This window comes from Dermacentor albipictus, unplaced genomic scaffold (assembly GCF_038994185.2).
Source record: "Dermacentor albipictus isolate Rhodes 1998 colony unplaced genomic scaffold, USDA_Dalb.pri_finalv2 scaffold_19, whole genome shotgun sequence".
NCBI lineage: Eukaryota > Metazoa > Arthropoda > Arachnida > Ixodida > Ixodidae > Dermacentor > Dermacentor albipictus.
The window spans coordinates 5,052,200-5,340,557 of NW_027225573.1; the positions used below are offsets into that span (position 1 = coordinate 5,052,200).

General features: G+C 46.4%; 1 protein-coding gene, 1 long non-coding RNA gene and 1 pseudogene across 8 annotated transcripts; 1 reads left to right on the top strand and 2 right to left on the bottom strand.

Moving 5' to 3' along the window:
* Positions 1 to 31,497: 31,497 nt before the first annotated feature.
* On the bottom strand, positions 31,498 to 177,878 carry LOC135917094 (uncharacterized). 7 transcript variants are annotated; one of them, XR_010569177.2, is made up of 23 exons: positions 175,658 to 177,878; positions 171,527 to 171,618; positions 162,349 to 162,438; positions 144,796 to 144,914; positions 139,760 to 139,873; positions 125,344 to 125,428; positions 123,588 to 123,655; positions 105,202 to 105,258; positions 104,223 to 104,359; positions 93,377 to 93,506; positions 89,487 to 89,603; positions 87,172 to 87,288; positions 81,064 to 81,250; positions 72,493 to 72,590; positions 71,432 to 71,460; positions 67,674 to 67,764; positions 64,324 to 66,282; positions 60,733 to 60,821; positions 54,102 to 54,235; positions 42,195 to 42,495; positions 37,440 to 37,525; positions 33,842 to 35,313; positions 31,498 to 33,296 (listed from the first exon to the last, which is right to left on the bottom strand). XR_010569177.2 is itself a non-coding variant. In XM_070529237.1 (23 exons), the coding sequence occupies exons 1-22, from the start codon at positions 175,708 to 175,710 to the stop codon at positions 35,234 to 35,236; spliced, it is 4,233 nt and encodes a 1,410-aa protein (XP_070385338.1). In that variant the 5' UTR covers positions 175,711 to 177,878; the 3' UTR covers positions 31,498 to 33,296; positions 35,195 to 35,233. The 7 variants fall into 7 exon arrangements, 6 of the variants coding, with proteins under 6 accessions (XP_070385338.1, XP_065306656.1, XP_065306659.1 ...); XM_070529237.1 differs by having other exon boundaries at positions 35,195 to 35,313; XM_065450584.2 differs by having other exon boundaries at positions 31,498 to 34,079; positions 35,195 to 35,313.
* A 15-nt stretch (positions 177,879 to 177,893) lies between these two features.
* LOC135917095 (uncharacterized) lies at positions 177,894 to 180,232 on the top strand. The gene is made up of 3 exons (XR_010569178.2): positions 177,894 to 178,488; positions 179,326 to 179,437; positions 179,620 to 180,232. It is a non-coding gene; the product is annotated as an uncharacterized lncRNA (long non-coding RNA).
* Positions 180,233 to 242,924: 62,692 nt separating this feature from the next.
* Positions 242,925 to 251,237, bottom strand: LOC139052195 (lissencephaly-1 homolog; annotated as a pseudogene).
* Positions 251,238 to 288,358: the final 37,121 nt, after the last annotated feature.

A 288,358-nucleotide genomic window follows, 5' to 3' on the forward strand; every position in this document is an offset into this window, starting at 1 on the left:
CTTTCGTTATTCTCATCGACGCCTGGCTCGGAGTCTTCGCTACCAACGCTCTGTCACGAAACGGGTGACGAGCGCTACGGGACCACAAAGTCGTAATCGTGGTGCAGCGGTGCAAAGACGTAACAGTGCTTAGGCTCCTCGAACGCTTAAGAAGGGCACAGGAGTTGTCAGGTGAAGCAATGGCAAAGGCCCAGCAGAGGGTCAAGGTTTATTGTGATCGGACAGCCAGAGCCTATCGTTTTGAGGTGGGCGATGGGGTAATGATATTGCGCACATCGCTAAAAAACAAACTCTACGTGCAGTGGGAGGGGCCAGCACGCGTTGTTCAAAAACTGTCGGACGTTAACTACGTGGTGAGCCTGCCAGGAAAACGGAAAGCACAGCAAGTTTACCACTGTAATCTGCTCAAACCCTATAGACAACGGGAAGCAGTGGTGTGTATGATGGTAAACGTTCCCGAAGAGCTTCCGGGACTAGGCTCAGTGACGAACAGGGAAGACACCGATCAAGTCATTAGTGACTTAATCAGTAAAGCACCGCTGTCGCCTGAGCAGAAAACCGAACTACACCAGCTCTTACAAGAGTTTCAAGGTCAGTTCTCTGAGAGGCCTGGTAGGACTTCTGTCCTCACTCATGAAATAGACCTTGCCTCTCCAGAGCCAGTACGATCCAAGTCGTACTGGGTGCGACCCCGCCAGCGCGATATTAGGGAGACTGAGGTGAAGAAAACGCTACAGCTCGGTGTTATTGAGGCGGGTGAGAGTGATTATACCTCCCCTTTGATGTTAGTTGAGGTACCGGGCAAGGAACCTCGTCCTTGCGTCGACTACCGCAGGCTTAATTCCATCACTAAGGATCAAATTTATCCGATCCCTAACATCGAGGAGCGCCTTGAGAAAGTTAGTAGCACTCAGTTTATTTCCACCCTAGATCTTGTCAGGGGTATTGGCAGGTTCCTTTTACAGAAGAGGCTGGTAGGTATGCGGCGTTCATTTCACCAATGGAAACATTCCGTCCTATATAGTTTTGAGTTTTGGTTTGAAGAACGCGCCACACTGCTTTTCAAGCCTCATGGACAAAGTGTTGCGGGGACAGGAAGAATTCGCTTTACCGTATTTAGACGACGTAGCGATATTCTCCGCATCCTGGTCTGAGCATATGGCACACTTGCGGGCAGTGCTAACCCGCCTGCGCGAAACGGGCTTGACAGTCAAGGCTCCCAAGTGCCAGTTAGCACAGGCCGAGGTTGTCTACCTCGGTCACGTGATTGGACGGGGTCGTCGCCGCTCCTCTGAAATAAAGGTGGCCGTTGTGCGAGACTTCCCGCAACCGCGCACGAAGACTGATATTCGGTCGTTCTTGGGTGTCGCCGGCTACTATCAGAGGTACATCCCCAGGTACTCTGATATCGCGGCTCCCCTGACGGATGCTCCAAGAAAAACAGAGCCCCAAACAGTCGTCTGGGACGAGACAAGGGAAAGAGCTTTTAGCGCCCTAAAGAACGCCCTAACAAGCCAGCCTGTGCTACGATCGCCATACTACACAAAAGGGTTTGTTGTTCAGTGCGATGCTAGTGAGCGAGGCCTGGGCGTTGTACTGTGCCAACGGGAAAATGGATAAGTGGAACACCCCCTCCTGTATGCTAGTCGTAAGCTGACCAGTCGTGAGCAGACTGTCAGGATTGGGGGCTCAATCCCGTCGCTCGTGATCCGTTGTCAAGATTGGAGTCCGGCATGAACTAGAAGGTAGCTGGCCCATGCCGTCGTCCAACTTATCCACGCTGAGGACGTCGATGAAGGGAGGGACTGCTTCTCATCGAGAACGAGAGAGCGTAAACTTTAATTTCAAATCAGCAAGATTTGAGTCCGGCGTCTTTTAGTGGGTCTGGGCACCCGCCGCGGACGCGGTTCCGAGACCTTGTCTCGAAGCGGCTTCCTCGGCTCGCTGGACGGCCCAGAGTTGTGCTGTCAGGTCAGAGCTGAACAGTGCGGTCATCCAGCGTGACTGGAGGCTGGTGGTGGAAGAGACGGAGGGGTCGGCACTGTCCGACTTGTTTGTTAGGTCCCGACACTCCCATAGCATGTGATTTAGTGTGGCAACCTCGCCACACGATGTGCATCTGTTTGTAGTGTACATGTCTGGATACATGGCGTGCATGAGTCTGGGGTTTCTGTAAGAGTCTGTTTGTAATTGTCTGAAGTGTACTACGAGGAATATGGGTTTATTTACAATATTTATATCAGTCTAACATGACTGTTTGAGAAAGTACATCAGTCTAACATGACTGTTTGAGAAAGTACATCAGTATAACATGACTGCTTGAGAGGGAGTGTCAGTCCAACATGACTGCTCAAGAGAAGTGTGTCGAGCATCCGCACAACAGCAGTTTTTAAACACTCGGACCGCCGGCGATACGAGGCGGCGAACGTTCGTTTCGTCATCACAAAACTAGCCGCCTCCCGCAGGACGGCCTACGCACACAAAGGCACACACGTTCCAATGTCCGGAGCCGACGTCGGAGGGGCCCCGTAGAACTCCGAACAGTTCAGGGTAGCGCGTTGGGAAGTTTGGGAACAATAGTTGGCCCACCGAACTCATTCCGTCACAAAGTCGATTCAGTCACGCTGTCGCTAGAAGTTGGCGGCGAAGCACCCGGTATGTTGGCCGTCATAGTTGTAAGTGGCTGGCAATCCTGCATGGCAGCTGGCCATTCTTAACAAGGCGTACAGCGCCACCGAGAAAGAGTGTGCGTGTCTCCTGTGGGCCGTTCAAAAATTGTCATGCTACCTAGCCGGCTCGAGGTTTATCATTGAGACGGATCACTGCCCTCTCCAATGGCTGCAGACCATCTCTTCCAAAAATGGCCGCCTCCTGCGCTGGAACCTCACTTTGCAACAATATTCATTTGAGGTGCGTTAGAAAAAGGGGAGTCTCAACGGTAACGCCGATGGCTTAAGTCGAGGCCCCTAACGTAGGAATCAGCCTCAAAGTTGTTTGTTACTGATGTTTTTCTTCCTGAGGCAGGATTTTTAACATATTGCTTTTGTTTAGTGTTTCAAAGTCATGACGTGCTTTCTAGTGCAATTTCCCAATTTGTGGACGCGTTCGGAGTGCTGCTAGACTACTGTAAGGAACTAAGCAGTAGTATAAAAGGGGAAAGAGCCTGGCATGGCTTAGTGAGGGTTGTGTCGTGCTTGCTGAGTGAGCGGTTGAGTTTCGGCGTAGTTCTAACGCTTGCTGGGAACGAGAACAAAAAGAAGGCAACTCTCCCGAAGTCACTTTGCAGTGTCCTGTGTCAACCTGAACGTGAGAACGAGGCCTTCTCGGTGCGCTGCGCTCAAGAAACGGCGAGGGACAACCGACTTTGGTTATGAGCATCATCGAGCGACATCCCTCCGGACAGCGGATTCAGTCCCCTGACCATCGGGATATCCTTCTCCCGGCGGGGCGGTCTCTTACGTTTCGCCTCCGACGTGCGGTATAGCCGGCGCGGATGCAACGGACCCCGAGGCTTCGTTCACAGCGGCGGACATTTTGGCCAGTTCAGCGCTGCCCCAACGCCTCCTGCCAAGGGCGTCCAGGCATGTTTCAATGCCACGTGTCTTCGTGTGTGTGTGTGTGTGTGTGTGTGTGTGTGCGCGTGCGTGTATGTGTGTGCGTGTGTGTGTGTGTGTGTGTGTGTGTGTGTGTGTGTGTGCGTGCGTGCGTGTGTGTGTGTGTGTGTGTGTGTGTGTGTGTGTGTGTGTGTGTGTGTGTGTGTGTGTGTGTATGTGTGCGCGCATGTTGGTGCCCACGCTTGTCAAAGCGTGGCAGCCGGGAAGAGGAGCTCCCCAACTGTGAAGCGAGGAGGTCTGAACGGCGCCGTCCCAGCGGATACTTGTCACTTGTCACAGCGTGTCCGTGCGCCGCCGTCACGTGCGCCTCTTCCGAGCCGTTCCTTCTTGCCGTCGACTCCGAGAGTATAAAAGCAGCTGCCCCCGGACGCGAAGAGAGAAGCTTCGATTTATTCAGTCGAGTAACGTGGTCTCCCGTTTCTCCACTTCGGTCGACCTGACCGACCGCTCTTTGGCGATGCTAGAATAAACAAGTTGTTCTGTTAGCAGTCGACTCATCCTTTGCCAGGACCTTCGGATGCTTCCAGCTGTGCCCCAGGCCGCCAGACCAACGCTACCCTTGGGGCTTGCGACCCATTTGCAACATCATGCAACACTTGATGGCATGGAATACGATGCTTGTTGTATTCCATTCTACTGTCGCGCCACACGAGGTGCCACGACCAGCCCTGTCGTCTTGAAGACGAAGCAAACAGCACGTACAAAGCCCTATTTAGAAGATACGTGCTGCTTACTGCACACATCCTAACAAGATTTACAAACAGCTGTGACCCCGAGTGCTATATACTTTCGGACACACTGATAAACTACTATGTGCGACAAACTACGACATCAGCCACAGTAACTAAAACCTAAACAACATATCACAGTTAAACCTGTCCATCGCTAAATTTGCTAGCGAACACCCTAAATTAAGCTCCCCGAACACGTCCGAGCAATCCAATCCAATCCAAAGCAAGCGCTGTGGACATGTCATGATTCGTAAACAAACGAAACACCTTACCTCACGTGAGTTGTATTCTCCCTCCAACCAAACCATAACCGAGTAAGTCTACATTAGTGCCATTGTGACCGGCAACAACTAGACGCGATCGGGTCGAGTCAGAGGGCAGGTTCATCCAGACCAACTCGCCGAGACGATCTGCGTGACTTGCATCGATCTAGAATATCACGCGATGTTAGATGCGGGACGCAGAGCGTGGATACGTGCAAACTTTCAAATGCGTAAGCATTTCTATGCCTATCCAACGAGGAAAGACGTCCGCCCGTCCATCCATCATGTAAGGCGATCGATTTCAATGTAGGGCCCGCAACAGCGAGCGAATTAACCTTCGTGCTGCCTATCGCTCCAACGCGAACTAAGGGGTAAGAACGCAGTGCGCACGAAGCTATCAGCACTCGCTGCACTGTGTCCCCATCGCAGATCGCTTTGAAGATCGCTTTCGACGGCGGACGCACCACCCGCAGCCGCCGCTGGAGTACGATTGGTCGCGGTTGATAATGGTTCGACGCGTATGCATAAGGCGCTAAAGTGCGACAACGGCTTACAATGATCGGAACGCGATCAGCTTACCTGGCGCCGCCCCCTGCAGTAGTTTGCTTGCCTCATCAATTCACATTGCGCTGCTGTCCGCAGTAGTTTGTGTCGCCGCAGCGCTGTCGTTTATACAAGTCGGATCAAGTTTCATAACATTGATAATGACACCGGACTGCGTTGAGGTAAGTGGCACATATTGCGCCTACTTAGACATACTACAGGAGTTTCTGCGTGAATTTTCATTCCAGCTGCGTTGCGTTCGACCAGGTGTCACGACATGTAGCAGTTGCATCGTACCGTGCCATGTGTCAAGAGATGTGACATGTGCGTCGCGTAGCCTCGTTACCTGTGTTTACTCTTCGGTACACGTTACGGCGCCTCCTCGCAAGGCACTAACCGCTGCTGAAGAAGTGAATCGTAGATCTACGCGCGCGGCTGCAACCAGACAACCTCGGGCTCAGCAGACCGCAGTGCAGAGAGCAGCACAGTCCGCAGCTCACCGTCGATGGCGGGCGGACAGTTCAGTTTGTTCTCGTGAAAACGACGCAATAGACTTTGCTGCGAAGAGCCTCTAGTGCGTGCTGCCGAAAATGGAGTTCCTATGGAGCCGCTTCTCCAGCTTACGCTGTGACTGTGCTGCGTGAGCTGCGTAGGCCTGTTAATTTCTTTAATGCAACTTTACTAAGACACGAATACACAACCATAACGCATAAAGTATTCACAAGGCAACAGTAGACAGATTGTGATGTCGCTCGATAGAGCAGGGTACCGACAATGTCACCCACAGAGTAATAAGCGGTCACAAAAGCAGCTGCTGTAAAATAGGAAGGCGCAGCGCCTAATCTATAGCGAGAAAACGCAGCGAGAGCAAGACACCCCGAAAAATAAAACGCAGCACGTGCGTCGCAGAAGCGCCAGGAATTCCTCGCGCTGGCCAGACGCGAAGGCAATCTCTCTCTCTCTTTCTCTCTCTCGAGAGACACTCACGACTTTTTCGCAAATGAAAAAATCATGAATAAAGACGAGAAGATTAAGCTACAATCCTCTCTTCGCGGGGAGCACGATCGACTGCAGACTGCAACGAAACAAACAGAGAAAAAGTTACATAACATGGAAACGTGCTCATGAACGCCAACGCAGCAGTTTGGTCCGCGGGAAGCGCGGGAAAAGAAAGAAAATTGAGTGACCTCCTCCTCTTTTAACGCGGAATCCCAGACGCAGGAGGAAAGATAAAAAGCGCTGAGATAAAAACGGATGTAGTAACTTAGAGTTGAATGCTGCGTCCGGTATAACAAAGGTTGCGGTGTGATTCTTTGTGTGTCCCTCCGGCCACGTCTTTGACAGCGCACGGGAAACGATCTCGCGGACCACCAGCCACGAAAAGTCAATGCTAACATGGCAAGCTTAAAACAGATGAAGGTGCCTCGCAGAAACCTAGCCATATATATATATATATATATATATATATATATATATATATATATATATATATATATATATATACGCAGGAAAGAGACGACGAACTTTTTGGAAGGCTTCTTTTACTTAACGTTTTCGGCTGGTGGACCAGCCTTCGTCAAAGTACAGTAACGCATGTACGACACATACACAGTTTTTAAGGGCACCGTATCACGAGCAGAGGGCGCGCTATCTACACTGACTAGACAATACACTGCGCATCATAAATCATTATCATTGCGCATCATAAATGATTATTCATGACACGCATTTTTAATATACAAAAAATGAAATCCAGATGTGTTCACGATACAATAGATACAAACATGACTCTCAAGTAAGTGCCAGCGGTTACAATGGTTATGTGTAGTGAAAACAAGATGACTTACACATGCAGATACAAAGGCGTGATGTTTAGCACATGGTATCTCTAAGTACAACCTCGAATTATCTAAAAATTGATATGTTAAGCGTACAACTTCGAGCCACAGCGACATGCGTCAAAAAAGCCACATGTAAAATAGGAGACAGAAAAAAGCGCTGAAATCATGTGCGTACACTGTGGGGGAAGTGTATATTTGTGCTCAATCTAAAGTTAGACAGGTTAGTTTTCCTTTGTTTTCATTTATTCCAGACGAGACAGTGTTAAATTTGTGAATCAGGTAAGATTCGCGAAGCTCGCGGTCATGGTTGGTGCGGAATCCAGATTCGAGTATTGTTACTTTGAGATTATTAAATGAGTGGCCCGGCCAGGCACGTACCCAGGATTTTTATTCGGGGGGGGGCCCACCACCTCCATTATCATCATCATCATCATCATCATCCTGTTTTATGTCCACTGCAGGACGAAGGCCTCTCCCTGCGATCTCCATTTACCCCTGTCCTGCGCCAACCGATTCCAACTAACGCCCGCTAATTTTCTAATTTCATTGCTCCACTTAGTGTTTTGTCATCCTCGATTGCGTTTTCCTTCTCTTGGTACCCATTCTGTAACCCTAATGGTCCAACGGTTATCTAACCGATGCATTACATGACCTGCCCAGCTACATTTTTTTCTCTTGATGTCAATTAGAATATCGTCTATACCCGTTCACTCTCTGATCCAAACCGCTCTCTTTCTCTCTCTTAACGTTATGCCTAGCAATCTTCGTTCGATCGCTCTTTGCGCGGTCCTTAACTCATTCTCAAGTCTCTGCCCCATATGTCAGCACTAGCAAAATGCACTGATTGTACACCTTACTTTTCAATAATAATGGTAAGCTTCCAGTCAGGAGCTGGAAATGTCTGCCGTATGCGATCCAACCTATTTTTGTTCTTCTGTGAATTTCCTTCTCATGATCAGGGTTCCCTGTGATTAATTGACCTAGGTAAACGTACTCCTTCACAGTCTCTAGTGGCCGACTGGCGATCCTGATCTCTTGTTCCTTTGCCCGGCTATTTATCATTATCGTCATCTTCTGTATATTAATATTCAACCCCACTCTTACACTCTCTCTGCTAAGGTCTCCAATCACTTGTTGTAACTCGTCTGCATTGTTGTTGAATAGAACAATGTCATCGGCAAGCCGAAGTTTGCTGAGATATTCGCCGTCAATCTTTACTCCTAAGCCTTCCCAGTTTAATAGCTTGAATACTTCTAAGCACGCAGTGAATAGCTTTGGAGAAATTGTGTCTCCCTGACTGACCCATTTCCCTATAGGTATCTCCCTGCTTTTCTTGTGTAGAATTAAGGTAGCTGTAGAACCTCTGTATATATTCTTACGCGAAGGACGAGCCAGTAAGACGAGAAACTATTTACAGAATATATTTACAACGGTTGCAGCGCTGACGGGTTAGATTCACAGTGCGAGCGCAGTTCGTTCTTACTCCTCTTTTCTGGAGTGATGGCGCCCACGCACCTCGTTCAAACAAACAAATACCACAGGCATGTAGCAATATTTTTCAAGCTTTTTACGTAAGTGTTCTCTAGTCCTTGATTACGTAGTGCCTCAAGACTGCTGGTATCTCTACTGAATCAAATGCATTTTCGTAATCTATATAAGCCACATAGAGAGGCTTATTGTACTCTGCAGATTTCGCGATAACCCGATTGATGACATGGATGTGATCCATTGTAAGGTATCTCTTCCTGAAGCCAGCCTGTTCCCTTGGTTGACAAAATCCATTGTTGCCCTTATTCTATTGGAGATTATTTTGGTAAATATCTTATATAATACTGGGAGCAAGCTAATGGTCCTATAATTTTTCAATTCTTTAACGTCTCCTTTTTTGTGGATAAGTATAATGTCTGCATTCTTCCAGTTTTCTGGGACCCTTGCAGTCGATAGACACTTCGTATAAAAAGCCGCCAGTTTTCCAAGCATCATGGCTCTTCCATTAAATAGACTGTTATTCCACCTCCTCCTCCCGCTCTTCATCATTTCATGTCTTGCAGGGCCCTTCTGACCTCAGCGCTAGTTATAGGAGAGTTTCCGTATCCTGTTCATTACTGTTTCTAAGTGAGGTATCGTGACTCCTCTGGGTACTGTATACAGGTCAGCTTAGAATTTTTCCGCTGCTTTTACTGTATCTTCGAGATTGCTTATGACATTATCCCTCTTATCTTTTAGTGCATACATCATGGTTTGTCCTATGCCAGGTTTCTTTTTTATTGATTTCAGGCTGCGTTCATTTTTTACGGCTTCTTCAGTCTTTCTCATGTTATAGTTTAGAATATCAGTTATTTTCGCCTTGTTGATCAGTTTTGACAGTTCCGCGAATTGCGTAACGCTGTGCGGCCGCCAGTCCCATACAAACACGTAGAGCGCAGGACTCTGCGATTCTAGACGTACTGCGCTCACCGAGAAAGGTTGGAAAAAACACCCACACTCCTAAGGGGGGTGGGTGTTTCACTCCTAAGCACAGCAGAGAAGTGGCTACGTGAGGCGGTTCGACCGATAACTGTAGAAGCGTCATTCAAAGCAAGTAATTATTCTCCACTTCCGGTGGCGTTTTCTCTACTTCCTTTTTAAATAAAAAGATGTTGATCCATAAATATTCTCATAAATAACGGTTAACATTTTTATTATTCGCTTTTGCTTGCACTTTGGTTGCTGCGTTCGCTCTCTCTCTAGTAGATCGCTTAATTTCTCAACTCCTTGCGATTTTTGTTTCCAGTTTCCAATTTTGCACGAAAAGTGCTATACAATCAAGGAAAAACAGACGAGGTAACGGGCGACAGTCATCTTGCTTATGGGTTTAAGGGTTATTGCAGGGTTTCATGATGGACGCTCTTTCACATCATTTTATTTCCCACTTTATCTAACCCCTATCACGTGTATATGGTTCCGGGCATCTGCCAGCGTCGAGGCGAGCCGTAACTCAAGGAAATAATGCAGCAAAGGGAAAAGTTAAACGCAATTGGCGTTTTCTCCGGCTGCAACTCGTTCCATGAGAGTACAGACCAGCAGAGTAACAGCCGCATCCCTCTCCTCGTCCCAGGATTAGCCTAAACAAAGAAGGTTGAACTAACAAAAGCAACGGCTATGCGCGTGACGGTTGAATAGATGGTGACAACTGAACGCATCTCGAGTTAATCGCGCTGGTGCGGAATCTATGAGAAAATTGTCCTTCACATTACAAGAGATGCCGATAACTACCGCCATCTATAAGGAGTGAAAAAGGCAGCATAAGGCTGACCGATGAACAGCTGCCAAGTCTCAACATTAATCTGGCGGCGCTTTAGGAATGTATGAGGAGTGGTGGCGTGGGTGGGGAGCAGGGGGGCAGGGGGGGGGGGGGGGGTATGCCACTTAATTTCGGGGGGGGGGGGCCCGGGCCCCCCGCCCCCCCCCCCCCCCCCTGGGTACGTGCCTGGTCCCGGCATGTTAACATGTTTCGAGAGTGGTAGATTTGGTTGGGATTTGGCATGTGACCTGTGGTTGTTAAAACGGATCCTGAAAGGTGTTTCAGTCTGGCCTATGTATTGCATGTGGCAAGTGCCGCACTCGAGCAAGTAAACTACGTTATATGAATCACAGTTGAAACTGCCTTTAATAGTGAACATGAATTGACTGGCTGTACTGGTGGCAGTCAATGTAGGCGTTATATGAGCGCAGACTTTGCAACGTGGTTTATTGCAGCGGCTGCAACCGGTCGAGTTAGAAGTGGCGATTTTTGAAGACGTTAGTATGTCACCTATATTTTTCGAACGTCTATACACGACACGAGGTGGCTCAGGAAAAATGGCTTTTAACCTGTCGCTTTGGGTAAGAATGTTATAGTGTTTGCAGAGTATGCCTGAGACCTTAGGGTTAGATGCGGAATGTGTGAGTATCAAATTAGCCGACTGGGAGCCACTAAGCTTGTTTCTGCCTTTAAGAAAGTCCATCCGGTCATATCCTGCCGCTCGGTGTATCGCGTCATCGATCATCTTCTCTGGATATTTACGGTTGAGAAGTTTCTCTTAGAGTTCCTGGCAACAAGAATTAAAATCGCATTCTTCGGAACATATGCGCTTAAAGCGCTGTGCCTGGCTATATGGAATCGCAGTCTTACAATGACGCACGTGGCTGCTTTCAAAATGAAGAAATTGATGATTATCAGTTGGCTTTTGTAGAGTTTTGTGATTAGGCGTCCATCGGCAATGGTAATCGTGACATCAAGGAAGTCTACAGATGACGGTGAGTAATGATGTGTGAATTTGATAGCGGGGTGTGCCTGGTTGAATGCCGCAATGAAGTTTGGGAGTTCCGTTTCGCTATGCGTCCAAATACAAAATATATCGTCGATGTAGCGCTTAAAGTAGATCGGTTTTAGTTGTACACTATTAAGGAACGCGTCTTCGAGCACTCCCATAAAAACGTTCGCATAGTTGGGGCCTATTTTAGTTCCCATCGATGTTCCACTGATTTGTACATAATGAGAATTATTAAATTCGAAGTTGTTAAACTCGAGAACTAGCTTAAGCAGAACCTCGAGGGTTGAGCTATCAATCGGGCTATTACATTGGAGATGTTCATAGGATTTCAAGACAGCCTGAATGCCATCCCTATGGGGAATATTCGTGTAGAGGGAAGTGACATCCATCGTTACCAGAAGCGAGCCTTCGGGAATGGTTAGATCTATTATGTCATTAAGAAAAGTATTAGTATCCTTAACGAAGGAAGAGAATGTGGCTGGAATAAATTTGATTAGACTGTCGACGTAACGAGAGATGTATTCTGTCACTGTTCTGATACTGGATACAATGGGACGGCCTGGATTACCTGGTTTATGTATCTTGGGCAGCAGGTAAAAGCGCCCGGCTATTGGACTAAGTGCGATCAAGGAGCGTGCTGTTTTATCGTCGATCTTCTGCTTCTTCACCAAAGCTTTTATGGTCTCCTTAATGATGGAAAGGAATTCGTAGGTAGGATCACAGGGAAGTTCTTTATAAAATGTGCCGTCAGATAACTGTCTTACGACTTCTTTTTTGTAATTTTCTTTTGTCATTATCACGACCGAGCCACCCTTGTCCGCCGGTTTAATGACAATATCATCGCGCGTGCTTAGGCTTCTAAGAGCATCGGATTCGCTAGTGGAAAGATTTCTCTGGAATGGCTTTTGCGTAGCCCCGCTCTAGAAAAGCAAATCCTGGCCGTCCGGCGTGCCCGCGACGGGGCTGGTGGGCTAGACCTGCCGGTCCCGACGTGGGACTAGCCGGGTGCGCGACGAGTTCGCGTCCTCGCCGGACCTACAATAAAGTTTATTCACTCACTCACTCATGGGGCGCGTCTTGTAGGTGTCGAGCACGTCGCGAGACGTGCTCGACACCTACAATATACAACCTATATATATATATATATATATATATATATATATATATATATATATATATATATATATATATATATATATATATATATAAAATTTACGAATAAACGATGATTTCTTGGGCGGGTAATGTGCGCGTCTTAAATACGAATTCGGAAATAGCGGACCGCCTTCGTATGAAGCATGACGCTTGCTTGACACGAAACGAATAATGCCTACATTACGGCCCTTCTCTGAAAGTCAGACCAGCCTATAGGGTAAATTTCAGGCGCTACAAAACAATTCACGTCCCTCACTCCGTGTTGGGCGTCAAAACAATTCTATTCGTTGCATTTCTCTTCGTTTCGTAAGCATCCGTGAGTGGCCCGCGCACGCCGCTATTTACGCAAGAGTAGGAAAGTTGGCACGGCGAGTGATGAGATGGGATGAAAATGAACAGGAAAGCTGAATTATTCTTCTTGTCTCCTACAGGGTAATCTTCCTGTATGAGTCAGAACATCGTCTACATAACAAAGATAGCAACAGTGGAAGTTGTCGCACTTCGCACTCCGTCCCATTCCTCGCAGAGTAGCATGTATTCGTACGCTGGTTAACCACTCAGTTTTTCAATAAAGAGCTTTCCCTCTCATTCGCACACAGAGCTCCATCTTTTCACGACGTAGTACAACACGGGTAAATTAACGTGCACTATGGGAGGTCCGCCATCATCATTATCGTCGGATCCACCGGCATCATCGGAACTCCGGCATCGGAGCCAGCAGTCGAAGAAGGAGAGGACGAAGAGTCTGGAGAGCGCGAGCGGTGGTTCGAAGCTCAATTGGAAGTTTCTTTTACAAAATTGAGAGGTCGCATACCTCCTCTAAATATTTACTTACACAGGTCTGGTCCCGCAGTGTCCCCTCTATGTTCTTTTTGCAGGGAACCTGCAACTTTCTCTCGTGCCGCCGCTTTCTAAGGCAAAGAAAACTATTAGAATGCTCATTTACCAAACTTGACCTCTCGCTAATCTCGCCAACCATTCTTTTTTGGGGGGGCGACTTCAATGGGATCCAGCCACAGGGATGCTTTTCTGGCAGTTTACAATTTTATTAGAGACGCAAAAAGAGTACCTTGTTGAATTTCTAAAATTATCCATAATTTAAATTATTTCATTTCTTTACGTTTACTTATTTTATCGGAATTCCTAACAACATTTATTACCCTTCTAAATTACAGTACTATCGTCCCACGCTCCAATATAAAATCTAGTTTCTCTCTACTTCTAACCATGCGGAAAACCGCCTGCTTCTTGGCCAATCCTGGGTACGCGCCACGGTCTGGGACACAAGACAAGACAAGACAAGCTCCGCGGGCGATCTGCGGGGCGCGGCCTGCCAGGACTAGGGCCTAGGCGTGGACTGAGGGACCGCGCGGCCCCCAGATTGGCGCCCGTAACGTAAGGCCCCGGCTCCGTTCCGGGACGGACCATGATCGTAGGGAAGGCCAGCGGAGCCCGTTCCACGGCCAGTAGCGACGCCTGCCTGGTCTGGCGCATGACCATCTCCGTGGTGCGAGCTGCAGCTCAGGCGTTAGCTGAGGGGCGCTTCTGGCACCTCTTCCTCTGTAACCGTCATCGGCTCTGACATGGGACAAAGGGGCGGAGCGGTCTCCTACGCGCTGCTGAAGATCCCGGCGCCACCATTGAAGAAGGGACCTGCCGGCGCGGTTAATACGTCAACGCGACTAGTTGTCGAAGCACGGAGGCCACGCTTGGCTCCAAACTTGGCGGTGCGGTCACGTTCAGCGACTCGGAGACGTTGGAGAGCGACGACGACTTGACCGTTGACCATAAGGGAGCCGCCGAGGCATGCAAAGGCAAGCTGTTGAAGAAAATCGCTCGGAAGAAGCCCTCGTCGGGTAGCGAAGCTGAGGTACAGTGGCTAGAATAGCTGAGGACAGGAACGGCGCGTCGTCCTCGTGAGCTGAGAACCTCATAGGCGCTTGAGGTCGGTTGCCAACAGTAGTGGAAGCGGCACCGTTCGAGCGACGACCATCATCACCTGCGATCTTCCCGTCCTGTTAACTGCATGCTGCGGTGCCGTGTGGTCTCTGTGTGGTGGAATGGCAGCGAGCGGGCGGCTGCTACTTCCGACGCCCTGCTGCGTACACTCGTCAGGACGAGGTAGAGGACGAAGACCAAGCCAGGTATGCCTCCGGGAATGGTTTAGGGCCTTCTGGTTCCTGCTAGACTTCGACAACTCGGAGGTTTCACCCCCTGGTCCGCCGCATCTTCGCGAAGCGTATGTCCGGGAAGACAGCCAGGTTTAAGGCCATCGGGTTCCTGGAAAACCTAGGTGACTCGGACGTTGCCTGTTCCAGTGATCCTCGTTTGGTGCAGCATTTTGCAAGGTTTGCCCACCACCGCAGATGCGGTGCCATCGCTGCAAGCCGCCGTGTGACCGTGCCATCGTCGCCTTCGCAGAGGGATGGGGCAGTATGGGAACTACGCCATCATCATCATCGGAGCCACCGGCATCATCTCGCTGCTCACAGTCTGCAGCTCACAACCGAACCGTAAACAAACACAGGGTCTCTCTCTCACCGCCACAGACTCGTTTCTCCAGAAAGTCTTGAAAACGCTGACGGAGCATGGCAACAATTTCGAAATCCTGCAGGCTGTGCAGCGCAGTGTCGCCGTAGCAGTGCTACCCTCTACCCCTATCCCCACAAACCACCTTTCGAATTGCCAAATAGACTCCAGTAACATCCGTAACGCGCATGTGACTGTCTGCCTCCAGCAAAGAGCTCCCAAGATACCTGAAACTAAAAACCGAAACAGAAGACGGCACAGGGGCACCCTGGCTGACAACAAAGTAAAAAAGGAAATTTCTGGACAGACGGTGCCCTCAACACCAAACATGGCGTCCACTTGAAACGTAGGCAAAATCCTGCGCTCCCGAGCCACTTAGTGCGTCGGGCAGTGACGTGTATAAACAATGCGGCATTGCAACAGCAGCAACAGCAGCAGTCGAGGCAGTAGAAGCAGCAGTAATCTGGAGTGGTGGTTGTGAACAGCTGGCGTGCAACAAGCCAGAGCAGGAAGGGTAGAAGAGGGTAGAAGAGGGTTGTGGTGGTGGTGGTGGAGGCGTTGTCGCCAGCATTGGGACAACCTGTTGGCGTGCAAAAATGCTGGTGTGCAGTGGAGCAGCGGGAGAGACTCGGGAGGAATGAGCTGAGTCATTGCCGAGGCTTGTCTGCAGGAGGGACTGCTGCTGCGGTCGGTCGAGGCTTCTCGGCGAGCAGTGTGCCACGCTCGCGGCGGTGTGTGGCATTAGCGGCATTCCCACACCTTGACCGTCTCTTCGACGCTTGGCGGTCCCCACGTACGGCGCCGTGCGGTGGAAATCAAACGAGGTGCAAAAGTGTGCGTATGCCTCGAGGGCCTTGCAGCAACGCTCCCAGACGCGCAACGTACGTCTTGTCATTCGAGCAGCTCAGCTGGTGCTTGCCGCCGGTATGGAACTTGACACCACGCACACAGTTGTCCTGGCACACCAGGGTGAAGATGGCCAGGCCTGTGCTGACGTCCCACAGTTTGATGGTCTTGTCCCGTGAGCCAGGAAGGGTCCCGCGCCCGGGGCCCTGCCAGTACCGCTGCCAGCCGGCCGCCTGTTGCTGTCTCCACTGGCGTTGCCGCTCAGGTGCGGGTGGGCGCTCTCGGGCGCCCACGTAATGCACTCCGCCACGTGGTCGTCATGCTCCCGAAGATCCAGTTTGCACTCCTTGGCGCCCACCGCGCACACACCAACCACCGGGTCATCATTGGAACAACTGGCCAGGAGGGAGCTGTCGGAGTTTACTCGAACCATGCGCACAAAGCCGAAATATGTGCATCACAAGGAGTGTGACAAAAAAAGCTCCCCTGTTCCATCGCACAGGACCCTCAAGTAAACGCTTCTAACACGCGTTAAATACAATCTACAACGATATTCTATTTATTATTATTATAAGTATTACTATATTAATATTATTATAACATTATTATTTCTATTGTATTATTATTATCATTACGCACGGACGCTCGGCGAACAGGACACTTGGGTGACGACATTGCTGTAACATTCCTCTTCTTCTTATTATTATGGGGTTTTACGCGTCAAAACCACCTTCTGATTATTAGGCACGCCGCAGTGAAGGACTCTGGAAAATTTTTGACCACCTGGGGTTCTTTAACGTGCACCTAAATCTAAGTACACGGGTGCTTTCGCATTTCGCCTCCATCGAAATGCGGCCAGCGTGGCCGGGATTTGATCCCGCGACGTCAATAATCCCCCGAATTGATAATACTAGTCTCAACAGCCTTCCCTGCATTTGGAGAACGTCTGTCAAAGTACGCCTTTGAAATACATGTACCATCATCGTGGATTCTAACTGATACCGCATATGACTAGTAATTTTTTTTGTGTAATCGCTTCTTATTTAGGCATTCCTACCGAAGTTTCAACAGTGTATATAATTGTGGCTTTACTTATCTTTGCAGTCAGCATTTCACCATCCACTATATATATATATATATATATATATATATATATATATATATATATATATATATATATATATATATATATATGTTTAGTTTGCTCACAGTGGAAAGACCTTGCACCAATGATCTGTACCGGGTGTTGCAGCGAACACTTTCTAAAATTTTTAAACACTGCCTGTGGCAGATAGCACAATTCTAGTATCCACTTGGAACCAATTCTCAGGATGACACCAGTTTCGAGATACTTATACCAGAATTTTGCGGAGAAATGCATTGGCGTTCCAGTTACTTTTCTGCTTCAATGCATAAAACGATGTTTTGTTAAGAAAGTAAGTGGAACGACAGTGCATATTTACCTCAAGTTTGACGGCGCATACCTCGTAAATGGTGTCATCCACACAATTCTTTTCAAGATGATGTGCCTTGCAGTCTTCGCAGGAGCGTCTTTCCTGTCTTGCCTCCTTTTTACGAACCACTTCTGCGCTTCGCTTTGCAAGACAAGTTTAAAACACTTTTGAGTGTTCGCTGAAACACCCTGCATGCTAGCTGTTACGTTTGATGCAGTGACAAGGCGGCCACATTTCATTTGTACCTACTTGGTGTTCGAACAGAAAAAAGAAAAAGGTATAGAACGACGATTTGTCGATGTCAAACGCTTTAACACCTGCATACAAAAGCTCGAGAGTTGCAAACACTCTGGTTTAGACAAGCGGATCAAGGGTCGGCAGAAGCTCAGCAAGGCTAACGCAGCCTGCAACTTCACCACTGCGAACACTACCACCGATCCGACACTTATTTGGCAGACAAGCAAATTACGCAGCAGATTAAGTGAGCAAAGCTGCTGCTTCGTCCTGTCGGTTAAATAACGCCGACAACGGCACTGGCCAACAGGCGTTCGCGGAAAGGAAAGAGCAGCTGACACTGCGGCGGCCAGAGCGGGCTGCACAATGACGCCGCCGCTCTCCAACACGACCACGGGAGATGAAAACGGGTGTGGGACGCAAGGCGGAAATCCCCCCCCCCCCCCAAACAAAAGACACTGCTGGAGTCATTCTAGCCTGTGGAGATATATAGCTTAACGGAAGCCAGCCGAAAATTCTTTGTTCACTTGCATGTTATGAAAGCATTAGTACAGCCCTGCCATTTGCTCTTCATAAAATTGCTTCATAATTTATTGTGTAATGACTTCAAATGAGGACACGTAAAATGACATGGAAGTTGAGAAAGGAATAAGTGACAAATAGACTAACTAGAAATTTGCAGTAAAGAAATCATTGAAAGAAGAAAAGAGCTATAGCTAATCAAATCAGAAGCAGATGATCTAATTTTAACAAACGTTTTGGTATATAATTCTAAGGTGCACACAAATTGTAATCGATTAATTTACTTTATTATGTATAGCCTTTGATCGGAGCACAAACATGCACTTCTGGAAACTGTTGCATGTGGCACATAGGGCATGTGCTTCCATAGTCCCTAGAGCTCTTGATCATGTGCCCACATAAGCTTGCAGCACAGGGAACATTATGGAGACAAACAGGGAGCTGTTGGAAAAGTCTATATGGGATGTTTAATGCTGCATGCATAAATTAATGATTCATTGATGCTTCTATGGGTTGACCTGTGTGCTCTGCAAATAAATTGCAATTAAACACTGGCAAGAAAAAGACAGTTTGAAGCTGTGACATTGCCACATGTTCCTGTGCAATGTTTAGTTAGTAATTTTCTTAGATCAATTGCCTCGATATCCTAGTTGTCACTGTGTTGAAAGAAAAAGAAACTCCTTAAAGATGCATGTATTTAGCAGACTGGCCTTTGCATGTAATCCTTGCATATGGTTTTGAAATGTCATAAGTGCCGATTCATGGAACAGGCATACTGCACTAGCAATTGATACCACACCTTGATGTAGTGGCTATCCCTGAAGTGTTGTAGTAAAGGTAGGTGATCATCTTCAAACCTCACGTGAGCAAAGAACGCCCAATTTTTCACAGCCATTTAAAGTTCTCAACATTTGTAACACCCGTCTTGCAGGTGGATGACTTCAAGAAGCAGGTGGCTGACCTGATGGCCACCAACGAGTTTCTGCTGGACCAGAACGCAGCTTTGCGGCTGAGCAAGCAGGCACCCGCTAGTACCCAGCCGCTAGGTGTGATCCCAACAGCGGCTACGTTGGGGCCCGTGGCACAGCTGACCCGACTTCCACACCACAGAGCATGACACCCATGATGCCCGTGGTGCCAATGTCCATATCATCCAGCTTGCCAGCCTCCCTGTCACAGAGCCTTGCACAAACCATAATCACCATGAGCAGCCCATCAGCGCCACTGGTTTCCTACCCTGTCATGACTGAAAGCCTGCGCCCAGTCATTGCCCACCGCATGACTCACTAGTCCCATCCCAGGTGGCAACCATACTCCCAATCTCCCTTGCACTGGTCTGGATTGTGTGGAGGGCATGTCTCTTAAGTGAAGCATGTGGCGATGCAGCGACTGAAGCTGCGTGTCCTAGTGCAACACCACCCTCTAGCTTTGAGATGTCACATCTTGTTGGTATGGACCTTCTGCTGCTGGATGGCAGCTGTATTTGATGCCATTAGTTTTTCTGCTGAGGTGATGCCCGCACAAAATCCTGACAAGTGACATGGAGATCATTCCCCTCCCCCTCCAGCTCACCCCAAGTCCCCTGGATACAAACCATTCCTTTTCGGTTTGTGTGGCATGGACTTACGTTTCAACTCACCAGCTCTCCTGCTGCCTTAGTTGTGTCTGACACCAAGTTAAGGTGGGAAGCTGTACGATGATTATTGCGAGACCTGGTGTAGATGTTGCAAGTGTGTGGCTTCAAAGAAAACCAGATGTGTTCTTGTATTGCTGGCTAAAAAAAAAATATTGCCAACATTCTAAATAGTAGGTGAAATGTCAGTGTGAAACTTCTCTTAAATCTGACACTTTTCTTTCTTTTATTTTGTTCTCGGTTTTCCTTTTTTCGTAGGTGTGATGTGTTCTTGGCTTTCTGTCTGGTTCCACATATTTTTATAAGCATGTTGAATTTCCTCATGGTGCTCTGCTGTTGCACACTGTGGTACAATCACTGACATGCATTGTTGCTGCTGCTTTCAAATGTACATCCTACTCTTCATTGTTTCATGCTTCTGTCATGTTTCACATTGGACACTTTTGTCACTGCAATTCAACAAACTATATTCTGACAAACCATCACAACAGGAGCACAGCAACATTATTGAATTGTCAGTGCTGCTTCATATCTTGCACCATTCTGTGTACATTCAGAAAAAAAATATTGAAATATGCTCATTTCTTAGTCCTGTAGTGTCTTGTTGCAATTTTCTCTTTCCATCTTTGCCAGGCACGCATGACAGCGTGGTCTCGCTCTGTCTTGCCAACATTTTTGACGGCGCCCTTGCCCAAATGTTGCCAACTTGTGGTCGTTACGCAGTTTATTGATGCTAAGAGAGGCACTTGGAGATAGTTTTCAGGCCACATGGGTGTGTATCAAATTGCATTGCAGCAAGCATCAACTGACTTATCGGTTATTCCAATTTTAAGGCAACGCTTAATGCATTTCATTTTGTGCTCGCAGCTTTGATTGTGTGCGAGTGTCCACCCAACAATGTTTTCTTTGTGGTGCCTTGGTGATTGATAACAAAGCAGAAATTAGGATGTTATTTAGTTCAAGGCATAACTTACGGGCAACCTTATCTAGCATACATTGTGCACCAGTAAGCACACAAGTTTCTTGGCTTGTTATGAGATGCCAAATTACAATAGTGTGCGGCATACAATCCTGTGGGATGGCTTCAAGTGTAGGCATGGAGTGCAAACGTCATACATGGTTTTGAAACTACCGTACCAAGTTACCATGTGATGCAGCCATGCAGTTTGGTCAACACTCATGTGGTTCACAAGCTTCTATCGGCAATGTTACAAGAAGCTGTAAAGCTGTCACAATGCCAGACTTTTCTTTTTTTTTCGAAGGGGGTGGTGGTTTATGGCAATGAAGCTTTGTGAAATGGTGCATTCGAGAACTGTACTTATCCGAGTGGATTGTGCTAGCAACCTGTAGTTCAGGGAGCTGGTTGCCTTTGCTGTCACAGTGGTTGCTTGCATGTTTTAGAGAGTCTTTCACATTTCGTCTTGCATATTGCCGTGCTTTACGTGGCTGCTTTGCCACTACATCACAGGTTGTACTGGAGAATGTAAGAGCACATTGCGATCGAAGCCTAGAATCTAGTATGGCTGGCTTGCTCCCAAACTGTTTTGGTATTTGCTAATGGCTTTTCTTCACTCTTCAATATAATGCATGTGCCAAACATCGCTAGATCAGACACAACTTATTACCTGTAGCTGTACCGGTAGTATTGGGTAGATGCTAGGTTACCAGTTGCTGATGAACACGGTTTACTCATTTGCTGCTGAAACATGGGTCCATAAATACTTTGTTTAGCGCAGTACAACAGACACAAGAGAGGCGACAGGACAAGGTGCTACTCTTAACTGACATGCTTCACTCCTTTACAGACAGCAGAAACTAGAGGAACATGTGCAGGAACTACCAACATCCGATCACAAGAGCGCACTCATGCGACAGAATCCAAAAAACCATATTCAGCGCTGTACAAGGAAGGCACACTAATGCACTGTGACCCCAATGACTGAATTGAATGAATGACTGAAATGAATGACTGAATTCACTCATTAGGGTCACAGTGCATTAGTGTGCCTTCCTTAACCTTGTACAGCGCTGAATATGGTTTTCTGGATTCTGTCGCATGACTCTTGTGATCGGATGTTGGTGGCTCCACCACATGGTGCTCACTGCGCATGTTCCTCTAGTTTCTGCTGTGTATAAAGGAGTGACGCAATAAAATGATGTCAGTTGAGAGCAGCGCCTTGTCCTGTCGCCTTTCTTGTGTCCGTTGTATTGCACTAAACAAAGTATTTATGGATCCGCACCAACTACCCCGCCAACGCATTGTGTTGAGACATGGGTCCTTTAACTCAGTAAACTCAGTGCTCTCATAGTGTGTGCACTAATCTGGAGCCCAGCTGTTATTACACTGAAAAGTAAGTACCAAAGGTAGCTGCCTGAACGGTTTGTTTTGCTTAGGATTGGAAAGAGAAACTTTGCAGACTTGCACAACTGCAACATGAATTAAAGAAAAAAACTTTTTCTACAGAAAACATCTCTAGATTTCAACGATCTGTTAGCTGTAAACCTCAAAATGTAAAAAGAAAGCAACATTCTTGTGAAACAGCCTAGCTTAGTTGTGTCAATAGTATGCAAGCATTTTTTGCATTGGCCAGTGTCAGAATTTCATACAAACCTACTAGAGTGAAGACTGGCGCTGCAATTGTTCAACACCCTTGGGACTAGTAAGCACAATAGGCTTTGGATTGGAATTTGTTAGTTCATGTGCCGATGTAGTAATTCTTTTTAGATTTGTGGGTTTTGGATTTATACTGTTTGGCTCACTTTCAACTTTGTTGTAGTGCTAGCTGGACAGTTTCACTTCATTGCTAAACGGTTGCAAAAAAAAAAGTTTTAATGTTATTTTATTATTTTACATACTCCTCCTTGTGCTGGTGTCATCAGGATGCAGCTACAGTGCCATTGGTAGTGACCTCTATTGCGTGAAAATATTAACGTTTATTTCAGAGTGGGAAAGTCTGAACCTTGCAGCTTCACAGCGCCTTATGGCGTGTGTGAAGTTCCTGGTAATAAATATGTTCGCAAGATAAAAATGCACTTGAACCTGAATTATATCAAGCCCACATGCAGTCAGCTGACCCAGCACTGCTGGTTGTGTTGGCAAAGTCGCCTTGCAGGGATGTGCACCTGGTAATTAGAAATGTAGAAGAAAGACATCCCCTCCAGCACATCAAGGACAAGACCAACTGGTGTGGGACTTGTCACGGCAGTGGAAACAAAATTTTCTGTAAAGTGGGAGTTTGTATACTAGCGAGCAACTTTTCTATTGTATTGCACCTGGTTTTCAAGGGAACTGTTTCATATATATAGAATAATTCCAAATATCTATGTGTGTTATAAGTGAGTTTTGCTTTCGCATTGTATTGTTCCAGATTTGCTCCCGAAAGGGACATGTAAGCAGCCATAGTCACCTTGTGCTCTAAGCCATCAGCTGATGATTGAACACACTTTATCAAAAGTATATGAGCCATGTTGCCTGCGATAACCATGCTGGCTACATATAGGCTGTCTGAGGAAGTTCCTGTGGTATGCCACAAGTTGCAATGTCCTGGGAAATGAAAAGAACTCTCATATTCAGAATCCAGGGGTCTCTATGTGTAGAGTGTACCACAAGAACCACGGCAGCCAGCCAAATGACATACATGGTCAAGGTGTGAGGCAGCCTGTATACCTTTGACAAAGGCCGTACGTCCCATCATTCCCATGCTGGCTGAAACGCCACTGCAGGAGCCCACTTAGACCTTGGTTCCAAATTTACCTCTTGGTAAGTTTGTAAGGAACTTTTACGGTTATTCATCTCTGCCTACACGAGTCTGTCCAGGAGTTCATGAAAAAAAAAGAAAGAAAAAGAAAAAGAATCTAAATGAACATTTATGATAAAGCCTTCAGTCAAAAGCATTTCTATCCACACAGGCGCCTCACTGTGTTTTTGCTTTACACAATTTAGAAGATGGTGCGGCTGTTACACGTTTTGTGTAGTATGCCCGCAAAAAATATAAATGTTGCCCTGCAATTTTATTAGCTTCAATAAATGGAACTTGTGGCAGTGACATTTAGTAATGCCACAACCGTGGTCCTTGGGTGCCTCAGGCCAACTTGAGACAGCTGATGTGCACATCTTCGTTCTAAAGCATGGTGATGTAGATGTATAATGGCGCACCTACTTCTGTGGCAGTATTAGAAGCGTAAGCAGTATGTTGATGTTGTTCGCCAACAAGAACATAATATTGCATCTAGGCCGAGTAAATCCAGTGGAACCGTGTTACAATGTGTAAATAAGTAGCATCGGAAGCAATTATGTCGCAAGTTTACGTGCAGAAACTGCTGTAGATAAATTGACAGCAAGGCCTGAGCAAAAGCCACTGAAATATGAAAGTAGCCGCACAAAAATATGAGGCTGCGAACCCTTGCTGTTATTATTGCAAAAGTCCCTATATACAGATACTTGAGGTGTGTGTACTGCCCCACATAAAAGTCCAAGAGCAAGGAGAATGTGCAGATGCAAGGATTGGGCCGAGAAAGGTGGTGGCTTGATGCGTGTTATCTTCCTGTGTGCTCAATGATCACATTATTGAACCTGTACTGCCCCACGGCTGGGCTAGAGAAGTGTGCTTGTCTCCTCCTCTGGCCCAGCTATGGCTGCCCACGCAGCCTGCATGCACAAGTTTAGTTTGCTGCAGGAATTGAGGTGAAGGGAAAGCCAAGATTGTTGGTGGCTTATTGCGCTTTTAGTCTCGGACGCCGTGTAATGAGAGTTTTGGAGACAAGTCACAGCCTGTAAAATTACAAACCTTCACGTAACTGCCTAATGTTTTGCTGTCGCTATTAGTGCTTTGCCTTTTGGGTGAAACCCAACTTTTCATGAGTAGTACTCGTATCTGTCGTGCAGTTTTTTTTTTGAAGTACGCAGAATGGAACATAACATCGTCAATTAGCTGCACAGGGCACAATAGTTGGGACCATGGCCAGTATTTGTTTTTGCCCGTAGGCAATACTGCATACTAGGGCAAGCGCATTTGAAACCTGGAAGCTCTATTTCATTATTTATGTTCATGAATATTTTGCTCTGTGATATCGAATGCTGTGTCAGATCTTGCATTTTACTGCAAGAGCACTTGACAGCTTGAAATGCCCTTGTCATAAAGTTGGGGGAGGAAGCAATTGCTACTGCCACTAGGATTCAAACTATTGTTCCTGTGGCAACATTTAGTTGGGAACTGTATGTTTTAACCACTGCATTATCCCATACTTATCAAAATTTGGCCTTCTGGTCAAAAGCATAGCAGTTTGGGCGAGTGGATATGTCACTTTTTTAGGCTTGTAGTGCAGCTCAGAACGAGCACAAAAGGAAGGTGGAAAGGGTAACGAATAGGAACAGAGAACAGGGTGAGCGCTAACTTCCAACTGATGGTTTATTTCATGGCTCGGAAGGCTTACTTATACACTCAGCGAATCATATGACATGAAGAGACAACACAAAACCAAGCAACAAAAGCAAAAGTAACCATGTGAAAAAACATAGACAGCCTGTGGCGGTCTGAGATATGCCAATTCATTGTTTGATAATGATAATGAAGGTGAGCTTACACATGCATAACCAAGACCTATGATAGCTTTTGCTTCAATGATTTCTCTTGTGAGCCGATTATGACTACGAACTAGAATGACGCATTCTTCTAAAACAGGCACGCAACTACATGTTTTGCATGCTGCGCAAGAAACCTCCCAGCTGTAATACAATTCTTAGCATTGTAACAATGTTCGCACAGCCTATCATCCTGACATTGGCCAGTCTGACCGACGAAATGTTTTCTCACACTTGAGTGGAAAACAATAAACAACACAATGTGTGCAATTAAACTTTTTTATTATTCTTATCACAGCTAGGAAGAGCCTCCTTTTTCATATTAGTGAGCTTGCAAGTGCTCATAAGCTTGTCAAGGGCAGAAAACACCACACGAATATTCACTCGCTTGGTGATTTTCTTCAGATTGAGACGGTGTGGATATACGGGATAATGCTTGTCCTACCCCGAGTAGTTGTAGGATTATCTTCGTGCCGGTTGTCTTTTCTAAGCTCTCTTAGAATCCGTTCAGCTACTTTGTAAGGACAAGGGAAAACCAGCCTGCAAAAGCTGTACGCACTGAGAAGCAAAACTACACAAAACGGTATGGAGGCACGATTTTTGCAAAGCATTATTTTGGGCAAATGTTAGCAATGCCTCTCTTGACCAACTTAGAAATGAGCAGAATGAAACAGAAGTGGTTTGGCCACAAAATAAAACCTCGTTTAACGACACTAGAAAAAATTCTAATAGAGAAAGATTATTGGTTTAATCTTATTGGATTATGAAACAATAGACCCGACACATTGGTAAAACTGATAACTGATAGCCTGTATTAGTCTATTGGATTATGAAACGTACCTACACTGATAAAACAGATAGCCAATACTAGTCTATAAAACAAGGGGCTTCATACACTGATAGCCTAGGCGACTTGGTGTAGGTACGAGCACGGTGTAGCAAAGCGGCTTGTTTTACAAAGGTACGTTAATTCTTCACTTTAAAGCGAAGCTTTCTAGGTGAAGCCTCCTGGACTTTGCGGACCTTGGTGGTTGCTGCTATATTGTGAAATAGCTTATTCATAGGACAGCACTGATGTAACAAATAGTGGCTTGTATAGAGCCCGATCTGTACTATCCCTACAGATGTGCTGGCAGCCAGCTTTGTTCTCTACAAAATTACGCAATGAAACAACCAACAGTACCTAAATATAGTCATTGCAACAAATGTACAGCTTGGAAGTCATACCTATTATTAAAGCGAAGTCTTCTGTGCCTTCATTCTCTATGTTTGGAACATCTGCACAGTTGGCTTCTTGCTGAGCAATACTGCCGGTACAAGTTTATATTATCACTATAGTCCTGATGCTTCTGTTTGGACCCATAAAGCATTTTATTTGTCTTGTGGAACATTGTATTGCCCAGTGGAAGCAGCTGCAGGACTGGCAGAAATCTCTATGGGATGTACAATTCTTGTATAGTACCAATTGATACTTCTTGGAATTTTTCCTAGGGGAAGTTGAAGGGGGAGCCAAAATTAGTTATATGCATTACTTCGTTCTATCTATGTTTCATGTACTGCACTATGAATCTCGGAGAACTTCAAGAGGAATTTCGTTTACTTTGTTACATCCATTATTTTGTTAACGAAGTTGGTTTATATTATAATGTAGCATCAAAAATCAGCGAGAAGAAAACTTGGCATAGGGCAAGGCAAGATGTATGCACTTAAAGATAAGCACAGTAATGTCATCAGCAATTTCAATGTTATAGCAAATGCAGCAGAAGAATTCTATACTGACCTGTACTGTACCCAGAGCAGTCGTGCTACCTTCATTCGAAATAGTGATGAACAGGATACAGATATATATAACTAGTGGTAAGGGCATTGCAAGGGGGGCATTGCAAGCCATGGCCCAGGATAAAGTGGTAGAAGATGGAATAACAGTTTATTTAATCAAAGATGGAGGAGCCATCGTGCTTGAAAAGCTTGCAGCCCATCATACGCAATGCCTCACGACTTCAAGTGAACCAGAGAGCTCGAAGAATGCAAACACAGTGATTGTCCAGCCAGTTTAGAATCTGAAGCCGCTTTGGAGCTGGAAAAATGTTCTGGAGCAGTAAAGGCGCAGCCACACCAGCATTTTGGAATAGTTTCAGAGCTGAAGAATTGGTATTTTTGGTTGGAGCAATAATGTGTAGCCATTTGGCGAAGCTTGTTATTACTGTGCAATCAGAAAGTGCTGCCGAACAGTGAAGCAAGAAACAAAGCCAACAGAAACCAATTAAGCATGTCTTCCCACGGATGGTATACCATGCACGCCATGTTGCAAGCATTTTTATTTCGGTAGGCAAGGAACGGAATTTTGTAAACAATTCAATAGAACTTTGTAGGCTAACGAGAACAATGATATGCACTTAGGTGCAAGACAGGCATAAAATTACATATACAGCTGTCAGGCACAGACAAAAAGCGATGGCAAATGTCTGATGTACCTTCCAAATCACAGATGTGCTTTGATAGGCTTTACCGCACTAGACAAAATGTGTATTACGCCTAATAACAATGCTAGAAGCTCAACAAGAGACTATGCATCTATGAATGGCGCCAAGATGAGATGCCACGGTGTGCAAAGATCGATGACATTGGAGAACAACGTTCGTACCATCCCGTACATTTGCTTTTGTTGTGAGGCAGCTTGTCCGCTTCCTGTGTTTCGTGTGGCCTCTGCGAATAGATACCGAGTCAATTCGGCGCAAAAACCTAACTTCTGTCGCCGATACTCAACCAACCTTTTGAAGCACTAACGATTAAGAGCCAAGGCGGCCGATGCGGCTGGCAAGCTTTCCACAAGCCATTGCGGAAAGCTTATTGCTAATATATTCGCATAAGTGGCTAACCGGCAATCGGTTTCGGGATCATGCATCCGTGTTTTTGACAACCGTCAAAGCTTGCAACTACTGCAATTGTGCATAGAAGTTCGCAGATTGACAAAGTTCTGAACTGCATGTGCAAATGCGTGAATCTGCGTGCATGGACACGCTTAATGCGATACGATTTGTGTGCCTTCCAGTAGCACATAGGTACTGCTTTTATCGCCGTTCCGTTTGTCGGCGTTTGGTATAGGAGTTGATGACCTGGATGATCCTTGTACAAGACAGGAGTCTCATAATCAGATTGTGGTTCCGCCATGTAAAAACCCCGGGATTAAATTTTCTTTGGTCCCGAAGTCAAACTGAGCGTGCCATGCATCGACCTTAGCCGAGAAATTTCACCAAATCTACGAAAATAGAGTAGCAGATAATCGAGTCGCGAACTGAATTATTCGAACGTTTACAATGCGATTTGTTATAGTTGCGTACAGTCAACGTCCAATTTTCTGGACTCCCTAGGGGGCCGCGAAAACGTCCAAAAAATGGGGCAGTCTTAGGCAGGAGCAGGCATTTGGAACAAAAAAAAAAAGTATGAAATAAGATTAAACAAGATAACAGACATTGAACAAGAATCTGCATAACAAACAACATGAGAGAAACCTTTTCACAATTATGATTTGACTGGTAAAAATGAGGGATGAACGCTATGGTTTATTCACAAAGTGCAGAAAGAAAGGATGAAACCGTTGGACAGTCGACAGTTGTGGCAGGTAATGTGTTGCATTCGGAAATTGTGCACGGGAAAAAATGATTTTTAAACGTGTTGATCCTGCAGGAAAAATCTCTAACCTTTTTGTTGTGAAAAGAGCGCATGAAGCGGTGGCTAGCTGGTAGAATATATGATGTTATATCTATTCCTAATTGCTTGTTAGTAAGAAAGTAAGAAGAAAAATTTCATTCTGTCCCGGTAACGCCTTATTGCAAGGTTTTCCAGTTCTGCAGCTTCTAGAATAGATGATGGGGATGTGTGCCAGCTGTACGAATTGAAAATAAACCTGGCTGATTTTCTTTGGACTTTCTCAATTTTAGTGATGTTGGTTTGTGTGTGCGGATCCCAAACAATCGCAGCGTATTCTAGAATGGGTCGGATGAATGTTTTATATGCTAAAAGCTTTATTTCAGGTGAAGCGTTTCCTACTGATCGCCTTAAAAAGTCTAGTTTCTTCAATGCTTTATTATATATGTATGTTGCATGTTCATTCCACCTAAGATCTGATGTTATTACTACTCCCAGGTATTTAATGTAATGAATCTCTCCAATCCTATTCACTGCATGCTTAGAGGTATTCAAGCTATTAGAATGGGATGGCTTAGGAGTGAGAATAAACAGCGAATATCTCGGTAACCTTCGGTTTGCGGAAGACTGTTCTGTTCAGCAACAGTGGAGACGAATCGCAACAAGTGATTGAGGAACTTACCCAAACAAGTGTAAGAGTGGGGTTGAAAATGAATATGCAGAAGACAAAGGTAACATTCAATAGCTTGGCAAGGGAACAAGAATTCAGGATTGCCAGTCAGCCTCTAGAGTATGTGCAGGAGGATGCTTATCTAGATCACTTACTCACAGGAGACCCTGATTATGAGAAGGAAATTCATATAATAAAATGATGGAGTACATACAGCAGGCATTATCAAATCCCGACTTAGACTGTACCCCCTTTCGTTGAAAACTGTACAATCAGTGAATTATACCGGGGCTAACATACGGGGCACAAACTTGGATGTTGACAAAGAAGTGCAGGAACAGGTTAAGGAAAGTGCAAAGAGTGATGGAACGAGAAATGTTGGGCATAACATCAAAAGACAGCAATTAAAACCTTGCTGGTTTCCGCACAACTAGTACGTTAAAAGACAGCAAGAGAGTGGTGTGGATCAGAGAGCAAACGGGGATAGCCAATATTCTAGTTGACATTAAGATAAAGAAATGCAGCATATCCAACAAGCTAGAATCTATACAAAGCGAAGCTTTGTGTGAGTGCATAAAGAGTCGAAATGCTAGTACACACATGTACGCACATGTGCACAAGTGTGCGTGCACACAAATTATACCGAGCCTTAAGCGGAGTTGATGGCTACTAGCGAGTACGAAAGACACCTTGAACTCATCATGGTTCCAAAGGCAGCATGCGCATACGTACGTAGTGCAATTTGAATCCATTCTACCCGCAAAGCGCTTACTTCTTCATTACCGTGCAGCCACGGATGCTCAAAGGTGAGCTTTCTGCACAGCTGGCACTACCGCTGAGACCAGAGCCACCTGGTGGTGATGACAGGAACCCAACAGAGGTGGTGCGTGCGTGCCTCCTCTGCAAAAATTAGTTGGCCTATTCGGCGACAGAACAGGCACACAGCTCCCACGGTCACGAAAACCTGGCGATATTCATAAAGAAAAGCTTCATTTTAAAAATGGAGCTCAGCAGGCCATGTTATGCGTAGGGTACGTAACCAGTGGACTATACGAGTTACAGAATGGGTGTCAAAAGAAGGGAAGTGCAGTAGAGGAGGGCAGAAAACTATGTGGGTTGATGAAATTGGGACATTTCTAGGCGCAAGTTGAAATCGGTTGGCACAAGACAGGGGTAATTGGAGATCGCAGGGTACCTGCCCTGCAGTGGACATAAAAATAGGCCGATGACGAATGTAGCATAGCTTCTTGGAGCATTACCTGCCATAAGGGGCAAATCCTGGTGCGCTGTCGGTGTTGTCAACTTTTTTTTCTATGTGAAACAATGCACACAAAGAACAGTGGTTCACAATTATTCACGCATTCAATTTCCAAGACTGTCGCTTAATGAAAACTCCAACATGTTCACATGCTCTGGTAGTTTTAAGCAAGTTGTTCAGAGTACACATACGTCTGACAGCCTAATGGGCAGAGCATCAGCTGGAGAAGTAGATTCTAATGAAGCATCAGAGTAGACTTTTGTTCAATATGTCCATTCTACACAATTTTTTTATTGAAGGGGCCAGGAACTAGGCGAGGCCGCAAAGTGCCTGGTATGAAGCAAAGAATGTTCCATGTTACAGTTTTGTCAAAACCAATCACGCATAAAGCAATCGCTCACAATGGAAGTTGATACCTCTCTACCAGTTCCTTGGGCAGGGGGACTTGCTTTACTGGAATCTCTTTTGGAATGTAGCAATTATTACTCTTTTGCTTAATTCTGAAAATAGTCTCAACTTAAGAAATGTGCTGCGTGTGCCATTTTTTGTCTTCATTCAGTTGTGCTGGACATTTTAATGGTGAATCCGAACCAACTAGCTTGCCAACACGCTTTAGTCTACACTTTTCTTTTCCCACACAAACCACACAATGTGGCTTTTGCCACAGACATTTCATAGAATAGAATAGAATAGCTTTATTTCCATCTACTTGATGGAGGAGGCTGCAAGTAAAAGCTGCTACAGTAGGCAGCATGACGAGGCCCGCAGCCCCCTCTACAGAATATTCGGCAACAGCATACATGCAAACACATATGCATCATACATACATATATACACATACACATATACATATGTATACATACATATATATACACATACTCGTATATACTCTCATGAACCCACACACTCGCATATACACATGCACACCCATATCCATACAGAGCCACTGGTGACTAACCCAAAAATACTTAGGGTAGCTTGTGTGGTTCTCGTGGTGAATACAAATGAGACAAGAATACGCCGCTGAACATTATATACACACATGTATATACACACACATGCATTCATATACCCGTTTATGCATACACACTCGTATGCATACCTACATACACACATATACAGAAGCATATATACACACTTTATATACATACTAGCAGAGAGGATGTACACTCAACCAGTAATTTAAAAATCCTGCATATACAAGTCTCTCAGTTATTGGGCTTTTATTTGGGTGATATCAACGCCTAGATTATTATATTTATTTAGAAGCATTGGCATTGTGTGTGACAGCTTTTCCCTTAAATAATTTGTTCTGGGTGTGACCACCCAGAACAAATTATATGTTCAGTAGTAAACCAGAGGAAAACTCAAATAGGAAACAAGACAACACTACAACTTTCAGTAAGAGTTGTTTGTACAGTGTTGTAGCTGGATATCAGCACAGCTTCTATGCAAACATGTAACAATGCATAAAAAAATACCTTCGCAGTCTAGAGTGCACACCCATTGGTGGAGGCTAATATGCATCCACCTTTGAGGGGCAAATGCCACTACCTCCTAAAGTTTTACCCTACTATAGTTTACTAGATTGTGAAAACAGTGCATTCCTGCTATCAAAAAGATTTAAAATAAATTTTCAGTAGCAAGGTTGACAAGGCAACATTGCGGTACTTGATCTGAGATGCACTGCGGAAGTCCATCTGCACAAGAGTAGCATAGATAGGTTACCACCCAGAAGAAACTTCTTTGCATGGAAAATGCACCTGTGGACGTTGTTCCCGTTCATTAAAATCTTTGCAAATGTGTGAAGTGTGCAATGACAAGATGGACCCTGGAGAGAAATGTGACCTTGTGGGACCTGGTAAGAGGTGGCAAGTGTAATTATTTGCATGCATGGTACAATGTATAATGAAGATGATGCCACATTTTTAGTCACCCTCAAGCTATGGGCAAAGGACTCCAAAGGCAAATCCAAATTTATTGTGATATCATAAGTTTCATGATAATAATAATAACATATCATTATCATAATATTATTATGATAACAGTTTCAAATGAACTAGCTTGACTTAGTCTTTCTTATAATGAAAATTTATGAATGACTACATGGTTGCACTGGTAGAAAAGAAATTCAACAGCAAGACAAAAAAGAACAGTAAACGACTTATATTTGCATTTTATGAACAAGAAACAACTTGCAGCAGTAGAAACAATAAAAAATTGCCAGTTCCGAGGACTTTCCATCTAAATCACCACCTCGCATCTGTACTTGCGTATACTAATCTCAGCCAGCACCAACCAGTCTAGTCCATTTACAGTCAACTTACTAATCGTGGCAGGTACCAGCTTTTGGAAAGTTTCCTGGTCACAGCAAGTCCGGCCTGAGCCAGCTTGGATTTTCATGAAGCTCGTTGTCTACTGGTTATGTCAAAAGTTCTGAAGCTGCTCCGTGAGTGGAAAGATCTCTCGATGGACTTTCCTGTGGGGTGGTAAGGTGTCAGAGGGAAGCACCCAGGAATAAACCGCGCAACGGTTCCTGCAATAATAAAGTTCCTCCTCCTCCTCCTCCTGTGGGGCTACCACAGTATGCCTTGCAGCAAAAAAATGCGAAGGTGGGCGGGCTCTCTCACACTTGTTTTTTGGAAAATGTGGAAACATTATAGGGGCCTAGCCAGCACCTTGAACTTTCGACCACAGTGCAAGAATTATTCAGAAGGAGAATCCTTTTACCTGTGCCAACCAACAATGCCAATGCACTCGGGCGGCACGGTAGCGTCACACCATGCGAGGACGAAACCAAATGTTTCCAGTGCGTCATAACATTTCCGTTGTTTACATGCGCTTTGATGGAAGTGGCTCATGAAAAAAACTATGCTAATGCTCGATACTTAGCAAACTTTGCTGAATTTCATGCATAGTTATTCCTAGATACTGCTCCAAATACGTGCCACAAATCATCTCAAAAGAAATGTTAGCAGCAACTCGCCAGCAGAGAGTGCCTGCCAATGCCACAAAGTTACTAACCTGCATGCTTTTTGATTACGTGGGCAGATGTCCTCGTGAAACAATGCTGCGATTGCTCTGATCTGGGCAGGGTGTGATGAGCTGTGCAAGCTTTCGCGGCTAGCACTGACTGCTGCTTTTCTTTGTAGCCATGTGCTTTAGCAGTTGCTCTTGTATTACATTGCAATGGCTTTCAGCAGGCTCCCCATGTGACCAAGAGACCAGGATCTTCATGACAGCAAAGGCAAGCACCTTCCATCTGCACGATTTGAGTATGGGGTGCAAATACATTGCACTGAAATACGGCAATGGTTACGCGTCCTGTAGGGAAAAGAAAATTACCCTTAAAGTTCCCAGTGAACCAGCACGATTGCAAGCGTGTGCTCGTAGCATTCCAAGGAAATATTGAGAGCTCACATTAGGACTATGGTTGCAACAATAAATTTATATATACAGAGAAAGCAGTACTACGGTGAGCGGTAAGGTGAAGAGACCTGTAGAAAATCGATGGTGCATCCTGTCACCTCCGATGTTTTCTAGAGTTCGTGGACAGCAGTTCTTTTATTCTTAATTGGAACCCTTTGAGTGCAAGCACCAGTAGCAGTGAAGTAGCCAACCATGACACCAGATGCTACAGCACCTGTAACTCTATCGCAAATGTACATGCACAAATTGGACCACAGACATGTGATTCATCACCTCACATAGGCTTGTTAGATAAGTTTGCAGGAGAACAAGACATTGTCTTGACCAAAAATACATAGTTCTTAATGCACTGATCTGCCAAAAGTCGTGGAAGATGCCAGATGTACTGCTTTTTCCAGCTAACGTGCCACTGTAGAATATATGTATTCTTGCAAAAATAAGAAGTGAAGGTGCTCCGACCAATACTGGCTTTCGAAATAAAAAAAAAGAAATCGTGCCTTCTGTTGCTTTACAACTCGTATTAAGAAAGCACCTCTTTTTGTCTCAAAAGTGGCGAGCGCCAGAATGACCCTTAATCAGTGCATGCTCTCCGCACCTTATCCTTTTCACTGTGAAAGGCGTACAAGAGAGGGAACCATTGCACCACGCCCTGCACAGTGACCATATTGAGTTGCAAGGAGAAGGGCTGTTTCACCTCCTGAATAATTCTTGCTCTGTGCTATTGAAGTACTACAGTGTACCTCAACGCTTATGTCAATGAATTCTTGACAGTAAGGAGTCTTTTGCCCATTTCGCAGGGCTTGGTGCACCACGAATACCTTGCCATACAGCCTACAGAAGTTCTTGTCATGAACAGTAGTTGAAAAACTTTTGATACAAGTCACATTAAATAAATGCCATCTGAATTCAGAAGTCAAAAGCCAAAACTAATTAAAATCATGCAGGTACCAGCAGGGTAAGTACACCCTTTGTACAGGGCAACTACAATCACTGTGGTGAGTCTTCATTCTCTTTGTCGTCCATTAAAAATTTCATCCGTGGCCAATACACCATCTCGTCCAGTATTTCTGCAAGTAGGTGGGAAAAGAAAAATAGCATCTTATAAGAACCAGAAGCATCTAGGTGCAGCAGGTGGGCCAGCCCGACCTGCAGCCCCACCTGTGCATATATTTCGTTTCTCACCCTGCATGCAATGAAGTTGGCAACCTGAACTCCAACCTGTCTATTCTCTTTTGCTCATTGATTCCATGCAGCATGTCAAGTTACTACTGGCATAAATCAATTAACTACTAGCCTGTGAGAAGGCACATACTTACAAAGAGTAGTTCTTTCATCATGCCACATTCCAAATGAACTGGCAAATAGCACAATTCTAATCCTTGGGCTTCGTTGCTCAAAGAGAGAGAGATTAACTTTCATTTATGAACAGTTTTGATCCAGCCGTCATTTTTGATAACTCGATCGACCTACCATCCACAATTTCTGAATTGCAATATAGGCCTTAAATTAATTAGTTATAAAGTTGTTAACTAAAATTGTTATTGATTTATTAGGGGTGGACAAATATATTCAAAGTTTTGAATACGAATTAAACATTACACACCAATTATTTGTGTTCATATTCAAATATGAAATATATAGTATTTTAACTAACCAAATATTTTGCAACAGACTTAAAGTTTGGTTACAGTTGCCTGTCTGCTAAACAAAGTATATTGTAAAATCTCATGAGTGCTACAACGATAAAAGTTCTCGAAGCAATGCAGAAACAAAATGGGCAACGCAAGCTTCGTGTTGGGTTTTGCGGCGGAAGCCCACATGACAACCTAGAATTTGTTTGTAGTCTGTCATTTAGTGTTTTTGACAGTCTATAGCCATGTAACAGTTTTATCTTCTACTCTGCAACCTGCAAGGCTTTCCTTTCATAGGCCCTTTTTCATGTGTCTATGGTACACAAGTCCTTCAGCAGCTTTTTTTTCTTTACTTTTTCCACAACTTTTGCTATTTTTTTTTGGCAACCATTTATTTAGCATACTTCGAATGCTAGTCATACAGAAGCCATTCTTCCTGGGAAATATTGCTTGCAACAAAGCTCTGAAGTTGTTGAAAGGCTATTCGTGCAGCTTCTTTAATGACAATAAGTCATCTTGTGCTTATAACTGAACTGTCTTTTCTGCACTAGTCAGTAATGGCTTGGCACGTAATTACACCGAAGTAAATATTCCTGCAGTAAATATAAGCGTCTGCACTTGACTAATCAATAATTACTACTTCATATCCGAAAAAGTTGACATTTGTCCACCTTTATTATTTCGTAAATTATGCATTTCGATTTCTCGCACATGTAATGTCCATCTCTTTTAGCAGAATCCACCCCAAGCTTTAAAATTGTGATGTCTGCCACAGGCAATTTTGAAAATTCGTAACTCATTCTGAAACACTATTAGCAGTAGCAGACAAAATGGTAGCAGTGACTAACATGCATAGTTTGTCATTGCACAATGTTTCAAACCCATGTCGATGAAACAAATTAGTTTTGCACTCCTTTTCATTTTACTTTTGTGGTGGTCAGCATTTTAATGATGTCAAATAGGTAACGTCTTTCCTCTGAAAATGAAGAGCCTTACAAGTAGTATATGTTATACTACATGCACATTCTGGACTTTACACTATTGTGGTACATTTTTATGTACTTGCATTTCCGACGGATAATCTCTGAGCATTACGATTTACTTATTGAAAAAGAAACTAGGCATAGCCACAATATGGTTGACAAAATTGTCTTTGCTGTTATCAATAAACATGAAACTAGAAACAAAAACAGGGGAGCACTGTCACCATGCTGCCAGAACATTGACAATTTGTAGAGCGGCTTTTTTACATAATATAACTGACTATAATTTAGTTTTTCTTTCAAGGTTATTTTTAGCAAGGGTTAAAATGACAATTTAACAGTTTTATACATTATTACTTCAATTGCTTAAAGTACAGTGCTACATTAATTTTATGGCTACAAAAGACCACTTATTTTCTCATAGAAGTACATATTTGCTTCTTCAGTTATATAGTATATATTCGACAATGCTGCATCCTTGCAGATCGTCAAGCTGCCTGAAAGTCATAACTGGAGATAAAGTGATCAAGAATGATTTCAAGTGGCCTCCTTATTGCACATAAGCGGCAGGATACATACCCTCTTTGGCACTTTCTGCAGAACTGTGGCTCTTCTGGTTGGCTTCCTTTAACGGGCTTCTTGGCTCAGCATTTCCCGTACGTGAACTGAAAAGTGCACACAATGTCCAATACCAATGTACAGCCACTGTCAGAACTAACATGAACAATAAAGACATATCTAAAGGATTAACCTGAACAAATTCCAACTGATGGAGCAAAGTCTGAATGCTTTGAAAGGAAGACACATTCAAGGAACACTAGAGAAAATGATAAGTTGAGCTGCAATGGTAAATGACCTAGAATACCAAAAAAGTTCCTTTTACGGAGAGCAGAAACTTGATAAGCCCAGAAAAAAATGCACTAGCTCGTTGGACATGGATTTTAACGGGCTTGGTTAACTTTTTCATCACTAAATATGGACCTAATTGTAGTCTAATAAAACCAAAGAATGAACCCAACAAGTTTTGAGAGCTTTTAGTGCCCCGAAGTGGCACTAAAAGTGGCACGTTGAAATCCAGAAGTGGCACGTTGAAATCCCTGATGTCACATTGACATAGCAATTCTGGTGTTTTGATGAGAAATTTAAGAAATTAAACTCTGGCCTTCATTTTCTCTTCTACTACCAACCTCCTACCGCAAAATTAATTCCAATAGAGTTTGAAGAATAATTTAGCAGTTTCACTAAATATAATGTCCGTTGGTGTTTGTTTACGCTGTCACAATCAAATCACCCAAGAAGATCTGTAGCAGGCTTTACTGTAGTTGACATCTATGTAATGCGAAACATTGTCCGAAGTGCAGCAAGAGACGCAGACGTGCATTGAGCTAGCGGGGTTTGAGTGGTTTCAGATGCGCTTTGTAGCTTTCCCATTATCTAGTCATTTAGGACGCTACGGGGGAACTGAACCAGCTAAACCACTGGCGCTTGCCTGCGTCTCTCGCTTCTGCTAATACGGTGGCAGCCGGAAGGGCTTGTCCAAAGAGGAGATACTTTGTGCGTGCATGATAAGCCCACACAATGCATTTGGCGCCCCAGCCAACCACCAAGCGTGCCAGCAAATCTAGAGCAAGGGTAACCAGCCTTTCACGCAACACAGCTTCTGAAGAGGCTTATTGATATCATGGTTAATTATGCAGTTCTAGACACTTTATTTTGGGGCACGAAGCTTTAATTTAATTTGGGCAAAAGTCACGCGCAATGGCTATCCAAATAGCAGTTTCATTTTGCCAGCTGCTTCATGACAGAGGCCAGAGGCAAGCTGGGTTGACTGACAAGAATGCTTTGCATTAAAAAAGAAAGAGAAACCAAAGGTGCACTCGAGGGATGCTTGGTAAAGTATAATGGAGCCTGTAAATCACGATTATGAGGCATGCCATAGTGGGGGACTTCAGATTAATTTTGACCACCTGTGGTTAACCTGCACCTAAATCACAGTAGACTAGCATTTCAACATTTTGCTCTTAACTACGCGCAGCATGTGTAAATTGCATAGGTGCCTCTGTTGCTCTATTAGTACTGGGATGGCCTAAGTATATGTACAGAGCAAAATTTGGCACACACTGAGTGAAAGAATACAAGCAGCCATAGATCTCATCCCAACACTAAAAGCAATGTTTCTTTAGACATGTTGAAAGTATTTAATTAACTGTAACATGTCATTGACGGTAACATGCGCTTCACAGCCAGGTAGTAAAAATGCAATGCGCTTGGCTGTTCACTTACAAAATTTTTATTAAAAGAGAGAATAACAATTTGTCCTTGGTAAAGAAATGACCTTCGTTCCACGAAGTGAACCCGCATTTCGTATGAGCATACTTTCTTCAATTGCTGCCGTCATTGATTATCTTAATTTTTGCCCATTTCAAGACAGCGCAATTACGTACATTACTAAATGACAATTTAATTTCATGTCTCATTCACTAGGATCCGCTGCTGTTTATTCATCTTCAAACCCACACATCTCCTCCTCTTCCTATCCTGTTACTTCATCTGCTGACATCTCTGCTTGTGTAATCAGGACCCGCTCCATCCATACTACTTCACAGCAATTAAGCACCGACTGTTCTTTCCAAGCACCGATACAGAATTGATTACATGTATCACTGAGCGCTGAGTTATGCCTGGCGCTGAACCCATCCGCTCTCCACTGTGCTATCTGTGCGAGTTAGCACTGCGCCAGCTGTTACAATGACGTTATCCGCAGCGCCGCTTGCCAATTCTTTTCTAAGTCATCCATCATGTGCCATGACAGCTGTGCTGCTGACCACATTCTTGGCGCTCTGCGAACTTTTGCTGCCGAGCTTCATAGACCTGCGTCGCATATCTTGAAAGTGGGGGCATATACATATGCACATAATATATTATTGTATCTGAGCCACAGTGGCATTAATCATTGTTGCTGTTGGACACCTTATCACTAGTATCAACAGCTCACAGCACCTCTTTGGTGCCATCTATGGCATTTGAGATAATGACTTGTCGACAATGGAAGCTTAATTAATAAACTCTCAAAGCAGGTACAGTCGAGAGCAAAAGTCTCTGCAAAATTTTTTTTTCTATTCACAGCTTAGACATAAAGGCTGAATTCAAGTGGTACTGCCCACGTGCTCCTGTTTAACCGGCGTCATGCATTAAGACTATTTCACATTGCATGGTTGTGCTAGAAGAAATTAAATTTTCTTCTAACTCCGTGGTCTCCAGACTTTTGCTCTCGACTGCATAAACAATGCTGCTTCAACCGCAGCTTCTACAGCTGCAGACATGTAAACTAGACTGGATTAGAGCAATTTTTACTGCCAATGACAACGGCTTGTCACTATTGCAGTTCTGACCTCATACACATACTAAGGCACATAATTGTAAATTTTTTAAAGAAAAAGGCGCATGTTAGAATCGAACATGATACTTGATGTGTGCTGGTTTGCTCACACCACTCTGTGTCCTTGTGCGAGTGTTGTGTCTTTGGAAATCATATTTAGGGCCCTTCATTTCTGGGTTCCGTATTATTCAAAATTTAAAGGTTAAATTGCCGGAACAACTTTTAAATGCAGTTGGAAGAAGCAGGTTTTCCTACGGAATCTATTCCAGAGTTTCTTGTTTCGTTTGCACCAAAGAAAAAAATATACACTGAAAAGCAGTCTGAGCCTGGGTGGCATACAACATCCCGTACTCTGTTTCAGAAGTTCTGTGCAGCATAACCAAGGCTAGGCGACCCACGAGGGCAAATTCTTGCATAACGAGATATAATACTACAGTTTAGCACCCGATGGATGACTAAACGGCCTTGACAAGTGGTCTTGTCAGCACGTTTACTTGGAAGCTCAGGACGGTTTGTTGCGTGACTTTGCTTCATTCTTTAATAAAATATTTATTGAGGTTCTACGATTCTGAAAACACAGTTAATTCTCCACTTGTTCGAGCGAAAATGTGCAAAACAAAAGAAAAAGAAATTGTGCAATGTTGCCATACAGACATTATTTGCATTTAAAAAATACAAACAATTAATTATTTTAACAGTGGCTAAATTCATACATGTAGCCGGCACAGCCACAAGATTGCTTCATCCTTTGCGAAAATGGCGTCTGCAGACTTGCTTGTTAGGTATCATCCCAAGCTGCTCTTTCACGCAAAAGGGACAAATAAGTTGGTATTGAACATGCTTGAAACTGTGTGGGAGGAGTGAGATAAACGTGCGAGAATTCTAATTAGGAAAACAGCTACGCTTACGAATGTCAGCGGGAGCACCATGTACAAACGGATGTTACAAGAGGGATCAAGAGATGGTGCCCCCAATCCATGCAACATGCTGGCTGAGTGCTCCTCGTGAACCCTCTGCTTCCGCTGTCTCTGCAAACCTCCTCCTCTCCTTTATCTCGAAATATCTTGAAGACGCACGCCTTTTTGGTGTTGGAGCGAACGTGGAATGAATTTTCTACCGCTGTTATCACGACAGCTCTTCCCACTGGGCAGCTGGTCGTAGTAGATGCTGTCGCTGTCTACGGTGCAACGCTGACCGTTAACAGACAACAGGGCTTGGAAGGGCACGTTTAAGATGTGTTCACCCTCTGATTGGTCGAAGAAGCCTATAGCTTCCGCAGTGTTGCACAGAACTACTGAAACAAAGTACTACATACTAATCAGCCAGATGAGTGCAGGACGAAGGCATTTCTTAGTGGTCTCCATTTAGCTGCTTCACAATTTCATCGGACCACCGAGTTCTTTGCAGTCCTTGACTGCGTCTCCCCATTCCCTTGAAACTTTGTAACTAAGAGACCATCGATTATCTGTCCTACGCATTACATTGGCTGCCCAACTCCATTTTTTATATGAACGATTATTTATGCATATAATAGATATAGAAAATCAAAGTGAAGCTAAAGGCCATTTGGCGTGACGTGGGTTCACCACGAGGAAAAATAGAAATTTAGTGACAGAAATATACTTGGCAGAATAAATTAAGCAAACAATGCTGTTACATGTACCAAATACAAATGTGAAATGCAGAAAAAAATTATATTAACATGGACACAAGAAAATGTAATGGCAACATCTACGTGGTCATATACATAATTTTTTTTTTCAGTGCGTTCCGCTATTTATACATGCAAAAGAAAAGAAAAAAAGGATGCTAAAACATCAAATGAAGCCCAATCCTGGACATGCACACAAATGGACATGTGGCCATAACACCCACTAACCCTGTTCGTTTTATAATACACGCAGCTCTTGTCTTGCCTCTGGCATTCTATGTTCATGAGCAACTAAACTACCCACCCGAGCTCGGCCAAGGCCCGATGCCTTCTCTTTGCGTGTGCCAGCTGTTCGGTTTTGGAGGCAGCGGAGGCCCTACACTGTGCCATGTGCACCTCCTCAGCAATGGCCTGCTGCTTCAGACCCCGACCAAAGTAGTGGAGTCGAGCGCCCTCCCGTGAACGGGGAGTCATGGTCTTGAGCTGCTGGCCCAGAGATGCCGTGGACTTGGTGGCCAGGGGCTTGGCTGGCGCCCCTGGTTTCCGAAGGGCCTCGCCTCCTGCCGAAGTTGCTGCTGCAACCTGACTGCCACCGGCAGCCACTACTGTAGATCAAAACAAGGACAGGGACAGAATAAAGAATACATATGCGGCTTCCGATACAGAACAGATGAGCATATTATTGGCTGCCGGTTAACCAGCCTGTGTACAAACAGAGCATTGTAGCAAAGTGATTGGTTGGTTGATTGATTGATTGATCGATCACCGAGCTATGTACAGGTGGCGTGGCCCTTGACAGTCCTTGGTACACTTTAATGGGTCACTAAAAAGAAGAATTGAATCAGCTTTGATTGATAAAGCATTCGTAAAGAACGCTACTATTGTGGGATCTGCATTAATAGGTTGATAATTAAAAGAGAAAGCTATAACCAAAGTTATGTTTTTGAATTTTATGCCAATGCTCCAGAGTTCGCACCTTAGTGTGATGTCAAATACTGCAATGAATTTTTTCACATTTCAGCCATTGTGGGCAGGTAAATGTTCTAGAAAATTCTTAAGTTGTCCTTGGCTATATTATAATACAATGTAGTCCATTTCTACTGATCGAAATTTAACTTGGCCTGAGCAGACAATGTCAAAATCTATAACATCACGGCAGGCCAGTGCAGGAACTTCAAGGTGGCGCCGCCATCCATTATTTGTTTTTGAGTCTTTTCTGGTTTACCAGGTGCCTTCTTGTGGCAAGAGTGGCTTTTTTAGTATTGTGGAACAGTAATTTACTAACATATCCTAAACCATTTTTCTCTTTATTGTCCCTTTAACAGATGCACCGCTGTTTTGATCTTGACTTGTGACAGTGTGTCGCATAAATGTAGTCGCAGTTAACATTTTATTACAGTAGACTTTCATTTATTCGACTCCTGTTAACTTGATTTTTCATTTATTCTATTCCGACCAAAGGTCATGGCTGGTGCTCAGGCATTTTAACGGACCTAAACTTTCGTTATTTCGATTCTACAACAGCCCTTTGATGGTTCATTTGAACTTGACCAGTCAACATGCACTGCCTGACCTTAGTGACCCTGACAGCGACCCCCTTAGTAGCGCTGTTTGTCCCGGCGATGCTTAGGGGACGGTGAATGCGTTGAACACATGGCCTCTCGCGTCGAAAATGCCTATTTTCAGATCATCCTGGGAAGATTTTCACGTAATAACCATAGCTCACAGTGCCTGATTACAGTATTTACGTGATTCTAAAGTGCACCTTTCTTATATTTCCTTCTTTTAAGTTGGGCCAAAAATTGGCTGCACGGTACAGTCAGGCACAAAACTAAAACCGCCTTGGCAACAATTGTATGCTTTACCTCATAGTGATGTATTGCCGCAGAGCCGACATTAAAAAATCGTGTGGCGAAGCTGACCTTAGACAACCAGCTTTTTTTGAGCAACAATTCTTTCTGCTAAAAAATCGGCTGCGCGTTACATTCCTACTGTGTTTAGGAGCTTTAATGTCTTTTTTTACTTTGAACACATAGAAAGTCAGCGCGTGTTTTGATTTGGAGGCGTGTTAGAATAGGGCAAATACTGCCAAATGAATCAGTGGTGTGTTTTAGTGTGTTTTTCCAAGTCTTGTATCATTCAACCCGCTGGATAATTCGATCAATTTTGTCAGTACCATCAGCATTAAATTGACAGAAATTCAAGCTGAAATGGTACTTGTAAACTAGGGTGGTTGCTTGGGCTAGTTGGTAATTCATGATAAAAAATGACGTACAGCGCGAAGGATAAGGAATGCGAGAGACGACATAGGCACACAGCGCTATGTATGCCGTCTCTTGCAGTCCTTGTCCTTCGCGATGTACATCATATTTTATCAGGTACTTGTAAATCTTCCGAGTACTAGTGCCAAAAATCACATGCACAATGTGCCAACTACTATAACCACTGTCACTACCATCAAACCCAAAGTACACTTTCTCTAGCAGTGTGCATAAGGATGCCAACAAAGTGTAGTCAACTAAGGTGACTAAGTTTGCCCCTCAGTAGGGATATAACGTACTCTCACTCCAGTCAGCAAGGTAGGTACTTTATACAAAGAGAGCGAGTTAGAAATAACGAGGTTTGGGCACAATTGTGCAATATATTTTGATATTGGAAGGCGGAACACTCACATGAAACAGATGCAAGAACACAAAAACTTAGAACTGCAAGATCCCTTGTACATTATATTGCAGCGTCAATACTTTTCAGAACTAACTGGAGGCAATTAAGTAAAATAGTCATTCCGTATGTGAAGTCAGATGCATGCAGAACTGTACGGAAGTACTTGAATCCCATTCCTGGTTTTAGAAATTGAGAAAATTGGCAAGTATTGATCCTCCTAGCCATCCGCCAACGAAGTATGTTCATGGCCGACACTGTATTACTGACGATTCATTTGCCAATTGCGTGAAGTGTTATTAAATTATAACCTTCCAGTTATTAGTAATACATGCACAATTTAAATTTCTTCACACACCGAAGTGCCATAAAGTTCTTGCTGTACAGTAAAACCTCATTAATACTTAGATGGCAGGGAACAAAACAACTTTGACCAGATACACACTGTGTGACGTACTAAGTAATAGACAGTGGTGGATGAGCGGCTATAAACTGACCGGCCAAGAAAAACTTGTTAATTCTCACTCAAACCCACCCGCAGACAAGTTTTACTTGCAAGCAGGCAGCAGAAAACTAATTTTCACTTGCTGCCATAGCGGCCTTGTAGCGACTACAGCATCCTCAAACAGCAAGGCTATGAGCCAGTTTCTCCATCAGGCCCCACTTCTGCGCTAATGCCTTCATGATGGTCAACGCATTAGCCACGTCAGATATGGAAGGGCATTGTCCTCCATGATGGCACCATGGAAGCGCTAGAAGCTATGGGAGCATGAAACACATCATAGCTACCATGTTTTTATGTCGCTATTGGTGGCGACTGCAGTCCAGGAATGGCCCACGCACCGAAACTTCGATATGTATGATCTGCACGCACAACATTTTGCCATTTGCAAGTTTGTACATGCCGAAATATGAAGTAAATACCATGCACTAACCGTTAGGTTTGTGTGAAGCGACTATGGCTTAAAGGGCCCCTCAGTAGGTCTGGCCATTTTGAGCTGACAAGCACAGAGCATACAATGCGCTAAAATGATTGTGCCTGTAAAGTATTACATCGCTAAGCGCCGCGAAAAGATCTGAAATTTCAAACCAAATGCCGTTTGCCCTTCTCCTCGTGGCTGCCATGTTCCAAGTCGGAGGGTGACACACAAGCGCTAGTGCACCTATGTACACGTGTTTGTGCTGAAACGTCGCTCGTGGTGACACGTGACTTCCAGAATTATTCAAGGCAACATCTGTTATTTGTGTAATATGTTGCTTGAATAGGCGAATTAAAGCTTAGAGCAATACTAAAACACACAAACCGAATGTCAGCTTTAATTTGTTTTACTTTGCATCACAGCAAGAGAGATGTGCCGTGTTTACTTGATTCTAACGAGCCCTCAATTGTAATGCGCACCTGTTTGCCATGACCTAAAAAAAGTCCTTTACAGTACCGCGCACCTCATTCTTTCATACAGAAATACAACTTTCTCTAATTTGGAAAAAAACAAAGATTTACTCCCAATGCACCAACATTGCGATAAATAAGAAGAAAAGCCACAGTTTCGCCTGACAGGTGAAGCATCGATTACAACAGCAAATTAGTAGACAGCTGTACTAAAAGTAAGGACAACAGTTTTATTGGCCATATAAACTTTTAAACATTCGCTTACTAACCAAATTAACAGGCATGGTGTCACATGCGCACAAGCAAACATGAATACGTCTCACTCAACGACCGCGGATTTATCAAAAGGCTGGAGTGAGGAAGTGTGGTAGCAGGAGTGAGGGAATTGATCTTTGTGCAGCCTCTCGCTTTAATGTGAACTAAGCGGTGAGAACACAGCGTGGTGCACCTAGGTCCGTAGGCTGTCTCCATTGCAGATCGCTTTCAAGACAAAGGCCGCGTGGTCGTGCTGTACGTAGCAGCCGCCAGTGTAGAACGCCTCTAATGTTTGTGCCAGTCCCGCAGGCAAGTTTTGGGAACTCCGAATGCTCATGATGCGGCCCGATTTCTGTCCGTCTCCGCACACATGATCACTTTCCTTTTAATTGCAGCACCGTGATGAACCCGGCATTGCTTTGCAGTCAGCACTTCCATGCTGATAGAGCAAATGCAGAAGACGGGAAGACCGGGAAGACGGACGGTGCACTAAACTAAGTCAAAGGAAGCATTGCCTAAGCACAGATACTACAGCACAGGGAGGAAGCTACGGTAGCTAGACTCGAAGTGCTTGGGAGGCAAACATATTGAAATGCCGATGGTGATGTGGTAATGCAGATTTAGAGTTGTACTTGATTCTAAGGCGTATGCAATTTTTGGACCCACTTCATCAGAAAAAAGTGCGCGTTAGATTCGAGTAAGTAGGGTACTTCTGTTTTGTCTGCTTGTTCCCACATCGTGCAGTTGCACGTGCAAACACTGAAACTAAGTCATTTTCTACAGTGTTCCAGCATGGGATTCTTCTCTGTGATCCACTTGTGTCTGCCTTGGTAATCGTGTAGCACTGACTTATACCACTAGTCGGGTGTCCTTGTGCACAGCATGCAAAATCGTGCGCAGCGCGAAATGAGACAATCACAACAGCTCGCGTGCGATGTCATCAAGGGAAGTGCACCATGCTGGGGGGGGGGGGGGAATAAAGAAAAAACAAAGAGAAAAAGAAGTAGATAGGCGGGGGGGAAAAAAAAACGTGACATATGCATCACGCGATCCTCGGGCTCCTGCATGGGAGAACACAGGGAAGGAATTTCGCTGGCGGAGGCTAGACTGGGCAAGTGGAGAGAATGTCTATGTTTGCAGTGATCCTCGTCGACAGTTTGTTGTAGCTTCGACGGGGCGGGTCGAAGCTAAGGGTTACATCACGAGGCCTAAACGGCCAGCGCACACAGCGCCGCAAGAAAGAGCCGGACTGCTTCAGTCGGGGACCAGACAAAGAATGAATGTTTATTTCTGAGAAGGCGACTTACAGCAGGCAACTTGCAGCGTTTGGCGCTGAGTGGCGCCCTGATGTAAAGACCCAAAACCGAAACCAGAAGTTACAGATACCACACTCACCTCCTGAAATCATGGGTTCACGGCACTGAAATATTGCTATCTTGGCTATTAATACGCCGTTTTGAAAAATGTTTGTGGCAGAACATTCCCTAGAGGACACGTAACAACTTCCAGCATATAACCAAAGTTTGGTGTGTGGCCTGGTGAGGGGCCTTTTAAGTGGTCAGCCAATACATTAGGTGCAACGACGATAGGGTGGCTGGAATTGGGAGGTGTGAAGACCACGCCGCCGCCGCCATTGCCTAGGGAGGCCCCGCTGCGCGTTCCTCCCACTGGGGGAAAATTTGGCGCTTCCGTCGGGGGCGCGGGTAGGATGGCTAGCGCGGGGGTGCCGTGAGCTTGTCAGTCTCGTAGGCCACGGTGCAGTGCAAAGTGACTCTCGTGGTCGGTGTAGTGCAGCTGTGTTTTTCTAACGTTTCCTCAGTTTTTCTTCAAAGTAGGTGGTGTGAGCTGCTGTCGCTATCCCTTGACACCCTGTGAACATGTTACAACGACATGGAAGGTCGACAGCAGTGCCTTGACATCGAAAGTTGCACCCAAGTTGACATATTCACACACGTATTCTAGTAGATTCGAAAAGATGCGGGTAAATCTGGCCTTCAATATTTTCAACAGTGCAGTTGTGCACGCCATGGACTTGCACAAAGAAAATATTGAGCAACAGTACTCAAATCTGGAGCCAACAAGGGTGTTCATTGACATGATGGCTCAAGCAATTGAAGCCATGACATCACGGTTTCCAACTGAAGCTATGAGATATGCCCACAGAAACTGTGCTCATTTTCGTGTGCTGGTGGTAAATGCTTTTCGTGTTTCAGACATGGCAGTGCTCAAGAAACTGCATTAACAGCATGCTAGCATTTCTGGATCAGTGGGAGGCCCATGCAAAAGGGCTCGGCTTCTTAAGCAAGGGCACATCAGGAGGTCTGCGTGTGACCATACATTCCACTAAAGACCTCTTGACATATCTAACTGAGAAGGTTGGGTTCAGGTTCTTGATGACTTCCCGCCTCAGTCAGGACTGCTTGGGGGCGTTCATTTGGTATTGTGAGACAGTCCAACGGAGCCAATGATCACCCCACTCCTGCGCAGTTCATCATTTTAATGAGTTAGTTAATTCGGGTTTATTGGCGCAAAAGCGACTAAGGCCATGCTGCGCCAGTCACAGGACAGTATGATATCTAATGTTAAGGTAGTTATAGCTGTGTTACCTTAAAGTCGATGTAGATAATTGGTTTCACCTAAAAACTGGAACAGGTTGGTGAATGGCACTAGTGGGTCATCGCCTAATATTAAAGCAGGGTGCAGAGGTATATGTAAGTGATAAAAATTTTTGAAATGTTTCCGTCTCTGTGTTTCAGTGTGTGGGCATGATATAATGATGTGGGTTATTGTGAGTGTTTCGTGACATTTCTCGCATGTTGGTGGATTTTCGTTTCGAAGTAAAAAATTGTGTGTTAGATAGATGCGTGTGTCCAATTCGAAGTCGACATAACATTACCTCATAGAATCGTTCTTGGTGAGTGCACGATTTCCACTCGCGATGCAGGGGTTTAGTTATATGTAATTTGTTATTTACGCACGAGTTCCATTCTTGTTGCCATTTTGATGCTAGGGCCTTACGAACCGCTCTGATGCTGTCTTTGTATGGAAGTGTTATGTGTGTGATGCTTTTGTGCGCTGCCATGGATGCGCTTCTATCTGCAGCTTCATTCCCTGCTATCCCAACATGGCTTGGGACCCAGCAGAATCGTATGGTTCCTTCGTATTTCTTGTTGAACACTATGTTTAAGATATCCCCAAGCAGGGGTTCAGACGCGGAGTTTAAGTTAAGGGCTCTTAGGGCACTTAACAAGTCGGTATAAATAACAGCATTCTTCTGCTTGTCGGAAGTAATTTTTTTAACTGCCATCCATATCGCATAAACTTCGGCGGTAAAGACTGAAGAAAAATTATTTATGCGAATGCTATTTTCCCAATGTTTTGTTACGATCCCGACACCTACGTATTCTTGTGTTTTAGAGCCGTCAGTGTAAAATTCTGTGTAATTTTTATATTTTTCTTGGATAGCTCGGAACTCCTGTATTATATGCTCTTGTGGAATGTCTTTTTTCTTTATATGTGTTAACGTCCAGTCACACAGCTGTGTAAAATTGCACCACGGGGGCAATCTTGGTGGCCTTTCGGCAACCTGCAGGGCTTCGGGAGGAACATCATAGGTCTGACAATATTGTTCGTGTCTTAAGATGAGTGGCCGAATTATGTTTGGTTTGTTTGTGTAGTGTGTTCGTGATTGGCACTGTGTTACGATGTTGTAGCATATATGTTGTGGTGATGACCGAATTCTTAGTACATAGCAAAGTGTAAGTTGTGCTCTGCAGTGCTGTAATGAAGGCTCATTAGCGTCAACGTATAAACTTTGTACAGGCGATGTCCTGTAGGCACCGCTCGCAAATCGTAGGCCAAGATTGTGAACTGGATCAAGTCGCTTAATGTAGGACTGCCTAGCTGCACCATAAACTACACTACCGTAGTCGAGGATGCTACGTACGAGGGATCGGTATATACGTAGTAGACATGTTCGGTCAGATCCCCAGTGCTTATGTGATAAAACCTTTAGGATATTTAGCGCTTTGTTTGCTTTAATTTTGGTTGCGTTAATGTGGGCCAGGAAGTTCAGTTTAGTGTCAAACGTTACGCCTAGAAATTTATAGTGTTCTTTGACCGGTAGCATTGTACCATGCAATGTGAGACCTGGAGTACACTGTAACCCTCGCTTCTGGGAAAAGAGAACTGTAACAGTTTTGTGTGTTGAGAACCGGAAACCATTTTTGTTAGCCCATTGTGTAAGATTATTTATCGTTATTTGTAGTTGTCGTTCACAGGTGGGTAAGCTTGAGGCGCGGCAAGCCATTTGCAAATCGTCGACATATATTGAGTGCATAACAGATGATGGGATGATCTTATTTACCGAGTTCATTTTGACTATGAAGAGCATCGTGCTCAGAATGCAACCTTGTGGAACGCCATTTTCTTGTGTGAATGTGTGCGAGAGTGTTGTGCCGAGACGTACTTGAAATGTTCGGTTTGACATGAAATCGCATAGACAATTTAGCATTCTTCCGTGAATTCCCATGTCAGCCAGGTCTCTCAAAATTCCGTATCGCCATGTGGTATCATATGCCTTTTCAAAATCAAAGAAAACCGCTAGGCAGTATTGCTTGTGAAGAAACGCGTCACGGATTTCTTGCTCTAGTCGCACGAGATGGTCAGTGGTGGAACAGCCCTTTTTATATCCGCACTGGTGTTTGTCTATTAGGTTTCTTGTTTCTAGGATGAATGTGAGTCTTATGTTTATAATGCTCTCATAAGATTTGGCTAGGCAACTTGTTAGTGCAATGGGTCTATAGCTGCTAGGGAATGTAGCGGGTTTACCAGGTTTTAGAAAAGGAACTACCACTGCTTTTTTCCAATCTGTGGGCATTACTCCAGACTCCCATATCTTATTGAAAAATTTAAGAAGTGCCCCTACCGATGCTTGGGATAGGTGTGCCAGCATTGTGTAGTGCACACGGTCAGGACCTGTTGCCGTTTTTTTACCAGCAGAGAGAACTCTGTTCAATTCGTGTATTGTGAGGGGTTTATTGTACATTTCAGCTGAAGCCCCAGTGGTAGGCAGCCTCTCTTTCTCAGCAGATTCTTTATATTTTAAAAATGTACTTGAATAGTTTGCTGAGCTGGATATGTTATGAAAGTGTTCACCTAATAAGTTGGCCTGGTCCTGTAGTGTTGTTTGTGTGCCTGGACATGTAAGTAGTGGTATAATGTATGATGAGTACTCTCCTCTAAATTTCTTCACCTGGTCCCACATTCGTTTTGATGTGACTGTACTATTGATTGAAGATATGTATTTTTGCCATGATAATTTTTCTGCATTTCTTCGAATATATCGTGCTTTGGCTTTGGCCTGTTTGAAATTTAGAAGATTGTTATAACTGGGGTACCTTCGTAGGATTCCCCAGGCCTTATTTTGTTTTTTTTTTGGCTTTAGTACATTCGCTTGTCCACCAAGGATTTAGCTTTTTGCGCACAATACCGGAAGACTGCGGTATCGCCTTTTCTGCCGCTGTGATTATGACTTCAGTGATTTTTTTATTAAGCTCATCAATACTGAGCTCTGACGAAAAGACGTTTTCCAGTTTCGCGTTCTGCATAAATACCTGCCAGTCCGCGAGCTGTAATTTCCATCGGCGTGGTCTAGTTACTAGGGTTTGTGGTGATGATAGGTGTTTGATGAGTGCGGGTAAATGGTCGCTACCATATGATGTGTCGAGAGCTTCCCATTTAAAATCAGTGAAAAGAGAGGGTGAACAAAAAGCTAAATCTAAACAACTAAAAGTGCGGGAAGTCGGTGAGAAGTAAGTTGGCGCACTTGAGTTTAAAAGACAGATATCGTTTGACAGAATAAAATCTTCAACGAGTTGCCCTCTTTGGTCAGTTCTGACACTGCCCCAAAGAGTACAGTGAGCGTTAAAATCTCCTACCAAGACAAATGGCCCCAGTAACTGATTTGTTAGATTTTCTAAGTCTTTGATAGTAAAATGTGTGTGGGGTGGAATATATAGTGAGCAAATGGTGATTGTTTTGTAGGATAGAATGGTGACAGCTATGGCCTCTAAAGATGTATTTAATGGGACATTTCGGGTAGGAGTGCCGCCTTGCACGACTATAGCCACTCCACCTGACAACCGGTGGGAACAATCGCGGTCCTTTCGGACAACGGTGAAGCCTTTAAGGAATTGAGTGTGTTTAGGGCCTAAGTTTGTTTCCTGTAGGCAAAATGCGACTGGCGAAAAGTTATTTGTTATGTCTTTTATGTCACCTAAATTGCGAATCAGTCCTCTACAATTCCAATGCACGATAAAAGCCATAGTGGCAGAATTGAGAATGGTAATTTACATATATGTGCTAAGTAACTATAGGTGACATTTGTTAGTGGGAATATGCTATTGGAAGAACGGTAACCGTTCAGGTTACCGGTCCCTTTGTTTGCGTAGTTATTGTGAGTTTGTCTTAGTGCGCTCCAGGGAACGCTGATGTTTTGGCGTCGATGACGCCGGAGTTTTGGTGTCGACATCCATAACCTTCTCCGAGGCGCTGGATGATCGAGCACCGGGCGCTGAGACGCGCGTCTCAGGCCTGGGAGTTCGATTTAGCCTGGGACCCTGTGGGACCGGGGTCTGCAGGCCCGTCTGTGATGATGATGATGGAGCAGCACTGGCTGCTGCCACCAAGGGGACGGATGGAGTTACTACTGGGCCACTGACTGCGGTCCCTGTAGACTCCTGTGACCACTGCGGTGCTGTCCCCTGCCGCACCGCACTGGCGTAGGTTGTTAGAGGTAGGTGTGCTAGTTTCTTTCTTGCTTCATAAAAGGAAATCTTCTCTTTCACTGTGATTGCAATTATCTCTTTCTCTTTCTTGCGCTAATCTCGGCAAGAGGTGGTCGCAAAAACCGTTGCTGTGTCGGCTGCATAGTCGGTGCTCGCTGTTTCCATGTGGAATGAGAGCAGCGAAACATTAAGTTCTCTCAGCATCTACAATGTAGAGAAAGAAGTCTGGTCAGATTCTAACGCATTCAAATGTTAAAACAAAGCGCTACCAGATCATTTTCACGCCCGGAGGTATGCAGACGCCGCGAGAAACTACGGCGCCCTAAACGGCGCCCCGGTCGGCAGCGCCATCACGCGGCAGGAACGCGTTTTGGGGCCAGCTTCCGGAGGCCGGTCTTCACACCTCCCCATTCTAGCCACCCTAAAGACGACAAGGCAGGGGATTCATCGCGACTATATTTAAACTGGAATTACTTATTAGGCAGGTACATAGTTACGAGGTTTTACTGTACTTATTTATTGTCTTTTTGTTTAGTTGTGAAGGCTAAGAAGTTGTGCTACCTTGTTTTATAAATTGTTTTGCCCCCTTATGTAATGCCTACTGGAGTGATGATGTACTTGAATAAACAAATCTAACATTATGTCTTCATAGACAAAAAACATCTATTGTGCACGTTTCGAATACTGCAATGACAAAAACTGTGGATGCAGCATCGATGTGCCAGCTCTGTTTCATCATCTCTGTATTAGGGTAGGAAAAAAAGTTGTTTTTAGTTTCACAAACAGGAGAGGGTCCCTTTGTCTATGTACAGTACACGAAGGTGCTGCTTTCAGCATCTAACAGTGATATTTCTTTTTCAGGTTCTTATTGTGATGGAGGTGAGATATAGGGGAAAGGTATACTGTATTTGCAGAATACTTACCATGAAAGACAGGACAAGAGGGCTAAAGTGCCATGGCAAACATCACACACAATCGTCATCGCTCTGTTGAGCACTGCATTCACCTGTGTGCGGAATGCTCTGTAGCCTACCAGTCGGTATTAAGAACTGAATTGAAATGTGATGTTGTTCCTGGGCAGATTTTGCATCTCAAAAAGTGTTAAAATGTCACAAACCTGACGTGTCCGCATCCTTGTTTGTCAGCTGGAGGATTACGGCGTTAAGCTCTTTCTCTTGCTTCTTAACAGCCTTCTCCAGAAGCTTGTACTTGAACTCCCATTCTTGCGATGCTTTTTTATATTTTTCCATGCTGCATGTAAACCAAACCCATTGGCAGATTACTACTATGCAGTAGTAGTGTGACTGAAGAGCAGTCTCAACTCAATGGTAGTGTACAGTTAAAAAAAAGGCACTCGTATATTTCTAATGCATTTCTCACAATGGTACATGTTACTCAAAACAAGGTCAACCCCTCATGGAAGCAGCAGAACCTGCAACCAACAAAATAAAATAATAGAAGAAAGAAAATAAGAAAAAAGAAGACTGATCTTTATTTACGACATACATTTCCCTTTTGTAGGATGGAGTAGACAGCCATGCAGGAAGGCCTGCTTTGAAAAGAAAACCAATATTTCTTGAATACAATACAGTGGGGATGATGTCATTTTTTTTTTTCAGCAATACACTCTTAAAGATAGCAGTGAGGTGATCAGAGGTGGCTCACTAACCCATGAAATTTACCTAACGAAGTAAACTATTAAATTACTTTATGGCACATTCTCCAACAGCTAAGTTTTGCCAGTCAGTGCTCAAGCACATCCAGTTAGTGGGAATCTCAAGCAGGGTGTCTAACCAAACAAAGTACCGGTTCGGTTAGGGTTCAGTGTGCTCGATTTTTTCCCAGTTCAGTATCGGATTGGTGCAATAAAATTTTATGACGGTTCACAAATTGGTTCGCAACATTTAACCGGTTCATGAACCGAATCGGCACAGTGAACTTTATCTTGTCCTATGATGATGGCATGCTACAGTGCTATTGATGTATCGGCATGGTGCAAGTGCAGGTTTTGTGAGAAGGTGGAAGGAGTGGGCTCCCTGGCCTATGGCCACAGTAGAAATTTATAGAGGCATTCGAATAGTGAAATTTTCTAATATAATAGAATGTTCAAGAAAACCTAACGTCGAATATAGAATCAAATATAGAATGGAATATCAAACACTCACAATTCCTAGAAAAAAGCGAAATAAAAAGATTGGTGAAGTCTGTTGAGAAACAAAAGGGTTGTTTACATTATTTGATACATGTACACAGGATGTGGTGCAATAAGATATCTGATTTACAATGAAAACAAATGTAATGGAAAAGAGTAAGGGCATGTCCCAGATGCCTCAAGTAGACTGTAGTGCTAGTTGAAAGAGGTAAAGGAAATACTGTAGTGCGGTGCATTGTTTTGAAGGAATACAAACATGCTGTGAAGGGTAAAATAATAAATTGCTTTGTCTAAATCAAGACAGAGAATTTATAGCCTGCCTAATACGCGACATGCTTACTCGGTGGCTGGTAACTACTGTGCATAGGTGACCTTCTCTGTGTGTTTCCTCAAGAACTCAATCACCACGATTAGGGCTACGCGAACTGAGGGGGCAACAAAAGCAGCGCGTGTGGAAAGCATGGGAGCATGTGTGAAGATTGGGCCGACCAGCCACCAGAGGGCACGCTTATCGCATCAAATACGCCAGTTCAGTGTTTCCGGACGCAGGTTTGTGCAGTTTGGACTATACCACCCACATGCAAGTACACAGACTAAACTGACACGCGTGATCACGGTAGTTGCTGGTTGGTCTACCGCAGACCCGAATGCCGCTTTAACAGCCGTCAATCTAACCTGTATGCATGATCTTGCGGCCAATCACTGATGAGCCACCTGTAGGAACATATTAGCAACAAGCTTTCCACGACTGTTTTTGAAGCCCGTTATCACATTGGCCGGTGGCGAATTTTTGTCACGGCAATATCATCGGCCATACTGTCCAGCCCGTTAGGCCTTATTGGGCCTGCGATGTCAGGTGTCAGGAGGCACACGTCAACCAAACATGTCGCGGGTCTCTCGATTTGAGAGCTCGACCTTTACCATCGGCACCAAGTGACGTGATGCGCATTCCCCGCAGATTAGCGTTAACTAGCTGATGATTATCCACAAAAGCCACCAGCCATAAAAATGGAAAACCCTTCCTGTGTTTTGGAAGAAAATCGGAGAGCATGTTAGGAATGGCTGTACGGGGTGGCAACGTGGCAGCTTTCAGCTCGCTGCACGTGTTCCAATCTAACCAGCCGAGGCGCGCTTCAGAGAACTGCGGATGACCGGCAGCCACGTGGCGCGCGGTCAGCTCAGGAATGTGGTACTCGGCCGCGCCACCCGGGACAAAGCAGAGTTCTACGAAGCCCTCTGACGTCGGCTCCGCACCTTTACACCTGTGTGTATGTGCGGCACGTGTATGTGAGTCATCCTCCTCCTCCAACAGCCCTCGCCCTCCTCCAAAAGGGCGGGTCATCTACGGTGATGTCGAACGATGACTGGACGAACGTTTCCGTCCACTGGGAATCAAGGGGGGACCAAGGGCTTATAAGCAGCGATTGTCGGCTGCTAGTGTGTGCTCGTAAGCTGTTTGCTGTATGTTAGTCTTGCGGGCTCCACATGGGAGTCACGTTAGACTGTCGATGTATGTCCTGTTTTAAATGTAAATACTGCCAGTAAATCCTGCTCGCCTAGTCCTGTCGCCCCAAGGTCCTCCCAACGACTAGGACCGCTCCAAATCCTACAAGCAATACTTTCTAAGCAACAGAAGATCTCCATATGCTCACTATGGCCTACTATTAAATTGAAAACATCATTGGTATTTAGGGCAACTTCGCCAATGTTTCTTCAGCTTCAGAGGTAAAAAAGCACTTAATTCTACTTGACAGTAGTGGTAAACTTCATTTAGAAAAAAAAATTGGTGCGACAGACATTCGATCCATAAAAATATTTTCCACACTTTCTTATATGAACCGAGTTATCAGTGCTGCCATACTAATTTGGTGTTCCCTTTATAATAGCAGAGCATACTATACACCTCAATCCACAGGTACCTAAGTTATTGATAGCTAGCAAGCTTCTTGTTAAGTAACGTGATTAGCTGCCTGAGCAGGTGCACTTTGGTCTTTGCACAATATTTGGAAGCATAAAGGTATCTGAGAAATTTTCTGATGTTCAATTCAATATTCAGTTTTGTTTTCTTGATTCAATTCAATATTCAATTCGAAATTTACTATTTGGTATTCACACACCCCTCGTTTTCTCTTACAGTATTCAAATGGAACTAAGAATTGGCCTTGAGGATGCAGCATAGACCTGGGTTGGATCCTTTTTTTTTTCTTTGCACACTTTTTGTATGCTTTGCTTTGTCGGAGGGTGCCCACATTCACATTATATTATATAAATTACAACTGCAAACTTCTAGTTTGTAGAAATGAAAGAACCCAACAATTGACATCTCACTCAGTTTCTTTTTTTTTTTATGAAAGCAGGTGAGGACATTAATGTTTCTGAACGATGAACAAGGACAGTATGTGCTAAATACCACAATAGTCTTGCTGCATGTGCAACAGTATCTTTCACTGATTAAGCATGGACTAAAAAGTCAAAATCATGCATATTGTGCCCCAGGAAAGATATGAAAAATCAAAGTCTTTTAATCTGCTTGGCAACTACAAATGTGTGATGAACCATGGCACACAACAAAAAGCATACGTTACTTTCCATTAAGTACCAGTATTGTGGTCATTGCAGCACACTGTGATGGTGACGGAACTAATATTAGCGACTGCAGTGTTATTAGCGGCGAGAATTAGGAGTGGCGCCCCCTCGCGTGTGACGTCACGGCCAGGACGCTGCTTGCACCGTCTCGCTCGGCGGCCGTGCGCGCTCGTTTCCTTCGTGTATGCTTGGGGTATGGGTGGCTCGAGCCGCACTTATTGAAGGGTATGTCGGCTTCTTTCTGCTGCCATGCCTGAACCACAGTTCCTTCTCCTAAAGCACGCGAGTCAATAAAATTTGGGGCTTGGATATCGCAAGCTATGTAGCGTTGAACGGGGCTACTAGTTTTACAACGCACATATGCGCCGTGTCTGTCCATAAATTTTGCGTAAAAAGAATGTCTGCAAATTCAATACACGAAGTTGTGTACGATGCTTGACTAAACACTTAACATTCCCTTAGAATTTAGCTATGAGAGACATTGCATTTTACATGAAAGAAAAATCTTGGTAATTGGCGTCAGCATGTTATCCGTGTTAGAAAGACATTGCCCAGCGAAGCTGTGATCAGGATTCTTATTACTCTGGTGAGTTGTTCTAGCCAAATATGGCCATTTATTAATGCGTAAAAGAAAGAGTTAGGCGCCCATTTTTTATGAAAAAGTTTACTGCTAGTTTCACCCCTCTCTGAAACAGGCCTCCAACAAACGAATCGCTCATGGCTGCTAACACGACGGCGCATCATGTAGAGTATTTACATAGTTAATTCACAAATACGATAGTAGCAATCACCTGAGAGAAAAGTTTCGTTGTTAATATAGAGATCCAATCAATTGCAAGCGATGAAATGTTTCATAGTGGCCCTCAGTAGCCTTTATCGACAATATGGCACACCCATCACGCAACGGTAGCACATAACGGTAGCAACCGACTGTCTGTATGGCGAGGCACGCTTCGTTCGTGAAACCCATCAGTTCACTACGATTTCGAATTGAAACCATAAAGCATTTTTTTACAGCTCCAATTGGAATGCCTAAAATATTCTCGAGCTACTACAGCGCAGCTTAGATTGCCTAGAAAATTCAAGCACTTTCTGTCTCACCATGTCTCGACTCAGCGTTGTTTAATTATGCAAACGGAGAACTATTCGCTTCGTCGGTACATAAAAGAGAACCTCGCCCAACTGCAGGCAAAATAAAGTTTGCTCTAATCTAATTGCAAACATTCATAAAGAAAACACCACAAGGTGTTTATATATATATATTCACTTGATTTTTGACCCTCCACAGGGGAATTATATTTTCAATATGTCCCATACTACTAATGATTGACGCTTCGACTTCTTTCTGGCTGCAGCATGCAGTCCAACAGGCATATTTCACTAAAAAATTTTGGTCGAGTAGCCTGTGTCAGTTCGCCAAGCAAATTCGTCATGTATATTCCTCAAGCAACAAGCACCAGTACCAGTGAGTTGAACGTGTAGCACCGAAAAGGGAATATATATTGGTACATTCCATTTTGTGTTCTGTAAATAGACGTCATCCTTCAATAGCTTTACTTCAAATTACCACCGCTTAAAATAAACACGTGAAGAACCGCCTAATTTTAAGAAGCAGTCAAAGAAGCAAGTTGTGCTTGCAGAACCTAACTGCAGTATTAGTGAAGTCCTCGTGTTACTGCCGAGCGTTTCTGTGAAGAAACGCAAAAATTTGATATTACACCATAAACTACTCGTCGTGAGCAAACCAGTTTTAGCGGATTGTAACTGTTGTAGAAGTCATATATAGCCAGCGTCTTTGACATACTTGTTGCGCTGCAGCAGGCATGGTATCATAACTGTATTCTTATTTTCTATATTTTTGCGGTTGTCGATTGAAAAACCCGCAATGGGCTGGTCTGCGCTCCTTCGGCTGGCACTGTAGCGTTGCCTTCGAGAGCTGCATTATCGTCTAAGAAATAAGCTCTTTGAATAAATTTTCACAAATGAGGAAGTCGTAAAAATATATTTGAGGCGACCGCCATAAGTATACTAGCAGAGGGAACGAGGGCGAGCAAACGAAAACACCGTAGAAAGTGCCCGGACACCGCCCGAACTGTAGCAGACGACAGGCGCGCGTCCTTGCCCTGACGTCACGTGAGCGGCGCTCGCAGCGCCCCTGTAGTTCATTCTCGGGGCTAATAGTTACAAGAAACCATACTGATGAACTAGGTTTTCCTATTTTCGCTACTCGAGAACACCGTCACTCTTGCTATCTGTGTGTCCTGGCATGTGCGTTTTACAGTTTACCTAATAATAGTAGCAAGCCGACCTATAACAGCCGAACCGGGAGCTTCAACAGAAACGGTGATTCAGCAGAGCACATGAAACAAAAGTTTTGGCTGTGAGACAGAACTGGCATGGCCGAGTTCAGAAGTGCGAGCGTCTCTCCATATGCGCAGCGGGAGGCGATCCTCCGTCGCTCCAAACCTCAGGTCTGGCTGGCCCTGATATGACGAGCACGAGTGGTAGCGACAGCCATTGGGGCCCTGGACTGAGGGCCCCAACCACATAAATCCTTTCACTTTATAATAAAGTATCTTCTCTCTCTCTCTATCTCTCTCTCTCCCTAGGTCTATACTCATTCTCACACACAACACAACTCGTGAGTTGTAGCAATACGCTAGTGGGGTAGGCCAAATGAAGGAGTTCATATTTTGAAAAACTATGCTATTGAACACCTTATATATTGAACGATTTCGTGCCGAATTGATAGCAGCTATTTTCTTTTCGGTTCAGTTTTGACTAAAATTCCGGTTTGGGTTTGGTTAGGTTAGGTTAGGTTCTTAAACTAGCATCAGTTGGACCTGGTCTCAGTGCACAAGAAATTGCACTGGAGTTCCACTCGTACTTTATGACAGACTTCCTTGCACAAAGAAGCAGGACAAGACCACGCAAAAGACAAAAGCATTTTGAGACAGTTTTCAGGTTTCAGACAACAGGCGTGAGTCAGAAGACTACAGAAGAAACGTACCGAAACTGCATGCAGCTCCTTTCCTGATGAAGTTCTTGCATTTCTTGCACACTCCAGATGTCTACCTGGACAGCAACAGATACTCTGACCTGGAAAAAAGGGTAAGGCATAGCCCACCTAAATGATTCTGCAAAATCATACAGGCATGTTCAAGAGGCACCAACAGGACTAAGAAAATTAGCCAAGTCCTCCACGTACGGGCACATTCTGAAGAAAAAGGCAGTAAAATTGCTTAAAACAAAAACGTTAAAAGAAGAACGGAAGGGCACAAGCAGAATAATTTACGTCATTTCACCAGACAAGTGGAAAAGATGAAACTACACAATGAAAAAGGCTATTAAAAAAAGAGGCATGAAATGATAATCAGCTTGAAGAGGCAAAAAAAATTTCAAAAGGATTAACAACAATGGCTAAATGATAGCATGGAGAACAAGAAAAGAAAAAAGACAGGCACACAAAATAGGGCACCAGCTGGCTCGAGTGAAGTCTGCGAGTACGAAAATTCAAATAAGGCTACAATCTATGCACAAAGTAGACACACGCTACTTCGCAATGCAAAGTACAAACTATCCACCACTTTACAGTGAGGGCTGTTTCTCAGGCCCCTGATTCATGGGATGGGCATGAACAACCAGTATCATGCATAACCCCCAGAATACCAAATGCAAACCATGTTAGCTACACGAAGTAGCCACATGCTGAATGCTGGTGATGACTGCAGCTGAAACACAATTCAAAAGTAAGGGTCCTTGAATAGTGAAATTTCCTAACCAAATTGACTAATAATTTTTAAGACATACAATGAATATTGAATCAGACATTGAACATATTATTTCGAAATAAAAGCTATAAAGGTTACATTGAAACTGTTTAACAAGGAAGAGGTGTAATTACATTATCTGATACATGTAATGCCCTTTATAACTGGACGTCCGCAATGTAGAGTGCGTAAATGAGGAAGCAAGTGAAAGGTGACATTGTCTGGTGCATCACGACAATGACAGTAGTGAACCAGAGGAACGGCATATCACCAGATACACGAGAAGTTGTGTTCCTTAAAGGAGCTAAGTTTAATACTACAGTACTGCACACTGTCTTAAATAAATAATAACATATTGGCACTGGCTAATTAATGAAGTGCCTTGCATCTATCAAATTAAAAATTAAATTCTCTGGTTATACATGTCAAAACCACAATATGATTATGGCGCATGCAGTAGTGGGGGACTCAGGATGAATTTTGACCACCTGGAGTTATTTAACATGCACCCAAAGAACAGTACAAAGGCGCTTTTGCATTTTGCCCCCATCTATATGCGGGCGCCACAGCTGGGATTTGATTCTGCACCCTAGGGCTTAGCAGCACAGCACTAAAGCCACTATGCTACCATGGGTGCCTAGCATCTATCGCGACTACAAATTATAAAGTTATTTAAAGGCATCACATCTTCATTTAATCACAAGAAATGATTGAATAGAAGTTTTCTGCTTCGTGCATTCGCTCAAGAAATGGTTCCCCTTCACAACAGGCATTGCTCTCCAGCAGAAAAGTAATCGAGAACAGTCGACCACATGCATCGACCTTTCCCTCCTGTAGTCCATTGTCCTCTTACAGGGCTTGTAGCAGCTTCTGCAGAAGTTGCGCAGAAACCATTGACAATGGTTGTCAGCATAAGTGAATATAGCCAAGAGCTTCTAGAAAGCCATTTGCTTTATTAAATGGATGATGCGCTTGAAGGCATACTTGTTGTAGTAAGGACATTTAGGCAACATTTGTTGTTTAATCGTGTAATTCTGTCAAGAACAGGGCAGTTAATCAGCACATATTTAGTGGCAGTATTGATCGCTATACAGTGCAGTCCACTTATAATGACACCACATATAACAATATATCAGTACTAATGATGAGTCAAGCGAAGAATACAAACTTATGAATCAGGGCTATGAGAAAAAAATAAATAGATAATGATGTGTTATGACTGCATGCTGGACACGACGACGAAAATTTTGCCTTCTAGATAGCATTTTCCATGCAGACTGCACTTGAGATTTGCATTGCTAACCACCGTATCATAGAACATTCCTCCACTTAGCCCTCCACCTCGACTTGAGGAAGTGGATGGCAACACCACTCATCGGCCGATGTGGTCACTGCTCTTTATTGGCGCTCCACGACAATTCTCGAGAAGTGCAGTGTCTTTTCCAATCGAGGGGTCGCACTGTGCTAAACTAGATTGCATGGAGGAAGAGCTTCGAGCAAAGGGTAGTTTTTGAATACGGGGTTAAGTTCCCCATAAAGGAACGATGCTGAGAGGGGGCAAAAGGTTTGCCTACCTGAGTTCATATCAGCCACCATTACTGTGCAGTGCATCCCACCCACGCGCAGATTACGAAAGCCATGGAGAGTGAAAGCATTCTAAAGCCCCTCCATCCACATGCCACTGCCGCTTTTTCTAAGTAGCGCCAACCTTTCACATGCACTGCTGTTCCCTGATTCGCCGTTCACACCGGTTCCACTACCACAATTTCCACTTCTGAGGTTTCCGTTTCCAGTTGTTCCACTTCCAAGATTTGTTTCCTCAACGTAATGGCAAGACCATTGCAACATGCCAGCATGCCGCAGTAGTTTCCGCTTCTGGCCAACTAGAATACTTCAATATCGTATGCACAGTGCACTTGTGTCCCACTGATAGCAAAATATATTAAGCTCTCTCTCACAAAGAAAAAAAAAATGCAACTGCACTTGCAGTTTCTAACTGGCAGGCGATCGGAAGCGGCCAGGCGCTGTTTTGAAAGCTACGCCGCTGCATTTCATTCTTGCTGCATTTCATTCTTTAGGTGGAAGTTTTTATTGGAAACTTACAACTAGATGCCAGAAAGTGCTGGGAACAAAATTGCAGATATTGAAGATCCAATTTTCAGATGAAAGTGGTGTTGAATGCTGACACCAGATTTGGTGTCTAATTTTAACAAGTTTAGACATAGAAGAGCTACTGATAACAACGACCACTTCTCGTGGAACTATTGAGTTCATTATAACTGGGCTTGACTGTACCATGTTTTTGAGCTCACTTAACCACTTAACAGCTTCGCTGTAAAAAAGATGAATGCGCAAAAATTTCATAAAATCCGTGACATTATCCTGATGTCATCAGCGTTGAAGTTTGGATGCAAATTCAAAGAAAGAAGTTGGTTCATTTTCTCCACTCTTACTCTAAAGAAATATGTAGCTTTAAATGAGCACCTACAAGTCTGAATTCATTTTGGTGTATTTCTCTGGTATCACTTTAAGGGATGTTAAGCATAGAGTGTCGCCTTGTGTGTCTTCTCTGTGTCCGTGTCAGTGCGCTGCTTCACCAGCAAGATATGTTAAGCATGTCGTCCAGTTGTGAACTGCTTTTTTTCTTGCCCAGCTATTTCATGAACAAATAAAGAGCCACAATGAAACATTCAGCAAGATCAAAATGCATCATGTGCGATCTATTAAAGAAACAAAGGAATGCATCAGAAGAATCAGCAGGCCGTGAATGAGGGTGATCAGTAGAAATGAGTGCAAGGAATCCTCACATTATGTTGAGAATGAGTTCTTACCATTTTACTTTGTTGAAGCCAGGTTTTCCTTCCCAAGGCTGGAGTTGACGGTGCTGGAGAGGTCTGGTCTGCAACCTTTTGGTGACCAGATGATGAGAATACACCGCCTTCCCCATCTTTGACAAATTTACGCTGACTGGCCTGGAGAGTCGCCAGGATATCACCGCCAGGATGGCTGAACTGCTGACGTCTCGTGCTTCCACTTGCTGAATTGGATGCCGAAGCATCTAACGGCATCGAATTTTTAGGCCTATTTGCTGGAATGCTTTTGACGGAGAACATCCTGAACTGGCTACTGCCACCTGTGGCAAAAGGAGTAGTAGCCGATTTCGAAACAGGTGTGACCTGTGACGTCAGGGATGCATTCACCTGTGATGCACAGCTTCTGGTCACTGGAACAGCCTGCACTTCACAGGTAACTCCTACAGCTTGAGGTACTTGGCACTCTGTTTGTGTAGAGCTATCACAAAAGGACTGCAATGTAGTCTGCACACTACAGTGCAGCATGTTGCTTCTAGAAGGTTGTTCAACTTGCACCGCACTGTCTCGCATAGATGGTGCAACCTGCACATCGCTATCTCTGAGATCACAATGCAAAAGGCACTGTTCTGTCTGTGTTGCACACCCTTGTACCAGTAATGTGGCCTGCACTTCACAACCTACAGCATTAGGAGCTGGTGTTTCTATGTCATCATCTGGTGCTAGCAACTCGCACTGCACAGCACAGTCTGTTGCTCCATTCCTCGTGAATTGCACGTCCACTTGCGAACCATGGTTCAGCACCTCAGCCATGGCCTGGACTGGAGCAAATGACGTTCTCACTTGTGAAGCATAGTCCTCAACATCTGGAATGGCTTGAACACCACAGCAAATGCCGCTTGGCATTGCCATCACTGCCTGGGTTCCGAAATCTGCTCTGTAGTTGTCAGCCAAAGATGTGTTCACTTGCGATTCATGGTCCTTTGCATCCACAAAGGTTTGGACACCACAACTCTGTACAGAACAAATCTTAACAGGAGACACCTGAACGCCAACACCAGTAAACACACATTCTGCCTCCTGCTTGGCCACCTCCATGGCACTGCATACTGTTGCAAAAGGCTCAGTCTGAACGTGGCATTCAACAAGCTGTTCGAAGCAGAGGTGGCAAGAGACTGCTGCATCTGTAAGCTCCGGTCTTCCCAACTGTCCTTCAACTATATTGCAACACAAATCAGAGGTCTGGATTCCTGAAGGCTTCGTGAGAGTTTTATTGTGGTAATTAACATCTAATGTTGAGTCATTTAGATGCACGGCAGCATTGTTTCCAGACAGCTCAATCATTAGAGGCCTTGATGCTTCTCCCACATCAGAGTCAGTCTGGCACATTGTATCTACTGTGGGCACTTGAACTTGCTGGAACATGCCACTGTCTTCTGTCTTAATGGACAGTGTTTGTATGTGCCAAGGTGCCTGCAGACACTGAATGTCGTCAGTTTGTGTGGCGTTGGCAGAACACAAGGGCTTGGACACTTCTTGATTGACTCCTTGCCGAGTTTCCGAGAGGCTAGCAGGTGTGTTATCAATGCAGGCAGCTGGGGAATGTTGGGATGACCATAGCACAGTTCTTGGTGTATGCAAACTTGACCCTTGTGTAGATTCTCCCTTCTGGCAACCCTCTGGGCTAGTGGTAGGTAGGCTGGCTTTTGAGCTGTCATCATGCTCAGCCAGGGCAGAACTGACAGCCAATGGGCTAAAGAAAGTACCACTCATACAACTTGCACAAGGCAGGTTTTTCCTGGAAGCCAATAGCGTCTGGACACAGCATTCATTCAGACGGGAGATTGGTGTGCTCTGTGCCCAATCTGTCTTTTCAGCTGAAATAAGCAGTGGGGATTTCTGTGTGGATTCAGATGGTAAGATCGGTGCTGCACTTTCTGTTTCACCTAGCTTGTCTGATGAAGCGGGCCGTCGAGATGTCTGCAGGAATTCAGAAAAGCATGTTAACATCGGAAAATATCACCACAACTTTCTGAACACCTTTTAATGAAAGCATGACAAGCATTAACAAGTACTTCAAGAGAAGAGGCAGTGGTCTAGAGGCAGTTCATGTCATCTGTTTTGACCCAGTCATGATGAAGCAGTGACGGGATAGTTCGGAACCCTTCCTATGTACAACAGACAAAAGTATGAGACACCCTTTAGCTCGTATCACGGGAAAGGTCCATTAACATAAGACATTTCTCTTTACAATAGGTTTAGGGACCCAGATTGTGAGTGCAAGTACCATAGTTTTTCAGTTCAGATGTGTTCATAGAAAACAACTTTATTGAAGAGGCTTAATGGCTTTTGATCTGTCCACAGCAGACGAAAGCTCAAGAACTATTAATTCAAGCAAGGGACCTAACAGAAGGTTAACACAAACATTTTGATCATAGCATTGGCCATCTTGTCTAGCTCGCCCACAACATAGCTCATCTAATCTATCCAGTTTTCCTTTCTATGCCACATTACGTCTTGCCTCAGAATGCCGGGGAGAAAACGATTGTTCTTGCTGGTTTTTTTGTCACATGCGGCAGAGACAGCTATGCTCAGCACATGTGTCCAATCAAAAGTAGTGGTCAATTGTCAGGGGTGCACAGTATTCAGCAGCTTTCATGGAAAGAATCAAGTGTCAGTGATTCACCGTTCTCAAAAAAGGGGTTTAATGTGCCAAAATCATTTTCTGATTATGAGGCACACCGTAGTGGGGAACTCTGGAAATTTCGACCACCTGGGGGTTCTTTAACATGCACTTAAATTTAAGTACATGGGTGTTTCCACATTTTGCCCCCATCGAAATGCGGCTGTGACGGCCATATATTCCCACATATTCATGCCACATATTCAGGTCTCAGGAGGTGAAGCTGTTGCAAGACAAAATGCTCTGAAGGTTGGTTTATATTTCTTTATCCCCCTGAGCTGTTACAAGCACAAAGAATCAAGAACATGCCCCAAGGAGGAAGTCTGACTAAATCTTTAGAACTTTGACCCCTTCAGACTGTCAGGATGCTTCTCATCCGTGCCTAACATTCAACAAAGACTGAGGCGGCATATGGCAACAATAGTGCACTTCGGCCTTGTAGTCGACAGTGGCTGCATCGCAGATGTAATTATGTATGTAACTGTTTAACTTTTGATGTGTAGAAACTTTTAAATTGTACCTTGTATATTGTCAGGTGTCCTTATGTAAGCAATGCTGCCACAAAACTGCAATAACTACCTCTCATTAAACATTGCCAATACAGCAATTGCACCTAGAACCCTCAATGAACAGGCAGACGAGTGGGGCATGTACAGAAAAATGGCAAGAACAGAAGCCATGTACTTACCGTGCACATTAAATGTTCCAGTCTAGTCATTTCTTCCAGCTCTTTGTATTCTTTTGTCACAATGCTGAGCTCATTCTCCAGGAATGCAATCCTGCAAATAGAAGGTTGGTCTAACATAACATGGCTTTTGAAGCTTCAAACTGCAGCCCGAGACAATCAAACTGTCGCGAGGTGGTGCTCATGGCAAGGAATTAGACAAAATTAGTCAGCACCAGAGTAAACAAAATCCAGGCTAACACTGTAGTCACAATTAAATTTTGTTTAGAAATTGCCTTAAAATAGAACCTCGTTGATACATTCCCGTTACGTATGATTTCCCGGCACTAACGTTTGCAATTGAGAACACAAAAAAGGTTACCCAATAGAGCTGCGCTCACTTTTTACCGGTTCTTAAGCTCCCGGAAAACACGATTTTTTGGCACCAACGTTCAACACTTTGGCAAACTGCCATCGTATGGCACTTTTTCCTGCCACTATGTCCCGTGTAAACAAGAAAATGCACAATGCATGCGCGACTGAGAACAGTATACAGCTGCCCACCATGGCAGCCTCACCGGAATACTTCCCAGCCCTTCTCCCGTGAAAACGCCGGCACGCAGTCAATTTCTCATTTTGGTACCAGCAAATCTCTGAGGTCATTGCATGCGGCATTCAGAGCTGTCACCACCAATCCTATTGTGATAAGCATCTTCGCCTATCTGTTTCACAGTGCATGCTGCCTTTGGAAGTGTACTGCACGCTTTTAATACGCGATAACCGAAACGCGCTGCCGTTCCCTGCTGCAGGAGGCATGATGTGAGCATCATGTTTTGCTTTGGTAGCATCCGGCATCGCCCACCAGCTCGATTTCATTTAGATTTTTCGTCGCCCTCTCAAAACACCACGCAATAGGAAAACAACAAAACGTGTCTTGGGCCACCAGAGCACCACCAGCGTGACGCACGTCACCATCTCGTGCCGCAACAATCCGTGCAACACCTCGCATTATGCAGATGTCAACAGTTGAGCCAATTTTTTTTGGTTACTTCGGATTGTATGTTTTCCCGGTTAGCAAGTTTTTTTCTCGCTTCTTTTACTTTAAACGTATGCACGAGGTTGTACTATATATATGTAACAGTAGCAACAAGATAAGTTGCTCAGAAGCAATTAGAAAGAAAACCAGCTAATCAATCTTATGGAAGCTGTGCTTCTACAAATTTCACTCTACAACAAATTCACAAAACTAACAGAGGACAAAGCCCCTCAACGGAGCGAAGCTGGCATGACGACAGTAAAGATCAGAAGAACTATGACAATGCTGTGACAATAGATCTGTGACCAAATCTTTGCCGTGTACGAATAGGGTTCCTCTTCAAGAGCGTTCTTCAGGCAAAAAAACGACAATCATAAATCGTAAATACAATGACGAGCCACAAAAATTGGATGTCATTGTCATTGAACCATTGTCATTGTGAACCATTGTCATTGTACCAGGATTGATCAACTGAAAGCTGCTTGCAGGGTAGGTAAGTATTGTATTTAACTACACTTTCTATACTACGCACATACATCCATGATTGTGATGCAGCATTTGTTCTTCAGAAGTCCCCAATGGTGTTCAGACACTCATTCCATTGTGTGAGCAATTAATGAGTGCCATCCACGTAAAATTAGGAAGGCTAGCTTTCGATTCAATGATGGATGGCTGCCTTCACCTCAATATCTGAGTGAAACCTATCTTTTAAACGCTTTCTGCAGAGGCCCAAAGATGTTGAAGTCATGAGGCGAAACATCAGGGCTGTAGAGCCAGTGACAAAGCATTTGCCAATTGAATTTTGGGAACAATTCCTGAACACCACAAGCAACTTGGGGAAGGGTATTATTATGCAGTACAATTACCCTAGAAGTCAATAAACCAGGCCTTGTTTTTGATGGATGCTGGAAGACGGGTCAAAGTCACACAGCAGCATTTGGCATTAAATGGTTCAGATAGTTCCTTGAAGTCATTATTGATCTATGGCAATAAACAAATGTGAAAAGCACGGCCTTCCATTTAACTTTTGAGCACGGGATTGAGCAGTATATTTCTATTGCATACAGCTAAATTTTGCATTTGGTTCGAAATCGTGGTGCCAGGATTCATTCTGAACAACATTACCACTCTGTCGTAGCATGAAGGAAACACGCCACGCATTCCAACTTTGTCCCTCTGTCAACATCACCGAAATCCATCATGTGGAAGCTTTGTTATATCCCAGATCCTTTACAGTCTTCTGTACAGTCTTATCACTCATGACAAATTGATTTGCTGATGCACTGAATACTAAGGCATCTATTTGCACGAATAGCTTGGATCTTTGCACAAGTGTCCTCTGTTCAGGACAAGAATAATCACTTAACCAGGACGAGAATAATCACTTGTTCATCCACATTCTTCCGTAAGCATTTTTGCCTAATCCACCACTGTTGTTTCCGAAACACACAAGTTGCCATACACTTGCTTTGTTTGACTAAACACTTCAGCTGGATGACACCCCACAACACTCCGGAGCTGTGTGACAGCACCATTGCGTTTAGAGTTGCATATGTGGAACTCCGTTGTTATTCCTTCAAAGACAAGAAATCACTGCCACATCATTTATGCTGTACAATGAACAAGAGCATCTGCCATGATATACAACTAAAACAGCACATTTGCTTCATCTCGTCATATTGGTATTATGGTCAACAAATTAGTTGCAGTTGACTCTGCCATATAAAGGAATTCATTACCATGATATGCCAAGTAGCTTTACCATTCCCCACTGGGGTGTTTCTTTGCAAGTTTGTACTGTATGTCTCAGTGTTCTTGTTTCTTTCCTTTCTGGGTGTTCCATTTTCATTCACATCCCCATGACAGGTTACCACATCACACCAACTCACTGAACGAGTTACCACACAGCTTCAACCACAGGAATTTTTTTTCCATAAAATTAAGCACTTGCATTAATCATGTAGTGTTAACTCTTCACGCATGTCAAGCATGTGCCTTGAGCAGTGAGATTAAAGCAAACGTTCTTTGACCACTGGGCTGATTCACGGTCTGAATACCGTTGCATATCTGCTTACTTCCCTTCTTGAAGAGTTTTATCGCGATAGAAAATGTATGGACACTCCAGGCACATTTTGGCCGTTGCCATGATGTTTCGTATAAAGTCCAAGGGCGATAACACCATCGCCGAGTGCTGTATGCTGTACGTGCTAGTGAAAGCGCGCGATGGGAGCAAACAATCGTGGCTCAATCTGGCCGTGAATGGGGGGCGGGGGGGCTTGGGCAGCAACTGCATATTTCACGACCAGATGAAAAGGGGAACTCACGATCGCAGCTCAACCTTGTGCGCGGGATGGAGGAAGGTGGGGAGCCAGCATGGGAGTGCAACACGCCAGCTTATTGGGGAGTGAAATCTGAGAAGAATTAGGAAGGAAAGCGCGTGAGGAGGAGAGTGCTACTGGTTTCCAAGATCAAGGGGAGTTACCGGTGATGCGTGGGTAAAGCTTATGTGCATGAAAGTTCAGTACTACGAGTCTGAATGCTCTGGAATTGCCTGGTGGTTTGAAATTTGAAAAACCATGAAATGTTTGGTGCCCCATCATTTTCATGAACTAGGTGCAAATGAGAAGCACTCGTAACCAGTACTATTATAGGCTACTTCCTCGTTTTCACACGAGTGCTACTACCTTAGTACAATCAACTTATCTTGCTTTCCATTCTCTAATGAGAAGCTCGTAGCAGTACTCACCTTTCAGCACACGCGGTGTTCCTGCAAGCCTGCAATACAAAAGTAACTAGGGTCATGAAACAGACTTACGCAATTCCCACCGAACTGTTCAGAACATACAAGCAAGTGTTCGTTCACTGTATACAGGCGTGAAAAATAAGATGCCTTCCTGGTTCATCTTTGAAAAGCATTTCTTAATTAGCCAACAGCACCACTGTTACCATTTGTTCAGTGTGCAGTGCTTTTCCTAAGCAACATTCTGAATGCCAGACAATAGCAGCAGCTCTGCCAGTTGTGGTGAGAACGGATCACACCTTGCAAACAAGAGGGTTTTTACTTTCATGCCTCATCATGACGATCAAGCTTGCTTGATGAGTCATTACAGACAAACTTTGTAATAACAAGCTAATGAATATAATAAAGAATAATTGCAATTCCCCTCAAAAGCCTCATCAGGAAAAACTTAAGGAAAAAGTTAAGAAGTCTGTTTCTTTCCATGCTTTTTGATGGAGATTTATCAATTAAACTTGCATCCGATCTGTCTACTGCAACGTCTAGGCTTACTCGACACCGTCATCCGAATTCACTAACACCTTATTTTACACGGACGGATGTATTCAAGTATTCCTGTTTTCCCCAAACTATAACAGACTGGAATAACTCGTTGTTGCCTGTTTCAATTGAATGATGCATTGTACTACTGTTGTGTCTTACCACCCTGCTTGAACCTGAACTAGGTCTGAAGTTTGAAATAAATAAATAAATAAATAAATAAAAAGATTTAAAATCTCATAAATATAGAAAAAGATTGACATAAATGGATGTACAAGTGACGAATGGGCACTTTTCTAGCTTAATCGAAAGCATCTAACTGCAGTATATGATTGTGTACCATTGGGTCAGAGTACTTTGTGGTACAGAAATCAATCACAAAGGTTAGAAGAAATGTTTCAATACCCATGCAGGAGGTTTGTTCATATATGAATGTCGCTTATTTGAACTGGTAAAAATCTTTGTCCTAACTGTTTACCTCGGTGAAAAGAAAAGAAAGTTCACTGGTTGCCAAAACGAAAAGTACGTACACTCTGAGAACCCAGCGTGTTGTCCGTTGAGTGAACAGCTGACCTTTGAATCCTCCCTTCTCTCTGAAGTTGCCCTTCAAAGTCATCATAGGAAATGGCTACAAAACAGAAACAGACATTTATGTAAAAAAAAGATAAAGTGAACTTTGTTAAATTCAAACAACAAAATGAGCCCTAAGTGCACAAAAACATCACTTTCTGTGGTAATGTGCACACTTTTTGCATAAATTGAAATCCCAGCAAGTCAAAAACTCATTCCAATTGATGAACAATTTGAATTGTGCAGTTCGTCCAAGTAACGTTGCACGCATTTGAACAGGAAAAAAAGCTTCTATGAATTCAAACTCCCAAAATGCAATAGTTACTTTCAAACAAAATTCCTCGCTCCCAAGGACTTCTTTTCGGACAAATCCAAGTAAAACAGAAAGGTCCAATGTATAACTAGCCACCGTAACATAGCATACCACAGAAATCGAGCGTTTCTGCCTGATGTAATACATGATACTTTACCATGATACATGACATAGGCGAGTACTTGGGGAAAAACACGGTACAAATATAAGAAGTGTCTGTACAACAATGTGAACTTATTGCACCAGCTATTTATTTTCAAAAGTGGTTGAAAAGGTCAAAATATAGGTGCTTAATCACAGTTACACTCACTCCCGTGAAAGCAGAACGAAGGGCGGCTTACACAATTTGCAAGGTTGGCTATCGACATCGCTCTCACTTTTCAGCATTGCTGGAGGAGGGACTCTTTCCTTTTTAGAGGCTACCCAGATCGAAAAATTCTGCTCACTAAATATCCACATGCTTTTGGAAGTAACCGTTGCAAATGTAAAAACTAGCGAGGGTGAGCTTTGGGCTGCACCATAAAAAAATAGGTCCTTAAAGATCGGTTGTCAGATCCTTTAATAAAGCAGTGAGGAATTAGGCTTTTACAAATGTCCACAATGACAACAAATAAACAGCGCTAAATGCTATGGTGCCACCTATTAGGTATGAATCAAAATAGTTTTACTGCTCACATGCATCCTAAGCAGCGTCGAAACACAGTTATTGACAGAATGTAGCCAATACTTCATCTCTAGCACAAGATAACACTAAGTGATTAACTGACCTTACCATTTATTTCTTGATCTCATGGCTAAAAGCAGGCAGCAAGAAAAAATTCACATCAACACAAGCAGTCTAGATGCTGAAATGCTATGTAATCATGTGCGATGACTGGCGGTAGCTACCACTACTACCACGATTACTACACAGTCTACAGCTGCACACTAGTGTGCTTATATTTCTCTGTGTTCCCAGCTAAAAATAGCCGCAGTGACTCGGTGATCTACAACTCCTTAGACAGTGCTTCCAAAATGCATGGTAAAATCTACAACACACCTAGATGATATGCTATTGCATTAAAACTTCTTTCTGGGCGAGTTGGTGCATACTTGGCATAAAAACTGTTACAGTGCAAACACATGCAAAATGAGCCCTAAGTGCCCTAAGTGCCCTAAGTGCCCTGTCCTTCATACTTTGTGGTTGCATGTGTTTGCGCTGTAACAGTTTTTATGTCAAGTATGCTATTGTATGTTGTAGCATACATGTCATCAAGCACTATATTTAAAGGGGCTGTTTTAGGACTGGACTCAACTTCGTCCAAATAATCTTTTGGCCCCCTTGCAGTTCGAATTCACAATGTTCCACCGCATTCAGTAGGATTTCCGACCCCAAAGGTCCACCCACCAGTGCTATTACAGACACCTTAGTGCCCTGATTAATTATGTGCAGCTATAGATCTATAACAAGCACCAAAAGAATAATATATTCTTTTTTTGCATTCTGCCCCATTGCCATGCAGCCACCACAGCCATAAATCTAAACTGTGAACGTGTGCTACATGTATACAGCTGCATTATCAATACTTGCTATCACAAAGAGCTGTTGCTGTTTTGCTGCAAGGACTGGTACTTCACCACTAGGAGTTCCCAAAGGTTGTGCAAACGCCTTACTTAAAGGCCAACTGCAACGAAATTCTGGACTGCATAAAAAGCCCCATTTTAGATAATTTAGACCTACAGTAGCCTCTGTGGAAAATGTGAAGCTTGAAACGAGAGTGGGCACTTCACAAAATGCCGCCATCACCAGTCGCCGGAAATGATGCACTTTGAAGACTAGAAACCAGAGACCAGCTCGTCTGCTTCCGTATACCGTTCTTGTGCATCAGTGAATGGTATACGGAACTACAACTATACGGTATATAACTCTGCGTCTGCTTGCCACAGAGTTAGTATACTTTGCTAGCTGCTTCATGCGCTGTGCTGACGCTCATCCACATCCGCGATGTCCTCTTAATGCGAACTATTCTCCCAGTCAAGCCGGCTTTCGTCATGTGGTTGTCTACGTTCGACAAGCAGAGCCGTGATGCGTTCTGCATCCGCTCAAAGAAGAGCGCATGGGGGTGGCCAAGCTAAAGGTGCAGATGTACAGTAAAACGTCGTTATAACGAAGTTGAAGGGAGGGCCGTAATTACTTCATAATCATTAGTTCGTTATAGCCACTATTCATTTCTATTCACAATTAGCAAGCGAGGATGTACTCACCACTAAATCTCACAGCAGCCTGCCACGCGAAAAAGAAAACGACCATCGCATGGAAAAAAAAAAAAAAGACAGCATGGAATTGCTACTTTATTCACGCCAAATGGCTCATCACTGATCTATACACAGCACACCAGCTGGCAGCTCAGTTCGCAGAAAAAAGTCCTTGATAGATTTTTGCTGCGTCTTCTTGAGGCAAATGATCGCTTTTTCAGCTGCAGGCGGTATTTCGAGTCCGTCCTCGCTGTCATCGTGAGCACAAAAGAAGCAGCACAGCAGGCCTGCAGCATCCAGCGCTTGTGCGGGGGTCGGTACGTCGGGTTCGCCAATATTAGGCTCCGTGTTGTCGTCGACGCACTTGTCACTGTCGTCATTAGGCACTCCCATCACCGCACGAACAATTTTCGCCTCCGTTAGCTCTTCCGTCATCACTGCATCAGCATCGGCACTGACTTACGTGCAGAAGGTGTCGCAGTCAGGCACAACGCCGGCGTCAAGGAGAGCGTCCCACTACGCTAGGGCTTGGTCATCTGCGGCATCCTCATTGGCAGCAGCAACGAGATCTTTGCTGTAACAACGGCTGCTAGACACCAAATGAGGCATGCCGGAAGCAACTGGCGATCGTGCTTGCCGGTACAGCCATCCAAGCAGCCTGTAGCATCTCGATCGCCATGTGCAAGTCGATCGTGGACTCGTGCTTCGTCCTCACATTGAGCAGAATCCAGTCAATCACACGCTTGCGGTAGCCCAACTGCAGTGCAGTTTGGCGGCAAGAAGCATAGCTCGATGTTTTCGAGCATAGCGGCAGTGTAGTGGGCCGCGCAGTTGTCCAGTACGAGGCATATCTTCCGGTTCAGCTTGCCCAGCAGCTCGTCCCACTCCTGCAGCCATTATGTGAAAATTTCTCTCGTCATCCAAGCCTTATGGTTGGACACATAACTCACTTGGAGCTTTCGTTTGCCTGTGAAGCATCGTGGCGACACACTTTTGCCGACTACAAGGGCCAGAACATTTGCCGACCCATCCATGTTGGCACAAAGCAAGACGGTTACGTGGACCTTGCTCTGCTATGCAGACTGCCCTGGCAGAGCGTTCACCTTTGAGGGCCAAGGTTTTTTGCGGCAGCATTTGGTAGAACAAGGCTGTTTCATCCACGCTGAACAAATCCTTGGCACTGTATTTTTCTAGCAGCCATCCAACGTTTGTCTCCACCTGCACCTCCGCAGCTTCGCGGTCGACAGACTGTGCTTCCCTGCTGACAGCCCTGCCGATGATGTCATGGCGATCCTTGAAACGCTGCAGTCAGCCGACGCTCGCCACAAGATTGTCGTGCCCCATGATGCACGCGAAGTCCCTCACTTTGCACTGCAACAGTGCCCCACTCACAGGAGTGCCGCTTGCTCTTGCGTCCAAAAACCACTTGAAGACTGCCTGCTCTACAGCTTCGAAAGTGGGGGCTAGCAGCTTTTTTCTGTCACCTTTTATGCCACATGCGACAGCCCTGGTGACAGCTTCTTGCTGCTCAAAATCGTCAACAGCGTGCTCAACGCTGTGCCGAAACCTTCTGCCACTTTTTTTTTTTTTCTTCACGCCAGACTTGACTGCTTTCAGCAAAGCCAACTTCTGCTCAATTGATGTTGTTTTGCACTTCCATTTGCCGTCGTCCATCTCCTTTCTGGCGGCGGGAACTCGCACGAACGAACCGATAGAAACACTGATATCGTTGACGCGCACGGAGGCAACGACAAGCAACAACAAAACCACAGTCGGCGCCGCCCCACGCATGCAGCGGAACAGCGGGTGGGTCCACCAGTTACACAGGAAAGGAGAGACCATGAGATGCGCATGGGAAACGTGAACGTTGCGCGCTATAAGACAGTGACCTGACGGGTACCAAAATGGTCAGTAAGTGCTCGTTGTGGAAAAAAAAAATTGCAGATGATTACATTACTTTCTAATGCGAAATTTGAGCACAGGTCTTCAGCTGTTTCTGCTTTTCTATATACTGAGGCAAATAATTCGAGCAAGACATGTATGTACTGTTACAACTTATTTTTCTTCACTTCTTCAAGAAACGCTCCCCTCCCAGTCCTTGATTGTCATGAAGGTAGCTTTGTGGTTAGAGAAATCGATGGGTATATGCTAGACCTACCGCACCAATGCCTGGTTCGGCATAGCGCATCTCTGGATTCTGGCAGCGACGGCGCTAGGCCTCTGCTCAGGCAGCTTCTTTAGCAGCAGTGGCAGACGGACCTCCACCAGTTGCCTCGCTCATGCCTTAGAAAGAACTGGCTGAGAAGAAACTACTTATATAGGCAGCCAGATTATATCATAATATAAACCACCTGTGAGCCTCAGACAATCCATCTGGTACGGAACATTTCGCACCAGCCGCCACCACCACCGCCAGATCAGCCACCACCGAGTCACTCTGATTGCCGCTGCACATGGGTGGCATTGGAGGAAAAAAGAGCAAAACTCGCGCTCTGCCCGAGAGATGGTGCCAGGAGCGCGCGCAGCGGGAGCAGTGCACTGGCCCTGGCTACGGAGCGGGTTATGATGAGGCACGACGGCGCCATGAAATGTGGGAACAGCCGCCAAAGAGCTGCACTCTAAAAAAAGGTTCGTTATACCCACTGGGTGAAAATTTTAGTTTCATTAAAACGAGGTTTTTAATACATGGGCATCTATTGGAACGTCAAGGGGAATCACAATTGCTTCGTTATATCCTGTTTTGTTATAACAAGGTTTTACTGTAGTCCGACTATCCACGCGTGGCGCAGTTATGCTACGTCGGAGAAAAATGGACACTCTACAGCCTAGTGTGGCTGGCATGGGAATGGAATGTGTCCTTAGGCATGCCAGGGTCACTGGAACAAGCTGCATCATGTGCTAGCTAGGCTGACTAGCAGTATATGACCTGTACAGTTCGGGTTCACTGATGCAAGCATGTTGAGTTTGCACCTTCGACAAACAAGAAAGCGCTTGCCCGCTGCATACTTGTGCATTTGCGCTGCGACAGCAACCGATCGCTGTGCTGCTGTGGGTCACATTTAAAGCACAGGGTATAATTAAAGCAATCTCAACGTCTCCGGCATGATGCATCCAACTTCACCGGCTGCAGCCTGGCATGCTGGAAACGACAGACTTGTCGACTGATCAGACAACTACGTACCACCATCTGTATTAAAGGATGATAAGTAGCTGAGGCTTGGCTTGGCCGGGGCTAGAGGGATCTACCCGGTCTACCCTCTACCCCGGCTGTAGGCTTGGTGCGCGTAAACTCAGCCAGACAAGCTCGACTCCGGCCATGACAAAGTTTTGCTCATTTCGCCTTGTGGCACCAAATTCCTGCATGGCTTTTCCGGCGCGTCTACACCATGGCAGCCGTGTCGCCTCCTCCTTCGTGACAAATTCAGCACGCGCTTCCTATTGACAGCGTTTCTGGCACTGTGTCAGACAGGCTTTCGTTCGTCAACTCTGATGTGTCTGACACGCAAAATGTCTCGAAGATTATTCACTACCTGAAATGATCGCTCAAGAATATTGCCCCTGAATACAACTTACCCTTGGTTTTCATGATGATGAGCAAAATGAGAACAAGGTAAAAGCAGGAGCCAAGACAAGTGGACTTGTCTTTTTCAAGGCTTTGCCTTTCATGCATCATAGTGGCTTATGGTACTTCTAGTCATGCCAAGAAAGTGTTTGTCAAGCAGATCTTGCATAGGTACTTGACTGTGCTGTTGAAATGTAGCTTGTGCTGTTGAAATGTAGCTCTTGCTGCTTCATCAAATGCAGTTTACATGCTTTCTGCGCATTAAGTGGCCCGTGTCGCACTTGCCTGCTGTGTCATGGTGCATGCCTGTGCTCTAAAAGTTGGGACAGGAAAGATGTCCGAAAGATAATCGGACAAAAAACGTCCGTAATATCTGAAGCGGCTTACTTTTGAAACTTTCGCCATGATGTCTAACAGCTTTACTGCAAAGAGTGAGTGATGAACGTCCAAGGTAAACAATAAATAAATAAAAAAATTGCAGTTTCGCCCGGAAGGCGAAGCAGCGATTGCGATAGCAAATTAAGCAAGATAAGTGCAGCACCAGCAGCGAGCCAATTGACCTTCATGTTGTCTCTTGCTTCAGAATGAACTAAATGCCGAAAGCACAGTGCATACGAAGCTACCGGCACTGGGGGCATTTTGTCCACATCGCAGATCACTTTCAAGGTATGGCGGCCACGTTGTAAGCAGCCACTGCTGGAGTAGAATGCCCCTTCTCTCTTGCCTCCCCCTCGTGCCTTGAGCGCGCAAAAGAAGATGGCGCGTTTCTGCCCCCACCTTCCTCCCTCGCGTTAGCGATATTGAGCCACAATTGTCAACTGACCCTTGCAAGTCAGTTGTCAGACAGTGTTTACACAGCAAAAGTATGTTTTATACACCCGATTAAAAAAAAAATTGCCGCCAACTTTGTCTGCTATAGTTGATAGCCTGTTGCAGCGCAGTCCGTTAAAAGCAGACTTCGTTGCATTAATAAAATAGGTAGAACAAACTGAGGTTGAAATATGGTCCGTTATATCCGGAAGTCCGTTGTACACAGGTTCCTTGTAAAGAGCGTAGAATGTATACACTAAGCATTTATAGGCAATTGAGCCCAAGTGAAATTTCGTTGCAGTTGGCCTTTAATGACAAGCAATTAACTACATAATTTTCGCTACTCAGGGCTCGCTAATCTAAGTCGTATGTGCCCTCTTGCATTCTGTTTTTGGAATGCGAATTGTGCAGCTGGGAATCATACCCATGAGCTTTTGCTCGCGAGGAAACATGGCTGCTAGCATTTTATAGACGAAAATTACATTTATGATTTATGTATGGTGTTTTCATCCCCAGATGTACAAGCATAATGTTTGAAGAGATACTAGGGCCATACTGGGAGTGATGCGAGACGTAGCAGCATGAAAAGGACAATTGTCATCCACCCAACTGTAGCACAAAACTACAAAAGTAAAATATACGAGTTTCTTAGAAATAAAGCTTCACAGTTGAAGAAAAATCATCCCAGTTTGAGGAATGAACCCGGGGTGAGCATATTTCTGGGGTAGTCACTCTGCCATAGCAGGACGAATTTTTCAACTCTGAAGGCTTGTTTCTGAGAAATCCTCACGAGTTTCCTCTGTAGTTCATGCTACCGTCAGGTGGATGACAGTTTTTCTTTTTGAGGACCTTCCTGCACCTTGCAGGCTTCCACAGAACTGATGTGCCATTAGATACAGCAGCATTTCAAAATTTCCATATTCCACAAACACGTGGGCCTTGAGTATCCCTTAGGCAGCTGATACATAAAGAGCAATTTAACCTTTTCAGGCGCTGTGTACACACTTGTGTACACCAAGATTGTGCCTCGACAGCAAAAGCACTGCTGAAAGTATACTGATTCCTCTCCTTAAATACATTTAATAAAAGGAAAAGTACAATGATACTTAAAATGTGTCGCATACATCTTGAAACACTTATGATCAGAATTGTGCTGCAATTTTAGATAACATGTACAATATGTTCTAGAAAAATAAGTGCGAAAGTAGAAGGTTGGGTGTTTTTACTCGGTATTAGTATGTTGTATGTAGCAGGTTCCCTTCAGGCATGTCAAACACCCGGCATAATTTTTAAGTGGCTGGATAAGTGCTTTTCAAGCTTTTCAAAACACAAAATAGTTATGTCCTCATATTTGATGTTCCCGCAGCGAGTTCTCGCACGGAGTCCTGTAAACTTGACAAAACTCACTAAACAACTGAAAGTTCTTAACCTTTTCTATTTTGTACACTTTCTATGGTTCTGAAGATGTAAAAAATGTGGCGAAAGTAGGTTTTCAATCCACAGGATAAAGTGGCGTCTGAAACGGCTAAGTTTCTCATTATTATTATTATTATTATTTTAACTACAAAACTAAATGAAAAGAGCTTGCGACGGTGGTGGGAAGAGCTCTACCGTGAAACGATGAATCACTTTCTGCCATGACAGTTGATAGCCGACCCCGCTCTACAGACACCTCCGGACTTTTCACAGCTTTGCTAGCAGGCAAAGCTCTGAAAAAGGGCAGAGGGAGCTGCGGGGCTCCAGGTGGGCTATCTATCCTCCTTGGAGCAGCCCATGTCTCTCGACGCTGCTTCCGGCACTGAAAGGAGCAAACGGCACCATACATTTAGCACACGCAAAACATCAAAAAGGAATGGTGTAAAAAATAAGACGATGTGGAGATACAACACAGAAGGAAAGAGCACTCCTTTTCTTCTCGTTAGCCACATTCTCTTGTGCCTTTTTTTTTTATATGTATAGTTTCATATCTTTTGTACCATCATAAGTATGCACCAACTGGTCCAGCAGCAAGTAGTAAGAAAGGAAAATGCATACGAAATCTATACATGCAGAGCGAAATAGAAAAGGCAATGAGGAAAAAAAAAAAGAAGAGCAAGTGTGTTATCACAGGAAAGTTTTGGCGCTGCTCTGCCCAGATGTCTAACATCACTGACGGCCCATGAATTTGCAATGATACTAAACATGCAACATGCACCGTTGTGATGCCGTCGCAGTTGCCCTATCATCGCCATTCTAACTTTGTTACCTGACTCTCATCATGTTGTACCCGTCACGCCATCGTCACACAGTCGTCATCGTACCATTGTTGCCATGCCATCGTCGTCATGTTGTAGTTTTACCATCATCATCGCTTCAGTAACGTCATCCCATTGTCATCATGCTGTCATTGTGACACCGCCTTTCTTGTTCCATTGATGTCACTCTTTCATCATTCTGTCATAATAGGCTATGGTCATTCAATCGTGATTAGGCCGCTATGGTCATGCCACCGTTGTCATTGCGTCGTCATCGGACAGTGCCTATCATGCATCGTCGTGGTCATGGTCGTGCAGCTGTCATAGCCCAACCTCTGTCACCTGCCTCTCGTCATGCAATCGTCGTCATCCCACTGTCCTCATACCATTGTCATGCTGTCATCGTCATACAGTCGTCGCCATGCACTCATCATACCGTCGACGTGATGTCGTCAGTCGTTACACTGTTATCATACCAGCTTTACTACACTGTTATCATACTATCATACACTGTCATCATAACATCGTTATCATTAAGAATCATCATCTCATTTTCGCCATGCCATCATAATTGTGCTGCCTGTCATTTGTGGGGGTCTGATTCGTGCTCTTGGGACAAAGGAACGACATCAGAGTCGTGCAAACAATCACAAGGGCATTTATTAAGCCTTTCATACACGAATGCCGCACCCAATGCCAAGTTGCTATCCACAAAACATGCCAATGGGCATGCAACAAACCGAGGAAGTCTGACTCACCACGACCGAATAGCGAGCAAATATCTTTGCCCCATGCTACATACAACGGCCGATTGTTTGCATGTGCGGTCATGTGAACGGTGCCGCTTTCGAACGAGACCTTGCGAGACAGTCTCCAGGAAGCATGGATCGGCGCACAGGCAGAACGTTCACACCGCTTGCGGACCCCCGAGCCAAAGAGGGATAGCCACCCTTTTGCACCCAAGTAACCCCATTGTTAGGTGGCGGTAGCTGCACAACAATCACGCCATCTCTCGTACAGTCAAATCTCGATACTGTCACGTGGTGGTGACGTTGAATAACACAGTAGCAATACTGTGAACGACAAAACTAACTTTTATTGGGGCGAACCTGTGCCCACAAAACAGGCTACACTTATAGCACAACGATAGCGGCGAACACGCTCGGCGATCGTCGAAAATCTGATCAGTGGGTCAAGCGCGTCGGCTTTTATACAGCAACCATCAAATGTTCCAGATTAAACGTTGGGACCCGCATGCCTTCTAAAATGTTCTACACCATTCGTGTCAAGCGATGAAATCAGATAACACAACGTTCGGCGACAACAGACAGCGGATAGAAGCATCGATAACTTTCCAGAAACTTCGGATACATGCAGGCGCGTCCCGCGCTGTGCGATAACATTTGTTCGGCGGCAAAACTTGTCGCCCGATAAAGACAAGTACACGTGTCAATACAGTCGAACCCGGCTATATCGAACTCAGAAAAAACGCCTGTCAGTTCGATATAGAGCATAATTCGGTATAAGCCTGCTAAATAATTGGATGATTTAATTTTCTTCGTGCCTCTTGCATTGCAGCAGAGCAGGACTGTCATGCGAAGATGCGACTTCTTCCCCCCTCTGCACTGCTGCCCTTTGAAGTGCATCGTCCAGTCTGGCAGGAGCTGATAAAAACGTGTGGCCTTATCTGCATTGCATATATCGTCTTCAGAGTACGATTCAGCCACCTCCAGAAAACTATCAGTGTGCTAGGAATTTGCACCTTCTCTGTCAGCAGCCCCTTTCTCACCCGAGACTACCTGCCAAGTTATTTCATTCTTTTTGTGGAAACGAAAAAGCCAACCCGCACTGGCGTCGAACTCAATTATTTCAAGTGCATCGGCAAATTAGAGGGGTTTTTCTTGGAGCATTGGGCCAGACACGGGAACGTTTTACAATCTGGCATCTTTGAACGACATGGGAACAGCTTGGTCCACATTTTGAAAGATTCCCAGTCGCAGCCGTTTCCTCGTAGCGGAAAATGAACTACCTGCATTGTTCTGAAATATGCGTTGTATTGAAATTCATAGCTCTGAAATATTTTTACATTGAAGATATAGGCAATCTGGCGGGGATTTTTAAAATATTCGTACATTTGAGAAATTTGTTAATGTGCAGTTCGTAGTAACGAGATTTGACTGTAGAGCTTGACATCAGTCGCTCCTACTTTGTGATATAATAAAAAAAAAAATTATGCAGATCCAATGCAGATACAGAATTGGAATCTATGTGAAGCGAAGCTTTTGTGAAGCAATTGATGAAATGCTATAAATTTTCCCTTTCATTTCTGTGTCTTTGGCGAAAAGGAAAATGACGTGGGCAAGTACTCTCATGCATCCGTGCTACACAATGTGACAAGTCTCACATAGGTTTATATTTCTCCATTTCTCCTTATTTTATATATACCACTTGCTCCTTGGCCAACGATGCCTGTTGCGGGTATGTGCCATTGTGCAGATTACATCGACATCATCATCATCATCATCATAATGAACATGTGGACATGATTCTCGGATGATCCCCTGTTGTAGGTATGTGCCATAGTATGGACATCATAATCATGGACACACGGCGATCATCTCAAATAGCTAGTTGTCATTGGCACGATATGTAGCGCCCACTTCTTCGCCAATCCCATGTTGTATGTATGTGCCATATTATGGAAATCATGATCATGGTCAGCACATGGCGACCATCTGAGAGAGCTAGTTGACGTTGGCATGAGAGAAGTAAGTGTTTGTGGCCTAATATAGAGCTTATTAGGTTATTATTATTATTATTATTATTATTATTATTATTATTATTATTATTATTATTATTATGTTTATTATTATGGAGCTTATTAGCTTAAAGTATATGAAGAAGCTTACCAGATTGAATACCTACTCGCCACACTCTACCAAGGGTTGCACCATCGCTTAGTGGCTATGGTGTTTGGCTGCTAAGCACGAGGTCGCGGGATTCAGTCCCGGCCGTGGCGGCTGCATTTCGATGGGGGCGAAATGCGAGAACACCCGTGTACTTACATTTAGGTGCACATTAAAGAACCCCAGATGGCGTAGATTTTCGGAGTCCCCCACTACGACGTGCCTCGAAATCAGATAGCGGTTTTGGTACGTAAAACCCCATAATTTAATTTTAATTGAAGGGCACACAGTACTTATCCCCAAAAGCAGTGACGCAATTAAATTGCATAAAGTCAAGAGATATTCCCCAGATCACTTTGCAACATGGATTGCAATATATTTGCAAAGATATTAGCCAGCTGCCTTCAACATGTGACATTAGAGGAAGATCAATCGAGACAAATATCCACGTTGCACGGTCTTTGCTAGAGCGTGTAGCAGAAAGTGGAGGTCAGGTCGCAATCGTTCAGGTTGATTTGGCAAAAGCATTTGGTAAAGTTAATCACTACTTTTTGTTCAGTGTGTTAGAGCACATAAACATTGGGTCTCTTCTTTTTAAAGGCATCACTATCCGTTATGCTAATGGCGCAACAAGGCTAATGGTTGATGGTTGTCTATCCGAATCTATTTACCTGAGGGCATCGGCAAGGCAAGGTTGTCCCTCGTCCCCTCCATTATTCGCTTTGTACTTAGAACCGCACTGTGCACGAATTCTGAAGGGTCATGCTTTTCACAGGTACAAATTGTTATCCAATGAGATCCGCGTACTTGCCTATGCAGATGACATAGCCTTCTTTTGTCCTGACAAGAAAAGTGTAGAGAATGCCCTTGCCATAAAGCAACAGTTTTGCTCAGCTTCTGGTGCAGCAGTAAACTTTAAGAGTTCAGGGTTTTGGTTCAGTCTATGACATACGATGCTAACCTACTTCGCCAGTACTCAGTGGAGGCAAGAATAAGTACATAGGTGTACGTCTCTCTCAATATCACAATAGTATTCCACACTGGTCAGCGGAAGTTGCGCAAGTACAATGTAAGGTTTACAACTGGCAGGGACGGCAGTTATCCATCTTTAGCCGAACTAAAGCTTGCAAAGTTTTCCTAGTAGCTCGACTTATGTATGTCCTGTAGGTACAGTCGAACCCACTTATAACAATATTCAAGTGCCACGAAAATTCCATTGTTATAACCGATAATTGTTATAACCAGGTTTCATGAAAAAATCAAACAGAGGATGGCAGAGCTGATGCGAGAAAACTATAATGGCAGGGAGGCCAGTGCCCCTCCCCACCAGTTTCCTCCATCTGGCTGCTGATTGTGTCCACTCGTTTAACTGCTTTCTGGGCACTCCGATTGCGTGTAACAAGCCGCGGCTATCGGCGATAAAGAATCGCAGTGCTATGACAACTGCAAAGAGGGGTCACGGGTGGCAAGCAATATGCAAGCACCGCTGAGGCATCGCTTTGGTGGCCCCAAAAGGAGCCTTTAAAAAATGTGAGAAGGTTGTCGCAGCAGCTTGTCAGCTTGAGAAATTCAGAAGAAACGCTGAGGCGAGATCGCCGCAAGCACCTCGTCACATACTTCTCACCGACTTGCACGAGAAAACCCTATGTCCGTCAGCCATGCATGCCTTACGCAAAGCTTGCCGACATCCCTCTCCAAGGCATCTAGGTGCGCCACGTAGTGCAACGGAAGATTCCTTGCGAAAACGAAGCCAAAGAGCGACTGAATCATCTGTCGGGCCTCCTGTGAGGACAACGTTGAGGCAGCCTGCCCTACCGCATCATCGCTGCCGTCGCTGTCCGATGCAAGCATGCTCGCGACGATCACCTCATTGGTTAGAAGCACTTAATTTTTAAATCTATAGCCGTGCGCTTTCTTTTAGATGTCACACCGTACACAATTCATTTCGTACCTTTTAAAGATCCCTGTGACCCACCATATGATATATTTATGGTACTTGGCCTACATAGCCTTTAGCGCAGTAGAATGTGTGACAGGCACACTGAACCACTGTGAAGCACTCGGTCATTCTTTCAGGAATCTGTTGCCTACATTTGTAGTGTGTACGCTGCACAAGAAACAGCGCCAGACTAGATGCCTTCATTGGAAGCTTGCACGTGCTTGCCTGTCTTTCTAATGTGTTTTCAGTCACCTTAAATTTCCGTAGTGCTTTGTGTTTTTTTTTTAATTTTGCTTAAGATTCTGCTCTAATGTAATAATGATAAAAAAAGTGATTGTGGCCTAATGATCAGGGCACCGGGTTGCTGTGCTGGGCGACCGAGGTTTGAATCTCACCAGCAGATACACTTTTCTTTCTTTAAGAGCAAGGTGGAATCTACTCATCATGAACCCGACCAGCGACTAGCTGATTGACCGATGTTTGACCGACCAACCAACCTAGGTGAAACCATGGATGGTAGGGAAAGAAAGCTTCACATTAAAAAAATAAAAAGAAACATACAATATACTTTCACAATGTCCTTGCACAATGGTAACAGAACAAGGCAAAACAAGAAACGGCAAAATGTGAAGGAGCTTGCCTGTGGGAGGGTGGAGACAAGCAGCTTCTTCTCCAACGACCGAACCTGGTTCTTGAGCTCGTCAATCTGGCTGTTTTTCTCCTGCAGAGTCTTAGTCAGCGTACTTCCTTCCAAGTCCTGCATGCATTTTTAAGTAAAGCAGTGTTTTCCATATACAAGGAATAAATTTTGCAGAGAACAGCCTGGAGTATTCAGGCACTGCTCTGGCATCACTTGAATCTGTCGTACAAGAGCAAAGGGCAACCACAAAAGTCACTAGAGAAAATGTCTGCCCAGCATGACGAAGCTTAAAATAATAAATTCTGGGGTTTTACTTCCAAAAACACCCCCCATCATGAGGCATGCCGTAGTAGGAGACTCCAGATTAATTTGGCCATCTGGGGTTCTTTAACGTGCACCCAAATTAACGGCACTTAGGATTTGCAAAAAAGCTGAATTTCCTAAAAGCGTGGGCACAGGCTCAAATGAGATGGTTTGACCCGAAGTAGGTTCTGCAAACTACACAGTGATCTCCCTTTAATTATAAGTGCCATGCCAGAGCAGAAATTAGTTTGTCATGGAGCCTTTGTCTGGTAAACTTTTGTAGTAAACCGTACTGGCCAATTTGCACTTGAGTAGGGCCCAGGCCCAGCCCATGCCCTGCCAACCAATTGAGCCAGCAGACAATACTGCTAGCTCAGCGTGGGGCTAGGCTCACACTGCACACACTGAAGAGGTACACAATGGTGTTATACAGTAGAACCTCGCTCATGTTTCGTAAGAACTCCAGAGAAAACTTACAGACTGGGAAAACGTACAAACCAAAGTGATTAAAAAATGTGACAGACTCAACTGTAGTTTACACCTCGGTTATGTGAACTGCCGCATGAATCAAAGCACGAGTTGCAGATGCATGCCGAGCTGGTGGGGCCTGAGCAGCTAAAGACATGCTTTGTCGTTTTTGTGGCTTTGGTGAGCTTTACGTTTGCAATGCTCGATCTTGGCCTTGGTCAGCAGCTTCTTCGAGCGGGGCATTTTGGTGGGAAGTTTTGACATGGCCGCTACGCGCGATATGTAGCAGCAAAAGGCACCGACCTGCGTCGAGCTGGCAATGGCCAAGCGACCCAAGACACACGTCGTTTTCCTACAGCAACGGGAAGACGAAACAAAATCGATCTGGTAGGCGGCACCAGAATACAATGCCTACAATGCTGCCAGAGCAAAACGCGACATTCACTTTGTGCCACCTGCAGCCTATTAAAAGTGTGCAGCATAGATGCAATGGCACTGTGTCCCTCTGTGAAACAGATAGGCGAAGATACTTATCGAATAAGGTTGGTGGCGATGGCTCTGAATGCAGCGTGTGACATCCTGCGAGGAGATTTCCTGGTACCGGAATAGGAAACTGAGTGCGTGCCGGCATTTTTATGCGAGGCGGGCGGTGAGTATTGCGGGGAAGCTGCTGCTGCGGGCTGGTATTGTTCTCTATCGCACACACATCGCACCTCTTCTTAATTACGTGGGATCTAGCAGCCGGAAAACGTATCATATAATCACAATTTGACAATGTACTGAACGTTGGTGTGGAAAGATAGCGTTTTCCGGGAGTGCATGAACTGGTAAAAAAAGATGTGTAATTGTACTGGGTGATTTTTTGTGTTTTCAACCATGGACGTTGGCATTGCGAAATCGTACGTAACGGGATCATATCAATGAGGTTCTACTAAAATTTTTTTTTTTAACATAAGAATCTGCACAAGCTATCCAACACATGCACACCACCTATGATTTAGCTTTGTTACTTCCTTCACCTACATGTCAAAGCAGCACTGTACACTAGAAAAGAGGGCTGTCAACTGATGCTTTAACAAGTTTATGATCACAATAAGAAATCCTTTCAGCTGGGAAGCTAGACATTTTAACAGAATCGCCAGTCTGGATGGGCTATTTAAAGAGTTAGTAATGACACTAAGCAAAAGGTGGCATTCATTAAACCTTATTTTAAGGACCAACTCTGTTCCTTCTGCAGGGGTTAAATGACGAATGGTGGTGGGTGCAGCTTTTTTAGGAAGTTCTTGATCCTCATAGGGGAAGAGGAGGGAAATATTTATCACTTGGGATGATAAAAATGGCCCAGTTGCGGGTTTAATAAATGCCTTTTGGTTGGATACCTTAACTCCTTAATAAATTAAGCTGAGAATGCAGGTCAGGACAGGCTTGGGCATTTGGTTAATTCAAGTCCCCATGCAATGCTGTGGTTTGAGGCACCATACTACACTCTAGTAAGTCTAAAACTTCCTGAACAGAACAATGCAAGAGAAAAAGTGATAACATACCCTCACTTTACCCTTGAGCTCTTCAATTTGCATGTGATAGCGGCGGATCTGAGAATCATTGGTCACAATCTCATTCACCTTGGGGATGTTCTGAATCTTCTTTGCAGAGCTTGCAAACTGCAGAATGCAAAACACCCACGGCTAAAAATAACCTGCAGGCACTAGTGTGTCAGTGAAGAAAACCTAAAGGCAGCACACACGGCATACCATGCATCACTACATGACATGGCAAAAAATATATAGAGTATTCAAACTAGTCATTGGCAACCAGCACAGCGAAAAAGTTAGAAGGCGACTCAATCTCCACTCCACATCAATCAGAGAATGCCTTACTGATCAAGTAGTGGATCACAATGGGGCGTATGAACCGTACAAGTTATTGTGGAATCAAGTGCCCCACTCTGGCGGTATCTCGGCAGTTCTTTACGCACATTGAGCATCTCTAACCTACTGGAGTCGAGCTGGCTCACTTGTTGTGTGCTACTGATCCTTTCATGAAGCTTCTATTCAGTTGGTGTCATGCCGAGGGCCAATAAAGGGTGGGCAATGGAGGAGCTTTCCTTCTATGGTGCTTATGCAACCTGTAGCTTTCGCTGCACTGTGCGAGGTTGGTGAGAGCATGCAGCAAAAGAAGAGAGTGCCTGTGGGGTGAGGGGTGGAATGGGGGGGGGGGGGGGTAGCGAAGGTGAGGAAGAAACGGAGGCCCCATATTCACTAATTAAATGCATGCAACTTTGCTATTACAGCAACATTTCAAAATTTTCAGGTGTATTGTCATTATTGACTGGCACAGAGCACCTGTGGGGGAGGGTAGTGAAGGTAAGAAAGAAACAGTGGAGGCCCCGTATTTGCTCATTAAATGCATACAACTTTAATATTACAACATTGTTTCAAAATTTTCGAGTGTATTTTCATTGTTGACTGGCAAGCAGCTGCCCCTATATAACAAATTATTTATTTATTTATTTACAAATACTTCAGGCCTTATTCGGGCCCAAGCAGGAGTGGTTACATCAATGGTAATAAACAAGGCTAGAATAGAAAAATACAGAATAAAAAAATATTTAAAAATATAAAAAATATATATACAGGGATATCAGCCTTTGCAATTTGGAATTATCAACAATAAATACAAAGTAGGATTTTCAAGCTCATGGCGGTTTAGAGGCCCACTGAGTGTTATGGTGTTTACTGAAAAGCACTAAAAAACAACCACTGGTGGTATAAACAACAAAGCAAGAAACAAAATGATCAATCAGAGGAAGCAAGCAAATAAAAACGTGCTAAAAATATGTGGCCATAGAGCACCTTCCACCCAGCGGGTAATAAATGAATGTACATAAAAGGTGTTCTGTGTACGTGTGTGCGTGCAACAGCATGTCCTGCAGGCACTGGCTACTTAAATATGTATCTGTATTGCACACCCTATAAGGAAAATGTTTCTCAAAGAGAGGGTCATGACCCCCAAATGGGTCATAAGCCTTTTTCTGGCGCTCATGGATGGTCCAACTAGGTATGTACACGTTCTGCCTGCCGGAACAGAGATGAATTTTCAGCTTCGGTGCGCATGCTCTTTCAGTGCCATTTCCTTTACGAGTAATTCATAAGCCAATATATCACTACTAAAATGAAGTTTATTATGCAGATTAATATTAGTTTTGGTCGCAAGATGGGGGCAGAATGGCAACACCAAATGGTGATCTGAACCTTCAGTCAGAAAGAAAACTTCATCGAACCAGGCCGGCCAACTGCATTCAGTTTTCTAACAGAAACTGTAGAGTTGGGGTTCAGCAAAATGGTTGTATCAAGAAAGCAAATACATTCTTCTCATTAAAAGCCGTGATTAAATCAACCCTGTTAAAAAGTAACACATGTTTGGTAGCTTTCCGTGCCATAGTTAATGTGTTTTAAAGAAATGAAATTGTAAATGTATCGCATTTACTCGATTCTAATGCGCCCTCGATTCTAATGCACACCCGTTTTCCACTGCTGAAAAAAAAAAAGAAGTAGAAGAAGACCGCCCCCGATTGCAATGTGCACCCATTTTCTGTGACCTAAAATAAGAAAAGTCCTTTATAGTACCGTGCACCTCCTTCTTTCATACAGAAATACAACTTTCTCTAATTTGGAGAAACAAAGATTTGCTTCCAATATACTAAAGTTGCAATATATAAAAAAAGTCGCAGTTTCACCCGAAAGGCGAAGCATTGATTGGGATGGCAAATTAGTAGACAGCTATACGAAAAGTAAGGATAGTTTTTTTACAGGCCGTATAAGCTTTTAAACATTCACTTAACAAATAAATTAGCAAGCATGGTGTCTCGTGCACACAAGCAAACATAAACACATCTCGCCCAATGACTGCAGAAACTCTTTATCAGCGGTAGCAGGAGCGAGCGAATCATGGAGCGAATTATCTTTGTGCAGCTGCCATAGTAGTAGCCGCCGTAGTAGAATGCATCTCCTGTTTGCGCAAGTCCCGCTCGCAAGTTTTGGGAACTCCGAATGTCCGTTATGCAGCCAGATTTCCGTCCATCTTCACACACTTGATCACCTTCCTTTTAATTACGGCATAGTGATGAAGTCGGCATGTCTTTGCAGTCGGCACTTCCATGCTGATAGCACAAATGCAGAAAATGGGAAGACCGATGGTGCAACACATACAATAGGCTCGAAGCGCGCTGGAGGCGACCATTTTGAAATGCCAATGGCAATATGGCAATGCAGATTTAGGGTCGTACTCGATTCTAACACGCACACAATTTTTGGACCCGTTCTTTTGGAAAATAAAGTGCGCATTAGATTCAAGTAAATATGATATCTGGCATCATTAAAGAATGTAAATTTTCAGAAACCTACTAAAGTTGGGGAGGGGTAGAAGGAGGGAGGGTCTCAGGAGGTTCACTACAATGCAATCCCGATATTTCGAAATCTCTATTCCAATTTCCGGATAATTCGAACTGCTCCGCTGGTCCCTGCAAAGTCCTATGTATATAAATATAGAAAAAGTCCCGCAAGTTCAAACTCCAAAAACCATGCAACGATTATTTCTAACAGGATCTCTCACTCCCACACACTGCATTTTGGACAAAACCGAGCCAAAGGCGAGGGTTTCATGCATCGCCAGGTACCGTAAAGCAACAAGGAAAGATACGTGCGAAGCCAAGACTGAACGGGAGCAAACAGAGCAGCACACATCCTCCTTTCCAATCCGGCTTAAAAGTATCAGTAAGGAGCCCCTAGCCAGTGTTCGATCACATCTTCTCCAACACTGGGCTCGCAAGAGTACAGCCCGCATTAAGCCACCACCCTTCTCAACTCACCCTTGGATGCTTTCCCTCGCACCAGTCAAGCGGCAGTCGAGCGGCAGTCAAGGCATGATCTCATTGAATTTGGACTTTATAGGGAACCTAGGCTTCTTCCAGCACATATCACATGCCGATGTAGGAAAGATTAGACTTCTTCAATGCGAGCCCAGTGACTGTTTTGGTTTTGCAGACAGTACCACACTACTATTGATCAGGTGCTATATTTAAAGAGTCTCTCCTTTGTTCGAACTCAGTTTTACTCTAATAAATTTCCAGTTGCCTTCGAGCTCGAGTTAACAAGATTCTACTGCACTGCTAAAAGGGGTCACATACTGCAAAACTTGGGAAACACTGTTTTAGGGTGGAATTCGGTTGCAGTCATAGTAATCATCAATGATTACTCGTGGTTAATTTCTAGCAAGAAGATTCTATTTTCCTGCCAAGAACACTATGCGTCACAGAGACACAGGTGCACATGGGATGTTCATATGTGCCTTTTCATACTGCTCTTACAACAAAAGATAGCTTTACTACCTCATTGATGACAGTGACAAAACGACATAATTATTGCTACATAATCACCTCGAGAGTGCGAAGTGTCTGCTCCAAGCAGCATGGGTTGACTGTGCACACAATGGCAGTATGTGCATTGCCACCCAGCGAGTTCCTAAGAATGCGAGTCAGTTTAGAGTTCCTGAAGTTGATGTGACCCCTGGAAAGAACACGGGTGGATGTGCTTAGGTACGCAGTGAAATTAAAGCCACATAATATCAAGAAAACCATGAAGGTATATATTCACCATGATAGCAGCATGCAATCTTATCCTTTCTAATTTGCATGCAGCTGCACCTGCATCTTATAATTCCGTCAAAAACTCTCACAACTTGTTTTTAGCAGTGTCTGTCACATGCTTGCAAGCTAATCCCTGCTCCAAGATTACAAATGATAGAGCAATAGGCTGTCAAATAGAAGCTAGAACGCAGCTAGGAAATAACAGCACAACATGCTCAATGAACAGAAACAATTATATAAGCAATGCATTGTCACTTCTGCTTGTAGTGAGTCCATCACACTCATTTCTTGTCATGAATTCATGCAGTTATCATCCAGCTTACAGTCCTAATCGCAGCTCACCAACAGTAGCCCAGATTTCTATCCCTCTCAGTCTCGCAAGACAAATGATAGAGCTTGCATATGTAAGCCTTTTACTTAATTTTCTTTTAAAGGGACACTAAAGGCAAGTATTCAGGGTGTCTACCAAGTTGACATTTCTAAATTCCCTGAATTTTCCAGGCTTTCCCTGAGTGCCCTTGCAAAATTACGTGAGTTATGCAGAACTATGTTTTATGTCAAGACAGGCTGAAATCATATCGCCCGATGCTGTCACTGTCTAGTAAGCATATGAAAAAAAAAGGGGGCTTAATCCAATTTGAATATTGAGGAATAGTGTTTATGATATTCAAAAAGAGAGCAGAAAGGAGGGTTTAGTAAAATGCACAACAAATAAAATGTCTTCAAAAAAAAAAAATTGCAAACGAGTCGGACATTTTCATATAAGAATAAAAAGGAGATGCATACAGAAGCAAATATTTTTGAATATGAGCTATTTCTATCAAATGATAGCAAGCTCAGTGGTATGAGGCCCGAACTTTGTCACAATTGAGATTCTCTTTCAGCAGCTCGTGAGTCAACCTCAACTGTCCTGACATACTCTCAGCCCGCGCATGACGCCTCAGTGTTGTGTTTCACTGCTTTAAAGAGTTTATTTTGGTTTGGATGAGGGGAGACACCTGCATCTCGGCATGCGCCAACACTGTTTTTTGAGCTGAAGCTCCTTCAAAATGGTGGCAGCACGCTTCCTTTCCCGTTCATTCCTCAATGCATAGGTCCCTTCTGTTCTTGTCCTTCTTCCGTCATCGTTCACCCCACGGACCATTTGAAGCATCTTTTTGATCAGTTGCACCGTCCACGTCCGATTTGTCAAACTCCTTAGGGGCAGCGAAAACGTATGAAAAATCGGCCAGTTGGAAAAAAATGCCTGTCACTTACTGCCCTTAAGGGCTCAAACCGCCACAGGCACATTCGAAAATGCTCCGAGGGCCTGTCAGTACACGTATTAGGCATATCGGTGCTCGTACTCCAACAGGAAATACCGGGTGCATGCGTATATAATTAAGGAATACATACATACTGTGTCCAGCGACAGTTGCCCCTTCCCACACTTGTTATGCTTCACAGTGTAACATTACTGTAAGGAGGTGGAGCTGACTTCCAGGAACCGGCAGTAAGCAACGCGCCATGCTTTCCGAACTTCGAAGCCAACTGCGAGGACCACAAAGGCGGAGTCAGTGCCATTGCTGACAGCAGCGAATTCTTTCAATGAAAACACAGGCACCCAACGGCAAGAAGCTTAACAGCGAACGTCGAAGCAGCTAGGTCTAGCGTTTCCGCAGTGTGGCAACAGCTGCCAGCAGATCCGCGTGTGAGAGCACCGGTTCGAGAGCGAGGTAATCAAAACAGCAGCGGCGGTGGCTTTAACGCCGTTTCGGACCTGCGGTCACGGCAAAACGTCCAGAAAATCGGATGGCGAAGGGTCCTTGCATCCGAAATTTCAGACGTTCTGATACATTGACTCAATGGGAAATGTGGTGGTGCCGCAAAGCCATCCAAATTATCAGGCATCCGGAAAGTCGGTCGTTGACTGTACACTGGCAACTCCTCCAGTCGACGACAGGGCGTGAAAGACGGTTCATTATGATTCCTGCCTGTTGCTCGAGCCAGCATTACCGCGACTTTCAAACCTTTCAATAACATTGCAGCTAATTTTCCTTGACAGAGGCACAAATTCCCCGAGTTTACCCCGAGTACTCAATATCCCTGAGAATTCCTGGTTTTCTCGGTTTTCCCGGTTGGTAGACACCCTGCTATTAGATTTGGAGGTCGTTCCCACCGCTGTCAACCAGATGTAGGATTTGTCGGACGATCTTGCCGCTGCCACCATTTGTAGGATTTGGAGTCGGGCTTGTAGGACAATCGGAGGAACTTGCGGCGACAGAACTAGGCGAGCAGGATTTATTTGCAGTATGTACATTTTAAACATGGGATACATTTACACAGTCTAGCGTGACTCCCAAATGGAGCCCGCAAGACGAAGCATACAGCAAACGAGCACATAGCTCACGAGTACATTTCGAGCACAGAGCACGACGACAAGCACACCCTAGCAGCGGACAACAGCCGCTTATAACCACTCCGTTCGACATCATCGTAGAAAGTCCTCGTGGTCGCCTTTAAGAGAAGGGGGTAGAGGTTTTACACACACACATGTCGCACAGGTTTCGGTGCTCTCTCCGAGGGCCGACGACCATTGCAGTGCAGCCGCCGTGGTATCCATTGTCTGGCGTCCCCGTAGTCAGGTGGTGACGCCCGAGCCGGCGCCTCTAAATTCCAGAGCTGCCTTTTTCCTCTAGTCGTCACGTGTCAGTAGACTGTGACAAATCCTGGGGCCCCCGTACCGCAAAGCACCCTTTTGCCAGGAAGGCTCCCCCTGCTGCAGAGAGACCATGACGACCCGGCAAATTAACCAACAATGCATGGGGCGCCAAACGTGGTCAGCCCTGCTGTCGTCAACGATCCTCCAAACGAGGCACATGGTCGGTTAGCGCTGTCCTCGCTGGTTCTCTTCGGGGAAGATCGCAACGCTCGCAGCTGCAGCTGGCTGAGAAAACCTGCAGGTCCGCAATTCAGCAGGCCATTCCTCACACTATTAAGTTAACGCGAACTGTTAAAATACCATTCCAGAAACCTCGCAACGATTGTTTCATGCCAAGAAAGGACTTCACTTAAGAGAAAATCATGTCTGAAGGGCCCCCGCATAGAATTGAAAAACTACAGGCCCATTAGCTTACTCCCAAGTATTATATAAAATATTTACGAAAATAATCTCCAATAGAATAAGGGCAACACTGGACTTTAGTCAACCAAGGGAACAGGCTGGCTTCAGGAAGGGATACTCTACAATGAATCAAATTCAGGTCATTAATCAGGTTATCAAGAAATATGCAGAGTACAATAAGCCTTTCTATATGGCTTTCATAGATTACGAAAAGGCATTTGATTCAGTAGAGATACCAACAGTCATAGAGGCATTAGGTAATCAAGGAGTAAAGACCGCTTATGTAAATACCTTGGAAAATATCTACAGAGGTTCCACAGCTACCTTAATTCTACACAAGAAAGGCAGGACGATACCTATAAAGAAAGGGTTCAGACAGGGAGACACAATCTGTCCAAAGCTATTCACTACGTGCTTGGAAGAAGTGTTCAACCTATTAAACTGGGAAGCTTTAGGAGTAAGGATCGAAGGCGAATATCTCAGCAACCTTCGGTTTGCCATGACATTGTTTTATTCAGCAACAATGCAGAGGAATTACAACAAATGGTTGAGGACCTTAACAGAGGTGTGAGAGTGGGGTTGAATATTAATATGCAGAAGACAAAGATAATGAAGAATAGCCGGGCTAGGGAACAAGAGTTCAAGATTGCCTGTCAGCCTCTATAGTCTATGAAGAAGTAAGTTTACCTAGGTCAATTAATCGCAGGGAACCCTGATCATGAGAAGGAAATTCATAGAATAAAAATGGGTTGTACCGCATATGGCAGACATTCTCAGCTCCTCAATGGAATTGATGTACTAAAGCGCCAAACAGACGACACAAGAAGAGACATGGACGAGCGCTTGTGTCGAGCACTTGTGTCTTGTGTCATCTGTTTGGCGCTTTAGTACTTCAGTAACATGCACCAACTAGCCCAACAAAAAGTTCTCCTGAATGGAAGCTTGCCATTATCATTGAAAAGGAAGGTGTACAATCAGTGCATTTTACCAATGCTGACATATGGGGCAGAGACTTGGAGACTGACAAAGAAGCTTGAGTACAAGTTAAGGAGTGCGCAAAGAGCTATGGAACAAAAATTGCTAGGCATAACGCAAAGAAACAGAAAGAGAGCGGTTTGGATCAGAGAGCAAACGGGTATAGACGGTATTGTAATTGACATCAAAACCGAAAAATGGAGCTGGGCAGGCCATGTAATGCGCCTGTTAGATAACTGCTGGACTATTAGGGTTACGGAATGGGTACAAAGAGAAGCGAAACGCAGTCAAGGATGGCAGAAGATTAGGTGGAGCGATTAAATTAGGAAACTCGCGGGCGCTAGTTGGAATCAGTTGGTGCAGTACAGGGATAATTGGAGATCACAGGGAGAGGCCTTCGTCCTGCAGTGGACATAAAACAGGCTGATGATGATGATGATGATGATGATAAAATTGCCAGCTTCCGAGCGGCGGAGTGATGACATTGCATACCTGATCCCTGCCTTTTACAGCCATCTGCGAGTAAAATGGCACCTGAAAGGCAGTGCTAGGGTATTTTGTGCAAAACAACTGTGCGGTCATGGAGAAATTGAGCCAAAACAGAGTTGCATTCGCCTCTGCAGCGGTCAAGTGGTGTAGACCGTTCGGGCATCCCGCTACATCACATGGAAGTTGAGTTCTCTGCTACTTGCAGTTTGTGGAAATTTCGTAAGCTGACAAAACCAGCGCAGCACCACGCATAACAATACTACTGAAACGCGAAGCCACGGGCAGCGCGTAGTCCATCGAAAATGAAACCTTTCGACCGCACATCGCTGTCAAGAGGAACGTCAATGAGTTCATTTTTCTAAACATCGAATACAACTGGTCAAGTAGCATTTTCATCCGTCTTATAATGCAATGCCATTATCCCTTAGGAGAGGTTGAGTACTGGTGACAGAAATAAAATGAGGAGTGCCTTCGTCATCGGGCTAGTACTTGAATGTCACGGGTGAGTCGCAAAACACATCCTAATCCTACATTTGCCTCAATTTCTCTATTAATAAAACTGTGTTTGCGATAATACTGATGCCTTCAGCTTCCTCGAGCATTAATCTAACGCTTCAGCTTGACTTACTATTCGCCCTTAGTGTCCCTTTAAAAGATAACATAAGCAGTTGCTGACTTAGAATAGGAACAAAGGTGAAAATAAGTACAACTGAAGAAAAAGGTAGCCTTCACAAACAAGCAATTACTCTCCTAATTGAACATGTTCTTTTTGTAGACAATGCACTGAATTCATTGGTAAGAAGTTAATTCTTGGAGTAACCCGAAACTCATTTTAAAAGGTAAGCTGAAGTAGAAGTTTACATCGGTGAATATTTTTGAGAAATTATTGTATTTAACATCCCAAAGCTGGACAGTGGGTTATGAGGGACACCTTAGTGGAGGGTTGTGGATTATTCTCGACGACCTGAGGTTTTTATCTCCAACATGCGACTAAATCTAAATACATTAGCATTTTTGCATTCCATTCCTATCGGGATGTGGATGCGGGAATCGAGCGCATAGCCTAGTGCTTAGCAAGGTTCATAATTTTTCTAAATTTGGAAGAACAGTCCCTAAAGATCACGGCTGGTGCTTTCCTGTTTTATTGGTTGTGAACAACAAGGTTTCCCACACACATGTATCACATGTTTCGACTTTAAAAGGTTCACTGACCGTGGTACCGAATTTTCTTTCATTCATTCCAACCAAACTCCTGCTGTAACCAGGTTGTTAGAAGTGAAAACGCCTTCCGTAGCCCACCTCCTTGCAAAGCTTATCGAACGAAAAAAAACTAAGTGAAAGTTTCCTTTCAACTAGGGTTCTGTAACTGGCCTTTCCTGTTTTTGTTAAACTTTATTCTTATTCACTAAAAAGCCACGTCATCACTGAGAAATAAATACTGGAGTACGCTTTGTGCTGGGAAACGTTATGTATACTACGGTAGGCATTGAGTGACTTGCAGAGGCCGACAATAGTATGATTGAACCCACTTATAACTATATTTAAGGGCCAAGAAAATTCCATTGTAAATACCGATAACTGTTAAACCGTGTTGCACGAAGAAAGCATAGGGGACAAACATTCAAACATTTTAATCAGACAGGAGGAAGTGCAGTGAAATCCAGCATTACTAGTTTTAACACTACTCAGATGCAACAATGAGCGGCTACTGCACTGTGAACTTCTGTGTGTGTTCTATGGCAAAATAAACTGCTTACTACAATGTTCCCATTCTGCATTTTGACTATAACAAGTAAATGTGGCTACTGGGTGTCTGTGCCAAAAAGAAAAGGAATGCGAAATGCAGGGCACGCTGCACAGCATGCCTTTGTCACCCCTCTGTCTCTCTTCCCCCCCTCCGACATCGGCAAGAGGGCGAATGGAGGGTAGACAGAAGGCGAGTGCATGAGACAGGTGATGCGATGAACCAATAATGCGGCATGGGAGCAATGAAGCAAGTGGTTTATTTTACCATAGAACCCACACAAAAGTTGGCGGTGCATCAGCTGCTGATCGTTACATCCAATATAGTGTTAAAACTGGTATCATTAGAAGTGTGTTCGACTGTAGTGTCCTATTGAAGCCATGTCCACATACTTAGCAACATAATCGAGACTTTCCTGCAACCTTCACATTTTTTAATAACAATATTACCAATCAAATGTTAACCAATCGAATTCTGCACTTCCTTTGTCTGAAAGGTGTGCCTAAAATTGGTGTGTTAGGAAAAAAAAAAACAAAAAGTCATGCACTTATCCATAGCTGATATCAGACCTGCGTTGCATGCAACTCTTTTTAATGTGAAAACACTGTGTGTGTGAGCTGCGCACACTTCACAAAATGGCGTGTGGCTGTGTATGCACAGGAAATTGATCAGAGGGAGAGTTTCAGTATGCGCATGTAGCATTTCTTTCTAGTATAAAAGCCAACGCTGATTCTAAAATGTGTAGGCCCACGTGAAAAATTCCATCTAGCTTCTGCTCATGCAAGCAATTTTTGTGTGAACACCAGCCAAGCTTGTACACAGCTCATGCACACAAAGTATTTTTGCATGCGAGTCAAAGGGCATGTGTTAAGATCAGGGCAGTCACATTTTTCTCTTTTCTCATCATTAAAACCAGGCACGCATTTCAGTACAATAAATGGAGCATTAGAATCCAGTGAGTGCACTATCGTTAATACAATGAACTGCTGAAGCTTTCCCACACAAGATTCAATGCGCTAGCATCCTTAGGGTACATCACGCACTTCATGGGGGCTGTGTATTTATGTAGGTTTGCATCTTTGTTTCCAACTGCATTCCTGCCTATGTGGTTCACTGGGAAAACAGAGGTCAAATGGGTAGCACATTGAGCTAGTGTGCTGAGGGTTTCAAACCAACAATAAGACCAACTTGGGTCATTGAGTATGTGTCAATGTGTACATAAGTGCCGCTCTCCAACAAACCTCGACATGGGTCACTGCAGACGCGGGTCTGGGTAGGTACCGCTGTTCAAAGAAACTCTGACGACTTGGAGCACTGGATATGTGCCACTCGGTCTGTGCTGGTTTCCAATGAACCCACTGTAAAAACCCGCACAAAATACGAGGTATTTTTTTCCTATTATTAGCGTCCCAAATTTTCGCCTCGTACTATAAGTGGATCCGAACAAAAACTTCAGTCAGAAATTTGGGCTAGAAGTTTTGGTTTCGTTATTGCTGCATGGCTATGGCTTAACTTCGTTATTGCTGCGTGGCTAAGGCTGGTTTTCGTTATTGCTGCGTGACTACAGCATCGTTTCTTTATTGTTGAGTGTGCACCTTGGCAGCACACATGCAAACCACGCTTCGCGAAGTGCATCTTTTTTATTCCGCATTGAAGGGCCAAGTTGTCCGGACCACGAAAACAGTACTCAGCTGCTTTCAAGCGAAAGGTTATTTTAGCCGCACAGGACATCGGCAACAGTGCGGCCGGGAGGCAGTTTGGCGTCAACGAGGGAAGCATTTGCGGGCGGCGTCGACAGAAGGAAGACCTTTTTGCGTGCAGCGGAACGCGAAGAAGCTTTCATGGCCCGAAGAGGGCGACGTTCCCGGAAATCTAACTCGCCCTGACGGAATTCGTTTGCCAACAGCGAGCCGTACATCTAGCTGTGAGTGTGGAGCTTATGCAGGGAAAAGCTAAGGAGCTTGCAAGAGAAAAAGGGCTACCGAGCTCCACCTTCAAAGCGAGCAAGCACTGGATTTATCGCTACATGTCCTGAGCTGGATTTTCCTTACGCCGCTGAACTTCGATTTCGCAAAAGGTGCCCGAATCATTCGAAGAGCTGCTTGTGGCTTTCCAGCACCACCGTATTTCGCTGCACAAGTCCAAGAGCTTTTAGCTAGGGCAAATCGGCAATGCTGACCAAACGCCAGTTTATCTGGACATGTCATCGCCCCTCACCGTGCACAAAAAGGGCTCTAAACAAGTTTATGTCCAGTCCACTGGCAATGACAGAACACAAGTTACCGTCATGTTGTCGTGTACGGCAGACGGACGCAAGCTCCCACGCTATGTTGTCTTCAAGAGCAAGACAGTGCCTAAAGGTGAGAAGCTGCCAAAAAATGTGGTCGTGAGATGCCGTGAAAAAGGCTAGATGAATGAAAATCTTGTGCTCAACTGGATAAAGCCTGTCTGGTATAGGCGGCCAAGCGCACTGTTGTCATTCCAGTCCATTCTCATGCTGGACACATTTCATTGCCATTTGGCCGACTCAGTGAAGAGGCTGTTGCGCGAATTCGGCAGTGAACTCGTTGTTATCCTGGGTTGGATGACATCTCAGCTGCAGCCTTAAGATGTTGGCGTGAAAAAGCTGTTCAAGGACGCAGTCAAGTGGTGTTACGCAGACTGGATGCGCTCAAGTGAGCCTGCAGTAACACCGACCAGACGGCTGAAGCGGGCTTCGCCAGCCACACTATGCAAGTGGATTGTGGACGCATGGGCCAGCATACCAGAGGACCTTGTGCGTCGCGCATTCAAGAAGTGCAGCATCTCGAACGCACTCGATGGCACAGAGGATGAGTACCTCTGGGAAGATATGTCCGACAAGGAACTATCTAAAGAGAGGGCAGCTGAGGAAGACAGCGATTGAAGTGCGGAGTGCAATTTAATGTTTTCTTCAAGTCTTCCTAGCACGTATTATATACGGATAAAAACTTTTTTTCCATTTCGCGTCCCAAAAATTTCACATCATGCTATATGTGGGTTCGTATTATACGCAGGTTTATACGGTATTTGATGCCAGCATTGGTCACAGGGTATATTCCACTAAGTGTATGCTGTCATTCAATGAACCTCTTTGACACCAACTTGGGTAACTAGGTACGTGACACTGGGGATGTGCTGTTCTGCTATGCCTGGATGGATGGAAAAGCTTTATTGAGGTCCATTAGAATGTGCACTTGCACGTAGTGGGCCGCTCCCACGCCAAGACAGAAAGACCTAGCCTCTCCACCACTGTGTATGATGAAAAGGATTCCTTAAATTCTGAAAAGGATTCCTCCAATGCTGAATGCTATCGAACCAAGGTCACAAGGGTTTCTCAGGGACAGCAAGCTGATGCATAAGAAGCAGGCTGCATCACAAATGCGCCACTTTTAAATGAATGCCTTTCACCCCAACACTTTAGCTATCTGCACCATGAGTGCTGCTCTTCAATGAACCTCTTGCCAACTTGGGTCACTGAGTATGCGCCACTGAGTGTGCGGCAAGCGAGGGAACAATTTTCAGTGTAGCGAAGGCACCGGAGCACCACGCTTCTCGTCTCTGAGGCCGCGGGTGGACTTGTCGGTGGCGCAGCATGACCAGACAGAAGCGTGAGAGAGAAGTCCAGTTGCCACATGACACGCTTCTCAGTGTTCCCACGCACCGGTGCGCGTTGCATTTCGGAGGCCATGCACAGGCTTTGCAGCGTCGGCACTAGATGGCATCGACCGTTCTTAGACAAGTGCGAAAGAGGAGTTCCGCCACAGTACACGCTTCGTATATAACTTGTTTCTATGGTGGTAATACGTTGTGTCGCTATATTGACTCAACACTAACGCATAACTGTCGACAGTCATCAAGAGATCGGCTCTGGCATAATTTTTTTTGCATGACATTAAGTAAACTTGGAAAATATATTTTCTCCACAAAAAGTATTTGTTGCTGTGACCCTGAGGGATGCCACAATTTTAAAATTTCTACAGTAAAAAGACTGCTGCTGCTCTCACAGAAAATGGCAGTATTGAAAATGGCATATGGCAACAGCACCCACCCACCCACCCACCCGTCCGTCCATTCATCCATCCATCCATCCATCCATCCATCCATCCATCCATCCATCCATCCATCCATCCATCCACGGATGGAAGAACAGACCAACAGAGAGATAGGATGGACCCCCAGAAAATATGTGAAGTACCCTAAGAATACTGATGCATTAACATATGTTTCACAACTTAGTGGTGTGAAATTACTGCACACTGAAGACTGAAGTCGCACACAAATTATGCAATGAATTCTGAGGTTACCTTTCTCCTCGGCTGAGCTTGGAAATGACTTGCGTGAGGAATGTGAGAGAGACGTTGATGCGGGTGCTCTCTCGAAAACGTTCTCCTGAGTCCCCACACTGCTCTGTGCGCTCTGACCCCGCAAGGTCTACTAAGTTCTGCACAAAAAAGCAAACAGATTACTAAGTGTATTAGGGCTACTCGAGCAAAATTTAGGGCTGCTTTCACATGCCTGCCAACTTGTGAACCCAATTTAAAGAAGCCATGAACATGACATTCGTAACACCAATATTATACCACATTGCCATTAACATTGGTAATGTAATGGTAACATTGGTAAGTCTGCCCTGAGAAAATGCTTCTTGTGGAATATATGCGTTTTATTAACAATGATTTACCTATAGATGCCACAAAGTTTGAACAGCAAAGACTGACAAGCAACATATCTACAAGTAACTGACGCTTTTAGCAACATCCCTGTTGCCGATTTCGTCTGATTCAGGAAAGTGTCTATATATAATGTCACTTGAACCAAGTGCCACTCTGGTTCTTTCGCCATCAGAAGACTCCCAATGGAAGGTGCGGAGACCAGCAAGCGAAAAGTTTTGTGAACAAATTATTTTTCTTAAGACTTCATGCAGCATTCGTAAGATTGTAAAACGAGCCTAAATTCACAAACATTACGTAAAATTTGGGAGAGTTGGCAGGTATGCTCTGGTACTGACACACACTTGACATTAAATTTATTTTGTAGATGCCTTTACAGCGCAGTGAAATATGGTTTTAATCTGTTTATGAAGCAGCTGCACACATACTCAACAATTTTTTCTTCCCATCTGATCTAACCTTTCATACTAATAAGGAGTAACCATCATTATACGACGACAAAGCATCTGTTCATATATTTTACACCAGTTAAAAGAAAAAATGTGTAGCATCACATTGGCAAAGCCGCACTTATACTTTTTGCATTCTGAGGGAAAAGAATAAGATCGCTCACCAACTGGCCAATGGCGACGGCCCCATCTGTTCCATCCCTGAGACTGCTTTCAATCACCTGGATGAGAAAAAAAGAAAATTTTGAGATTATGCAATACAGGCGAACTTGCATGGTAACAACAAAATGTGTGCTTTTCATGAACCCTTTAAATGCAAACTCAGCTACCAATGCTTTAGGAGGTCCTTTATCAGGTTTGGATATTGCAAAGAGACAATCACAGTGCACAGATCACGCAGCGACAACAGTGGCTGTAAACTATTACAGTCAAACTTCCTTGTAATGACACCGTATCCAACACAAAGATACTTCCCTTATAATATTTGGTGTAAGTGTACATTCATTACTTGCTAATATCAGTGGGAAACACTTCAGGTTTACTACTCCAGCATATCTGATAACTGCATATGTTGATGTTCGAGTGGACGCAAAAGTAAGCTGTGAAACAGCTGAAAATTTAAGCAAGAGCCTGTCAGCTCTCCTCCTTGAAGGAGGCATTCCAGCTGCAAGCAATGTGACGTCGCATGTAATGTTGCTTCAACTTCATGCGGATGTTCACTCGCCAGAAGCGGAAACTGCGTAGGGATTTTCATGAAATTTGATGTGCACAGGACAGCTTCTGAAAAGCACAATGCAACAAGGCAGAAAAAAAGGGGGGGAACAGATTTCTGAACCAAAATAGTTTACCGCAGAAGCTGCGGCCACTGAGTGCCATAGAAACAGTGAAAGTAGTGAAGAATAGGTTTGCAAATGCATGGCATCGAAATATGTATTACCCATGGAAGAACAGCACATTTTGAGCGCAAGGACAAGAAGGCAAAAAAATATTTAGTGACGGAGAAATGTCTCGTAGCATCACCACTGACCACAGCATCTTAACCGTTGTGTGTCTCAAGAGTTGGTGTTCGATGACGAATGCACCCATTGAAGTACGAAAACAATTAAGGAAACCAGGAAAGCTATTTGCTTTAAAACAGCATAAAGATGCAAAGGAATGAATTCAACTTATTAAAGGAGGATGCACTTGAAGGCTTATATATGCGTTTCAGTGAGGATATTTAAGCAGTATTTGTTGTTTTGTGGCATGATTTCATAGAGAACAGAGCCAGCCGCTGGTAAACCTAAGGCTAGTACTGTAGATAAACGTTGACTCTATATATGGGTGCTGTCCTGTGTTGAACCATGCAGGGCGATGACGTAGCTTCTGTGTGATGCAAGTCTACAAGATATTTCACGAGACAAACAAACTCTGCAATAAAAAAAAAAAGCATTGGAGGCAGTAGTTACGAGGCAGTGGCTCTAACATGCGAGATGAAAGGGTAATGGCGCTTGTGGATACTAGTTGAGGCAAGTGGAAAGAACTTGGGCACGAGGAAGGGGTCCACCCTCTTGCACCATTGCTTTAGGACATTTCTTTGCTTCTGTCATGGCTACTAAAATACTCAGTTTAATACTTGGCAAGCAACGCTGCAGAAGCTACACAAAGTGTGGTTCCAGGAGTCTCACTCTGCGTCATTTGCAGTGCAGTTGTTTTTGGTCTCCAATGCCTTCTATGGAACAATTACTGTCATATATTGAAACATATAAGTATGAGACTTCATGTCCTGTGACGTATACTAATAGGATAGACTTGCATTATTTCAACTCTAGTTAATTTGATTTTTCGATTAATTTGATCACAGGTTATGGCCAAAGGCTATAACCCGAAGGTTATGAAGGTTATGGCCGGTGCCCATGCATTTTTATGGGTCCAAACTTTCGTTATTTCAATCCTGAAATTGGCCTTCACCAGATAATTCAACCTTGACCAGTCAGCATGCATGTGCCTGACCCCTGTGGTGGCCCCAATAGCGAGCCCATTAGTGGCAGCGTCTGTCTCGGCAGAGCTTAGGGGGACAGCAAATGCATTGAACATCATTTCCCATCGAAAACGCCCATTTTTGGCCTGCCCTAGGAAAATCTTCAAGCAATAACAGTAACTCGCAATGTCTGATTACAATATTTACCAAGTTCTAGTGAACACCTTTCTTTTTTTTTATTGTGATAACAATTATGTATACGGACACTCCAGGCATATTTCTGCCTTTGCCGTGATGTTTCTTATAAAGTCCAAGGGTCGTCCAGTTGCGCGCCCTACGTTGTATGTGCAAGTGAAAGCGTGCAAGGGGAGCCAATGATCGCAACTCAATCTTGCCCGTGCGAAAGGGAGGAAAGCTGGGAAGAAGCACGCCACCTTCTGTCGCACGCGAGGCACCTAAAGTTGCGAGGCATAGAGGGGGGGGTTCAAAATAGTTATCCAAAGTATTTTTTTTTTCTGTCCTCTTCAACAATGGCCACAGTGGTACTTCAGAGCGGCACCTGTCGATTAGGTGGGACGGCACCTTTCTAAAACACGAAAACCATATTAAACTACTTGGCGTGGTCTTGGAAGACAAACTCAATTTTCATGCTCATGTTGATTACATGAAGACTAAAGCCAAGGCGTTGGTTACACAATCATACAAAATTTCATTTGACTGCATTACATGCTTAATCCTGCAATTATCTGTCATTTATACAAACAAGTCAAGCTGCTAGCAATTCTATATGTGTCCCCATTTGGTGGCCCCCTTTCCCCATGACGCATCTCACCACCCATGTACTGTCTCTGCAATGATCCATCCTTGTTGCACTGACAGGCGCACATCATACCACTAAGAGAGAGAGAGAAAATAATGCAGAGAAAGGCAGGGAGGTTAACCAGAGGTAGTTCCGGTTGGCTACCCTGCGCAGGGGGAAGGGTTAAGAGGGATAAAAAGAGAAACAGAGTAGAAGGGGGAGATAGAAAGAAAGGGAGACAAGCACGAACAAAGCGCGTACACTACAGAGCGGTAGGGGGCGGCATTCTTAGAGTCTGTCGTGAAGCCCCTTGGACCGCAAGAACCTTACTAGCGCGAGTAAGGCCTTCAACGCGGATGTTCGTTCGGAGCATTGGCCTAAAGCTTTTAGTTCTGAAAGTGGACGATTGTCCAACTGGTCCAGCACTCTGCACATCACTTGTCGCTCAGCACTGTATCGCGGGCAGACACAGATAATGTGTGGGAGCGTCTCGTCGATGTTACATGTGTCGCACGTGAGGCTGTTGGCCATTCCTATGAGGAAAGCATAGGCGTTCGTAAAGGCAACGCCTAGCCACAGACGGTAGAGCATAGTCTGTTCACGTCGGGGTAATCCAGGCGGGAGGTGCATCCGTATGTCCCGAGACAACGAACGCAACCGACACATTGTGAAAACATTCGAGTCCCACAGGGGCAAAGTACACTCACGGGACATCAATCGCAGCTCAGCCGCAGCGTCTGTTCGCGAAAGCGGAATGAAGACTCGTTGACCACATTCATGTGCAGATCGGGCAGCTTCGTCGGCGTGGTCATTCCCGCTGATGTTACAATGTCCTGGAAGCCACTGAAAGATTATGTTGCGTCCTTTGTCAAAGCTTTGGTGATATATGTGCCGAATTTCTGAGGCCAGTTGTTCATTGGGTCTGTGGCGCATTGGGCTTCGTATGCACTGAAGGGCTGCCTTGGAGTCACTAAAGACTGTCCATTGTTGCGGTGGCTTCTGCTTAATGAAATCAAGTGCAGCACGGAGCGCCGCGAGTTCTGCACCCGTCGATGTGGTCACACATGAAGTTCTTAATTTGATTTCCTCAGATTGTGCCGGGAATATGACTGCAGCAGCAGAGCTGTTGAGTTTTACTGAACCATCTGTGTATACATGTTGGCGGAATCTGTGCACGTTGTGAATGTGCTCCAAAGTTGCTTGTTTCAAAGCTTGCAATGGCGCTCCAGCTTTCTTTCTGATTCCTGGAATTGTCAGTTCAACTTGCGGCCAGTGCAGACACCACAATGGATCTGACAATCGTGTAGCGGGCGTAAATTCTGATGGCAAGTATGATTGATGTCTTACAATAGTTTTAGCAAAAGTTGAAAGTGGCCTCTTTGCTGGCAAGCAAGCAAGATGGTGTGAGGGAATCCGAGTCAGGTGTCGGATGTGCGCTCTCAGGACATCTGTATCAATATATACTGTCAAAGGAGCGTCTCTGGCTATGGCCACTGTCGCAATCGATGACGTAGTTTTGGGAAGACCGAGACAAGTCCTGAGTGCTTGGGCTTGCACGCTCTGTAGTTTGCGAATATTCGTGGTGCAAGTATTTCCTATTACAGGTAAGCTGTACCGCAGGAAGCCCAAGAACAGTGCTTTATATAGTTGCAACATTGATGGTACTGTTGCGCCCCAGGACTTGCCGCCGAGAAACGCAAGAAGGTCCACAATGGCGGCCAAACGCTTTGCCATGTACGAGATGTGAGGGCTCCAAGACAAGTCTCTATCAATGATGACGCCAAGAAATCGGTGCGTTCGTCTATATTGTATAATTTGGTCATTAATCCGCAAGGCATACGGGGCCATCGATTTGCGAGTAAAAGCAACGAGTGCACATTTCTCAGCGGAAAGCTCCAGGCCTTGTCTTCTTAGGTATCTTGACACAACCGTTGATGCTTTCTGAAGTCGTGCGCGAACTTGTACACGTGTCACGCCTGAAGCCCATATGCAAATGTCGTCTGCATATACGGAGAGTTGTACGGTTCGCGGTAACGAATCAGCGAGACCAACGAGCACCAGGTTGAAAAGGGTAGGGCTGAGTACTCCGCCTTGCGGTACACCACGACTGGTATAGCTAGACGGCGTTGGTCCATTTTCAGTCAAAATAAAGAAAGATCTTCCATTGAAATAGTTGCATATCCAGCAAAAGGTGCGTCCATCAATCCCTACAGCTTCTAAGGCGTCCAGAATTGCATGATGATCTACATTGTCGTACGCACCTTTAACATCAAGGAATAGGGCCGCAGTGATGCGTTTCAGATGTTTTTGGTCTTGTACGTATGTTACCAGGTCGATAACGCTATCTATTGACGAGCGGCCACGTCGAAAACCAGCCATTACCTCTGGATAGACGTTGTAAAATTCCAGGTACCATTCTAATCGTGTAAGGATCATTCTCTCCATTACCTTGCCGACACAGCTGGCCAGCGCTATTGGACGGTAAGATGACAATTCCAACGGGGATTTGCCAGCCTTGAGGAGAGGAACAAGCCGACTGGATTTCCACATTGTAGGGACCAGGCCGTCACGCCATGATGCGTTGTATAGGCCAAGAAGGGCATCTCTGGCCTCCTGACCAAGGTTTGCAAGCGCAGAGTATGTGATGCCATCGTGTCCTGGTGACGAAGATCGCCTGCACCCAGCAAGTGCGGCCTCCAGTTCTTCGATGGAGAAAGCAGCGTCCATACGAGGATCTCGGGAGCAAGGGGGCACAATGGGAATAGGTGCGCAAGGTGAATGCGTGAGCGCCGAACCCGCGATCCTTGCGCAGTAATCTTCGGCTACCTCGACTTCTCGGCGTCCTTGATGTAGGGCTAAAGACTTAAATGGACGACGCTGTTGAGGAGCTGATCGAAGTCCACGGATTGTTCTCCAGACAACCGACAGAGGTTTACGCGGGTCGAGAGACTCACAAAACGATTTCCAGCGTTGATTTTGCAGTGCAGCAAGGCGACGCTGAATTTTCTTTTGAATGCGTCTGGCCTCTCTAAGGTCGTATAATGATTTAGTCCGTCTGTACCGTCGCTCCGCTCGCCGGCGGATTCCACGGAGGCTCTGTATTTCCGAATCAAAATCTGTGTATTTCTCTAATGGCCGATATGAGCGCATAGCATCCTGCATAGCCTTGGCGATCTCAAATTCTAGTGTGGACGAAATGCCTTCGTGGCGTGCGTCTTCCATAAGTGATTTAAACACGGGCCAATTTATTGTTTGTATAAAATCCGATGGAACGGATTTGGTGAGGCCTTTTATCTTCAGGTAGGTAGGAATGTGGTCGCTTCCGTGGGTTTCTATATCTGCGAACCAATGGAGGCAGCGAGTGAGGCACCGCGAAACAAATGCTAAGTCTAAACAACTACTGTATGTCCGTCCGCGCAGAAACGTGGGACTGCCATCATTTAGACAACAAAGTTCATGGTCGCAAGCAAAGGACACGAGGTTTCTTCCTTTGGAATTGATCTTGTTGCTTCCCCAAAGTGAATGATGCGCGTTGAAGTCCCCAACAACAATCCATGGACCAGGTGTCGTATCTATAATGTCACTCAGTCACTGCCTATCGAAACGACTTGATGGAGAAAGGTAAGCGCCCACTAAAGTAAACGCAAGTTTTTGTTTTTTCACGGTCAAACACACATATTGATTAGTGTCATGTGGCCGCACTGGATGAACAACATAAGTCAGTTTACACCGTATGTAGATGGTCACTTTGCTAATGTCAGTACAAGTCGATGACACATGAGGTTCGTAGCCTGAGATCCGGACGGGTTTCTGTAGCTTCGGTTCACAGATGACAACAATGGGGAATCGATTGGTGAAAACATAATGGCGAAAATCACTGCGGGATTTTAAATCACTGCGGGAGTTAAGGAAGCATAATAGATGCTTCCTTAACTTGTCTGAAGATCGGCTGATGTGGTAGAGCCATTGTGCTTGCTACTCGAGGCTCGCAAGAACCGGATCCAGGCCGTCCAGCACTTGTAGTGCACCTCGAGCAGATGGCGTCTGCATGTCGTTTATCAACACGCGAATGACTTTCATTAGAGATTTTATTAAGGCGATTACTTGTTTGTCTTGACCGCGCACGTGATCTGAGCCCTCATTGGTTCGCCGGTAGTCCACCGTCGACCTTTGTTGGGCTGGAGGACTTAATGTCGGAAGTGCAGGCCAGTCGTTTGCAGTAGAGGTATTCGCTGCGTCATCAGACACCGTGTTGTTAGTGTGGGTGAGCGCCTTGGGAGCACCAGCCTCAGGAAGTATCGTCTGTCTTGCGACGGTATCAGTATTTCTAGACGAGGATCATCTACGGTGACAGCGGACACTACGCCGTCGTACTTTGGCGGCGGCCTCTCTGTGAGTTGAGTTGTCTCTCACCATTTGTTTTAGGACTTTCCGCTCTGTCTTGTGTCTCGGGCAGTCTTTCGACGACGCTTCATGGGGACCGGAGCAATTGGCACATTTGAAGTGAGTCGCACGGCAAGCATCTGCGCTGTGCTGCTCAGAGCATCTTGTGCACACGGTTGCATTTTTGCATATGCCGCTGACATGCCCGATCTTCAAACAATTGCGACATTGAAGTGGTCTTGGAACGAACGGTCGCACTGGATGACGAAAAAATCCAACTTTCACGTGGGACGGCAAGCTACCTCCCTTGAAAGTTATCCTCACACAGCGTGAATCTCCTAGGCGATGGATTTCAATAATAGGTACATCTGCTGTGGCGGGCTTGACCAAAATAGGCAGATCGTTGTCGTCGATTGACTCATCGACATCATAAATCACACCTGATATAGTATTGCTGTCCTGTGGTATTATGGTGCGAACATTTATCTTGCCCACCATTTTCACTGTACTCAAGATATCCAATGCTGCTCTGTTCTTTACGTCAACCGCGAGAATGTTCTTACGGGTGTTAATTCTCATAACCGTGATCTCATTTGGAACAAGAGCCTCTAGTGTTACAGATACGGCTTGCCTGTTTAGCCGATTCAGGTTGTCGGTCGGCGTCTCGGGTAAGAGGAGGATGGTATGAGCCACGTCATGGGCCTTTGCTGCCGCCGTCGTCCTTGTTGAAGACGAGGAGGCAGTAACGATTCTCCTCTTTCCTTTTTTCCTCACAACGGTCAAATAGTCGCCGTCATCCGACAGATCTTCTTCTGAAGCAGAGTAGTACATCAAGGTGTCCTCGCTGCCCGTGTCGCTCATTAGGTGATTGCGCTTCCTCGGAGCGCTCGACGCTGTGACGTCGGTCTCCTCCGGACGCCTAGCTGACTTCGCTTCCATCGCCGAAGGTCTCGGAAGCGGCGCCTCCCGAAAACACGCAAAAATACTCACAAAATGAGAGCAGTAGAAAACGGGGTTCCACACAAGAGCCACTTCTTCGTCTTCTTCCCTCATACCACTAAAACATCAGCACTTCATGCACTGGCCAACTGCCCTCTGCTCACAGTGGAGCTAGACAGATTGGCAGCGTTTCTCACTGTTCCAACTTTTGTCAAGTGACGCGCTATGGCCAGGACACATTCCATCTAAGCCTAATAGATTTCCCTTGTGACCCGTTTCTGGACCACCCTTGGAGGAAGTTCTGTTATGTTACGAACCCAAAATGTACTGCAATGTGTGAATGAGCGTCTACAACTTGCGTGGAACACGATGCAGATAACATGCACGCATGAGTGTGCAGCGCGCTGATCACCGTTGCGAAGAAGCCTTCAGGGGACACACACATACACACACAAAAGCTTCAAACGGTTCACCACTGCTCGTATCACACCGCTTCGTAATGCGGAACGGAGAGTAGGCACCTAAAAAAGATAACGCTAGAAATAAGGAAATCCGAAGATGACCGTAGACAGTTAGGTGAGCGAGGTATAACTAAGTCTTCAAGCGCCCGCATTGCAATCCGTGAAGTCCCCGCAAAGATGGCGGCGAACGCCCATCGCCTCTTTTAGTCGTCTGCTAGCCAGAGAAATTCCAGAGAGCAGCCAGACCAAAATCGTCCTGGCGGGTTCTGGCAGCCCACGGGTAGCCAGAACCGTCCAGCGCAAGCCAAACGAATGCCCGGCGGAAGTGCATAGCATGGTGGGCGGAGCAACCCAAGAAAAACGAAGACTCTCTGGCTGGCTCTGGCAGCCCGCGGGTAGCCAGAAGTGGAAAATCAAAGAAGCCCACTGACTCCTACTCAGGCCAGCCAGATATCTCGCACTCCTGTGTATCATTTATGAACGGACAGTGCCTTTACTAGCACCACAGCGGGTGCAGCATTTGTCGTGTTCGACCAATTTGGTCACTTGACTAGCCTACTAAAGTTTCGGGTGATGAAAGCAACCAGCGCATATAGTGCTGAGGTAACCATGTTCACTGAAGTACTCGTGTATGTTAACACCTTGCACAATACGGTCTTACTACATATTTACACATATTGCCTCTCGCTGCAGGTCACCCTCTCAAGCCTTCACGTCACAAACGTAGGAGCTCGACTGATCAAGCAGGTGCTCCACTCCCAGGCGCTCAAAGGGCGCCACATGGCCCGGGACACAGGGGCTTGGTAGGCACCGAGTTCATCGACACGGAACTACCTCTGCTCTGCTTCGTCTACGGGAACTATTGACATGCTCTGGGAAAGCCTTTTATCTCTTAAATCATTTCAAACGCGCCTCTACAAAATTTCACATAACCAATGGCACCATTATTGGCAGCATGAAGGGAAGGGTACCAGTTTATATCAATGGATACGAAGTGTCCATGAAAGCCCGAGCTGGTTCCCTCCCTATCGGCCTCTCGGACACCTCTTTACTGGCCATTTCCCATACTACCTCTACCGTTTTTACCTTCGCAATACAAGCCTTGTGGGGTTTCCGGCTCTCACGGAGTTTACTGGGCTCTTGCAGTGGTTGTGTGGAGCCATTGCGTTGTGTTGCCGGGGGCTCCGTGTCCCTCTCCTCCTTGCCTGGACAGGGTGGCAGCGGGTCATAAAACACTGTCACTCTGCTGTCATCCCGCCCACAGGAAGGTCAACAGGCTTTCGCCATTGGCCGACATTTTGGCGGGACTCGGGCCCTGCTTGCGTGCACTCCGGGTAAGCGCGCGCAAGACGGGCGCCTGGGGAGACCACATCGGGGCGTCCGAAGGTGTGTACGTGTTCCTCTCTGCCGGCGGCGGCCCCCTTTGTCCGCCGCCGGCCGATGGTTACTTCGGCTAGTCGTGGTCCCGGCCTCGACGGGCGCGCGCGCACTCTTCCGTCGTCTCGATGTCCTGAGGCAGCGTCTGCCGATCGTGCCCCCGTCTGTTCGCCTGTCGTTTCTCTCTATTTCCCTTTTCTCTGCTGTGGGGCGCAGGATGGTAGGCGCTGACCGAAGGATAGGCAACTTCTTACTGCTGGGGTTCTTTGTTCCTCGTTTCTTTGTTCTCTCTCTGTCACGGTGCGCCATTAGCGGCCACCAGCAACCATTCGGCCATGTTTTGTGTAATTAGACTCATATTCGGACATGACGTAAAAACGTGTGTTTGTATGGACTCCCAGGTTAATAAATGTACTTTCTGGCTTCTCGAGAGCTTTGCCTAGGGTCTCCCTTGCTGCGCGCGCGGTCTCGCCTTCCCCTAAGCTAAGGTCGGCGGGGCGCGTACGCGTGCAGCTGCGCGTACGCGTGCAGCTGCGCGTCGGCACACGGAGCGGGCCGGAGCAGGCGCGGGCGTGCGGTGCCCTGCACGCGTGGCGGCTCAGAGTGCTCGAACCTGCGGTAGTCGTCCGGCGCGCGCGGATTCAGAACGTGCGTTCCGTGAGCGTCACGCGAGAAAACCACAAATTGGCGCCCAACGTGGGGCCAGGGGCCTAATCAGCCTCTGGCCGCCGAGTGTCCGGGCTGCTGCGTTGCGGGGGCTGCGTTGCGAACGCACTTTGTCAACCAAGCCATGTCTCTCATCCGTGTGCCGAATTCGTCTATTTTCCTCTCACTCCTTCTGTCATACCTTGCCTCAGTAAAGGTAGCGTGGTAAGCGTATTGGACCACCGCTTCGAAGTTCCTCGCTGCGAAGCGCGGACGAGGAAAGGAGTCAAGTGGCCGCCAAGATGCTGCAGTCGTCATCGATTGTGGAGACCATGCGGGGCCGGAGGTCTCGCCGATTCGTACCAGGAGGGCTGACTTTTCCGTCCTTCCATCTGCTCAACGATTCGGTGAGTCCGACGGATTTTCGTGGGTCTCTAGCATCATTACCATTCCGGCGGCTGCTAATTGCGCGGACTGCTTGGGGACAGTGCCACTAACGCCGGCTAATTCTGCAAATATACGCGCTTTTGCTATTGTTGGCGCGGCTCAGTGGCCTGCCCGGCAGTTGTCAGTTGCTGCGCGCCTTTCCTCGCAAAAATTCAAACCGTGATAGCTGACACACTATTATTATGCCCTGTGTCACCAAAGGTCTCCATTTAGGCAGACCGGTTAGTGGTGGTGCCTTCTGCGCCATCGATTGAGGGGCATAACTGGCAGCGCAATAGCCGAGCGGAGACAACGGCCACAAAACAGGTCCGCTCCGCGAAGAGGCGAGCGCCCCGGACATCCCACCGTCGCGCGCGCAGAAGGGGACGCTCCCCCGCAACCCCGCGGAGATGACGAGGAGGACAGCCAGGGTGGTAAGCCAACCGGGGAAACGAAACCCGCCACCCCCACTACAGGTTGTCGGAATCGTCTTTTTGTATTTTTTTAAAACGGCCCAAAGAGCGCCGAAGGGACCGCAGAGTGACCCGTTTGTAAATATTTGTACATAGTTGTTCGACAGCCTCAGGGAGGCGGAGCGCCGGAACGTGGCTGGTATTGCACGGGCGCGGGCGCCGTAGCGTTGCTTGTATTGCAATGGGCGCGCGGGGCCGGATACAGCGTGTGTCGCTGTTGCCCCAGGTGGGTTCGCTCTGCGGGGTCACAACGAGCTCGGCCAATGAAGATTGTGTGCCACCCGCTAAAACTGCAATGTGAAAGCTATGTTCAAGGTGGTAACCCCAGATGCCGGAGAAACGCGATTTAGCGCCACTCCGGCAAGTATCGCACGGTCATCAGAGCGCCAAGGTTTTCGTTAAAATCGATTCGCGCTGTGACTTGGCCCGGCGTGGAGCGACTCTTCGTCTATCGCCGAACCTTTCACGTCTGTTCATCACATAGACATCGCGTATTCGAAGTCAATTTTGATTGGTGTCGCGGATGGACAGTGTGCGTCCGTGGAAGGAATTTCCGCTAGCGTCGAAGTCGTATGTCATCGTGCTAGTGAAGACCACGTTTACTGTGTCCGGCTGAACTCGGACGGAGTAATCATTTATACTGAGGTGAGGCATGCCTATGCGGATCCACAACTTTGGATCAGCCACCCATTTTTCTTCAAAAAGCTCTCAGCTATCCACTTCGCTGCAATCAGGCAGGCTGCTTTCCGTCTTTCTCTGTCCTTGTTTTCCCTTTGTTCAGTTCTGCTTTGTTAGGCTACTCGTTTCTCTGTGTCTTACCTAGCCGTCTTCGTTTTGCTTTTATGTATGTGTTTCCTTAGGTATGGTTCGTGTTGCTTTTATGTTAGTCATCTATTTGTATCTATGTGTTTTGCGTTTTGAGAGTGTTTCGCGTGTGTCTTCGCTGCCGTGTTGCGTCAACGGGTGATGTCTACCTGGATCGAAGCCTGGCGACGGCGGGGCTGTGGATCGGGCTGTATGGTCACGAAGATTGGCGCGGATCATGGCTGTACCATGGAGCGGACACCGCCAGAAGCACCGGCACCAGAGGCCGTTGCCGGACGCCGTTGAAGTGGCTTGGAGTCGCACGCGTGGCATGCGGGCTTTGTTCGTGCTCGCCGGAGATATTTAACGCGGACATTCTCGGTACATCTTCTTAACCGTTTGTTATTCTCTTGTGCTTTGATTGATTGTATAGGCCAACGTTTGTCATTTTCCCTTGTCCGCGTTTGTGTCCGACTGTCATTATGTCTCTAAGCGTTTGTCTTTTATTGTTACTCTTACATTTTCTTCGGTGGATGCTTTTATTGTGCATGTTCGCGTTAAAGCGTGGGTTCATGTGGACTTTCTTTTGGGTTGCTGTTGTGTACCTCAGACGTCCCTATTTAATTTATTCTAATAGCTTGCTTTTCTTCCTTTGATTTCTTTTTTTTATTTATGTTTTGGGGGATGGTGATTTTAGGTTCAAACTTCCAATGGATAGCCCCGGGTATTGGCAATGTAATGACTATTTCTTTGTTTTCTTTTCTTCTTTGGCTGACATCGGAGCCACCAGCCTTGCATTGGTAGGGAGCATTTAAGGAGGGAGGGATGTGGGGTTTCCGGCTCTCACGGTGGTTGTGTGGAGCCATTGCGTTGTGCTGCCGGGGGCTCCATGTCCCTCTCCTTCTTGCCTGGACGGGGTGGCAGCAGGTCATAAAACACTGTCGCTCTGCTGTCATCCCACCCACGCAAGGGTCAACAGGCTTTCGCCATTGGCCGACATTTTGGCCAATGGCGAAAGCCATTGGCCAAAATGGCTTGCGTGCACTCCGGGTAAGCGCGCGCAAGACGGGAGCACGGGGAGACCACATTGGGGCGTCAGAAGGTGCGTACGTGTTCCTCTCTGCCGGCCAAGGCCCCCTTTGTCCACCGCCGGCCGATGGTTACTTCGGCTTGTCGGGGTCCCGGCCTCGGCGGGCGCGCGCGCACTCTTCCGTTGTCTCGATGTCCTGAGGCAGCGTCTGCCGATCATGCCGCCGTCTGTTCGTCTGTCGTTTCTTTCTATTTCCCTTTTCTCTGCTGTGGGGCGCGCGATGGCAGGCGCTGACCGAAGGTTAGGCAACCTCTTACTGCTGGGGTTCTTTGTTCTTTGTTCCTCGTTTCTTTGTTCTCTCTCTGTCGCGGTGCGCCATAAGCGGCCACCGGTGACCATTCGGCCATGTTTTGTGTAATTAGATTCAGATTCGGTCGTTATGTTAAAACTGATGTTTGTATTGAGTCCCAGCTCAATAAATGTACATTCTGGCTTCTCGAGAGATTTGCCTAGGGTCTCCCTTGCTGCGCGCGGGGTCTCGCCTTCCCCTAAGCTGTGGGGGGCCGGCGGGGCGCGTACGCGCGCAGCTGCGCGTTGGCACACGGAGCGGGCCGGAGCAGGCGCGGACGCGCGGTGCCCTACACGCGCGGCGGCTCGGAGTGCTCGAACCCGCGGTGGTCGTCCGGCACGCGCGGAATCGGAGCGTGCGCGCCGTGAGCGTTGCGGGTGAAGAACACAAATTTGGTAGGGATGTGGGGTTTCCGGCTCTCGCGGAGTTTATCGGGCTCTCGCGGTGGTTGTGTGGAGCCATTGCGTTGTGTTGCCGGGGGCTCCGTGTCCCTCTCCTCCTAGCCTGGACGGGGTGGCAGCAGGTCATAAAACACTGTCACTCTGCTGTCATCCCGCCCACAGGAAGGTCAACAGGCTTTCGCCATTGGCCGACATTTTGGCGGGATTCGGGCCCTGCTTGCGTGCACTCCGGGTAAGCGCGCGCAAGACGGGCGCCTGGGGAGACCACATCGGGGCGTCCGAAGGTGCGTACGTGTTCCTCTCTGCCGGCGGCGGCCCCCTTTGTCCGCCGCCGGCCAATGGTTACTTCGGCTTGTCGTGGTCCCGGCCTCGACGGGCGCGCGCGCACTCTTCCGTCGTCTCGATGTCCTGAGGCAGCGTCTGCCGATCGTGCCCCCGTCTGTTCGCCTGTCGTTTCTCTCTATTTCCCTTTTCTCTGCTGTGGGGCGCACGATGGTAGGCGCTGACCGAAGGATAGGCAACTTCTTACTGCTGGGGTTCTTTGTTCCTCGTTTCTTTGTTCTCTCTCTGTCGCGGTGCGCCATTAGCGGCCACCGGCAATCATTCGGCCATGTTTTGTGTAATTAGACTCATATTCGGACGTGACGTTAAAACGTGTGTTTGTATGGACTCCCAGGTTAATAAATGTACTTTCTGGCTTCTCGAGAGCTTTGCCTAGGGTCTCCCTTGCTGCGCGCGCAGTCTCGCCTTCCCCTAAGCTAAGGCCGGCGGGGCGCGTAGGCGCGCAGCTGCGCGTCGGCGCACGGAGCGGGCCGGAGCAGGCGCGGGCGCGCGGTGCCCTGCACGCGTGGCAGCTCGGAGTGCTCGAACCCGCGGTGGTCGTCCGGCGCGCGCGGAATCGGAGCGTGCGCTCCGTGAGCGTCGCACGAGAAGACCACAGCCTTTGCACGTGTGCTATGGTGTGTGAGGACGAGACATTACTTCACCTCGTGTCTGCACTGTGCAGATCGTCGCCCAACTGTGTGGCATCTCATACATCACTGACATTTCACGTCGGCCTCTTATCCTGTATTTATCGTTAGCAATGACATGCGTGCTATGCTTTTGCAGCTAGTATACAAGATTGCAGTTTCTGTCACGCTCACTTCTAGTGCTTCCTCGCTTCTGGATGCCTATTGACATTCCTGCTTTCCTTTTTCGCCCTTCTCAGTACCTTTCTTCGTCCCGCCTCGCCCTGTCATTTCTCGTCTTTTTCATTTTGCTTTTGCATGTCTATTAGCTGCCATTTCCACTGCTTAAGCCAACTATGGCGGGGTTCCCTTTGTGCCAAATGGCTCTAATTAACTGCTTCATTCTCAATGTCTCCTTTGTTGTTAATGCAAAAAAGAAGAGAAGTTCCTCTAGCCCTTGTAACGTTGCTTGCTATGGGGAAAGAAAGTATAGACCCTTTTAAATATGTTTGTTGTGCCCCGTGAACAAAAAGTGCATGCACACAGGAGAAGGCCCAGCTTTTAACTATTCTTGCAGTAAAATGTAGCAGTGATGGCAACAGCTAAACCATTATCAAGCACAACACTTGAGTTTTTTCGTGCAGTATTAGTTGCATAAAACATTGGCAGCAATATTACTTGGAGAAAGCACAGGTTTTCCTTGTTTGTCTTTTGTGCCTTCCCTTTACTCCTTTATTTTTTGGGGCTTAAGTTAGCTCTTTCCATGTCAGTGCTAGCTTATTTATGTCTTGACTGCAATGCACACCAAGGTGCACATTGCTGTCACTGATTAGTGAAGAAACGCCACTCTTAGCACTTGCATTTACACTTTCACCTGTTTTCATTGCACAATTGGTTGTAATGCATATTAATGCAATTAGCATTTTTTTTAACTTCATCCACTTTGATAAACGCTTGTTTGTCTGTCTGTATCTAATGTCTTTCCTGCCAACTTTAGTCAATTGGCATTCCATGGTCCAGCACACCGGGCTGCTGTACCAAATAAACCCAGGTTCGAAACCAAGTGTTGGACCAATTTAGGGCCCCTTCGTACATGATTCTCTTCGATGAACCTCTTTCACGACACCAAACTGAGTCATTGGTATGTGCTGCTCTCCAATGATAAAAAGAAAAAATCTTAAAATTTTTTTGGTGCTGTGTGGAATCAAACCTGACTGAACTTTGGCAGCAGCTGCATACGGCGCAGTCAAGCGGGCTCTACCTTGCAAGCAATCTGTGATGGGTACAGAGTCTAGGCACTGCGAGGGCTGATAGCTTCTTATGTGCTGTGTTCTGGCTGCTTCGTTCGCTTTGAAGCGAGAGGAAGCAAGAAGGACGATTTGCTCACTGCTGCTGCTGCTCTTCTCACACCAACGTTTTGGCAGCGAGTGCCTGCGGTCACTGAGTAAGATGTGTTCATGTTTGCCTGTGCTCATGTGACACCATGCTTGCTAATCCAGTTAGTAAGCGAATATTTACAGGTTTATACAGCCAATAAAACAACTCTCCTTATTTTGTATAGCTAACTAATAATTTAATATTGTAATACATACTTCACCTTTCAGGTGAAACTGCAATATTTTTTTACGTTCATCTAATATTGACTGCAACTGATTTTCACATTTGATTTCTTTTTCAACACTTTGAAAGCATATGTACAGCATATTATGGGAAATCCTTTCTATCATGTCGAGTTCACTCATACAAGGGAAATCGCAGATCAACCTTCCACAGAAGCTTGACTAGCAGCCTAACCTCTTAATGTTTAAGCACAACCTGCGCAAGTGTCGTTATTACTGGAAATGCAGTAGAAAGCATGCGAAGGCTCCGGTGTCAGTTCAAAGTGCACAACTATTATTTTTGATTACAGAAAGAGGCTGATCAAACATGCTAACTGAGTATTAGGAGGTTAGCAGATCTTCCCCATCTTGACAACCCTTGCTTGAAGAGCCTAAAGAATACAGAAATTGAACCAGGCACCCATTACAAGGAGTCAAAACAAACACTCCCTATGCCAATAAGTGCACACCTGTTTTCACATTTCAAAGCTGTGTTTTTGCTGCATATATAGCATGGGCACTCTAAGGCTAGTTCTCATGCCACCAAACCTGAATAATTTTTTGCCATGTAAACCAGGAGGAAGGCACATATCTTTGTATATTTCTGATTTTCTGATGCTATCAGTGCTTTCATTAAAATGGCAAATTATTTCTCATTTACGCTTAAAACCCTTCTTTGCAATTTCATGCAAAAATTCTCAAAAACATTTCACGCAATTATTTCTGCTGTACTTCCATTCAGAACACCAACAGTTAAGCTGCAAGTTTATGCATAACAGCATGTTTTGCAACACATACATCTTGAAATAAGATGATAAAACATGAATGCAGTGAAAACGAGTACATATTTCCAGTAGTAAGGAATTGTTATCACAGTAGTTTCTTTAAGCTCTTTAACTCTTTCCTCAGTGGCAAGGAAGGAGTTAGGCTATATGTGATGATCACTATAGAGGAGCTACCATAACAATGGCCCACAGCCCACATGGGCAAAGCGCAGGCTGCCATCAGGCCCATTGATGAAGTGGTGACTGATAAGAAATGTCCACATAGAAATAAGCTACTGATCAACAACAAATTACTGAAAAACAGTGGGGGTTGTTGCTGTACAAGAAACCACAATTGCAAGCATATGGTTTACATAAAGTTTCTTTGCAATTCACACTCTTCATCATTATTTCTGTGACTGTTAGTCGATTAGTAATGTTGGATAAACATTTTTATTGTTGGCAAAAGGGCTTTACAGGTGTTTTTGTTATACCTATTCAAATTTCCATAGCCTCATCGCAGCATACTTCTACCGGCAGCAGCAGTGAAAACAATAACAGTAGTGCAGAATTTAGTTCAGCCGATGGATCTGGCCCTCCTATTCAGTTAATTTCTCTAGGAGAAATTTCTCCAGGAGTTAATTCCAGGAGAAATAGTTGCCCACCCCTGGCCTATGACAACAACCTATGGTGGCAACATGCACTACAGATGAAGCTAGAAAGTGACAACACTAATATCCTTAAGCTGGAACCGCATGGCGCGATTGTCATGCAGCGGAGGCGCCCGGGCGTCGTTTCGACGAACGTGCCCACAGAAATTGCATAGCCACATGGTACTGTTGGGAGTAGAAAAGAATGTGCCATGTTGCGTTGCCACTCCCACGTCCACCAATGAGAGCGCAGCGCAAGTGCCACATCACACTATACGTCAGGCTTTAGCTCCCTTAACGCCACCAGATGGTGCTGCCCTCCGTGCATCTCGGCAGAAGAGCTCGGTGGAACACCCGGCAAATGCGACATGACCTGCACGCGCTCGCCGTGCTCAGGCGGCTGCTGTCGAGTCAGTGGTGGTGCGGGCGTTCACCACGCGTCATGCTTTTACGAACAAAAATCATGCCATGCAGTTCCAGCTTAAGTCACCAAAAGTTTGAGGTACTGCATATTGATTACAATTCCAGGCTACTAACTCACCATTCTGAATATTGAATGGGACCGGGAACTCCTCCGATTTGCTTCAGTGCTAGCCACGTGGCGACGGCCTGCAAGAAATGAAATTGGAGGATATTAGCTGAAAGATTTGCATTTCCATAACTGCCAACCTGGGGCACTCAGAATTCAGATTTGCTCTTAGCATTCTTAGGGTACTTCACCTACTTTTGAGGGGATGTTTGTCTATCTGTATCTCTAACCACTTTGCAACCGACTTGGGTAACTATAAAAACAAGACATTTAAGATTTCTCCACTGCTTAGGCAGAATTGAACCTGCATCACACAAATTCAGACGAGCTCTTCTTAATGTATGTTCACACAAGTTCCACGCATGGTCTTTGTGGTGGTGCCGCTGAATGACTCAGTGTGCCCAGAGGGAAGCATGACAGTGGAACCCGGCTGCATACATGCTTCGTACAAGACGCGTCTTTGTGGTGTGTCGATAATTTGCTTCATTGCTGAACGTATTATTGTTGACATTCATCATGAGATGGGTTCCGCTGCAATTTTTTTTTTCAGGGCCACAGCAAAATCAGAAACGGCCCTCAGTACAGTGATTAGAAGTCTCTGTGCTCCTACAGTGACCAGAAGTGCCACGCGCATGCATTTATAATCAAGGAACCCATACCATGTCAAGTGACAGTGGCCCCTTTACATTTTTAATGTGTCACTGTACATCGTGGCTGCATAAAAGCAAAGCTGACTTAAGAAAACCAGCCATTATGCAACATAGACTAAACCTCTGCCTCACCCACTCTCCTCAACACAACTGGCTTAGATTCAAATCTCACTTCAATTAGCTACCGAGCACATAACGACAATTACGATGCAGCTGTGCTGAGAGAGAGAGAGAGAGAGTGAACTTTAATAAGCACCAGCAGTTTTGTCGGCTGGGCCTAGGCCTCCCACGATGGGACGTCGAGGTCTTGCCTCTTCGCCGCTTCGTAGGCCTGCTGGGTCGCCCAGAGTTGGTCGTCGAGGTGGGAGCTGCGCAGGGCGGCGTGCCATCTCGACGAGAGGGTCACGGGATTAAGGTCTTGGTATTGGTGTTTGCACTCCCATAGCATGTGGGGGGAGTGTTGCCGATTCAGTTTTACAGACCTTGCACGTCTGGCTCGGGTAGATTTCGGGGTATATAGTGTGATAGCGTGTGAGGGAGGGGTATGTATTTGTCTGTAACAGGCGAAGGGTGGTTGCCTGTGCCCTGTTTAACTTGCAGTGAGAGGTGGGGAAGGTTCTTCTTGCGAGGTAAAATGACTTTACAAGGTCGTTGTATCTTGTAAGGCGGTCGCGTCCTGCAGGTGCACCTGCACCGTCTCCGGCACGGTTGACTAGTCCTCGTGCTACGGAGTGTGTAACCTCGTTGAGGTTGGTGAGGTGCGGGTGGACAACGCCGGCGTGTGCTGGGATCCAGACGAGGGTGATTTGATTTTCAGACGAATGCGGGGCTTGCCGTGCTTGTCGGGCTGTGCTGAATCATAAATTATTTTTGTTTCAGGGTAGAGTTGAGGAAGTCTCTCTGGCGATTTATGGCTGTGTAAATACAATCTGCAGGGTTGGCAGGTAAGCATATCCATGCGAATTAAAACTATAAGAAAGCTCATGTGAATGCAATATCAACCATAGTGGAAAGATAGGTATATGCTATCATCAATGCTATGACAGCGTGATGTGTAATGGCCAGCAAAGCTGCACAATAATTTTCTTTGCATGTGAAATGCATGACAGGAGACTTACGTTCGCCATTGTTCATTGCAGACTCAATTTCTTCCTTGGAGTCAACAGGAACTTCAGTCAAATCCACAATGACAGGCTGGCCATCCTAAGTGAGCCAAGAAAGCATTGAAGCGAGTTGTACCAAGGCTGTATACATGGTGGGGTTAACCCTTTGAGGGTTGATTTTTTCGCCATATGTGACCGCCCAGAGTCGATTTTTTTTTTATTGCAGATTCCAATTTTTCTAGGGACTTAATTCGAAAAAAATTTACCGTAATTTTTCTAGGGTGACCGTAGAGTGAGAAAAATATATTTTGCGTTGGCATATATGTACTATTCATTCATGAATAACAACAAAAAAGGAAATAAACTTATAAGAATTAAAAATTTCATGCATTCTTATAACATAGTTCAAGGCTTTGAAAATGCGCACACGAGAATATTTCGCAAGACTCAAATGTTCCTGCTCTTACACCAATAGTATGTACATCCATAGCATAATCGAACGGCGCAGGTGCGCGCACTCAAGAAAACTGTGTGGTTGTGTGCCCATCAAAAAAGCGAAACATGTGACAAACTTCTGCTAATCTTCATCTTATCGCCAACCAGAGCCAATTGGTTTTCACGAGTGTCAAAAAAAAAAAAAAAGCAGCAGAAACGCATGCACGGTGGCATTCTTCCTATGCGCACCCCTGTGAGCACTAAACGAGCGAGAAACAGGAGGTTGCCCTTTGAGCAATTAGTAACGAGATAGCAATCAGTTTTGCAAGCGCAAGAAGCCGAAACCGCCCGCGGAACAAAAACCGAACCGCCGCCCACGCCCGCACGCCAATGCGCGAGCGGTAGAATATAGACGCGCAGGAGCAAACTAACTCTAAAACAAACAATGCAATAAAAACCGAGAGAGGGAGGCGCGCGAAAAAAATTCCCTGTATTCCCACATAGTGGCTGCACATGACAGAAAAGAAAAAATTAGGAAATTGGCACGCTTTTTAAATGTACAGACAGTGGTGCAAATGTACAGCATCGACCATTTTTGGACTTGTTCGCGGCGCCGTATATTTACATCATTGACCCTCAAAGGGTAAATAAAGCTTTAGTTTGTTCATAAACTCCTGGTTGGTTATGGATTACCAGAGTTGTTGACAGTAATAGTGAAGCTGATAGCGACATATTGTGACAATTTGTACAAATACAGTAAACCCTCATTAACTGGAACTTCGATATCTAAAAGTATAGGTTGAGTAGCAATTTTTTTCTGGCCGTAGTTTCAACCCATTTGTTTCTCAACTATCTCGAAAAGTTTCTGCACCGGACTCCACATATCTCGAAACCTTGGATTGAAAAATACCAGGAAAAAGGCAACTGGGCAGTGTCAGTAGAGCTGCTTCCACTCGCTTTTTACCAGGTGGCAGCTTGCTAACCAGCCGCAGTCCCACGTTATCTCCCCCCTCTTTTTCTATAATCATCATCAGCCTATATTTATGCCCACTGCAGGACAAAGGCCTCTCCAAACGATCTCTAATTATTGCTGTCTTGCACTAGCTGATTCCAACTTGTGCCTGCAAATTTCCTCATTTCATCCCCCCTCCCCCCCCCCCAAATTTTCTGCCATTCTCAACAGCACATCTCCCTTTTCTTGGCACCCATTCTGCAACTAATGGTCCCCCGGTTACCTACCCCATGCATTACATTACCTGCCCAGCTCCATCTTTTTCTCTTAATGTCAACAAGAATATTGGCTATCTTCATTTGCTCTCCGATTCACACCACTCTCTTAATGTCTCTGAATGCGTTATGCCTAACATTTTTCATTCCATTGTCATTTGCGCGGTCCTTAACTTGTTTTCAACTTCCAAGTTACTGCCCCATATGTTAGCATCAGAAGAATGCAACGGTTGTACACCTCTGTTTTCAAAGACGGTGAAAAGCTGCCAGCCAGGATCTGGTAATGCCTACCATACGCACTCCAACCAATTTTTATTCTGTAAATTTTCTTCTCAAGGTCAGGGTGTGAGTAGTCTAAAACATACTCCTGTACAGATTGCAGAGCCTGACTGGCAATCATCAATTCTTGTTTTCTTGCCAGGCTATTGAACATTACCTTTGTCATCTGCATATTAATCTTCAACTTCACTCTTGCACCTTCTCAGTTAAAAGGGACACTAAAGGTTAATATGAAGTCAAGTTAAAGTGATAAAGCAATGCTCTAGAACGTCTAAGGCATCAATATAATCGCAAACAGAGCTTTAGTAACCGAGAAATTGAGGTAAATGCATGACACGATTTCAGACCCCCCAGCAACATTCCGGTACTAGCCCTATGACAAAGGCAGTCCTCATCATAATTTATGTCACTAGTACATACTTAACTACTCGTATTAAAAAGATAATTTCATTAGGTTATAAGATGGAAGAAAATGCTACTTGTCTACTTCTGTTCGATTCTAAGAAAAAAGAACATCTTGACATTACCCTTTAGTATGGGTGGTCGAAAAGATTCGTTTTTGCTCGACTCTGCGCCACGTGCGCTTTGGAGTTTCAGTTGTTTCGTTATTGCGTCGTGCTGCGGTGGCCCTGCTGGATCGTGAAACTTGCATTTGGAACAAGCAGCGAGAACGCCACATCTATGTGATGTCGTGTGATGCGCAAACAGTCCACGGAACTTGGCCAAGGGCAGTTGCAGCGGTGAATCCAATGTTACTTATCACTGAGTGCCAATGAGTGAACCTCTCCATTCCAAGTGGCTAAGTGCCGTACTTCTGCCACAGTGCATTGGCAAAGAGCCGAAAAATCGCATAGTGTGCTCGCTACCCTTTCGTCCAGAGGATTACGAGTCCAATGCTGACTTTCTGAAGTCATGTGGAGTGCCTTTTAAAGCAATGCTTTCCCGTAGCGCTGTTCCGTTGGTCTTGCCTGCATTCTCCGAAGCGCAAGAACAACTGCAGGTCAAAGACAGAGCAGTGAGTGCGGCATTTGGTTTTCACGAAGGAAAAGCTACAAATGTGCGAATATGTACAGCCATGACATACAGTTACTGTCGTAGCAGTACGCAACGACGCCGGCCATGCGAGCACAGCAGGTCACGTTCATCAGAGCTTAAATCGCTGAAGTCGAGCCCAGCATCGCGAGCCAATGTGTCATTGTCAGGGTCGTCCATTGCAACAAGTGTCAAAGTTGGCGTCATAAATTAAAGAACCAGCTTATCGTTGTGCGCTTTCCCTTTCACTAGCCACCACAGTTCTGCTTTTGCGTTGCTGGCGGCTGTCTTGGCTGTTTCTGGCCACACGTTTGCGGTTTGTGCAGAAAAGCCATAGCGCCGTCTGCGGGCGCTGTTTTACTCACCGACAGCACAGCGTCACTATGAGACCATGACCTCACCACTCCTCAATCGGAGGGCGGGCGATTTGAACTGCGCTAGAGGCACGCAGACACTTCAGAACGCATTTTCTCTTAAAATAAGTCTCTTCTTCGCATGAAATAAGCATTTTGAGGTTTCTGCGATGGTATTTCAATCGGCTGCGTTGACTGATTATTAACCTTTAGTGTCCCTTTAAGGTCCTTGGTCATTTGTTGCAATTCATCTCCAGTGTTACTGTCTATGCATGCATATATAGCCTTCATATAGTCTACGCTGATTACAACGGGCCTGTGTACAACAGACTTTCAGATATAATGGATCATTTTTCAACCTTAGTTTGGTCTGCCTATTTTATCAATGCAATGAAGTTCGCTTTTAACGGACCACACTACAACGGACTATTAGCTACAGTGGACAAAATTACCGGCAATTTTTGTGAAAATCGGGCATATAAAATGGACTTTTGCCGTGTTGACAGGGGCTGGCAACCTACTTGCGAGAGTCAGCCGACGATGGCGGCTCAATACTTTGCGCGCGAGGGAGGGAGGAAAGTGGAGCAAAAGTGCGCCACCTTTCGTGCACGAGGCACGGGAGGAGATGAGGGAAAGAGGGGGTTCTACTCCGGTGGCTGCTGTTAACGGCGCAGCCACGCAGGTGTCGTATCTTCAAAGTGATCTGCGAGGTCAACAAAGTGCGGCCAGTGCTGGTAGCTTCGTATGTGCTATGCTTTCGACGTTTAGTTCGCATCGAAGGGGAAGACAGCTCAAAGGTAAATTGGCTCGTTGCTGCTGCCGTGCTCCTCTTAATTTGCTATTACAATTCGAAGATTCGCCTTTCAGGCGAAACTGCGACTTTTCTGTTTGGTTTTTGCTTTGGACATTCGTCACTTACTCTTCGCAATAAATTTGTTAGACATTGCGACGAACGTTTCAGAAGTGAGGCGTCTCAGATATTACGGACTTTGAATAAAATGCACATCTTTTGTTGGATTATCAGGGTCCGTTGTATCGACAGTCAACTGTACATGCACTTCATATATATATCAGCACTTTTGAGCTGACGCGATTAGCCCATATACTACACCCAAAAGAAGCCAGCATGCGCCCCCCCAGTGTTTCAGCGAGATTGTGGCTTGACAAGGGCGCTCGCTTCATGCTTCTGCTACAGTGAGGTGTACATGCTGCGTCACTCGTAAGCATCTGCTCAAGGCGTGACTATTGCGCTATTCTATAGTTGAGATTTTCGAAGGGAAATATTCTAGTATTCATTACAATGCAGAAAGTAGCAGCATCAGCTTTTTGGAAACGGTTATGTTCAGACGACTGGCTTCAAATATTGTATTAGGGTTAATCGTCATAACCCAGTTCCAAGCATGCTGTCCTGATAGAGTTTCAGTAATGCAGTTGCCTGTAGACGCCAACATCTCCGGTGCCGATACACGCGAAAGTGACTGAAAATATGAATGGTATTTTGGAAAGGCTTTATATGGTTAATGCGTGGCCAGAGGGCTTCTATTATCGTGATTTCCCTTACCTCGAATCTCTGCTTATCTCAAAAAGTTCTCAGCTTTTACAGCTTCGAGTTAACTGGGGTTTACTGTATGTAAAATACATTTAAATAATTTTTTTCATTGTGCTAGTGTTTTCATTGAAGTAAAATCATAGGACTGCATGTTAATGATCATGTTATTATCAACGATATCATATTCTACTCAGTTAAGTAGGATATGATCAATCACTACAGTGTGAGGTCTTGTCACTACAAACTTCATATGAAAAATTTCCTCATATTCAAAATAATTTAAGATATCCCTAGCAGAATGTCTATATTTGAAAATACCAAATGAAAATTTATGCTTTCTGTCTTTTAGCAGCACCTCAAAATAATGAATTTGTAACCGAAATATCACACACAATTGTGCAATATTGTGAAAAATTAGGTTTGCCACCATCAGCAGCAGCAGATGGCTGCGAGTACAAATCCATGGCCGCCTTTTGCCACCGCCTGTAGTAATCATGACCCGCAGAAATAGAAACTACACAAATCAGCACTGTAAAGATTGTGAAATCCCACCCTCTGCATTGTTCACAATTGCAACAGTTTTGAAGAATTGATGAATAAAAAACTGGTGAAAAGGCAGGTTTGCTTACAGTGCCATCTAAACCTAAGACTGATCACCCAGGGTGTCTACCAAGTTGACATTTCCAAATTCCCTGAGTGGCTTTGCAAAACTCTCTCAGTGATACAGAATCCTGTTTTACGTCAAGACAGGCTGACACCATGTTGCCTGATGCTGTCAGTCTCTAGTAAGCATGCTAAAAAATAACAAATAAACGACCTAATTCAGTTTGAATAGTAAGGAGTAGCATTTATTTTATTCAAAAAGAAGTCAGAAGGGAGGTGTTAGTAAAATGCACAGTAAATATCTTTAAGAAAAATGGTAAAGCTCATTGCAAATCGAGTCGAACGTTCTCAAATACGAATAAAAACGAGATGCACACAGAAGCAAATGTTTTCGAATATCCCCTTCAGTCCCGAATTATGATCAACTGTTGATACATGTGTGGAACATAAGTGGTGCTTGAGACTCCACTGAAAGCAAATCAAGGTGGTAGAATGACTGAGCATTTTATGATGAGTCCCTATAATTAGTGTAACTAAATATTAGAATATTGCAAATTCAGTAATGCTACATTTCTTCATAACAAGGATAAATCCCCCACTCAAATTGCATGCACAGGTTATTCATTGGCCTCAAGCATTTCAAGAAAGAAAAAAATATATATATTTAAAGGCTGCTAATGACATGCCCTACGTCAAGCATCACGTAAAACATGGTATAGTGCTTCCACCAAAGTGGTAATCTGTAATGATACATATCACTCGGAAGCAAAATGGAAGTAATTAAGGTAATCAGAATGTTCAGTTTGCCCTAAGCCTAATGTTCGTGATCTATTGCTAGTTAACATTGCACAGCAATGGCAAAAGTAGGCCACACCCACAAATGTGGACGCTGTGACTGAATTTTGAATATGTGACTGAATATTTGAGCTATTTTCATCAATTGATAGCAAGTTCATTGGTATGAGGCCCGAACTTTGTCACAAGTAAGATTCTCCCTCAACAGCTGATGTGTCAACCTCAACTGTCCTGACATTCTCAGCCTGCACACAATGCCTCAGTGATGCGTTTCACCACTTTAACGAGTTTACTTTGGTTTGGATGAGGGACAACTGCATCTCAGCACCAGCCAACACTGTTTTTGAGCCCGCTCCTTGAAAGAAGTAGTGACGCACTTCTTGGCGGCAAACGGCGGCACTACGCCAAGACAGAGTGGTGGACTCGCCGCCGCAGTTGCTTTTTGGTCAAGTGGCATAGACCATTCAGGCATCCTGCGACATCATCTGAAAGTTGAATTCTCTGCTGCTTGCAGTTTGTGCGACGTTCGCAAGGCAGCAAAACCAGCACAGCACTACATGATCAGGAAAGTACTGAAATGTGAAAGCGTGGGCGGCGCAAAGTCATGTGCAACCGAAGCCATTCGACTGTTCACGTCGTTGTCAACGGCAATTTCAATGAGTTCTTTTTTCTAAAAACGAAACAGAATAAGATAAGTAGCATTTTATTTTGCCTGATAACACAATACAAGGATGTTTTTTGCAATGAGTGGTTGAGTACTAGTGACAGAATTTAACTGAGGAGTGCTTTGGTGATCGGGCAAGTACCTGAATGTACCGGGGAGTCTCTAATCATGTCCTGCATTTACCTCAGTTTCTCGATTATTAAGGCTCTGTGTTCGCGATAATATTGACGCCTCAGAGATTCCCAAGCAGTAATCAATAGCTTGACTTATTATTCACCTTTAGTGTCTCTTTAACATAGATTAGTGATGATGCTGACCGTGTCGTGTGACAATCACCCCTTCCTACGCTTGTTATGCTTCACTGCAACACTTTTGTGTATGTTTCACCGCATAACAATTCTGTGTTGAGGCTAAGCTGACTTGCGGGATCCAGTATTATGTAACGCGCCATGCTTTCCGAGCTTCAAAGCCAATCGCGAGGACCACAAAGACGGAGTCTGTGCCATTGCTTATAGCAGCGAATTCCTTCAATGAAAAACATGGTGCCGAACGGCAAGGAGCTTAATAGCGAACGTTGAAACAGCTAGGCCTAGCGTTTACCGCGGCTGTGAGGTAATCAAAACGGCGGCAGTGGTAGCTTTGATTAATGCCGTTCCGGACCTGCGGTCACAGCAAAAAGTCCATAAAATCAGATGGCGAAGGGTTCTTGCATCCGAAATTTCAGACATTCTTATACATTGACTCTATGGGGTACATGGTGGTGCTGCAAAGCCGTTTGAATTATCGGGCGTCTGGAAAGTCGGTCTTTGACTGTACACTGCCAACTCCTCCAGCCAATGACACGGCGTCAAAAGACCTATTCATTATGATTCTTCTCTGTTACGCGTGCAAGCATTGCCACGACTTTCGTTCCCTTTCAATAAAATTACAGCTAATTTTCCTTGATAGAAGCACTTCGCTGAGTTATTCCCGAGTATTTAGACTATTCAATATCCCTCAGAATTCCCAGTTTTCCCGGTTGGTAGACACCCTATCAGCTAGTTGGTGAAAGACACAAGGAAAGCGATAAAATTTGTGGTTGCCTTGGCCGGCGGGGTTTTGGTAATGTTTGACAATGATCCTTAGTGGTCAAGCATGCACAGATGCGAACAATAGTGCCTGTTGCACACTTTACCGACAGCTACAGGCGACTCCCGTTAATACGAAGTTCACGGGGACCGCAAAAAACTTCGAATTAAACGAACTTCCTATTTAAGCACAAAACACAAAAAACAGCACTTTATTTGTGGCGAAATCAAGTATTTTCCCTAAGAAAAATAGTCGGTCATCTTGCTTTGCTTCTTGCTGAATCACGCTGCTGAAAGCAAGTTCTGCAGGCTGTAGATGTGGTGGAACGCTTCTTCCGCGTTACCTTCAGCAGCAAAGAAGCGAGAGCAAGGCCCGCAGCTACATCGGCAGCCTTAGGTTGCGGCTCGCCTTCAACGTCATCGTCGCTTTCCTGGGTCACTTCCCGGGGCCGAATAATCTCTACAATTTCGCTATCCATCAGCGCACCGCGCGTTTCGACCGCCTTGTCTACGGCGACGTAATCTTCCAAATTGACGTCCCCGAGAGCATCACCAAAATCAGTGCCGTCAAGCTTGCTTGTTGACGCTTCCTCCGCTGAAATTTCAGAGGCATCCTCCGAAGAAGCTGCCACAAAACCACAAGCGCTGAAGCAGTTTGCGATTGTTTCTTGCTTCACACGATCCCATGCTCGCGCCAACATGTAGATGGCACTAAGCAGGCTCACCTCGTACTTTGTGGAGCTAGGTATCCATACACAAAATCATGCGCTTGAGGAGGTGCCGCCTGTACATTCTTGATGATGCCTTGGTCCATTGGCTGCAAAACAGCCGTTGTGTTTGCAGGCAAAAATGCGAGGCGTATTGCACTCAAGGTTGGCACATTCACGTGAGCACTGCAGTGATCGACAAGGAACAAGGACAAGGAACAGTCCCGTAATATTTGTCATGTCGTGATCTCACTATTAGCTTTGCGTACTCTCTGGTTAAACTCTGTCTCACAATATGTCGCTAGCAGCATTGTACCTGTACGCCTCGTGAATAAAGCTAAAAGTGGCGACATTCTTTTATCATGCCCCCTGCTTTGGTAAGGGAGGGCAGATGAAGAGGGCCGCGCCCTCTCTGTTGGTGGAGCAGAGTCACATAGTTACATCGTGCAGTCATTGCAATAACAAGCGCGTGTGCTGCCGGCAGTGCCTTTTGTTTTCTTGATTATTTCTTTATTTTAGCTGTGTCAGCGTCATGACACTTGCTCCTGGCCACCATACTTCACTACAGACAGCGGTATGTGCACCGCCTTTTGCGTAATGCTGCCGTCAGTGTCACTGCTGAAGTTTTTCTTGCACGAGTCTATGTTACGAAGTATGAAGAATGCAACAATGCAGGAATGTGGTTCCCTTATAACGAAAAGCTTTGGCATAATGTGATTTGAAGAACATCCGAGGTGTAAGTTTGACTGCCGTGAATGGAAGCATGAACGTGCCGCTGTTGGCAGATTTGTACATAAGGCATTTCTTTTTTCTTTGCAATCGTTGCTAGAAAGCACCGAGAGCAGTTTTTGTAAAGTATGCTACATGATACGAATTTTGTAAAAAATGGTCGAGCTATGAAAGCTGAGCAGCACAGTCGGACTGGCACTTGTTTATATGTTGTGGATGTTTAGCCTGCTCTATTTTCATTGCTAATGCACTCCAAACATAAGTGTTTTTTTTAATTGTATAGCATTTATTCGCAGCTGCTGCAAGACATTACATTCTGTAGTGTTGATGGGCACAACAATGCAACAGTGGGCTGAATACGTATGTTTTTATTTCGCACATGCTCTCGGTGATACGAGACTGAGCTTAGCCCTCTCACGGTCAATGACTTAAAGCGCCCATGAAACGGTTCGGACAAATTTTGTAGACACGTAGGGTACAGCTTAAGTTGAACATTCACACCACAATTTAAGTGAAGCGTTACGTATTAATGGAGCTACAAGTGATTAGAAGTTACCCTCCTCCCTAGCCATGCTTTTTCTCCTCAACTCGTTCGCCGAGCGAGCGGGGCTAAGCTCCACCTTCACTGGTTCTGTGTCACGATGCAACGTCACATCGTCCACTTCCGGTTGTTTTGGAGCCCGCCCCTGCCTGCGCGAGACCTCTCCGCTAGCCGCTTGGCTGTCAACCCCAAGCGAGAGCTATCGAAGCAGCGTGTGTTGCGAGCATTCTGTCATAGCGCCGAACGTGTCTTGTAATCCAGTAGCCACAGGCAAGCTGGTCATTTCGGCAAATTACTGGAGGCGTAAACTCAAGCTGATGAAGGAACTTTAGTGTAGACGTATGTGAGCCGCCTGATCGGTCTGCACGGTCCATACACTTGTTGGCGCAGCGCTTAACCATCCAAACAAAGCGCTAATATTGCTCTAACCAAGTGTAAAACCTTTTAAACATTTATGAAAACAAAGTGTTGATGATTACACTCCTGCGAAAAATACCCACCAGCAGCAAAGAAGAATACACTTCGTTGCTGCTAGTGTGTATGGTTGAGCTCTGTGCCACCAGGTGGCTGCACCGTGCAGACCATTCACATTTGCCCTTCTGCTCATCTCGTGGCTCATCCCGGCACAGTCAAGCGGCCAGACCCTGTCCCCTTGCGCTTGCGTTTGCCCTAATACTGGACTCGCGAAACGGTATTGCGTTTAATCTTCCGGTGTAAAGTGAAGGCCACAAACGCCCAAATCCTGCCGCCGATCGGATAGCGGCAGTCCGATGCGCAGCAGCCAGTTCGCTCGTATGCTGCCTTGCAGAGGGACACGATGTCGCAGCTTGACATATTGCCAGTCGCTACGTTTGCAGTCCACAAGGCAACAAAGTCGAATCATAGTGCTCGCGAAAAGACAGACCTATTCTGACCGCGGAGCTCTCGTCAAAATGGAGTAAGCAGTAACACAAGCAGACGACACTTGCTGTGTGCCGGAAGTGCTTTCGTGTGCTGAAAAATTGTTCTTGTGCATTCTCTTTATGTTACTTTCTTTTCATAAAAACAAATTAACTAACATTCCAACTATTACGAAGATCATTTGTTTACCATAAAGTTGGAAAAATTATGCATCACGCGCCCTTGTCAGCCAATCGGATAGCTCGCCCCACTGATATCGTATGGGTGATTTCAGCCATATGCGTAGGGGGGGCTTAAAATTCCGCCGGGCAGTGTACTGCGATCGGCAGCGATGTGCATTTTTAAAACCTTATAATAAATTACATGCGTTACGCGGGGCACTTAGATGTGTCAATTAATGATCAGAAGGACCTACTTAACGACTCAGTACATTTGTAGAAAATCGTCAAAAGCGTTTCAGGGTCCCTTTAAATATACGGCTCCACGAACAAGTCCAAAATGGTCGATGCTGTATATCTACAGTGCCATCTGCATGTTTAAAAAGCACGCCAATTACATAACTTTTTCTTTCCTGTCATGTGCTGCCGCTGTGTCGGAATACAGGGAATTCTTTTTATTGCACATCACTCTCTCAGATTTTATTGCATGGCTTGTTTTAGAGCTAGTTTGCTCCGGCACGTCTATATACTACTGCTCGCACATTGGCACGCGCTCATGCGGGCGGGGGTTTGGGTTCTGTTCCGCAGGTGGTTTTGGCTTATTGCACTCGCAAAACTGATGGCTATCTCATTACTGATCGCTCAAAGGGCGACCGCCTGCTTCTCGATCGTTTAGTGCTCACAGGGGTGTGCATAGGAAGAATGCTGCTGTGCCTGCTTTTCCTTTTCTTTTCTTTTTTTTCTGAGACTCGCGAAGACTAATCGCCTCTGGTTAGCGATAAGATGAAGATTAGCAGAAGTTTGTCACAAGTTTTGCTTTTTTGACAGGCACACAACCGCACAGTTTTCTTGAGTGCGCTCACCTACGTGGTTCGACTACACTATGAATGTAAATATTAGTGTAAGAGCAGGAACATTTGACACTTGCGAAATATTCTCGTGCGTGCATTTTCTAAGCCTTGAACTAGTACGTGTATAACAATGCATCAAATTTTTAATTCTTATAAGTTTATTTCCTTTCTTATTGTTGTTATTCATGAATAAAGAGTACATATATACCAACACAAAATATATTTTTTTCACTTTACGGTCACCCTAGAAAAATTACGGGAATTTTTTTACGAAATAGGTCCCTCACAATTGGAATCTGCAATAAAAAAAATTGACCTTGGGCAGCCACATATGGCGAAAAAAAAATCGTCCCTGAAAGGGTTAATCTTTAATATGACTGAAAATTAGGAAGCAAAACTGTATAACTAAACACCCAGACAGGAAAGAGTGTCACCAGTACATCTTCGACACTGAGCTACAATAATCAGCTCATATATTGATGTATGTTAGAATAAGCATGAATGGTGGCAATCTCACTTCCATTGTTATCAAGTGATTCCAGTGTGCAAATGTGTCTTGCTAGGCTGTTACGAGAAGTGCATGAGCGTGAGCACAATAGACAACAGCATTTTGTCGAGCTATTTCATTGCAAACACAGCAGTAAGCTCACAATTGAACCTATGCTCCCGCTGCTCCCGCTGGCACATGAATCTTAACCCTTCAAAATGTAAATTCATGAGAATCTCACGCAGCCAAGTATCTTTTTATACCTACCATCTTAACAAAATCGCACTTGAATCAGTATCTTGTTATAAATATCTCGGAGTGCACATTACAAATAATCTCTCATGGGAACGACATATCGAACACATTACATCAAAAGCTAACTGCATGCTGGGCTATCTTAAACGAAATTTTTCACTCGCACCTTCTTCCCTGAAAAAACAGCTATATGTCACCTACATTCGGCCTAATCTAGAGTATGCATCCTCAATATGGGACCCTCGTCAATTAACATTAATTAACAGCTTAGAAGCTGTGCAGAGTCGGTCCGTTCGTTTTATTCTTAACAATTACCAGCGCACAGCAAGCGTAACTAGCATCAAACTTGCCCTCAACATATCTCTCCTTTCCAAACGCAGAAAAATCGCTCGCCTTTGCCTGTTCCATAAAATATACCACTTAATTCCTACACTCAAATCACGCTTTATCGAACCAGCCTCTTTTACTTCTGCACGCTTGGACCATAGTCATAAGGTGAACATCCCATTCCACAAAACGTCTACCTATGGTAATTCATTTCTTCCAAAATCATGCCAGGAATGGAATCACCTACCGGATCCACTAGTCTGTATAACTAACATAACAGAGATAACTTCCGTAAGGCACTTACTAATATTATCTAGTATGCCTTGATATGAATGTATAACGAAGCAATTCCGTTTTCTCCTGAATAGTATTCTTGATAAGTTTTCTTTTTTATTATCTACCTAATCTGCAAACATTGTATATTGTATTATACTTTATTTTCTATCATTCTGTGCTTACTGTCTCACTCTAACCTGTCCTATACACCATGTATTTATATTTAATCTGTATTACTGAAGTTTTCCGTTTTTCTTTGTATAATTAAATTTTTACCGCATTGTGCTTTTTTTGTGTCGCTCTCGAGTTATTTTTACGTTGTACCATGCATTGTAATCTGTCTATTAGTATTCGTGTTTCCTTTCTCCTTTCTTGCATACTTATCTGTATTTATTAGCCCCTCCCCTCTGTAATGCTTCGTTATAAGCCCTGAGGGTACTATAAATAAATAAATAAATATGCTGTTTCTTTCTATACACTGTGCATTTTTTATTGTATTGCGCCAATAACAGACGAATGACACAATATAAATGTACTACAAGCACAACCACTGGCAGATCATTCTATCACCATCTTTTTTTGGGGTAAAACAACAAAAAGAAAAAGAAAAAAAGGATTAAAACCATCAACTAGGGCCCAAACAAACCATATGATGACTACACTACATTTATAGGATCGGTGCGAGTCCATTTGAATGATCCCGTCAGCACTGCTTAACATCGGACCTGCTCGCAAAGAGCTAACAATTACTTTCGACAATAGTCGTGAATATCACTGGCATGGGTGAATTACTGTTTAGATCAAAACGGTACAGCTTTCTATTCACCTACTTCAACACATGTGCACGGCCCTTTTGTTCCAGAAAAACAAATAGTTCTTGCCCCTTTGGCACAGCTAACAAGGCCTAGTACAAGCTGTCAGTGGCAAATGTAACTGCTCTGGCTATAAGACGTTGAGTTAGCAAAAAATAATCCCACATCTTTCTTTGCATTTCTGCAAAAATTGCACCTTGCTACTTTCTGGGTTTTCCCAGTTTTTTTTTACTTTTTCTTTACTTTTGGATTGCTCTGTATATACAAGCTCACAAGTCACAACAGTAAACAAGTTGACTGCCCGCAGACAAAACAGTTGCAAGTCTATGGCAGTGACAAATAAATACCAAAGCAAAGTATTGGAAATGCAAAAGAGTCACTGACCACATTGTCTCTGATCTGCAGGTGCTTTCTATCACCGTTGTCCAAGAGGTCTAGGATATTTTCATTATGGATTTCCATGTAGGAGACTCGTAATGAGTACTCCCGTTCTGGCACCTGTACCAAAATAAACACGCCTTTTGGTAAGTGAGCGCATTAAACAAAACTACTACTATATTTGCTTGCATAACACCTGAACATTTTGGGGAATCATGGCAGGGTAGTAGGGGGCTCTTGTGCCAGTTGAGTGCACGAATACTCAGTAAAGATTCAGACGACGTTGTGAATGATACACAGAATATCGCAGCAAACATTGGCTAGGCACTATGGCCACATTGCGTTTCTATTTACGCCCAAGCCCAGCGCTCGACCGCTGCGCCACCATGCGCCGCTCGCGTGTACCACGATTCTAGGTACTTTTCCTCCGAAGCACAACGACGAGCGCTCCCTAGATCCCTGTAGGTACTTGACACAGGACTGGGGAGATGTTTTGCCAGGGTGCACAATCTGCTCATCCAGCTGTCGCTAAGAGAAAATAGGTTTTCAAAACAAGCCGCCTAGGCTGTTTCGAAATAAGAGTTGCGTGCGGAATCTGGCGCAACAGTGGACGAAATTTTTCAGTTTGGATAAGGGGATAAAAGGATGGGATAAGAAGTTGGTCGTGGTGTGCGAGGTGCTTCGATCTACAAAAGCTGGGATAATCGTGGGGCTTGGAGGGTTTCTCACACCACTAGCCACATCGCTGCACTCAAGCTTCCTTTCTTTCTTGACATAACTATCTCTCTTCCAGCAGAAACAATAGCAAGGCGTTGGCGATGCATACAATACGCATACTAAGCGTCCAGGAACAAGAAAAAAAATCACGCAGAAACTCCTCTGGGAGTTAAACTATGCGTAAGCATTGTGCTACTAGCTAATCTCCGCGCAGCCCAGTGTCACTACCAATGTTATGAAACTTGATTAGGCAATTACTAACGACAGCTCAGTGGCGACACGAACTGGTGCCGATGGTGCGCGCAAGGAGCACTGACGACGCAAGCAAAGTACTGCAACTGGTGGAGGCCCGAGGTGCGTTGATGACGGTTCCGATCATTATATAAGCCGTCATCGCTCTTCAGCACCTTATTTATCCACGTGAAACCATTGGAGACCTTTAGCGTGTCCGCTATTCCAGCAAACGGGGGTGGTTTGGGCGGATTGCCGAATGAGCGGGGGCAACGTGAGCGGCCGGAGCGGTGGAGCTGCTGTGGTGGCGTAGAGCTGTTCCAGACAAACACAGAGCTAAAATTACATTAAGCGACTATCTTCTGTTTCACTGCTGGTGCAAATTTTCGGCAGTGGCGTAATTGTGCACACGATAGCGCTGCTGTCCAAAATTTACACCAGCACCTAAGCAGAATATATCAATTGGCTCCGTGTTTGTGTGGTTGAGCTTTGTGCCACCAATCTGGCCGCTCACGTTTACGCCCCCGTTCACCCGGCAAACCGCCCACGCTAGCCCGAATACTGGACGCACTAAAATTCTCTTTTACTGAGCCATGAGCGTACTCAGTCAGCGATTCCTTAAGGCAATGCCGCGTGGGCTGCAGCTTGAAAGCGATCTGCGATGCCCACAAAACAGTGCCAACAGCTCATAGCTTCGCGCGCTGTGTTTTTGCCGCTTACATAGTCTTAACTGTGTTTTCACCGCTTCGTTGCTGTTGAAGCTGAAGGCAGCACAATGGCAAATTCGTTCGCTACTGCGGGCGCTATCTCGAAAGCTGTCGTCTTATTACAGGACGGACGAAGGGACGGTTTTCCCTTTGGGTAAGCATACAAATTAAGCTTAAGGTAAGCTTAGGGTAAGCTTAAGCATTGAGAATTAAAATTTACCTACACCGCCTAAACTCAGCGAATGCAGGCTGGCCCGAACACACCGTGCGCCCTGGCACAGCCAGGGGAGCAACACCAAATGCATAGAAGGAACTAGGGCGTGTGCCATGGCGCTACGGCGAAAAAGTACCTAGAAAGGTGGTACGTGCGGGCGGCGCAGCGATCGAGCACTGGGCTTGGGAGCAAATAGAAACACGCGGCCACATTTATTCAAGATTCAGCCCTACTGATCAAGTTCAGCTTAATTCATTTCTGCCACTCTCATCGCCACCAGAGCCTACTAACTCGCCAGTACACTCAGAAAAAATTTTACGTGCCAAAGTCATTATACGATTGTGAGGCACACTGTAGTTCGGAACTAGAGTGTACTAGAACATAAGAGTGTCCGGAACGGCCGCTCTTTCAATGCATTTAAAGTGAAGCCAAAAGACCGTAAGCTGCTGGGGGCGCTGCGACCGGTAGCACTCACGCAACTTAGTGCAGAGGTAGAATGTCTGCTTCCCATGCAAAAGACCAGGGTTTGAATCTCAGCAAGGAGTAGTGTTTTTCTTTTTTTTTTTTACTACTTGATGCGTTGATGTTTGTATTATTAATACTGCTGCCTAATAGTTGCTTCTGCTGCTATGTATTGCAAGAAAGAGTGAGCCATAACATGGAGGAATCACAACAAAATTAAATTTTTTACCTTGAGCAATAACTTTTGCAGTGCCACCTCACAGGAATGACCAAAACTATCCCAACCAAAGCATGGCCTCCGAGACCTGTACACATACACAAGCCTGCCGACGCCCGCTTGACAGGCTCCGCTTGCTTCGCTGGCTGTGCTTTCCGAAGCCATTGACGCAAAAGGGAAGCGGGCTGTAGTAGCCGACATTCAGTGACCGTGAAACGGTGTGGTTAGAATTACCAGAGTGCATGCTTCTTGCATACCACCAGCGATGGGAGACTTCTCTCTTGGGGTGCTTTCAGTGTATAAGTATGTGTGTTGACGCAGAATATGCAGTATTCGAACCTCGGCTGTTTCGTGGTCAATGAACGCCTTTCTACTACAGCCAGTTTCCCTTCTGTATCGATGGCTTCAAAAAGCACAGCCAGCGAAACAAACAGAGCCTGTCAAGCCGGCGTCGGCAGGCTTGTGTATGCGTATAGGTGGAGGAGGCCATGTTTTGGTTGGGATAGTTTTGTTCATTCCCGTGAGGTGGTGCTGCAAAAATAATCTTTCAACATTAAAAAATTTAATTTTGATGTTATTCCTTCACTCTTTCTTGTCTTACATAGCAACGGAAGCAAGTATTAAGCAGCAGTATAAATATTATAAACATCAAAGCGTGAAGTATTAAAGGAAAAGAGAAAAACACCACACCTTGCTGAGATTCGAACCCAGGTCTTTTGCGTGGGAAGCAGACATTCTATCTCTGCACCACGCCACGTGAGTGCTACCGATCGCAGCGCCCCCAACGGCGTTACGGTCGTTTGGCTTCACTTTTGGAAGCGCGTTCCGGGCACTTTCCAATTCTACGTCACTTTAGCGGAACTCTGGATTTATCTGGCCATCTGGGGTTCTTTACCATGCCCCCAATGCACAATACACAACCACTTTTGCATTCCACCTACACCAAAATGTGGTCGCTGCAGCTAGGATTGAACCTGATACCTCCCTGGTACACTCCGTAATATAGTCAGTACAGTGTGTGTGGGTAAGCGTGCGTGTGCATTGGGGGAGGATTTTAGCCACGTAAATACAGTACTTCTACAAAAATCGCCTTACAAACTTGAACTCAGTGTACTGTGGGTGCACAAGCAAGTTTTTTAATACCGTATTTACTCGCATAATGATTGCACTTTTTTGTCAGAAAAATTGACGCAAATTCAGGGGAGCGATCATTACGCGGGTTAAATTTCCCGCGAAAAAAAAAACATTTTTTTCATCCCGCGTTTGCTGCGGGATGCGGGACACCAAAACAAAAATGGCGGCCGGCGGAGCAATCCGAACGCGCCGAACGCGATTTTTTTTTCTTCTCGTGAGTACATTACGTGCATTGAAACAGTTTGTTCCGTATCAGTGATGAATAATATCGTTAATATCGGCAAGTTTGCAGCAATAACGTAGCCACGTCCACTTTAAGGGAACAGAAACAGATGGGCGGGCTTAGCTGCCACTGACAGAAACGGCTGGCCGGCGTGCTGCGAAAGCTGCGGCATCTGTCTTCACTACTATCCTAACACGGCACGTTTCCGCTAAGGGTGGGCAAATATCTTAGCTGTGTTACAAGCGTCGGCATGTGAATAGGGTACACTTTTAACGTATCAGTGTAAATGTGGCATTGCCGCGCGCAATTTGTTGCGTGCTCACAAGTGCAGATGAAAAGAATCGAAAGGCGCCTTTTTTGTTTTTGTTGACCACAACCATTATAAAGCCTACCCATAACAAAGGCAAGTTTGGTTGTACCTCTTTTTGCCATGGAAGTGCGGAAAGTGATGAAAGTAATGAAATGAGGCATCTACTTAAGAATGTTTGATGCGTGCAGACGAGTCGTTCACGTAGCATTCGACAGATGGTAAGCGCGATCATTATTAGCTAGACTTGGCACACGACATATCGCTGCGGCAAGTTCGGGGTGCGATCATTACACGAGAAATAAAAAAAATCGAATTTTGACGACAAAATTCCGGGGTGCGATCATTACGTGAGTGCAATCATTATGCGAGTAAATACGGCATTGTGCCATTAATGAGAGCAACAAACACATGCAGTAGAAGGCTTCTCTCGGCATAATAAAGGTAAGTCTTACAGAATTTAAAACACTTGAAGGTGCAGTGCATGTAAGTAGGCTGCCTGTTTAAGTTCACGCAATTATGTTCACACTAACTGAGCATTATTCATATCATGAGAAGCCAATAAACAAAGACACCAAGGACAACATAGGGGAAATTACTTGTACTTACTAACTGAATTAAAGAAATGATAAATAAATGGTAATGAAAGGGGATGAAGAAACAACCTGCTGCAGGTGGGGAACAATCCCAAGTCTTTGCATTACACATGCAATGCTTACTGAGCGATGTTTATTGGGCATTACATGTGCAATGCTTATTGAGCATTATGCCACACAAGATGCAGTTATAAACAGGTGGCCAGCCAAAAACAGCTATCTTGAATGTCTTACAGTTTGGATGATGTCGAAGATAGCATTTATGGCCAGGGGGATAAGGCCAGGCTGGCTGCTGTTTCCCATCATTGTATGGGTCTTGCCAGAAGACGTTTGACCAAAGGCAATGATGGTTCCTGGACAGAGCATCAGATGTTTCAGCAAAGCAATGAGTGGGAGAAGGTGGCTCATGCATGCACACTTAAGCAAAGAGTTTGCAACATCTTGAGAAGCAGGCACTCAAAGTGAAGGGGAAAGAAATATCCAATTATTAAGAGGTTTCACATGCAAAAACAATATAATCATGAGGCAAACCGTAGTGGGGCACTCCAGATTAATCTTCACCCCCTGGGGTTCTTTATTGTGCAGCTAAATCTAAGAACACAAGCATTTCTTTTTTTTCACTGCACCCTGTCAGGATTGGGGGCTCAATCCCATCGCTCGTGGTCCTTTGCAAAGATTGGAGTACGGCATGAATTCGAAGGTAGCTGGCCCATGCCGTCGTCCAACTTATTTACGCTGAGATCGTTGATGAAGTGAAGAACTGCTTCTCATCGAGAACGAGAAAAATGGGTTTATTTACAGAAATTAAATCAGTCTAACATGACTGCTTGAGAAAAAGAGTATCAGTCCAACATGACTGCATGAGAGAAGTGACTCAATCTAACATGACTGCTCAAGAGAAGTGTCCCCAGCATTCGCACAACAACAGTTTTTATACACTCGGTCCGCCGGCCATACGAGGCGGCGACTGTTCGTTTACTCATCACCAACTCGCCGCTGCTCCACAGATCAGTTTACGTACACAAAGGCAACCGCGTTCTGATGCCCGACGCCGGCGTTGGAGGGGTGCCGTTCCGGGAAGTATCGGCGCCCATCGAGGGTAGCTCTTTGTCTTGCGTCTGGACGAGCATGAGAAGCACCAAAATACGGCTTCCCCACGGCAGCTTGTCCATGCGTGTCATATCAGGTCCACGTTGGGGAACTCCGAAACCATTGTTCACACACCGAACTCGTCCCGTCACAATGTCGATGGGGCTGGTGGAAGGCGGCGGTTTTCAGCACAAAGGCCGCTTCTTCGAACGCCTCCTAGCTGCAGCGACGGTGAGGGGGAGATGCGCGTCGTGTCGCCCTGTCGTAACTGGGTGGCAATCTTGCTTTGCAGTTCGCCATTCTTAACAGCGCAAAGGCCGCTTCTTCGAACGCCTCCTAGCTGTAGCGACGGAGAGTGCGGAATGCGCGTCTTGCCCCCTTGTCGTAATTGGGTGGCAATTTTGCCTTGTAGCTCGCCATTCTTAACAGCGCCTCCATGGCCCGAAAAATCTCGACTGTCTAGCGCTGACAACCGCTAGGCAGGAAGAGAACGGCTGCTGGTCAGGGGGGGGGATTGATGTCTTGGCTCGCAGCGACCACTTGTGCATTGATGTCACCGCCCCAAAACATCCAACAAGGACAGGCAACTGCAAAACGAACCCCACAACACGGCTCTGCGCCGAGATGACGTGCATTGGCTCTCACTTTAGACTCGCTAGGCTTCAAAAAAAAAAAAAAACAACAACATAAGTGCAGAAACAAAAAAAAATGCTGCATTTCGCTATGCCAATTTCTGAAGCAAATTCCTGCTGACACATTCAGCAATTATGGAGGGAATTCTGCTAAATGAGAGGGGATCTTCTTCGCCTAAAGAAAAGTTAACACTAGTAACCCTAAAATTTAGGCGGGACCCTCAAACGCAGAACTCAAATTAGCCTGCTCAAACCATCCGCATTGCTATGCAACTTTCCCTTCTTATATCTAACGGAGAAGTTGTACTCTTGGAGAGTGAGGCTCCATCGGAGCAAGCGGCCATTTTTGTGTGACATTTGATTGAGCCACGTCAGAGGACAGTGGTCGGTTTCGAAGATGAACTTCGCTCCGTACAAGTAACACGACAACTTCTGGGCGGCCCAAACCAAACAAGCGCATTCCTTCTCTGAAGCGCTGTAGGCTTCCTCTCTTACATTTAGTTTACGGCTGGCGTAGAGGATAGGATGCTCCTCGTTATCGTCGCCGACCTGACTAAGTACCACGCCCATATCTCTGTCGCTTGCGTCGCATTGAACTATGAATTCCTTTGTGTAGTCTGGCGCGCGAAGCACAGGGCGAGAAACCAATAGCGTTTTCAAACTTTGGAAAGCGTTCTCTTTGTCCTTATCCCAGTGTACGTTACTCGGTGCTCCCTTTCGGAGGGCATCTGTTAATGGACTTGCCAATTGCGAGTAATTCGGAATGTACCGTTGATAGTACCCCACAAGTCCCAAAAATGAACGAAGGTCCGTTTTCGTGCGCGGCTGAGAAAAATCTCCAATCGTCGCTATTTTCAGCTCAGCCGGCCGTCTCATGCCCTGACCGACAACATGGCCCAGATAAGTAACCTGCTAACAACCAAACCTACACTTTTCCACTTTCATCGTTAAGCCGGCTTCCCTCAACCGTGAGAACACCTGTTTGAGGTGCGATATGTGCTGTTCCCAGCTGTCAGAAAAAATGGCCACATCATCAAGATAAGGCAAGGCGAACTCCTGCAAGTCTTTTAGGACAATATCCATTAACTTAGAGAAGCTAAACGGCGCGTTCTTCAGCCCGAAGCTGAGTGCGAGAGGGCGAAAAGTGCCTTCAGGCGAGATGAAGGCGGCATAGCGGCTGGCGCTTTCTGAAAGGGGAACTTGCCAGTACCCCCGCACGAGATCTACAGTTGAAATGTATTTAGCAGCGCTAACTCTTTCAATTCATTCCTCAATGTTGGGTATCGGGTACAGCTGATCCCTAGTGATGGCATTTAACTTCCTGTAGTCAACACACGGACGAGGGTCCTTGTTAGGGGTTTCTACGAGTATTAGCGGTGACGTGTAGTCACTCTCAGCGGGCTCCATAACTCCCAACTCTAGCATGCGCTGTATCTCTGCCTCCATAATCTCTCTCTGTCTTGGAGACACCCTGTAAGGTTTTGATCTTACTGGTTCGGTAGACATCAGCTCAATTTCATGCGTTATCAGTTCGGTTCTACCCGGCCGATCGCTGAATCTGTCGAGATATTCCCCCAACAGCCCTTTTAGCTCATCCAGCTGCTCGCGTCTTAGAGCGTGCGGAATTACCGAGTGTTCTACTACTTCTTCTAGGCCGATTTCAGAGTTGGAGGTCGCCCTATACTCCTTAAACTTGGTACTAATGCCATCCGGCTCTTTGACGGTATAGTTAACGACTCCGCTCCGCTCTACATACGGCTTCATAAAATTAGTGATATATCCTCACTTCCTTCCTGCGACCGGGCATTCTCAAAGCATAGTTAGTATCTGAAAGTTTGTGCAACACTTTAACGGGCCCGTCCCAGTGAACTTCAAGCTTGTTCTTTCTTGAAGGTTTGAGGATCATGACCTGGTCTCCGGCGTTAAACGTACGAAGCCTCGCATTCTTGTCGTAATAGACTTTGGCGTTCTTTTGAGCTAGTGCCATGTTCTTTCCGACTAGTTCTTGGGTTGCGCTTAGCCATTCCAGTAAATTTAGCACGTATTCAACCACGGTTGGACTCTCCCCTCTTTCCTCCCACATCTCTCTTAACATTCTCAGTAGAGAACGGAGTGTCCTCCCATACACTAGTTCTGCTGGTGAGAACCCTGTCGCTTCATGTGGAACCGTTCGCAAAGCAAACAAAGTTGCCGGCAGACATTTCTCCCAGTCCTCCTTGTGCTCGTAACAGAGCGCACGCAAAACTCGCTTAAGCACCTTATGCCACCTCTCTACACTGTTTGACTGAGGGTGATAGACAGAACTGTGTATTAACTTTACCCCGCACTTTTGCAAGAATGTGGAAGTCAGTGCGCTCGTGAATACTGACCCTTGATCTGCCTGAATTTCGGCTGGAAACCCAACTCGTGCAAACACTGTCAAAAGCGCGTCTACTACTTCGGTGGAGCTGAGCTCTTTCAAAGGGATTGCTTCTGGAAACTTGGTAGCCGGACACAGCATGGTAAACAAGTACCTGTAGCCTGATTTTGTTTTTGGAAGAGGCCCTACCGTGTCTATTACAAGTCGTCTGAAAGGCTCTGTTATTAAGGGCACTACCTTCAGTGGAGCTTTCCATGTCTCTCCTGGTTTACCAGAACGCTGGCAGGCGTGGCATGATCTTACAAAGTTTTTTACATCTTTGAAACAGCCAGGCCAGTAGTATTCCATAAGCAATCTTTCCTTTGATTTGTTTATGCCTAGGTGGCCGGACCACCCATTTCCATGACAAAGACTCAAAAGGTCCTCCCTATACTTAGTAGGTATGACTAACTGATCTAAAATCCTACCCTTTCGATCTCTGTAATGCCGATACAACAATCCTCCTCTCTCATGTATTGTTACATTGCGACTAGCAATGCCTTCTTTAGCTGTGTCACGTAATTTAGCTAAGCTTTCATCATTCTTTTGCTCAGCTGCCAGTGACTCTCTATCCACGCGTAAGAGCTGATCAAAGTTCTTTGAGGCCGGTGAGAATAACGACCCTGTCTCGCTTGTGAGCGCATCTGCTTGCTCTTCCTGCAGGCTAGAACTCTGACACTCTAGTGCTACGCTCTCATTGAGCTGGTCAGCTGGCAGGCTCTCCTCAACTGTTCTTTTGTCCCTCGGGCCTAGCTCGGATTCGGGTATTGAAGTTATTCCCTTTTCTGCTTCCGCTGGAGGAGCTTGAGCATTTTCAGCCGAAAGCGCCGCGATCTTACGAGCTTGGCCCCGGGTCAAAGCCTGTACTATGCCCTCTCCCAGTTTGAGCCCTCTGTCACGCAGTAACTGATACGAACGATTCGAAAAGATGTAGGGATACTGCAGTGACAAAAATTTGGAAACTGCAGCCTCAGTCTCTAGCTCCCCGAATGGTCCACTGATTTTGACTTTGGCCATGGGCAGACACACGCTGTGTTCTTCTACAACCTGTTTTATCCATGCTACTTCTCCGGTGAAGTCATCTACCATCACGTAAGACGGATGCACAATGTCCAGCGTGGCGGCACTCTCTCTTAGCACTCGGCATGGTTTTCCATTAACTTGCAGGTCGTGGAGATATGGACTTAAAAGTTCCATATTCTCATCTTTTTCCTCCACGTAGGAAAAAACTACGCTAGACTTCTCGCAGTTTACAGCTATATGTCCCAGTTTGTGGCATTTGTAACAGCGAATTGGTCTAACAGATTCGAATTTTCTTTTCTGTTCTTTTTGTGCGGTTTCTCCGTTAAGTTTCTCCTCGCTCTTTTCTGCGGGCTTTTCCGCCATGTCTACAGGCTCGGATCGTCTAGTTTGCGCACCCTTTTTGAACGAAAATGGTTTCCACGGTCCATTTCGACTGTCCCAGTTTCCCTCCTCGGCGTTCAACTTTCTACGGGTTGCGTACTCTTCGGCTAATTCAGCCGCCCTTTCCACAGTGTTTACATTACCTCTGTCTTGCACCCACAGTTTCACAGCTTGGGGGATGGTTTTCTAAAACTGCTCTAGACACATGCATTTAATGATCATGTCTCTGCTGTCGTACGCTTCCGCGCTTTTAAGCCACTCGACTAGGTTGGCCTTTAAGCTATATGCAAACTCCGGATAGCCCTCGCTATCTTTCTTGCCTGTGCTCCTAAACCTTTGCCGAAAAGCTTCGGCTGAAAGGCGGTATTTCTTCAGGAGACTAGCCTTAACTTTTGCATAATCATATGCATCCTGCGCACTCAATCTGGCGATTACTTCCGCCGCCTCACACGGCAACATAGACAGCAACCGCTGTGGCCATGTACTCGGGTCGAAGTTCATCTTTTCGCAAGTCGTTTCAAAATTGCTTAGGAACAAGCCTATGTCGGTCCCGACCTCAAATGGCTTTAATAGCCTGTCCATGCGGTATGATTCTGCCTCACTTGATCGCCCCAGAGCGCCTTCACTTCCTTGAGACAACTCCAAACGTTTGCTTTCAAGTTCAAGTTGCATTTTTCTTAACTCGCGATCTTTATCGCGTTCCTCCCTTTCTTTTCTTTCTCGTTCTTCTCTCTTTTTCAGAAGTTCAAACCCCAGTTCAACTTCTTCCTCACTGGCCTGTTCGGAAATGATATGCAATAATTCTGATTTCAGCATTTCCTTGCGTACATCTAGGCCCAGTTCCTCACCAACAATCAACAACTCGTCTCTCAGCAGTGTCCTTAACTCCATGACTGCTGCTTTACTGCCTTGATTCTGCTCTCTAAATCTAGCTAGGAAAACACAACCTAGCTAACACACAACAATCTAGCTTCCCTACTGTTCTAAATAGAACAACCACAAAATGAAGCCTAGAGAGTCAAAGCAAAAACCAAGCACTCACCGCAGATACAGCACCATGTCGCAAAGTCCATCTCACCGCTGTCAGCCAGTTGTCAGGATTGGGGGCTCAATCCCATCGCTCATGGTCCTTTGCAAAGATTGGAGTACGGCATGAATTCGAAGGTAGCTGGCCCATGCCGTCGTCCAACTTATTTACGCTGAGATCGTTGATGAAGTGAAGAACTGCTTCTCATCGAGAACGAGGAAAATGGGTTTATTTACAGAAATTAAATCAGTCTAACATGACTGCTTGAGAAAAAGAGTATCAGTCCAACATGACTGCATGAGAGAAGTGACTCAGTCTAACATGACTGCTCAAGAGAAGTGTCCCCAGCATTCGCACAACAACAGTTTTTATACACTCGGTCCGCCGGCCATACGAGGCGGCGACTGTTCGTTTACTCATCACCAACTCGCCGCTGCTCCACAGATCAGTTTACGTACACAAAGGAAACCGCGTTCTGATGCCCGACGCCGGCGTTGGAGGGGTGCCGTTCCGGGAAGTATCGGCGCCCATCGAGGGTAGCTCTTTGTCTTGCGTCTGGACGAGCATGAGAAGCACCAAAATACGGCTTCCCCACGGCAGCTTGTCCATGCGTGTCATATCAGGTCCACGTTGGGGAACTCCGAAACCATTGTTCACACACCGAACTCGTCCCGTCACAATGTCGATGGGGCTGGTGGAAGGCGGCGGTTTTCAGCACAAAGGCCGCTTCTTCGAACGCCTCCTAGCTGCAGCGACGGTGAGGGGGAGATGCGCGTCGTGTCGCCCTGTCGTAACTGGGTGGCAATCTTGCTTTGCAGTTCACCATTCTTAACAGCGCAAAGGCCGCTTCTTCGAACGCCTCCTAGCTGTAGCGACGGAGAGTGCGGAATGCGCGTCTTGCCCCCTTGTCGTAATTGGGTGGCAATTTTGCCTTGTAGCTCGCCATTCTTAACAACCCCCATCAAAAGCTACTGCAGCGGGTCTAGAGAGAAATACAGTACAGCCAAAACCCACGATAACAAAATCCCGCAACAATGAAATTCTCACGACAATCAAACATTTTCATATCCCCAGCAAACGCCCATAGGATTCAATGCATTTCGAACCTCTCGGCAACGAAATGTCGCTGTATTGCAATCCAGCATCAACGAAGTTTACTGGAACATAACTCTGCATATTACCTACTTGCATAAGGCTAGTAGGCTCCAAAATGTGCTCAAATTCTATTGTTTTGCACTAAAATTACGTAAAATACCACCACATTACTACTGTGGGCACCGCTATTCTCGTTCACAAAAACAACTAAGCGCCAGAAGCGGTCAGTGTGCTGGAAACACGTCATGGCCACCATCTTGTTTGTTAATAACCCGTTTGAAGTGGCACGCGTGTTGCTACCCATGTTGCTACCGACATGTGACGACAGTTTTTGCAAGCCTACTATAGGCAAGATCGTAGATCGTTGTTCGAAACGTGCATTCAGTTTGCGTTCCCCCCGGCCTATGCCAATCGCGTGAGGCGAAACTGAACACAAAATAAATGCGCATTTCGAAGAACAATCGCTGATCACGGCAGTGCACTGCTTAATGTGTGCCTTGGTGATAAAAAAATGCAACAAAAAACAAGAAAAATCCATGTCCCACCCACTTGGAATTGTTTATGGCGCTTGAGGTGGCGGTCGCAGCATATGGAGTGTCACGCATCAGGCCATGATTGAGCGATTGTCCGGGAATATGCATCCCTTGCATCAAGAACGCTGGTTTTGGTGCCACCCGACAGGCATCGCATGCAGATTCGGCGCCGGCCGTAGATTTGCATGAAATGGCCGTTATCTCGATCGTTTGCCTTCGGGGGCACGAGATACAATCACTTTTGCGCTCAACACTAGATGCGTTGGCGCCTACGTGCAACAGCATGCACTCGAGAAATGCTGCTGCATGTGTTGTTGCTCCAAGTCCAGTGCCGAGTTACGCAATATCTCGCAAAAGTGACTGCATCTCCGAAAGCAATCTACCGAGAATACTGCGCTACGGCAGTGCTGCCACTGCTTGTACTGTCGCAATGGCGCTGTGCACTTTGTACTGTCGGCAATGCGCTTCTATATCCTCGAGCAAAGCTTGCAAAGCAGACTAACGAAATTTTGACAGCAAAGTTTTGTTCTGCGGTGCATTACCCATCTGTGATGTCTCTTTCCGCACCAACGAAATTCTCATGAAAGCAAAGTTTTTTGCGTTCCCCGCCGATTTTGCTACTGTGAGGTCAACTACAGAACCTCATTGATGCATTCCCATTACGCATGTTTTTCCGGCGCCAACGTTTGCTATCGAGAACACGAAAAATGACCCAATAGAGTTCTACTCATTTTTTACTGGTTCATACGTTCCCGGAATACACGATTTTTCGGCGCCAATGTTCAGTACATCGTCAAACTGCAATAGTATGACACGTTTTCCAGCTGCAAGATCCCATGTAAACAAGAAAACGTGCGAGCTAAGCGCGAATCTAGTACATAGCTGCTCACCGCGGCAGCTTCACTGCAATACTCACCCGCCAGTCTCGCGTGAAAACACCGGCGTGCACTTAGTTCCTCATTTCGGTACCAAAATAATCTTCTCCGCAGTCTTTGCACGAGGCATTCCCGGCTATCACCGCCAACCCTACTGCGATAACCATCTTCGGCTAGCTGTTTCACAGCACGTGGTGCCATCAGAAGCGTAGCGCACACTTTTATTAAGCAATAACCGAAATGAGCCGCCGTTCCCTGGTGCAGACTGCAATCATACACGTTTTCTGGCTGCTAGATCCAATGTGAACAAGAAAAGCCGTGAGGCACGCGCGATCGCGAACAGTGCATAGCCGCCCGCCTCACGTGAAAAACTACGCCACACGCCGCATTCTTAACTATCGCCGTCAGACCTACTGCGATGAACATCTTCACCCATCTGTTTTACAGCGCATGGTGGGTAGTGCCAGTGGTAGCATACTGCAAGCTTTTAGAAGGCGATAACCCACACACGCTGCCATTCCCTGCTGCAGGTGGCACGATGTGGGCATCACGTTTCGCTTCGATGGCATCCGGCGCCGCCCACTAGCTCGATCCTGTTTCAGTTGCCTGCCGCCTTCTTAAAACGCCACGCTACAAGTAAGCAACAAAACGCGTCTCAGGCCGCTGGAGCACCACCAGCTTAAGCATTACACAGATGTCAACAATTGAGCCTGCCAATTTTTTTAGACACTTCAGATCATACGTTTTCCTGGTTAGTACATTTTTCTTGTGTTTTTTTCTGAGACGTATTAATGATGGTCTCCTGTATCAAACTAGGCTAAACAACACTGACAGAATGCACTTAATACTAACGTCACTCTCACAGCGAGTGAACGTTTGTCAAATTGGAAAGGACAGAAAAAACAGAGTGGGTCGCGACCCAATTTCGAAGTTCCCGCACTAGTTCCATTTGATATCACACATTTTGACAGTGGTCGCTCAGGGATGGCTAAAGGTTTGCCTATAAGGAAGTGTTGAACAGCATTCCAAAGTAGGCAGAGACCCAGTGTGGAGACCTGAACACAGAAATGGCCCAAACATACGAAAATGGTGTGAAATCTAACGTGGCACTGACACTGGCGTCGCAATTTGTGTGCGAAGATTGAAAAGGGGAAGCTTGGCCTTAATTTTCTCTGTAATCGGTGAATTGGTGCCAAAGAAGTAAGGCTAGAAATTTCAAAGAATACTCTACTAGACTACACTAATTTGGGGCTGCCGTTTAGTGTCCTTTTCACCCTTTATCTGCCAAAGAAAACTCCAAACAAATTTTTTTTAAAGAGGGACATATTTACTAAAGGCACTTATTTATTGCCAATTATCTCTAAAAAGTATACCAGGAATGCCGAATGCATTTTACTGGTCATGCTGAAAAAAAGAAAAGTTGCAAAATTCATTGTGAATTATTTACGTACCTGTCAAAATTACAAGAAACTACACATATAAACATGTGAAGAAATTGTGGAAAGCTCGCAAGTTTACTTGTCATAGGCAGTTAACGACAAGCACAGATAGCCATCGTTCATTCTTGTCCGTGTGTTTTATCGTGTACACTACAGAGGAAACGTAGCAACAAACAAAATGCTCTTCCTTCACACATCAGCAGGTAAGCCATTCTGAAAAATTGGCTGCAAACTGTAGCTGACAGTCATATGCATGGGAATTTCAATGAACAAGAATTGTGGAGCAAAGAAGGTACGACGAGAGAAGTTCTATTTTTAAACATTCACTGTGGGTTCAGTAGGTGGCTGAATATCAAAAGAAATAAGAAAGGAGCACTCGCTTTTTTGGAAGCAAAAGTTGCACTTGCAAATTCACTGCTTCTACTGGGAGCGAGACTGATATTGATCATGCAGTAGTCCTGTCAAAAAGTATCAGTTTCACCCAATAAGGCAAAGCACTAAAGCTAATAGCAAGGTTTATAGCTGTAACAAAGTTCCTCAGACAATGTTCGAACAATATGTGGGAGGAACATGTTGGCATCAAGCAACGCGCAAGGCAGCTGATGCTGTGCCACAGAAACAGTACTCTGGCAGCTACCACGCATATCAGAAAGTTGGCACAATGAGGAGCAAAGCCAGCGGTGTTGCAGAGCATTTGATGCACGAGCCAAGACTAAAGGAAAATCACTGTTGTTTGGAGCTTGAAGTACAAGCAGAAAGTTTTCATTTTTCAGGGAGGGGCTGGGGCTTGACCAGCTATCCGAACACCCCCCCCCCCTCATGAATGTGTGTTTATGTGTGTATATATATATATATATATATATATATATATATATATATATATATATATATATATATATATGCGAACCTGTTACAACCCTCGCAATTGCGATTTTTTTTTTTTACATGTACTGTTGATTTGTCATGAGCGCAAGCCCCTTACAGCAACAATCTGTCTTGGCAGTGGACAAGCACGTAGGGGGCTTCATATGCCATGTGCGTATTTAAGCTCAGTGCCTTACCGTTTCATGTACTCCCTGACGAAGTCCGGACCCCGGCCGAAATGTAGGAAATAAAGCATAGTTTTTTCGTATGTGCGTCCTCAACTTACAAATGCCTGCTCAACTACCAGATGCCAGCAGACTCTCACTTCATGTACTATATTCCTTCACCCAATACCAGTTGCAATTGAAGAAACTTCGTATGACCGCAAAGAACTGTTCCCTGAAGTGACGGTGTTATATGAGTATTTACAAGACTTCGTAGTAGGAGACAGTTCACTTTCACAGCCCAAGTCTCCGCCAGACGCCAAGCATCTGGCGTCTCTTGGTGGCGTAATCTTCCTTCGTGGAATTGTCATATACTTCGCCATCACTACTAATACTGCTCTTTCGGGAGAAACTGCAGCCTCTCTCTCTTTTGTTTTACTGTGAGTGCGAGTATAAGGGCTGCTGCGCATGACTGCTGTTGATTCTGATTTGGAGTGAATGCGGCTTGGCTTTATTTCGGTGATTTAGTGAATTATAAAGGGTGTCCCTACTGTCATGCACTAAGTATTCAAAAAAAGAGCAATTGCGTTACTCAAGGAACACCTAGTGCATATAGTTTCCAGAACAGCGGAGTAGCCGCCACAAATTTTTTGTTAATGAGGTTTAATTAAGTTTTTGCAATCATCTAACTCGAGAATTAATGTTTTAATTATGAAAGTGTCAATGAGGCATTTGCAGGCACAGCCAAGGGACATCTAACTGTGGTATTTTCAGCGACATACTAATTGCGTACTATTTTTTCCCCGAGTGGTAAAGCAACCCCACAATTATAAAAAATACCATGCGACTGTGCGCCCACCTGCATCATAAAGCAGCGCCCTCAAATAAGCTGACTGAACGCAACTGCTTTGCCTGTCTAAAACCTGAAGAAAGAGACAGTGCATCACCTTGATAATGATACGGAAGGAACACCAACAGCAGGTTTCGCGGCTTCGCAGCTATTCCTTCCTCTAATTTCTATGTCACACTCATTATCCCTATCTCAAGGCCGACTGATCACATTGACAACAAAAGCCCCTTGATAACGCGGCCGAAGCACCGCTCTGAGTACGCACGAAATGCAGAAAGCAATGTAATAGGCATAGAATGTGTAAAAATCCTGGCTCTGCTCACACCGCACCGAGAGAGTGCACACGCAGGTACATTTCGCACCAGAAACGTGCTTCGGACCAAAACCAAATTAAAATGACGGTTCTTGATTTCATGTCAATGTATAACCGCGGCAAAAACTAGCTCGCGGCAAAAAATAAAAGCGTTCCTCTTCACTTGAACATTAGAACTTAGAGGGCTTGTTCGCACAGGTGTCCTTCTGCAGCTAGGCAGTACTGAGTCCACTTTGTCACAACTTCAGTGGCGTTCTTGATCACCAAAGCTCGAATTTTACAGCAGACATCCATTATCCTTGTCTTGAGCTAATCTGACGTCTGTCTCGATCATGTAAGCACGATCTTTCACATAACTCCAAAGAAAGAAATCGAGTGGAGAAAGCTCAGGTGACTTAGCCAGTTAATTGAGAGGCCCATGCCTTCCAATTTATTGCGCATGAAAAGTCGCATCCAGCCAGTTTCGTGCTTGGCTGCTGTTGTATGCTCACACCCCATTTTGTGGATACCACAGCAGTGGAAGACACGACAGCAAGACTTCACTGAGAAACTCATCCACTACTCCTTCAAGGACTTTGTCCACGTAATGCTGTCCAGTCAGTGTGCCATTGAAGAAGGTGGGACCGATTATTGCTCCATAGTAAATTCTGCAACACACACTGAACACCGATTGGTACAGGTGCCGAGTATGCTTCACCCAGTGTGGATTGGAGCCACTCCAAAAGTGTGCATTATGCAAATTTACCTGGGCATTTTTGCAAAGACTGGCTTCAGCTGTGCACATGATGTTGCTCACAAAGTCTGGCAACTCATCGGCTTTTGTGAGGACCCATTTCAAGAAATCTAGACGATTCGGCAGGTTCCTACCTTCCAAGCATTGGTGCTGGCTAAGGTGGTACGAGTGAAAGGCTCAGTGATTTAGAATCCTCCAAACTGATGACTTGGAAATTGGTACCTGGGCAGCCATGTCCCGTAAGCTAGCATGAGGGTTTGAGGCCATAAATGCCAGAACATCCGTGCATAGGTTAGGACTCGAAGATAGGGTCCTCTGTGGCTGTTTCTGGAAGCTGCTGGTTTGTCTCTGGCTTTCATAATTTCTGATAATAGTCTATATGTTTGGTATAGCGCCACACTTCCATGACTGATATATATTTGCGACCTTCCTCTTGTTGCCATTTGCAGCTCCCAAGGCAAGGATAATGTTTTCCTTCTGCTCATTAGAGAAAGACATGGCGACTGGGATGAAACAAAACGCACTTTTAAATCTTTACACTCACATTATCAATTCGTTTTTGTGGTGATAGGCATTGTGGAGAAAAAAAAAAGAAAGAAGACCCATCCGTGCACTTTATCTACACTACAACGACAGCTATCACAGTTTGTTTCCAGCTAACACCAAACGCGACATGTTACTTCGGCCAGGGTGCACCATATGAGGCACTAGCTAGATCACGATGTTTTTCTTTATTTCCTTTATTTTGTTCTGGCTAACTCAGAGGGAGCCTGTTCGAGGGCGCTGCTTTATTATGCAGGTGGGGGGCACAGCCACATGGTATTTTTCATATTTTGCAGGGTTTATCCACCAGTCGGAAAAAATTAGTACATTAGTAAGTCACTGAAAATACCACAGTTAGATGTCCCTTGGCTGTGCCTACATATGCCTCATCGACACTTTTATAATTAGGATAGTGCCTCTCAAGTTAGATAATTATTTACAATTACCTAAATAAATCATAGTAACGAAAAAATTACTGGCGTCTACTACACTCTACTGGAAACAATATGCACTAGGTTTTCATGGAGTAATGCAATTGCACTTTTTTTTAATGTTGGCGCATCATAGTTAATTGGGGCACCCTGTATATATTTATGACATCTGCATGCAAGTGACAATGTTTCCATCCTTAATAAGTGTCGTAACTTATTAGAAGAGTTTCTCCTTTCTTTTTTCATGAGTCGTTAGAATTGCCTACTGGAAAGAGAAGCAATACTGAAACACATATCTTTCACATGCATTTCATACACCATGGATAACATACTCTGCCAAAGGGGTCACTGAAGTTTGCAGGTTTTCTGCAGGGTCAAAAAAGCATGCAAAGCAAATGAAAGGAGGCAAATATACAGCAGCATATTCATTCTCTAGGCAAAGGTTATCCATACCTTTAGAAATAATTGTTAATTGCCTACTTCCTCATCTTGCAAAAATATAAACTTTGTCCTGTGTATATATTTAAATGTATTGTATACATGCATGGTGTTTACAGTGGAAATATAAAACGGATGAGCCAGCCGAGGCTGATGCTTCTAATGCGCTTGTCATCCTATCGTCAGGGTTTGAATAAATAAAGTGAAAGTATGAATTAGAAACCGTGCACGTCCGCGCAAATAATGATGCAGTAAGCTATTAGCCCCAATAAAATATCAGGTGAAAAGGTAGAGGCAAGTCAAAAGAAATCTCCAATGATGTGGGTTAAAAAACTCCAGTAGTGGGGGAGTGAATTTTCGCATCGCGGGGAAATGGGGGGGGGGTCTCAGCCCCCTCCCTCCCCCCCGGAAAGCTCTGGAGGGGGCTCGAGCCCCGTAGCCTCCCCATAGTCGGTTCTCCATGGCTTGAAGTTTACTGTCCCTTCCACTCAGACCACTGTATGCACGTAGCTGCATAGCAGGAAAACTGGTGTGTGTAGAATGTTCATGCCAGCAGCAAAAGGCAGAACCTGGCTCCGCAGCAGAGCATGATGGTGTGTCCATGTGGCTTCATCATTTCTGTAGCCAAATGCACTGCGCCCTGTCATGCTTCCATGGTAGTGGAAGCGTGAGCGCATGAATGCAGCACAAATGCACATCAAGTGTCCGTAGAATTGCTATCGCAATAAAATGTCATTGATGCCAATGCATCATTGATCATATTATAAGCAGAACTGACGATGGTGGTAAGTGCACAATAAGGTTTGAGGGGGTGCTCAAGCTATTTAAGAGTCCTTTACGACTTTAGCCACTGTTGTCACCTAGGACATGTGGACAGCAGTTGCAGAAGTGGGCTAATTGCTTTCACAAACTGTCCTCTGTTCTCCTCTCTTTCATTATCTCCAGCTGTCCTTTAACAACAGAAGCTGTGTTTGTCACCCTTCGCAGCAATTCTGTTCACTTTCTGTCCATGTCCCAAAACATCCTGCCACTTTTGCACATTGCCTGCTTAACTAAAGGTAATAAGAAATCTTGCACAACCATTGCCCTACATCAATGCATGATTGAAGTATTTATAAACCAGCACTAAGGTGAACTTGAGCAGTACAGGTGTATGATGTCAAATTGCTGAACATGTCACACATTTACAATTCTTTAGTACACATACTTGCCTAATACCCCTGTCACACGGCAAAGCTAATGTCATTTACAACTAATTACGTTTATCGAAAATGAAATTTACAAACGTTTGAAATTTACAAATGACATGACAAATGACAATGACATTTATACAATCATTTTAGAACTGAATGTGTATCCTCAACACCATGAGCCTACCGGTCAGTTTCGCAAACAGTATGTGCTTCTTTTTTTGTTTTAAAAAAATAACTATTGTTTTACTGATTTTATTACCTAATTATTACTTTAACGAGATTGAAGTGCATCACAGTGCATAATCACAGAAAGCTACTCTCAATCCAGTGACTAGACAGCCTTTAACTTTCGCTGTGGCAGTCGTGTTGGTTCACCCTGGAGCATCAGCCGCGGCCACTTCGGTTGACTTGACGTAAATGCATGCACATATTTTCCTGTGGCACACGCCAAGAATGTGGATATTAGGAGCCTGCATGCACATCAGAATAGTGATGACATGCAACTGCTGTTCTCGTTCCTCATTAGCAGATGTAGCCTACGCACCCATCATGCTTTTCACCATGTTGCTTGCCTGATCTTCAGCTTGGCTTGACTCACTTTCATTGGCAATGTTTATAAGTTAGTGATCAAAACACTACGGTATGAAAGGGGCGATCAGATATTCGAAGGGAATTTAGCATATTGGAAAATAATTATTGGACAAAGGTGAGATTGAGGCTATTTTTGAGTGTCTTTTCTTTTACTATCGTCAATGTCATCATTTTCAAATGACAATAATTTTTGCCGTGATAATGACATTAATCCCAACAAATGTGTTTTGTTAGTAATGACATTAGATTTAGCGTGTGACAGGGGTATAAGTCACCCACTCTATAGCTGCATTTTCTTGAAAACAAACATTCGCTGTTCGCACTACATAGAGAGGCAACACAGCAAACCTTCTTTAGTATCGCAATATTCACCACATAATATGAATGGCTATTTGTACAGGCAAACATTGAGCAGTTGCTCTTTTTGTGAGAGCACAACAGCTGTGCTATGCTCTATTTTCATCTCACACACTCTGTGCAATGGAGGCTATGCATCACATCAGCCAATCAGGAAAAACTGGCTGCAAGTATAAGAAGTAAAAAGAAAAAAAGGGGGGAGGGGATCTGCCCGTTGCACACCTGTAATCCTCCCACGACCTCTCCAGGGAAGTTAAGCATAAACACGAGGACAAGAAAAAAGGCACAGTGGACAAATAGGTGCTTGTGTGTCCACCATGCCTCCTTTCTTTTTGTCCTGGTGTTTCTCTGTGCTTGACTTCCCTTCAGTGAAGATGTACCAACAAGCCCATATTGCTACCTTTGTCTCTTCACTTAAACATTATCACTCATGGCAGCAAAAGACACAGTGGTAAAACCCTTCTGGTTCATCCTCATGCTGCAAGGAGCTTACAATTGAAGCCTAGCATAACTGACTCCACAATTGGGTGGAGTCAGTTATGCACACCTGTGATCCTCCCACGACCTCTCCAGGGAAGTTAAGCATAAACACGAGGACAAGAAAGGAGGCACAGTGGACAAACAGGTGCTTGTGTGTCCACCATGCCTCCTTTCTTTTTGTCCTGGTGTTTCTCTGTGCTTGACTTCCCTTCAGTGAAGATGTACCAACAAGCCCGTATTGCTACCTTTGTCTCTTCACTTAAACATTATCACTCATGGCAGCAAAAGACACAGTGGTAAAACGCTTCTGGTTCATCCTCATGCTGCAAGGAGCTTACCATTGAAGCCTCGCATAACTGACTCCACAATTGGGTGGCAGTACATTTGATAGACTTCCAGGTTGGTGCTTGTAAAGTCAAAAACATGGTCTGTGGAGGGAAAACATGGCGAATTAGCGGGGACTGCAAAAACATTTTTGTTCAGTGCTCAAGTTTGAACAGATATATAGCACATGGCCATACTGAAATTTCTGAATGTTAATCTCAGTTTGGTTTAGACATACAGTCGATCCCGGATATATATAATTATTGCCTACATGGAACAGTTGAAAAATCCCGGTGGGAATCCCATGCAAAAGTATAGCGCTATTGCTCGCGTAGATAGAACTACCGTGCACCGGCATATCGATGTATCGAACTTCGTGCTAAGCTGCGTTCCAGGCAAGTGCGCTTCTCCCACCATACCCCACCCCTGCAAGTGCGCTTCTCCCATCGCATCCAACCCCGCAATAGCGCATCTCCTCACGAAGCTCTTGCGATGTTTTCCGCGATATCACGTGCGCCGCCCCGCACTCTGAGAAAGGGGCGTGTGGTTAAAAGGCACATGACGAGGAGCACTTGGAGTGCGATTGGGTGTGAAAGGGAAGCAGGAGAGAGAAACCACACTGACCGCAGGCGCCCGTTTCCTGTGTTTTGGTTGGTTGACACCGCTGGTGCAGAGAGATGAACGAGGTCAGTGCAGCTTGGCCTTGTGGTAGTGCAGAGATGCGGAACGGTGCGTCTTTCGATTCGCTTTGTTCCTTTTATTCACGAGGCCAACGCGAAGGCTTGAGACTCGTGTGGTGCAGTGCATTTTTCTTTCCGCTTTTGGCACGTGTTCCGGAGCCATGGCTGCGAAAAAAATGCAAGAATTTTGATTTTTCAACAAAAGCTGGCGAGAAAAAGTTGCCGGTCGCTGCGGTGTCCGAAATGCCTCGCATCACCCCGAGTACGATCCTCAAGAACAAAGCCGGTGTTAAGCTGAAGGCAGTGCAGTCCAGTTGCCCTGGAACATGTCGTGTGCGCGTTCCAACCTTTGACAAGGTCGAGAAGGCATTTTACGCCTGGCTTTTGGAGACACGTGCCAAGAACATACCTGTTGATGGCCCAATGCTCATGGAGAAGGCCAAATGGTTTGCTGTGGCCTTCGGAGAAGAAAGCTTCACTGGTGGCACTGGTTGGCAGCAGTGATTTAAGAGTCGCTACAGCATCATCAGAAAGACCCTTTCGGGCGAAAGCGAGGCGACTAGCACAAGTCACATAGAGAAGTGGTTGTCCAAAAAGTGGCCAAATATTTCCGACAGCTTTTCGCCGTCGCAAATATTAAAAGCAGATGAGACGGCACTGTTTTGGAAAATGTTGCCAAACAAGACTCTGCATCTGAAGGGCACTGCATGCCATGGTGGAAAGAACTGCAAAGTGCGCGTATCGATTTTGCTTGCTGCAAATATGGATGGGTCATGCAAACTACGGCCGCTTGTTATCAGAAAGATCAGGTCGCCACGCTGCTTTAAGAATGCGAAAGGCCTCTCGGTTCGATACGCGTCCAATACGAAAGCTTGGATGACATGCGATTTTTTCGTTGAGTGGCTACAGGCGTGGGATGCCGAACTGGAGAAGTCTGGCCGCAAAGTTTGTCTTCTTCTTGACAATTGTTCAGCCCATCATGTCGTCTGCCCATTAAAGCAGATCACCCTCAAGTTTCTGCTGCCAAAAACGCCTATGGACATCGACCAGTGCAGACGCGTGCATATCGACCTCCGCATGATCTACAATTTCGGGTGGTTTTTCCCCTGAAACCGTCCGGATATTAGACAGTTTTAGTTTAGCGTACGCAACTGTAGCGTGCGCTATACGCTATAACATAGCGTACGCTAAGCAGCGCACGTTTTCTACAATTTTAGTTGGCCGGCGATATCTTCGGATCTGTGAGGCCATATGCCGTCGTTGCGGCTATTTCGCGCCTGTAGCGATAGGTGGCGCTGACATCTCGAACGTTTCTTTCGTTAGCCTTCGACTCGTTCGAAACGAGAAGCGATCTCGAAAACACCACGAAGTTATCCATAATACTCTGTCGTCAAAGCGGCTTGAGACTACGCGAAAGCTGTTTACACAGTCATTTGCTACGAACGCAGTGCATTTTACAAAAGCAACATGAAATTCAGTTCGAAGCAGGCAGCCGGGACCGCCGCCACGTTTCCTGCAAACTCCGCAAACCACGCAAAAACGCTAACGTTAACTCATTTGCATTGCATACGCCCGCTATGCCCGCTATTTTGTTTAGCGTTGAGCGCATGCGCAGTGATGACCCGCTATTTTTTAGCGTACACAATGGAATAGCGTACGCTATACTAAAACTGTCTATTGTCACCCGCTTGAAGGGGAAGTGCTCCGGCATCGGTGGACACAACTCTCACCAAACTCAGACCATTTTTCACGATTTGACGGCCACTTGTCACTTCACCCATGTGAAGCCTCCACCACCCCGAGTAGGGGAGTAGCGGCGAAGCCGGGAGATGCGCGCCCGTAGATGTCAACCACAACCTCGCCGCAGAACTACAGAATCGCATCCGATGGCTCAACAACCCGCACTGGCTTTGAGCGAAGAGGTTATGGACTTCGCCGCCCAAAACCGGGACGATGAACGACCGACCGGGAATTGCACCATGGTGTCTGCACATGCCAACGCGCATTTCCCCACCCAAATGGAGACTGACCACGCAGAGGAGGGTTGGCAGATATCCCAATCGCTCAGAGCATGGAACAAACAGGCAAAGGAGTGTAATTTACGGCGAGGACGGGACTTCTCCGCGGACAGCAAGCATACAGCGGACAACCAGCCAAAATGCCGGGGTCGGCCCACGAGACGCAGGCCCCCACCGCTATCCAAGGATGACCTGAAAGTGGTCTTTCGACCTCACCAGGGACTGCCACTGAGGAATGTAACCACCCAAGCGATTTCCGACGCAATAGTGGAGGCCTGTCAAGGAAAAATCAGGTGCGACCAGTTCATTCTCCGTATCCAGTCTGGCTCCAATATAGCACTAGTTTCCACCCCGGATGCGACCGTCGCAATGGCGATGAGCGGCGTCACGTCTTTGAAGATCAAGGGAAGACCGCACCTACTCAATGTCTATGTCACGCCAGGCGAAGGAACCAGGAGAGGTGCTATCCACGGTATAAAGCCGCACACTCCGTCTAAAACTCTCAAAGCGAGCATCCGTTTTCGCACCCAGGGCATGGAGCTTGTAGAGGCCCGGATGTTGGGAGACTCTCAGAGTGCTCTCCTTACTTTCTTCGGAGACGTCCTACCAAGATACATTTACTACAGAAGAGGTGAAAAGGAGTGCATTCCTTTTTGTAACACTGTTTAATTCTGCTGAGCGTGTGGGGAAGTTGGCCATTGCACCGACGTGTGCCCGCAACCAGATTTGCCCACATGCCGTACCTGCAGAATGAGCAACCCAGAAGTAACTCACAACTGTACCCTAACATGTGCAATTTGCGCTGGGGACCATCTTACTGGAGACCACAGTTGCCCAAAACGCCTCAAGCCTGTACAAAACCAGGCAGCGAAACCACCCTAGAAACCACACAAGCCAGCAACTCGATGGTTCTCCTCGGAGGACGAAGAATCGGAATGGGCGTGCGGACGAGGTGCGACCCACAGGAGCCGCTCAAGAACCCGCATGCCATCGAGCAACCGCTCGGAGCATGGACAATCAGGGCAGCAGTGCCGAAGGTCCACGTCCACGTCGAGGCCAAGACCAACCACACAGGAGGACACGAAGGCGAAAGCCCATCCGAGAAGCAAGTCACCCGGGGCATCCCTGGCACAGAGCAAGCCACAGGCGAATCGGGTAAGCTGGGCGCAAATCGTATCTCGCACTGCTAAACATACATCTGTTACACCACCGATCATGCAACACCCTGAATACAGAAGGGTAGTAGACAAGAACAGACAACTCAAAACATAATTAGAGGAGGTTAAGTCTAGGATGGCACGCCTCGAGGCACTACTTTTAAAACAATCGAGCAACACGCCAGGCCCAGCGAACGCACCCGTTGTGCAACTCTGGACAACGCAGCAACCACAAACAATGTCTCGCTAGCCTACCTCGTACAGCAGATGCAGCTTGTCTTTGCCAAACTAGGACAGATGGAACGCACCATTAGTGACCTAAGCCAGACACAGAACCCCCGCAAGAGAACAAGTGAAAGCCCGGGCTCTCCTACCAGACAACTGAAAGAAGTAGGACCGGGTTACGAGAACACCAATCATGGCTAGACAGAGTAATAGTAAACAGACCGAACAAGTGGAAATTTGGCAGTGGAATTGCTGCTCACTGCAGGAAAAGCTCGCCAATTTCACAAAATTTATTGAATCGTCTCCAGTCCCTCCCGATGTTATATGCGTACAGGAGGTAGGCAAACACCAAGTAAATCTGAAGGGCTATGTGTGCTACAAGACCCCGGAGTACCCACAAATTACTACCTTCGCAAAGAAGGACGTGGCACTCAGTATTAGCTATGCAGGGAACAAGCCTATTTAACATCACATAATCACGGTCTGGCCTCGAAAGCGCTGCCGAACTAAAACGGTAATAATCAATGTTTATAGCCCTCCCAGAGTGAAACAGGAATAATGCTAGCGGACCTAGTGGAAAGGTACGACCTATACCAGCTTACACAGCAGGATCTCCCCATACGCGTTAGGGTAATAGCGTCTCAAAAGACACGTCACCAGATCTGACATTCACGAACACCGCAAGGAACATGATGTGGACGAATCTAGGAGAAAATCTTGGCAGCGACCATTTCATTTTGAGTATATCGCTCAGTGTGGCCACGATAAGAAGGGTGATCGGGAAAGCCAAGGTTTCGGACTGGGTGAAATTCCGCGAAGGGCTAGACATTCACGGAGACCTGACCGACGTCAGCACATGGACAGCACAAATCAAAAGGACACACACGAGGGTAACGAAGGAGGTTGAAACAAACACTGAAACTCTGGCGGTCGATAAACACCTACTTCATTTGTGGGACGCCAGAAGAAGCCTCACCAAACGTTGGAGGAGACAGAAACACAACCGAAAGCTGAAAATACGTATAGCCCAACTAGCACAGCAAGCTATTGAGTATGCGCAACGTTTGAGTGACACCAATTGGAGACAGTTTACTGACTCGCTCAAAGGCACGCTGAGTACTAAGAGGACATGGCACGTCTTGCGAAGCATGATGGACCCCGGAGGCACAAAAACAGTGGCGAACAGGACACTCAAGACCCTAGAAAACGAGTTTAAAGGGGATGACATCAAGTTAATAAACACAATCAAGGAGATATATGTCGGGCACAACCTTACTACAGAGCTGCTACACACGGAATACAAAGGAATAGAGCAACCCGATTTAGACGCACCTATAACCTTGGAAGAAATATACAGGGCAGCCCAATCTTTTCGGAAAAAGAAGGCTCCAGGAAATGATCAGATTACCAATGCCATGATCTGAAAGCTCAGTGACGTAGCCCTAACACAAATCATGAAATTCTTTAATGAGAAAGGCTGGAGTGAGGGTGGGAAACTCCCAATAGAATGGAAAGAGTCCAATATCACCCTAATACCCAAGCCGTGTAAATCCAGGGATATCCAGAACCTAAGACCGATTTCGCTGACATCATGCGTGGGAAAGTTGTTTGAAAAAGTGATCTTTAACTAGACTGTCCAATTATGTAGAGACGGAAAACCTTTTACCCAGCAACATGTTCGGCTTCAGGCCACACGTATCAGCTCAGGACGTGTTTCTCCTTCTGATGTCCTTCTGATGTCCTGCACCCGATCAGAGGCTCGAGTGACAATTTTACACTGGCACTTGATATCGAGAAAACTTTTGATACACTCTCCAATGACTCGATCATGGAAGGCCTGGAGTCCATAAACTCTGGCCGCCACATATGTTAGGTCCTTCCTGACGCACCAAACCGTGACAATAGGTTTGGGATCGACTAGGTCTGACACTTTCGACCTCCCAAACAGAGGCACGCCACAAGGAGCTATACTTTCTCGTATCCTCTTCAATGTAGGCATGCGTAAGCTCGCCAGTGAACTACAGCAGGACCCAGATTTAGGCGTCGCTATTTACGTGGACGACATAACCCTTTGGACAAGAAGACGGTCGTACGCGGAAAAACAGGACGTACTCCAGAGAGCAGTGGACAAGATAATGGCTTTCACGGATGGAGCAGGGATGAAATGTTCCCTTGAGAAGATCCAGCTGATCAGAATCGGGGCTAAATATGCGAGAAAAAACTATATTGTACCAATAACAATACATCTGGATGAATGTCCCATTAGGGAGGTGTAAACACTGCGCATTCTGGAAATGTGGGTAGAAAAGAACGGAGGCACCACACACACCATCCAAAAGTTGAGAGCAACGGCAGGGAACGTAGCCCGTATGATACGAAGGATATCCAGCAGTAAAGATGGGCTAACTGAAGTAGAAACGATCAGGCTGGTCCACGCCTTTATAATTAGCAGCGTCGCGTACGCACTCCCGTACCAAGCACTAACAAACCAGGAGATGAAACAAGCTAATACAATTATAAGGAAAGCCTTCAACAAGGCAGCACTTAGCCTTAGCCAATAAAGTTGAGAGACTGGGCATCTACAACACCTTTGAGGAATAGGCAAGCGCGGCCCTCATAGCTCAAAGAGAGCGGCTCTGCTCAACAAACCAGGGACGTGCAGTTCTAGAAAAGCTGGGCTTCACGCCATGACTGCTATACTGCAACGAGGATACAGTGTTACTGGACAGGGACATGAGATCTCATATTACGGTGGCACCGATACCAAAGAATATGTACTCAACGTACCAGGCAGGTAGAAGACGAGCACGAGCTGCAACCCTGCGGAATCGTTTTGGGAAAGGTTCTACCACGTACTACACAGATGCTAGCAGAGCCAGTAGAGAGACTCGCACGCTAGCAGTCACTCAAATGTGTCAGAACGGCCACAGTCGTAACTCGGTCCACGTGTGCAGCCGAAGTGGCTGCAATAGCTGTGGCCATTGCAGACGCAGAACACAGAAACGAATCGGCAGTCATACTCTCCGACTCGCAGACAGCGTGTCGCCTGTTTCTCAAAGGGACGGTACCGAAAATTGTACGTAGAATTCTGGGACAAACCCTGACAGTACACCACGACATTATTTGGTGTCCGGCTCACGAGGGCTTGGAGGGTAACGTTGCAGCGGACCGTACAGCTCGAGGATTCAATAACACAGCTGCGGCCGAGCCGAGCGCGCGGGACTTCTTCCAAGCAGTCGTGACATTCTTCTACAACAGTGGGAGGAACGCAGAGAGTATGGTCATCCACACAAGGCCCTTGACAGCAGAGTATGGACTGGTGACGCATTCGAACAAACAGCTTTCCCAACCTGCATCAACTCAGTAAAATAAACCCAACTAGATTTCTGGACGTCTGTCCATGGTGTTCTAACAAACCCACACCACAACATATCACATGGGAGTGCCTGGAACGGCCTTCACATATTACTAGCCCATACATAACTGCAGATCCACTTATGTTAAATAGGCAGTGGGAGGCATGGCTTACGGGCGAGGGAAAGGAGAGCCAAGTGGCTGTCCTGGACCAAGCCCAGCAAGCCGCTCGCGCCAGTGGAGCCCTAGACTAAGGGCCCAACCACGCTCGCCTACTTTTCTTTTCGAAAAATAAAGTGTCTTTCCTTCCTTCCTTCTGCTGCCAAACACAATGGCAAAACTTCGGCCTCTCGACCAAGGCATTGTGAAAGCGTTTAAGGTTGGGTACAGACGACGACTGGTGCAGAGGCTCCTAATCAACCTTCGATTAGGAATTGAACTCAAGGTGGACCTCCTCTGAGTCATTCTAATGCTGGCTGGTGCTTGGAACGACGTGAAGAAATGCACAATTGTGAACTGCTTCCGCAAAGAAGGCTTTGTGGTAGCTGCAGACGATGTCTTGACAGTGAAGACTATGATGCTGGATGCCTGGACAGCGAATTTCGCGAGCTCTCGGCATTCCCAGGCGGCATTACAGCATGCTATTTTGTCAGTGCTGACGACAGCGTGCAAGCTGTAGCGGATCGCGCTGATGAAGAGATTGTGGCTAACATCATGGGTGACGAGGACACACAGTCGAGCAGCGGCAAAGGTTCTGACGAAGAGGACCAACCACCATGCACTGCAGCTGAGCTTGCATCAGCTTTCAGCATCACTCACCGCTGTAGTGGCACAATGGAAGGAGCTGGGCTTTCTCATTTGGACACTGTCAACAAGCTTGAGGACAGCTTAATGAACTTGATAGTGCACAAGAAAAAGCAAGCAAAGGTCAGAGATTTTGCTCTTCCGAAATAAAGTACTCTTGTCATCGCAGTGTGTTTTTGTTTTTTTTACGCGCCTTGGAGGCACAGATCGGTTAGTTCCTGTTAGTCACGACATGGGAAACTGCCTTGAGATGTGTGGAGTTGTTAGAGACGCTTTTGACATGCATATACTATATTTCGAATTATCTATATACATGTATTGAACTATTTCGCGATCCCCTTCGAGTTCGATATATCCGGGATCGATTGTAAAATGTCAGGGATGAATAAACTAAAAGCAGATGCACTTCATCTGACAAAGGCCCCACCACCCAGTGACCTTTGATGTCAAATTATACAACTTGTATAATCCCTCAACCAACTTTTAAACAAGGCAAACACACTATTAAGGCCCTTCTATACAAATCACGGTATAATAAGAGTGAAGTTAATGTTCGTGAAATCTGTCACTGCTTATTGTGCAGACCAAATCATATTTTGCCTTGTGCTGTTGAGCAGTGGGCTTTGCATACACATGCAGAGTGCCACGAGCATGCGTATGGTGTGCATGTGCTACTTTGTCAATTCCCAGGTATGCATGCTTTGATGCTGGCGAGACGTGGTAATGATCGAGTGATTACCCCTTTCTCGGCTGTGATTCAGATAGCATAGTGCCAAAACAGCTCTCGGCGCTTGACCCACCCGTTTGACCACTTCACACAAGTGTGATCACTTATGTGCAGCAATCAGTGTAGGTTAGCCAAACTTCGCGACTCAATGCCTACTGTAAAAATGGAAAAATACAGCACTACAGAAGTTGAAGTGCCAGAGCAGTAAAATATTGAAGTATACAGACCGAATGTGTGGAGTGAGTTCGTTTTTCCAGATTCCATATATATTGTGTCGCCATGTGCCTTCCAGATGGCCTTTTCGCCCCTGTTTATCTCCCTAAAGAAGAAAAAAATACTGGTAAGACAGGGTAAAAAAACTTGTTACTACACAGACCAGAATATTTTTATTGCCGCACCCACATTTAGAGCAAGCATACATAATCCTGACCTCAGTCACCATCTGTCAGTGTGGCCGGTGCAGTGACTGAGGGCTGCACAAGTAACAAGTACCTGGCTGAGCGCCAACCCTCTCACTCATGCACCAGTTTCCAGTCCCCAGAAAAAGATGGCTGCAACCTACAAGCGCCGAAAATTATGGTCTACATTGCATTTCATTTCAAGAAAGCATTTATGATCAAAATAAAAACCACAACCCCAATGGAAAAAGAATCGCATGCTTGCAGAAAAGCCAAGATGAAGTGACTTGCACAGATGCCATCGCCACTCATAATTGATAGGGCTTCACATTCCACAGTCACACATCCTACGAATAACTGAGGCTTGATGTCCCAAAGGTGCACATGTGGTCTACGAGGGACATTGTAGTAGACGGTTTTCTTTGACATGCACCTGTGCCCAACCTTTTATGTGACAGTGTACAGGCATCCCAGAAAGTAAACGGAAGACATAAGTGTCGGCCAAACCGAAGATTTGTTCAATTCGCCTACGCCATTTTAGCCAGTTCACAATGTGCTGCATCCTGCCATTCATGTTCAGCAGTACAGCAATGGCACCCTCTGAACTGTGCCGTTCGTTTCCAAGGGTTCAGCCCAAACGTAGTACTGGTTCACAATTTTTCTGCGCTCTACCCACTGATGGTGCCGACATGCAAGTGCAAAGCGGCAGCGCAGTCAACGACACAGCACCCTGGCATCTGCATGATTGAAACACCGCTTACACACACCTACTGCATATATACAACACCGGATGTTGTTTACGTGCTTAAATTTTCATGCATGTGTACACTATTCAGCTGCCCGTGCTGATCAAACCAACGTTGTTCCAGATTAAACGTGCCCCAATCAATATGTCAGGACTGGTGGTTCACTTAGATGTTTATTGCCCTGTAATGCCGAGGGAAAAATAAGATCTTCTGCATGTTTACCAAAGAAGACAAAAGTTCAGTTCAAGATATGCCCTAGGGTGTCGGTTGCTTATCTGTAGCGCAGGAGCGGCTTTTTTCTGCTGTTTTTAAGACCAAACGCCTAAGCAAACCATACCTGCAGTTTGGGATCCGTCATATTTTTACCATGCCTCTCAAACTAACGTGGACGATGCAGATTATGCGGACTAACCACATCTGCAGCTCACCATTCATTTCACATGTAGCGTTATGCCTGCATTGCTGAATTCAAGCTGGGCAACTTTGGGACTTCTTGTACCCTGCCATGAAACGCTTCACAGTGGTGCATGCAAATCAAATGGACCTTGCATCACAATGCACTAGCGGCGGCAGCATGTACTACTGCGCATGCACAAGACAAATCTGCAATGACTATGTGATACGCTTTTGACAACTGCCTCACTGACAGCTCAATTGACAACTTATTTTAACAGTCGATGCTAGGGGACATTCTGCACTTGCAGTAGTCATTTGTTGGCGGCAAGCAGCTCTTTCCAGAAGCAATTGCTTCCTGCATATGTGGCGAGCATCCTTGGCCAAGCTTTGTTTCTTGAGATAAGAAGTGCTTTCAAGATTTTTTGTAGAAATTTTTAGAACGTGAAGAAGCCAGTGTGAACACTTACACAGTTGCTCATGCAGCCAACGGACTGACCATCCACAGAGAAATGCCAGGGGATTGTTTCTAAAGTGTCATGTTCAAAGTGCCCCACCACTTACATTGATGAAAACAACAGTTTTTCTGACAGAATCCACCAGAACAAGAACAACATATGAAAGCTCAAAGCCTAGCACAGCGCTCTCCATGAACGCTGTGAGATGCATGACCGTGCGATTGATTTGGAAGCCACCTCTGTGGTCGAAACCAAGACCAACATGGCAAGACACCTCCTTGAGTCGTGGCACATTCAAAATACTCGCAGCAACATCCATCGGTCATTGAGTACACTTCACCCTGTGCATGCTCAAGGCCCTTGCGGCACTCCAGAGAGGAGGAATCGGCAACACAAAGACAGGAGCTTACAAGACTTTTTTCGGTCGCTTCAGTAATCCCCTAAAGAAGGGACCGCACCAATCCCGAAATGTCTGAACTTTTTTACCTTTGGCTGGAGCCGTTTTTTCCTCTATATCCCTGTTGAAAATATTTACATTTAGGTCTTTGAATAAAAAGTGTTAATTGACCGCACATAGGGGGAGTCTTATCGTGCTTTGAAATCAACTTAATCCGGCACCACCATCATGATATTCCCGGTCACAGCGAGATGACGGCAATTGTTAACAAGGGCAATCATCACATGCCTCAAGAAACAAAGCTCAGGCAGCGACGCGTGCTGCTTGTGCAGCAAGCAAATGCTTCTGGCAAGAGCTGCTCACAGTTCATAAATAGTTGCTGTTAGCACAAGAAGCTTCCCTAGCAGCTGCAGTTACAAAAAGCGCTTGTTTGCCTGAGCAGTCGATAAAGCAGTGGTCAAAAGTGTGTCGCACTGCCACCATAGATTTTTTTTTTTTCATGCGTATTCTGTAGTACGTGCTGCCACCGTTGATGCACGGAAATGCAGTTTGGCCCAGTAATGTTCCGTGAAGGTAATTTTCCCCTTTCCAGGGAATTGCTGCCCACAATTTTGCAGGAAAGGGAAATCATTGCAATATTCCGGGAAAGTTACGATTCATGGTGTAAACACTGAAATTATGCTATTGAACAAGACATTGTAAAGTCTATCTACAGCACATCAATGTCAGTGCATGGGATCAACTAAGAATCAGTCAGTTTCAAGTTCTTATACTCCATTATTGAAAAGCTCGTATGACGGTTGGTACAAGGCATGAAGTGCAGACTGCTGCATCAATATTTCCTTAGTTAAATAACTGAGAATCACTTTAAAGCTGGATGACAAATTTTGGACTATGCGGCAGAAATGCCCAGAATTGAGCAGTAAACATTAGAAAGTGAATGTATGTTTTACGCGTTATACACGGAAGTGACCTATAAACCTTGCAAAGTCACTCAAAGTAACTTTCATCTAACAACCACGTTTGCCAAGGAACTTTCTTCTCAGGGAAATTTACGGGAATATTTTTCTAATCATGTGGGTAGAAGCGCTGAGGAATAGAGAACTTTCATTTCTACGAATGGGAATTTTTCTGTGAGGCGCGGAACATCACTGGTTCGGCCTTCGCTCGCGTGCTCCGTTCACTTTCTGAGGCACCTGTACACGTTTGTGCACCTGTTTTTGCCACTTCCGTTCAACGGTGGCTGGAAAAAAGTAAAGAAAAAGAAAAGCATCGAGCTGGAGCCAGATTGGACTTCCTGCATATTAAATGCCGCTCTATTTTACTTTGAGTGTGCAGAGTATCATCACGCATATACGGCCACTTTAGTGAAAGCGCTACCATGCAAGATGGGGGGGGGGGGGGGGGGTGTCCGACATGTTGTCGGCGATGCTAAATCAACGGCTTTGCCTTTTCGTAATCATGGGTGGATTGTGGGGTTATGCACTACATAAACTGCTATTAAACACTTTCTGCAGCTTCACGCCTGAAGTAGAACGCGCTATTTGTTTCGATGCACGTGATCAGCTGGTGGCCAGGTCATTCGCGCATCCGTTGAGTTTTAAAGCAAGCTACAGTTAACTGTAGCAAAAAAAAAGAAAAGAAAACGTGAGAAGGGGAACGGGAAGTGCATGTTCAGTAGAATAAAAGGGCGTGTTGTTCCCAATGCCACAGTTAGGCCCCGGCAATAGAGCGATGAAATAACAGCGTCTATTGTAAAAGCAACAATCCTGCCGAACGCGTATTGTTATCACCACATCGTAGCTACTTCATTGTTGATTGTTCTGCTGTGAATTCGATGCAGCTGCACTGTTTATATGGTAGGACGTATGAAATTTGACACACGAAATGCTAGACGTAACGACGCCTCGCACTACAAGCAGTTGGTGTGAAACAATGATAACCGCATAACGTAACTCCAACTCACCTTTCATGGGGAGGCCTCAGCCTGACAGCTACCTTGATAGACATTTTTCGCATGGGCTGCTTCCGAGGGCGAAATTAATGAAGGCGGAGTACACTGCAAAAACTAGCAGCAGCTACGACAATGAGCGGCGCGAGCCATGCGCGAGCGGTAACGTGATGTCACAGCTGCGCCGAGGAAAGCAACAATTTTTACTTGTTTTGTTAAATATATAAGCTAAATAAATCACATTAACTGCATCTTGAGCAAACAAGTAATTATTTTTTATTTAATTTTTACGCTAGTGTTACAGCGTCTGTTGCTTTTCTATTATGCCCCAATCTTTTTCTCTCTACTACTATTCATGAGTATTTAAGTGCCTTAATAGCACTGCTAACGTCCTACTGCAAAACACAAAATTGGGCAAGTTGTGGCATAAAGAAAATTGCAGTTTCACTCATGTGAAACAATGATGCAGTAGCTGGTGAAATATGCGCAGGAAGCTTACTTCATGTAGTGATTGTTGAAGTGAACACTTTTCAATGCAAGTCGGTAATCTCCTTAAAGAAGTCAAATAAGTAAGAGTCGTATTTATTTGCGGGAGTTGTGCCTCCCAGTGTTGAAGTGGAATGACTCGGCTTTTCTTCCTCCTCTGTCATATCCGGACTTGGCCACTGATCTACACCAAAATAACCCTTTAGCTTCTTTCTGCTGAATTCGTTTTGGTTTTCTCAAATCCACATTTGGGCTAACCATTGCTAGGTCTCGCACTTTGGTTGAGGAAAACAAAACACCAACAGCTCTATCCAGTAAATCTGAGAAGCCAAGCACTAGAAGAAGATTAATGAAGCAGATGCACCCAATCATTGTCATCACATGTAAGAAGAAAATTTAACATAGGACTGCCTTCACAATTGGGAAGGTGATATGTAAGAACTTGAAGGTGTGGATGCCAGCTCCATATACACTACGCAGACATTAAGCAGGTGTTAGCCAATCATGGCACCCGTTGGCTAGATCACGCTCTCCGGGATCAGTATTCACCACGACTGTACCTTCAGCAGAGTGGCTGAAATGTAGAATTGTGGACTGCTACTCTTTTGATCGTATGCTTGAATCCTCGCAGCATAATGAGAACATTATTTGCAATATTCTAGCAAGTGATTTGGGAATTCCAGTGACAACACCAGTAGACATCAGAACAACCAGGGGAGTTAGCCCATAGCAGCTGTGCTGTAAAAAAGACTGGCATAAGCACAAGAATTGAGATGGGCAGACTACATGCCTTTGTTCTGGTAGTGTTCTACTACTTTGGTGCTACAGTTAATTACCTCCACTGTCACTGGACACTGTTCTTTAATTACACACTCGCGCATCCACCGCCTCTCAGGTCGCCTAAGTGGACATACTATGCTGGCTGATAGCGGCCCCCTCCCACTTTTAGTACGCCTCACCGCGTAACTAAAATGTACTGCAGCGAAGAAGCCGTACATTTGTACTGAGTGAATAAACAAATGGTTTTTACAACAGTACAGAAATAAAGAGCGCACCATGCATCATTCTACCACACGAAAGAGCGTCGCAACATACGGTAGCTGATTCACACAGGCCGTGTAGCCCATTTATCAGTCGTAAAGGTTATTATGGGTAATTCAAAATTTCAGACACACATATGTGTTATGTTTACGTTCGCACTCCTTGCGTAATAAGCCTCCCAAAACTTCCACAACAGAAAGTAATTTACAACACACAAACGCAAAGAACACAGAGATATGTCTCGTTTTCAACTCGGCCGTCATGCAAATGACATATAGCGCGGAAAAACGTGAACATGCTGTGTGTTAGCGTCGTAAACTTCATACTAGGCAAGGAGCTAGCAAACCACAATCCCGCGACAGCCGCTAATGAGACAAAGACGGGAGCACATGTCTGTGAACGCGCAAACGGAGCCCCTAAGCCACTCGGCTCCTCCGCCACCCCCGCTGCACGGCTGCACCACTCGTTTCAAGCACAGCACACCAAATACACATTCTGCGCTGAACAGTGGGCGGTCGACGCAGTTGCATTTACATGACTTGCAGCGAGCAGCACATCCCTCGATGTCCGTTAAGCAAAGTCGGACACGGCGACGCCACATCGCGTTTCGCAGAACTTCGCGGCCGAGGCGCTAGGCCACTTCGATATTTCAATTGTCACCACTGCCGGGTTCTCAAAAAAGCACGGGTCACACAACGCAGATTCTGTACTGCCAGAGCTCACCGAGGCTAAAGCCGCACCAGGCCCCGTACACTCTCAAGTTCAACTAATGGCCACAGAGGGCGAAAAAATCGACCGCGCGCCGCTGCTAACAAAGCCGACCTAGTAGCATCACCTCGGGATTCGTTCGTTAGTTCCAACATTTCCCGGTAGAGGCGCCGTAATAAGCGCAATTTTATCTTACAAACTTTCTCTTACAATTACCGAAGCATTTTCTTTTACATAAAAACAGGGCAAAATTATCATTGCTAATTAGATATTGTACTCTTTGTTAGTAAGTTTATTGTTTCTTCGCCATTATGAACGCAAATAGCGTTCAGCATCATCGATCTTTCACGTGACCTCTGGCCTGGATTTAAAATTTTTACCGGTATTTCCGAGTGCACGGCGGCACGGATTCATTCGTTCGTACACTCAAGACTGGTTGCTTCTTTGTTTCTAAAACTAGTTTCTTGCGCTTCTATGTAACTTGGGGTGAAGTTACGTGTTTGCAAGCGGACATGTAAGCCCGGCAGTTGGGTTTCGGTCGTGAGCCATTCGGAACAGGTCTGCATCGAAACGGGAGCTGGATTTTGCTGCGGCTGACAACGGCAATAACGGTGAGTCGTTTAACACCGCTGCTTCAATCGTTATATAATATCTGTCTCATTACCTTCCAGGCGGGCACAAGTTAACGAACTAGATCCTGCATTACATATGGGCAGTGAGGATCTCAGTTGCTGTTTCCTAAATAAACCTTTACTTGCGAGGCTGTCGTTTGGTTTACACACACAACCAGGAAAGAAAGAGCGATATCGGAACGCGCGTCTCATTTTTCATGTTATTGTAGCCGTGGTTGTAGGTGACTGAGTAGCCTTATCAATATACAGATTAAACTTTTTTTCGAGTCGGCCGGCAACGTCTTTCGTCCACAAAACCGAATAATCCTTTGGTAAAATGAAGTGAAAGTACAGAATTTAATGTATTAAACAGTTGCAAGCATGATACCCATATTTCGTACTTGTTGGTTCCAAATGTTCTTGCTGTTCAGATTGGTTTACCGTAGGGCATTTATTTTTGCAGTAGTGAAGCGGTGCATCACGTTCGTGGAGAAAAATAATGCATCAGTTCTAATAGCTTCATGACTTTCATGCATTTGCTTGAGTAACTAGCAGTGTGATCACTTCTAGAGCATAAATGAACCCACAAATGTTCTCATTTGTGATCTTAATAGTACTTCCGCTGTTGACATGCATTGTAGTTAGGCAGACATCAATTTTATGGGCAATAGCAATATTTATTTAACATGCTGCTTAAGCACCCTAGAATAGACAGTGTACATTTGCATGTGTTCTGTAGTCGCAAATCATTACAACATATATGTCACACCTTTTTGCATTTCATATTGCAAAACTTTGCTTTTTCAATTTCTGATTCAGTCAAAATTTCTGTTCCAGACATGCAGTAATGAGGACGGCACCAGTATAAAGCAACACACTCCACGCACTAAACAGAAGCTGCTGCCTGCTACGACAAGGTCATTGTGTGGACATTGGCTACTACTACAAGGTAAACAACATATGGTTCAGAAATAAATATGTTTGATCTATGCTGTATTGGCTTGCCGTTTGCAGCAGATATGAATGTTTGTTCATATATATGGTTCAGTATAATTGGTTCGAACATATAAAACCCACATAAATTTGGCTAATCTGTGCTATATCTCACGTGTCACCGTTTTGCCCCAACAGAGTCTATGCCAAGCACATCTTGGTCATCACAGGAGCTCCTATCTGCACCAACAGGAAGGGGCTGGAGCCGAATTTGCAAGGCTTTTACACCAAGAACAAAGAAGCACATGCACAAGAATATGGATGAGATATCAAGTCTGCAAAGGACTGTGTTAAGACTGCAAAGAGCTTCAGCCACCATTCCACCAGCACGGACATTTGGCTGAGTCATCCAAGTAACTCAAAAAGGACTTTCTAGAAATTCTTCGTCTTCAGATGCACCTGCAACATCTGACCAAGCACGGACGACGCTGGCCAAAAGATTGAGTTTCATCAGTTCGTCCTTAATCAGCTTCCATGCCATGTTAATTCCGTTTGTGCGAAGTGTAATTTTTCTTCTATAAATGCAAGCTTTCTCATTGCCCATTTTTGTTAGAGGTTATTCATCCTCATCCAAATATAAAGGTCAACCTTTATATTTGGATATTTCGCTGATACTTAATACCAGTCACTGTCTAGCAGCCTAGCATATCTGTAGCAGTATCTTCTAGTGTATGTTGTCATGCGCAATTACTCTCCTGAAATAGCTGATGCAGCATCGGCATGCGTCTTGCATTAACCTATGCACATGTGCTATGCACCATTTTACTTTTCTTGGTGTTTTTAGCCTTCAATGCTTGCAGAGCAGAGTGGCTTCTCTCTTGAATGCAAGCTTTCTCATTTTCCATATTCCTAGTCTCGTTGATGATTGCTCCTCTTCCTTGATAGCCTGGGTCTTTGTGCAAGCTACAGTGAAGTGATTGATTGCAGAATCTGGTTTTGCTGCCACACTTGGTTGTGGTAACTGTGTTACAGATGTGGGGGCCTGGTCAGTTGCATTGGTAAGCAGTCCCTCGAGGTAAGCATTTGCTCCTGCAGTCCGCAAAGCGACATAGACTCCCAGTATACACACACCGTAACTGGTGCGCCCCGTTCGTTCTGGCCTGCTGCAGCCATGGGCAAATTGTGCTTGTGGCCTACCTCGGCCATGATTTGCTCAAAACGGAGACCAGCATATGTGCTTACATGGTTCGAAGTGTATGAAGTTGATAGCCGTATGGGTGGAAAGACCCGCAAGAATGGCTGCCGAAGGTGATGCCCACAAAAGCGACTTGTCCACATTGCGACAAAGTGGGACACAAAGTGTGAGCCACACATAGCGGCCCCCGAAAGAAAATAAATGTGCAGGTTGGAAAGGAGTTAACGCTAAAATGCCGGGTAGTCCATGTCGCTGTGTTGGTTGCGGCAGCAGATGCCTGCGTCACCTGATTGCTTCGCAATGGAAGTTGCTCATCTTCAACGGCAACTGTTGGTTCAAACAGGTGCAAGGCTCTGTCCAATCTGTTTGTACCGCAGGTTGTCGCTCGTTACCAGACCACCACATGTGACAAAGGCAAGCATTATGCCTGTAAGATGGTTCGTAGCCAATGTATAATGTATTGTCAACCTCAAGCGGTGACTGATTGCCATTTAATTTTGCTGTTATGTCACTTGGTTACGGTCGCAGTTTTATGTTTTTCGAATATTGCTGCCTGGTCGGTTGCACTGGGAAGCAGCCTCTCGAAGTAAGAATTTGATCCTGCAGTCTGCACAGCGACATAGACTCCCAATTTACGCACACCGTGATTCGTGCTCCCCGTTCACCCTTTCCTGCTGCAGCCATGGGCAAATTGTGCCTCTGGCCTTTCTCGGCCGCGATTAGGCATGAACGGAGACCAGCATAAGTGCTTACATGGTCGGACGTGTATGAAGTTGGGTGGAAAGGCCCGCAAAAGTGGCCGATGAAGGTGATGCCCACGAAAGCGACTTGTCCATATTGAGACAATGTGGGACACCAAGTGTGAGCCACACATTAGCGGCCTCCAGAAGAAAAGAAACATGCAGGCTGGAAAGGAGTCAATGCTAAAATGATGGGTAGTCCATGTCGCTGTGTAGGCTGCGGCAGCAGATGCCTGCGTCACCCGACTGCTTTGCACTGCAAGTTGCTCATCTTTAACAGCGACTGTCGCCGCAAACAGGTGGGACACTCTGTCCAATCTGTTTCTGCTGCTGGTTGTTGCTCGTTAGTAGACCACCACGTGCGACGAAGTCGGGCACTACGCCTGTAGGTAGGCAGCTCAATGTACCCTAAGAGACCCGTGTATGTGAATGCTCACTGTTGCCATATGGTTCGTCGCCAATGTATGATGTATTGTCTGAACCTCATGCGGTGACTGATTGCTGTTTAATTTTGCTGTTATGTCACTTGATTATGGTCGCAGTGTTATGTTTTTCGAATATTGCGGCCTGGTCGGTTGAACTGGGAAGCAGCCTCTCGAAGTAAGAATTTGATCCTGCAGTCTGCACAGCGACATAGACTCCCAATTTACGCACACCGTGATTCGTGCTCCCCATTCACCCTTTCCTGCTGCAGCCATGGGCAAATTGTGCCTCTGGCCTTTCTCGGCCGCGATTAGGCATGAACGGAGACCAGCATAAGTGCTTACATGGTCGGACCTGTATGAAGTTTGGTGGAAAGGCCCGCAAAAGTGGCTGATGAAGGTGATGCCCACGAAAGCGACTTGTCCATATTGAGACAATGTGGGACACCAAGTGTGAGCCACACATTAGCGGCCTCCAAAAGAAAGAAACATGCAGGCTGGAAAGGTGTCAATGCTAAAATGATGGGTAGTCCATGTCACTGTGTAGGCTGCGGCAGCAGATGCCTGCGTCACCCGACTGCTTTGCACTGCAAATTGCTCATCTTTAACAGCGACTGTCGCCGCAAACAGGTGGGACACTCTGTCCAATCTGTTTCTGCTGCTGGTTGTTGCTCGTTAGTAGACCACCACGTGCGACGAAGTCGGGCACTACGCCTGTAGGTAGGCAGCTCAATGTACCCTAAGAGACCCGTGTATGTGAATGCTCACTGTTGCCATATAGTTCGTCGCCAATGTATAACGTATTGTCTGAACCTCATGCGGTGACTGATTGCTGTTTAATTTTGCTGTTATGTCACTTGGTTATGGTCGCAGTGTTATGTTTTTAGAATATTGCGGCCTGGTCGGTTGCACTGGGAAGCAGTCTCTCGAAGTAAGCATTCGCTCCTGCAGCCTGCACAGCGACATAGACTCCCAATTTTCATGCACCGTGATTCGTGCTCCCCGTTCGCGCTTTCCTGCTGCAGCAATGGGCATATTGTGCCTCTGGCCTTTCTCGGCCGCGATTAGGCATGAACGGAGACCAGCATACGTGCTTACATAGTCCGATGCGTATGAAGTTGATAGCTACATGGGTGGAAAGGCCCGCAAAAGTAGCTGATGGAGGCGATGCCCACGAAAGCGACTTGTCCATAGCGAGACAATGTGAGACACCAAGTGTGAGCCACACATTAGCGGCCCCCGAAAGAAAAGAAACGTGCAGGTTGGAAAGGAGTGAACGGCTAAAATCTGGGGTAGCCCATGTCGCTGTGTAGGCTGCGGCAGCAGATGCCTGCGTCTCCCGATTGCTTCGCAATGCAATTTGGGCATTTTTAACGGCGACTGTCGCTGCAAATAAGTGGCACACTCTGTCCAATATGTTTCCGCTGCTGGTTCTTGCTCGTTAACCTGACCACCACGTGCGACGACGACGGTGAGCCGTTTACGAGCTCGCGTCAATGATTCCAGCGTATCTCGACATGCAAATTTTATTTCTGCTATTGCACGAGGATGTACACTGCTTGTCTTCTGCCAATAAAGTCGCGCGTTCTGTTCACTCACTTGTGGCTTGTTTGTATGGGCGTCAGTAGAGGCTCTTGGCAATTAGAACGCACCAGCTAAGCGGCAGCGAAGGCATTGAGGCATGCCGCATAGCCTGCAGGGCAAGCACGGCACGTACCAGCGTACGCGACCGGCAAAAAACGGCCATATTGAATTTTGCGCTAAAAAAAAAAAGTTTGCACTTCCGCTTCCTGATTGAGCAACGTCATCTGGCGTCCCCGAAAGTTAGTTCCATGCGCTGCCGCTGCTTATTTTCGAACCACTGCCAAAGGTACAGTTTCCCTTCTCTAAAGTTGTTCTTTATTCTATGGCCGCACTGCCGCACCGCCACTACTCACGGCTTTCCGCCAAGTAACACAGAACCTACAACCAACACACAAGCAACGCGCGCACAGACACATGAGCAATGTTGAACAACGCGCGGTCCGCAGAACGATTACGCCGCAGCGCCACTTTACCCCTGGCGCGCAAAACGTGCGCGAACACGCGCGCGCGCACATTTTATTGTTTGCAGGTGCTGAGCATCCGCGGCAAGCGCTCGAACCTTGTCAAACGGCGTGCTCCGACATACCTGGTTGCAAGCAAACACCAATGGATGTTATAATTAATCCTGACGACCCGTTCAACGAACCTGCCCACTTTCGGTCGCTCTTCACCACATTGTTTTTGGACGAGGTCGATCAGCATGTACAGGCTCGTCCACTCTCAGGGTGAACACGGCTCACCGTGGCCGCGCTCCGCGGGGCGCCAGTGCGTCCGGCGCGGCGGCGCATCGAAGCGAAGCGGCGCAGGCGCACACGGACCCGGGGGAGGCGCTTCGCGTCGTCTGCTACAGCGCTGGAGCGCGCCGCTCTGGTGTAATGTACGCTTCGCTAGACCCAGGTGATTGAGCGACCGAGGCGGCGTGGCGAGAAGGCGCACTTCACTTACTGGAGCATTTTCCAGCTAGTTCGGTCTACAGCTTGTGAACAGCCTGCTTAATCAATATACATTAACAGAAACAAGCTTATCACCACATAAATCACTTAGCATGTTTTTATAAGTGATGAGGGTAAAAATACAGTCATTTCTTCGCGCTCCTTATTAGGCTGGTGCCATTTTATTTTACTCTCACAGCACTTGGTGTAGTGCATACCGAGAAACCTATTAGGCGCGCTCTTCTTCGTTGGAGTCATCATGTGATGAGCCTATAGCGCGCCGTTTCGCGCATGTCTTGATGCTAGAACGAATGTGCTTAATTGACCTAAAAAAGCGACCGAAACCCGCAATAAATTCCACAGAAAGTTAGAGAACAATTGTTCAATCATGCATCATCATGTCTGCCATCGATTTTACCATTAAGGAGAGCAATAATATTACTTCGACAGCAACTAAGAAGCGACATCCGCTACTTCGCGACTTTCTTATTGAGGCGTTAATGTCGCTGGTAGGAGTGCATGAAGCGCTTTACGCGATGTTGGAAAGGGCTCTCCCCTGCATAGCAACTGATTTGGCGGCAGTTTTACTCCCCCTTTTCATCTTTCTACATCATATTTTTGTTGTCACAGATTGGTTAAAATCGCCGAAGCGGTGCCGGTCCTTTGACGGCTACCTGACGTGAGAAGTCGCATTCTTATTTAGAGGAATCGTCGGTCAGTTATTTGATTACATTGATTAGGTGGAGTGAAACATGTGGCGCCATCGTTTATTTAGTTGTTTGTTTTTTTTCTCCTTGGAGTCGATGCACGCCGCATGCGAATGCCTTTTCTGTCCGTTTTGAATAGGTAATTGAATGGATGGATGAATGGATGCAAAACTTTAATAAGGTCCTGAGGTACGCGACTCAGCGCGCTGCGGGCCGCTCCCACGTTGGGACAGTCAGGCCTTGCCCGACCGCGTAATTGAAGTGGAAAATCTATAATCTACATGTCTGTTTTCTAGCTTAAATTACGTCTTGCCGGGTAATGAAGTCGTTACTCGCTTGTATTTCATTTCAGTACTTCCTCGGAGTAGGTCATATGTATATTCTCACTAGCATATAATTGTGCGGTATGCGTCCCGAAGCGGCACATGGCCTCTGCGTTACGCCATATAGGGGGGCATCGGATAAATTTGGAGAAAAGGAGGAATTGATTTCTCTTTTTTTAGGGGTTAGGGGGGTGGCGAAGCTGAGTGGGTAAAACCCAAATATGAATACGGCACAGGAACCCTTGCCTTGAACAAGCGATGCTGTTGCCGTCGTGGGGAAGTGGCCAGTCCGTGTGTTGGATGAACGTGGCCACGATAATTAAACCGGCGGTCATGAAGCCGGCCCGGTGTCGTCTGCCGACAGCATGCCGGTGGTCGGCCAACGGGCTCGACATTTGTAAAAGCCAAGCCCGGCCCAAGCCAGATTGCTATGTTCGGGCCAGAGCTACTTTTTAACTGACCATGGGCGTCAGCCGGATCTACCGCCGAGCCCCCCCACCCCCCCCCCCATCCTCATTTTTTTTTTTTTGGCTTAGGTCATGCTACTCCATTTTAGCTTAATATGGTGATGCGGTGTTGCCAATGGCTGCTCAAGTGAGTGACTGGCCGCTCACGAGTTAAATATTCTGGGATGACTCGTCAAATCGAAAGACACCAGAGGTGTTTCCATTAAACGCATTTCTATCGACTTGCATGATGAATTGCATTTTGTTCGGTTGTCGGTTGCCGGGGCACTTCGGCGACAAAAACGCTGTAACAGTGCAGGATTTTATTTCCCCGGCGCACTTTCGGAAACTGGCAATGTCGCGGGTACCGGAAAAAGAAAGACGACGCATTGTAGATCTGTGCCTACAAAACTATTCTCAACGCGTTATATCGTAGATGACAAAAAGGCCACTGAATACTGTGAATCGGATAGTCCAGGCTTACAAGAAGGATGGAAGAATTGCGGATGCTCCCCGTAAAGCCCGGCAAAGAGCGACCACTGAAGTTGAATACATGACCACTGCTGCGGCGGCTGCTGCAAACCCGACCTTTATCGCTCGGGAAATTAAGAACAGCCTCTGGCTGGGTGACGTCTCTGACACGACTATCAAGCGTCGCCTCTACGCCCCAGCCTAATAAAGAGCGCGAAGAAATGACTGTATTTTTACTCTCATCACTTATAAAAACATGCTAAGTGATTTATGTGGTGATAAGCTTGTTTCTTTTAATGTATATTGATTAAGCAGGCTGTTCACAAGCTGTAGACCGAACTAGCTGGAAAATGCTCCAGTAAGTGAAGTGCGCCTTCCCGGCACGCCGCCTCGGTCGCTCAGTCACCTGGGTCTAGCGAAGCGTACTTTACAGCAAAGCCAGAGCGGCGCGCTCCAGCGCTGTAGCAGACGACGCGAAGCGCCTCCCCGAGGTCCGTGTGCGCCTGCGCCGCTTTGCTTCGATGCGCCGCCGCACCGGACGCACTGGCGCCCCGCGGAGCGTGGCCATAGAGTCACTGTACGTGGCCACGGTGAGCCGTGTTCAAAGAGTGGACGAGCCTGTACGTCGTCTTCGCTGTCAGACAAACTTGAAGAAAGCTCACCGACTGCGGCAACTACTAGCGCTTCCTTTCTCATTGCCGACATCTCCACTAGCTAACTCCGCCAACTCCGTTGCAACCGCAGCAAACTATCGAGCCAGAGCGTCTGCGGTTCTGCAGTAGGCTGTGCGCGCGCGCGTCGCGCGTCCCGCAGTGCTTGCTGGGATTGCACCCCGCCGCACGCCGCACCGCCGATTTTCTCGGTGCGAGACGGGGCAACGGAAAACCGCTCCAACGGGGTGCGCTTCCGGTGATCGAGGATAGTCGGTGCGCACCGGTGCGGTTGATCGAGGATGAAAGTGCGCACCAAGGCGCCCCAGTGCGCACCGGTGCAGGTGATCGAGGACGCTATTAGCAAAGTTACACCCTTTGGCTGCCCCTTCTGCCGCACAACAATAATCGTTATCTGCCTTGATGCGTTTCCTTTCTTTAACGCTACGAGCCCGGAACTTTCCAGTAACGAAAGGCACGCGCGTTATCAGAAGGGGCACTCCAAAGGGTGTAAACTGTTCTATGCTGATAACGCGCGTGCCGTTCGTTAGAGGAAACTACCGGACTCGCAGCGTTAAAGAAAGGAAACGCATTAAGGCAGACAACGATTATTGTTGTGTGGCAGAAGGGGCAAGCCAAAGGATGTAACTTTGCCTAAGAGTGAAGTACTGAGGTTCTCTCGCTCAGTTTAATCCAAATGCCATTGAAAATAATCCAGTTGCCAGCCAATTTAATCTGCGCGCCAGCATTTTTAATCCCAGTGCCAATAATTTATTCCAGGCGCCACCACATTTAATCCCAGCGCCATCCGAATTAATCCACGTGCCAACACATTTAATCCTTGCGCCCGCCATTTTAATCCAAGTGCCACACATTTTAATCCCAGTGCCAGTTAATTTAATCCTGTTAGAAATTGATTGAGAAACGAATAATTCTTGCAGAAGAGCTCGTAACAGGCGTCATGAATGCCGTATATCCACTGATGTGATCACTATATTGGCGTCAGCACTATAGGAGCACCGTTTCCACGCTACCGGTGTTGTCATAGTTTCTTCAGAAACACTTCCGTGTGTTATACCGCTCGCTTATTTCCTCATTTTCAAGTCGCATTTCCGAGTGACAAGAGACTCACATAAGTGAGTCAGAATCGTGACGGATATTACGCGACTTGGGTTGCGATCATGACATGCGATTTCCTTTCCTATCATCTTGCATATCGATCGACATTGTTCGCAAGGGTAAAAACTTGCTCACCATTACTAAGGCACTTGGCGTAATCACTAAGCGATTCAATATAGCTCACTAATCTTGTATTTTGCATGCACTCTTATGCTTCCGTCATGCATACTGAATGAAATGGTTCTGAGAATGTAACAGCTTATCCTTGAGTGACATGATTAGCTCACTTGTGACTCGCTCGACGCCACCGCCATCGCACCTCTCCTAACCTGCCAACTAACATATCAAAGGAAACCGCTTTCGAAGCTCAAAAACATGCTCCCTATCAATGACTCAAGTGACGTGATCACTAGTGACTGTCGTGACGTCACCACGCTTCTCACGCATGCACTATCCTAAACTGCCGGCATGGATATCAAACGAAGTGGCTTATAAAGGGTAATAACCGGCTCACTATAGCCCAGCCAATGACTTGATCACTAGTGACTCCCATGACGTCATCATGGTTCTTACCCAACCATGCACTCTCCTAACCTGCCGACATGCATATCAAACGAAATGGCTTTTGAATAGCAACAACCTGCTCATTACCAGAAAGTCAAATGAGGTGATCACTAGTGACTCACGTGACGTCATTACGGCTCTCATCCAACCGTGCACTCTCCTAACCTGCCGACATGCATATCAAACGAAATTACTTTTGAAGAGCAACAACGTGCTCATTATCACAACGTCGAATGAGGTGATCAAGTGACTCACGTGACGTCACCACGGTTCTCACTCAACCATGCACTCTCCTAAGCTGCCGACATGCATATCAAACGAATTTACTTTTCAAGAGCAACCACCTTCTCATTATCACAACGTCGAATGAGGTGAACACTAGTGACTCACGTGACGTTACCACGGCTCTCACCCAACCATGCACTCTCCTAACCTGCCAACATGCATATCAAACGAAATGTCTTTTAAAGAGCAACAACCTGCTAATATCATAAAGTAGAATGAGGTGATCACTAGTGACTCACGTGACGTCACTACATTCGCACGCGAGCGTCAACTGCCTTGCCTGCCGGCACGTATATCAAAAGAAATGGCTTTCAAACGGCAGGTAACTGCTAACTATCGCTCATTAACATGACGTGATCACTAGTGACTTACAATGCGCTGTTCCGGGGAACTCGCTCAAGATATCGTGTTAGAGAAGAGACGCATTGCCACGCGCAAACCGTGTTATGATGGTGACTCACATGAGGTCGCCATCAAGACTATTTACAAGCAGTCTTCATTAAGTGCTGCAATAATATAAAAATGTTTTTAAAGGCGAAATATGGGAATTGAGTCACACCTTTTTCTTACAAATGAATTGGTCATTATGGAACGGTGGTTCTAATATTGCCAGAAACCTTGTCATGCTACCGACCTCGAAAGAAAATATCCTTGTATCGGCTTACACTTTGATGTTTGCCTCACGTTAATCAAATATAAGTGGAAAATTGACGAATAACTGAATATCGCATGCATGGGATTGAGTGCGCATTATTTTCTCCTAAAGCTCGAGGATGGACTGCAAGAACTACAACCAAAAAATAGCGTCGTGATGTATTTTATGAGACATCTCACTCGACACGAGATGTACAAAGATACGGTGAGATCTTTTGAACGAAAATATGTAATTTATTCGATGCGGTATTTAATTTTACAAGATACCAGGGCACTTCCTGAATGGGATTATAGAAACAAACCGAGAACAACTACATGTCCTCCTCTCTAAGCGCAGCCTGAACAAAAGAAAAGTTGTGCCTATCAAATGCAGTGCAATCCACGCGTTGAACAAGTGCCATTGCGTGTTGTGCAGCATGTACAAGCAACGAGCGCCTGTGCTCCTTTTGTGTGACTCCTTATGGAGTCACCAGCACTGCGTCACGCCGCTCACTGAGGTACTGTTTAACTTGACATTTAAACTTGGAGAAAACTTCCTCAACGGGATTAAAGAAAGGGCTGTATGGCGGCAGGCGCTTGATGGAATGGTTCGAGCTGGCCAGATCTGCCTGTTCTGCGCGATTGTCAGCGGAAGCGTTGTCGAAAATGAAGACGGCCTCGGTATCCGGCTCCTCAGAGTCAACCTGGGCGGAAACGTCGGCGAGAAAGTCATTGAATACGATCTAATGGACTCTTTCGACAATTCGCCAGTGCAGCACACCATTTGCCGACATGCAGGCGATGATGTTGATGTTCGCGCCTTTCGTCGAAGTCGTCGTCTGGAGCCCTGCCATGCCCTTTTTTGCGCGGCCGAATTTTCTTGAGCACCAATATATTGTGATTCGTTTCGTCGACGTAAAAGCGGCAAACCCGGGGCCCATTAGTTTGTAACCATTGCGCATACTCTTTTCGCTTCTTCAAGAATCGTCGATGCCTCAAGGCGCGGCGGAGATTTGAGACAACTCGCCGAGACGCTGGGGATAAATCTAAAAACTGTAAGGTCGATTGCAGCGACAGACCGTGAAGTGTCTCTGAAAATCATCAGAAAGTTTGGCTCCATCAGAAAGTTTGGTGCCGGCGTTGTCGCCGTCGTAACAAGAACTGTCGACGAGAACCCAGCGTTCACGCTGGAACAGATAAAGCGAACCGTTGAACAAGAAATACATGGCCTCACAATCAGCACCAGTTCTGTTGACCGCCTCCTCGACGCACACACCTACTCCATCAAATTAGCGACCCCGAGGCCGGTGGACCGCAACCGCTGCGACGTGAAGAAGCAGCGAAAAGAGTATGCGCAATGGTTACAAACCAATGGGCCCCGGGTTTGCCGCTTTTACGTCGACGAAACGAATTACAATATTGTCGCGAAAAGAGTATAGCGCGGGCCTCTGCTTGCTTTCCGGGAATTTTGTGGGCTCCTCGACGCGGGGGGGGGGAACCTTTGTGCCCCGAATGACCTCGACGGCGCCGGGCATGTACTGCCGCCCGGCCGCCGCACCTGCTGTCACACGTGCACTTGACGCGTCCTCGTCCCACGCTCGGCTGTCAAAAGCTGATTAGTGTGTGAGTGGTTTTAAAGGGGAAAAGGAAGAGACAAGTACAGCGCTGTCTCGTGCGAGGGCACCTCCACCCACGGCACTGTACGGGTGAGGGGAAAGGGATAAAAAGGGTAGCGAAGAAAACAGAGCATAGAAGTGAGAGATAGCCCAGCGCTAAGGTACGTCAGGAAGGCTCGGCGGCTACAGCCGCTCGTGAGGCGCACTTGAGGCAAAAGGGGCTCCCCGTACCTTGCAAGCGGTGTATCCTTGCCGCGGTGCTGTAGCAGCCGATGCGGAGGCGAAGCAGCAGCGCCCGGTCTCGTCTGCGAAGTCTCGTGCGTGGTAGCAGCTTCGGCGGGTTGCCACTGGCGACGCGGGCGTCCGGGTGTCTCGCACGCAACATGCCAGCCACGGTGTGACGGGCGACATCGAAGGGAGTCACGACGAGCGATCGAGGCACCGACGCCGTGTGGGCGTCCCTCGCGAGCCGGTCCGCTTCCTCGTTCCCGTGTATGCCGATGTGGGCAGGCACCCACTGCAGAACGAGGTCGCATCCCTGCTCGCAAACGCCGTGCAACTTGCGTAGGAGGCGCTGAATTAGCGGGGATCCCTGGTCGGCCCTGGCCAGCATGTGCAGTGCCGTGCGGGAGTCCGTGAGGATGGCCACAAGGAAGAGCGTGGTTGCGCGGCTAGTATGCTTCGCATAAAATATATTTGAGACGACCACCATAAGTATACAAGCAGAGAGAACGAGGGCGAACAAACGAAAACACCGCAGAAAGCGCCCGGACAACGCCCGAACTGTAGCAGACGACAGGCGCGAGTTCGTGCCCTTACGTCACGCGAGCGGCGCTCGCAGCGCCGCTCGCGTTCGTTCTCGGGGCTAATAGAGGAGTTGTTTTCGCCAACGTAACGTAGCGTGCGCGACCGCCCTTTAGTTGCTTCTCACGAGGCAGCCCCCTTCATCAGCTCCCGCCCAGACGGCGACGCAGCCCTGGCGCTGTCAGGTTTGGGGCTCAATCCCATCGCTCGTAACCCATTGTCATGATTGGAGCCGGGCATGAATTAGAAGGTAGCTGGCCCATGCCGTCGTTCAACTTATCCACGCTGAGGACGTTGATGAAGGGAAGGGCTGCTTCTCATCCAGAACGAGGAATATGGGTTTATTTACAGTATCCACATCAGTCTAGCATGACTGCTTGAGATAGTACATCAGTCTAACATGACTGCTTGAGAGAGTACATCAGTCTAGCATGACTGCTTGAGAGAGTGTCCTGAGCAGCCGCACAACAGCGGTTTATAAACACTCGGTCCTCAATCGATCCCAAGGTGACAGAAACGTTCGACCAGGCACCGTAGACAAGTTGACGAGGCACCGTAGGGGAGACGACCAGGCACCGTAGGGGCATTTTATTCCCAGAGCTGACCCCCGCAGCGCGCGCGCCGGCTGCCCATTGTCTTGCGTCTTGGTCGGCGCGTGGGACGGGGTCTCCGTCGACGTTCCCGCGGCAACTCCCCCACTCATAGCAGATCAGATCCGCGGTGGCGGGTTCAGCACAAAGCCTGCTTACTCGGCTCCAGCGACGGAGAGTCCAGGACGCGCGTATTGTTGTTCAAACACAGTCGACTTAGTGACGCCGTGGCTAGAGATTTGCGGTGGAGTTCCAGGAAAGTTGCCGCCACTGTCGCAACTGGCCGACAAAACTTGCACTTCAGCTGGCCGTTCTTAACAGCGCCGACTGTTGACGGGTCAACAAAGAAGCTCCCTTCAAGGTGACAACGGTCAAAGGATTCTCTAAACGCGGTAACAACCGTCAAGGCCAGGCTTCCCGGGTAGGTGCAAGCTGACCGTCACGGAGAGCCTACTAAACGATGCAAGCGGCCAACGTCGAGGACTTCCGTGGGAACCGTGTCGACTTCAGGTTCCCAAATTGCCATGTGGCTGCCCAGTATATGCGGGGGCGATCGCGCAACATTGGAGGCGGAGTCAGGCGGGACGGTGCGACGTCATGGGAATGATTTTGCGAACGGTTCTTCGACGATTATGATTGGCCGAGACACACTCATCAGATTCCCTAGTCTAGTCACCTAGGGAAGATCATTGTTTTAAAAGCGGACACCATTGGTGCATACGAGTGTGCCCTGACGTGTGCGATGGGTCCTCAGACATGTAGTGCGTATAGACATTTAAATTTATCTTACATGGAGTGGGCTTCCATATCTGGAGCCAGTGTAAATATGGAAAATAAACCCTTTTTTGTTTCGCTTATACTCCCGGAGGTACTCATCCCTGTGCCTGGGAGATTCCTGGCTTAAACGCTACCCCGAGCCACAACAGTACATAACGTCACGGCTATGCCGCGAATCCAGCGGCATAGTGAGAAGGGAGCGCGATAGCCCATAGGGGGCGGGGGGGGGGGAGGTATGCCGTTCTCGCGCGCAGAACACGTTCACTTAAGCTTCTACACAACTGTAACGAACGGGGAACGACGCCATGGCTGCCCGCATATTCCTACATTCCACGTGCGAAGGCTGCAGCCATCGCAGTACAAACATCCTTCCAACTACGCCGACAGTGACACTGTCCTGAGTTCCGTATTCGCAACTCAAATCAACATTAGGGGGCGCTGCGAAGCCTGGCCCGGTCTGGTTACACTGTGCAGTATGGCGGCTTTACGGCGGTCCCCGCGTACGCTTTCCTTGGTGAAAATATTAAGCTTGTTGCACTGCGATGGCAATTCGCGCTGTTTTGTGGGGGGAGAACGGGTAGTGGACGCCGAGCACCTTATTTTAGTCGGTACCAGTGGTACAGTGAGTAATTAAGTAGAAGTGGTCGCGCGTGTGTGCAAACCTCCGGCGTGACAGCGGACCCGCACGAGATTGTGGTGAGAATAGCCGTCGCATTCCGAGACCCATCGATCGTGGAGGCAAAGTGCTCGTGCACTGCTGGATTGTCGCAGAAGTGTTAGCACATCTGGGCTGTTTCTCCTGGCACCTTATCCTGGAACATTTGGTGTAGTTGTCAGTCCCTTTAATGTTTCATCTCTACATTGCGTTTCAATGCTGTTCATATTGCAAAGATCGTATAAAGTGAAATGTTCATGTGCGTGCACCGTTGTAAGCAGAAGAGATCCTATTATGTGCCAAATTGCAACTTAGCTTCACCTTGTGCTGTGGCGCTTGAGGTTACCTATCACAATACATATCCTGCTTTTTTTTTGCCGACATGGCTGTTCGTTTCCTATGGCTCATACGTTATTGTTTCACACTTTGTGCACGAGCAACTGCGTGATATCAGTGGCGACTCAGGCAGAACTCATGAAACCAACTTTTGTTGTCTTTGTTTGTGCCCTTCTTAAAAGGGCCCTGAAACTGGCATGCTGCATAATATAGATACCACGACCACCACAAGCTCTGTTCGCAGGACGATCAGACAGCCGTGTGTATTGACTGGGCTCTGTAAGTGATGTAGCTCCAGGCGTCCATCTCGCGTTTAGAGAGTGCCACACATGCCTGAACCACAAGTAGCAATGTGTAAAAAAAAAACTTGACCAGGACCTTGCTACCTTGCCATGCACCGTGTAGCTTCCAGCACACTAGCTGAGACAAAAGGTGAAAGCAATGCATCGGTGCAATAACTACTAATTCCACTTACACTTCAACGATTCGAAAAATTTTTGCAGCAGGCGATGTCCTTTTGTAGTGAGGTCACTATGATCAGTCGGAAGTGTTTCAGTGTCCTTTTAAGTGTTTGGTAAGTGCTTTAAGTGCATGTTAAACTATGATCAGTCCAAAGTGTTTCAGTGTCCCTTTAAGTGTTTGGTAAGTGCTTTAAGTGCATGTTAAACTTTTATGTCACTTACTTTCCATTTATTGATATGTTGATAGTAAGGACAACTCTATATGCTCTCTGAAGGTCAATAATTATCATTCACTGATGTTAAGTCCGCACAAGTGTCTCCCCATGTTGTATTACCAGTGGTTTAGTTATGCTTCCCAGGACAGCCATTTGCACTGTATTCAACAAATTGGGAAGAAGCATAAATTATGGTACATATACCAGCTGGGGTCATTTGAATCAAACCATTCTTTCAGGGTACTCAACTCTAGTGGCCAAACTTTTTAAATACTCATCGTATGCAGGTTTGACACTGTTCCATGTTACTTCTCATGTTCTGTTTGGCAAGATATACCCTCATATGCTAAAAAGTGCAACAAAAATGGGCTTGAGTAAAACGTATGAGGCAAACACCTTGACACTGAGTACAGTGAACAAAAAATTGAGTGCATGTGGTTTATTTCGTGAAAAAATACAAGTAAGGCAAGGGACAAAAACAGCCATTGAAGAATAACCACAACTCTATGCACACAGATCATAAGTGAACTGCAAATATCTCAGAATACCATAAGATAAAAACTTGCATCAGAATGCGTATCGTAAATCAGCACTTCAATGAAGAATACAAGCTGCAAAAGAATGTGCATTGCTAATTTACAAAAAGTGTGTTGAAATTGAAGTCTGCAGGTTTGGCCAATGCAAACAAGTGCAGCATGTAGATCACATGGCAACGACTGTGTCTGAAAAGTATGAAATAGCTGAGTGGCATAAAAAATGCTGGATTTCCAAACAGAAGACCGCACTTACTCTCAAGGCCGCCACGCTTTGACGGAGCCAAGGCCACACGCACAAATGCCTCTATGCAATACAGACGAGAAGAAGGGGGTTAACCGAGGGGCCCGATTTTTTATTAGTCATATTATGAGAAGCCAACAAACACCGACACCAAGGAAAACATAGGGGAAGTTACTTGTACTTAATAACTGGAATGAAGAAACGATAAATTAAGGGAAATTAAAGTGGATGAAAAAACAACTTGCCGCAGGTGGGAACCGAACCCACAACCTTCGCATTTCGCATGCGATGCTCTACCAATTGAGCTACCGCGGCGCTGTTTCCCCATCCACTTTCTTGGGTATTATGCGAAGCATATTACGAGAGCTCAACCCAGCTCCTCAGGCGCGGCGGTGTCGCCTTCAATACCACGTGACACCGTGACGTCACGACAGAGGAGAAACGGGGCTCCAACTCGCGCCGTCGCCTCTGCTAGACACTCACGAGGTGAGATGTCTCCTGGAGACAGAGCTGCTCGTTGGGAGGAGAAGCGAAGGTTGCGGCGTGCTACAGAGACTGTTTCTAGATGGCTTTGCTACGGCGCAGCGACTACGCGCCCCGCATCGGACGCGGTGAGCGTCGAGCAACGCAACGTTCGGCGCGACAACGAAATGTGCGCCTGAGCAAGCGACGCATGCCTGAGCCGACGCCGACGACACCGGCTTTTCTGCGACACGAGCATCTTAACGGTGTCGCGTTAAAATAAAGGCTAGTATGCTTCGCATCCTGGGCTTAACCTTAGCTAAGCCACAGCCAGTTTTTTATGTGTACTAGTAGAACCCTGGGAGTGTTAGCCAGCGCAACCACTCAGACCTTGGCGGCGGACGTGGAACGTCCTTTATGCCGCAGGCGTCACGAGAACGTGATCTTTTTGGGTGAAGGCAACTTGGTCAATAAGCCCACATATGCTACCTGAAGGCGGTGTTTGTTGGCGGTGCTTGGTGTCGGTGTTTGTTGGCTTCCCATGATATGTCTATGCAAAACAGGCTACTTGCAATGTAGCCAGCCATGGCACATGACTTCAGGTGAATCATGTAATGCCGAATATGCAAACGTGCCACTGGAATTCTGAAGATTTTTTTTTTAAATGCGGGGTACGACACATTCATGCGACATGGTCTTTTCGCTTTGGTATTGGAGAAGGCAGGGAAAGAACACTTGCGCACCCTAGTCGAGGCAGAGACAAAATGTCTGCTGATAGTAACGCTTGCCTTCTGGCAGCATGGTAACAGGACAGGTTCTTCCATTTCCCAAGATGTGGCAAATTTCCTGTTAGAAATGGCTTGAGGTACTTGGCTTACAGAAACCAAGGTTGTCCAAGTGACATCAGGTGAATTAATTTGAAAATCTTCGAAAAAAAAGGCTTTCTAGACAACACCTTACATATACCAGTGTATAACCAAAATTTGCAATAGGGCCTGGTGAGGGGCCCTTACGAGGCCATGCACAATTAAGTTTTCCGAACAAAGAAAAAATAAACTCGGGCAACGTAGCAACCCATGTTAAGTTCAAATGGGCTGCAACAATACACAAGATTGTGGAGATGTAAAAAAAAGCAAACAAAACATTAGAACAGGCTATAGTAAGGAAGTACACGGACTGCGGGGTTTCAGTCTATTGTAGTAAGTGTGGGGGTTTGCTCGATTTACAACACATGCTGTGGCGCTGCTTGGCGTTGGCCGGTGATGGTTCTCGAGGTGAACAGTGGTGGCAGCGAATGCTGCACAGTGAAGTGCTGGCGGACCAACTCAGGGCTGTCCAGAGGGCCCGTGTGATAGCAGAGGGGCTCGGCCTCTCTGTACCGACGTGGGAGTGGCCCGCATCAGTCCCAGACTGATCCCTCAGGACCTAAATAAAGTTCTTCATACCATACCATACCATACAATGGAAACAAGGAATATAAAAAAATTGTTGGAGGGGAATTGATGTGCCAAAAGTGAACCAACACCACCATTTTAGGAGGGGCACTATAAAAGATTACTTTTCAATGAAGGAAAAGAAGTGCTTTCCTCACACTTCCCACTAACTTAAAGGGGTTGAGACACCAAATTTTGAGGCTATAAAAAGCATACTGTAGGCTTCCTCTGTATGCAAAGACACTCAACATGAAGTGCTGGACACAGAAAAGTGCGCAAGTATGTTTAAGTATGTTTTCATTCTCTTCCAAAGAGTGGCTAAATGCTCGTTCTTGTGATCGAAACCCATCGCTACCGCGATTGACACTGATGTCACTGTGTTGGAAGCACAACGAAAGTTTTAGTGACGTCATACCACATTAGAGTGACATGCAATGAGTGGTGACCCACAGCACCGGGCAAGCCTAGAGAGGCTTGAGTCTAGAGGGCGATGAGCCACGTCAGTCGTAGAGTCATAATTGGAGCTGCCGCAGCTAGCCAAGACAACTGTCGGCGTGGTTTTGTTTGCCTGCACTGGTACAGAATGTGTGTGCGAGACCAGATGATGCAGTAGTGTGCGCGTCACAGCTTGGTGGGCCCACGTGACCAAGCTTCCTAGACATTGACATCACTGTCCAACTCTGCGCCCACAAACCGAAACTGAAAATTGTTCACATAAATAATGCGATATTTACTTATTTACTGAGAATATAAGAGTATTCGAGTGTGCACCATGCTTCCTGGAGCAATAAAAAACTTTTGAAACAAAGAACGCGCAAGCCAAAAATTTGATGTCTTAACCCCATTAACGTGACTTATTTTGCCATACAGAGACTGGCTGACGTGTATCTTAGTGTTACTGGTTTTAAGATGAAGCCTGAAATTCTTGGTAAATTGTTTCAGAAATAACGTAATCAATACTCAGAGGAAGATAATACTTCTGACAGGAACAACATGCTTTTAGTTTCTAATTAGCCACGCAATTACATTACCAGAGCCAAACCACTTGATGTGTAAGAGGACAGCCCAACCAAAGTCTATTTCAAATGTAAAATAAGGGCAAGCGCTGGCTTCACCTATGCTGGTAAGGAACATGGCGCTTCCACTCCTGCAAAGTTATTTAAAATTTCTTGCACAGAAAGCACGAACCACTTTTGCGATGCACATAATACGTTTGGGAAATGTATTGATGCAGGACTCACAAAAATCGATGTGTTGCTAAAATCGGCGATGAAAGGTTTGTGATGCCTGCAGCTATTATGACAATGTCCTCAAGTAATCCCTCCATGCTCCATGGGATTCTTGTTGACAACACGGAATATTTTCATTCGCTGTATAGCACGCTCTACATAAGCTCTTGCTGATGCTATCTTTTGTGTCCTAAGTGAATCACCCTTTGACATCTGCTTTTGTTTTCTGAATGGAGACCTGATTAACTCAATTAAGTTGTCCGCACAAATGTCGTCAATAAGAAAGCCACAGTCTGCCATTATGGCATCTGATATCGGGTCTAGTTGCTTGACGAGGCAGCTTTGCTCAAACAGGGCCTTGTCTGAGGTGCGGCCTCCATATCCTTGGCTTACGTAGGCACTAAGACCACTTGTTGTAACAGTCACCATATATTTAACCGCGAAACCTTTCTTATAAAAGGGGTAGGTCTGTAATGCGCATCGCAAACAGTCGGGCTGGCTAATAGGAATTACGGTGCAATCTACAATGACACGCACATTACTGAAGTGTTTAAAACAGACAGGCAAATGTTCAACATCATCTTTTGGTGGCACAGCCACAGTTACCTTTAAAATTTGAGACATCAACTGAGCAGTCTCTGCAATTATGTTGCTACATGTAGTTAGAGAACAGTTAAAAAGGTGACTCAAGAATGCAGTGGAAATATTATGCTTAAATTTCACCAATGTCAATGCAATTGTTTTTACACATAACTGGTGCCGTCCTGAAAGTGGATGAATTTTTGTGTAGCACGTCACACGAGCATTCAGAACATCGAATGATGGCAGGCCTGTGAATGTATTTACGTTGTTACTATTTATCGTGTTCACAAACTTTTGTGGAAATGTACCCGATGTCACTTGGACAGCCTTGCTTTCTGTAAGCCTTGTCCTTGAAGCCATTTCAAGTAGGAAATTTGCCCAACTTTTTCTTCTCTTGAGTACTCTGCCATTAATGTCCGTGGGCCAGCACATTCCTGTCACAAAACAAAAGCAAGAGTTATAATGTCTGACATATCTGACGCGACATGCAGCTTCTTTTTGTCATTCCAATAATGCACGCCAATGTGTTAAATTCAATGTTGGAAGTAGGAAAGCCAGGGTTTTTGTATCAGTTAATTTGCACCCATCACACACCACAATCCTTTCACGAAGTTAATCCAGAAAACATGCTGCCGGCTAGGTAAAGAAAGACAGCTACCACATCACAAATATATAGAAAAAATAAATTGCCATATTTGCTATGTCCTTGTCCCTTATGGTGTTTGCAAGGCTTTGGACCATGCTGTTAGGGGATGGGAAATCGTCCTGCAATGTCAGGTAGAGTTCAGTTCAAGGAACCAGTGGTTAAGCAATGTGTGCACAAGTTGCAGTTAATGTGCACCCATCACACACCACGTGCTGCAATACTTTTACGATGTAAATCCAGAAAGCATGCCAACGTCTAGGTAAAGACAGCTACCACAACACATACATATACAAAAAGAAATTACCATATTTCCTTTGTCACTTATTTGGTCCATGCTGTTGCTGTCAGGGAATGGGAGATTGTCCTGCAATGTCAGACTTTAATCCCAAGGAATTAGTGGTGAAGCAATGTGTGCACAAGTTGCAGGCAGCCAATTTACCATGGTGGTCGTGCTGACAGGTGACAGGTGCACCTTTGCTTCTGATGGGGAGGCAGCAGTTTCTTTGCTTGATTCATTCTGTAATGCATTAAAAGGTGTTGACATCTATTGCATGCCTGTAGACATGGTGTATGTACCATAAGCCTGTAAGTGCTGCACCATGCAGTCAAATGACCTTACTCTGGCTGATCGATACGCACGTCGGCGAAGTCTTGCTGGTGAAAGCTCTTTCATATGAGCATCCTTGTTCTCATCATAACATGACATCTTTGGTAGGTTTTCAGTTAATATTGCATTTTTTTTCAGCCGCTGTCTTTGACATGCTACATCTGAAAAAATAAATGAATTGTTTATGCTTTATTGTGCCTCAATATGGGCTGCACCCAGAATTTTTTTTTTTACCTCAGAAACAAGGTCACAATATTTATAAAAAAGCATTTGCAAGGAAATGAAGCACGGTTTGAGTGTGCAAGGCTATGCAACGTTGTACACCGAATGTGGCATCTGCAAAACGTAGTTGAAAGCTGCTCATAACACGAAGTACACAGGTACAAACACCACCACATGACCGGAGTAGTTTTGTCACTGACTTGGGGATGATTTAATAACACAGATAAAGCTACCTTAGGTACTAATACTGCACATACATATGCGACACGTCAGTAGACGGCGGACGCCGTAAATTTTCCTCGCAACTAGCAAACGCGTGTAAAATTGACATGTGGCTGTCGCGTAAGTGGCAAACTTCTGCAATGAACGTGATAGGCTCGCCGTCGGTCATATGGCCACTCTTGAGCGCGTCGGAGATTCTCAAGTGCAAGTGGAGAATTCGTAATCAGTCGCGCTGGGAAGTGCCCGTGTGCAGTGCGCCTGTGCTGCAAGTTCATCCGCCCCACGCAAGATATTTATTCCGCTTTAGCATGCCACATACGTGGCACGTTTACACTCAACACTTCCCGAACTTGCTAGTACATGATTCGTAAACATTTGAGTCTCCGACGCCTGTATAAGTTGCGCGAGACGTGCTGGGCATCAAAAGCCTCCCGAGTTGCAGCCGGGTGTAGCCAACGAGCGCAGAGGTGACGTTCCTCGCAGAAACCGCTGTGAAGCGTCGAACATGAGCTCTAATAACAGCCAATGTGGTTAACGAGTGCAGTGGAGACGTTCCTCGGAAAAACCGCTGTGACAGGTCTCGAACCTGTGCTCGAATTTCGCGTTGCGGCTAACACATGCAGCAAATTATGCATAGCCCAATCGCCAGTGCTGGCAACGTGAAACGTGTTTACATAAGGTGACACAGCGACATGTATAATGGCCACGCACAATAGTCATGCATTAGGTTCGAGTTCACAAGTTCACAATAGTGTCTCACCTGGTAAGGAGAAATTATCCCGTGCAAAATGCCGTGAGCAAACAGTCACTGTCAGCGTCACAGCCTTGCCGATGCGGAGGTTAGCGATCCACCTGGTTCTGCGGCTTCAGCCTTTCGACTCGGAAGGAAGTGCGTGAACGGAAATATCGCTGTACTTCCAGCTCGCTGGCACGCACCGAGGAACACAGCAAAACTGCTTGGCCGTTCGATTTTTCTTTGCTAGCAGCTACATTCTTCCGTCCGCGACAGCAGCCTCTACGACACACACGGCGACTGGACCTCCGTATGGCGTTTCTCCCTACTGCCGCTAGGTGTCGCATGAATTGCTGGAGTTGCGAATACCATGTACCGCCAACCCCGCAGTGAACTGCTTGTAAATCGTCATTTTCTTTCAAAGTATACCGGGGGCATATCCCAGCAAACTTTTAAAAAAAAGCTCTACAGAAATTGCACCATATTCATATTAGCGGTAGACATGTGTACTTACAACCAATGTTATTTCATAACCAAATATTAATCAATTAATTGTTTTTATTCGGTCAACTTAGTTTGGTGCAAGCCATTTGGTGCAACTTAGTTTGGTGCAACTTAGTTTGGTCCGTCAAGCCGTTTGGTGCAGCTTGGTCTTTTTCTTCGCTTTGGTTTTTGATGTCTGTTCTTATGTCCTGCAGAGTATTTTTCTCTAGATGTGTAACGAAGAGCGTTGTTGACCTGGAACCGCGGTGTCTGGAAACATTTTTTTATGTATGTATGTACAGATTAATCTGATTGTCGCTTTTCTGTACTCCCCCCTACAATTTTGCCAGTTCGGGCGCTGCAGCTATTGTAAAAGATTTAATAAATAAATAAATAAATAAATAAATAAATAAATAAATAAATATTTTTTACATTATTGCTTGAATCTCTAACATTTGCCAATTATGAAGTTGTAGAGCGCCGTTAATAACCTCGAATTCACGCATTTGTTTCGTGCAAAAGTTTGCCTGGTTTATCTTGCCTAAAAAAAAAAAAGCCTGAGAAATACGAAAAAAAAAGACACGTGATGGGGGCGCTTGCGCGAGTGCTATTGTGATGCGCTTAAGCGCCCAATGGGTGAACAAGTACGGCCGCAGTCCGACGGTGAAAATTTACTCTCTCTCGTTTGGATGAGTTCACCTGACGTAGAAACTTATCGGGTTATTTTTATTCAATGTGCAAATTACTGTAGCAGTCACCGCCTTCTGTCGTTCTCAGGCGCTTCGCGTTTTCCTTCCTTGAAATTGAATAAAAAGCGATTTCCTCCTCTTTCGTAGTCTTGGACGCTTTATCACATCGTCAGCGCTCGGCCGGTAGCATGCATTTGCGCCGTTATGCGACAAGAGCCGCAGGCCAAGATCCCTACAAGCGGCGTAACGCCCTGTCACTTCGCCGTGGCCACAGTGGGGTTGCGGTCGCACTTGTTCACCTTTTGCATGCTTGAGCGCAGCACAATAGCAGTCGCGCAAGCGCCCCCATCACGTTTTTTTTTTTTCGTATTTCGCAGGCTTCCGTTTTTTCTCAGCAAAAACAACCAAGCAAACTTTCGCACGAAAAAGAAAATGCTTGAATGCGAGGTTATCTGACGCCCTTCACAACTTTATGACGTGTTAGAGATTCAAATAATAATGAGAAAGACCAAATGAAACCAATTAATTAATTATGTTACGGTTGTTGCGACTGGGGGTCCAATGATGTGGGATGTACTTTGCTTGTGGAGGAGTAAGGGAACGTGGGGCAGGGCCCGATATCCAGGACGTTTTACAAACACGTTAATATTTATATATTTACAAGAAAAATTCAATGTAGTACAGAAAAAGTAGATGAAGGAGCTGTAGCAGCCGATCGCTCTAGCCGTCCGTCGCTCTTTTTATCCCCTGCGTGCTCATTGTTCAGTCGCCTCCCCCAATCCGGCGTCAGGAGACCAGATGACACCAGGTCCCACCAATCGGGAAGTTTGTTGCCCTTTCCCTCCAAAAGGATTTTTTTTGAAAACGCACGCGCATCACTGGGCCGTCGGCACGTTTCCTATAATTGCGTTATTCGTGACGGGAGGTTGTCGCGGGGTGAACGGCCCATCACAACAGCCCGTCCACCGGCCAGGAAGAGGGCTCGCAATGGGGCAGCTCATCGGTGCCCCTTGAAGAAGACTTGGCCGCTCAGCAGGCTCAGGTCCGGCTCGAAGTCCCGGGCTCACCGGGAGGATCACGTACAAGGGCAATGGACATCTTGGAAAGGGTTGGCTGCAGGTCGTAGGCTGGAAACTGGCATTTAGCGATCGAATCCGCACAGAGGCCGAGCAGCGACAAGGCAAGCACACAAAACCCCTCCGAGATATGCCAGGTAATCATACCCTCTCCCATAACTAATTTCGAGGCTAGAACCAGCGAGCGCCAGAAAGGCAGCCACAGAGGAGAGTAGCGCAAACGACACTACAATTTAAAAAAAAAAGCTCTTTATGTTTCTTATCGAGGCATGTTTCTTATCAAACGACATAGCTCACGAAAATGACAAAAAAAAAGAATAAACCAAGGACCTCAATCAAGTCAGCCCTGCCAATAACTGAAATGCCTCGGCTGAGCACAAGCGCGTTTTGTCGATTCCTTGCCCCGCTGTGCAGTGAAACTTGAAAATATACTCGACTGAGACACCCTGCCGCAGCAGGCGATAATCTAGGAGACATACTTCACAGCTGTCACAACGGGCAATTATATGAAACGCTTGTCAGCCAAGGAGCGGGCAAGCCCGTGAGTAGACTACTTTCAGCCACCTGTGTCCCTCCCCCTCGACACGGCCCCAAGACCGCTGTCAATTAGGTCATGGTACGACTAGGTCGAAATTCGAAGAAAAAATTGGGATCTTCTCCCGGTAACGCGTCCCGTGCCCTCAACTCCACCCTTCCGAACTAAACATTTCACGTGGCGCGTGATTCACAAGTCGCCAAAGCGAAAGGAATGGTGCCCTACTGAGCCACGAAACTCGTCACAGCAATCGAAATGGTCAAAAGGATCAGTGTCGAGTGCTGAGTTGCTCATTCGGTCAGGGCCACCTGCCAGTACCAGCAAGCGCCTCTAAGGCGAAACGTACTGGGCTCTACTGACCGCTTTACTCTAAACTAAATTAATTCGTAGATTGGCATTTCAAAGCTAAAAAAAGGCTACACTCTATCTGCGCGTAAAAACCTTTAAAAAACATTGCTTTTTTAACGCGCTTCGTCAAATCAAAATTATGCAGTGGTAACCGACAGCGCACCTACCCTATAAGCATGGAATTACCCAACATTGGTTTGTTTCTACAAACCTCCAATTGCAATGCTTATCTACAAAAATCGGTGCAACCACGAGTCACCACTGACGCCAAACCTGCTTCGCACCTTGATTCGCGTAGCCGGCTCTTACAACAAAACAATACAATGAAATTCTGGGCTGACGCGAAACTACTGAAATGAAAAATAATACGAGCCTAATAACTAAAAAAAGTTGCATCGCGGGAACGTGGGAAAGGACCTGATATTCAGGACGTTTTACAAGTATGTCTATATTTACATATTTACAAGAAAATTCAAAGTAGCACAGAAAAAGTTCATGACGGAGATCTGGCAGTTGATCACTCCAGCCGTCCGTCGCTCTTTTTATACGCTGCGTGGTCATTGTTCAATCACCTCCCCCAGTCCGGCGTCAGGAGACCGATGGCCTCAGGCCCCACAATCCGGAGGTTTGTTGCCCTTTCCCTCCGAAAGGAGTTTTGTCGGAAACACACGCACATCAGTGGGCACAAACAGGGGATGGGAGATCGTACACTGACTCCGTCTCCGGCGTGGACGTGCCAATTTGGGCGGCTGACAGGTGAAGGACCGTATCCTTGCTAATTGCCCAAACCTCTCCTGACCGAGGTATTCCAGTGGTGGCCATACAACATCCCATTTGAGAACGAGCTTGACAAGGCCGTCGGCCAGTTTCTTATAATCGCGTTATCCGTGACCGGAGGTTGTCGCGGGGTGAACGGCCGATCACAACACAGTGTATTTTGACAGGACCGGGTGCTGGCGCGAAAGATCAGTCGTGCTGGCCGCAAAGACGCTGGGCGTTACGGAGCCTCTGCTTCGGGCCAAGACGTACCGCGCGCTCGCCGACTTCGACCATCACTGGGACGACATCCGACGGGACTGGTGCCTGCTCGTCGACGGTGACCGACGGCGCCATGCGGTGCAGGTTCCGCTCGGCTTGCGGCTGCATGTGGCGAAAACCGCCGTCTGGACGAGGGCTGTTCGAAAACGGCATCGAGGGCCAGTGGTTGCTACAATATTGGGAGACGTGAAACGCGGCGACAACTGAAGCAAATAGGTCGGTCATTCGGTGTTCGCCACTACGCAATGTTGCGAGAACATCGAGGGATCTATTGATCCTGAGTATGCAGGAGTGAAGGACGTTCGGTTGGCCGGGGACATGTCATGGTGCAAATTGTCTGCAAGCCGACATTGGCGAGTTCTTGGCGCACAATAGCCTGAACAAGGGGGACCATAGGAGCGCATGTATCGTTGAGAGGTGGGTATAGAGCCGCGGGACACATGGCTTCCAGCTCACGGCGCATGATCTTCGTCAGCTGCTCTGAAGGCTGTTGCGGTCGCGAATGAGAGTCCTGTCGGTCTTCACAAGACAATGTTGCAGCCGTATTGAGTAGTCGTTCAAATGACTGATAAATACGACGGCTTTTCACTTTCTCGAAACGCTTGCACTCCAGGAGAGTGTCATTAACCTAAGTACAGTTCTTACAAATGACTAAATTGAAGGCCTCATCGACGATACCTTTTAAGACATGCCCGACTTTTTCAGACTCCGGCATTTCAGCGTCGGCCTTGCGGCAGAGTGACAGCGCATCTTGTATATAGGCGACGTAGCCTTCGGTGGACGTCTGAACTCGTGATGTCAATTCTTTCTTGGCGACGACCTTCCGACGTATTGGTTTTCCGAAGAGATCTCGCAGCTTGTGTGTACAGGTATCCCAACTGCAGAGTTCTTCTTCGTGGTTTTTAAACCACACTCGCGAAGTTCCCACTAAGTAAAAAAATTATGTTCTTCAGCATTACTGAGGGATCCCATTTGTTGAGGCTGCTCACCCGTTCATACATCTCCAGCCAGTCGTCGACATCGGCGTCATCGGTGCCGCAGAAGGTTCCTGGATCACGCGGATGCGCGAGTACGTCAGTCAACGCAGTAGACGCAGGCGTTGCCGCACTATAGGCGCCCTCTCCTGCGACATCGAAGAACCGAAGCGGAGGCCACTTCGAAGCTCCGTTCCGAGTTGTTACCGTGCACTTTCACCAAGTATCACGATGAGGAAGCCCGATGCACAAATCATTTACAACTATTTACATCGGAAAAAGTTAGTGGTAATCTCGCAGGCTGGTACAAAGGTCACACCTCTATAGGAGACAGTCGACCACTTCCTCTTCGCCCCCCTTTTGCGCGTACGGTTCTGTCCAAATGCACCGTAACAATACTTAGTAGCGATAAAAAATACTGGTCGTAAGTACACTCGACTACCGGTAATATGCAGTTCGTACGATTTCTCTAGAGCTCTTGGTTCTCCTTTAAGTCGTGGTTCAAGTTAGCTGGGACACGTGCTATATAAGACTGTGCGTAGGACTCGCATAAAGCGCTACAATAAGAGCCCGTGACCACACGTCACTCAGTTCAGTGTCGCGGAAATATGAGAGTAGGAGGAGTGAGACCTCCTCAAACACAATCCTCATCCTCTTCGGGGTACTTTATCTGTAGCACAAGAGCACAGGCGAAGCAATTGCCGGCCCAGACTGCCAGGATATGAAAATGTATGAAACACATTTACCAAGCAACCAGCATGTGACTTGTAAATTTCGGTTGAAGCGAGCAAGTTAATTATTCAGTGATACGAAAGGAAGATCCTCACAATACTTTGCAGCCAATAACACCACCACTGACCTCCTCGAGCTTGTTCATAAAGACAAACGGCTCTGCACGGTTAACAGAGAGGGCAACCCTTTGCTTTTGCAATCAAGGCACGTCACAATTATCGCGCACATAGATGCGGCTGCGTCTGATGTTCAGAGTAAACGGTCAGCGTCCGGAGCTCTTGGAGACAACCATGGCTTCACGCGCGAGAGTGTGTGTAACCGAGAAACCCGAACATTCTTCAGACTCTTCTCACGCTCAAAGCTCAGAAATACATATGTAACCAAAGTGAAAACTATAATGGTACGCCCACACTAGCGACAAAAACGCGCGCGACACGCCGCACGCGGCAAGCGACCGCGCGGCAGACGCGTGCGGGCAAGTCCACAGTCGCGTTTTGCGTCACGCGGCAGCGGCCCGTGGAGTCCCGCGTTGTCTCCTTCCATTCGATACTTCTCGCGACAACGCGCTCTCCGTTCTGCCCATTTCGTCTTCCATCGGAAGTGTCTGTGTTTTTTTGCGCCACTGCCGGCCACGCTCAGGCATGTCGGATACGGACGAGGAGCTACTGGTGACTGTGAACACTATAATACTTGTTTGTTCTTTACTTGTGCGACGCCGACGTGCCAGACAGCGGACGAGAAAGTTTTGAGTGCGGTACAGGGACACTGAGGGCAAGGCGCGCACTCTGCTTCCCCACCTTCACCAATTACTTACCTGTCATGCCAAACTGCTGTCCATAATGTGCCAGCGGTTGGCGCGCAGCTCCTTGTCCGACGCTCGATTTATCATAGAGGTACGCATATCCGCGAACGGTTTCCAAAAACGCCTCCGTTGCGAGGCGAATTCTTCGTCGACGCCTCAGTGGTGGTGTGGTAAGGCTTAACAAAAACAGCCCCCTTGACTGGAAATGGCCTCTGAGATTTTACGGCGCGCGTGTCACTGTTCAGTCTCAGAGCCCATAGATTATGATTCTTTGCTTATGCGACAGGTGGCGCCACAACAGCGCGGCTCGTAAAGCGGCTCGCTTCTGATTGGTGGACGTTTCGCGTCTGCCGCGAAAAATGGGTCTCGCACCCATTCGCGCGTTTGCCGCGCGTTGCTGCCGCTTTTCGTGAATCTTGCCGCGCGCGACAGCACCGCTCGCCGCGCGCGTTGTGTCGCGCGCGTTTTTGTCGCTAGTGTGGACGTACCATAACACAGAAAATTGCAAATCACTGCCAAACAGCGTTCGGCGCGGCAACGAAATGTGCGCCTGAGCAAGCGACGGACGCTTGAGCCTTGGAAACAGCTCGCTTCTAAGGCAACACCGCATTCACTAGAGGCGCTTTTGTACCGCTTTGAAGCATCGAACTCGTGGCTTAGTGGTAGCGTCTCCGTCTCACACTCCGGAGACCCTGGTTCGATTCCCACCCAGCCCATCTTGCAAGAGTTGAGCCAAAGCCACCTAGAAACTCAGTCTCTGTAGCACGCCGCAACCTTCGCTTCTCATTCCAACGAGCAGCTCTGTCTCCAGGAGGCATCTCACCTCGTGAGTGTCTAGCAGAGGCAAGCGCAGCTCCTTATATACCGCCGCGACGGCGCGAGTTGGAGCCCCGTTTCTCCTCTGTCGTGACGTCACGGTGTCACGTGGTATTGAAGGCGACACCGCCGCGCCTGAGGAGCTGGGTTGAGCTCTCGTAATATGCTTCGCATAAAAATTGGAGAACGCTTAAGCTTCGCCTTCAAGAGTGGAAGGCGACAGCGTTCCCGTCGACCCGCCAAGGGGTGTAAGACAATGCGCTACGTTAGCAGCGATCACTTACGAGGCGCCCCGCATCGGACTTTGCACCCACCAATCACGTGGTGAGCGTCGAGCAACGCACCGTTCGGCGCGGCAACGAAACGTGCGTCTGAGCAAGCGGAACGAACCAAAGAACTCGGTGTCTCGGAGGGGGAAACGATGTACGCCAGCCAAACGTCGTGATCGGCATGACCAGAGAGATAGACAGATAGTGATCTATAGAAAGGAAGGACGCTTGATTCTGCAACTCGTAAAGGCCGATCCACACGACGGACCAAATTGCTCTTTTGGACCGCGGTCCGCTCACCACGTGATAGGACGTCATCAGTTCGTGCGTACCGCCGTTGGCCCGCGCAAGACCGCGGCCGTCGCGGTCCAACAAATCACCAAGGCTTTTCGTCCAGAGTGGCAGCGCGAGAGGAAGGCGGCCGTGTTGTTGTCTTCGTCCGAGCGGCCCCTTTCGAGGAAGAAAGCGCTTGAGCTGGCCGGCGCCACATCGCACGAGTCGCATTTAGCTACTCCTTCGACGCCTGCTCGCACCCCGCAGGGCCGATCTTACAGTGACGCCCTGCGTGGCCGCAACACCCAGACGGCCGCTCCTGAGCCGTCACGCGGCCCACAAACCGCACCAAGCAGCGACCCCAGGGACGCACTCATAGCCGCTCTCGCGGCTGCACTGCGTGCCGTGCTGGTCTAGTGCCCAGCCATCGACAGCAACGTCCGACAGATGTGCGACGCGGCTCTCGCCGCGCAGGAGGCTCTGCTTCGCAACGACTAGGCGCGTTACCGCGCCTCATAAGCGAATGTAAACAACTTGCCCACGCGCGCTGTCTGGGCAGCCGCCGCCGCGTCTATTTCACCCTTCTTTCATTTCCCTCCCCTTCTTGTGCAGTGCGGTTGAGGTGTCCTCATCTGAGAGACAGTTACTGCACTGCACTTTACCCCAATTTTTCCTTCCACCAACAAGAACCTCTCTCTCTTCCGTTTTGGCGGCGGACCGCATGCAAACCGCAGCGATTTTGGCTTAGCCAACGAATGTTGTCCGGCAACAGAGTGTCTTCAGCCAAATCCAATCTAGCTTTCGGCGCAGCAAAAGCCAGTCGTTTCATGTCCGCCGTTCCGCCTACACGTGCGTGCAGCAGATGTATTTTTTTAACACCGGAGAGACGAGGAGGGTATTTTCATTTTGTATACCTCGTTGAGCAGTTCCCGGCTTTGTGGGACTCGAGCCAGAATGATAACAATGATAACACTCTGGCCGACAGTGTAGCTGGTTGATCTGCTCTGCCGTCTGCTATGGCGGTCCGCCGTGTGGATGTGCTCTGCGTCGGACCGGACCACGGCGAGCCGTGACGTCGCATCACGTGACCGATCTGCCCGCAGACTTGGTCCGTCGTGTCGTCGTCAGGGGAGAGGCAGTCCGGGCCGCGACGCACCTCGCACCGGTTTCCGCACAGCTCCAATGCGCACGTGGCGCGCCACCTGTCGGGGCAGCGCTGTACATCGCGAGAAAGGGGTCTTCTGTGTTTGCCGCAAGATGGCTCTGGGTGTGCGGAAAGCGCAGAAGAAATGTAGCGGAAACGCACTTCGCTACTCGTGTAACTGCGCCTTCTGTGTGTTACATATTCATAATTACCGATATACACCGCAGTATAACTTTCTACGGCTCGTTTCTAAGGCAACGCCGCATTTACTAGAGGCGCTTTTGTAGCCCTTTGAAGCATCGAACTCGTGGCTGAGTGGTAGCGTCTCCGTCTCACACTCCGGAGACCCTGGTTCGATTCCCACCCAGCCCATCTATATTGCAAGTAGTTCTTTATTCATCAAACGCCTCCCGGCATTTATCGCTCACGGCCAACGCCGACGATACCAGCTTTTCTGCGACAGAATTTAACGCTATCGCGCTAAAATTCTGTAGACAGTCTCTTCAACCGCATCTGGTGTCGCCATGATATCGTGATGTAGCCTTACGATTGGCACAAAGCTGCATGCTGACGAAGAGCAAACTCTGCTATCACAAATGAGAGCGAAATGGAAAAATTCAGCAATTTCGTCGAAAGTGCTAAGCAGTGACAGAAATCGCTAGCGCGATATTAGACAGCTGTAGTATAGCGTAAAGCAGCAAACGCAAAGAGTTAGCGTTGCGTGCACCACACTGCGCATGCGCTATACGTAAACGGTGCTGGAGCTCTTACGTACGTACGCTATTTTCGAGATTAAAGGGCCGTATAAGGGCCGTTTATAGGCCGAAGTAACGCGCGCGCTCGCGCACGCTACGTTACGTTGGCGAAAACAACTCCTTATAGTCCGACGCGCTGAGCACGAGGCCGCGGGATCGAATCCCGGCCACGGCGGCCGCATTTCGATGGGGGCGAAATGCTAAAACACCCGTGTGCTTAGATTTAGGTGCACGTTAAAGAACCCCAGGTGGTCGAAATTTCCGGAGTCCTCCACTACGGCGTGCCTCATAATCAGAAAGTGGTTTTGGCACGTAAAACCCCATAATTTAATTTTTTTTAATAGTCCGACGCGCTGCAGCGCCGACGTAACCGGCGGCTGCCAGCGCGCCCCGACGGGCCCGGCGCAGATTTGGCTCCTGCTCCATTCGCACGCCGGCGCCGCCGACTGCGTCGACCCACAATGCATTGCGTGCGAAGAAAAAGGCGCCAACACAACTCCGCAGACGGCTTTTGCGGACGGCGCGCAACTTGGCGAAAGTTCTGCGCATGCTCCGAAGATAGCAGCCGACGGCGCGTGCGTTGAAGTATAGAGGGGATGGCCTCCCGGCTTGCGCAGCGCAACCGACGTAGCGTGACTGACCGCGAACGACGCTCGCCCGCGCGCCGATAACAGAGAGTTTTAGTGTAGGGGACGCAAGCGGCTTGCGTACGCAAGGACTAGGGGCGACGGTACTGCGCATGCGCAGACCGCTACGTCTACTTGTGTCCCTGGGTTGTTTGGCCGGCCGAAAACATCGCTGCCCCTAAGTGGTCACGTGACTCTCGCGGTGTCGGAGAACTTACGAGTAGCTAGCGGGTAGATAATCTAATAAATATTTCGCCAAGTGTCGACAGACGTCGTTTTTATATATATTAGAGAGGTTTAGCATGTCCGGTATGCGGATAAACGCAGTTGGGGCGTTGGGGCGGAGCCATAAAGGGGAGCGTCTTGCATGGTGCATCCACCTGGCGGCGTAAAGCTCAAACTGACAAAATCAGCTAATATTGCTGTAACCAAGTCTATTCTACTTCGCTGCTGGTGTAAATTTTCGGCACTGGCGTAATTGTGTTGCTGCAAAAATTTATACCCGCAGCAATGTAAAATACACTTGGTTACTGCTATATTGCTGTTTTTCTCTGTTTGAGCTTTGCGCCACCAGGTGGCAACACCATGCAGGCCGCTCTAGTTCATAGCTCCGCCCGAACGCCCCAGCCTGCGTTTACCCGATTACCAGAAACTCTAAACCTCTCTATTAACTGCTTTTAATAAGAATAGCTTTCTGTGCTTTACTTCATATGCTTGATTTCATGTTTTAAAAAATGATAATGCATCAAAGATCAGACGTTGATGGCGCTGCGAGTGCATGCGACCTCACTGCGGCTTGCGTTTGGGGCCGCTAACCTATAACGTGTTTCTGCTTGCGTACGCAAACGCAAACGCACCCAAGCGCTTGGGGCCCCAACACCTTGCGTCCCCAATACTAGGGAGTTTTAGTGTTGGGGACGCAAGCGGCTTGCGTACGCAAGAACTAGGGGCGACGTTACTGCGCATGCGCAGACCGCTACGTCTACTTGCGTCCTTGGGTTGTTGGAGCGGCCGAAAACATCGCTGCCCCTAAGAGGTCACGTTACCCACGTGACTCTTGCGGTGTAGGAGAACTTACGAGTAGCTAGCGGGTAGATAATCTAATAAATCTTTCGCCAAGTGTCGACAGACGTCGTTTTTATGTGTATTAGAGAGGTTTAGCGTGTCTGATATTCGGATAAACGCAGTTGGGGTGTTGGGGCGGAGCCATAAACGGGAGCGTCCTGCTTGGTGCATCCACCTGGCGGCGCAAAGCTCAAATCGACAAAAGCAGCTAATATTGCTGTAACCAAGTCTATTCTACTTCGATGCTGGTGTAAATTATCGGCACTGGCTTAATTGTGTTGCTGCCAAAAATTTATACCCGCAGCAAAGTAAAATACACTTGGTTACTGCAATATTAGCTGTTTTTGTCTGTTTGAGTATTCCGCCACCAGGTGGCAGCACCATGCCGGCCGCTCTAGTTCATGGCTCCGCCCCAACGCCCCAGCCTGCGTTTACCCGATTACCGGACGCTGTAAACCTCTCTATGAACTCCTTCTAATAAAAAGAGTTTAATGTACTTTACTTCATATGCTTCATTTCATATTTTATAACATGATAACGCACCAACAATCAGACGTTGGTGGTGCTGCGAGCGCATGCGATCTCACTGCGGTTTGCGTTTGGGGCCGCTAACCTATAACACGTTTCTGCTTGCGTACGCAAACGCAAACGCATCCAAGCGCTTGGGGCCCCAACGCCTTGCGTCCCCAATACTAAAACTTTCTACTAAAACTCTCTAACGTCGGACTATCTAACGCACGCAAGGGGAGCCTTACGTACGGCAACATGGCGGCGCCAGTCGAAGTGAGAGCAGCCCGCTTCGGATCTATCGAGTCGTCGGCCTGCACTGTTCGGCTCAGTCGTTCCCCACTAATGCTCGTGTTTGCTTTAGATTTGTGTGATGATGCTTCGACAGTGGCGCACAGGTGACAAATGGGCGTTGTTTACGATATACGTTCTCGATTAGCGGCGCAGTAGGCTTAAAGGGACCCTGAAACGATTTTGGCGATTTTCTACAAACGTACTGAGTCGTTAGAGTAGGTTCTTCTGATCATTAATTGATGCATCTAAGTGCTCTGCGTAAAGCGTGTAATTTATTATAAGGTTTTAAAAATGCCCATCGCTGCCGATCGCAGCGCACTGCTCGGCGGAATTTTAAGCCGCCCCTACCCATATGATGCAAATAACCCATATTACGTCACATGGGCGAGCTATCTGATTGGCTGACCAGGGCGCGTGGTCGATAAGTTTTCCAACTTTATGGTGAACAAATGATGCTCGTAATAGTTGGAATGTTAGTTACTTTGTTTTTGTAAAAAGAAAATAACTTAAAGAGAATACACAAGAATAGTTTTTTAGTACACTTCAGCACTTCCGGCACACAGCAAGTGTCGTCTGCTTGTGTTACAACGTACTCCATTTTGACGAGAGCTCCGCGGTCAGAGTAGGTCTCAGTCTTTTCGCGAGCACTATGATTCGACTTTGTTGCCTTGTGGACTGCAAACCTAGCGACCTGCAAACCGTGAGTCCAGTATTAGGGCAAACGCAAGCGCAAGGGGACAGGGTCTGGCCGCTTGACTGCGCCGGGATGAGCCACGAGATGAGCAGAAGGGCAAATGTGAACGGTCTGCACGGTGCAGCCACCTGGTGGCACAGAGCTCAACCATACACAGTAGCAGCAACGAAGTGTATTCTTTGCTGCGGGTGTGTATTTTTCGCAGGAGTGTAATCATCAACACGTTGATTTATAAATGTTTAAAATGCTTTACACTTGGTTAGAGCAATATTAGCGCTTTGTTTGACTGGTTAAGCGCTGCGCCAGCAAGTGTCTGGACCGTGCAGACCGATCAGGCTGCTCACATACGTCTACGCTAAAGTTCCTTCATCAGCTTGAGTTTATGCCTCCAGTCATTTGCCGAAATGACCAGCTTGCCTGTTTTTAGCGGAGTACCGGACACGTTCGGCGCTACGACAGAATGCTCGCAACGCACGCTGCTTCGATAGTTCTCGCTCGACGGCCAAGCGGCTAGCGGAGAGGTCTCGCGCGGGAGGGGGCGTGCTCCTAAACAACCGGAAGTGAGCGATGTGACGTCGCATCGTGACGCTGAACCAGTGAAGGCGGAGCTTAGCGCCGCTCGCTCGGCGAGCGAGTTGAGGAGGAAAAACATAGCTAGGGAGGAGGGTAACTTCTAATCGCTTGCAGCTCCATTAATACGTAACGCTTCACTTAAATTGTGGTGCGAATGTTCTACTTAAGCTGTACCCTACGCACCTACAAAATTTGTCCGAACCGTTTCAGGGGCCCTTTAACGAGAGGGTTTGCTAATGTTTGCTCATGTTTGCTGTATCCGCCTCGAGATGGCGCCCAAGTGTATTTCGCTCTAAAGTCCCTCAATCATTTAAAAGTACCGCCAGGCTTTGATCCAGCCGACAACGCCTGCGATAGGCGGATCGGTGACATGTGACCTTGCTCCGCCCCTTTGCCACCATGAAAGTTCCTGCGCGCCGGACGAAGAGCGCGCGTTTAGCCTGTTGTGCTTTGCACATCGCTGCGATAATTTCGTTCCGGGAGGTCTGAAATACCTAGTTGCTGTGCGGTTGGGTGCCGAAACCGGGCGAAGGATGGCAAGAAGTTATTTTGCATCGCGCGCGGCAATCAGAACCTAACCAGACGGAAAGTATGGTTACACAGAATTGCACGGACGGACTTTGAACCGTCGGTAACAGCACGACTATGCGAGGCAAGTAACATACAACGATACAAAGGTGCCATAGAAAGTATACACGTGCGTGTGTCGAGCGGTGATAGTATTTCACTCGCGTGCATGAATGTTGAGGGCCGAAGTTTGTGGAGCTTATTTATTTTAGTTCGCTGTGAGCCCGCTGAATAGGTCGGTTATGACCTAGAATGCGAAGGACCGAAATGCCTTGTTGCTGTGCGGATGGGTGCCGAGATCAGACGGAGGACGACAAGAAGTTATTTTGCATCCCGCGCAGCAAACAAAACCTAACCAGAAGGTAATTCTGGTTGCATAGAAATGGACGGAAAGACTGAACCGTTGGTAACTGCACGACTGTGCGAGGAAAGTAACGTAGAGCGATACGAAGGTGCGAGAGAAAGTATACACCTGTGTGTGCAGAGCTGCAGTATTATTTCATTCGCGCGCATGAATGTTGACGGCCGAAGTTTGTGGAGATTACTGATTTTAGTGCATTACGCGCCCGTTGACTTAGCAAGTGCAGTATGACCTAGCATGCAAGTAAATAGTGGGGCAGAAACGCATTAACTCGCTGACAAATATCCGCATTGCGTTACGCGCGATAAAAATAAAATTCAGCAGCGAATTCTACTTTTACACTTTCCTCTGTTTGTGCGCGCGTTGTTAACTGCGCTTTACAACATGTCCAAAATGTAATTTCCAATATCCTAATCGTATTTTGTGCATTGCATGTGTGAATAAATATATTGCTAAGTGCCTGCATTACTCTGTTTTTAAAAACGAATACTGCATAGCCACAGCTACTGGCCGTCAAATAATAAAGCGTAATACAGTATATCAAAGTACATTACATACAGCTGCGGGCTCGTTCCTTCCAAGTTTCCCTTACACGAGAAGATGTTTCAGTAATCGGCAATGCCATTTTACTGATGAAAAACACACAACTGCAAATGAACATAAGGAAAACGCCACAAGCGATACACGGATTGCCAGCAAAACACAGTGCAGTAATAGCTGGGTCAATCCGCGTGTGTTTCGTATAAGGGCCCTCTAATTCTTACGGGGCTTTAGCGGTGCACGGAGACGAAAAGGGATAAACACAACAATGCGCGTCATGATTCTAGTTTACGCGGTGACGTCACACGGTTCACGAGAACAGTCAACCACATTCACAAACGCACACACACTACGCTCGATGTTGGTGTGCCGCGAGATCAGATCGCGCTGGCAGCCCGAACACGATCGAGGAGACGCGCTGACACGATCCATACCGCCTCTTCATCATGTCACGACAGTTGCACTGGCTCGTAGCATTGAACCACAAGACACAGCAGTCAAATCGCTACACGACAGACACACTCAGCGGCAAGAAGTCTGTTGGCGCACTCGTTTCTACAAACACACAGGATATTGTTTAGTTGCCGTGAGGGTCGCGCGCTTTGAGAATCGCACGTTTTAGCGATGGTATGTCGAAAGTTTTCCGGTCCAAGCGACTCTCAGCCTTCATTTTTACACAACTTCTTCGTTCAATGCAACCGCTATGTGTACGCAGCACACTTACATGCAAAAGATTTCACAGAGCATACGGGATTAAGCGTAAGCAATCACGAAGGCTCGCGCGGTGGTTGAGCGCAAACGAACGAAATGTAAACATGCGGAATCGAGGCGATCAATCCCTCATTACGCTCTCTTGAGCTATTTTCTTGGAGCACTCATTTGAAATTAAAGGACTAAATTTAGCAGTTCGGGCCCTTCTTTCGTTTTTCGCCACCGTCGGGCACCAGTAGGTTTTATTTCCGCGCGTATGCAGATATTTTTTCACCTCACGAATGCCGCGGTTTAGCGTGGGCGCCGTCTGCTACAGGAACTTCCTAGGTGGCGCGCGCGGCAGATGTCGCTACCTTGGAAATTATAGAGGGACCTTATTTCGCTCGTTCGCTTGTTGTATAGCTGCATGTCAAGCCGATGCACGTCACGTTTTCCGCGGCAAAACACAGTAGTGTGGTCGGTGCTGTGGTCACAATGCGTGTGCGTTTTATCAACGACGACGATATGGACCTCGTGCAGGAGGTCTTCGCCTTGAACCCATTCGGACGGACGTCAAAGTGGGCGTCCGTTGCACAAAAATTGTAAAGAAGAGGGAAATCCGCTTTCTGGAAGCGAAATTGCCGGCGAAACGTCCTCTCCGGAATAGCTTCGATGTTGAGTGGATCCCGAAGCATGAGGGCGTCTATGTCATCCGAACTTAAAAAGGACACCTAATATGGGTCCCACAGACCACTCGATCGCGGCATGCCAAGAAAAATCGGTGTGTTTCACGACTCTCGACAAAAGAACGCTCAAACCAAACACCTACATGCGTAATTAACGCAGCGACTGTGGATTTCGATAAGCTTGACTTAGGGACACACTTGCGGATTCGGCATTGGATAAGCTCGACATCTCGTGTGGATTTGGCTTTCCAGTACTTTGTGTTTTTACATCTAGATGGCGCTGTATTTGTTTGCGTTAACGTTAACGCTTTTCTCCGTTCCGCTATTCTAAAACACTACCTTGTGCCGCGCAGTGCAGTCCTTTGCGTTAGCGTTGAGTCGCACGCTAACGCAAGGAATTTACGCTATACTAAAACTCTCTATTACATACATTTCGTAAGGTTCGCGGTATATTACACCACCAGTATCAATTGAAATAAACATTTTCAGCGGCACGCGAACAACGTGCGCGTTACCGTCCGTCTAGAAATATGTCAGACCAATTAGGAAATAAGGTTTACCCTTGTTAAACCACATATTTCTAGCTCATCGGGGCTTTCCCAATGAACTAACCTTTGCAAAACTATATAGCGCACGTGAGTGTCGCTTTGCCTGCGTCAACCTTCACGCTGGCCTCTTGTAAAAATTGACTCATTTAGTGATTGTTTGACTTTGATTTCCAAAATGAACAGAGGGGTTATAGGAGACGTCGCATATAGTGAAGGAACTTCGGTTTGAGGACCACCTGAGGTTCACTAACGTGCGTCTTACCCTTGGTACTCGAGCGTGTTTTTAGATCCCACCCTCAGTGAAATCGAATACGCGGCCTGAACCTACCCCGAAACCCGCCGTGGTTGCTCAGTGGCTATGGTGTTGGGCTACTGAGCACGAGGTCGCGGGATCGAATCCCGGCCACGGCGGCCGCATTTCGATGGGGGCGAAATGCGAAAACACCCGTGTGCTTAGATTTAGGTGCACGTTAAAGAACCCCAGGTGGTCGAAATTTCCGGAGTCTTCGAGTACGGCGTGCCTCATAATCAGAAAGTGGTTTTGGCACGTAAAACCCCATAATTTAATTTAATTTTTTAACCTACCCCGAACGCTACTGAGCCATCATGCCTACCCCGAACGCTACTGTGCCGCCAGGCCACATAACCCCGGAGTCACTCCACAGCCACTGAACAACAAGGGCGAAGCTTCCCCGGTTGAACAAGGCAACAAAAATGAAAGTCGCAACTACATAAACTTCTGTTGTACGATATACGTTCCTGAATTTTCTGTAGTTGTGACAGACATTTCTGACGTTACGACAGAAATATTCTGTCACGACGACTAAGAGTTCTGAAGCCGCAACAGAAACAGAGAGTTGTAGCTCAGTGGCTTTAGGCCGGTCAGCAGGCCCAACGGGCGAGCGGAGGCGCCACCGCGCATCTGCAGTACACTGGGGCGGTCAGCGTGTACGGAGTGGGCGGCTCGCTCGCTTGCCTCCTCTCCCCAGCGTGTTACGGTTGGCGTCTGGAACCACGTGCAGAAAGGAATTTCACCCGACATTCTCTCGCCATGCCTCGTCGAAATGAGGCGTGACTTCTTCTGCTACGGTTGGCATCCAGCACCTCGTGCAGAAAGGACTTTCTCTCACCCGACCTTCACCCACCATGCCTCGTCGAAATGAAGCGTGACTTTCTAATTGTGTCTGCCGGTCTGGCAGAAGCCCCGCAGTGTTTACAGGCCTCTTTTGTGTGTGTGTGTGTGTGTGCGTGCGTGCGTGCGTGCGTGCGTGCGACTTTAGCGGGACCCTTTCTTCGAACGGCCAAACTCTACAGGAGAACTTCCACGAACCAGCAACGCGCAAAAGAGACGGACAAGCGTCTACAATTCCAAGAGGCTCGGTATCACTACCCCTTTCGTTCCTCCCCTCCCCTATGTAGCGCGGTTGAGGTGTCTTCTTCTGAGAGACAATTAATGCGTTGCACTTTACCCTACTTTGACCTCCTTCCTTTAAGAACCACCTTTAGAGTTTCTGGGAAACAAACATGGCGACCGCCCGCACGAACAGCGGCGCTGGCTCGCCTGCAGGCGAAACAAACCTCTGAGGGGTTTCATCACTGAAGCGGACCTCTGTATCCGGCGAAAGGTTTCAGGAATGAGGCCGTTTGGCGACGATTAGAAGTGGATGACCGCGACCGAGAACCTGAAGCGAGCGTACTGCTCTTTTCACGAGAACTCCAACCTTCTGCCTCTGCGATTTTCAGAGTTCTGGGCCGCTATCTTGTACACGTTATAAAAGCTGACGTTCGATTTCGCCTCGCGCGATTGTCGAGGCTACGCCGATACCGCGGCCTAGGCCAATCTAGTCCAATTGCGTGAGATGAAATCGAACGTCTGCTTTTCGAACGTGCACAAGATAGCGGCCCTGGCTGCCAGCGGGCTGGCCACAAACTCTTCGCAATAAACAAACTCTGCACGAAATGGAAGCCAACTAGTTCCGGTCCTAATAGGAAGTCACGTGGGCTGGAATCCCAAGACAACATGAAGCTGCCCGAAATGTGCAAAATAGAACACCGGAACAGCTGGCGGCGGGATAAATGTAAACAGGCTGCCAGCATATGGCAGCGCCCGGCGAGGCAGGCGCGCGCTCGGCGTAGTCGGCCCATTTATGCATTGCCATCTTGAAAACGTATAGTTGCATACAGGGATACGATCACTTTCGCGAGATTTCGCGTGACTCGGCGCAGGACGCGCGCTGGGCCAACCTCACCTTGCACAGCGCAACAGACGGCCTCCGATGCGTCCCATACCAAGACGCGAAATCACGCGTAAGTGCATGATTGTATCACCGAAAGCGATCGCTCGAGGATCCCTGCTCGCAGCGATCACGTCGCCTACCGGCGACATTGGTGCGTTGGCGTTGTGTCATCACTTGGCAAGACACGAAAAAGCAGGAAATCGAGTACGTCTCATACGCATAAAATTTCGCGCCGACGTACTTGGGCTTCGATTTCAGAAAGTTTATTTAGGCTCATGATGCTTTTGACCCTAAGGAGATGAGGATTTGGTTGGCGCATTAAATGCCCACCGCCTGTGACCAGTGAAAAGTTTCACACGAAAAACTATATTGGTCGCGATCATGAGAGCAATAAGCTAATGTACGTGTGCCCAATGTACGCGTGTCTATAACTGAACGAGTACATTCTTAACATCAACGGCCTGCAGTTCGAACACATATAAGTTTCGAGCTGCCACCAAGCATACAACGGAGAGACGGAGCGAATACGGGCTAGCTGCAACGCCTTCACTAACTGCTGAGAAAAGGAGATATTGCCGCATACATACGCGAGGTATGTGAAAAGGAACCCCATCAGAGAAAGATGAACTGAATATGCACCGTAATGCGTTTGAATGAGCGCCTACAACTTGCCCGGAACACGATGTGGATAGGATGCACGCATGTGAGCGCGGCGCGCCGATCACCGCCGGGACGAAGCCTTCATGGGAGACGCACGCATACACACACAAAAGCTCCAAACGGTTCACCGCCGCTCGTATCGCACGGCCTCGCAAGGCGGAACGGTGCGTTAGAACCTAAGAAGATAATGCTAGAAGTAAGGAAATCCGAAGATGATCATAGACACTTGGCTGAGCGAGGTAAATTTAAGTCCTCAAGCGCCCGCGTTGCAATCCGTCAAGTCCCCACAAAGATGGCGGCGAGCGCCCATGGCCTCTTTTAGTCGTCTGCTAGCCAGAGAACTTGCAGAGAGCAGCCAGATCAAAATCGTCCTGGCTGGTTCTGGCAGCCCGCGGTTAGCCAGAACCATCCAGCCCGAGTAAAACTAACGCCCGGTGGAAGCGCGTGGCGCGGTGGGCGGAGCACCCCGAGAAAAACGAAGGCGCTCTGGCTGGCTCTGGCAGCCTGCAAGTAGCCAGAAGTGGAAAGTCGAAGAGACCCCTTTTGTTCGACAGGTGGCGCAGCAAGGTTCTACTCCATTCTAAAAATAGAGGGACTTTACTGCGTTCTAAGGCGCCTCGATGTCCTCCTCGGCCGCTGATCTGTGCAGAGTGGAGAGTAGAAAGTGGACTACGGTATATATTGGGCACGCGAATGGCGGACGCCACAGTAGACGCCTTTGGCGGACGCTGTAGGGACGCGTTGCCGGCGCTCGTGTGTTTCCGCCATTCGTGTGCCCAACGCCGTCGTAGACGCCGCGGTTGTCTCCACCCTGTACGGAGCGGCCGGCGAGGAGGACATCGAGGCATTCTACTCCGTTCTAACTCGATCCGCTCAACTCCGTCCTATCCGCTCGACCAAGCGAGGGATCGCTAAGCTAAACTCTTCCTCACGTGCGGTGCTCCGCTGCCGTCACCGCTCGTCTGCTGGGCACGCTGGCTCGTAAACCCGCTGAGCAATAACTCTATATTCTTTCGCAGCATCAATAGTGCTGAAGTAGCAACAAAAACTTTCTATCGCGACGATTCTGACGTCGCCACAGGAACTCTCTGTCGCGACGACAGACGCTTTCTGTCGCGGCGCTAGAAATGTGCCACTTTTTATCGCAATGACATAAGTTCTGCCGAAGCGACAGAAGCGCTTTCCTTCGCGACGATTTTATATCAGTTTTGCGTCGGTGGTGTACACTGTACTTTTCTCTTACGCGGTATTCAAAGATGCGTGCTCTGAATACGCCAAGGCTGATAGCACCGATACCGGTATTAAAGTCGACGTGGCCAATTGTCGTAAAATTGCCGTGACGACACGACACAAACAATCGCCCTACCGCACTCCTCAATATCGGCCGCCGATCGACATCAACACATCTGCGTCAACAGCTGCGTATCCATTTTGTTTTATTTTGAAAGATGTGACACACAGGCAAGGGACTCGCACGTATTGTTACATTGACATAATAATTAATTTCCTATAAAAAATTGGATAAGCTTTTACCAAGCTGAATAGAAGCTTTGGGTTTTTCCACAAAGCCGCGTGAAAATCCGTCTCGCTCGAGTGTCAGTATTCTGGCATAGCCGCTACCGTCAGAAACCGGTACGATGTCTAAATGAGCTCTTATTGACCAATGTTTATGTAGCTATTTTGCAGTGAACGCACAAATTATATGCGCGCTCAAAAGTGTAAAGAGCGAGAGACATGTCTGTCGAAGTTAGCAGTAACAAACCTCACAGCGACCTTGGTTGTTGCTGTCTATTTCCGAGTTTCTTAACTGATATAGATATCGTAAAGCAAAGTCAGTGTTCTAGCACATACCGGAGTACTTGTCGATAGTAACAACACTTTTGCTCTTCTATAGAGAGGCGCCAGTTCACGTGGTGGCGTGAAAGCACACCTTGACTATTACCGTACAAATGTAAACTGTTGAGTTTTTACTGTTGAGACAGTCAAAATTTACCAATGACGCCGCGTTCCGTGTGGCGCAGTGGTAAGATGCTGCGAGTTCCTGGCAGGCACGGCACTTTTCCGGCTTCTAAAAGCAAGAAGTTGCTCCGATTTATTTCCATGCGGCCCTAAACACCTTGCCATTTTTAGGATTGGAATGGCCTAAACGGAGTCGTCTAGACTCGCCATGGTCTTATCCAGCCTCAGTGTACCCAAGCTACCAGCAAATCGCACCTTTTCAACTGGCGAAGCAAAGTTTCTTGCACTGGACCACGTGATCACAGCATCTCAAAGCCCTTTACAAGTGTGTACAGACGGGTCGGTGAGTGCACAAACTGATAACTGCGCAGCGGCATTCTGCATACCCTCCCTTGATGTGACATGGTCAGTGCGCCTGGATCGCGTAGTTTCGTCTACAGCAGTAAGCGCCGCAAATGCTTTGCGACAACTATATATACGGGCCTATCCTGCACGTGATGTCATGGTGATGACGGATTAACAGTCAGCGTTACAATGATTACAACGTCGCCTACCTCGAGAGGAGTTTACAAGGAAATCTCTGGCACTGATTAAAGGTCTAATGAGCAAGGTAGTTAACGTAAAATTTCAATGGATCCCATTTCTCGTAAGAATTGAAGGAAACGAGAAAAGCTGACGCTCTTGGCCGCCTAGCGCGGACACGTGTCCCAAAAGTGAAAGCGCCAAGCCTTTTTCAGAACTCTAACGATGTAATCCGTAATCACTTTAGGGCGACCCACAAGACTCCACGTCAAGCTTGTGTGACCCATAGACTTGTGAGGAAGCGACGCAGTTGTGCCGCATCAGAACCGACTCCGCGCACACCCCGGCTTTCTTATTCAAGACTGGACGTTGTGCTTATCTGCTCTGTGCCTTTTGTGCATGGTGATATCGGCGACACTGAACATTTCATTTGGTTATGCCCGCAGTTCGACAAAGAAAGAAAATCGATGGTCGACAGCCTGTAAAAGGGTGGTCTTATATGCACAGGACCTTTGAAGACCTTGTTTTTACCGAAGGGCCCGCGGCAATCAGGAAGAGGGCACAACGACTGCTGATTGCCTTCCCGCGAGAGAAGGGGCTCATCGACACCTGGTGACACATTCCTGATCTCAACTCATAGGAAGCTCAGGCGGAGTAATTGCCGGCTATGTATGCCAGGTTAACCCTGCCTGCTACAACATCATCGCCACCTCCACCAGATACATTCCAACATCTCATATACAGGGAACGTAAATAACGACTCATCTTCCCCGTGACTGAAAGATCCTCGAACCGTATCCATGTAGTATGCACACATATTTCCGTACACACGAAGCGCTTTTAAATAGATCGATCTCGCCACATTGCGAGCGCACGTGCACGTTCCCTGCCGGAGCCAAGTAGTCCACGCCGCGTTTCCGCTGTACTTGGATTCAAGGTAACCTTGAGGGGGATGCCGAAGAGCAGGCAACTGTGTGTCTTTCTAATGAAACAGTACGGCAAAAATGAAAGGGAGAAGGGGGCGGGGAGGGTGCGTTTCCCCAACCCTTTCATATTAAATAAATTTTCATATAGCTGCTCGTCAGCTAGCCAAGAACTACACGCTAATCGGCGCATTTCGAGGTAGCGCTGGCATAGTGAGACTCGTCGTGACATCGTCTATTGGCCGGCGCCATCGCTATCATATCACTTTTTTTCATCACGAATGGCGAGCCTTGTACTTGCGAACCGCTGTTGCGTACGAAATGCTTTATGAATCGAGGCCTCTGTCTAATGATTATTTCGCGTTTTCTTTTTTCTCACTGAACGTTAGCAGTCCTGAACTTCATGTCAGCCTTCTAAGGGTAAAACGGGCGATCCGATGACTTCCCGTCGTAATGAACACGTTGATGGGTCCCTATGGCGACATGAATACCGGGTGGGGCGCCCGCACTTGTTCCGCCCGAAGCGAATTACAACAGCATTCAGGCAGCGCTCATTAGCCAGTGTCCCTGAGAGTGGAACCAATAGGCTTTTTTTTTCCCAGGCCCAGTTTGAAACTTCGCCATCTTCCAAGGGCGCAAACATGCGCGTCGCAAAACGTGAGCAAGGCCACCCGAGGCCTTTACAGGCAGACTCTTCCGAAGGAGAACAGGTGCTGCACAAGGACGTGCGGTGTAATTATTGAAGTTCAGCGATTAAAGGAAGGCTGTGTGAATATATTCGTACTGCGCTAAGCACTTCATTCTATCATACAGATTCCCCGTTCGTCGGGTCTTACCTACAGGAAGCAAGGCTGATGTTAATGCAGAAATATCCTTGCTTTAAAAAGGTAATCACATTTGAGAGTCACTACGGCAGGTATACAGAGGGAAGGTGCACATCAAACAGCTCTGTTAGGAAAACGCATCGTGCCTCGCGAACAAAGTAGGCTCTCTAGAAGTGCCGGCAAACGAATAGTCGGCGTCGGTGAGGCAAAACGATTTAGTTTTTTGTCGCAAAGAAATTGACAAAAAAGAAATGAAGTTCAAAGGCAATTGAACTTAATTCACAGAAAGCAAACAGCACGTACAAAGCCCTATTTACAGGATACGTGCTGCTTACTGCACACATCCTAACAAGATTTACAGACAGCTGTGACCCCGAGTGCTATATACTTTCGGACACACTGATAAACTACTATGTGCGACAAACTACGAGGTCAGCCACAGTAACTAAAACATAAACAACATATCACAGTTAAACCTGTCCATCGCTAAATTTGCTAGCGAACACCCTAAATTAAGCTCCCCGAACACGTCCGAGCAATCCAATCCGATCCAAAGCAAGCGCTGTGGACATGTCATGATTCGTAAACAAACGAAACACCTTACCTCACGTGAGTTGTATTCTCCCTCCAACCAAACCATAACCGAGTAAGTCTACATTAGTGCCATTGCGACCGGCAACAACTAGACGCGATCGGGTCGAGTCAGAAGGCAGGTTCACCCATACCAACTCGCCGAGACGATCTGCGTGACTTGCATCGATCTAAAATATCACGCGATGTTAGATGCGCGACGCAGAGCGTCGATGCGTGCAAACTTTCAAATGCGTAAGCATTTCTATGCCTATCCAACGAGGAAAGACGTCCGCCCGTCCATCCATCATGTAAGGCGATCGATTTCAATGTAGGGCCCGCAACAGCGAGCGAATTAACCTTCGTGCTGCCTATCGCTCCAACGCGAACTAAGGGGTAAGAACGCAGTGCGCACGAAGCTATCAGCACTCGCTGCACTGTGTCCCCATCGCAGATCGCTTTGAAGATCGCTTTCGACGGCGGACGCACCACCCGCAGCCGTCGCTGGAGTACGATTGGTCGCGGTTGATAATGGTTCGACGCGTATGCATAAGGCGCTAAAGTGCGACAACGGCTTACAATGATCGGAACGCGATCAGCTTACCTGGCGCCGCCCCCTGCAGTAGTTTGCTTGCCTCATCAATTCACATTGCGCTGCTGTCCGCAGTAGTTTGTGTCGCCGCAGCGCTGTCGTTTATACAAGTCGGATCAAGTTTCATAACATTGATAATGACACCGGACTGCGTTGAGGTAAGTGGCGCATTTTGCGCCTACTTAGACATACTACAGGAGTTTCTGCGTGAATTTTCATTCCAGCTGCGTTGCGTTCGACCAGGTGTCACGACATGTAGCAGTTGCATCGTACCGTGCCATGTATCAAGAGATGTGACATGTGCGCCGCGTAGCCTCGTTACCTGTGTTTACTCTTCGGTACACGTTACGGCGCCTCCTCGCAAGGCACTAACCGCTGCTGAAGAAGTGAATCGTAGATCTACGCACGCGGCTGCAACCAGACAACATCGGGCTTAGCAGACCGCAGTGCAGAGAGCAGCACAGTCCGCAGCTCACCGTCGATGGCGGGCGGACAGTTCAGTTTGTTCTCGTGAAAACGACGCAAGAGACTTTGCTGCGAAGAGCCTCTAGTGCGTGCTGCCGAAAATGGAGTTCCTATGGAGCCGCTTCTCCAGCTTACGCTGTGACTGTGCTGCGTGAGCTGCGTAGGTCTGTTAATTTCTTTAATGCAACTTTACTAAGACACGAATGCACAACCATAACGCATAAAGGCGTCACAAGGCAGCAGTAGACAGATTGTGATGTCGCTCGATAGAGCAGGGTACCGACAATGTCACCCACAGAGTAATAAGCGGTCTCAAAAGCAGCTGCTGTAAAATAGGAAGGCGCAGCGCCTAATCTATAGCGAGAAAACGCAGCGAGAAAAAGACACACCGAAAAATAAAACGCAGCACGTGTGTCGCAGAAGCGCCAGGAATTCCTCGCGCTGGCCAGACGCGAAGGCAATCTCTCTCTCTCTTTCTCTCTCTCTCGAGACACCCACGACTTTTTAGTAAATGAAAAAATCATAAATAAAGACGACAACATTAAGCTACAATCCTCCCTTCGCGGGGAGCACGATCGACTGTAGGCTGCAACGAAACAAACAGAGAAAAAGTTAAATAACATGGAAACGTGCTCATGAACGCCAACGCAGCAGTTTGGTCCGCGGGAAGCGCGGGAAAAGAAAGAAAATAGAGTGACCTCCTCCTCTTTTAACGCGGAATCCCCGACGCAGGAGGAAAGATAAAAAGCGCTGAGATAAAAACGGATGTAGTAACTTAGAGTTGAATGCTGCGTCCGGTATAACCAATGTTGCGGTGTGATTCTTTGTGTGTCCCTCCGGCCACGTCTTTGACAGCGCACGGGAAACGATCTCGCGGACCACCAGCCACGAAAAGTCAATGCTAACATGGCAAGCTTAAAACAGATGAAGGTGCCTCGCAGAAACCTAGCCATATATATATATATATATATATATATATATATATATATATATATATATATATATATATATATATATATATATATATATATATATATACACACACACACACACACACACACACACACACACACACACACACATACATACCCATATATACCCAGTTGAAAAACACAACAGGAAATTTTCCGTCTGTCGTATTTTGGGACGTTGTTTCTGTAGTTCTCTTGCCTTTAGTTCTGTTGTCTGTAGTGTGACGTCCGGTAGTAGAAAGTTCTGTAGTTCTTGATGAATATTTCATTAAAAATTGACAGAGACCTCCTTAAGGCTATGTAAATTTGTTAGTACAAAAAAGAAAAATATAAAAGTAAAAATAAGACGTCGCCGCCTAGGATTCGAACTTGCGACCTCACGATTCCGAGCCCGGCATCTTACCACTGCACCCCCCCCTTTTTTTTTCTTTATTTCTAGCTTGGCTACAAGCTTCAAAAGAGTGTGATCCTAGATCACACTCGTTTTATACGTGTCAGACATTGACACCACAGCTTCATCGCAGTCCTTCGTCTTGTACACGTCACGTACCTTCACAACCATTTCCACAAAATATTCATACATAGATCGGCCGTTATTATCACAATGTCTATATGCCAACAGACTACGCCAGACTGCGTGCATTCCAAGTAAAAAGATGACATCCATCTGTTCAAAATCGTGTTCAGGTGGTAAAAAACGAATGCCATGTGGATTGAGGGGTAGGTCTATCTTTAACGTTCTCTGTAATATATCCCAAAAGAATATGGCATTATTACAATCAATGAAAACATGTTCGTTCGTTTCAGCTTTGTTGCGCAGAAAGCATCTGCTTCCCCATGGCACATAAATTCCTCTTTCCTCCAACCACGTTTTAACAGGCAAGGTTCCCGTGTGAAGCTTGAAGAAGAATGTTTTAACGTTTGCCGGTATCCACATATTTTTAACCCTTTTAAGTACGTCTTGCCCAGGCCCATCTTGAAACATTAACCGATACAATGGAACAGGGAATACACTTTCAATGAGATCCTTCATAAGACGCTTTCTTTTTACATTGGAGAGGTACTAAAGAGAGAATCGCGCCCTAAGGAAACGATAGGACGTTACAACTTCACGCAAGAACCTTGAAATTGTGTAATGAGGGCCAATGGCTGAAGAAACAAAAAAATCAGGCATAGAATCTGCTAACATAGTTTGAAAAAAACTGCGCAATAACGGGTCTCTTTCGTCCCTTATCAATATAAAACGTGATGCAACTTGCTGAAGAAACAAGTGGCACACCGACAGACCACCTTTCTTTACTCGACGAAACAAATTTGTCCTTGATGTTCGTTCCCACGTAGAACACCAGATAAACGTGGCAAAGATTCGGTGAAATTTTTGAATGTGCTTACGTGTACAATACAGTGCCTGCAGAAGATACATAATTTTCGCAGCGAGAAAAACATTACAAATAGTGGCACGTGCAAAAATCAACAATTCGCGGCCACCCCATGCATCGGCCATCGCACGCATTTCATCCGTTTTTTCGAGCCAGAGTGACTCGCTTTCACGATACCCATCCAAAGGCACCCCCAGGTAAGAGCTAGGTGTCGTGAGCCACCGGATATTTTCAAAAAACACCGGGCGTGACACTCCAGTGGCCATGCCAGAGACCAATGCACTTTTCCTTATTGATTTCACTACCGCTTTTCTCGCAAAACCTTTCAGTAATTCTTAATAATGCGCTAACACTCTCCCTATGTTCAGCAAATAGGGCAACGTCATCCGCATAAGCAAGAACACGTACTTCACAGGACTGTATCTTAAAACCCCTGATTTCTGTACTATTAACAATTTTTCTACAGAGCGGCTCCAAAAATAAAGCAAAAAGTAAAGGACTTAACGGACAACCCTGTCGAACAGAAGAGAGTACTTGTATGCGTTGTGAGAGTTCACCATTAACAATTAAATTGGTACATGAGCTTTTATATGCCATTTTGATGCCTTTACATATGATGGAACCTGACATGGTTTTCTGTGTACATTTGGCCTTGTTAATTGTACGACGTGCTGATGTTTACATTTGCATTTTAAGAGTCAAGATCCGCTATCACTCCACCGCGTCAAGTGCCGCACCTCTAGAAGAGCAAGAGTGTTCGTACCATCGACAGGTACATCGTGGAGTGCTAGAACATCGATTTTGATGTACGATATCCATATTAAATAAGAAATTCTAAAAGAGACAACGTTGACTTTTAGGGTTATTACTGCTACTTTCGACAGTTTTCTCTCGTGCCTTACACTTTTGAGCGCGCATATAATTCGTGTGTTGAATGCAAAATAGCCACATAAACATTCGTGGATGAGAGAGTTCTTTCTGGCAGCATACTGGCTTCTCACGGTAGCACTGTACCAGATTAATGAAACCCGAGCGAGACAGCTTTTCACGCAACTTTGTGGAACACCCCAAATCTTCTTTTCCGCTTCGCATAAGCTTGTGAAATATTCCTGGGAAATTAACTAATGTGTCAGTGTAACAGCACATGTAAGTCCACAGGCCTGTGTGCCACATCTTACCAAAAACAAAAAACAAAACGGATACGCAGCCATTCCTGCAAATGGTATGATTTTGATCAGCGGCCGATTTTGAGGAGGCCGGCAGGGCGTTGCTGCTGCCGCGTCGTCACGGTACAATTATAACTATTCGCCACGTCGACTTTAATACCGGTGTCGGCGCCATCAGCATTGCCGGATTCAGAGAAGCGCGATTGAATACCGCGCAAGAGAAAAGTACAGTGTACACCACCGATGCGAAACTAACATACAATTTTAAAGGGCCGCGACGGAAAGCGCTTCTGTTGCGACTTCGGAACTCTTGGCCGTCGCGACCGAATGTTTCTGCTGCGACGTCAGAATTGGTGTCGTAACGTCGGAGTCGCTGCCAGGATATAAAGCTGTTGTTCCGACTTCAGAACTCTTGTTGTCGCGATAGAACGTTTCTGTTGCGACTTCATAACTATTGGCCTTCGGGACAGAATGCTTCTGTTGGGACATCATAATTTCTGTCGTAACGTCAGAAATGTCTCTCAATTAAGAAATGTCAAGTACTTCTGTCGTACAACAGAATTTCTGTAGTTGCGACAGGAATTCCTCTTGTCTTTTTCAACTGGGCACTACAGAAGCTTGTCGCATCGCACAATTTCAGTGCACTTCTGTTGCCATCATTGGGTACATGTTGCGACGATAGGTTTCTGTTGTGGAACAGTTCTCTGTAGTACAACAGAAGTTTGTCCATTACTTCAGGAAAACTTCTGTTACGACAACTGGGGGCCTGTTGCAATGATAGGTTTCTGTCGTACAACAACATTTTTCTGTAGTACAACAGAAGTTGGTCGCATTACTTCAGGAACACTTCTGTTGTGACGATTGGGGGCCTGTTGCCACAATAGGTTTCTGTAGTATTTCAACAGCTCCCTGTAGCACTGCAGAAGTTTTTCGGGTTACTTCAGGAACATTTATGTTGGGACAGCAGGGTGTCAAGAATGGCGAGCTGCGAAACAAGATTGCCATACAGTTACGACAGGGCGACACGACGCGCACCTCTCCCTCTCCGTCGCTGCAGCTGGGAGGCGTTCAAAGAAGCGGCCTTTGCGCTGGAATCCGCCGCCTTCCACCCGCCCCATCGACATTGTGACGGAACTAGTTCGGCGTGTGTGAACAATGATTCCGGAGTTCCCCAACGCGGAGCTGATTTGACACGCATGGACAAGCTGCCGTGGGGACGACGTATTTTTGTGCTTCTCACGCTTCGGCGTGGCACGGAACAACGAGCGACCTTCGATCGGCGCCGATAGTTCCCGGAACGGCACCCCGCCAACGCCGTCGTCGGGCCTCAGAGCGCGGTTGCCTTTGTGTACGTAAACTGATCTGCAGAGCAGCGGCGAGTTGGTGATGAGTAAACGAACAGTCGCCGCGTCGTATGACCCGCGGATCGAGTGTATAAAAACTGTGGTTGTGCGAATGCTGAGGACACTTCTCCTGAGCAGTCATGTTAGACTGAGACACTTCTCTCATGCAATCATGTTGGACTGATACACTTTTTCTCAAGCAGTCATGTTAGACTGATTTAATTTCTGTAAATAAACCCTTTTCCTCGTTCTCGATGAGAAACAGTTCTGCACTTCATCAACGATCTCAGCGTAAATAAGTTGGACGACGGCATGGGCCAGCTACCTTCGAATTCATGCCGTACTCCAATCTTGGCAAAGGACCACGGACGATGGGATTGAGCCCCCAATCCTGACAACTGGCTGACAGCGGTGAGATGGACTTTGCGACATGGTGCTGTATCTGCGGTGAGTGCTTGGTTTTTGCTTTGACTCTCTAGGCTTCATTTTGTGGTTGTTCTGTTTAGAACAGTAGGGAAGCTAGATTGTTGTGTGTTAGCTAGGTTGTGTTTTCCTAGCTAGATTTAGAGAGCAGAATCAAGGCAGTAAAGCAGCAGTCATGGAGTTAAGGACACTGCTGAGAGACGAGTTGTTGATTGTTGGTGAGGAACTGGGCCTAGATGTACGCAAGGAAATGCTCAAATCGGAATTATTGGAGCTAATTTCCAATCAGGCCAGTGAGCAAGATATTGAAATGGGATTGGAACTTCTCAAAAAGAGAGAGAAACGGGAAAGAGAAAGAGAAGAACGGGACAGAGAAAAACGAGAGAGAGAGGAACGCGATAAAGATCGCGAGTTAAGAAAAATGCAACTTGAACTTGAAAACAGACGTTTGGAGTTGTCTCAAGGAAGTGAAGGCGCTCTGGGTCGATCAAGTGAGGCAGAATCGTACCGCATGGACAGGCTATTAAAGCCATTTGAGGTCGGGACCGACATAGGCTTGTTCCTAAGCAATTTTGAAAGGACTTGCGAGAAGATGAACTTCGGCCCGAGTACATGGCCACAGCGGTTGCTGTCTATGTTGCCGTGTGAGGCGGCGGAAGTAATCGCCACATTGAGTGTGCAGGATGCATATGATTATGCGAAAGTTAAGGCTAGTCTCCTGAAGAAATACCGCCTTTCAGCCGAAGCTTTTCGGCAAAGGTTTAGGAGCACAGGCAAGAAAGATAGCGAGGGCTATCCGGAGTTTGCATATAGCTTAAAGGCCAACCTAGTCGAGTGGCTTAAAAGCGCGGAAGCGTACGACAGCAGAGACATGATCATTGAATGCATGTGTCTAGAGCAGTTTTACAAAACCATCCCCCAAGCTGTGAAACTGTGGGTGCAAGACAGGGGTAATGTAAACACTGTGGAAAGGGCGGCTGAATTAGCCGAAGAGTACGCAACCCGTAGAAAGTTGAACGCCGAGGAGGAAAACTGGGACGGTCGAAATGGACCGCGGAAACCATTTCCGTTCAAAAAGGGTGCGCAAACTAGACGATCCGAGCCTGTAGACATGGCGGAAAAGCCCGCAGAAAAGAGCGAGGAGAAACTTAACGGAGAAACCACACAAAAAGAACAGAAAAGAAAATTCGAATCTGTTAGACCAATAGCTGTAAACTGCGAGAAGTCTAGCGTAGTTTTTTCCTACGTGGAGGAAAAAGATGAGAATATGGAACTTTTAAGTCCATATCTCCACGACCTGCAAGTTAATGGAAAACCATGCCGAGTGCTAAGAGACAGTGCCGCCACGCTGGACATTGTCCATCCGTCTTACGTGATGGTAGATGACTTCACCGGAGAAGTAGCATGGATAAAACAGGTTGTAGAAGAACACAGCGTGTGTCTGCCCATGGCCAAAGTCAAAATCAGTGGACCATTCGGGGAGCTAGAGACTGAGGCTGCAGTTTCCAAATTTTTGTCACTGCAGTATCCCTACATATTTTCGAATCGTTCGAATCAGTTACTGCGTGACAGAGGGCTCAAACTGGGAGAGGGCATAGTACAGGCATTGACCAGAGGCCAAGCTCGTAAGATCGCGGCGCTTTCGGCTGAAAATGCTCAAGCTCCTCCAGCTGCAGCAGAAAAGGGGATAGCTTCAATACCCGAATCCGAGCTAGGCCCGAGGGACAAAAGAACAGTTGAGGAGAGCCTGCCAGTTGACCAGCTCAATGAGAGCGTAGCACTAGAGTGTCAGAGTTCTAGCCTGCAGGAAGAGCAAGCAGACGCGCTCACAAGCGAGACAGGGTCGTTATTATCACCGGCCTCAAAGAACTTTGATCAACTCTTACGCGTGGATAGAGAGTCACTGGCAGCTGAGCAAAAGAATGATGAGAGCTTAGCTAAATTACGTGACACAGCTAAAGAAGGCATTGCTAGGCGCAACGTAACGATACATGAGAGAGGAGGATTGTTGTATCGGCATTACAGAGATCGAAAGGGTAGGATTTTAGATCAGTTAGTCATACCTACTAAGTATAGGGAGGACCTTTTGAGTCTTTGTCATGGAAATGGGTGGTCCGGCCACCTAGGCATAAACAAATCAAAGGAAAGATTGCTTATGGAATACTACTGGCCTGGCTGTTTCAAAGATGTAGAAAACTTTGTAAGATCATGCGACGCCTGCCAGCGTTCTGGTAAACCAAGAGAGACATGGAAAGCTCCACTGAAGGTAGTCCCCTTAATAACAGAGCCTTTCAGACGACTTGTAATAGACACGGTAGGGCCTCTCCCAAAAACAAAATCAGGCTACAGGTACTTGTTTACCATGCTGTGTCCGGCTACCAAGTTTCCAGAAGCAATCCCTTTGAAAGAGCTCAGCTCCACCGAAGTAGTAGACGCGCTTTCGACGGTGTTTGCACGAGTTGGGTTTCCAGCCGAAATTCAGGCAGATCAAGGGTCAGTATTCACGAGCGCACTGACTTCCACATTCTTGCAAAAGTGCGGGGTAAAGTTAATACAGAGTTCTGTCTATCACCCTCAGTCAAACAGTGTAGAGAGGTGGCATTCGGTGCTTAAGCGAGTTTTGCGTGCGCTCTGTTACGAGCACAAGGAGGACTGGGAGAACTGTCTGCCGGCAACTTTGTTTGCTTTGCGAACGGTTGCACATGAGGCGACAGGGTTCTCACCAGCAGAACTAGTGTATGGGAGGACACTCCGGTCTCCACTGAGAATGATAAGAGAGATGTGGGAGGAAAGAGGGGAGAGTCCAACCGTGGTTGAATACGTGCTAAATTTACTGGAACGGCTAAGCGCAACCCAAGAACTAGTCGGAAAGAACATGGCACTAGCTCAAAAGAACGCCAAATTCTATTACGACAGGAATGCGAGGCTTCGTACGTTTAACGCCGGAGACCAGGTAATGATCCTCAAACCTTCAAGAAAGAACAAGCTTGAAGTTCACTGGGACGGGCCCGTTAAAGTGTTGCACAAACTTTCAGAAACTAACTATGCTTTGAGAATGCCCGGTCGCAGGAAGGAAGTGAGGATATATCACTGTAATTTGATGAAGCCGTATGTAGAGCGGAGCGGAGTCGTTAACTATACTGTCAAAGAGCCGGATGGCATTGGTACCAAGTTTAAGGAGTATAGGGCGACCTCCAACTCTGAAATCGGCCTAGAAGAAGTAGTAGAACACTCGGTAAGCTCGCACGCTCTAAAACCCGAGCAGCTAGATGAGCTAAAAGGGGTGTTAGGGGAATATCTCGACAGATTCAGCGATCGGCCGGGTAGAACCGAACTGATAACGCATGAAATTGAGCTGACCTCTACCGAACCAGTAAGATCAAAACCTTACAGGGTGTCTCCAAGACAGAGAGAGATTATGGAGGCAGAGATACAGCGCATGCTAGAGTTGGGAGTTATTGAGCCCGCTGAGAGTGACTACACGTCACCGCTAATACTCGTAGAAACCCCTAACAAGGACCCCCGTCCGTGTGTTGACTACAGGAAGTTAAATGCGATCACTAGGGATCAGCTGTACCCGATACCCAACATTGAGGAACGAATTGAAAGAGTTAGCGCTGCTAAATACATTTCAACTATAGATCTCGTGCGGGGGTACTGGCAAGTTCCCCTTTCAGAAAGTGCCAGCCGCTATGCCGCATTCATCTCGCCTGTAGGCACTTTTCGCCCTCTCGCACTCAGCTTCGGGCTGAAGAACGCGCCGTTTAGCTTCTCTAAGTTAATGGATATTGTCTTAAAAGACTTGCAGGAGTTCGCCTTACCTTATCTTGATGATGTGGCCATTTTTTCGGACAGCTGGGAACAACACGTATCGCACCTCAAACAGGTGTTCTCACGGTTGATGGAAGCCGGCTTAACGATGAAAGCGGAAAAGTGTAGGTTTGGTTGTTCGCAGGTTACTTATCTGGGCCATGTTGTCGGTCAGGGCATGAGACGGCCGGCTGAGCTGAAAATAGCTACGATTGGAGAATTTTCTCAGCCGCGCACGAAAACGGACCTTCGTTCATTTTTGGGACTTGTGGGGTACTATCAACGGTACATTCCGAATTACTCGCAATTGGCAAGTCCATTAACAGACGCCCTCCGAAAGGGAGCACCGAGTAACGTACACTGGGATAAGGACAAAGAGAACGCTTTCCAAAGTTTGAAAACGCTACTGGTTTCTCGCCCTGTGCTTCGCGCGCCAGACTACACAAAGGAATTCATAGTTCAATGCGACGCAAGCGACAGAGGTATGGGCGTGGTACTTAGGTCGGCGACGATAACGAGGAGCATCCTATCCTCTATGCCAGCCGTAAACTAAATGTAAGGGAGGAAGCCTACAGCGCTTCCGAGAAGGAATGCGCTTGTTTGGTTTGGGCCGCCCAGAAGTTGTCGTGTTGCTTGTACGGAGCGAAGTTCATCTTCGAGACCGACCACTGTCCTCTTACGTGGCTCAATCAAATGTCACACAAAAACGGCCGCTTGCTCCGATGGAGCCTCGCTCTCCAAGAGTACAACTTCTCCGTTAGATATAAGAAGGGAAAGTTGCATAGCAATGCGGATGGTTTGAGCAGGCTAATTTGAATTCTGCGTTTGAGGGTCCCGCCTAAATTTTAGGGTTACTAGTGTTAGCTTTTCTTTAGGCGAAGAAAATCCCCTCTCATTCAGCAGAATTCCCTCCATTAATTGCTGAATTTGTCAGCAGGAATTTGCTTCAGAAATTGGCATAGTGAAATGTAGCATTTTTTTTGTTTCCGCACTTATGTTGTTGTCTTTTTGAAGCCTAGCGAGTCTAAAGTGAGAGCCAATGCACGTCAACTCGGCGCAGAGCCGTGTTGTGGGGTTCATTTTGCAGTTGCCTGTCCTTGTTGGATGTTTTGGGGCGGTGACATCAATGCACAAGTGGTCGCTGCGAGCCAAGACATATATCCCCCCCCCCCCCCCTGACCAGCAGCCGTTCTCTTCCTGCCTAGCGGTTGTCAGCGCTAGACAGTCGAGACTTTCCGGGCCATGGAGGCGCTGTTACTTCAGGAACATTTATGTTGGGACAGCAGGGTGTCAAGAATGGCGAGCTGCGAAACAAGATTGCCACACAGTTACGACAGGGCGACACGACGCGCACCTCTCCCTCTCCGTCGCTGCAGCTGGGAGGCGTTCAAAGAAGCGGCCTTTGCGCTGGAATCCGCCGCCTTCCACCCGTCCCATCGACATTGTGATGGAACTAGTTCGGCGTGTGTGAACAATGATTCCGGAGTTCCCCAACGCGGAGCTGATTTGACACGCATGGACAAGCTACCGTGGGGACGACGTATTTTTGTGCTTCTCACGCTTCGGCGTGGCACGGAACAACGAGCGACCCTCGATCGGCGCCGATAGTTCCCGGAACGGCACCCCGCCAACGCCGTCGTCAAGCCTCAGAGCGCGGTTGCCTTTGTGTACGTAAACTGATCTGCAGAGCAGCGGTGAGTTGGTGATGAGTAAACGAACAGTCGCCGCGTCGTATGACCGGCGGATCGAGTGTATAAAAACTGTGGTTGTGCGAATGCTGAGGACACTTCTCTTGAGCAGTCATGTTAGACTGAGACACTTCTCTCATGCAGTCATGTTGGACTGATACTCTTTTTCTCAAGCAATCATGTTAGACTGATTTAATTTCTGTAAATAAACCCTTTTCCTCGTTCTCGATGAGAAACAGTTCTTCACTTCATCAACGATCTCAGCGTAAATAAGTTGGACGACGGCATGGGCCAGCTACCTTCGAATTCATGCCGTACTCCAATCTTGGCAAAGGACCACGGACGATGGGATTGAGCTCCCAATCCTGACAAGGGTGCCTGTAGTGATGACAAATTTTTCTGTAGTACTACAAAAATCTGTTGTAGAGCTTCAGCTTTCTGTTGTAACAACAGACCTACGACAGAGTGTACTTCTGTAGCCACAACAAGAAATATCTGGTGTACATCAGAAAAGTATGTCGCTCCATCAGGAATGTGTAGTTACTACAGAAAAATCCTGTTGTACAACAGAAATTTCTGTAGTACTGAACACAACCTCTGTTGTCATTTTCAACTGGGTATATATATAATTTACGAATAAACGATGATTTCTTGGGCGGGTAGTGTGAGCGTCTTAAATACGAATTCGGAAATAGCGGACCGCCTTAGTATGAAACATGACTCTTGCTTGACACGAAACGAATAATGCCTACATTACGGCCCTTCTCTGAAAGTCAGACCAGCCTATAGGGTAAATTTCAGGCGCTACAAAACAATTCACGTCCCTCACTCCGTGTTGGGCGTCACAACAATTCATCATCATCATCATCATCATCATCATCATCATCATCATCATCCTGGTTACGCCCACTGCAGGGCAAAGTCCTCTCCCATTCTTCTCCTACAACCCCGGTCATGTACTAATTGTGGCCATGCCGTGCCTGCAAAGTTCTTAATCTCATCCGCCCACCTCACTTTCTGCCGCCCCCTGCTACGCTTCCCTTCCCATGGAATCCAGTCCGTAACCCTTAATGACCATCGGTTATCTTCCCTCGTCATTACATGTCCTGCCCATGCCCATTTCTTTTTCTTGATTTCAACTAAAATGTCATTACCTCGCGTTTGTTCCCTCACCCAATCTGCTCTTTTCTTATCCCTTAACGCTACACCTATCATTCTTCTTTCCATAGCTCGTTGCGTCGTCCTCAATTTGAGTAGAACCCTTTTCGTAAGCCTCCAGGTTTCTGCCCCGTGAGTGAGTACTGGTAAGACACAGCTATTATATACTTTCCTCTTGAGAGATAATGGCAACCTGCTGTTCATGATCTGAGAATGCCTGCCAAACGCACCCCAGCCCATTCTTATTCTCCTAATTATTTCCGTCTCATGATCCGGATCCGCCGTCACTACCTGCCCCAAGTAGGTGTATTCCCTTACGACTTCCTGTGCCTCGCCGCCTATTGTAAATTGCTGTTCTCTTCCGAGACTGTTAAACATTACTTTAGTTTTCTGCAGATTAATTTTTAGACCCACTCTTCTGCTTTGCCTCTCCAGGTCAGTGAGCATGCATTTCAATTGGTCCCCTGAGTTACTAAGCAAGGCAATATCATCAGCGAATCGCAAGTTACTAAGGTATTCTCCATTAACTTTTATCCCCAATTCTTCCCAATCCAGGTCTCTGAATACCTCCTGTAAACACGCTGTGAATAGCATTGGAGATATCGTATCTCCCTGCCTGACGCCTTTCTTTATTGGGATTTTGTTGCTTGCTCTATGGACGACTACGGTGGCTGTGGAGCCGCTATAGATATCTTTCAGTATTTTTACATACGGTTCTTCTACACCCTGATTCTGTAATGCCTCCATGACTGCTGAGGTTTCGGCAGAATCAAACGCTTTTTCGTAATCAATGAAAGCTATATATAAGGGTTGGTTATATTCCGCACATTTCTCTATCACCTGATTGATAGTGTGAATATGATCTATTGTTGAGTAGCCTTTACGGAATCCTGCCTGGTCCTTTGCTTGACAGAAGTCTAAGGTGCTCCTGATTCTATTTGCGCTTACCTTAGTAAATAGTTTGTACGCAACGGACAGTAAGCTGATCGGCCTATAATTTTTCAAGTCTTTGGCGTCCCCTTTCTTATGGATTAGGATTATGTTAGCGTTCTTCCAAGACTCCGGTACACTCGAGGTCATGAGGCATTGCGTATACAGGGTGGCCAGTTTCTCTAGAACAATCTGTCCACCATCCTTCAACAAATCTGCTGTTACGTGATCCTCCCCAGCTGCCTTCCCCCTTTGCATATCTCCCAAGGCTTTCTTTACTTCTTCCGGTGTTACCTTTGGGATTTCGAATTCGTCTAGACTATTTTCTCTTCCATTATCGTCGTGGTTGCCACTGGTGCTGTATAAATCTCTATAGAACTCTTCAGCCACTTGAACTATCTCATCCATATTAGTAATGATATTGCCCGCTTTGTCTCTTAACGCATACATCTGATTCTTGCCAATTCCTAGTTTCTTCTTCACTGTTTTTAGGCTTCCTCCGTTCCTGAGAGCATGTTCAATTCTATCCATATTATACTTCTTTATATCAGCTGTCTTACGCTTGTTGATTAACTTCGAAAGTTCTGCCAGTTCTATTCTAGCTGTAGGGTTAGATGCTTTCATACATTGGCGTTTCTTGATCACATCTTTCGTCTCCTGCGATAGTTTGCTGGTATCCTGCCTAACGGAGTTACCACCGACTTCCATTGCACACTCCTTAATGATGCCCACAAGATTGTCGTTCATTGCTTCAACACTAAGGTCCTCTTCCTGAGTTAAAGCCGAATACCTGTTCTGTAGCTTGATCTGGAATTCCTCTATTTTCCCTCTTACCGCTAACTCATTAATCGGCTTCCTTTGTACCAGTTTCTTCCGTTCCCTCCTCAGGTCTAGGCTAATTTGAGTTCTTACCATCCTCTGGTCACTGCAGCGCACCTTGCCGAGCAGGTCCACATCATGTATGATGCCAGGGTTAGCGCAGAGTATGAAGTCTATTTCATTTCTAGTCTCGCCGTTCGGGCTCCTCCACGTCCACTTTCGGCTATCCCGCTTGCGTAAGCAGGTATTCATTATCCTCATATTATTCTGTTCCGCAAACTCTACTAATAACTCCCCCCTGCTATTCCTAGTGCCTATGCCATATTCCCCCACTGCCTTGTCTCCAGCCTGCTTCATGCCTACCTTTCTCTTCGTTTCGCATTTCGTTTCTTGCATTTCTCTTCGTTTCGTAAGCATCCGTGAATGGCCCGCGCACGCCGCTATTTACGCAAGAGTAGGAAAGTTGGCACGGCGAGTGATGAGATGGGATGAAAATGAACAGGAAAGCTGAATTATTCTTCTTGTCTCCTACAGGGTAATCTTCCTGTATGAGTCAGAACGTCGTCTACATAACAAAGATAGCAACAGTGGAAGTTGTCGCACTTCGCACTCCGTCCCATTCCTCGCAGAGTAGCATGTATTCGTACGCTGGTTAACCACTCAGTTTTTCAATAAAGAGCTTTCCCTCTCATTCGCACACAGAGCTCCATCTTTTCACGACGTAGTACAACACGGGTAAATTAACGTGCACTATGGGAGGTCCGCCATCATCATTATCGTCGGATCCAACGGCATCATCGGAACTCCGGCATCGGAGCCAGCAGTCGAAGAAGGAGAGGACGAAGAGTCTGGAGAGCGCGAGCGGTGGTTCGAAGCTCAATTGGAAGTTTCTTTTACAAAATTGAGAGGTCGCATACCTCCTCTAAATATTTACTTACACAGGTCTGGCCTCGCAGTGTCCCCTCTATGTTCTTTTTGCAGTGAACCTGAAACTATGGAACATTACTTTCTCTCGTGCCACCGCTTTCTAAGACAAAGAAAACTATTAGAATGCTCATTTACCAAACTTGACCTCTCGCTAATCTCGCCAACCATTCTTTTTTAGGGGGGCGACTTCAATGGGATCCAGCCACAGGGATGCTTTTCTGGCAGTTTACAATTTTATTAGAGACGCAAAAAGAGTACCTTGTTGAATTTCTAAAATTATCCATAATTTAAATTATTTCATTTCTTTACGTTTACTTATTTTATCGGAATTCCTAACAACATTTATTACCCTTCTAAATTACAGTACTATCGTCCCACGCTCCAATATAAAATCTAGTTTCTCTCTACTTCTAACCATGCGGAAAACCGCCTGCTTCTTGGCCCATCCTGGGTACGCGCCACTGTCTGGGACACAAGACAAGACAAGACAAGCTCCACGGGCGCTCTGCAGGGCGCGGCCTGCCAGGACTAGGGCCTACTGGCGTGGACTGAGGGACCGCGCGGCCCCCACATTGGCGCCCGTAACGTGATGCCCCGGTTGCGTTCCGGGACGGACCATGATCGTGGGGAAGGCCAGCGGAGCCCGTTCCACAGCCAGTAGCGACGCCTGCCTGGTCTGGCGCTTGACCATCTCCGTGGACCTGCAGCTCTGGACCATCTCCAGAGCTGCAGCTCTGGCGTTAGCTGAGGGGCGCTTCTGGCACCTCTTCCTCTGTAACCGTCATCGGCTCTGACATGGGACAAAGGGGCGGAGCGGTCTCCTACGCGCTGCTGAAGCTCCCGGCGCCACCATTGAAGAAGGCACCTGCCGGCGCGGTTAATGCGTCAACGCGACAAGTTGTCGAAGCACGGAGGCCAGGCTTGGCTCCAAACTTAGCGGTGCGGTCACGTCCAGCGACTCGGAGACGTTGGAAAGCGACGACGACTTGACCGTTAACCATAAGGGAGCCGCCGAGGCATGCAAAGGCAAGCTGTTGAAGAAAATCGCTCGGAAGAAGCCCTCGTCGGGTAGCGAAGCTGAGGACAGGAACGGCGCGTCGTCCTCGTGAGCTGAGAACCTCATAGGCGCTTGAGGTCGGTTGCCAACAGTAGTGGAAGCGGCACCGTTCGAGCGACGACCATCATCGCCTGCGATCTTCCCGTCCTGTTAACTGCATGCTGCGGTGCCGTGTGGTCTCTGTGTGGTGGAATGGCAGCGAGCGGGCGGCTGCTACTTCCGACGCCCTGCTGCGTACACTCGTCAGGACGAGGTAGAGGACGAAGACCAAGCCAGGTATGCCTCCGGGAATGGTTTAGGGCCTTCTGGTTCCTGCTAGACTTCGACAACTCGGAGGTTTCACCCCCTGGTCCGCCGCATCTTCGCGAAGCGTATGTCCGGGAAGACAGCCAGGTTTAAGGCCATCGGGTTCCTGGAAAACCTAGGTGACTCGGACGTTGCCTGTTCCAGTGATCCTCGTTTGGTGCAGCATTTTGCAAGGTTTGCCCACCACCGCAGATGCGGTGCCATCGCTGCAAGCCGCCGTGTGACCGTGCCATCGTCGCCTTCGCAGAGGGATGGGGCAGTATGGGAACTACGCCATCATCATCATCGGAGCCACCGGCATCATCTCGCTGCTCACAGTCTGCAGCTCACAACCGAACCGTAAACAAACACAGGGTCTCTCTCTCACCGCCACAGACTCGTTTCTCCAGAAAGTCTTGAAAACGCTGACGGAGCATGGCAACAATTTCGAAATCCTGCAGGCTGTGCAGCGCAGTGTCGCCGTAGCAGTGCTACCCTCTACCCCTATCCCCACAAACCACCTTTCGAATTGCCAAATAGACTCCAGTAACATCCGTAACGCGCATGTGACTGTCTGCCTCCAGCAAAGAGCTCCCAAGATACCTGAAACTAAAAACCGAAACAGAAGACGGCACAGGGGCACCCTGGCTGACAACAAAGTAAAAAAGGAAATTTCTGGGCAGACGGTGCCCTCAACACCAAACATGGCGTCCACTTGAAACGTAGGCAAAATCCTGCGCTCCCGAGCCACTTAGTGCGTCGGGCAGTGACGTGTATAAACAATGCGGCATTGCAACAGCAGCAACAGCAGCAGTCGAGGCAGTAGAAGCAGCAGTAATCTGGAGTGGTGGTTGTGAACAGCTGGCGTGCAACAAGCCAGAGCAGGAAGGGTAGAAGAGTGTAGAAGAGGGTTGTGGTGGTGGTGGTGGAGGCGTTGTCGCCAGCATTGGGACAACATGTCGGCGTGCAAAAATGCTGGTGTGCAGTGGAGCAGCGGGAGAGACTCGGGAGGAATGAGCTGAGTCATTGCCGAGGCTTGTCTGCAGGAGGGACTGCTGCTGCGGTCGGTCGAGGCTTCTCGGCGAGCAGTGTGCCACGCTCGCGGCGGTGTGTGGCATTAGCGGCATTCCCACACCTTGACCGTCTCTTCGACGCTTGGCGGTCCCCACGTACGGCGCCGTGCGGTGGAAATCAAACGAGGTGCAAAAGTGTGCGTATGCCTCGAGGGCCTTGCAGCAACGCTCCCAGACGCGCAACGTCTTGTCATTCGAGCAGCTCAGCAGGTGCTTGCCGCCGGTATGGAACTTGACACCACGCACACAGTTGTCCTGGCACACCAGGGTGAAGATGGCCAGGCCTGTGCTGACGTCCCACAGTTTGATGGTCTTGTCCCGTGAGCCAGGAAGGGTCCCGCGCCCTGCGCCCTGCCAGTACCGCTGCCAGCCGGCCGCCTGTTGCTGTCTCCACTGGCGTTGCCGCTCAGGTGCGGGTGGGCGCTCTCGGGCGCCCACGTAATGCACTCCGCCACGTGGTCGTCATGCTCCCGAAGCTCCAGTTTGCACTCCTTGGCGCCCACCGCGCACACACCAACCAACGGGTCATCATTGGAACAACTGGCCAGGAGGGAGCCGTTCGGAGCTTACTCGAACCATGCGCACAAAGCCGAAATATGTGCATCACAAGGAGTGTGACAAAAAAAGCTCCCCTGTTCCATCGCATAGGACCCTCAAGTAAACGCTTCTAACACGCGTTAAATGCAATCTACAACGATATTCTATTTATTATTATTATAAGTATTACTATATTAATATTATTATAACATTATTATTTATATTATATTATTATTATCATTACGCATGGACGCTCGGCGAAGAGGACACTTGGGTGACGACATTGCAATAACATTCTTCTTCTTATTATTATTACGGGGTTTTACGCGTCAAAACCACCTTCTGATTATTAGGCACGCCGCAGTGAAGGACTCTGGAAAATTTTTGAAGACCTGGAGTACTTTAACGTGCACCTAAATCTAAGTACGCGAGTGCTTTTGCATTTCGCCTTCATCGAAATGCGGCCAGCGTGGCCGGGATTCGATCTCGCGACGTCAATAATCGCCCGAATTGATAATACTAGTCTCAACAGCCTTCCCTGCATTTGGAGAACGTCTGTCAAAGTAGGGATTTAAGAAATACATGTACCATCATCGTGAATTCTAACTGATACCGCATATGACTAGTAATTTTTTTTTGTGTAATCGCCTCTCCTTTAGGCATTCCTACCGAAGTGTCAGCAATAACAGTGCATATAATTGTTGCTTTACGTATCTTTTCAGTCAGCATTTTACCATCCACTACATATATATATATATACATACGTCAGCAAGCTTTGCTCACAGTGGAAAGACCTTGCACCAATGATCTGTACCGGGTGTTCCAGCGACCACTTTCAAAAATTTTTAAATACTGCCTGTGGCAGATAGCACAATTCTACTATACGAGCTGGTCTACTCGAAGTGACGGATATTACTTGTAGAGCAAGTTTATATGCATAATCGTCTACTTATCACGAATTCACTAATTAAGTTTCTAACTACTAACCTTACGGAGAGATTGCAATTTACAAATTATAGCCTGGGACTTCGCGAGGCGGATCCACTTGGAACCAATTCTCAGGATGACACCAGTTTCGAGATACTTATACCAGAATTTTGCGGAGAAATGCACTGGCGTTCCAGTTACTTTTCTGCTTCAATGCATAAAACGATGTTTTGTTAAGAAAGTAAGTGGAACGACAGTGCATATTTACCTCAAGTTTGACGGCGCATGTCTCGTAAATGGTGTCATCCACACAATTCTTTTCAAGATGATGTGCCTTGCAGTCTTCGCAGGAGCGTCTTTCCTGTCTTGTCTCCTTTTTACGAGCCACTTCTGCGCTTCGCTTTGCAAGACAAGTTTAAAACACTTTTGAAAGTGTTCGCTGAAACACCCTGCATACTAGCTGTTACGTTTGATGCAGTGACAAGGCGGCCACATTTCATTTGTACCTACTTGGTGTTCGAACAGAAAAAAGAAAAAGGTATAGGCCCTAAATGACGATTTTTCGATGTCAAACGCTTTAACACCTGCATACAAAAGCTCGAGAGTTGCAAACACTCTGCTTTAGACAAGCGGATCAAGGGTCGGCAGAAGCTCAGCAAGGCTAACGCAGCCTGCAACTTCACCACTGCGAACGCTACCACCGATCCGACACTTATTTGGCAGACAAGCAAATTACGCAGCAGATTAGGTGAGCAAAGCTGCTGCTTCGTCCTGTCGGTTAAATAACGCCGACAACGGCACTGGCCAACAGGCGTTCGCGGAAAGGAAAGAGCAGCTGACACTGCGGCGGCCAGAGCGGGCTGCACAATGACGCCGCCGCTCTCCAACACGACCACGGGAGATGAAAACGGGTGTGGGACGCAAGGCGGAAATCCCCCCCCCCCCCCCCTCCCCCAAACAAAAGACACTGCTGGAGTCATTCTAGCCTGTGGAGATATATAGCTTAACGGAAGCCAACCGAAAATTGACTGAGGCATACATATACATCGGAAAAAAAATGAAGTTACGCGAGCGTTCACACATTCTGGTGTTGTTTGGACAAAGTTTGGAGGAAAAAATTTTTAACCGTTGTAAACTCGACGTTCAGTTGGAACCGTGACCAAAGCAGATGCGATTCTGCTGGAACCCGATTACGGGAACATTTATTAGCGTGCACGGGAGACGAGTGACTTCGGTGGATGTCGTCATCCTGTACGTTCGTCCAATGAATGGCGGCGAAATGAGCCAAGAGAATAGCGAAAGCAGGCTGACGTCACTCCCTGCGCGCACTCGATTATCAGGTCACATTCCTGCCCAAGAAGTTTCGATACTAAATGAGACTGCAGCACCGCTTGAGATAGAGGGGCTCCTGTGTCGGTACAAACCAAAGGTATACAGGGTGTCCCAGCTAACTTTAGCCAGAGATTAGAAATATGCGAATGCCACCTCGTCGCTCGGAGATACTCAAATTGCTTTTTTCATTCCGCCTAATTATATAATTAGTCTTGATTAATTAAGCAACTTCTCGAATATCATAATTAGATTAAAAGTGTCAATGAAAAAATTCTAGAGCGACATGAGAAACTCACGCTACAGCTTCCTGTTGCTCAATACGTGCTACATAGAAGTGTTTTTCCGAGCGTGAAAGAAGCCCGCGAATACACGCAAAGTGCCCCGGGTGGCCAGTCGCGCGGCAAATTTTGCGCGCATTTGCGGGCTTCCTTCACGCTCGGAAAAACTTCCATGTAGCACGTATTGAGCAACAGAAAGCTGTAGCGTGAGTTTATCATGTCGCTCTAGCATTTTTTCTTTGACACTTTTAATCTAATTATGATATTCGAGAAGTTTATCAATAAATTAAAATTATTATATGATTAGGAGGAATGAAAAAAAAATAGGATCTCCAAACAGCATGACCTTGGTTCTGGCCGGTTACGTGGCATTCGCATATTTCTAAACTCTGGCTAAAGTTAACTGGGACACACCGTTTATAATTACTCTGCTCGAACAGCTGCGGCGCTTACAGGCAGTGCTCTGCTCTTGGTTGCGGACTGGCCTACAGCTCCAGAATATTATCACGGATCACGCGTATCCTCTGCCCTGCTCCCTTCTCGCAAATGCGGTCATCTTCTGAAATTAAAGGTGCACGCAAAGCTTAATCTCAGCTTCGCATCGCGTGAAGTGCCTGGCTACGTCACTGGCGCCACTTAAGCCGCAAGCGCGTAAATCTGTGACCTTACGGGGAACCCTGGATTTCGAAACAACGCTGCCAACAAAATCGAAATGAAGATATTGATACGACTTGCGCGCATCCATGCCAATCGCATTTTTGAATTATTTCTTAATGTCAGTAATTTCTGACTGCGCTTTACGTCACAAAGCAATGCGTGAACTTCGAGAGGCGGTTTATAGTGGAACGCTGTGGATGAATTTCTGCCACCCGGGCTTCTTGTAGCGCAACCGAACAACGAGCGTTTGCACTCTGCCTGCGTCGGATGGCGGTGGCGTATCGAACGCGCGACTTCCTGCTCGGGAGCAATTGTGTCACAATAATTATTTTATCGGCTTAGTCAGCACACCCGTGGTGCTCCCTATAGCTTCCAACGCCAGCCTCTTGAAATGCAAGATGCAGTAGCCATGATGCGAACACGTAAAAAGAGCCGGCCTTCGTGTCATAGGGAACATGCAAAGATGGCTCTTCCAAGATGTGTTTCTTCATCGGTTAGGCAACCACAGCCTTACGTCACAAGCGACAGCGAAAAGGCGCTTCATACGAAGGATGTGACTAATGCATCTCAGCACGCAGCGTACCATACGCTTAAAGGCCCACAAATTTAATGACGCGAAAACAAAAACCGAAGCTGTTTACTTATTTCTAACTCATCAGGAAAATAACTGGGCCACCTGACCTTTACCGACCGCGAAGCACAGGTGTACTCACAAGCAGGACGGAGCTCAAAATACGCAGCACAACAAAGTTGTAACGGTTAAAATACACATGCCGCTACTGCAAAGTAAAGAAAGCGTGAATGGTGATGGTGAATAAACGCTTGCTTCACTATCTGGAAACAAACAAAATATTAGACCCATACCAATGCGGTTTCAGGGAAGGTAGGTCGACGACAGACCAGCTTGTCCGCATGCAAATGTACATCCGTGAAGCCTTTATCCGCAAACAGCTTGTCGTATCTGTATTCCTTGATATGGAAAAGGCGTATGACACTACGTGGCGCTTCGGGATCCTTCGGGATCTTTTTGGAATGGGTATACGTGGCAACTTGCTGACCATTATTGAGAACTACCTGTCTGACAGAACGTTTCGTGTTAGAGTTGGCAATGTGCAGTCAGGATCATTCGTACAAGAGACAGGTGTACCGCAGGGTGGAGTGCTGAGTTGTTCGCTCTTTATTGTGAAAATGAACTCCTTATATACCACCATACCTCGCACACTCTTTTACTCGGTTTATGTAGACGATGTACAGATAGCTTTTAGATCATGCAATCTTAGCATCTGCGAGAGACAGCTACAGCTTGGCCTAAACCAACTCTCAGAGTGGTCAAAAGAAAATGGTTTTAAATTTAACCCTCAGAAAAGCACATGTGTTCTCGTCTCAAACAAGAGAGGCATATCACCAGGACCCACTATTCACCTTAATGGACAACGACTGTCGGTTAGCATTGAACACAAATTTTTAGGTATCATCTTGGACACAAAACTTAATTTTATTCCACATTTGAAATATCTCAAAGCGAAGTGCCTGAAGACAATGAAGCTGCTGAAGCTACTTTCTCGAACAAACTGGGGCAGTGACAGGAGGTGTTTGCTTAGCCTATATAGGAGCCTTGTACGATCACGCCTCGACTATGGAGCTGTGGTGTACCAATCCGCATCGGATAGTGCTCTCAGAACTCTCGACCCAGTCCACAATCTAGGCATACGGCTGGCAACAGGCGCATTTAGGACAAGTCCTGTGGAAAGTCTGTATGTGGAGGCGAACGAATGGTCGTTACATCTGCGCAGAACGTATCTAACCTTCTCCTACTTTGTTACATGTAAATCGAATAACGAACATCCGTGTCATTCAACTGTACACGACCTATCTTCTGCAAGACTTTACCATAACCACCCATCTGTTCGACCTCCTCTATCTGTGCGCTTAGAACAACTGGCTCATGAAACTGCTATTCAACATCGAGAAACAGTCCTAATGACTCCCACTAATATTGCACCACCTTGGGAATGGAAGAATACCCAATGTGATATGTCTTTCGTCACATTAACAAAACATTCGCCTGAGGTACACATACGTTCACATTTCCTCGAACTCCAGGCGAAGTACTCTTGCACGGAGTTTTATACAGACGCTTCAAAGTCTACTTATGGTGTAGCCTATGCAGCTCTCGGACCGTCATTCTCAACGTCCGGTGCACTAAATCCAAACACCAGCATTTTCACAGCGGAGGCATACGCGATTCTCTCTGCTGTGAAATATATAAAACAAACAGGTATAATAAAGGCTGTCATATTCACAGATTCTTTAAGCGTTCTTAGTGTGATATCAAATCTACGAAAACACAACAACCCTATCCTTAATCAAGTCTACAACCTTCTATGCTCAGCCTACATGTCGAACCAAACAATTGTTCTTTGTTGGGTGCCTGGCCATAGAGGCCTAGAGGGCAACGTAGCTGCTGACGAAAGGGCTACATCTGTAGCTTTTTGTGATGAAGACCTCAATATACCTGTACCTTACACAGATCTTAAGCCTTTCTTACAATATAAACTACGGAAATATTGGCAAAGGCAATGGGACACTCAGGTATCCAACAAACTGCACCTAATCAAACCAAAGATAGGCAACTGGATCTCTGAGAAAAAGACAAGACACCAGGAAGTACTGCTCTATAGATTAAGAATTGGGCATACCTATAGCACTCATTCGTATATTCTTGCTGGAACTGACCCTCCAACATGCACTAGGTGTGGCAGTAGACTTACAGTCCTTCATGTTCTCGTTCAGTGCCCATTATTAGAAATGCAGAGAAAAAAGTTCTTCCCTTTCTTATGCCATCATAATGTACCTTTACACCCAGTCTTCTTTTTAGGCAATGAACCTCTATTTAATTTTAAGCTAGTTCTCAAATTCTTAGAAGAAACAAATACCATAGACATTATTTGGCCGGGCTATTTGTAGCACAGCCTCTGCCTAGAGGCTGTAGCTGCAATGGAATCACTCACAGAGCACATGCCTCGCAGCCCTTGCTCTGAAGGGCTCTGCAGAGGCACTGGTGCTGCTATAAATTAACATGTTTGAGTATCGTATCGTTCTCAACGTACTTTTACAACCATAGGACTCACTTTTCATTGACATTATTTTAATAGGTACATATTTTACACCATTTACAGCTTTTACTCGATTACCGACATATTCACCGATACTCATTGCCATCCATCACCAAATGTCATGGCGCTCTTTGGCCATTTCTGGCCCTTGCGCCAAGAACCAATATCCATCATCAAACGCTTCTATCGTGACCAACCTAGAAATTCTAATTCTTTTCAAAGTAAGCGCACCGAGGTTGTATTAACGCGGTGATGACTTCGTTAGTACAACCTCGGTGCGCTTACTTGAAAAAGAATTTGAATTTCTAGGTCGGTCACGATAGAAGCGTTTCTTGTCTTTTCATGCTATGTGATTAGCGATGATGCAGGTGCGCATGTTCTGCTGGCCTTGCTGGGACTACATCGACTCTAATAAACCTCAATTGATAGTCCAGTCGTTGTGGTGTGAACCTCTCCTCTTGTCCTTTGTGTTTTTGACTGGTTTTTTCGTTCAAGTATGTACCAACTGGCCCAGATTTCAACCCTTCTGCAAATGAGTTTTCGTGTTGCTATACAACTTTCTCATTGACACTTTTCACTGAATTAGAGTATTTGAGAAGTTGATTCATTAATTAGGGCTAGTTATTTAATTAAGCCGAATAAAAAAATTTATCTGAGTATCTCCAAGCGTTGGAAAACAACAGTGCCTTGAGTCTGTTCAGCTACGTTGTATTTGCATATTTTTAATGTTTGGCTCAAGTTACGTGGGACACCCAGTATATACGCATAAATCTATACATTGTTTGACTATGCGTATGACTTGCTGTTCAATTGACACCATGTAATTATTCGTCCTTTCCTTAAAAATCAGAAGTCCCGATTTCTCTGTGCTAAACTTAAGGTCTACGTTTGTCGCTGCCTTGCCACAAATATTCGCAAGTGTCTAAATCGCATGCGTTGTCCGCTAGTGGCAGAATGTAGTCAACATACATCAGTCCGGGGACCTGCTGTTGCGTGATTTTGTCTATTACTCATGCAAGATGCATGCCCCATGAATATACAGGCGGTCTTCTTTAACGGCACCAAATATTAAGGAATAGATCAATATAAATATTCCTGATATTATTGTTATCATTCGAGTGTTCAGATGGTGACCTCCGGATACGGAGCAAGTTGAGCAGTTGTGTGCGCAATTTACGAATGTATGTTATCATTTAAGTAATTGTTTTTGGGTGGCTAAAGAAAATTAGCAGTCTGGAGCCTCTCTTCGACATATTGTAGATGAGCGAATATATCCTTATTAATCATGCTTCTGTAAGAGCTAAGAACAAATATTTTGTAATTAAGCGTTCTCTGAAAGCCTAACTGACGCGGAAAAAGATCGTGGGTAACATCGACCTGACCGCTTCCAACCTTTCGAGATATTGCGATGAATGAATGGCACGGCTACCCGCCGTGGTTGCTCAGTGGCTGTGGTGTTGGGCTGCTGAGCACGAGGTCGCGGGATCGAATCCCGGCCACGGCGGCCGCATTTCGATGGGGGCGAAATGCGAAAACACCCGTGTGCTTAGATTTAGGCGCACGTTAAAGAACCCCAGGTGGTCAAAATTTCCGGAGTCCTCCACTACGGCGTGCCTCATAATCAGAAAGTGGTTTTGGCACGTAAAACCCCAAATATTATTATTATGGCACGGCTCCGTGAGCATGTTCCTTGCGCCCAGATGACTGTCGATATTTATTCACATTGTTTTTCCCAAGGCAAGCCGTTTAAAGTTGAAATGTCCATGTAGCAACGAACGTGCGCTGCCGAAAGCGTGCTTGGTTACAGAAACGATGCAAGATTGAATGATAGTGCAGATTTAGCGAGTCATTGCTCTCAAGGCATTGCTCTGCCGCCAACGGAAGCAAGATAACGAAGTTGTATTGCTTGGCAGCTTCTTACGGGGCCGTGCCAGCCAAGGGCGGCAATACTGACGTCACAGGCGCATTTTTTTGTCGGTTTAGCTTTAAGAAAGAGATAATGCTACAAATGCAGTGTCATTCGTTCTTGTCTCGAGGATTCAAACACGGGTTTTAATGCTCTCCACACCGCGTTTGTTTCGAAGAGTAGGTGTAAGAAGGAAAACGTTTACTCACACCCGAAAACACACAAGCAACCTCGCACGCACACATACGCACTCTCTCTCCCTCGCACGAGCACACACTCTCTTCCTCACAAGCACTCACACGCTCTCTCCATCGCACGCACCTATATCCATGCGCACACAAACACGCACACTTTTGTCCCCAGGCATGCATGCTGAAAGACGAATACGCACGGTGGCACACGTGCACATTCACACGCCGCCATGCATGCGCCGCAAGCACGCAAGCGCACGCGCACATGCACTAACACGGAGATGCAGGCATGCACACACACCGCGAACGCTCACACACGCATAGACGCACTCGCGTGCAAGCATATGCAAATATGGAGGCACAAGTACGCGCACACACACACGCATAGTCTCTCTCTCCCTCGCACATACACATGCTCTTTCTCCCTCGCACACACACACACACTTTCTATCTCTCTCGCACACAAACGCACTCTCCCTCACACGCACGTTCTCTCTCTCCATCCGTCATACGCACGCGCGCGCGCGCGCGCGCGCACACACACACACACACACACGCACACGCACACACACACACACTTGTTCGCAATCATGCATGCTGAAATTCGAAAACACGTTGGCACGCGTACCCGTTCACACGCGGCCACGCATGCACAGCAAGCGCGCGCACACACGCCGCGAGCGCTCAAACACGCACACACGCACTCGCGCGCATGCAAACGCAAATACGGAGGCACAATCCTGCACAATCATACACAGAGCGCACAGACGCATACAACCATACCCAGGCGCACTCAAGACATGCACACGCATAAACACTCTGTACCGGCTGCTCTGTCTCGGCTGCTTCTGAAAAACCTGCGCGTGCTAACACGCTGCATACCACTCCACCATGGCCACGGCGGCCGCATTTCGATGGGGGTGAAATGCGAAAACACCCGTGTACTTATATTTAGGTACACGTTAAAGAACCCCAGGTGGTCCAAATCTCCGGAGTCCCCCAATACGACGTGCCTCATAATCAGAAAGGGGTTTGGGAATGTAAAACCCCATAATTAATAACCATTACCTTCGCAATGCCAACTGTAATAAACCACTTTATGGCTTGAATTTGGCGCTTCTTCAAGTCATTGTGACCTCTGGCGGGAGGGTGCAAAACGATTTCCTCCTGTAGTGGGAATTCCCCGCCCCTGTCCGACCTGTTTTATCTGCTTTAACGCACCACCAATGTTCTGACTAAGTGACAAAATACATACATTGTTAGTAGGGGCTACCCTCTTGTTGTAGTCAGTTGAAAGTTCTTGACCCTCAGCCGATATTCTGAAATTTAATTTTCAAAAAACATTTCCCATTGAGTTACACTTGTGCGTTGCTGTGAAGTTCCGAAGAAAAATGTCCAGTATTCCTGGACATGAGCCACCTCTAGAGCGTGGATTAGGGCGGCATTTATAGCCCAAAGAAAGCCAAGTCGCATTTGTGCAGCCATAGTTTCCTAATTCTTGTATTAATCTCTGTATGTGCAGTAGCCCAAATATGGCCACATAGCCAACTCGCCTAAGTCGACGCCAGAATTTTTTTTCTACAGCCCATTTTGGCCATATACAGCTAAACCTGGCAACACTACTGCGAAGATTAAAATTGTGCTTTCTTCGTCCCCTTTTATGCTCTGCCAGGCTGCAACCGTCACCCCCAAGACTAACTCGCCACATTTTTGTTTGTTTCCCTTTCATGGCAACGATGCATGTGCGTCGCTGCTTCTTGCATATCCTGCCGAACAATGACGCCTGTGGGCAAAAGCAGATAAGGCAATCGAAACAAATTCGTAGGTTATCTCGCGGAACAACAAAAGAGAGAGAGAGGGAAGCTATTTGATGATTTTTCCTCTCTGACGGTGATGAGATGACATGGCGTTCGTTTCAGAGGAATGGAAGGCACTGCTCGGGGTCGGTTTCGCGGATGACTGCAGCCCACGGCAACGCAGTCTTCCGCAACAAGCGTTTGTCGCGGCCTTCGCCGACACCGCTGTCCCGGATGTCGACCATGACCAACATTAGCTGCCTCACGGCATCAGTGGATGGGATGACCATCACCCAAGAAGCGACGCAGATGGTTGCGGTATGTAAATTTTGGCACTTATGGCGTCGCTGTTGCTGTGTTCCGGTGCGTTGGGCTAAAATGCTGCTGGCGTCGTGCTTGTTCTGTGGAGGGTGGTTGTACGTCGTTCTTAGCGACTTCATTTGATGCAACACTGCTCGTGTTCCACTAGCATTAGTGATGTATGTTGGAAGGGCGCTTGCAAACGGTGTTCACATCGCACATGCTTTTCGTCGTCCTTTGGTATAATCTCAACATTCGAAGGTCATCAACATAAAAAATATTAAAACATTCACCGTGGAATACGATTCTGCATAGTGCGAAATTTAGGCGCAGCTCTACGCGCGTTTTAATTTTGCTTGTCAATACTTTCTATTATGATTATACAGGATGTTAGTTCTTTAGTTGCGCCAAATTTTTTGAAGATTGGCCATGGCAGATAGTACAATTCTAACCCTTGCTTGAGCAGACAAGTTAAGTGCGCACCCGGATCGAGTGTGCACTCGGTCTTAAGTGCACTCTCGCAAGTCCAATCGTTGCAAGCCGAGTGTACTTGCAGAAGAGTCCACTGTGGTCGGAGTGCGTTCACGGAACGCACTTTGCTGGTCGAGTGCGTAACCTCGTCGCAGGCGGTTTCAATGATACAAAATGTAATGCATAGAAAAAGGACAAAGAAGTTTATCCCAGCGGTTGAACAGCTTTTAACAAAATAATCAGAACAAAACTCGTTGATATTCTGTTCTAGCACGATCAAATGCCGCCTCGTCGCACGTCACCATATTGTTCTGGATTGCGTAGGCATTCCACTTGGCCGGCATTGACTTGTAACATGTTTACGATAAAAATATTGTCGTTTTCTGTTGAGTAAACATTGATTAAGATTGTTTATTTTTTATTTTTAATACAACTAAAGCAATCGCTTTTTAGAGGGTTTTTTTATATTATTATACATCTTCAAAAAACGTGATTTTAGTGTGTCGCAATTTTTTTACGGCGAGTGCGCTTTTTTTTTCCGTTTTGCACCGCGTTACCTAAAGTAGTCACTCAAGGTGCCGAAGTGCACTCCCCGTAAGTGCACTCAGCTTGCCCGCTTGACAGGGGCATAAAAAATTACTGGATGAGGCGGCCATTACATCAAGAAATTGAAGGGCTCAACTGAATAATTAGCGTAATTGCGCTAATTCACTTTTTAAAATTATTTATCTTGTGCCGCATATTTCAGTGTACCAATTATAGTCGCTGAGTTCGCACGACGCATTCTCTTGGGTCCAATTATCTGGTCAGCACCAGTTCCGAGATATTTTCAATGTGTCCGTGGAAATGCATTGATGTTGCAGTTACTATGTTATGCTTCAATGCATAAATATTATTACAGCTGCGTGTGTGTCGCTGGGTATAGTTTTCACCTGTACTGGTTATTTCCTTGTTCTCATCATTCATGCACTATCTCTGCCATAATAGAATACAGCTAGTTTTGCTACATATTTTGTCAGTGTGTTTGCTACATGGCCAGTTTTGTATTAGTGCTTATTGCAATTTTTCAAATTGCCAGTGTCAGCTACTATATTTTATCTTGAAAAAATATGTCAACATAATTAAAATGATTACTATAAATATTGATAAGTTTTTCAGCATACATAAAATGAGTATTGATAAGTTCGTATTTCATTTTGTAATATTGTCCGTTATGAAGTTTTTATGCACTGTTGCACAATGTATGAAAGAATAAAATTCATGCACAACTTTTTAATGGGGTGTTTTTGAGATCATCTTTCAACTCAAACTATGAAACACAAGTTTCGTAGGAAAAGTGCCAACACGAGCACCATAAGGTGAGAACGATGTTCTTGCTGGTAAATCGGATTATCGATTGCCAAACAGTTGCTTTCAGCAAGCATGTTATTATGCATAGGTTATGTAATCTGAGTTGGAATATTGTCTTTATTGCACCCATTATATGGGTTCGTTTTACGTCAATGTAGCCCTTTTTATACGTTACGTCTACCTTATTAGGAGGGTAAAGTGCAACTTCTAAATAAATATACATCTGTGAGAAAAGTAAGAAAGGTTCAACTGATAAACCTTTTGACATATTAGAAGGAACTTATGCTGTAGTGAATTCTACTTTTGCATCAGTTACATAGTATTTTAGGTGTGTCATTGTTCTGAGTGACATTGCAGTCTCATTTATATGCATCTGCAAGGTACACGTTGGATGTTTATTTAAGACCATCTTCCTTGGGTTGGCCATTGATTGCAGTTTAATAGTGAAGATAGCTGTCTTGCGTTCATAGTGACTCGGTGTTGACTGATACATGTGACACATCCAAAAGACAGTAACAAAAAGTTATAAAATATCCACTTTTCGTTGCTAACCGGCCATGTGCTTTTTGGCAAGCTTGCTATGTTTTTTTTTATTAATCTAAGTTGTCTTTTCACACTAGTCATCTTGAGAGGTCTCTTTGGACTGTCCGCAAACGTCTTTGACTCATTTTCAAAAGCAGCGCTACACAGCCAGCGAAGAGTCGAATAATTTGCATGGATTAGTTACTTTACTGTATTTGCAAGAGTTCTGCGAAGCGCACTGACGCTTACGTGACACACACTGCTGCAGTCATCAGACTCATCAAGAATAGTTACCCGAACCCATCAGCAGGGGTCACGTGACCCGTTATGTAGAGTTGCCTGACTCATATAAACTAGTTAACAGACTCCCTCAGCAGTAGTCTTGAAACCCTCTTGAGAGAGTGCAGGTGACTGCTAGAACAGAGTGTGCATGACTTTTGCGTGAAGAGTTAAATAACCACCTTATATACGGCATAGATAGTCTCGGTACTCTCCGCCAAAAGAGTGTTCACGTGTCTCCCCCAAAGTGTGTCGTAAACGTGGCGAGTGCAGGCTCTTCGAAAAGAGTATGGGATACTCTTTTTTTTTCTCTGTGTGAAGCTAGCTCGGCTATACCTGCCAGTGGCAGCAACCCAAGGGTCTAGTGCGAGTTTGTTCTCGTCAATAGGAAATGTCGTCACAACTAGAAGAGAACACCTTCTCCCCGGGCATGTTGAGCAATTGGTGCTTATACATAGCAACATGCACTAGGATGAAAGGCTGCGTGAGCAGTGCACAGTGGTCTGAATAAATTGAAAAATGAAAAAGTCTCGTGCCTCATGCCGGTTTTTCCTTGCCTCACATTTTTCATGGTCCCGAAAATATACTTGAGACAACAGCCAGCAGAGATCATTGTAACAAGATTATGTACTTCACTCCCTCAATTTTTTCTGTTGCGTATTAGGGGTCCCAAATATTCGCGTCGATTCGAAAATATTCACTTAGCGTCGAAATTATTGCAATTGGATAACTTTTCGCTTCTTATTTGCTTCGAAGCGAAAAACCACAATTCCCACATACCTAAACGCAAGGCCCTCAGCTGGCCAGTCTGACCCCATTAGCAGCGTGCATGAATGGAGAAACGGCGACATTTACTGATGATGGCTATGCGTTGCTTAGTCTTTTTGGAGCTGCTGGCGCAGAAAGGTGTGCGTTCGCACTGTGGTGTGAGCATTCAGCTGTTAGAAAACACAATGTGCTCTGGATTCGCATTGCTTGAACAATCAAAATAATAGTATTATTTGATGCAATGTCCCAACGTGATTTACAATTTTGCCAAAATGTTACCCAGTGCAGGGGTTGCACAACATTGACGAGCATTAGCTTTACTTTGCCAAAGAAATTATACAGCAGGCCACAAAAAGAGGCCCAGAAGGCAGGATGGTAATCGAAGAAAAGAAAGGGATTCTTGTGGTGAGTGCCTCGGTGGTGTCTGTTCAGTCCATCAATTGGTTTTTCTTGAATTTATTGTACACCCAAGAGAAAGAGCCCTGCAATCGTTATATATATGAAACGCTGCAAAATGCTACCTCTGTACAAACCTTAAGCAGCAAAGAGCTAGTGGTTTCAGTAAAGTCATGTATGCCTTTCGTTTCTTTTTATGGAACACTGAGTACTTATTGCGCGTACATTTGCCTGTGCATATGCGGATGTATAAAAAGTTACGCTGATAGCACCAAGAAGCGTGTTAGTATGGCACCGCTTCTATTTTTAAAGAAAGGATGCGCTGTCACGTCAGGTTTCCTCCCACTGGAAGTCTACCATTGTCACACAAACGGTGCTACAGTCTGAATTAACACACTCCGAATGTCTGGACTTCTAAAGAAGCCTCAATATCACATGCATGATCAACATAAGCTAAAATGAAAAGAAAAAGTCGACTACAGCATAGATCAAATAACGTAACTCTCCGGAATCGCGAATTTCTGCACTGTAAGCTGTGTCTGTGTCGCATTGTAGCCAAGACATTCTTCAAAGCTGTGCATGTGAAAAACATGTAGGCCGATCGGCCGCATGTGTCCTGGTACTGAAGCATATGACAGGTCATTATGCCTGCACTTTTGTTGGCATGGTGGTTTGTCGACTGCACACCAAATCGCAACGTTTGCCATCGACTTCCGATGAGACGGCGCTGGTTAGGCCTAGCCGGTGGGGCTGCCAGGTGGCACGTCATCACGGTAAGAAACAGTTTCGGGAGTTTTTCATGTTGCTCTACCATTTCGTCGATGACACTTTTCATCTACTTATAATATTTGAGAAGTTGAATAATTATTAAGGATAATTATCTAACTAGGCATAATGAACAAAATAATTTGAGTATCTCCAAGCGATGGCAAACAACACTAACTTGGTTCAGACCAGCTGCGTGGCATTCACATATTTTTAAACTCTAGCTAAAGTTACCTGAGACACGTTGTATAGCACGTTTCTTGCACGTTATCTACACACATCTGTTCCAACCCACACGCAAACTTACGCCCACTCGATCGCCAACGAATTAGGAATAAGTGAACGGGTGCATGCTTGAATCAATGCGCCGAAGCATGGGTGATGGCACGTGTACACCTACAGCACACTAATGTTCGAAGCTGAACATTTCGTAACGGTCCACACAGTAAGCAAGTGACTAGCGATAACATGCATTTGTTACAACTTATTACATCGTACAGAGCATCTACGTTACAAGCGTTGGGCCTAGCAAGTACAAATCTGTCGCAACTGAGCCCACCCGCAAGCGATCAGGCAGAAAATAAAGAATCGGATAGTGATTGCCCAGGGAACTTTACTGAGTCAGAAACGTGACAAGCCGCTGCTTTAAACAATTAGCTAAATAAAGAACGAAGAGCTAAACACACTGATACTGATTCAAATCGGCGGAAAGTTAAGACAACTTGGAATGCATTTTTAGCCCCACTTTATTACACGCACCGTATACGATGCTACCACCGTTTGGACAAAGCTTGATGGGCCCTGAAAGTGCTTACATGTGCTCTGAAGCTGTGGCCAAAGCTTCGCGTGTCGTCCACCCAGTCACCATCTGCGATACCTGCGAAAACAGGTTTGCAGAGCCGCATCGGCGTCATGTACGTCCATTGTAAACACAGAGGCAACGGAGGCAGCTGAGGCAAGCAATGGACGCGTTACCCCGTGATGAAACATAGCAACGCCCACGGGACTGCCATGAAAAGGGTCAATAGGATTACTTGAATTTGCGGTGTTGTATCTCTCATATCCTAATTAAACGTTCTGCTGCCCCTTGACTACCATCTGAGAATTTGTGGAATGTCTGCTTACTAGTTTATATTCGTGAAAGCAACGTTGAATCTGTTCAGAAATGTTTGTATTTGAGTCTGAGCTTATAGCACATGTACCTTGTACATCAAGTGAGTACCCGCCTTTTTCGTTCTGTTTTTATGACAGCCCCGGTGACTTCATGCCCATATTGAACAATTCGTTGCTTGCCCCTAGACGGGAAACACATCTGTGACGAGGTTGTCAGTGCAATCGGTAGCTCAGGAGAAGAGCCAGGAATCAGGTCAATGCATGCTGCTGGGGCCGCTCTCCATGCAATGATGTAATATTGATAATTGTACATTGTTTATCTTACCATTTCCTAGTGAGTGCATTTGCCATCAAAATACTGCTACAATGTTATCACTTCGTGGTAGATGCGCCTAGGTGCACCTGAAGTTTCATTATCGTTGTTGCTAATTCTATAGTGGAACAGTCTGATTAGGTTGAGGGCTCCAGGAAGATGAAGCCTTGAAGTGTTAGTAGTAGTACCCGAACAGTTGTTGCCCTGCCGAGACAAGTCCTCTTGACGAAATGTTTGGTTCATCGACATTGCTGGTTCAACCACTCCTCATCATTGCATTAGTAGTACTGCGCTGCGTAATACGTTACTGCGTTATGGCAGTTATGAAATGGCCGACTTGGCGCAGAATTTCAGTTTTTTTTAAATATTATTTGTTTCTGCAATCCTTAGACTTCCCTTTATCTCACGGTGAAATATTTGGGAAACCCCCAGCAGAATTTGGGAAAGTTGCACTTTTATATTTTCCTTGAGATTGGGAAGGAAATTGCGCTTTGACCGTTGCTATCACACTGTTGATCGCGCGAGTGCAACTTTTCGTTGACGCAACATCGCCATCTTGGTATCTTTGTAAGCATGAGAGATCAGATATTCCGACAGCCGCAGCACTGTATTTTTCCATGCAGAAATAAAAACAACCAAAGTGAGCGCGAAAACGAAATAAAATAGAGTCCCGATTTGTTACTGCAGTCACGGGGTGGGCAGGGAGTACTCCGGTTGATTGGTATGAATTAGAATCACAGGTACATTTCTTTCACGTACACTTTCGCTGCAGCCACCTGTGTACTTCACTTCTTCTGACGCCGACATTTCAACATCTGCCTCGATATCTTGTATTTTTTTTATTGCTGCGCCCTAGTTGCTGCCTGATGGTAATAAGGACATCATTTATGCACGGGAGTCATTCACTTTTCTTTGCGGCGGCGAAACTACTTCGTATCGTGCAATGTGACCGATTAAAAGGTCGATAAGCTTCAATTGCCATCGAAGACCGAAGATGATGGAAGGCGTGGAAAACCGAGATAAGGCTACCCATATAAGCGAATGCCACCAATCTTGCTGATTTGGCTAGACTAGGTCACGAATAATTTTCAGCTATAAATAAAGTTGCAATATGCTTGAATAAAGGCCGACAAGTTCTTCGATACTGCAAAAAAGAAAGGCTTCTTTTGGGGGGGGGGGAGTGGAGCAGTCAAGGCGGAGCTACATAGGTTGCCCTGGCAACAGGAATGACACCAGTGCACCAGCCTGGCCGCTCTCACGGCCTCACAACAGCCAGTGTCTTGTGCTAAAGCTGCACGGGGGCCTCAGACAAAGTGGATTAGCCAGCCTGCTCAGCAGCGGAGTGTTAGAGGTTGTTCCTGCACAATGGTACTCGAACCTTGCGATGCTCAGATCCTTATTCCGCCAGTCTGAAGATATGAAAGTGCTGCTTGAAAGAAGGGATCCTGCTACCACTGAAGCGATCAACAAGGATATGCCGAAGGATCAGATCACCTTTTTTGGAGCCATTTAAAGAAGCTTCACTTGCACTTGAGGCCAGCAGATGCCAGCAGTTGTCGACAGACGACTCAGATGACTTAGCTCTGCTTCATAAATATACTATCACCCTGTGCTGCGATATGATTTAATTACGCCACCAATCTATGTCTCTCATCACATTGACCATTCCGTCAAAGTAGGGTTTGTATCGTGTGACACCAACAGTTTTCTGCAGTCATTTCTTTCCCGAACATCACGGGAATGGAACCACCTTCCTCCAGACATCGGTACTAGTACAGATAACGATGCCTTTAAACTAGAACTAGGTAATACTGTATAAGTAGCAGCTATTTTGTACTCGCCAAACATTATTACTGTCGAGCCTTCCTAACTTGACTTTATGTTCCTTTCACTTGTACAGCCGCGGCCACGGCTGTGTAGAGCGCGCGAGCAGACGGCCTTGCTCTGCGGGGCGACACCGTGCGGCAGTTGCGGGGTCTGACATACTGTGCCCAGGAGCATGCGCGGCCTAATTTACATGCAGACCTGCATTGCACGAGTGGCAACGTTGAAAAGGGCCGTTGTTTAACCGAATATGTGCGCTTCCTCGGGGCACTCTCGGTATCTCCATGCCAAAAGATTACGCGTTTCAGCTGATAACACGCACCCGACTCTCACAACAAACTATTCGTGCTTTCTGGCTGTTCCGACTACGTGGTGATACGAAAAAATGATAACGCCAACAACGGCGTCATTGTGCGCCCCATATTAGCAATTGCGCGTCGCTCATCCGCTGTGAGTCGGGGAGCCATTGCGAATAAATTCTGCGAAAAGGTTTGACTTCTATGTCTAATATAGGCAGCACGCATGCGATGTTGTCATTTCATTGGTCGATAACATTATCTGTGATTAGTGAAGACATAGTTTTTCATATCAAGTGCCCTGACAGAATCGCACACGCTATCACCCACGTGCGCAATTCCCTTGTCATCGCGCGTAGTAAGATGGCGCCCTCGGGTAATGCGCACAACCGGCAAAACACGTGCGCTCACCAACATAATTTCTGGTATAAAGCAGCGTGCGCCGACCTGCATGTCTATTAGGCCGCGCATGCTCCTGGTCGCAGTGCGTCAAATCCCGCAACTGCCGCACGGTGTCGCCCCGCAGAGCGAGGCCGTCTGCTCGCGCGCTCTACACAGACGTGGCCGCGGCTGTACCTTAGCGAACACTATATGATATCACCAATGATTATTTCCTCTTTATTTTTGTAACATACTTCATTCTTGTAACCTTTAGAAACTGTTCATACCACTCCCCTCTGCAATGCCCATGGGCATAAGGGTAATACAAATAGATAAATAAAATAATTTGTTTTTGTCATCCATCGCGGCGCGAAAAGTGATTCGGAACATTAGAAATCTTGCATGCTGTAGGCTAGTCAAAGCGGGCTGGGACTTTTGAAAAAATCTATCACCCTGAAATTCATATTAGGTGTCATTGTATCACGTTGATTCTATTGTATACACTTCAACCTTGTCATGACGAGACGGAATACATCAAAGTAAATGCAATTCCCCTTGAAATACCCACAGAGATCCATGTAAATATACCTTCATTTTTAATGAAGTAATATATCTCTACCAATGAATATAACGAACTAGCGTCATCTTCGAAGCCAAAAAATACCAACCCTTGCAGACCAAGCGTATTGCTTTCCGCCGGGTTCTCGATCGTTCAGCGTGGCAGCTAATCATTTTCTCTGCCGAATACACCGCCAAGAAACACTGGTATTTCTCACCGTTGCGTGTAGCCACGTGCAAGTAGTGCCAATTTCTCATCATATTGCCCGCCTTTACCAGCTGGCAGAGCTAAGGGGATCCTCTCAATGCGCAATCTTGGAGGACACGCCCAGCTGCACCGCGCCACATAATAATGAAGATGCTTGTGCATGGCCTGCTTGAAACCAGTGCCTCCACTTCTCTCTCACTGTGCTGCGTCATGTTGTACTGATGCAGCTAGGCGTGACCTCCGCTATTACGTAGAACCAGCACAAGCCGGCCAAGCCAATCTGGTGCGCTCACACAGTAGAGCCGCGGCTGCCACGGGACCGCGAGAGATCGGCAGATCAGATACTTTCGCTTTCACGGGTCGAAAACATCCACTCCTACGTCCTGATTTCTGGCGCTGGGCCAAGCTCTGCTCGCCATATACTTTGACAGCTTCACGAAATCTTGAAAGTGAAACTGTCTCTGAACGTCATTGAGGTCGCCCAAAAATACTGCACCAGCTACATAGTCGGCACATCATGTTGCGGGCCACCTGCTGCTCCAATGTGATGGATGTCGTTCATATCGCAACTTCCTAGCTTGGCACTTCGACCACATCGTTGTTTCGTCAGTTTTACGACAACATGAGCAAGGCAAGTGGAAAGCGGAAGAAAAAGGCCATAACATTGGACCATAAGTACGCTGTCGTAACGGCTGCCACGCCAGGTCCTAAAAAGTTTCGTGTTGCCCGCATAGAGTCTCTTGCTGTTGTTTTATTGAATTTCGATCGCATACACTACCGCGTAGCAGATCGGTGAGCCGTAGAGCCATATTCTCCTTAGTATGTTTAAAGTTGTGCACGGCACTGCGCATACACTGCAGTAACGGGCAATATTCAGTATACCCAAGTCATGAATATAACAAAATACTTCTACAACTTCGTTATAATGGAGTTCAAGTGCATTTTAGTTTCAATAAAATAAAATCATAACTTTACATGGTGTGTTTGGAGAAACTTATTGGATGCAAACTAAATTTAACCCTTTCGACAGAGAACTCACTTTATTTCCCCACAACACAGACACATACAGTTAGACCTCGGCATGATGAAGTCTGTAAAATCAACACTTAGGTATATTGAAATTGCATTCCATTGAGCTTCAAAATTTTTCGCAAAAAAACTAGGCTGCAGCTGGAGGAAAGGAAACCAAGGGCCGCGTTCTTAGTAGTCGTATCATAAGAAACCAAGAAACAAAGACACCAAGGAAAAAAGAGGGGAAATTGCTTTTACTTAATAACAGAAGTAATGACAAGATAAATATTGGAAATTAAAGTGGATGAAAAACGAACTGGCCGCGGGTGAAGCACCAGCCCATGTCTCTGCATTACACGTGCGATGCTCCTACCAATTGAGATACCGCGCCGCCGTCATCCATTCATGTTCTGGGGTAGCTATGCTTATCTTCCAGATCTAAACCTGGTAGTCTTAGCCAGCGTCACCACCCACGGCTTTAACCGTGGATGCGGAAGATCCTTTCTACAGGAGGCGTCACGTGTACGTTATCTTTCTGGGTGAAAGCAACTGGTTAATAAACCCATAGACCACATCTAGTAGGGTGTACCTTGTTTCTTTGAAGATGAGCATTTGTGCCCTGCGCTAGTATCATACATGCATCCGAGTTTTTACCCTTCCTTGTCATCTCGATCGCCGTGTGATTTTAGCATACCGCAATCTATACGACTACAATACAGATAGTTTTTTTATTTGGCAAGCGTCATGCAGCTTCAGGAAAAGCTCTTGCTCATGTGTGTTTACGTAAGACTTCGACATGAAGCAAGAATGAGCAGCACTTCATTCTGATAACGGACACACTCAGCAACATAACCAATTAGTGGGCCAGTGCTGATTGCACGAGATCGAAGCATCACATATTATATTGCGTGAGCAGCCATATGCTGGAACTTTATTGTTTTCTCTCTCGCAGTCTATAGTGAACACATTATTTGCATATCCATGTATGGCGTCGCTGAAGGGTGCACCAGATCTGTTGGTAATGAATGATTAGGCTTCTCGTGCGTGTCTGAGTTAGCATCGCACAATCCCTGCAGTTCAAGCCCCCACACGCTGTGTGAAAAAAAAGCAAAGAGAGATCATGTGGTATTGACGCATGCACAACACCCTTTCTGTGCACACTAGTCATATGCTACTTTCTCTTTTTGCAGTCACAAGTACTTGAATGTGGCTCATTGATGTGCATGAAAAGGACAGGGCACAAAAACCGTCTTGTTCGTTGCAATCTTGTTGATTTGCCGTAACAGAGCAATCGCTGCGCAAGTTACAAAGTCAACACATGCACCCAAAATCATCTTGCTTGATTTCTTTCGTATACAAAATGCAGTTTTGGGTATCTGTTGACATCCGTCGGCTTTCCGTTTAGTAATGGAACCGAGCAGACTCAAAATAAAGACAGCTGCAATGTCCTAAACGGCACTGTTATGCTTTCACCGCAGGCCCGCAGTGCAGGAAAGCAAGACGCACACTCTATCAAGTAGTTCACGACAAGAAAATGAATATCTACCTGATCAAGCTTTCTGGACACGAAGTCTTTTCTATTTAAAGCCGCTATTCTACAGCGTTCTTTCTTAGGTGCCACAGGAACCTTGTGTGCACAGCCAATGCCCTCCACACAAACTTATTGTGCCTTCGTGAACGCCGATTATAAGGCTCTTGCACAAGCAGCTTCCAATCATTCGCTGGTTCTTGGCGCAGCCAATGACGGCTTCGTCCTGCTCAGACGAATGACTTTATTACGTTCCGTTCAGTAGATGCAGTAAGAACACGTCTAAAGCAAACACCTCGGCAGATGTGGCAGAACACGTCTAAACACACAATATAAGAACAATCACTGCAAGTGCAGCCACTTTATTCCGTACCCCGCAGTCCTCACAAGAAGGCAGCACCTGGTGTCGAAAGTAGTGGCACGGCTGACTTGTGCTTTGCGGCTACACAAAATTTTGGCTTCTAGCGCGAAGTGAAACAGGGACACAGATAGCGCTCGTCCTGTCTGCTCCTTTCTGTGTCCCTGTTTCACTTCGCGCTAGAAGCCAAAATCATGTTACCGTACCAACTCGCCCAACTGTCTATCCTTTTGGCGACACAAAAACCTTGTAACCAAACAGCGGTCATCGCATTGGCAGGCAGCCAATTCACCGCAGCTGGAAAAGGCATGCCGGGTTCATGGCCACACGAAGTCTTTACTTTCTTTACTTTGATCTACACAGAAATCTCCAAGGAAATAATGCTTCGTAGATAACTCACTAATAGCGAGATTTACTGTGAGGTTTTGAAGTGTTCAAAATGACTCAAACCACACAGAACCCAAATTGAGATTTTCTATTGTATTGGCTAAAAAAAGCCATGTTTTTCTTATTGAAATTGAATTTATATTGTTATTTATTAGCTAAAATTCGCAAAACGTTACTTTTGTTGTCTCACGCGGCAAAAAAGTGAAGATGCATAAGTGACATGGCACGTCACTTTCCACAAGCGTATGCTGATCCATTCTTATTAGGATTGAAATTCAGCCTACACCTTTTTCTATTATGCTTTTTAAACCCCCGATGTGTACATCTGCCTTCATTTGCAGTGAGTAAGAAAACACCCAGCTATGAGCGGGCACCCAGCTATGATGTAGGCGTGTACTTGGAGGAGAACGCGATAGAAATATTAGAAAGGTCTGTACAACAACGCAAACTTATTGTACTAGCTTTATATTTTCAAAAGTGGTTGAAAAAGTCACTGTAAGGTGGGTAACCACAATTGCACTCTTTTCTATGGAAGCAGAACGATGGGCGACTTTCACAAGTTGCGAGGCAAGCTATCGGCATTGCTCTCACTTCTCAGTGTTGCTGGTGGAGAGACTTTTTTTTAGAGGGTGCTCAGATAAAATAGTTCTGCTTATAAAATGGCCCCGTGCTTTTGGAAATAACCGCTGCAAATGCAAACACTACCGAGGGTGAGCTTTTCGTCGTGCCATAAAAAACTGAGTCCTTATAAATTGGTCGGTAGTCCAATTGAACGGGCTAGAGCTGTTTTTCGCACCAGTAGCCAGCGCCTCCCAGTACGCTGCGCCTGCCCAGTGCCCCGCATCCAGCGCGCTGCACTGGGCCCATATTCCGGCGCACTCGGTACCAGTGGCACTGGGTTTTGCAATAGGGTGGTTTCCTGTAAAACAATGTCAAGACAGTCAAAAAGTAAGGTGATGGCACCAAAAGAAAGTCTTAGCTATTAGTCTTCCTACTGAAATGCATGCGAAACATATAAAGGAATCCAACAGCCAACTCTTAAACTAAATTCAATATTTAGATTTAAACAAAAAAGAAATATCCAACAGTTCATCCTTGTTCAGCACTAATGCTAAAATCATCCTACCAATAAATAGAATATTGACCATTATCAGATGTCATGAGCCTGTCATTAGTTTGGTGTGTCGCCAACACCCCTTGTGACACATCCTAAGCACGTGCCCAGTGTGCCCCCCGCACCACCTTTGGTTGTGCCACTGCTCAAGCCATAATTTGAGGATTATATATGCAAACATAACACTCAGTAGACATGACAATATGGTCCTCCAGTTCAATGGATGTGACTGGATGTGTCGATAAGAAAGGGCAACAAGGCTTGTTATGGCTAGCTTATCCAGATTTCAATACTAACAAGAAAGTTCACTGCGGCCTTAATCTAAGCTTACTAAAAAGCATGAACTTATTTTCATCTGTGAGGTGCACAATCGAGGTCATTTTTAAAAGACTCCGCTACGGCTGCAGTTTGAAATCTACCATTTTACATTCCTGAAGGCATGTAAAAGTTGCAGTTAGACCGTAGTTATTAGTTTATTAGACCAACTCTTTGATTTGTGCACGGCAGACGACTGGTAACACGGAATAAAAACAACGTTTTATTTTGATACTTCATTTGTCAACTAAAAATGTGAAAGTGACAAGCACGTTTTCATCTGCCATGCAGTAGCAAGATGCACACATTACGCTTGTTACCCCTGAGAGGAAGGGTGATTTAGCTCTTTATATGATACGACTCTGAAACGCCAGCTCATATCAGCAAGTGAACAGGCATGTCCAAAATAATAAGTGTATGCAAAGCCCCCCGCAATTGTGATTCCATACAGCAGCCGTTATATTCTTGCCGATGCATAACTCACTGCTCGACGATTCACCGAGTACGTGCTGGCCGGACGGGGTGGCAACGTGCCAGCTATTTCAGCCCGCTGCACGTGTTCCAATCCAACCGGACGTGGCGCACTTCAGAGAACTGCGGATAACCGGCAGCCACGTTGCGCGGGGTCAGCTCAGGGGAGTTCTCGAGGGGAGGTAATTGGCGGAACCTCCCCATGAGCTTTTTGAGACAACATACAATGTGCCACCCGGCGTGCCACCCGGGACGGAGCAGAGTTCTACGAAGCCCCTCTGACGTCGGCTCCGGACCTTTACACCAGTGTGTGTTTGCGGCACGTGTATGTGAGCCCTCATCCTCCTCCAAAAGGGCTGGTCTACGGTGACGTCGAGCGGTGACGTCGAACGATGACTGGAGGAACGTTTCCGTCCGCTTGGACACAAGGGGGGATCAAGTGCTTATAAGCAGCGTTTGCCGGCTGCTAGAGCGTGCTCGTTCCGTGCTCGTTGTCGTGCTCGAGATGTACTAGTCAGCCGAGTGCCCGTTGTTGTGGTAGAAATGTACTCGTGAGCTGTGTGCTCTTAAGCTGTTTGCTGTATGGTAGTCTTACGGGCTTCATTTGGGAGTCACGCTAGACTGTCGATGTATGTCTTGTCTAAGATGTATATAATGTAAATAAATCCTGTTCACCGAGTTCCTCTCTACGACCTTCAACTCCTTCAAATGGTGGCAGCGGCGAGATCGTCCGATGAATCCAATATCTGGTTGACAGCGGTGGAATCGGCTTAAGGCTCCTAAATCGGCCTACGACTCGGAGACAGCTACGCCAGCTAACGGACGTTGGCACATGGTGACCGACCGGTATCCTGATCAAGTTATAGGCGATATGGGATTGACCACCTCTTCCAACTGACTGGGTACGGCGGAGAAGGACTGGTGATATATGCGCTGCTTCAGTGGGTAAGCGTTTGGTTTTGGCTGTAAGATTTACCAGGCTTCAATTTCTCTGTGTTTTTGAATTTGATTCGCTGGGATCTTTTACTTGTATTCTGATTTGCGTGGGTATCGCAGCAAGTATTGTGGGACAGCAGAGCGAAAGCTTAAAGTAGCCACCATGGTCCTATTGTGTTTAACGAGAGCTGTCCTGTTGTGGTTGAGTGAGGAGGTCGAGGTGGACGTAGAGGAGGACTTGACGGAAGCAGAAATTCGTAAGGCAATTCTAGAAAGTAACAATGATTCGAAATTCATAGAACAAATGGGTAACCGAATTCTAAGTAAAAAACGGGAACAGGAAGCAATTAGGCAAGAACAGCATGAATTTAGGCAAAAACAGGAAGAAACTAGGCAGAAACTAGAACGTATTTCACAAGAAGAAGGCCTAACCGAAGTTACGAGGCAGTACATTGATGCACTGATTATTGAGATTGAAGGTTTTGAGCAATTAATCGAGCAAAATCAACAGCGGCTTGAGAAATCTGTAGGCTGGACGCAGCGAAAGTGGGAGGAAGTAGATAGCAGATTTTGCTGAAAAGCCGAGAGAAGTAGCAGCACCTGCGAGATTAGCAGCACGTTCATAAGTGAACTCGAAGTGCTAGCAGCTAACAATGCCTTAGTGGCAGCAGAGGCCATTAAAGGCCAGAGTGAGAGCGACGAGGTGCTGTGCCAACAGACGACTGTAGAGACAGCTAGTCCAGCTGCGAACAAATTGGCACAGTTACCGCGCGTGTGCGTCCCTTGTAATGTTAGCGAGGTTGCTAGCGAAGTAAAGAGTACTGCTGACCCGATAGACACGAGCACTCATGTCGAGCCAGATCTGCGTGCCGAAGTGAAGTGCGAGCTGGGCGATGCAGTTGAGGGCAGCTCTCGGGATTGCGAGCTGCGTAGCTCAAGAGAGAACAACTGCATTGTTCAGGGATCGGTGCGGCTCTCCGCCAGTCTAGGTAGCCAAGAGAGGGGTGATCTCGTTAATCACTCAGACTGTGCGGGTAAGACACCGATCCGGGCCGAGGATATGTGTAACGACCAGCACGAGGCGCGAGAGAGCGACATGAAAGAGAATGCACAGAAAAAACGCCGCAGAAAGAAGCGCACTAAAGATAGGAATGCGGTGACTAATGTAGCGCCGCCAAAGACGGCGAGAGACCCAAAAGGGCGGGGCACGAGGAAAAGAAAGGTGCGGTCGTCACTGACGATGTTGACGCATCATAAACGTTCGAGCCACAGGTCAAAAGGAAACCGAGAAGCATGTTCTGCACAAACGCGGACAAAAAGCACGGGGCAGTTAAATTCCTTGTCGTTCCATCGTTCTTTTCGAAGCTCAGCGTGTATTACAAGAAGCGCAAGGTGGCAATACGAGACCAGGTGCGGAGTAGCGACGCGGTCAATCGAGGTCATGATGAAAGCGGGGCGCCAGGACGCAAATTGGCAGGGGACCCTGATGCCTTGGGGGAGCTGATAGTGACTCAGCCCTTTTGTTGTTCCTGGGTAGCCAAAATAGCTTTTGAACGGTGACCACCTCGAGTACGGCTCAAAGTTTGAGTCAGACGTAAACGTTTGGCACGGGAGGCCAAAAGAGCTTCTGTAGAAGTGAAACGTGTTTTTCTTTATTTTTTAGCATTTGAAATTTTTGTGATTTGAGACTGGGATTTCTTTCAGTGAGTAAGGCATGAGCTTTGTTTGTTTTCGTTCGAGAAGCTCCGAGGTTTGAAAGAGGTGTTTTATGTAAACATGTAGTCTCGCGAGTGTTAATTAATGAGTACATAGGCTTTCTTTTTTTGTGTGTGAGTAACCTGAAGCGTCAAGATTATCGTTGAGAGGCCTATCGTAACGCACGTGTGCGGACGGAAGGAAGCAGACGGTTTATGACTGGGTTGCTCGTGTGTATTGAGGGCAGCCGTATTCTGACTTCTGTAGTTAGCGTGTAGAGAGTTAGGTATTCGAAGACACATTTGTTTAGAGGTTCCTCTTTGTTGCGTTAGTTACGCAAGTTTGGTTATCCATTTAAGGGGCGTGTCCGGTGTGGACTAAAGGAACAAATGTGAGAAAGCGTGATAAAATCTTTGTGTATGACACAAGTACGTGTTCTGAATAGAGACCACAAAGCTAGCGCGTTTGTGATTGCGTACCTGTGCAGTTGGCCAGACGGTTCACTGGCAACAGTACCTGAGATAAGTACGCCACTGTGATAGGATAAGAACAGGCTGTTCGTGAACTTAGGCTGCTTAAGTTATGTTTGGGTATTGGTGGTTAAGAGCCTTCAGTTTAATTCTGCGTAAACTCTTGTGCAGCGCGATGGTCGGGTTTGGTTGAACTCAAGAGGAACGTGAACGCTCGCTTTGGCGGCACAAAATTTCGGGGAAAATTTGGGGTTTCCCAGTTGAGTGACTTGCATTGAAATTTTGATAGGAAGCCCGGTGGGTTAACAGCTAATTCCGGGTGTTTGAACGCTGAGCGGTATTGTGTTGCCGGGATCGACTCTTCTGTGCCAGTTGTGAGATGGTTGAAGGCATTCCAAGTACGCAGGGCTTGCAGAGAGCGAAGCCATCGTCTTGCTCGCCAGCCATTCTCTTCCTGCCCAGCGGTTGCTAGCACTGGCCAGGCGAGATTTTCCGGGCCATGGAGGAGCTGTTAGGAATGGCCGGACGGGGTGGCAACGTGCCAGCTATTTCAGCCCGCTGCACGTGTTCCAATCCAACCGGATGGGCGCACTTAAGAGAACTGCGGATAACCGGCAGCCACGTGGCGCGGGGTCAGCTCAGGGGAGTTCTCGAAGGGAGGTAATTGGCGGAACATCCCCATGAGCTTTTTGAGACAACAGACAATATGCCACCCGGCGTGCCACCCGGGACGGAGCAGAGTTCTACGAAGCCCCTCTGACGTCGGCTCCGGACGTTTACACCAGTGTGTGTGTGTGGCACGTGTATGTTAGCCCTCATCCTCCTCCAAAAGGGCTGGTCTACGGTGACGTCGAACGGTGACGTCGAACGATGACTGGAGGAACGTTTCCGTCCGGTTGGACACAAGGGGGGATCAAACGCTTAAAAGCAGCGTTAGCCGGCTACTAGAGTGTGCTTGTTGTGTGCTCGTTGTCGTGCTCGAGATGTACTAGTGAGCTGAGTGCTCGTATTCGTGCTAGAAATGTACTCGGGAGCTGTGTGCTTGTAAGCTGTTTGCTGTATGTTAGTCTTGCGGGCTACATTTGGGAGTCGTGCTAGACTGTCGATGTATGTCTTGTCTAAGATGTAAATAATGTAAATAAATCCTGTTCACCGATTTCCTCTCTACGATCTTCAACTCCTTCAAATGGTGGCAGCGGCAGGATCGTCCGACGAATCTAATAGTACACATACACACCCTTTTAGATTCGCACTGTGCTCTAAAACAGCAACAGGAGACATAAAATCAGACATATAATCACACGATTCCAAGAGATGAGGAAAAACAGTTCCGCCTTACCGGTGAACCCTATAAGATCGGCTTCAAGCGACAAAACTGGCCCTCGCTTGAAAAGATCGCTCGGTTCTGAAAATACAGAATTCGTCGCTCATCGCCTAGAAGTGCCATGGGCGGCTACCCAATAGCAAGAAGCCGGAACATCGCTCAAATACTACCGATTGTCTCGCGGAACGAGCAAACGATTGAATTTTTATACGTGCAAGGACAAGAAATTGCTACAAGACCTTCTGAAATATTTTGTTTTACAGTTTACAGCAAAACAGATCAAGTTAAATTACTAAAGCACGCGTTACGCTAGTTTCAACGCGTATTTACAGCCCTCATACCGGCAACACCGGGGAGACCTCGCTCAACATCGTCGCTCACACAGAGTACGAATTGTAGGCGACGAGCGAACGTGACAGCCTTCTCTATCGCACCGCTTGTAGTTGTCGCACGAAAGATCGCTTATATGGGGTTTATACTTATTTCAGCATAAAACATGAATGCCTCATGCGTTTTCAGTAAGTTCTAACTAACGCGCCCAACTGATCTCCTGCAGCATGCAGCTGAATGCCTGCGGCAAAGTTTGTAACAAGCACTGGCGCTGTCCGTAACTTCAGTGGACGCAGATTACATATGAGCGAGACACCGTCAAGCAAGCGGCTTATTTGTAACGAAAGCATGCCGCCAGCAAAATGACGCTTTCTGTTATGCGACTCCTTATTTCAACAACGTTCCGTACAAAGTAAGCTACCAAACTGAATAAATTCAAAGAAACAAACCGCACGCTAAGCTTGCTCCGCATAGGCTCGGAAGCATGGGCTGGTGAACAAACCATTTAAAGCGTAATCTCGCCTTACGTCTTATTGAACATACCATGGTTCTGGCAACGTTTGTCATTTTCAGAGCTCTTACGGATAGCGTCCAGTGATAAGATCACATGCAGTTGTCGCGACGACTGGCTTTTTCGGTTGACATCGAGAGACAGCACGGTTGCCTAGTCCGTTGTCAATCACATCGGCTAAGCGCCGTGACGACTGTCTGACGATAGCATGTCACATACGCAGAATATGCGCCTAGGTTACGATTCACTTACCGCGGAGGATTTGTTGTTATATCCATTGAATGACGAACGACTGTCGTGTTTTCGCGGCGACGCGAGATGGCTGACATACTATCTACATTGCATGGCCTTCGTTGCTGGTCGCTGGACGGATCACCTTTCTCTGGTGCTGTGCTGTACCGCGATGTTGAGCGCGCGCGCGGTGGAGGAACTCCGAGTGAAAAAGTAGAGCGCTCGCTCCGCGTTCACTTGAACTGTGACTTCAAGTTCACTTATAAGGACAACGCTATGTTCTTTGCTCAACGTGCGCAAGTGATAGATCGCCATGTTCGGGGCCAGCCTTCTACAGTTGAAGCAGAAGCTTACGCTACTTTCGTTCTCTACTTCCGCAAGAGTAGAACGGGCATTCTACTGTCTCCCAGAAGGGCAGAGTGAAAAGCACATTTCGCTCTCTCCTTGCTGACGGAGTGAACAATGCATTTCACGCCACTCAACATTTTGCGAGAGTAAAACAACGCTTTGAACAGTAAAGCGGCCGCTTCCCTCCTGCGATACAATCCCTAGTTTTTAGAGTGAAGATGACTGGGTATTCGAACAGGCTACAATGAAGTAAAATATTAATACTACCACGCTTAATAATAATCTAACTGCTAACTACTGAAGGGTCACCGAGTTTGAATAAAGTTACCTAAGGCCATATAAGCATTACGAATTATGAGATATTTCGTAGTCCTTATATGAAATATACGAAATGGCGTCACCGGGGGCGATCTGGTTGGGTTAGGATGAAAAACACGCCCCCCTCCAAAAAAATGTCACCGCGCCTTCCAGTCCATGAAGATGGCTGAACAGCGAAGCTGTGTTAGTTACCCCGAGTGTTACACCATGCAAGTCAGACTTCGCAAGCAGTCTATATTGTAAATCATTTGTTTCACCAGTCTTTCATCTCATTTTCGCTTTGTATGCTTCGCGTGGTGAGCATGCTTTAGGAGTGGTTTTTGATTTTGCGGTTCTCCAAGTGCTTTTTTTGCGCGCGAGGCTTGCCTGTGACGGCGAGCCCGTTCACGAGCAAACTCTCACTGACGCTTGCGGTAGGCACCTTCTTCCTCAGGGGTGCATGCCACGCAACTTGTGATCTTCTGATAGTTGTAGCTGGGAAGGAACGTGCTGAACCACTAATGCAAAGCTACGCATATTGGGCGCAAGGCCCTCCACTGGAGATGCTGTCACTGCAATCCTTTCACAATTGGTTGGATTGGTTTGACGAGTGACGCCTTTGTGTTTGTTAATGAAGTTACACGCACGTTCCGCTGCGACGGAGAGAGGCTCGTCAGTGACAGTATGCTAGCAGTCCGCCGTGGTCGCTTGCGTTCAATGTCGCAAGTTTGCTCGGTGGCGGGGTTAGCAGCATCCGCCCGGCATTGCCGCTTGCGATTCTTCAAGATTAAATTGCTTCAAAATTAATTTATCCGTCACGTAAGACAATGAATGGCTCATACCCCCGTAAACACGGCCTCCGCATTACGACGAAGGAAAAGAAGATAGAAAGAGGGCGTAACCTTTATTTTCAAATCAGTAAGGTTTGAGCCCGGCGTCTATATAGTGGGTCTGGGCAACCGCCGTGGACGCGGTTCCAAGACCTTGTCTCGAAGAGGCTTCCTCGGCTCGCTGGACGGCCCAGCGTTGTGCTCTCAGGTTCGAGCTGAGCAGTGCGGTCTTTCAAGCGCGAGCAGAGGCTGGCGGTAGAAGAGACGGAGGAGGCGGCACTGCCTCACTTGTTTGTGATATTTCTAATGAGGTGGGGTGACTTCCTCGCAGAGTGGAGCCCCTAGTTCAGGCCCACAGCGCCACTCCGCGTGCGCTCCGGATCGGCCGTCACTGCTCTTGCGGGTCTAAGTTGGCAGCTCACTCTCCCAGGAGGAAGGTGATGGAATAAGGGAGGGACACGGAGGGTGTGGGCACTCCCAGCTGCAATGATATACTGGGGGATTTGATCCACAGTAGGGACAGTATGAGGGATATTGTGTGGGGTAGAAGAGGTGAAGATAAAAAAGACAGGGAAATGAATTAGTTTGAAGCTGTCGCCACGCGAGAGAAGCAAAATTCTACGCTTTTCTAAACGAAAAGTAGGCGAGCGTGGTTGGGTCCTTAGTACGGGGCTGCACTAGCACGAGTCGCTCGCTGGACTTGTTCCAACAGAACCACTAGGCTCTCCTTTCCTTTGTCCGCAAGCCATGCCCCCCACTGCCCATTTAACATGAATGGATGTGCGGTTATGTATGAGCTAGTAATATGTGAAAGCCTTTTCAGGCACCCCCACGTAATATGTTGTATTCTAAGCTGGAACGATGCGAAATTTTACGCTGCAATGACGAGCGGCAACGGAGCCAGCTGTGGAAGAAGACGACGACGCTCGAGCCATTGCTGATGGTGATAGCTTTATCGAAGTCTGACAAGGACGGCACAGGGTCCGCAGAAACAGTTTCGCTGTAAAAAAGAGGAAGTAGGGCCAGCCGAACGCCACGTTCTTAGCTGACACATCGTCTTTTTCCGTCGAACAAACCACGGAAGATTTTAATATACGAGGGCGCTGCTTTCTCCCTCTGCTTCATGCAAGGTCATGCGTAGATGAAGAAGAGGGTTGTGACACATCAAATAGAGCAACATGAGTGGTCACGAGTCTTCATCAGAAGAGTGCAGTTTCACATCGATGGACGACTCTTTGCCGCAAGATTTCCACCCGATTGGGGTTCATGTTCTAGCTAGCACTGAGTCAATTGAGGAACCAGCTCTGCCTGACACAAGCAGGAGCCACCATGAGGAGGCAACGCCCGCTGTGACTTCGAGTGCGTCCGCCACGCCACCCGTCGAGCAGGACGTGTTCAACCAACAACGACGTGGAATGGACGCGCACCAGAGCCAAAACAACGGTGATTCAGAGGAGGGTGCTTCGCAGAATCCAGTTCCTGAAATCGGAGAACACGCCGAAGAAGACGACTCGGAGGAGGCAGCCATGCTGCGGCAAGCGTTAGCAGAAATTGAGGAACGAATTGACACCGTTCAAGACCGGCTGTTGAGGAATCGCCAGTGGCAACGCATTGTGCAGGAGCATTTCCCCACGATGGGGTCTCCAACGAGTCCCGCTTCTGAGAGTAATGGCGGCTACGATGCCTGGACGAGTGACGACGACTGGCAGATGCTGCACCAATCGGAAGATGACGAAAATCAGCTAGCAGACGTCCACGAAAATCCGGCGGATCCCCATTTCGAAGTGACAGCGAATCTTGCCTCGAGCACTTCATCCAGCGAAGGAGAAACGCAGCAGCATGAAAGCACGTCGACCGGCTTCAGGGGCAGGAAACGTTGCAGCTGTGGCTGTTCGGCACCCTGCAATTTAACTCACTCTGCCCCTGACGTGAATGACGGAGCAAGCTCCTCAAAAGCACCCGCGCTTCGGATTGCAGAGACTGCAGCACCGGGATCTCCTTGCTTCGATCTTCCGCCGGATAACGGCGGCGAAGAAAAGGACGAAGAGAACGCCCGCTTCATCGCCAACACGATCCCATGCTACAGTGAAGATCGCCAGAAAGAGGAGCCCCACCATGAAGCTTGCGACCCCTCTGATTCCATGAGTGACGACAATTGAGGGGGCCGAACTCTCCGCAAGGTGGTCTGAAATAAAAAGCAGCACATTCGTGTCATCTGCTCTTTAATTATACTATGAAGCGCTCATTTCAGAATTGCTGTGCGCGCCTTTCAGCCATGTGGTATCTCGTCTCCTGAGCCTGATTTTGTGTTGACTGTACCACAGCAAAATAGCGAGCATCGCAAAAATCCTCACCCTTAAAGGCATTATTTCATTTTTTTGCCTATTTGGTAGTTACAAAAATTGTCGCAGCTCCACCAGTAGCCTGAGGAAGTGATAGCAATAGAGCCGGAAAAAGGTATCTCGCCAGCCTCTCCTATTTACACGCACTGTGAGATATTTATTTATTAATTTATATACCTTAAGGGTCCGAAGGGCATTACATAAGGGGGGCTGGCACACAGTAATCATAACCATGAGGGGTCTTTCTTAACAAAGTAACTTGTTGGGATGAAGGAAAAGCAGTCAGCCATCAAAAAATTGAGCAAAGACCAGAGCATAAATATAGAAAACCCGTACATGTCAAAAGCACTAAGTATGGCTTATACAGCACCAAATCTTAACATGACTAAAATTGATGATCGGTGTCAAGGAAAGCAAGTAATCCAGATTGGAAAGCTGATTGCGGGTGACAATGCTAGCAGGCAGAGAATTCCACTCATTGATCGACAACACAAGGGGCAATGCTGATGTTTTTATGTGAAGCATATTACTAGGGCTCAACCCAGCTCCTCAGGCGCGGCGGTATCGCCTTCAATACCACGTGACACCGTGACGTCACGACAGAGGAGAAATGGGGCTCCAACTCGCGCCGTCGCTCGCGGCGTCGCGGCGGTATATAAGCAGCTGCGCTTGCCTCTGCTAGACACTCACGAGGTGAGATGCCTCCTGGAGACAGAGCTGCTCGTTGGAATGAGAAGCGAAGGTTGCGGCGCACTACGGAGACTGATTTTCTATGTGGCTTTGGCTCAACTCTTGCAAGATGGGCTGGGTGGGAATCGAACCAGGGTCTCCGGAGTGTGAGATGGAGACGCTACCACTAAGCCACGAGTACGATGCTTCAAAGCGGTACAAAAGCGCCTCTAGTGAATGCGGTGTTGTCCTTAGAAACGAGCTGTTTCTAAGGCTCAGGCGTGCGTCGCTTGCTCAGGCGCACATTTCGTTGCCGCGCCGAACGCTGCGTTGCTCGACGCTCACCACGTCCAATGCGGGGCGCGTAGTCGCTGCGCCATAGCCCATTGTCTTACACCCGTTGGCGGGTCGACGGGAACGCTGTCGCGTTCCACTCTTGAAGGCGAAGCAGAGTAATGCATGAGTTGTTTCTTCGTCTAGCCGAACCAAATATAGCCAAGCAACAGCAGTTCACCAGGCTAAACAGTGGTTAGTAAAGGTTAGTAAAGTAATAAAGGCTAGTATGCTTCGCATCCTGGGCTTAACCTTAGCTAAGCCACAGCCATTTTTTTGTATGAAAAAATATAGGTTTTATTTTATGTTCATGGTCAATGCATGTGAAAATGTAGGAATGTGGGCAAAAGAAGGTTCGCTGGAATGGCGAATCACTGTGGTAGAACGTGTGGAAGAATGATAGAGGTGAAAAATTTCTGGGCATGGCAAGTGGTGAAACGTTTAGACTTTGTTTAAGGGAAGATGCGTTTTCATAATGAGAATAGGATGACGAAATAAGCCGTGCCGCTTTGTTTCGAACAGATTCCAACATACCAGTAAGGTTTGCCGTGTACGGGTGGCATACTATCGAAGCGTATTCCAAGGATCGTCTGATTACATTATTTACGTGTGAAGTTCGGTATCTTTGTTTGGAAGTTTCAAACGTCATTTGAGAAGGACAGTTTTTTTAATGCTTTACCGGTAACGTATTCCACCTGTTCAGTTCAAGATGAATCAAAATTGTAAAAAAAAATGCCTAGATATCTTACCGATGAAACCGATGAAATGTTGGATAGCTAATTAACGAAATTATACAGCCAGTGGTAAATCGCAGTTTTGAACTGAAATATTTTTAGACATCGTACCCTTATCGAAGCGTTAACATGGCAGCTTCTGTTTAAGTAAGTGTGCACGGATGATGAGTGAAGGTCATTGAGAGTAGACGAGGTTATTTGGTCGCCTTTCTTGTGGATGTTCTCCTCAATCCAAGAAGCCATGTGCCCTGGCCGCCTGCCTTGCCCTGTTCAAAAGCTTTCTTTCGTGGACCACTCAACTAATTCTCCCGATGTTTGTTACACTCCAACAAATAGAGGAATCCAGTTCTAACCTACATTTAGAATACATGTGATGCGGTAATTTAGGAGGAAGAAGAAGTGCCTCGGAAGAAGAACGCCTATAGCTGTGGTCTCTTCATTTTCCTGTGTCTCGGACGTTTTTCAACATCAGAGACTGTGCAAAGGGCACAACGTCATCCTCCAGGATGGGGGATAGGAATCCCAACCAAGCGTTTGACCCTGGTCGTCCACCACTGGCTGCATCGAAGACAAGGGACCGCACTGGCCCTTCCGCTGTCGCCCTTGAATCTTCCGACAGCTCAACGGTTGAAGAAATGGAATCGGACAACGATTTCACACTTGCCGTGGGTCGCCGTTTGAAGAGAAAACTCAGGAGGACATCAACAGACAGTGAATCATTGCCCAAGCAGGACAGTGGTAAGCAATCATTCACTGTTGCTTACGTCCCTACCACAGCTACCGACGATCTGAATACTTTAAACAGGCAAAGCTTAACGGAGTACTTTGAGCGAATTGCGCCCGGCCAAGTCAGCGAGATCAGAATTAACGCTCGGAGGAACATCCTTTCGGTGGACGTGAACAACAAGTCAATTCTGGATACGTTAAAGGCTGCCACACTACTAGGAAACATCCCAGTGCGCTCCTTCTTTGCGTATTGAAAAGGAACCTCGACTGGCGTTATCTCTGATGTGGACAAAGAAATCGCAGACACTGACCTCCAGAAGCTTTTGAATTCCACCGCACCAATAGTGCAGATTCACCGCTTCGGTCAATCTCGGTGTATTAAAATAGTCTTTGACTCTGAAACATTACCTGACTACGTAAAAGTAGGATACGTAAGACACCGTGTGCGCCCTTACGTGCCAAAACTGGTGCAGTGTCGGAAGTGTTTCAAAATAGGACACGTAAGCGCAGCTTGCAAGGGGGGCGTCACATGCCAACGGTGTGGAGGGGCCCATCAAAATGATAGCTGCGATGCTACTGCCCTAAAATGTCCCAATTGCGCCGGTCCACATGAAGCGACGTCAAAAGACTGCCAGAAAATCAAGGACGAAATGTCAGTGCTTCGAAAGATGGTGCGGGACAACTCCACTCACAGACAGGCTGCTACATCGATACGCCGCCGCAGACGTCGATCGCGACACAGACGACAGCAAGACAACAGTGCTTCCCGTACAGATGGACCATCGGCCGCATGGCAAGCTCCTCGCTTGCCAAGTTTGCTTCTGCGATCAAGATGCGGGCCTGACGTACCTTCTTCGGCAGCAGCACGTGGAACACATGCGCTGCAAAAAACGACGCCTCCGCCGACCGACTCTGACATTGACTGGCCGTCGCTCCCACCCAAACAAACAGGCTTAAACGCGTCGGGTGATGTGTCTGCAAAGGTGGTTGAGAATGATAAGACAGAAAATGAAAATGTACGAAGTATGCTGAAACACCTGATAACTACGATGCGTTCACTTCTCTGCGGACTACAGACGCCGGTTGCTAAGACCGCGCTACATGTTCTAGATGCTTTGGAACCGCTCCTCGCGGCTCTACAATAAGGCATCATGGCGCTATCTTTTGAAAACCAATTACGAAGATCTGCAATAATGCAGTGGAATGCCAGAGGCCTACGAGGCCGCCTCGCAGACTTTCGCCAATGGATGTTTAAATACCAGTTTCCCGTGGCTGTAATATGTGAACCAAACATGACGTCTTCACTACGTGTATCTGGATATGTGCCACTGTGGTCAAAGAATGATCACAATTCAAGCAAAGTGCTCACTTTTGTTCGTCGTAATTTAACGTGCCTTCGTAAAGACATTCCTGCACATGCTTCCAACGAGTACGTTTGCATAACGCTGAAGTACAAGCGGCGCACACTCTCAGTAATTGGCGGGTATATACCCCAAACATCGAGCATAGACTGTTCATATTTACTGTCCATACTGAAAGCTTGTCCGGGTCCCCACATAGTCATCGGTGACTTTAATGCCCACCATCCCATGTGGGGCTCTGCTTCGACGAACGCCCGCGGTAGAGACTTGGCTGACTTCATGCTTAGTCAAGGCTTGATGGTGATCAATGATGGCTCGCCAACATACCTTCGGGGCTCTAACTACAGCAGTTGTCTTGATATTGCGTTTGTTTCAAAAAGCCTGCTGTCTGCTACACGATGGTGTACTGATCTCGACACCCATGGAAGTGACCATCTACCAACATATGTTCAGCTGAAATGGTTACGTCCCCCAGCTCCTCACACTGTGCGTTCTATCGATTGGCCAACATTTCGAGAATCTGTGACCAATGCATGTCAAGCCATCCAAGCACCATCCAATATTGAAGATGTCATCGCGGCAACTTTACGTGACACAACAAAACACCTCAGCGCACCCTCACCGAGATCATCTATTGATGACCAGTACGAGCGACTTCGCGCGATACGGCGTCGAGCAGAACGGAAATACAGAAGGACCAAATCACCATTAGACGTCACTGCATCACGCCGGGCTCAGCGTCATGTCCTGCGACACCTTGACAAGCTTGACAAACAACGCTGGAGATCATTCTGCGGCTCTCTGGATCCGAGAAAACCTCTCTCTAGAATTTGGAAAATTGTACGAAGCCTTCGCTCGCCTCCACAACAGCTTCATCCGTTCGGCGCTGTGGCCATACGGCGAGGCCGGCGTGAAGTTGAGGTCGCCGATGACTTCAGCAAATTACTCGTGAGCTCTTCGAACGATATACCAACCCATTCACGACTGACTTTCCCGTCATCTAGTGATCACCGTCTGGACGCACCTTTTACTATGCACGAGCTCGACGCTGCGATATCTTCTTCCCGCCGGTCAACTTGTCCTGGACCAGACGGAATTACATACTCCGCGATTTGTCATCTTGGAGTAGAAGCTCGAGAAATTCTCCTGGCGCTCTACAACTCTACGTGGGACACAGCAACTGTGCCTAATCACTGGAAGTCCAGTCGTCTTGTGGCTTTACTAAAACCTGGGAAATGCCCACATGATCTCTCACATTATCGGCCAATAGCCTTGGCAAGCTGTGTCGGTAAAGTGATGGAGCGGATGGTACTGAGCAGACTGGAATGGCTACTCGAGAAAAGTGGTGGACTTCCTGATTTCATCAATGGATTCAGAAGAGGCCGATCATCAATTGACGGTGTGATCGACCTAGTATCTTCTGTTCAACAGGAAAAGAGACGCCGTCGTCTGGTATGCGCAATATTTCTGGACATCAAAAGTGCCTACGACAACGTCTTCCACCATTCGATTCTTCAGGCGCTTGAGGATATTGGTGTTGGTGGCCGGATGTATGCATGGCTGCAGAGTTACCTCAGTGGCCGCACAATTTTCATGTCCACTTCGGATGGCGAGACTGATAGACATGACGTTCGCAGGGGTGTTCCGCAGGGTGGTGTCCTTAGCCCAATATTGTTCAATATCATACTGGTGGGCCTTGCAGACGAGCTACCTGAAACAGTGCCTATCAGTACGTACGCGGATGATATCTGTATTTGGTCATCTGGGGTCACACGTCCACAAGTGCGTGCAAGACTCCAACGTGCGGCTACCATAACGGCGAAGTACTTGCGCCGTAGAGGCCTGCAACTCTCAGCAACTAAGTGTGCAGTCCTGGCATTCACGCGCAAATCAATGTCACATTATCCAATCGTTGTCGACGGAACAGCGCTCCCTTTAGTCACCCACCAGAGATATCTTGGCGTGATAATAGACCGCAGCCTTTCTTGGACCAAACATGTTACTGCGCTTAGGGCTAAACTGACCAACTTCATACACGTTCTTCGTGTAATATCAGGACTGAGATGGGGCCCCTCTGAGCGAAGTTTGCTACGAGTGTACCAGGCACTTTTTGTGGGCTACATACGCTACAGCATGCCTGTGTTATCTAACATGGGGTCCTCTTGTATACGCACGCTGGAGAGCCTTCAGGCACAAGCACTACGAATATGTCTTGGCTTGCCACGCTGCACGTCAACTAAGGGCACAATAGCGGAAGCACGGGCTTGTCCTATCGACATATACAGGTCTTGTGAACCTGTGCGAACCTATCTTCGCCTGCTAAGCAGACACTCACACCATCCACTGTCAACACTTCCAAGCACCAACCTTGACTGTGCTTTTTCTAAAGCTATTGCATGTCACGCAAGCATTGTACCTGCAAGATTCCAGGCCACCTACATCCCCATGACACCTCCATGGACATTGCCAAGACCACTAGTGAGGCTTCAGATACCCGGAATTAGGAAGAAATCTCACGTTTCCTCCATTGGCTTGAAGCAGCTCACCCTGTCCCATATATTTACATCATATAGTGGGACTGTACAAGTATATACCGATGGTTCGGTCACGCCATCTGCCACAACGGCCGCATTTGTCATCCCACAACTTGGAATTACTCAACGATTTCGATTAGACCACAAATCGACATCTACGGCTGCAGAACTTGCGGGAATACGAGAGGCTGTCCGTTTTATGAGAACGCAGACACCCCATAAATGGACGATATTGTGCGATGCCAAATCAGCGCTACAGGCGCTAAAATACTTTTTAAAGAAAGGACCATACTATCTGCTCGTGCTGGAAATCATCGAACTTTGTCACAGTGCCGAGTTAAGTGGCCAAGTGATTACCTTTCAATGGATGCCTAGTCATTGTGGTGTCTTTGGCAATGAACTCGCTGACAGTGAGGCAAGATCGGCCTCCTCTTCCTCTGATGAAGTACGGATTGCCTACTCGCGACCTGACACCAACTCCATGATCAAGACACTCATGCAGGACCTTACAAAGGCTTACAGAGCCCACTCTGATAATATTCACAGACGTCTAAATACGATTGACCCAGACGGTAATTTCTGTTTGCCCCCGAAGCTTACACGGAGCAAAACATCATTGCTACACAGGATTCGGCTCGGCGTTGCTTTCACCCGTCGCTACGCACACCTCATCGGCCAATCGAACAACCCCGATTGTGTACACTGCCAGATGCCCGAAACACTGCAACACGTACTGTGCGACTGCCCAGCATATATGCTGGAGCGAAGGACGTTAGACAGTTTCCTGGCCAGCGTTGGCAGTCAACTACGGTCGGAGGAAGCTATCCTCGGCCCATGGCCCGACACTGCAATTTCAGTGCGTGCAACAAAAGTATTGTTGAAGTTCCTGCAGGACACCAAGCTCGACGAGCGGCTCTAGCGAGGCAACTGTCTCATGTATACATAAGCACTCACCACTTCTCTTATCATCATCATCCATCCCAATACTTTCACTCCCCTTCCCTCTTCCCCAGTGCAGAGTAGCAGACTAGAGCGCACTAGCTCAGGTCGACCTCTCTGTCTTTCCAATCAATAAATTCTATTCATGCGGTAATTTAAATGTTTTGCAACAGAGGGCGATGCGTACAATTTTTTTACTTTCCTCTAATGCAACGTGCACTCTCGTGCAATGTTTTTTTTTATCCACCACAATGGTCATATCTTTATTTTCATACAATTTTCATGTTCGTGCACTACGCCAATCACAATCCATACAAGGCCCACTCAGGTGGATGCAAAGTGTAAGGCGTCAGGAAGACGAAGGCGGTGTATGATGCTTTTCGAAGGAGAAATGGCGATGACAGGTGTATGCTCAGAAAATACGACACGTATCAAGCAACATTTAGAGATTCTGTACTTCTTGTGGTACAGTTGCACATTCTGGAGGATCTGCCAATAATGGACCCCCACCTAGTGAAACATACCGAATGGCGAAATCGAAGAAATTACAATAAATGAACGAATCCGTTAAATATAACGCAATATGTTTTTAACACGTCAGTGGGCTTTTATATATATATATATATATATAAACGAGAAGAAAGGGGGTTAACCGAGGGACCCGATATTTATTAGTCATGTAATGAGAAGCCAACAAACACTGACACCAAGTACAACATAGGAGAAATTGCATGTGCTTAATAAATGAAATAAAGTAATGTATAATTAATGGAAATTAAAGTGGATGAAAAAACAACTTGCCGCAGGTGGGAACCGAACCCACAACCTTCGCATGTCGCGTGCGATGCTCTACCAATTGAGCTACCGCGGCGGCGTTTCCCCATCCACTTTCTTGGGTATTTATGTGTACTAGTAGAACCCTGGGAGTGTTAGCCAGCGCCCCCACTGACGCCTGCGGCAAAAAAGACGTTCCACGTCCGCCGCCAAGGTCTGTGAGTGGGGGCGCTGGCTAACACTCCCAGGGTTCTACTAGTACACATAAATACCCAAGAAAGTGGATGGGGAAACGCCGCCGCGGTAGCTCAATTGGTAGAGCATCGCACGCGACATGCGAAGGTTGTGGGTTCGGTTCCCACCTGCGGCAAGTTGTATTTTCATCCACTTTAATTTCCATTAATTAATCATTACTTTATTTCATTTATTAAGCACATGCAATTTCCCCTATGTTGTACTTGGTGTCAGTGTTTGTTGGCTTCTCATTATATGACTATATATATATATATATATATATATATATATATATATATATATATATATATATATATATTGTTACGAATGATGTTTATTTACAGGGTGAAACGGTGAAACGAGGTCCGAGAGGGAAGCTACAGGCCAGGCTCAGCCGGCGCAGAGTACCGCGAGGTCACGCGCGCACACTCTACTTCGTCTTTCTCTGCCTCAGCCGCAGCCGCGCAGTGCTGCGACATTTTCCCCGGGGGCAGACGAAGCTCGCTGAGCGAGTTAAAAGGACCTGTGATGGCACTGCTTGAGTCTG

Bases quoted from the DNA above. Each gene is read 5' to 3' on its own strand.
- LOC135917094 (XM_070529237.1), bottom strand. From the start codon at position 175,710: ATGCGAAAAATGTCTATCAAGGTAGCTGTCAGGCTGAGGCCTCCCCAT. The intron at 171,619-175,657 runs GTGAGTTGGAGT...TTTCTTCTTTAG, and splicing joins CTGAGGCCTCCCCATGAAAG to GGAGATAAACAGGGGCGAAA. The intron at 89,604-93,376 runs GTGATTATGTAG...TGCATTCTGCAG, and splicing joins AGACACTTCGCACTCTCGAG to TTTGCAAGCTCTGCAAAGAA.